Source organism: Sciurus vulgaris (genome assembly GCF_902686455.1).
Source record: "Sciurus vulgaris genome assembly, chromosome: 15".
In the NCBI taxonomy this organism is placed as follows: domain Eukaryota; kingdom Metazoa; phylum Chordata; class Mammalia; order Rodentia; family Sciuridae; genus Sciurus; species Sciurus vulgaris.
Window position 1 is genome coordinate 465,717 of NC_136476.1, and position 288,358 is coordinate 754,074.

Sequence of the window (288,358 nt, forward strand, 5' to 3'; positions counted from 1 at the left end):
TCTGTTCATCAGCAAACTGTTTCCTACACTCTATATAAAACACAACCATTTTGCTGTTGCAGCCTGCTGGATAATGCCTTTTTATAGTAATTTAGTCAATTTAAACAAACTGGAGGTGTCATTACAGTGGGAAGAGGTGTTAAGTGATGTCAGTGTCTTGAATACCACCACTCTAACTGTGGTTTTCCTTCATCTTGAAACTTGGTGATTCTGAGGAAAGAACTACGTCTGATTTTATTAGTGAGAAAAAGAAATCTATACAACATAATGTACTTTCACAGATGCTACATCTAAAATAAGACTCAGGAAGTTTTGTCTATTGCATTTTATTAAAGGTAGAGTTATGGATTGGTCACTTGATGATAATGTGTCAATTTCAAGAAGTACCAGTCATCAAATTCATTTTTAAGGCATGGGGATAGGAAAGTAGGAAGAAAAACCAAATGGTCAGCAATACCACCTGTCTGTAATGCATTGTTTTAGAAGCTTTGTACAAATAGACATTGCAATGACTTGGAGAAATAATGTCTTCCACTTTATTTATTTATTTTTTATTTATACAGACTGCATTTTGATTCATTGTACACAAATGGGGTACAACTTTTCATTTCCATGATTGTGCACGATGCAGATTCATACCTTTCGTGTAATTATACATGTACATAGGGTAATGATGTCTGTTCATTCCACCATCTTTCATACCTCTCCCCTCTCCCCCCTCTCATTTCCCTTACATAATCTAAAGTTCCTCCATTCCTCTCTTATCTCCTACACCCCACCTCCATTATGTGTCATCATCCACTTATCAGGGAAGACATTCAGCGTTTGGTTTTTTGGGCTTGGCTTATTTAACTTAGCATGACATTCCATCCACTTATCTGCAAATGTTATAATATTATTCTTTATGGCTGAATATTATTCCATTGTATATATATATATATACCACAGTTTCTTTATCCGTTCATCTGTTGAAGGGCATCTAGGTTGGTTCCACAATCTAGCTATTATGAGTTGAGCTGCTACAAATATTGATATGTGTTATTGTAGTATGCTAATTTTAAGTCCTTCGGGTAAAACTGAGGAGTGGGATAGCTGGGCCAAAAGGTGGGTCCATTCCAAGTTTTCTGAGGAATCTCCATACTGCTTTCCAGAGTGACTGCACAAATTTGCAACTCCACCAGCAATGTACAAGTGTGCTTTTTTCCCCACATCCATGCCAACATCTATTATTTCTTATGTTCTTGATAATAGCCAATCTAATTGGAGTAAGATGAAATCTTAGAGTTGTTTTAATTTGCATTTCTCTAATTACTAGAGATGTTGAAGACTTTTTCATATATTTACTAATTACCTGTATATCTTCTTATATAAAGTGTCCAGTTCCTTGACCCATTTATTGATTGGGTTCTTTGCATTTTTGGTGTAAAGTTTTGTAAGTTCTTTATAAATTTTGGAGATTAGTGCTCTATCCAACGTGCATGTGGAAAATATTTTCTCCCACTCTATGCTCTCCTTTCACATTATTGATTGTATCTTTTGCTGAGAAAAAGTCTTTTAGTTTGAATCCATCCCATTTATTGATTCTTGATTTTATTTCTTGTGCTTTGGGGGTCTTGTTAAGGAAGTCTTATCCTAAACCAACATGATGAAGATTTGGGCCTTTTTCTTCTGTTTGGTGCGGGGTCTCTGGCCTAATTCCTAGGTCCTTGATCCATTTCGAGTTGAGTTTCGTGCAGCGTGAGAGATAGAGGTTTAATTTCATTTTACTACATATGGATTTCCAGTTTTCCCAGCACCAGTTGTTGAACAGGCTATCTTTTCTCCATTGTATGTTTTTGTCTCCTTTGTCTGGTATGAGGTAACTATTTTTGTGGGTTTGTCTCTGTGTCATTATTCTGTACCATTGGTCTGCCTGTCTATTTTTGTGCCAGTACCATGCCTTTTTTTACTTTTGCTCTGTAGTACAGCTTAAGGTCTGGTATTTTGATACCTCCTGCTTCACTCTTTCTACTCAAGATTGCTTTGGATATTCGAGGTCTCTTTTCCTCCAGATGGATTTCATGATTGCTTTCTCTATTTCTAAGAGGTATGTCATTGGGATTTTAACATAATTCATCTCATCAATAGACTTAAAGTTAAGAATCCTATAATTATTTCAATAGATGCTGAGAAAGTGTTTGAAAAAATACAGCACCCTTTCATGCTCAAAACATTAGAAAAAATAGGGATAGCAGGGACTTACCTCAACATTGTAATGGCTATCTATGCTAAGTCCATGGCAACATCATTCTTAATGGAGAAAAACTGAAAGCATTTCCTCCAAAACTGCCAAAGGCACTTTACAGATTCAACGCAATTCCAATTAAAATGTCAGTGACATTCTTCATAGAAATAGAGAAAGCAATCTTCCACTTTCTTGTTTAAAAAGTCCACTCCCCCATTTGTCCTATTAAAGCAAACAATTCTGGTCCCCCTTTTGAAACTTACCTTCCACAGGAGAGTCAAATCATCATGGCATAGCAAGAATCCATGTGCATTTGCATATAGCAGGAGATAATAAAGGAGAGCACAGAGGACAATAGAAGCATGTGTCAGGTATATCATGTTCTCTAGGGTTCCTGAACAAATGTTGTCTGATCCCAATTCCCATAGTTCATCTGTGAATTAACCGGAATGAGATAGGAGGAGGGTGGAGGACACAGTTTATCTTTTTGTTATATTATTGCTAGAGCTACACGCTTCTGAATATGATAGCTCATTAAAATAATAAATGTTCATTATTTAAAAGTTGAAATAATACAGTACAAGGAGAAACTGCCCCTTCATAATACACACATGAATTCCTGAAATTGAGATCAGGTGTCACTTGTTCAGGACTTTACTTGAACCCCAGAGGGTTAGAGTCACTGAGAGAGTCTTCGTGGATGTACAACCCAGACAAACCTACACATATTCATAGCAAAAAAAAAAAAAAAAAAAAAAACAACAGACTTTCAAGAGACAGTGAATTTTCCTGAGTTCAGCCAGGAAATGTGATAGTTTTGTGCCAAGCTTCTGGGTTTCCTGGTGGTTTGTTTTCACAATAAGAAATGACCGAAATACTCTTTTCCTCTCTCTTCTCTTTTTTTCATTTTTCTTTTGTTTTCTTTCTTTCTTCACGTCTTGTTATGTTCCCCAGAATAATCTTGAATTCCTTGGGGCTCAAGCGATCCTAATGTTGCAGCTTCCTGACATCCAAGACTACAGGCCCATACCACCAACCCTGATTCAGAATACACTTTTCACTGCCCTGCCCAGTTGTTTCCTTGAATCCTAAAAACCCACTTCTGTAGCAGCCTTATCTCTCAATACCTCAAAACAAACACTTCATAGGGTCTCTGATCACAGTCTGTGTTCTCAGGGTGTTGACCGCTACTCTCAGCTCGGATCTCATCCTTTCATCTTTTCTCATTTTCTGGGTGCTCTGGTTAATGTCTGCTGTTCCTCCTCAAAATCCTTCCTGAACACCTCACTTTTTCTAACAGCATCTGCTCCTTGAGGTCATCATCTACCACAGTGGTGATGACTGGCAGATAGTAGGTGCTACATAAAGTCTAGTTGTATCAAATCTGAGTCCCAACCAAAAGAAGAGATTTAGCTTGGGACTCTCACAAATCTTTCTCTCACACCTTCTATATTTACATAAAATCCAAGGAATTTCACTCCTGATTTAACACCTATCAATTTAAATCAAAAAGTTAGAAATTTTGTTAACTAGTGGGGAAGACCGGAGGAGAGTGCAGCATGACACCTGATCCAGTCCAGATGGACTTGGGTACAGACTGCTGGAGGCTATGTGGACTAAGACCCTGGTTATGCACTTCATTCCCTTCTTAAGGATGATAGACACTATTCACTAAATACTGCCACCCCTCCTTTATATTTTCTTGAGAGGGAACATGAGACTTTTGAAAACCACAGTTGATGGAACTCTGTGCTCTCTACTAGGACAATGTTGGATATTTATTTACATATTTTTTTCTTTTTAATAGTTCATAGACCATGTAGCTTTGTCTATATGAGACTTCAGACCCTCACTTCTGATCTTTTTACCTGTCTTTCATCTTCCAAGACCATGGCTGATTTAACGACCGACTTCAAACCCAGGAATTTATCCCATATCCCTTGTAGACCCGGAGATTAATGGCATTGGCAATCCCATGGGGTCCTGTCCTACCTCAAATGCAACATCGTCACAGGGTCTTCACCAGAAGTTGTGGAAGATGCTACATAAATTGACTCGGAGATATTTGTTCCATAACTCAAATGGATTGCAAAAATCTTGGGTGACATGAACATTATCTCTCAGGCCCTTTCCTATATGTGTCGGCTCATTTTTCAAAATAATTATTTTTTCTTTATCTAGCAATTCTTTTTGTTCTTTTAGATCATTTCTCAAATTTTGATCCAATCAATGATTGGGTCAGACATAGTCACTGGACACCTGACATAAGATCTGCATATGTGTAGCTGGAAGAGCAGCAGGCCCTCCACACTTTCTCCTAGTGTACCATTGGCACATTCAGTTCTATCTTTAGACCCTAATTATGTTTTAGCTACGCACACACACAAAAAAGTGTAACAAAAAACAGAAAAATGGTCCACCTTTGCAAAATAATTAAATTTTATTAATCAAGGAAATCAATAATACAAATATACCTATGACAGAAAAGCAGCAATAACATTTTATCAATATAAAATGACAGAGAATTCATAGCATGACTGCATCATCAATGATTCAGGTGTCGGATCCTACATAGTAGGGGTTTGTCAGTTTGAAAAGGAAATCCTTCCAGTGTGCCTGCTGCCACCAATCCAATCGTTTATTACCACTGCCTATGACTTCACACCAAGGGGTAGGTGGCTTCTGAGGCAATTCCACAGTGGTTGTTCTTGTCTCTGGCAATCTTCATATAACCATTCATACCCCATTTTTCACCCCAGCTGAAAGGAGAACAAGTTTTCCATCTTAGAAAATAAAGCACATTGAATTTATTAACAATGACACCAGATTTAAAACACTGCTAGAGGCCACAGACATCACAGAAAGAATCAGGAGAGGCAGATGTGTTTTTTCACCCTATATAAACTTTTGAGTCTTAATTTGCACATAACCTCTATCCTTGACTCGAAAATAATTGCAATAATAATGACACAAGATTGTAAAATCAGAGGTAGAAAACAAGTAAAATGTTTTTCAGGTCAGATGTATTACAGAAATATAAAAAAATTTTGGAATTTAGAAATGTAGTGGTACATACCATATTAATAATACCCCCAGGAAGCTTGTGATCATATCTTAATGTTATAATCACACATTAGTAGTTCTATGTTCAATCAGAATTAAAAAAAAGATTTCTGGGACCTGTACCCAAATACCAGTGCAAACAAGAATTCCCTTTTGAATTTCACATATAAATATATTTGCATATTTATATTTCACTGGCAACTTATACCTGTTCTTGATCAGCCAGTATTTATTGTTGTCCGATTCTGCTCCTTCAAAGCCATAGCCAACCACCAGAACAGCATGAGACAGAGAAGTGTTGCTGCAGTGTGGATTATAATAAATGCCTGGAGAGTAAAATCAATGCTGGGGTGAAAGGCTCCAGCAATTTGACAGAGACCCACCCTGTCACCCATCTCAATTCCTTGAAATGGCATAAATTCCAGATAAGATTTAAAAATAGGATCTATTGTTTTCAAGTCTAGGAATCTTATCTAAAAATACAAATTGGTTTCTATCCTTTGGTAAAAGGTATGCCTAGAGATATGAAAGGCCATTCTTTGAAATAATTCTACTGCTAGGATGCCAATCTTAGGAAATAGCATAGAATGCTATTGAGAAGCTGTTTTCATATTTAATAACAAAAAACATTTGGAAAATTTTATATATCCAATATTCTTGGGGATATGCTTCAAGTAATGTCAAGGGGGAACATCAGGTACAAACCTTGTCATGTATAGAATGAACATGAAAGTGTAAAATTCATGCACCAAAATTTTTACATTAACTTTTGCATAACAAAGGGTCAATCATACTGGTGTGTCATGGTGCTTTTATAATTTTTTCTGCATCAATTTCTACCAAAAAAACCATACCTCCTTTGTAAAACTTGAAGGAATCATGCTCAGCATCAATAGCAACTGAAATGGGGCCGACAGTTGCCACAGCCTTCATAAGAGCCTGCTCATCTTCTGGGATGTCAACGAAGCCTACATCATTTGCAACAGAATTCTGAGGATTGTACCTACAGGACCGATTCTTTTAAAGATAACAGGGAAGAGAGTTGATTATTGCCATCCACCTCCTGGCGAACATGAGTTAGAACCACAACCCTCAACAGTTTGCAGCTCAGAATTTCTAAGTCAACGCTTATAAATTATCTCAGGGAGTACAATTCTATCAGTTGATGTGAAACTGAAAATTAGCTCATATATTTTTAATGGTACCCCTAGGTCTACCTGTTCATAGAAATTTTTCACAGTGGAGAAATCTATTAGAACTCTGTCCACATGCTCCATGTTACATGCACGTAAGATCACCTGTATGTTAACCATCTCATCACAGAACTGTGCAAAGGCTAACTATTTATTATGGTAACACTGAGAGTTTGCAGAGATGAATTCTACCATATCAAATGTGAATTCTGAAAAAAAGTCATCTTATCCTTGAAAGTGTTCCACTTTTCAAAACCTAAGCTGGAATGACAACAACACAAGGTGCTCCATTTACCTGTGCTTCATATGGATAGGATGCCTCTGAGTCCAGGCCTCCATTGTCCTTAATATACTGGAAAGCAAAATCCATTCGGCCACCATAGCATCCACAATTGCCTTGAGGCAGAGAACAATCGATAAGGTTCTGCTTGCTCAATGGGACAAGTTTTTTAGTTTTCCGGAACATCTGTCCTTCAAGGGCACCAGTTGCACTAAAAGCCCAACAAGACTTACAAGCACCCTGAAAGGAGAAAACAAAAAACAAATGGCCAGACTTTGACAACAGCTTATCTATCTGAATATTCCTTTTTCTAAGAAAAAAAAAATTAACTGCATGTCCCCCCAACTTCTACCAAAGTAAAGATGTTGATTATTCTTGGTTTTCCACTAGGAAGTAGGTCTGAATTAGACAGTGTTATACCTGATTTTTCACAGCAGTCACATAGCCTTTCTTTCTCCAATCCACAGATTTGGGGACATCACCATACAGAGGTTTCTGGAACACCTTCCCTTTTTTGTGTTTCTGGTTTTGAAAACCATTCGCCATGTTACTGAATTCTGCTCTGGTCTTCAAGGAAAAGTAAATAAAATGTTAGAAAGGAAGAAATGCTTTTGTAAAGAACTGAATAGAGGAAGCATGGAGTTAAGCAATCCACAATACACTCACCATGTCACCAAAGGCATTCATTGCCATGACGAAGCTGTGTTTCCCTTGGCTATATTCCCCATTGTGTAGTTCAATCATTTTCATATTCTTCTCCCACTCTGCTCTCCTTTGTCCTTCTTCATTCTAAAGTGCATATCATTATTGGTCTTTCTTATACTTATAATCCAACCCATCCTTACCAAGTGGATTTGCTGTCAGAGATGAAGAGAAACCATGACCATGCATGACTACATTTCTGGAAGCCATTTTCCAAATCAAGACAAAACTGGGCGGTGGGGGGGTTTGCTCTCTTTGGCTCACAATGAGTGCCATTAGGCAACTGCCTTATGAGAGGTATTCTCTAGAAGCTACTCTGACTATACTCTTTCAATAGCAGGCACCATTCTCTCCTGGGTCCCTCTGGACATTCTTGGTGCTACCAACCATGCCATATGTTTTCCTGTGCTTTGCCTTCCACTTGTGCCACTGTGCTTCTAAACTGTGATCAAGTGTTGGAACAGTTGAGACCATTCCAAAGCAAAGGATGGCCAGGAAGAGAGAAGGATTCATGTTTCAAAAACCTAAAAAGGGAAAAGAAATGAGGGTCTGATTAGATCCATGCTTCTAAAAAGTCATCATACTTTCACCTGAAAAACAAAGGCTGCAGGGGTATAATAAAAATATTGAAGTTATTCTCACAAAAATTTACCGAAAGACTGTGGGAGAAGTTAAGGGTGTTGTGCTAGTTAACTTTTGTCACTGTGAAAAATACTTGAGTAAACTACTCTAAAGGGAAAAAATTTATTTTAGTTTATGTTGCAACCGTAAGTCCATATTGACTGACCCCATTGCTCTGGGCTTGAGTTGAGTCATAAAATCATAGCAGAAGGGTACAGTGAAGGAAAACTTTTCAGCTCATGGTAGCCATGGAGAGAGGAGGGGGTGGAAAGAGACAAGTTAAACACTTCCAGAGCATGCACCTAGTGACCCACTTCCTCCAACCAGATCCCATCATTCCTACAGTTTTCACAACCTCCCCATAGTTCATTCTGCCATTGATGGGTTGATCCTTTGATGGATTTAGCACCCTCATGATTGAATTACCTCTTAAAAACTCCATCTCTGAACACTACTGCTCTGGGGATCAAGCCCTTAACACAGGAGTCTTTGGGAGACACTTCATATCCAAACCATAACAGATGTAATTGGATTAAAACAGCCAAGCGAAGAGATTTGGTCAAACTACCAAAATTAAAAGCAGCCTTCCCAGAGCATTAGGAATTGAAACAGTGTATGACGTGGTAATTTAGCATATAAGGGTGTGAAGATTGCTATTTGGTCAGAAGTTTAAGTCAACAACTAGAAAACTAGGAAACCATTGGTCCAGGTTTTGTACCAATGGTGATGAGATCAGCTGGGAAAAACTTTACTAATGAGGCAGATGATCCCAAGTACAGGCAAAGGTCCCCAAGATTTGGCAGGCTACCTGAAACTTTATTCTTGACTAATAAAGAGTGGGAATGATTCACATCATAGAACCTCCCCTTCCTGAATGAAATCTTTCTGGAATGCCCTTCCTAAGGAAATTAAGAAGGAAAGCACCCAATACTCCAGCAGTTCCATTTGAGATTGTGACTTCCATACCCATACTGAGCACCCCAACTAGGGACTGGAGAAGTGGTCAAGTCACCAGAAGCCAGAACTACCAATGAATACCTGGGCAGGGGCAGGCAGCTCCTAGGGCTCTGGGATAAGGTCTTGGGTCAGGTCTCCTAAGCTCACTTCCTACACTTCCTAACCAAAGGCTGTCATCTGCTCCAGCCCTTGCATATGCTCACTGAGGCCAAAGTATGTTACATCACTGCAGGCTGTGCCAGGGTAGAACTACATTGTCCCACTTCACCAGACCTGATTGCCTTGTACTACTTGGGACCCTCTGAGTGGCCTCAGTGCCTCCTTGCATTTCCCAACCACCTTGTCCAGCTTCCTCACCTCAAGCCTGACTGGGCAGATGCTCTTTTTCCTGGGGGTTGTACCTGCTCTGAGACCTTGTCCCTTCAGAGTTCCCCTCCTCCTAGTCCTTATTCCTGCCATGCCTCAGTGAGGCTGGTGGTGCTCACCTGGTGTGGTCACGCCTTCTGCAGGTCTTCCCTGAAGACTTCCTGGCTCTTCAAAGGTCACTAAGCTTCAAGCATCTGGTTTTACAACACCTAGACTCGAACTTTAAAGCCCTGGATCTTGCTGACTGGCCACCCCCACCTCCACTATCTCCCACACTGCTGTTGGCTGCCCCAGCTGCTGGGTGGAGCTTGTGGGAGCTCTGTCTCCTAAGGAAGTGATGAAGAGATAGTAGATTTCTTATCAGAAGAGTAGTTCTTTATGAGGGCAAGTTTGAACCCCCTTTTGCCTCTGGCGACTGCCTTTCCATCATGTGATGCTCTCTGCCATGTTATGAGTCAGAAAGAAGGCCATTCCCACATGAGGCACCTTGATACTGAACTTTTCGACCTCCAGAACTGTGAAACAATGAAATTTTGTTCATTATAAATCACTTGGTCTCTAATATTAATATGCTGTTACAGCAGTACAAAACAGACCATGACACCTTGTCTAGGTACTTCATATGAGTGGAATCATACACAATATTTACCCTTTTGTCTGGATATTTCATTTGGCAAAGTCTTTTAGTTTCACTGATGATGTAGCATGTGTCATAATTTCCTTCCTTTTTAAGTTTAGATAATATTTCAATATATGTAGATATTGTAGTATTGATTTTTATTTCTCTGATTATTATGTAGAACATTTTTGAAAGTTTATTTGCCACTAGTATATGTTCTTTGAAAGAATATCTATTTAAGTCTTTACCCATTGTTTTTAATTGATATTTTTTGTTGTTGTTGTTGTTTTAGTAGTTCTTTATATTTTGTTGTACTAATTCCTCAACAGATAAATGACTTGTAGATACTTTCTCCCATTCTGTGGTCTGTTTTCATTATGTTTATAGAGCTACTTAATGAGGAAACATTTTTAATTTTAATGAAATTCTATTATTTTTTAATTCTTGGTTTTTCTTGTTATATTTGAAAATTCTTACCAAATCCCATGTTGCAAAGGTTTTCCCTGTTGTCTTCTGTTTTATATTTTCAGCTTTTATATTTAGGTATTTTATCTACTTGAGCTAATTTTTGTATATAATGTAAGGTAGGGGTTCAACTTCATTCTTTTGCATTTGGATTTCCAGTTAAACTACGACAATTTGTTGAAAGTGTTCTTTCCTTCTTGAATAATTTTGGCATTCCGCATGAAATTTTTTAAAGCAATTAATGAAAAATTTCATTTTAAGACTTTTAAGTAATAAATAGAATAAATATATCAAGGAATTTGACACAATGAGTCAATGGTACCAACTACTTTGGGGTAGATAGTGGGAACTGAACTCAGGGACCCTTAACCACTGAGCCACATCCCCAGTTCTTTTTATTTTGAGACAGGGTCTTGATAAGTTACTTAGGGTCATTCTAAGTTACTGAGGCTGACATTGAACTTTTGATCTTCCTGTCACAGCTTCCCAAGATGCTGGGATTACAGGTGTGTGCCACCATCCCCAGCCAAGCTACTTATTTTAATGATTAGGTTTTACAGTTGCACTTAGGCCACAGCAACATCAGATGCATAGGGTGGAAATCCTTACAACTGCACAAGCAACTGCCCTTAGAGTCTGGCAGAGGCTATGGGTCAGATTCTGCTGAGGAACAACAGTTTCCTTTTTATATCTTGGGAAGTGATATAAATGCCTGGAAAAAACATGCAGTTTTTTAATCCAAACATGACTGAATCTAAAATTAACTAAAAAAAAAAAATCTAACTACAAGATAAATAGGAAAGAAGACTATTGAAGCAAAAAAATAAAAGATATAATTGTGTCAAGTCAATGAAGTGTTTATTTTTAAAAAATCTCTAAAGTAATTCATAACAGAACGATATTATTGCTGATCATTTGCTTCTTCTTTCTACTTCTCTAAACTAATGTCATCAGAAAATAACTTTAACAACTTTTAAAGTTTTAGACCAAATGTTACACTTTTAATAAAATGCAGTTGAAAAAACTTCCTGAATCTTATTTTAAATGTAGCATCTGTGAAAGTACATTATGTTGTATAGATTTCTTTTTCTCACTAATAAAATCAGATGCAGTTCTTTCCTCAGAATCACCAAGTTTCAAGATGAAGGAAAACCACAGTTAGAGTGGTGGTATTCAAGACACTGACATCACTTAACACCTCTTCCCACTGTAATGACTCCTCCAGTTTGTTTAAATTGACTAAATTACTATAAAAAGGCATTATCCAGCAGGCTGCAACAGCAAAATGGTTGTGTTTTATATAGAGTGTAGGAAACAGTTTGCTGATGAACAGATGTTCCCATAAAACCACTTGTGAAATCAATCTCTAGGTCTTTTTACCTTGTTTCTCCTGAAGAGTTAAACCATCAGCCACTTCATTGAGTAGGTAAGTAAATCAATCACCAAAGTTAATAAAGCTCTCACTTTAGACTCATTTGTGCTTTCCATGGTACTCTTTGTGCTTCTCAGAATTCATCTTCATATACCTTCCCTAATGGCTTCTCCAAGGCTCAGCCTTTTTGCAGGAAATCTGAGATTAACCAGAGAAATCTTGCTTTCATGGCAAATGGGCAAAGAATGTGACAGATGTGTTTCAGTGAAATAATGGTCAAGCATCCTGGTACAGGAGGTAACAGGGAGTTGAACTTGGAAGGCTCATCCCCACATTCCTCATCCTCATCCCCAGGTCTATTGTCTGTAGACTCTCTGGAGGCCAGAGGTTCTCTTCCACAGATATGACTGTGCCTCAGCCACCACCTGATTCCTCCTCCTACAGTAGAAAAGCACCACCCCAGCAGAGGGGACCCCATGCACAGTAAATGCACTTGAATCAATTGTTGCTTCCTCATGTTAGAATCATGTGCTCCATCCTGAACAGTCAAGTGTTACTTTGCATGGCATCCTCTCAGTGGCCTGAGGAAGGACAAGCTCCCTTACTCAGAGGGTAGATTAGTTCTCCAGAGCTGAGTTCCCCAGTGGACCCTCTGGATTTGAGGATAAGGTTTGGCATCACAGCTAGAGATTGGTTGGAGGACAATTTCACCAAGAGACAGGGGCAGCAACCACTGAGAAGAGGAGGTTGGTGGGGGACAAGATCCAGGAAAACAAACTTCAACCATGAGAGTGGAGTCAGTGATTTAGCAGCACATTCAAAGTATATTTTGAGATTTCCCTGGCTTTGTTTTTGAGGGCATCACAGAAAAATTGATAGTCTTGATTATCTGGTCCTATTTCCCTTCTGTGCTCTTTTGTTTTTCAAGGTTGTTTTTGTGTGTCTTTAGAATTGTTGAATAAATGAATCTCATGGTTTTACCACCTGAGATTGTCCTTGTAGCAGTTCCACTGATTTAGGCTTCAAAGTCTGATAGTGAATTGATCGTAGGGAATACAGAGGGCTTTTGACTACTAGAAATGATCCAGGAGTACAGGCTCAGGAAGCACAGGCAAAAGCACCCTTCTGGATGCTGATGGGCAGGAAGATGAGGAGCCCCAGGCCTGCACAGGCAGCACACCTCTGCATGCTCACAAATATTCTCTGCTCGACCAAACTGGAGTTGGCTTCTGAAACTTCTGCTAACCCTGCATGCACACTTTTTTTTATAAAATCTGATTTTAGCAAAGAACTCTACTAAATCAGTTTAACAAGAATGTCAATCCTTGATTTCTGATCATCCTACTTATCTTAGTTTCCTTTTTCTCTTTCTTCCTCCAGATGGTGCCAGATGTTCATCAAGAATCCTGTTAGGTCTGTTCAGCTGGATCCCCCTTATCCTCCTTGTTTCTTGTTAGTTTTTCATCCACTGATCCTCATTCTACTCCTTGGCCATAAATTTTCATTTGGTAATGTCATATTTGAATTTGAACCCAATATCTCTCCTTCACCACAAGACCTGTTGCTGTGATTTCTATACCTATCTTAACAACCCTGAATAAAGTCTTCATAACTGTGCTTTAACAAGTGTCATTTAATAATTTTTCTTTTACAATGGCTTACCTGTCTTCCTGCTTCCACATAATACAAAGTGAGTCAGCACCTATATCAGTGTATGGACGATGGCCTCAGGAATCCCATTCCACTTTTCCTGGTGCCCTCAGGCTTCAGAGTTGAGTGTGCTAAGCAAGTGATAAGGAACAGTCTGGCCCCAAAACTTAGATTCCTTTTCTAAATCCTGCTTGCCTGACTTGCACTGACGTTATTTCTTTAGTTCAGAGAAGACCCCTTTACTTACCACCTCTGATTCTGCATCCCCACTTCTGTGACCACCCTCACTTTGAAGTGGGGTGTAGAGGAGTATCGCGGAAAGCAGCTATACCCTGCACTTAGTTACTCCATGATGAGTTTTCAGGTTATTTCCAATGCCAAATTACTCCATTTTATTGAGTTTGCCATAAAGCTACGCTATTTTGAGTACATGTACAAAGGTAGAATATCTGTATACCTTGTTTATACAGGCAAACAATTGCCATCTGCCTGGCACAACCTAAGATACAAATTGATAAAAAAAAAAAAAAAAAAAACTCATGTATGTATGCCAACATATCAAACTAAATTGGAGTTTCTGGACATGTGGGTATCGAAAATCATATCAGGAACACCAGACATAGGCATTTATCAACCTCACCTGACACAAGGCCCTCACCTAAGACCCTTAAATAAGGAGCTACACCATGACAGCCCTGCACCATGACCTTGTCACCTGTTCATTTGATGATCCTTGCTCAGGAAAATCACAGCAATGAAACTGATTTTCTGTTCCATCAGACTTCATTACAGCAATTTCTCCTGCCTATGACAATGACACACACCCACTCCAAGCTGATACTTCCAGTTGACACTCTGAAACTGAAACGGCCATCTATTCAAACCATCTGCCCTGACAACTCTGCAGAACTAGTTTGTTAAAATTTTTACCAGACCACCTAAAGTGACTCTTTGACTTTGTGTTCTATCATTCTCTCTCCTGTTCCCTTAGGACAGTATTCTGCAACACTACAGCTACTTTAACCCTTTCATAGTCTTTCTGTGCCATAGATAGAGACAGAGATAGATGATGTGTGTGTGTGTGTGTGTGTGTGTGTGTGTGTTATGTGAAGTATGATGATTATTTGAGTGTTATAAATATTAGAAATTAATATTGGAATGAAAGAACAGCATCTGCCCAGTTTATGACTATCAGGTTACCCACTAGGATTCAGTGAACTGCCACCACTAAAACTGGTATAGCTTGTAAATTTGTTGTTATTCACTAAATTCTGACACTGTGTAAAGACACAAACATGTTTGGTCTATGTTAATGACATATCTTGCTCACAATAAACACCCATCTCCTAGAGCAGTGGTTCTCAAGCTGTGTCCCAACCAATAGCATCTGTATCTTTGGGATCTGTATCTTTGTTTAGAAAAGCAAATTTTAGAACCTTATTCCAGGTCTAATGAAGCAGAGCCTCAAGGTATAGTGTTTAGCAATCTGAGTTTTCACAAGCTCTTCAGGTGATTCTGATACACACTGAAGTTTGAGAACCACTGTCATAGGATTGTTGTGAAGATTAAGTGAAGGAGCTTATATAAAATACTCAGAACAGTGACTGGCACCTAAGTGCTAGGTAGCTGTTTGTATCATCACCACCAGTATTATCATGGCAGGAATTTTTCTAATAATGCATTAATGTCTGTAATAATTGTAATATTCATGAGAACCAGGCACTTGGGATGGAGATGCCCTTCCTCTGGAACAACCCCCATGGCACATATACATGCACCTAAATCTCTTAATAGCAAAAAGATAGTCTTTTTCTTTGTTAATTGCCATAATGACACAAGAATTGATTTTTACTTCTGAATGTTTCATACGTATGCACATATATTGTTATTTCTACTGAAATGTGCTTCACATAAAATTCACCATCTTAAAATGGATATTTCAGTGATCTTTGGTTTATTCACTCTTTCAACCATCAACCCATCTAAGTCCAGAACATTTCCATTATACCAGAAAAGAGACTCTATATTTATTAGTCCCAGTTAGTTCCAATTCCCCTTACATTCATCTCCATTACCAACTTTCTATCTCTATGAATTTGTCTATTGTGGACATTTCAAATAAATGGAATCATAAAATATGTGATCCTTTGTATCTGACTTTTTTCATTTACCATAACAATTTTAATGTTCATTCATATAGTAGTATGTTTCAATACTTCATTCTTTCTATGGCTAAAAATATTCCATTATATGAATACATATTTTGTTTCTTTTCTTCAGTTGATGAACAGCTGATTTCTTCTTTTTAGGCTGTTATGAGTAATTTTGCTGTGAATGTTTGTGCACACATTTTTGCATTAAAGTTTATTTTCATTTCTCTTGGGTAAATATATAGGAGGATGATAAGATGCATAACTTTTTGAAGAATTGACATACTATTTCTACAATGTCTAAACCATTATATTTTCCAACAGTATTGATAGAAAGGAAGAAAATCGGGGATTTTCCTGAACTTTCATTTCTATTTGATCTTTTTGAATTTTCCTTCTGTGTTGTAGAAGTAGTGAAAATTATTTGCATGCTGTCTCCTGTTTATTATTTTGATTTAGGTGAAGAAAATTTCATGAATAAGAATATTTTTCTAAAAATACTAAGCTTTGATAACTAAGGAAGTGAAAGGCCTCTACAATGGAATTTACAAAACACTGAAGAAAAAAATGAAGAAGACACTAGAAGACAGAAAGACCTTCCATGTTCTTGGACTGGGTAAATAAGTATTGTTAAACTGGCTATATCACTGTAAGTGATTTACAGTGTAAATGCAGTCCCCATCAAAACACAGATTTCCTTCCCAGAACTAGAAAAAAAATCCTAAAATTCATATAGAAACATGAAAGACCTTGAATAGCCAAAGCAATCCTGATCAAAAAGAACAATTCTGGAGAAATCATAATACTTGATTTCAAAATACATTACTTTATACTGTACATTGAACCTGTAGAATGTTTTCAGTGTTACAGTCATTTAACAATATTGATTCTCTGAATCCAAGAACCTGGGAGGTCTTTCCATCTTCCAGTGTCTTCTTTCATTTCTTTCTTTGTAACAAAACAGTATGGTATTGGCATAAAAATAATCACATAAAGTAATGAGACCAAATAGAGTGCCAGAAATAAACCTATGCATCTATAGTCATCTGATTCTTTTTTTTTTTTTTAGAAAACTCTTGTTTATTTTAATATTTAAATTATAACAATACAATAACTAGAAAAAGGACAGCATTCTCAGTGGCTTTAAACCACATCAATTTTTGCTTTTCAAAACTGCAATGCAGTTAAATCTATGCTTCTGCAACAATAGTACAATATAGCATCCTTTCCTGAATTAAGGAAGTGAGGTTTGGATAGACTGTTGCTAATTACATACCAATTCTGCATGTTTGATATAAACTACATCAGGAAAGCTAAAACTGACTTGTACGTCTATATTCAGCTGAAGCTTCTCATCAGCAGCAATGAAATGACAGGTGCACCACTTTGCAAACTACTTCAAAAAAAAAAAACATGACAAAATAGTTAAGAACAATGAAATATCTGTTTTGTGTGCCAGATGTAAAAGATGAATAAACCCTGTGATTACTTGCACTATTTGAATTATATGAAGGTAAAATTAAGTCATCTATCTCTTGACAGAGGAGCCAAGAACATATGTTGAATAAAAAATAGCCTCTTCAACAAGTAGTACTAGGAAAACTGAATATCTATGCTAAGAAGATGAAGGCTAGATCCCTATCTCTCACCCTCTACAAAAGGAACTCAAAATAGATAAAAACCATAATGCAAAATCTACAGAGGAAAATGTAGGGGAAACTCTTTAAAGTATCAATATAAACAACAATTTCCTGACTAGGACTTTGGTAGCTCAGGAAATAATAGCAAAAATTGACAAATTATCAAATTAAAAATCTTCTGCACAGCAAAGGAAATGATCAATAGATTAAAGAGACAGTTTACAGAATGGAAGAAAATTTCTACGAACTATTTATCTGACAGATTATTAATATTCAGAATATATAAATAACAAAAATTTTAATACAAATGAATAATCCAATCAATAAGTGGACAAATGAGCTAATCAGACACCACTCAAATGAAGAAGTACAAATGACCAGTAGTTATATGAAAAATGCTCAATGTCTTTAAACATCAGGGAAATGCAAATCAAAACTATATTGAGATTCTATCTCACCCCAGTCAGAATGGTTATTATCAAGAAAACAAAAAATAACAAATGCAGGTAATGACAGGTGGGGAGAGGAACACTTATAAACTGTCGGTGGGAATGTATATTAATATAGCCATTATGGAAAACAGCATGGAAGTTCCTCAAAAATTGAAAAATAGATCTACTATATGATATAATTATAAAACTCCTGGGTGTATACCCAAGGAAATCAAAGCATATAACAGAGATACCTGCATACTCTTTTTTATGGAGGCACTACTCACAATAGCCAAGTTATGGAATCATTCTAGATGTTCATCAAAGGATGAATGAATAAATTGTGGTATATATACACAATGGAATATTATTATTCAATCATTAAGAAAAATAAAACTGTCATTTGCAAGAAAATGAATAGAATCAAACATAACCATGTTAAATGAAATAAGCTAGACTGAGAAAGACAATTATCATGTGTTTTCTCTCATAAGGGGTGAGAAGGGATGATACGAAAGTAGAAGGGGGGCTATTAGGAATGGCAAAGTGGACCCAGGGAGAGGAGATAAGATAGGGTAATAGGGATGGTAGATGTAATCAGTACATTATGAATGCACAGATACCCACTGCTTTATATAATGCGGGCTAATAATTATAATAAAATACTTTTAAAATAATTCATTTTACTTAGAATGTGTCTAAATGCTAAAGTAAAGATAAATAAATTCCTAATATTTGCTCCCTCGAAGATGCATGATTTCTCTTATTTGATCTTTCTTTTTAGGTCTAGTTAAGAACAAAAACACTTTACATGTTTTCTAAAAATCAAATTTTATATTAAATCTTAAAATTAAAATAAAAGACAAAAAATGTTGAAAGTTAGAATTTTGAACATAACGCTTTTTTTCCCCACAGAAGCAAAAATCTGATCCTTGATATATCTTTTGGGAAATAAATCTCTATTATTTTAGATCGGGGTGGCAAATGTTGGCTACCTCTCATACATTAACTGGTCATTTTCAGTCTGCACAGGTTAACTACTTTATGGAATGTGAATTTCTTTACATAAGATGCAGACTTTCTGATTACCAAAATCCTCACCTGTCTCTTCAGATCTCCTTGAGCATGCATTTGGCTTCCCTTCAAAGTCCTCCAAATAATTTCCCTTCTCAACTTCTTAGTGGACACTGATGCCTCATGTCTCCTTCAAACTAGTGAACACTTTTGAATCAAGGAACCAACAAGGAAATTATGCTCCCTCCATAGATTCCCCCTCATGACTTTGTCCTGTTCTCAGACTGTGAGCAGAAGGAGACAAAATTCCATGAAAGGAGGCTCAGCTCATTCCATAATCCACTAGAGGCAATTTAAAGACTTTTTTTTGTTTTGTTTTGTTTTGTTTTCATCTTAACCATACAGTTTGTCGAAGTCTGAAGAATGGATGATATTTTTTGCTGGTTAGAGTAGAGATATGGGCCTTTCATTTGCCCTTGAAATTTATGCAATTTTTGGTCCCACATCTGGGAAATGTTCATTGTTTTTTGGAATGATCATATTCTTGAACCCAGCAAAACTACTACAAAAATAGTAACATAAACCTGAATATTATATGCTTCACATATTCAAAAGTTTTTAAATAATCTTAAATATTAATCAGTAGGAAAAGATTTAAATAGGTTACTTATGTACAAACATTTTTATTACCATTCTTACTACAAAAAGTAAGTTCCAGAACAAGGAGCATAGTATAATCCTATTAAAAGTCATGTAAAGATTGAGGCTGCAGATCAATGGTAGAGTGCTTGACTGGCATCTGTGAAGCCCTGTGTTTACTCCATTGTACTGAAAAAAAAAAGGGAGGAGCAAAATAAAATAGCTATATCCATATATTTTGACAAAAAGACAGAGGTTTATACATAGAGAAAGAATAGGAGAACTTGTAGCCAAATGTTAACAGCTTTATTTGACAATGGAAAAGAGTGGCAGTTTTGTTAGAGGAAACTTTTGCTTTTTGTTCTTTTTGTTATTCAGTATTTTTACTTAAATTTTTATAATAGGGAATAAATTTCAACCCCCACATACAGAAAATGCACACACTAAAAACTTTTTTTTCATTCTAGTCCTCACTCTGTTCACATGTACCATCTATTGTTGGTTTCTTATTTGTCCTAGAATTTATGCATGCATCTAAGAACGAATTTATAGAAAGATTCTTACTGTTTACTTTTCCATGAAGGCACCACATTATATCCTGTGTCACACCTTACTTTCTGCCCTTTCAGCAATATATTCCACACTTTTTTTGTTGTTTGAAAAAAGCATTTTACAATGATATATACTCCTTATGAATTTCAGTCAATGAGAAATGTTGGGTCTCAGGTGGGGTTATTCAATTGTCACAGAGCTGGTGGGGCTACTTTTGGCAGGTAGGAAGCTAAGAAATAGTTAAAACTTGAGGCAAAAATAGCTACTTAAGCAACAAACTTTATCTCAATAGATAATGAATTTGCCCTTTGCTTACTGATTTTGTTCCACTTACAAACCATTATTCAACATCTCTATGCAGTTACTGTATCCTTGTCCTGAAACATGCCAGCATTCTTTCCTCAGATGTGCCCCTGAGCACTTGCTCCACACTTGGAGAACTGTGAACATGGGAGTTTAGAATATGAGCAGAGCCAGAGCTGGGAGTGAGCAGCCCTTCTGTGACTTTCCAGCCATGGAACTTAGGCAGGTTGTCAGACCTCCTGGGTCTTAGTTTCATCATTTCAGAACTGGGAATAAAATTATCCTTTCCTTATAGATTGTTGAGAGAGATTAAATGAAATAGATAAAACATGAGCTCATAGTAAAGCTAATTTAATATTGCTTTATTGTGAGGTAAGAAATGAAATCCTTCCAGAAGTCCTAATTAATTAAGAAAATATTTATTCAAGAATTTGATGCACATGCAACACTCACTTCTTTCCTTAATTCCTCTGAGCCAAGTTATCAAATTAATCATGAAGTCATTGTGGTGAGTAAGCATACATGTAGAAAACAAAGACTTAACATGATTAAATTATGTTCCCAAATTGATCAAATTAGCTGTATGTATGCCAGGACTATACTCATACAACTTTGAATAAATTCAGATAACTTTTCTCGCCTCTTTAGGATTTAGGAAGTTATTTGAAGGATGCTCAAATTTTCTTCAGAACTATTCAAGATTGCAATAAGAGGACAACCCATTCCCAACAGAGTGAATAAATTTTAAAACCAAACGTTGAATGTTTTTGCTGATAGGTAGAAGTTAACCTACAATAAGGAGGCAAAGGGAAGAAAAGAAGTTCAGTGGATTCAACGAAAGGGGATGGAGGGAAGGAATGGGGGATAAGAAAAGGAAAGACAGTGGAATTAATCTGATATAATTTTGCTATGTGCATATATGAAAACACCACTGTGAATTTCACCATCCTGTACAACCACAAGAATGGGATCCTAATTAGAATATGATAGATTCCATGCTTGAATAATTATATCAAAATGGATTCTGCTGTCATATATAACTAAAACAAAGCAAAAACTATAACAACAACAACAAAAAAAAGAAAACCTATGGTAAAACTAAGCATTGACCAGGCTGCTGAGAGCAACTGGAACTGACACACTACTGGTTAAAGTGTCAAATATAAGTTTTCCAGTTTTTTATAAACTAAATCAGATCTCTATCCAATGCCTCACATTTCTAATCTTAGACATTTACCCAATGGTGGAGGTTCACTGAAGCTTTATTCACAACAATTTCAATGGAAATATTTGGGCAGGTGTCCATTTGCAGGAGAATGGATGAGCACCCTGCAGTATATTCATACTCAGTAATTTTAAAAGAACCAACTGTTTCTATTGACAATAACATGAATGAATCTCAAAAACTTTGTGAAACAAAAGCAGTCAAATTAAATTACATGAAGTTCAAGAATGGACAAATCCTATAACACATTAATTAGCTTGATTTAGTCATTCCATAATATAGGCATAATTCAAACATCCCATGTACAAACTGGGCTTGGTGGTGCACAGCTGAAATCCCTGCAGCTTAGGAGGCTGAGACAAAAGGATTACAAATTTGAGGGCAAGCTCAGCAACTTCGGAAGGCCCTAAGCAACTTAGTGGGAATCTGCCTCAAACAGCTCCCCCACAAAAAATATAGGCAATAGATAAATGAAATTTTATCTATGAATTTAAAATAAGTGAAAAAAAGAAAAACATCCATCCATTAACAAACAGAGAAACACCTATCTGATAAAGGAATTTTATCCAGACTATGTAATCACTACATCAAAGAGATATCTGCACCACAATTTCAAAATAGCATTATTATAATAGACAAAATATTGGCTGATTCTAAATGTCTGTCAGTGGATAAATAGATAAAGAAAATGTAGTACATCTACACACTGGAATAGTAACTTTTTACGTTTATGTGTGGTACTGGGAATTGAATCCAGGGGCACTCTCCAATGAGCAGTATTCCCACCATTTTATTTTGAATTTTAAGACAAGGTTTTACTAAGTTGACCAGGTTGCCCTAGTACTTGCCATTCTCCTGACTTGTCCTCCTGAGTAGGTGGGATTGCAGACATGCATCACTGCACTTAGCTGAATACTGTCTTAACAAGGAAGGAAATCTGGTCATCTGAAGCAGCATAGATGAACATAGAGGACTTTACATTAAGTGAAATAAATAGGACACAGAAAGACAAACACTACATTATCTCAATTATGTGTGGAATCTAAGAAATTTGAATTCATAGAAGTAGAAAGTAGAATAGTAACCAGGCACTGGTGGAGGGTGGAATTTCAGAGATGTTGGTCAAAGGGTACAAAATCTCAAATAGCAAGAATGAGGAAGAAGGAGAAGGAGAATTTGTTTACAGACCCATCCTTTAATGGAAGGAATGTGGAGGTCATTTTGTGAAAAGGCTCTTGGAATTAGAGATATGGAACTTTTATCTATAGGAGAAGCAATCTGCCCAGGAACAATAAAGTACATTTCTGGTGAAGTTGCTGTAGGTAGTTTTGGTTTCGGAGCAGCAAAACCTGCTCAGACTTGTAGTGGTAGTGGGTACCACTTAGGATCCTGAAGAAATTATTTCCTTGAAGAAAAATTATGCTTACTAGAGTACAAACCATTCCCTGGACACTGGGATCTGTACTAATAACTAATTGAGAAAACATCTTTCTGGAAACCACCTACTCACTGCGTACAATGTTGTGGTCAGTACCTCCTGTAGGTCAGCGCAGAATCTACCTGGGTTGCACATACCTTCCCAAGAAGGTGAGAGAGGCTGACTAGGTATGTGTGCACTAACATGAAAAGGGGTGGTCACTGATGCTGCAGAGCAGGGAATCACATGGGGCCGATGTCTGATTAACCACTGACTGTAATATCCCTCATTGATGCAAAGCTCTGCAAAGTGCAGGACAAAGAACATGTCTCTCATGATTTAACCCAGAGAGGATTAGAAGATTAATCTGTGAAAGAGTTAGGATGACTGCTCTCCTCCATCTAACAGGATAGAAGCTGAGGGTGGTTGAAGTGATTCCAAAAAGTCAAAACTTCATTTGGAGTAACAGAGAAATCATTAAGACCAAAAATGAAGCATTCTACAATGTTTCTCAACTTTCTTTCAATATACTTAGTTGTCTAAGGAAAGGATAAGTTCAGCTGTGTGATTTTTGTCTTTTTTTCATTTATTGTAGAATTTTCTATGGCACCTTTAGTGCCTTGATCATAGATCACACTCATCCTTTTATATCAGAACACATAGATCTGCTACTTTTATTAAAATATTTATATACTTATTTTTCTAACATAAAAATTGGACTTATTTATGATGCACAACATGATGCTTCTAGATATATACATATATATATAGAGAGAGAGAGAGAGATAGATACCTTTGTGTAATGCCTAAATCAAGCTATTTAATACATGTATTACCTCATATGCTTATAATTTTGTTGTGACAACACTTAAAAATCTACTATCTTAACAAGTCAAATATATAATATATTATTTTTATTAACTATAGTCACCATGATGTACAGTAGACCTCTTGAACTTTTTTCTCCCCTCTGTAATGACTACATAGATTTCCACAGGTGGATATACCTATTGGTAAACAACGCTTGGCTGTCTCCCTATTCTTTTTTTTTTTTTTTTTTTTTTTTTTTTTTTTTTGGTTTTTGGGTTTTGTTTTTGTTTTTCAAAAGGGTGCTGATACTGACAACCTAGCACAGGAACCCTGCCTGGATCCTGGCTGGCTGAATTAAGCTACTCATGCTCATAAGAAATAGACAAAGATGGGAAAAGTAATAGTGAACTTGATGCAGTTTGATCCAACTGGGGAGAAACAGTTAGATTGCTAGATTGCTTCTTCCCACCCAAAAGAAGCATTCATAAACAAAATCAGATAAATATATATAACCTGTGTTACACAGACCTGAGTAGGCAATTTTCACCCCCATCTTCTCTGACACCTATCCAGATCAGGGGTCTCAGCCTCTCCAGCTTCTTTTTCTCAATAGAAATGTATTCCCAATTCAGAGAAAGGGTAGCTTCCAAATACAGTCTGTTTAGGGGAGTTGTTTTTTGTTGTGTTTTGTTATTATAAATTTGGACAATGTTATAATACATTCTTTCACATTGGTACAGATTACTTAGGATTCTTGGGAGACTTGCTACATTAATTTGTATTTCTATTAAGGCTTATGTAGATATTTCCAAATTGCCCCCCAAAAGGCTGAACTCATTTACACCCTCAAGGACTCTGTGAGAGTCCTCCCCTCTTCTTTCCATCATGATCACCCTGGATGAACATGTTTAGTATTTACAGATTCACATTCTAATAGGGAGTTGTATACACTGGAAGTCAATTCATGAGAACAGTTTTTGCTTTTGTCTTTAAGGCGAAAAATAGTTTAACACCCTGGGCTGTATATTCAATTTATAAAAATAAAACCATGTGGCACTAATTTTTCTAATGGGTAGTCATGTACACAGCAAAATATTGTAAATTAAAGCAAATTTTCTTGCCCTTCTCTTTTTTCTCTTTTATTCTGTATGCAAGTTCAATGACAGCAATTCTTGAATAATGTCAAGAAAATATTTAACTGGGTGTCTGTCCTTCTGCACATCCCAAGACATAATATTTTTAAACAACAATTTAACAGTTATTTCTTTTTTATTTCAAGATTTCAAGGTTTTTTTGTTTATTGTTTTATTTGGCAGTTCTTGGGTCTGAACCTAGGACGTTGTCTATGCTAGGCAGTTGTTTCACCACTGAGTTACATTCCCAGCCTGATTCTTATTAAAATCCCACTGCTGTAGCAGAAATTAGATTTTTTTAACAACTCCACAAATACTTGCAGAAATTAAAGTCATGCAAGGACAATATCATTGTCATGTGCATATTACACAAGACAGGTCCTCTTTCCCAAACTTAAGGTTTACTGCAGTATACTGAAGGGAATTGGCAGTGGGTGGGAGGTGAGTTGGGTCAACAGGTAGGTTGCCATGGCAGCAACATAGGTAACATGGTCACCAAAGCCAGTCTTTTACAGGTTTTTAGCATTGTAAGAATCTATTAGCTCAGTGCGAGACCCTGTGAGGCCATGTAACCCTGAATCAAAACTATGCACTGGGACAAGAAGAGGATGAGGAAAGAGGGTGAAAAATGGAAAGATTGTAAGTGATATACAACCAGAGTAAAGCAAAATAAAATGGAATCCCGGAGGACTTGAGGCCAGATTTGTTCAATATATTCCATGTTTTGAGCACTAAATCCTGAGCTCTAAAATATCTCTAGGGTTGAGATTCTCCTGATGTCCCCAGATCTTATGGGTCCATGGATAGATTTCAAGAAGCCTATATTAATCAAATTTTCTGAAGAAAGAGAACAAGTAAGATATAGATAAATAGATGGTAGATAGTAGAGAACCAGTAAGATATAGATAAATAGATGGTAGATTGTAGATGGAATCAAAAGACTTGTTAAAAGGAATTGGCTTATGTGATGACAGAAGTGGAGACATCAAGATCTGCAGTTGGCCAGCTGATGACCAGGAGAGCTGATGTACACACTGTAATCTGAGTCTAAAGTCATAAGAATCAAAACAGCAATAGTGTTAACTTCTAGTCTGATAACTGTCGGGTTCAGGCCCTAAGAAGAAATGATGTTTCAGTTTGAGTCCAAAGAGAAAAAAAAAAAAAAAAAAAAAAACAATATCCCAGCTCATTCCCCAAGAAAATGAGGAGTTCACCCTTATTCATGGAAGATTAGCTTGTCTGGTCTATTCAGGCCTTCAATTATAATCTGCTTTACTCACCCTACAGATCCAAATGTTAATCTCATTCCTAAACATACTCATATATACTCCAGGGTAAAATTCACCGAAATATCTTGATTTCCTATAGTCCAGTCAAATTAGCATATAAAATGCACCATGACAAGCCACCCCCTTGTCCCCCTGGCACCAATATGCTTCGCCTTAAAACCATTCTTAATATCTAAATAAGAGTCATAATTCTGCCTAACCTGATACAACTATTTATTTTGCCTGGAAAAGAAAGTAAATTCCCTGAGTAATATTTACTTTTCTTGATATCTTCTAGCTTAAAAACTTTTATATTAAATAATATTACTCGAATGCCTTGATATAGTTATCTTATGTTTCATGATAAGGGAATAAAGCAGGAGGAAACTGAAAATATTACACATAGACATATGCGCGCGTGCGCGCGCGCACACACACACAAACACACACACACACGTCATCATTCAGTGTCTGTGAGGGATTAGTTCCAGGATTCAGTTTCCCATGAATACAAAGTCAGTCACTGCTCAATTCCTTACATAAAATTGTAGAGTATTTGTCTGCAACCAAAGCACCTTTCTCCACATAATTTAAAGCACCTCTAAATTATTTATAATATCTAATATGGGCATGCCTTATTTCATTGCACTTTGCTTTATTATGCTTTGCAGATATTATAGATTTTACAAATGGGATGCTTGTGGCAAACCATTATGCAGCAAGCATATTGGCACCATTTTTCCAAAAGTGTGTGCTCACTCATATCTTTGTGTCACATTTTGGTAATTCTTAAAGTACATAAAATTTTTATTATTCTTAGTATCATTACCATTATTACATCAGTGCTAATGATCTGTAATTAGTGACATTTGATGTTAATATTTTAATTATTTTGGTCCCATGAACAGCATCCATTCAGTCCCCAGCACAGCCTTACAACAAACATAGCATAGCATTACAAAACTGTATATCTGGCTGTTCAACCAATCTGTCATTCTCCTACCTGTCTCCCCATCCTGAGGCCTCCCTATTCCCTGAGACACAACAATATTGAAGTTATGCTAATGAATAACCCCACAGTGTCCTCTAAATACTGAAATGAAAGAGAGAGTTGCAACAGATCTCACTTAAAATGAAGAGCTAGAGATGATTAGCTTACTGAGGAAAGTATGTTATAAGTTGAAACAGGTTGAAAGCTAGGACTTTTTTTTTAAAATGTGGACAAAATATCTTTATTTTATTGTTTTTGTTTGTTTGTTTGTTTTTGTTTTTTAATGTGGGGCTGAGGATCAAACCCAGGGTCTCACACATGCTAGATGAGTGCTGTACCACTGAGCCACAACCCCAGTCCTGAAAGCTAGTGTTTTTGTGCCAAAGAGTTCATGAAGTTGTGAATGAACAGAAAAAAATTTTAAGGAAATTGAAAGGTGAGTGGTGAGTGCAATGGTTGACAGGCAAAAATACAATAAAAAAATCAACAAATAATGAAGGCCACTGTTTTGGGCACCAGATAGTTCTGGGTTTGAATCTTCCTCTTAACAGACCTGCAACCTTGGGAAAGATATTTAAACTGGTAGAGCCCTCACTTCCTCACTAGTACCAGGGAAATTAGAAATATGTAACTCAGTGGCTATTGGAAGTATTAAATAGGATGTTTCATAGTGTGTAGCATGCAGCCTCCAACTTAGAGATGCCATTATTCTCTTTAGGCCTGGTTTGGATGAAGAGTGCCTTAGTATCATCGAAACACCCTTGATGGCGCAACACCTTAAGATAGATCACTGTAGATTTTAGATAGAATTTTTGAGAAACACAGGAAAGTTCAAGGACACGTGACAAGTGCTTGAGAGCCAGAAAAAGCTGTGTGTTTGAGGTTTCGGGAGCCAGGAGTGATGGCCAGATTAGAGACAACAGGTCATCAGTGCTGACCCAAAGCCATTTCAACATGTCACCTCTAGTGTGCTCTAAAGACCTCAGGTGCTCTTGGAGTTTCTCAACCAAGCCAATTTTAATTGTCATTGCTTTCCTCAAGTATTCCTTGAAAATTGAGCCCCTACCTATATGTGATATGCCAAAAGAAGTTACAGTGGGCAGAATCTCTAGCTAAATGTAGTGATCAGTCAGTGATCCAATGGGAATCTTGGTTCTTCTTCCCTTTTATCTTCTGCATATTTTCAGATAAACACTTAGCAAATAAAAAAGATTTTTTTAACTTATAAAAAGAAAAAATGACTGTCTTAACTTTTAGCGGACACACTGTCCATTGTTCTATTTGTTCTGACTGAACTTGGAATAGACCTGAGTGAACACTTGCCTTAAAATTTCCATTTGTAGTGCCTGACCTGCTCATAATCTAATGAGAAAGACATTGGTTTATCACAAACAAGTGGAGTGTATGAATGTTTAATTATCAAGTGCAGAAATTAATCACCAGCTAGCAGGTTCAGGAGCAATACTGTCACATATTCTCTATAACTTTTATCTGGGGGTGGGACAGTAGACACAAACAGAGCTGGCTTGATTTCCTTCCTTTGGAGATTCCAGTGAATAACTTAGTGGTGTCAGTTTTCAAGGATTCTCAGAGATATCATAGCAATGTTTTTCTAGCAATTTATTCCATTCTTCATTTTTGAGGGGTTAAATAACAAAACATTTATTATGAAAAACTTAGAAAATAAAGCTAAGGGCTGCCCAGGGGAGGAGTGGCGAGGAGAGCTGTGTGGACTAAGAACACCGGGGCCTGCCCTGAGGAGGAGGAGGAGGAACGTGGCCGCTTGGATTTGGAGTGACTGCACCAGAGCTACAGGCGATTGCCAGAGGAGAAGCTCCGCGGCGAGCTGTTTGGACTCAGAACGACTACTTCTGAACACCGGGGCCTGCCCTGAGGACGAGGAGGAGGAAGAGGAGCGCGGCCGCTTGGATTCAGAGTGACTACACCAGAGCTACAGGCGGTTGCCAGAGAAGGGGCTGCGTGGCGAGCTGTTTGGACTCAGACCACTTCTGAACACCGGGGCCTGCCTGGAGGAGTAGGAGGAGGAGGAGGAGGTGCACGGCGGGGCATTTGGACTCGCAGTGACTGCATTAGCGCTCCAGGCAGCTGCTCAGAGGAGAAGGCGAGTGGTGAGTTGTTTGGACTTAAAGTGACAGCTCCTGAACACAGGGGGGCTGCCTGGAGGAGAAGCGTGGTGGGTCGCTTGGTCTTGAGTGGCCGCACCAGAGCTCCAGGCGGTTGCCCAGAGGACCCGTGCAGCGGGTCACGTGGATTCAGAGCCACTCAGAGCGACTGCTCCTGAACACCCGGGGGGGTTATCTGGAGAAGGAGGAGGATTGGGGAGGGTCACTTCGACTCGGAGTGATTGATTGCCCAGGGCTACCGGTGGTTGGTGGGAGGAGAAGGCACGCAGTGAGTTTCTTGGACTCCTAGTGACCGCACCAGAATACTGGGCGGCTGTCTGGAGGAAGAGGCGTGTGGCGGGTCTCTGGGACTCAGAGCGATTGTTCGGGGCCACAGGTGGCTGCTCAGAGGAGGGGCCGTATAGCCAGGCAATTAGGTGCAGAACAGGGTCCCAGGATCTAGGAGGCTTCTTGGTGGAAGAGCCGCACAGAGACTGGCTTAGGGCGGAGCGAAGGTTCCAGGCCTGCGGGCAGATTCTCTGAGGAGGGGCTGCCTAAGGAGATTCATCTGCGAAGGGTGAGGCTCCCAGGCCCAGGAGGTAGGGCCGGGCCCCTGGGAACTTTGCAGAGGAAGGCAGCCCAGCCCAGGCGGTAGCTGTAAATTGAGGGGAACCTCTAGGAGGGAACTGACCAGCAAGACCTCCCCACCGGGTGAGTCTTCCCTGCCGGGTGAGGTTTCCCCACAAGGACGGTAAAACCAGAGACTCAGGCCCAAACAGGCCTTGCCTCAGCCCACAGCCTAGGTCCCCTTTGGATGACCATTGGTCAACAAGTGGAGGCACCTCTGCCCACTAGCAGGGATTATACCCCACCTGAAGGCCACCACTCCTAGAAAGGCAGCTTCCTTGTGGAGCACCGCATTATCAACTTCCTCCAAGACTTCAGCCTACTGAAGGCTAAGGGGGGATATATATAGAAATCTTCAGGGACATTGTAAGTCAATAGAGGAAATCTGCAATATCTCAGCGGTCCACTGATACCTGAACAATATGAGAAAACAAGGAAAGAAAATGCTGCAAACAAATCTAGATGTTACATCAATAAAACCCAATGACAGCATGGCAGAAGAAATGACAGAAAAGGAGTTCAGAATGTACATAATTAAAATGATCAGAGAAGCAAACGATCAGATGAAAGAGCAAATGCACGTACTGAATGATGAGATGAAAGAGCAAATGCAAGCATTGAATGATCGCATCAATCGACAATTAAAAGAGCAAATACAGGAAACAAAAGATCATTTCAATAAAGAGTTAGAGATATTGAAAAAAAAAAACAGAAATCCTTGACATGAAGGAAACAATAAACCAAATTAAGAACTCCATAGAAAGCATATCCAATAGGATAGAACACCTGGAAGACAGAACCTCAGATTGAAGACAAAATATTTAACCTTGAAAACAAAGTTGAACAAACAGAGAAGATGGTAAGAAATCATGAACAGAATCTACAAGAACTATGGGATATCATGAAAAGGCCAAATTTAAGAATTATTGGGATTGAGGAAGGTCTAGAGAAACAAGCCAAAGGAATGAACAATTTATTCAATGAAATAATATCAGAAAATTTCCCACATCTGAAGAATGAAATGGAAAATCAAGTTCAAGAGGCTTATAGGACTCCAAATACACAAAATTACAACAGACCCACACCAAGGCACATTATAATGAAAATACCTAACATACAAAATTAAGACAGAATTTTAAAAGCTGTGAGAGAAAAGAACCAAATTACATTCAGGAGGAAACCAATATGCATATCAGCAGATTTTTCAATCCAGACCCTAAAAGCTAGAAGGGCCTGGAACAACATTTTCCAAGCCCTGAAAGAAAATGGATGCCAACCAAGAATCTTATACCCAGCAAAACTTACCTTCAAATTTGACGATGAAATAAAATCCTTCCATGATAAACAAAAGCTAAAAGAATTTACAAAAAGAAAGCCAGCATTACAGAACATTCTCAACAAAATATTCCATGAGGAAGAGATGAAAAACAAAGAAGCAAATCAGCAAAGGGAGGAATTATCCTAAAGGAATTGTCAAATAAAGGAAGAAACAAGTTGTGTCAAACAAATAAATAAACAAAATTTTAAAAATGAACCAAATGACCGGGAAACCAAATCATTTCTCTATAATAACCCTGAATGTTAATGGCCTGAATTCATCAATCAAAAGACATAGACTGGCAGACTGGAATAAAAAGAAAGATCCAACAATATGTTGCCTGCAAGAGACTCACCTCATAGAAAAAGATACCCATAGACTAAAGGTGAAAGGATGGGGAAAAATATACCATGCACATGGACTCAGCAAAAAAGCTGGAGTATCCATCCTCATTTCCGATAATGTGGACTTCAAGCCAAAGTTAGTCAGAAGGGATAAAGAAGGTCATTTCATACTGCTTAAGGGAAGCATAAATCAGCAAGATATAACAATCATAAACATCTATGCCCCAAACAGTGGCTCATCTATGTATGTCAAACAAATCCTTCTCAATTTCAGAAACCAAATAGACCACAACACAATAATACTAGGTGATTTTAACACGCTGCTCTCACCACTGGACAGATCTTCCAGACAAAAATTGAACAAAGAAACCATAGATCTCAATAACACAATCAATAATTTAGACTTAACGGACATTTATAGAATATACCATCCAACCAAGAGTGAATACACTTTCTTCTCAGCAGCACATGGATCCTTCTCTAAAATAGACCATATATTATGCCACAAAGCTAATGTTAGCAAATACAAGAAGATAGAGACACTAGCATGTATTCTATCAGATCATAATGGATTGAAGTTAGAAATAAATGAAAGAGTAAAACACAGAAACTATTCCAACATCTGGAGATTAAACAATATGCTATTATATGATGAATGGATAACAGAAGATATTAGGAAGGAAATTAAAAAATTCTTAGAGGTAAATGAGAACAAAGAAACATCATATCAAAATCTCTGGGACACTATGAAAGCAGTACTTAGAGGGAAATTTATTTCATGGAGCGCATTTAATAAAAGAAGTAAAACTCAACAAATAAACAACCTAACACTACAGCTCAAAGCCCTAGAAAAAGAAGAACAGAACAGCACCAAAAGTAGTAGAAGACAGGAAATAGTTAAACTCAGAGCTGAAATCAACGCAATTGAAACAAAAGAAACAATACAAAAAATTGACAAAATAAATAGTTGGTTCTTCGAAAAAATAAACAAAATTGATAAACCTTTAGCCACACTAACAAAGAGAAGACGAGAGAAAACCCAAATCACTAAAATTCGGAATGAACAAGGAAATATCACAACAGACAGGATGGAAATACAAAACATAATTAGAAGCTATTTTGAAAATCTATACTCCAACAAAATAGAAAATTTCGAAGACATCAACAGGTTTCTAGAGACATATGAATTGCCTAAACTGAATGAGGAGGACATAAACAATTTAAATAGACCAATTTCAAGTACTGAAATAGAAGAAGTCATCAAAAGCCTACCAACAAAGAAAAGTCCGGGACCAGATGGGTTCTCAGCCGAGTTCTACAAAACCTTTAAGGAAGAGCTCATTCCAATACTTCTCAAAGTATTCCATAAAATAGAAGAGGAGGGAACCCTCCCAAACTCATTCTATGAAGCCAATATCACATTGATACCTAAACCAGACAGAGACTCATCAAGGAAAGAAAATTTCAGACCAATATCCTTAATGAACATCGACGCAAAAATTCTCAACAAAATTTTAGCAAATCGCATACAAAAACATATTAAAAAGATAGTGCACCATGATCAAGTGGGTTTCATCCCAGGGATGCAAGGTTGGTTCAACATCAGGAAATCAATAAATGTAATTCACCATATTAATAGACTTAAAGTCAAGAATCACATGATTATTTCAAAAGATGCAGAAAAAGCATTTGATAAAATACAGCACCCCTTCATGCTCAAAACACTAGAAAAAATTAGGGATAGTGGGAACATTCCTTAACATTGTAAAGGCCATTTATGCTAAGCCCATGGCTAATATCATTCTAAATGGTGAAAAACTGAAAGCATTCCCCCTAAAAACTGGAACAAGGCAGGGATGCCCTCTTTCACCACTTCTATTCAACATCGTTCTTGAGACTCTGGCCAGAGCAATTAGACAAACCAAAGAAATTAAAAGGATACGAATTGGAAAAGAAGAACTCAAACTATCCCTGTTTGCTGATGACATGATTATATATTTAGAGGAACCTGGAAATTCCACCAGAAATCTCTTAGAACTCATAAGTGAATTCAGTAAAGTAGCAGGTTACAAGATCAATTCCCATAAATCCAACGCATTTTTATACATAAGTGATGAATCTTCAGAAAGAGAAATTAGGAAAACTACCCCATTCACAATAGCCTCGAAAAAAAATAAAATACTTGGGAATCAATCTCACAAAAGAGGTAAAGACCTCTACAATGAGAACTATACAACACTAAAGAAAGAAATTAAAGAACACCTTAGAAGATGGAAAGATCTTCCATGTTCTTGGATAGGAAGAATTAATATTGTCAAAATGGCCATACTACCTAAAGTGCTATACAAATTCAATGCAATTCCAATTAAAATCCCAATTGTGTACCTTACAGAAATAGAGCAAGCAATTATGAAATTCATCTGGAAGAATAAGAAACCCAGAATAGCTAAAGCAGTTCTTAGCAGGAAGAGTGAAACAGGGGGTATTGCAATACCAGATCTTCAACTCTACTACAAAGCAATAGTAACAAAAATGGCATGGTATTGGTACCAAAATAGAAAGGCAGATCAATGGTATAGAATAGAGGACACGGACACAAACCCAAATAAATACAATTTTCTCATACTAGACAAAGGGGCCAAAAATATACAATGGAGAAAAGATAGCCTCTTCAACAAATGGTGCTGGGAAAACTGGAAATCCATATGCAACAGAATGAAACTAAACCCATATCTCTCACCATGCATGAAACTAAACTCAAAATGGATTAAGGACCTCGGAAACAGACCAGAGACCCTGCATCTTATAGAAGAAAAAGTAGGTCCAAATCTTGACCTTGTTGGCTTAGGATCAAACTTCCTTAACAGGACTCCCATAGCACAAGAAATAAAAGCAAGAATCAATAACTGGGATAGATTCAAACTAAATAGCTTTCTCTCAGCAAAGGAAACTATCAGCAATGCGAAGAGAGAGCCTACAGAGTGGGAGAATATCTTTGCCAATCATACTTCAGATAGAGCACTAATCTCCAGAATCTATAAAGAACTCAAAAAACTCTACTCCAAGAATTCAAATAATCCAGTTGACAAATGGGCTAAGGAAATGAATAGACACTTTACAGAAGAAGATCTACAAGCAATCAACAAACATATGGAAAAATGTTCAACATCTCTAGTAATAAGAGAAATGCAAATCAAAACCACCCTAAGATTCCATCTCACCCCAATTAGAATGGCGATTATCAAGAATACAAGCAACAACAGGTGTTGGCGAGGATGTGGGGAGAAAGGTACACTCATACATTGCTGGTGGGGCTGCAAATTAGTGCAGCCACTCTGGAAAGCAGTGTGGAGATTCCTTAGAAAACTTGGAATGGACCCTCCATTTGACCCAGCTATCCCACTCCTTGGCCTATACCCAAAGGACTTAAAATCAGCATACTACAGAGATACAGCCACATCAATGTTCATAGCTGCTCAATTTACAATAGCCAGACTATAGAACCAACCTAGATGCCCTTCAATTGATGAGTGGATAAAGAAACTGTGGTATATATACACAATGGAATATTACTCAGCCATAAAGAATGACAAAATCATGGCATTTGCAGGCAAATGGATGAAATTGGAGAATATCATGCTAAGTGAGATAAGCCAATCTCAAAAAGCCAAAGGACGAATGATATCGCTAATAAGTGGAGGATGACACATAATGGGGGGGAGGGAAGGGTTAGTGTTAGGGTTAGAGTTAGGGTTAGGGAGGGGGGGCAAGTATGGAGGAAGGAAGTACTGTATAGAGGGTAAAGAGGGGTGGGAGGGGTGGGGGGAAGGGAAATAATAACAGAATGAATCAAACAACATTACTCTATGTAAATTTATGATTACACAAATGGTATGCCTTTACGCCATGTACAAACAGAGAAACAATATGTATCCCATTTGTTTACAATAAAAAAATAGAAAAAAAAAGAAAGGTAAAATACAATTAAAAGTAACAAAAACTCACCCACACTTTCATAGTTCTTCTATTACACTCACGAAATTCGTAGTCAAATTGGAACATACTGCTCACTTACATACCAAGCATGGCATACACTCTCCCTTCTATAACAGGCATTCATCATACAAATCCTTCATCATTTTCAAACCACACTTAAGAAGACTTGTACTCTTCTTAAAACAAACCTGGCTTGTATCACACCCTTGAAAAAATGTTATCTTTTTCTCTTCAGGAAACTTTCCTTTCCCCACACTGTAGGGGGAGTTAGTCATGATAAACTAAAACCCAGTTCCCTGTATTCCTCATGACATTTTACTATGGCATTAAATTCCTAAGTATGCAGACACTGGCACACGCAGGGTCTAAGAGTCAGTATAAAGAGGAGCTGCTCTTTATTGGATATCAGCTTTCAGGGACAGAGAAAAGTAAAGTTCATTTTTATTTTTATTTTTTTGGATTGGACTATTGCAAAAATAATGATAAAGATACCAATCAAGCCTATAGTGTACCTCTGCACTGCTCATGAAGGACTAAGCAAAGATGTCAGGAGAAAAAAAATCCAATAAATCCACAACTTGGAAGATTCTATACAGTCCTGGTTTTGCATATGTGCCCCATGGCAGGGTGTTGTCTCTGTGAAGGGCCTGCAGTGGGTCTTCACCGTTTGTGACTTGTGCTGACACAAGTTCTCTAGTACCATGTATTCAAATCAAAGACAGGAGGGAAATCTGAAATCCTGGGCGCCCTGGGTGGGATGCAGCAGAACGTGGGCGAAGCTGCCTCTCAGTGAAAGAATCTGTCCAGCAACTCAGGCCATGAAAGCACACGGAAGGAAATCCATGACAAACTGAGTATAGAGTGTGGCCAGTTCGATATGCATTTAAAGTACATCACTGACAAGAAAACAAAATGTTAGAAACTCCTACAGTTTGTACATGGAAACAAAACAAAGCTTTGCAGTAGTGCCCCAGATTTGACAGCAATCCAAAAATTAATGTAGCATGAGCAGTCGTGGGTTTTGAAACTGAAAACTTTTGAAACTAGTAATAGCAATAATTGTTAAAAGATAACTGACTTACCTTTCCAGGGTTACTAAAAGAGTAATAGTACAAAACCTGCTATATGTAGCAAAAATGTGGTAAGAAACACAAGATGTTATCAGTTCATTAATAAAGTAATATTTTTCTAGAGGGAGGACAAGATGGAGCAACACAAATGCAAATTTTTGTTAGCACAAAATCCTTTCTCGTATGTTATCAGGTGTCCAAAGTAAAATGGTACATATGTTATGTCCAGTTTAAAATAAAGAAAAAAATGTGCATGGAGACATTTACCTAGCACTATTTATAGTAGAAAAACACACGTGTGATTCAAAGAATGGAACAGTTAAGAAAATTGGGATGTGACACATTATTGTAGCATGCTGTAGTCATTAAAGCTGACATTTCTGAAAGTTTCTAATAGCATTGAAAAATAGCTCTGTTGTAATGGTAAGTTAAAAAAAACCCAGAGCATCAGATACTATATTTCATGTGATTTCAGCAACACATGAATACGTACAGAAAAAAAACACCTGAAGGGGGAAAAAAAAAACCTTTATTGCATGAAATTACCCAAAAGCCTGGGGGCACTGTCCCTACCTGAGGCAGGGACTGGTTTGTCAGTGCATGGACTCCAAATCAGTGCCTGGTTTTCTCCTTCTGCAGGCATGTAGGTCACAGAATATCATGATTTGGAAGAAGCAGTGCTCACCCAGCTCTGGGATAACTGGCCTTCCTTCTTGGAAGACAGAATGAATGTCATTAATGCTGGCTGTGATGAGAACTGATGGCTTTGCAGAGCTCCTGTGGGGCTCACTCTGGTGCAGAAGCTTCAGAATCAATCAGAATTGATCTCCTGCCCAGAAGGTCAAGTTTTTATAGTCAGAGAATCCCTCTCCACACATACAAACAAGATACACATCTACACGTGTTTTACACACAACACATGTAAGTTTATACTTATAAATCTATGCATGTAACACAAAGATGCACAATACACACATAAATACACATGCACATACTTTCACACATTCATGCACCTAAATACATACATACACGTGGGCACTTATATACTAACTCAGTTACACATATGTATTAATGTGCACATAACACACATATACACACATATACATATAAATGAAGGCTTACATACATACACGTGTACAGCACTGATATACAACTCATGATAAACACATACTCATACATATATGGCACAAACACAGACATATACACCAGATTATAAAATAGGTACTTAGTAGAGCAGTAAAAATTCCCCTCAGATGGCCCAACACATGCTCTGAATTGGGAATAATTTAACAGTGCAACTTGATCTTAATTGTTCATCTCTTTTTCTTCTAGTCTCTAAGGAGTATTGCTGAAACAAATAATTTCTAAGAGTCCTTTTACTTGTAAAATTATGTGATTTCAATGGGACAAGATGAACAGTCATGCATCAAACACTGATTCAAATTCATCCTTGTTCCTGACAAGGAGCCTGATGGGCTGGAGTCACAGCCTTGGGCACCTGGTAGGGCTATCAGTCTAGTCTTCAAAGGTGACATGCTGTGGATAGACCAGGGTCCAGGAGACTATACTGCAAGCATTTGTGTAACTCCTCTTCTGTCCTTCTTCATCTGCCACACACTACCAACTCCTTTCTGAAGAAGAATTGGTCTGGGGAGCATGTGGTCACCAGCCAGCAATCATTGAGCTAGGTGGTTCCAAGGAACTATGAGCAGCTCCCTGTCAATGGTAGCACAACATAAAAATAAATGTTTTGTGTCCACCTGCAGCTAAAAATTTATAAAAAAAAATAATAAAGAGATTAACTAGAACCCAAAAGTGTCCCAGTAACAATAAAGCCTGGGGAGTAATACACAAATTACCCATTGTATTTATAGCAGCCCAGTAAAGCAGAATATCCCCCAAAGAAGAAATAGGAAAAGTGGTGAACCCCAGCTCCCTCTTTGTTTTTAAAATAGTAAAATATATACAAGTAAAATTTACCACATTAATCATGTGTAACTGCGAATATCAGTGGCCATGGTTCCCCTTCTGCACCAGACAATCTCCAGGGGCTCCTTTCTGCCAACAAAGGAGAAAGTAAGCTAAGTACTCCTTAATACCACCTTGTGGCAGCTTCTCCTGAGCCCAGTCTCTGGCCAGAGTGTTGACATGGGACAGAGGAGCCCATCTCTGTCCTGGGTCCACACATGGAAACTGCTGAGTCCTGGAACTCAGGACTTTGGAGGCTCCAGTACCTCATCAGTACCTGATTTCTGATGACATTGATGGAGTCAGACTCCAGTCTCAGTTGCCACCCAAAACCCAGCTACCATCTCTGAAACCAGACCCTGAGGCAATTGTGGAATTGAGGCCTGATGCTCTCAGTGAGCTGCAGCCCTGTTGGAAGCATGGAGCTGGCACCAAATTACGGGCTCCACACTTGTCTGGGAATGATGATTGGAGAATGCTGCTTCTCATAAAGGGTATGGCCTGGTAAGTTTCCAAGAATTCAGTCCTATAAAGAGTAATGGTGCCAATCCAGGTATGAATTCAAAGTGAAGAAAAAAAAAAATCACTGCAAACCAACAGAAGCCAAGAAAACTGACTTCTTCTCACTTCTGCTTTGTTTTTATTTTTTAATTAACAAATACATATTTATTCAAACAGCAATTCACCACTTTTCCTATTTCCTCTTTGGGGGATATTCTGCTTTACTGGGCTGCTATAAATATAATGGGTAATTTGTGTATTACTCCCCAGGCTTTATTGTTACTGGGACACTTTTGGGTTCTAGTTAATCTCTTTATTATTTTTTTTTTATAAATTTTTAGCTGCAGGTGGACACAAAACATTTATTTTTATGTCGTGCTGAGGATCAAACTCAGGGCCCCAAATGTGCTAGGTGAGCATTCTAACACTGAGCTGCAACCCCAGCTCCCTCTTTGTTTTTAAAATAGTAAAATATATACAAGTAAAATTTACCACATTAATCATGTGTAACTGCGAATATCAGTGGCCATAAATACATTCATATTGTTCTGCAACCGAAATCACCAGCCAACCCCAGTCCTTTTACATCTTACAAAACTGAAACTGTCTTCTTGCTCTTGATGAAGGCCTTTCACTTCTAAATTCCAATCTCCCTCCTGCCCTCAAGGTTTTACACCTGGCTCGCTCTGGTGACTCTTTATGCAGGAGACCCAGGGCAGACCCTCACATTGGTGTGGATTTTCTGGGATCACACCATCAGGGGTAAGACCAGTTTAGATTAAGAACTGTGTGAATTTTGCAATTGTAATCATGAACTCATTTCCAAAAAACCACCACCAGAATTCCCACCGAGAGTTCTGGTTGCTTTCAGACATATGGAGATCCAGATTTTGGAACCAATTTGAACTCACAGAAATACCCACCAGCCCGTACAACATGGGGTCCCCAGGATGCTTCTGTCCACACTTGAGACTTCAGGTACCACGGGGCAGTGTAGCTGAGAGATGACAAGGAACATGCTGCCCTGGTGAATTTCACAGCAATGCTAAAGAAAAGGCCCCAAGAGTGGCTTTTCTTTCTGGTTCATAACAACTTGTACATCATGGTTGTTACTATATCCACAGGTGGTGAATTGTAGTCTGGCTTCTTCCTTGTGCAAAGGCTTTCCCAACTGATCACTGTTCCTGGAACTCAAGTCCCCACCCTTCCTCTTGCAATTCCTACATGACAGGTTCCAGGATTGTGCACTGAGCTCAATTAGCCTTAAGTTCTTGATTATAAGGATTCTGGAGTGTAACTTCAATGTTTCAGGAGCCTGGAGGTCCCAGAACCACATTAGCATGTGCCTGTCCTGTGACCTACACACAACAAATTTAAAGAGTAAATAGTCTAATAATCCCTTGCATTTGTCTGCCCTGCTCCTCCCCCTCTTTCTGTTAACTGAACACCTTTTTGTGGATATCTGCTCCTCCCCATTATTGATCCAGAGTAGGGGAACAGGAGCCTATCATAGGCACTGTGCCTCCAACCACTGTGATTCTCACAGGGATGGTCACAAGACGCAGGCTGATACAGTCAGAGACCTTCCCTGGAATGTTGCACACAGATGCTGTGAAAGGTCAGCCCTCGTTTTCTGTCTGCTCTTAAGCCCTGGTGATGTGAGGTTCATTGAGGTAGAAAAGCTGAAGCCAACTTTCAGGATGGAGATGCACAAGAATACAAGGTTCCACTCTTGAAGACAATCACAATTTTTATGCTGCTATCATATTTTCTATGTGTAGTTTTATTTATTCATTAATATATCACTTCTCATTGCAAAAGTGAACTATGTTCCTATAAGCACAGAGACAATCATTATTACCATTTTAGTACTTTTCCTGCTTTCCTTCTTATTTCTCTGCCCATTGTTCCTTCAATCAATCTTGACATTTTTATTCAATTATGTTTTTGTTGCCTCTAGCATTTGTCATGTATGGGTACCAGGCTGGTAAGTCCCAAATTTCCTAGCCTCTGGCCAGGACACATGTAGTTTTTATTTAAGGAACAGCAGGAACACAGGTATCTGCTGCTGAGGGCCTTCTCTTGCTCCTGGTGCCAATCCCTGTGTCTTGGTATACAAGTCACAAACCTTCTGTTCCTGTTGCCAGGATTAAAATGTGTCATTTGACTTATTCACCCAAAGAAAATGGAAGGGTCCGCTGTATATAAAAGTGGGAATAGCTCTCGCTTCTCCCACCCAGCCCCTTGCCCAGAACCCACAGTTGAGCTATGGCCACCCAGTACTGAAACTGTGAGGGCACAGCGGAGCTGCGTGCATAGGCTCCTCCCGCCGCTCCACAACCCAGTCCTGTCTTTCTGACAAGAGCTAGCCTTTGGGATTCTTGAGGATATTCAGCTATGCAGTTTTGAATATCCTTTCACCATATTCAACATGAGATAATATTAATGATCATCCTCAGCAGGACAGAGAGGGGCTGGCTAAGTTGCTAAGTGCCTGAAGAATTTGCTGAGGATGCTTTTGAACTCAAGATTCTCCTGCCTCAGACTATCCAGTCCCTGAGGTTACAGATATCAGCTCAGAAGTAGATACAGGCTTTCTGTCCTGAGGATGCGTAACTGTAGCTGGCACTGTAGCAGGAGACTTCATGTGATAATGGACCTGAGAAGAAGGCAAGGGAAGAAATAGGTGGCTGCTGTTGCAGTGTTTGCCATTGAACCAGAGGTTTGCCAGCCTCAGATTCCTGCAGGCTGCCTGGGCCCGAGCCAGTGTGTGACCACACAGAATATGAGGAAAGGGAGCTGTGCCTGTTCCCTGTTGCTCCCTTGTGGTCAGCACACCCATATTCAGCTCATCAAATATTAGGAGATGTGGTTATGTATTCAAAGTCATCAAAAAAGAATGACATGAATTACAACACCCAACTTTTCAGATCTGAGAATGTTTGACATGCCAGGTGTCATGAGGAATCAGATTTGTGCTCAGAAGTACCCCAGAAAAGTAAAATCAAAGTACTTGTGCAGAAGGGTGTGCTAGCAAATCAGGTCTACAGAGCAATCACACCTGGGTGTGCAGTCCACATGCTTTTATCCCTAATGCAGCTCTGATCCTTCACCTGATGAAACAAATTTAAGGGTACATTTATGCATTTGGCTAATTGGGATATTTAAAGAAATATACCTTGAGTTGTCCCTCAAAAAAAAAAAAAAGTGGGAATAAATGTGAAAATTATCTGGGCTGCTTTTACTTCCCTATGCCACAGCCAGCATTAGTAACAAATAAACACCTCAGCAAAATGGATTGTTTTCCAACCTCTGGGGCTTGAGGTTTAATGGCTTTCTGGGTTTCAGATTGGTTCGTGAGTTGTTGGTAGGGAAAAACCAACAAAGAAAGAGAACGGCTTTTAAATGAATGGAAAACAAATATAATGCAATAAGCAACAGTTTATTTATAAAAAAAGAAAATAAAAGCAAAAAGAAAAACAAACTTTTTCTTTTATGACATATTATAGATTAAGTAAAAATACCAGTATTAATATATATGTATATACATAGTGCATATATATATATACAGATGATATAACATTAACATTACATGCTTCTCAGGACAGAAGAATTAGGACATGTTCCCTCATCAATTTAAAATTCTATCACAATGTCAAGTCACTGAAAGAAAACGAGCTTCCTGTATTTTCTCTTTTTGACTTCAAGTACAAGAAGTTATCAAACCAGAATCTAAATGTGGAAACCATCTGCTATCCACCAACCACAACAGACTGCCACAAATGATGAGTCAGGGATCTTCTGAATTCTTACACAGGTCTCCACAACCCAACAACTGTGTCAACCTTCTACCTGAGATGAAAGGGGATGAAGAAGCGTGACAGTTTGTAGGTTTCATGTGCACATTCACATGGACATTGCAACAAAAGCAAAGTGGACAACGTTTTCTTAGAGCAACAACACTGGCTGTGAAATCACCCTGGAGGAGGATTTCATAGTCCTCTTTCCTTGCTAAATGAAACACAAACACCCCCCCAACACCAAGAAAATAAAAACAAAAACAAAAACTCAGGGCGAAGCACCTCTGGCGATGATCAGCATACAGCAAGGGACAAAGAGGTAGCGTTTCCTTGGTGACAGCGCCTGGCTGACTTCGATGATTTCAGACACACCCTCTTCTGCAAAAGGCACTCACATATTGTCTGTTTATAAATCATACAGAGGGATCCAAGCATGGGAGTCTCTCCTACCAATACAAAAGAGATAAGCTGAGGAGCTGGTGTAACAAAGAAAAGAGTGTAAGAAATATGCATGGTGGATAAATGTACACTTTCCTGTCCTTTTCTCTTTTTTAAGAACATCAATAAAGTAGTTTAAAAAAATCTCATTGAAAAGGTCAGAATTCCAACAAAATTATTGGTAAGAAGCAAGGAACTGGAGGATGAGAGATGGAGTCCAAAACACTGATAGGATGGACACTTGTTTTTCAAGTGGCCAAACTGAAGAATGTGTGGGCTGCCCTCCTGACTAGAAAGACCATCCCCAGACAAGGGATAGGTGAGAGGGAGGGAGGTGGACACAGGGAAACAGGCAAAACAGGAGGGAGGGAGGGCAGCATCTTCAGAGCATCTTCAAAAGGTGGGTGCGGGATGGAATGCCCCAAGACCTCCACTAGAAAAGATGACCCGCATCCCCTGCTTCTGAAGTTGGAAGAAACCCTGCCCACATCCAGGCTGCCTTCACCGGGACACCACAGAGCTAATGGAATTGTAAGACGTTCCGCTATTGCAGCTTGACGCATAGGCTTCCTGGCCATTGCCATCCAGGTTGATTTTGAACACAGAGGACGCCTTCAGTAAAAAGTCCGCAGCATCCCTGCGACCCAGCTCCCTCAGTTTGGACATGAGGATGCCCACCGTGCTCTCAGGGTAGGAGGTCCATTCCCGTAGCAAGGCATGCACTGGGCTGGGGAGGAAATCCCTAGGGGCCCCAGTATTGGTGTTGTACTTAGCCACGAGGTCCGGGAGGCCCAAGTTCATGGCCAGAAGGCACCAGTCCTTCCCCATGGGGTCAGGTGGATCCAGTAGGCGACTCAGTTTCCTTCGGGTCAGGAGGTTCAAATCTGATGCGTGGATGTCCATGCCAAGACTAGCCTGCGAGTACACGTCATGACACCCAAAGCAGGTGATGCTACTGAAGCTCTCCTTATATCCACCCATGGTGTTCGTCAGGGAACTCTCCTTCAAGGTCTGTGCGCGGAAGAAGTCTCGCGGCTGGTAGATCATAACGGGCTCATGGTGCTCCCTCAGCTGCTGCGGGCTCAGGTAGTGCTTCACTGTCAGCAGTCCTGGCAACGTGGTGGCCATGACGTTCTCGATGGTGCTGCACACCGAGTCCAGCAGCAGGCAGCACTTGATTTTCTCCGTCTCCAGCCCACGCACCTGTACCTCTATGCCTTGGCCGTGGTTGACCAGCAACACCAGTAGCTCTGCCCCACGGTTGGCAATCTTGCAGCCGCTGACCCACAGGCGAATGTCCGCGTCACCCTCTGTGCTCTGCTGGTGAATCCACCGGCACAGGTTCACCTGGACTTTGTGAAAGATGCCACATGGGAAGGGGGTGAGATGCTCCACAGGGACAATGCGCACGCCACCGTACACCATCACCTCATCCTCCTCATCTGTCCAGGAGCGCTGCAGGTTGTCTGTCTTGATCAATGCAGGGACATCCACCATGGTCCCGCTGCTCAGGTCACGGGCACAGATGTCCATGGCATCCAGGATCTGCAGTAGTTCCTCCACATCGCTATCGGGTACCAAGCGCTGGATGTCCTCCATGGTGTAGCGGCCCCGGTAATGGTGCAGGGCCCGGGGAGTTTCCACCGAGAGCAGTCTTCCCAGGACATTGGTGCAGAGCCAGCGGGGATCCAGGAGCAGCACGTCCTGCACAGTTTCACTCTGCATTATATTAATCTGTCAGAGGGGGCAACACAAAATCACCAGCAGGAATGGAACCCAAGGAAGAGCCATCTGTCACTAAGACCACAGAGAGGCGTAATCCTAGAGAGACAACCCTGAGCACACCTTGGAAGAAACCACCCAGGGCAGTTCCTTGGATTCATCTCTAAAATAACGATACCTCCCAAACAAACTTGACAACATAAGTAAGAGGGATTCTGAGAAGCAACTACCTTTGAATATCCAAAAGAAGAGGAGAGATGGCAATCAAACTCTGCAATTGGTCATTTTCAACTGGATACTGAATCCCAAAATAAATACATAAGTGAATTTAAAAAATCCATAAGAGCAGTTTTTGGGAAAAGTAAAAAGCCTCCAAATAAAGACGGCATAGCCATACTACTATCAATGTTGTGTTTCTGAAATGTAATCATTTATTAGATTAGACTATGTGAAAGAATGTTTTTCTCTTTGGAGTTATGGGTTAAATTATTTTAGGAGTGCAATGTGTCAATGCCTGTAAAAGGAATAGGTAAATGAACAGAAGAGAAACCCAGAAAATAGAGAAAAATATAAATTGAGGCCTAGAGTATATAAGGGTTCATGGCAGTGTGCTTACAACTTCTCTCAACTTTTTTGAACATTTTCAAAACAGATTCAGAATGTGGTATTAATACACCTTTATGTAAATTTTAAAGATACTTCATAGAAAGGGTCTGGAAAGACATGTCACCATGATAACAGCTTTCCCCAAAAGAGTAGAGGAAGGAGACCAGAGAGAGTGAACAAAGGGGATTTCAGCTCTATAAGTCATGTTCACTTCTTCAAGAAACCAAGTCAGGCTGGGTGTGGAGGTATATGCCTGTAATGTCAGGCACTGAGGGGCTGAGGCAGGGTGATCACAAGTTTGAAGTCAGCCTGCACAATTTACCAAGACCTTCACCAACTTAGTGAGACCCTGTCTCAAAATAAATGAAAAGGGCCTGGGATGTAGCTCAGCAGTAAATCAACCCTGGGTTGGTACCGAATACCAAACAAACAAAAAGCAAAAGATGGAAAAGAAAAAAATACAACAAAAAACAAAATCACTGTTCTCTTAAGAGAACAGCTACCTTTCCTCATTCCTTCTCCATGCTAGGATAGGGAGTGCTATGAATAACATTGATCAGGGTGGGCTTCTTCTTCACAGGGATTTCAGACTCTACCTTTGGCAACAGGTGGACACCTCTTCCCTATTTTGGCTTAGACTTTTGAGATGCCTTCTCTGTTTGGTTCTGTTCAAAATGGAGCCTTAAACTGACCATTCATGGCAGGGTCATGACATGCGCATGACATGGCTGCCAAGAATAGAATCGAGTTTCTGACTTTAATATTCTCAGAATTGCTTCTGGCTATTAATATTCAGAATGGCTACTCCTGGCCCAGACTAGCTCATGCTGTCTCCCGATTTTCACAGGATGGATTCCCTTCCTGGAAATGGGCATAGTATGCAATTAGAACAGGAGTTCCACATTGCACCACAGAGCTGAATGTCACACAACTAAGAGTTGAGACTTCCACTTTTCTGTCATTTCTAGCAAGCATCACTTGCTGGGATTCTTGTGTATCTCAAATTATGAACCTATATCTCTGTCTCAGCATCTCCAGACATCTTCTCGGTAAGGACACCTCACTATCTTTTCTCAATTGTTTGTCAACTCCATGATGTCTCCCCACACCATAGGAGCTGCCATCCTGAAGACTGCCAGGAAGACGAAGAAAGTACCAGGTGCCCAAGGAGCGGACAGTAGAACCAATCACCTAGGGCAGGGGCCCTGTGCCCATGATCTAATGGGGATCTGGAAGACAAAAGAAATCAAAGCGAAGAGCAGCTGCTGAGGTGAAGCAGATGCAGAGAACTGCACTTGTGAGAATCACTTGAGGCTGTAACAACAACACTCCTGAAGATATTGTGACTAACTGGGCCATTTCCACTCTGCTACCCCATGCTCATCCATATGTCAGGAGCTGGATCATGGGACAGAGATGAGGTCCCTCAATCCCTTGAGGTCCCCTTACCTCGCCTGTGCTGTGGAGCTGCTGTGCGATGTGCCTGAGGTCCTCCTCACTGGCCAAGGGGTTCAGCTGGTCCTGCACATCATACACGAACTGCTGCAGCGACATCAGCTGATTGGGCCCATTGAGCTTCCTCCAGGAAGGCAGCGTGGAGATGATTTTCTCACACAGGTGAGTCATGGGAGGGCAGCCCTACAGGGTACAGATAAACCCAAGTTAGCAGAGGGTGTTATTACGACAGGATGCCATGTATTCCAGAATGCTTCACATACCCTGTGAATGAGTTAGCATTTTGCTGGTGGAGTACAGGGGCAATTAGTGTTTTAGTGCACCTACAAGAAAATCTATCCAGTATACAGTTGTGTAGAGGTATTGCAGCCCTGTCAGTCACTTGAAGTAGATGGCCAATCTTCACAAATATTTTGGAATTGTGGACTCAATCCATCCACTTGAGTTCATCAATGTTTTACTCACTTTTTCCCTCCCTCCTTCTTTACTTCACTCACTTTCTCACTCACTCCCTCATTCACTGGTTAGTGACTGTTTCAGTATAGCAGTGGTCACATGGTGAACACATAGAGAGAGGGAAGGGGAGATCAATGGGTATTCTTATCAATATGAGTACATTCATGGGAACTGTTGTCAAAATGCTATTTCACGTTATATTCATTCTTGCTAATTGACTTGAAATTGAATTTTAACCCTGAAGTTGGTTAAACAAAGCAGCCCATGTCATAGACTCATATAATCAACACACCATCCTAAGTAGACACCACACAAGCCACACTGCATTGCTAATTAGGCATCTGTCTCCAAAGCACATTTTTTGTAGTACCTAAATTCTATTTCCTAATAAAAAAAAAAAAAATTCTCAGGAATAAAGTCAATTATTGGGGAATGTGGATTCCTAGCTGCCTTTCCTCAGGAGTTGAGGGTGATCAGTCTGCCCTGCAGCTGATGTGCCACATTTCTGGTCAAATTTTCAAGCTCCCTGGGGAACAGAGGCCCTGATCCTGACCTGGGGAAGTGATGATCCCTTCACAGGCTACTACCTGTTTCCAGCTCACTGCCCACTGGCTTCCAGTACTTCATTCCCAGAGGCCTGCCACCTGCCGACTGTGGGCAGACCTTGACAGGAAATTGAGCATAACTGAGGTGTGTCTTCGTGAGAGGAGAGGTTTCCTGAGGATTCTGAAACCCTGACCGGAATGACAGCCTGTTGCTGGCTGCTCAGGGTTTTGGAAGGGGAGATCAATCAGGAGGTGGCCCCACTGCTACAAGGAGAGTCTAGACTCAAGCTTAGCAGCGGGGACATTCCTGTGTTCAGATTATCATTTTTCCCTTTTAGCATTTTTTCCGCTTAGCAGGTTTTTCCATTTCTTACCAGTTTTGGAGAGCGTTTTGCACATTCTGAATAAATAATATTTTATCTGTCAAGTGCACTGAATATTTTTCCCTGTGTCAGCATTTCATTTTTTAACTTTATGATTTTTTGCCATATATATTTTTAAATCTTTGTTTCATCCAATAAGAATACTTATTGGAAAATTTCTAGGGTTGTTTTTGTCTTGCTTTAAAAGCCTTCCTCAGTCCCAAGTTTTTTAAAAAACACATTCTCCAAAATTTCCATTCAAGATATTTACTGCTTTGCATTTGCACACTTAAAAGTTTTAATACATTAATTTTCAGTATCTTTAGTGAGTAGGATAGTTCAGTCTTTCATTCTATGCAAATAACCAGTTGCATAGGATTATTATTAGGTAAATTTTACCCCAATAAATGAAAATGATGTATTTTGGGGGTTAAGTTTCTATAGCTATTATGATTTATGTAGGCATTCTCTGGGCTGTTGATTATTGTTTAGTTATACAGCCTCTATACTATTTTTTATTTATTCTTTCATTTTAAGACAAGAAGCTCTTCCCACTTCATCCCATATTGATACTAACTGGAATTGTATGAAATTTATGTAACTTTGCAAAAAGTAAATCATTTACTCATATTTTACCTACAAGAAGAACAGAATCTTATTCTACTTGTTCTCATCTAATATCATGTCCTTCAAAAAATTGTTAGTAACTATCTTTCTACTTCTCTGACTTTTCTAATCCTGTCTCCAGTTAATTTTGTTAGTGAGTGTTTTTCTCAATTTCAAGAGTTTTCTAAAGATTCCAAAATAAGGCACTTAAGGTTGTTTTTATAGCTCGTAAAAAGAAATTTTATATTTCGACGAAACATGAAAACTACAAGACTTTCATACACTCTGAAATGGCCCACCTTTGCCTATTACAACCCTCCATCTTCTACCATTTCCTGTTTCTCTCTCTTTCTGCTTCACCACAGAGAAATTGGATGGTAGAACCACCTCCCCATCCTCACCCCCACCCCCAGGACAGTTCTGGGACAGTGAAGCCATCCCCTGAAAACCAAAGCAACCATGAAACAACAGCACCCTGCTTTCTGCCTGTAACGGCAAAGGTTGGATCCAGGCCCCTCCACAGTATACTCACCAAAACGATCTGACTCCGAATTTCTTGCAGGTGATTCCGAAGAACTTTTATGTCCTTAGAGCCAGAAGCCCCAGCATCCAGCACAAATAGCTTATTTGAAATGTGAAGATCGTTCCCAAACCTATGGTGACACCAGGAGTCTGAATTAATCTCTCTTGGTCTTTTCATGGAGTGGCTGGGTTCACACTGGCCTCAGAGTCTCATAGAAGGCAAGAAAAGTCCTGGTGATCTTGCAAAGTCCCTTCTGTCCCTGCCTGGTTACACTGGGTTCAGAGGTTTGGGAAAAATGACAAGCACTTCTGGAAATACAAAAAGCAGCATGGGGTTTCCACACATCAGCAGGAGCACAGTGTGGAAATTCGGCACCTCCTCCTGAGGCAGGAAAGGAGTGGTATGTGCTCACCTTTCAAGTGAGAGGAAGAAATGCTCCTGAAAAGTGAATAGACTAATAAGAAAGGTATCATTGTGTATTCTTAAAGGAATGCTATAAGATTTGAGGTACTAGCTTGTTATGTAGAGTAAGTTCAAACTTTTTTTGATGTAATCTGTTCTAGTTCAGATGTGGTTTGTCTACCAAGGGTTCATGCCAAGGGTTCAGGCTTGGTCCCCAGTGTGTTGATGTATGCAGTGATGGAAACTTTAAACCTTGGGGCCCAGTTGGAGATGATTAAGCTTATTAGGGTGCTCTTCTCCAGAAGGACTAACAGAGTTTTCATGGGATTCCAGTTAATTCTCATGAGAAGATTGTTAGAAAAGAGGGAGCCTGACTCTGGCTACCTGTTGCAGCAGACAATTGTTCCCTTTCCTAGGTAATCCCTCTAGGTTGCCATTAGTTATGGTGTGAAACATCAAGGAGGGCTTCACCAGAGTTGGGGACATGGTGTTTGGATTTTCTACCCCGAAAACTATGAGTTAAACAAAACTTTTTTCTTTGTTAGTTGTCTTGCCTTAGATATTTCATCACAACAATGGAAAAAAACTAATACAGACTCTTAAATAAAAATTTAAAGATTATCTCTGACCCTGTTCATAATCATATCTTATACATAAAAGGTATAAAAAAGAATACTTGCCAGGAAAAGCACTCTGATGTATTCTATTGTGTTCCATCCCTTCTAATTCTGTCTCATTATATAGAGAGAGTAGGACATGACCCCCTGCATAATTTCATAACCCACTAATGATTTATAACTTATATGTCTAGAAATACTGATTAGTGCTATGGTGATAATTGTGGCAGGGATACCTTGAAAGCTACAAGAACCAACAGAAGTGACCTCTGGGCAATGGTGCTGAAAGCTATGGAAGGAAGTGACATGGCTATGTTCTTTTATCATGTACTCTAATTTGTTATATGTGTATTCATTGCTTTGTTAGAAATTAAAAATACAACAGAACAATCAAACAAGCAGGAAAGGCCTTTGATTCCTCTGCCTGGGTCCCATTTCTTATTGTGCTTCCATACTCCTGATTCAGTTCCTGAGGTAGGAGGAACCAACTCCAACTCCATAGCTGGAGACTCCATGCCACCCCTCACCTGTTCTTGATCTCTTTCAGCAAGGAGGTGTCTTTGTCATATCCAAACTCTCCTCCAGCTGGACGAGGGACATTCATGATGTCAGCATGAGTGGCCACCAGGACAACTCGGAGTGGATTCTTCAACTTGCCACCAAAGGCTAGGGTCAGAAAATAAGTCTTGTCAGGAGGCTTATTCACCTGACTCTCCTGCCCAGGTGAGGGGCCTCATGCCAAGCCACCTTTCCAGGTGATGTGCAATCTGCCCACAGACTTGAGGGTCCCATGCCCTCTGTACATGAAGGCCCCAGGCCCCAGGCCCAGCCAACAATAGACAAGCCTATCCCCATGCCTCTGGGAGGGGTCTCATCCTACTGATGAGAACCCACCCCAGACAAAAGTCAGATTTTCAGGGCTTCCTTCAAATAGCCTTTGTTGGGTGAGGGAGAAGATTTTACCTCCATCAAATGGGACGCCCTTCACAAAACCAAGAAAAGCTCTGAATGCAGCCCCACCACACAGATGGTGTAGGAGCAACTCCCTGTCAGATGGTGCCTCTCACAAACAGGAGTGTTTAAAAAGAAAACAATACAAAGGAAAAACAAAGGCTGAAGGACCAGCACCCTGAGGGGGATTCAGCCCCATTTATTTTATCATTCTATGCTTTCCTGGAAAAACACAGTGACCACTCTTTTCCAGGAAAAGCTAATTTTTCTGTTGTTTGCAACAAGCAAAAGAAGTTGGTCCCTTTTCTTCAGGGCTCCGTGGACCTGCAGGATGAATAAAAGCTCATCTTTACTTACAGAGCCAACTCTGATGAATCAGGGACCTTTTAGGAACAGAACAGGAGTTATGGAAGGAGGATTCCACTTTGCACCCAGCCAAAATGACTGTGGTTCTTAAGCATAAAAGAAGTTAGAAATGGCATTTCAAGTAGTGGCTCAGAATTGGGCCTTTGAACAGAAATGAGTGATCATGGAACAAAATAAAAATCTCCCTGCAAAACCCAACCACCAGGTGGACCCCAGGAAGATTCAGAGAGTGAATGTCTCCTAGTGGAAGAGAAGAAAGGGAGCCACAGCAGTGGGTCACAAGTTGCAGGGCCTGCACCTTTCCCTTCCCTGGGTGCAAGGTGAGAGCAAGGGCTGGAGCAGAGTGGGAAGAATGCTCACTCACCCCTGTGGCTTAGCTCACCTATGGGTTCTTCAACTGGAACCAGAGACTTCAGGAAACTGAGCCAGAAAATCACTTGGTTCAGCTGGATCTCATAGGGTTCTTCTAGACTAAAAACGATGACATGGATGGATGTGGGATCATTGGCAGCAAAATAGTCATAGCAGCAGAAGTATACGGGATTTCCAGAGAACTCCCACACGCTGAAATCCCCAACTCCTACAGAAGAATAGAAATAAATAGTACCAACCTGAAACATCACCAACTTCAATCATAATGTTTCTGGGCATTTGAGGAATTCCAGAAGGACTGGTGATATCTGTGGTATTCATATGAACATGTTCGCACCTACCTAGATGCAGATCCACACATGCAATCCTTACATGCCTAAATCATGTATACCCATCTGCTCTTCAAATTCTATCTGATTCTCTTTGTCTTTCTTCCTAAATACCTTCAATATCTGTATCTGCATCATATCCACTCATGATACCATGGAGAGGCATAGGTGTTGTATGTGTGCACCTAGATTCATGCATGGCAATGAGTGTGTGCATATATATGCACAAACACACACACTTTGTTTTTTTTCCCTTCAAAGACTGGTGTATAAAAATAGGAAAGGCACCAAAATGTTCCTACTGTCAACTTACACAGAAGCATGGACAATATATCCATGACACAGATTAAGATACATGTTCACAGACATCTTCCATCTTTACCAATACAGCTGACTCTTGAAAAAAGAGACATAAGCAAACTTCCCCTTTGTCCCAAAGTTCCAGAGAAGATTAAATGAGAGATGATGTAATATGAGATTCTATGTCAATGAGAGAACATGTCAGAAAAGATTCTGTTTCCTGCAATAAGTATAAGTTATATTGGCACAAGATAGAATGCAAAAGTCACTATGAACTATGCAACATTAATTTTGGCTTCACAGTGATCAAATGACCCTCCACAGTTGAGGGACCTATTCATGCTGATCAGAAGTGAGCAGGATTCTACACACAGGTGTACAATTTAGAATGAGTGACCAGTTTTGGATGTGGAAGACGTGGGGACCTGTGAAGAAGTGAGCTCTTTCAGGAGAGGGTCAGGCAGAGGTCAAAGGCTGGAGAGGTTGCTTCTCCACAGTGGGGCTCTGGGTGCATATGGTTTCCCCGGAAGCTTCTAGTGAGATTCTGACCTGCAGTTCCTAAGTGACCATCCAAATACTTGGTCCTGTTATACCCCTCCCCTGCACTGACAGATGACTCTGAGACGATGCCATCCACCCCAAAACCTCTGGAGCTGTCTAGGAAGGCCCTAATGCTACCAGACTGGAAGGTGCATTCCCCTAATGTTCAGCCTTGGTGCTTACTCTGAGTCAAATTGTTCTGTGATACATCCTCCCCTCGGAGCAGAGGTTACCCTCTTCAAATCTGGCAGCTCAGGCCTAGTGTGGAATGTTCTGGAACAAAGAAACATGTTCTTTTGGGGGGACCTGACTTGGAATGGGGCTGTAGAGAAGCAGGGGAGGGGAGGGGCAGTGGGGCACAAGGACAAGCTTCTCCTCTCTCTGTACTGCCAAGGCCAACTCTGTTCTGGGTAACTCAGAGGACACGCAACTTTTAATAAAGAGCAAATGCACATGGACTTTAATAATTGGGGCCAATGGTTCTCAAAGTGTGGTCCCTAGACTAGCAGCAACAGCATCTCTAGGGAACACTTGGATGCCATATCCCCTTGGGACAATACCACCCAAGGACTCAAGCCCTAGGAGATGCCCAGCTGTCTGGGTTGTCTCAAGTCTCCCCAGGTGATTCAAGCACTGATTATTCTATTTTGCAGTGGGTATAGGAGAACAGGGCCTACACGAAGATCTAAATTGCTATTTTCAGAAAACCTCCCCATAGCAGACACTATGTCAGATTCTTTAACATACATCAGCTCACAACATCCTCACAGCATTTTTATGAGGTTGTATTGTTAAATGGTTCCTGCAGTGGAGGCTTGCTTCCCCATCTGGTGGTATTACGTGATAGAAACTTTCAAGGGGTGGGTTATAGTGGAAAGTGAACAGGTCATTAGGAACACTGCCCTCAGAAGCGAGTAATACTGGTCTCATTGAGTTAGCTCCAGTATGAGTAGGTTGTTATAAAAGAGTAAGTCTGGACCCTCCCTGGTTTCCACTCACCATGTTGACTGCTCTGTTTTGCAGGCACTCCTATCATGATGTCATCTGCCATGTTTGTGACACAGCCAAGGGGGTCCTCACCAGAGGTCAAACTGATAGGGGCCACTTAATAATGAACTGTTAGCCTCCAGAACTACAAACTAAATTATCTCATTTCTTTATAAAGTTCTCACTCTCAAGTAATTTGATATAGGAACAGAAAATGAAGTTATATAGGAAACTGGTTCTGAGGAATGTGGTCATTTCTATAACCTTACCTATAAATGTGGAATTTGGAACTGTATAATGGGCAGAGGATGGAAGATTTGGGAAAAGCAGGCTAGGAAAATCCTAGAACTATGTAAGCAGAGCATTATAGGTGCTTCTGGTTTAAAGGGCTCAGAAGATGAGGAGACTAGGATGGAACATTAGAAAGAAAGGTCATCCTTATTAAGAAGTAGCAAAACTTAGCTAACATATGTCCAAGCTAGAGTTTTAAGGATGGTGGAAATTTAAAGGACCTAAGATGTATAGAAGAGGACACTGCCAAACAGCAAGCATTCAGGATGTAACATGGATATTATTGGCCACTTTCAGTGATTTTGAGAACTGAGAGCAAAAGCAAGCAGGACAGAGATATTTGGAAAAGTCAAGGCTGCCCATGAAAAAAGCAAAGAAATAAAAAATTTTGGGGAGAGAAGACTACAACCCAGGACTGCATGCTACAGATTAGCATAGATGCCAAACATTAAGACAATGAGGAAAAGGTTTTGAGCTTATCTCAGAAATCTTTAAGGTTAATCCTCCCATCACAGGCCCTAAATGATTTCAAGGGATGGGTCTCGGGCACTCACCATAGACTGCCCAGTGCTGCCTTAGGACTCTGATCTCTGCTTTATGTCCAAGTACTTTTTGGCTGCTCCAGCGATTATTCAAGAGGATCTAAGTATGGCTCATACTCTGCTGGAAGCAGACACTGATGGCATTCACAGAAACTTCATAGAAGGCTTGGGAAGCCAGAAAGAGGCTTCCCCAAGGTGGAGCCATTGGACAAGTTCTCTATTAGAATGGCTCGTGGAGTTATGGGATTGAAGCTGCAGCTTGGACCATAGGAAGGTAGAGCTGCAAGCCTCATACTACATACTACATCAGTTTCGAAGAGCTGCAGGCTCCAGTGTGTAGCCCCAGAGAGTAGCCACACAGGCTAGATCATCATGCCCTGAGCCCTTGGAGGCCCATCCCCTTCTGCAGTTTGTACAGAATGCTAGCCTTGGAAATTAAAAATTTAATGTCTGACTTACTAGTTTCAGTCTTGTTTGGGCTGATTACTCCCTCCTACTTTCTTGTGTTTTCCTTTTTGGAATAGGAATGTTTACCTTATCCCTGTTCCACCAATATGTCTTGGAAGTACATAACTTGTTTTTTGATTTTCACAAGTTCATAGCTGGAAGGGGGTTGGTTGCCTTAAGTCTGAGATGAGACTTTGAACTTGGACTTGTGGTGGAATGAGTTAAGACTGCAGGAGTAGTAGGGATGAAATGACTGCCTTTTGCACTGGGAGAAGGTCATGGATATCTGCTCTAATGGAATGTTATATAATGGATGTGAACAGGTTTTAGATGTGTTTTGCCCCCCAAAGGCTACGTGCTGGAGGGCTGGTCTACAAAGTGGCAGGATTAGAAGTGCTGGGACTTTTAAAAGAGGTGGGACCTTTGAGAGGTGAGGCCTAGTGGAGGATGGTTAAGTCAGTGGGGTGCTATCCTTGGAAGAGAGTAATACTAGTTTTTGGAACATTAGTTTCCATGAGACTGAGTTGTTATAAAAGGTCAAGATTGGCTTCTCCCCAGAATCTGGCCCACCATGCAATTGCTCCTTTTGTATATATTCCCATCATGAAGTCATTGCCATGAAGTGACCCAGTGAAGGGGCCCTCAACAGAGGTTGAACCAATGGGGCCACCAGAAATGTGAACTAAATATATCTCTTTATTTTATAAAGTACCCACAATTGGGTATTTTGTGTGTGTTTTTGTTTGTTTGTTTGTTATTGGGGGTTGCAGGTGTAGTGGTACACACTTGTAATCCATTGGGTATTTTTATAGCAACAGAAAATGGACTATTATAGCCCCATTTTGCAGTTGCAGACATGGTCTCAGGAAAATTCAGTAGGCTGTCCTAGGTCACATAGTCAGTTAGAAGATATTTCAGATTCGAATCTGGGTGTTTAACTCTGAAACCTTAAGCTCTCAACCTTGGCTCTAAATTGCCTCTAACAAAGCAGGGGACTCCTGTCCTAATGACTTGGGATGAACCAGGAGCCCTGCAAGTGATTTGCTCATTGAAGGAAATCTTTACTGGGTAGACTTAAAGCTTTAGCTCCTTGGAAATGCCTGAAAGAACATATTTAAAATTTTGCCTATGGAAAATTTTAGCATTAGCTAAAACTCTAAATGAATAAACTCACAGCATTAGTTTTCCACTGTAGATGAATTCAAAAGTAATCTTTCTCTTACTTGGGTGTGTTTTATGAGATTTCCCATGTAAGGGGGTGTTCAGTTCTAGTTTTAAAAAGGTATTAGTTTACTTATTAGTCATTTATTAAGCATCTACTATGCTCAGGTTCTTTGCTAAGTGCTAATGATACCCTCGTGCTTAATTTTACGCTTTAGGGATGTTAGCCAGGCATGTTTCAGTCTGGGTCCCTTCCAGCTGAGCTTCTGTTATATTTTATTATGGTTGTGATACACACTGCCTTGTACAAATCCTATTTGGGGAATAACTTAAAGTCCCGTCAAGGAGAAAACTGGTATTCTTTTCTGGGGCCTGGTGAGGTGTACCATTCAAATAGGCATTCTGGACATCGATGGCCTTGGTGGACTGGTCATCAGTCGAGCAGTGCGGGTGATGGGATGGGGCCACGAACACCTCTAGCATCCCTTTTGTGAGGCCCGGCTCGAACATCATGCTGCGGCTCCTCACGCTCACGTTCTCACAGCCAGGGTACAGGTTGTTGATGCTCACGGAGACTGCAGGTCAGAAAGGAAGGAAGTGAGACCTCATATAGGGCAACATGTGCATTTGTTCTGCCCTCCCAGCCTCGCTTTATGTTTCCTGTTTCTGAAACATTGTTCTTGCCCCATCTCCCACCTAGGCCTCAGGCTGTTCTGGGAATGTGCTCTGTGGTAATGCTGCCCAGGGAGGTTGTGTAGACATTCTCTGTCCACCCACCTCCCAGACTCCTCTTCTGCCTTGATCTATGACCTGAGAGGTTGACCTTGTAGACATCTTCCAGGCTTGCTTCTTGCCATTTGGTTTCTGGAGAGGAACAGTCAATGGGAGGCACAGGAAAGGCAGGAAGAAAGGCCTGGGCATCTCCTCCCCTCTCAATTCCTGATGCTTTTCTGATACTAGTTGTGTCTCCCTCTATGACTCTGACCAGAGCCCCAACATCCCCAGTCTCTCTTAGGTTCCTGCCTCTTGTATGTTCAGCCCTACAGTGGTAAAAGTTCCCTTTCTTGCCAGTCTCTAGGTGCTCCACCACCTCTTCCATGTTTCCTGGAGTTCTGTCCATGACTGCCCTCTCCTTAAATTTTTGCAGGTATATTCTCCCCTAGGACCTGAGGGACACAGATGAGCACCACTCTTGTACATGGAATTATTTTAAGTTGAATGCAAAATGATTTTAGACAATGGTACGCCATAGCATTAAATAACACTAACCACACAGCAAGAAAGTTTTAAAAAACCTTTTCAAAACATACAGCAAGTTTTAATGTCCTTTGGTTGCTCTGGCAGCAAGTCCCAATCTGTGGCATTAAAGACTTTGGCATCTTTTTAGTAAATGCTGATCTTATTTTTCAGAGGGAGTAGGCAACAGTGCACTGTTTAACCACACTGTTGTTAACGGCATTTATTTTTACCTGTGTGGTGGTTTCCCACTTATGGCAAGGAAATTAACTGTTTCATGTTCAAATTTTAATGTATTTTAATAGGTAAAAAGTGAGTTTAAAAATAATTTACATAAAAATAATGGTAGCAAAGCAGGCATGAGGTTGGGGGGGAGGGCACAAAAATCTGTGTCCCCTTATGTATAGGTTTAGAGCCTGTGCTACCCTACTATCACCACTGCTTGCTGGCCTGCCCATCACTCTGTTAGGTAGGTTAGAGGGAAAGGGCAGACATCAGGCTTATGAACCAAGAAAATTTCAGGAGTCATAACACTGAAACAGTGGGGAACCTTATCTAAACAGGCAAACATTTGGGAATGAGATGTGGAATGCCTAACCTTCCCCAAGCTGTACAGAATTGTATTCCCTTGAGGGAATTATTACTTCAAATCCTGGGGACCTAACTAAAACAGATATACATCAGGGAAGTCAGATCTGGTACAGCTAATTATAACCCCTTGAGGAGTACCATGGTTTCCAAAAAATACTGCATCATTATCTCTTGCAACCATCCCTCTCTTATTATCAAAACTATGTCACAACCACCTTGTCAACCAAAACACCAAGACCCTCACAAAGAAAGCTTGCTGAGGGCTAACTAAAGAGTAAAAAACCAATTAAGGGTGGACAGGGAAATTGAGGCAAAAACAAAGGACTTAGTTTCCTTAAAAACTCCAGCCCTGGGACCACCTTGTTGTCTTCTCTTCGAGGCAGTCCATGCAGTCCCTATGTTGTATGTTACCCTCACTTCTCACTCTCTCTACTAAACTTTTGCTTACTACCCTGTGTTTTGCTGGAATTCTTTCATGGGCGTCACAAGAACTGATATCCAAGGACTGCAGTGGCTGCCCCAGCTCAGTGCAGCAGGTCCCAGCCCCATAACAACTTCAACACGTGGTAAAGGCAGAAGTCATGTGCTTCAGGGTTGAGGATCAGGTCCAAGCCCAAGGTGGGTGCTCCTTTAGTATCTGGTGAACACATGCATGGGGGGGAAGTTTCAATGAACAGAATTGCACCACTTGGTACCCTTGGTTCCACAATTGGTGATGACAGGCACTAAAAGTTACCAAAGAAATAACCATTTCGCCTAAGTAGTATGACTTTTTAAATTGGTGATGCAAATACAAAAGCAATTCCATATTTAGAGACCAAAGAATTAAGACTCAGGACATGGGTAATGGGAATAGCCAAAGGAAAGAGCAAGAAGGAGAAAAGGAGACAATGTGAGGCTTAGGTACAAAAAAAGGAGGAAGGGCAGTAAAAGGGGTAGAGTTTGGTATACATTTTATTTTGATTATGACAGTATAATGCTTGGCAAAAAGGAATGCGAGATGAAAATGAGATGACCCAACCCCAAAGGTTAACATGGTCCACATCACAGTGTGTCTTCACACCATCGTTAGGTCAAATGGATGGGCTTTGGAGATTCCCAGGATTAGGTCTGTCATTCACCCTGTGCCCTGACACCTATGTCCAGGATGACCATCTGTTAGGACCAGACCGTATATTAGTGGTCTCTGGGCTCATGCTTGCTGAGGGCTGGCAATATTTGGTAAGTGGTCATTATTCCTGTACCTTAATGATAATTTTCTTGGAGAATATAAAAGGTCAGGGTAGGGTGGGGACATAATATGATTAAAATAATAGCTTATAGGGGAACATTGAAATCAGAGAATTCAAACTTTTAAAAAAATTTTGGTAACTGCTGCCCCACAATGCTAACAAGAGATAGACCCCAATGGAGAACCCATTTTGGCACCAGGGTCATAAGAGACTTCCTTAGCATGCTGCTCTCTAGTGAGGACAGGAACAATCTCTCAGGTGTTCCTCCCACGAGGCTGGATATTTTCCTCCATGCTGCAGGGTCATGACTCAACAGCCACAACCCTCAGTGGGCAATTAAGCTGAGTGAAACATGCAGTAACCAGAAGCAAGCATAAGCTTTATTGGAGGTACCGATCCTGTGTGTCAGGCAAGTGTATGAACTCAGAATCCTGATGACACTTCCCACATTAGGGGCTGAGAATCTGTGAAATGGAAATAATATAATCTCCCTTTATCCCTTTATCCCTGCCTTTATCCCTTCTCTAGTCCTGCTGTGATCAAACAGTGGAATTCTGAGAGTGCAAGGGCTCAGCAATACTGGGAGCTGCTGTGAGCAGGGCCAGTCACAATCCACCCAGGAGAAGGCACACCATCTCCTATCTCCTTCCTTTGAGCTCAGCTTTTGCCTCTAGTGTTCTCATAAGAATGGCAACAGCAAAGAGTCAAAATTCTAAAAGCAAACAAACTTCTTGCTGTCCAAGTGAAGGACATATTCCCATGTGGGTATCTCTCCAACAGAAAAGAATAAGGACTGACAATTCCAGGAAAAGTCATGAAGATGCAGCATTCTGGCCTGGGAGAGGGGAGAGCATGACCAGGCAAGTACAGCAGTGCTCCTGGGAGGTGACAGTGATTCTTGTTTGTAGAATCAGATGACCTCCCTGGAGGCACATGCTCAGGGGTGGCCTTTCCTGTGGTGTCTATAAAGCAATCTCTGCTTCTGTTCCTAGCAAGCACAGTCCACTGCTGAAGCCCAGTTCCCCACCACTTGCACTTATTGGGCCTTAAACTTGTGCCTGGCTCAGCTATTCAGAGAATGTCCTATTCCGTTGATAAACAGCTGTGAGGATTGGAGGTGACCATGATCTGTGCATCCCAGAGTAGTCAAAATCTTCTCTTGGTTCAGCCCAAACCCCAGATGTGCCTTCTGTGACTGCTCCCTCAACTTGAGCCTGCAGGTGCCCCCACAAGGGCATGCTAGCCCTACCAGGACAGGAACAGGAGATAATGTGGGGTCCATGGGCAAAATTCCTGCCTCTCTACCAGCTGCAAGCAGGTGCTAGATTTATGGCACAGGAATATCATTACTTCTGGGACTGTTTAAATAAATACTCTGCCTACCCCTCTGGAGCAGACAGGCCACTTGAGCATTTAAGCTGTCATGTATAACTAATTAGAACAAATTTTAAAAATACTATTGGTGTGGGGGAGAAACAGCAGCAGCTATAGATGATACACCTCTTCTGCTGTTGTCTGGACCCTCCCTCCCAGAGGCTACCTAACTTGGCAGACCTAGCTGGGTCTAGTTCAGCTCACACACTGACCAGATGTGACCTTAGCTCAGAGGTCCCACACTCCACAGCATTCCTGTCCTTTCTCCACTGATTTGAAATATCATTGTGGTCATAGGGTAGAATTTCCTACATAAAGTCAGATGTCTACATCTGCACTTTCTCTCATGTTCTACTGGACTCCTGGAGTTGTGGTGTGGGTGGGGACCATTGTGAGCCTGTGTCCTCAATGAGCAGCTGACTTCCTCCTCCTCCCCATAATCACTGTCAGTCAGGAAGGTAGAACTAGTAAGGCCAATTCTTCCAATTTTTCACATGAAGTCAAATACTCAGGTTTTTAGGTGAGATCTCGATTTAAATGCTGTGTGCTAATTCAATTTTATCTCTTCCCCTTCTTAACTCTGAAGAGAACAGGCCAGGACCACTAGTGGCTATTGTTCACCACAACTAGGCAGCCAACACCTTTTATCTCTAGGCCTTGGGTTACTTTTCTCTGAAATGCATTTCTGATCTGACCTCTTAGAGTCACGGAAATTCAATGAGATGATCCACATGCAGCACCTAGAGCCCAGGTTAGCATAACCCTTGATTTTTGTCTCCCCAAGGAGCAGCCACCTCACAAGCTGGACAGACTCTTGGGCTTCTCTTTGCCTTCTCTGGTTTCTTTCTGGCATATGTTACTTTATTAAGACTTGAAAATCACCAGGTGGACTTCCTCAGAGTTGTGCTTCCTGAGTGAATGATGTTAGCTCCCAGGAGGGGGGAAGTACAGAGAAGGTTTTCTTCCTTCAGCATCCTCTGAGATGACAGGATGCACAAGGAAGACTCTAACAAGTGGAGTCACATGGGACTGACTTAAGAGCAGCATTTACTCTCCTAACTGTCTTCTTGTAGAAGCAGGGCTGCCTATTTTATGTAAGGTAGGAAATGGAAGGGTTCAGAAGGAATAGGCACCTCTGCTCAGTGTAGCCAAAATAATAGGAAAAGCCATGTCCTCACTAGACCTGCCATGGCTCTCTTGAGAGCAACTGGTGGTGCATCTGCTCCAGTCATAGATGGTCTTCCAGGGGATCTTTTTTCCTAGCACCCATGACCCAAGTCTCTCTAAGCACTGGCCAGAGGATATGGTTGCTTGCAGCAAGGTTTGTTGACTACAACCACTTGAATGGGATTTTGTCAATAGCCCACTTCAGAGACTAGATATGAAAAACTGACCAGAGGGAAGAGAAATGGAGACATTGCTTCTGAGGACTTGAACAGCACGTGTGTATTCCCTCCCAGGGAACTCATGCTACTAGATCTAAGCTCCTGGGATATAATCTTTACCTCAAATTAGAACTCAAGAAATTCAAGACCACTGATCTGGTGCTTGTGCACTAGTGCACTCATTTCCTGCCTGCCTCCCCACAGAAGTTCAGACCCAGTGATTTTAACCCTCAGTAGGAGAGGGCCAACTCCCTCTAGCACCAGGAACTGCTGGAAGAGCAGACTATATACCCAACTCTGGACTAGAGCCACAAAGGCTGGCCCTAATCATCAAACCTGGAAACAAATTTATTGTAAGAAAGTGTAATGAATTTCAAAGAAAGTCAAAAAGACAGAGAAAAATTAAGTGCATGGAAACGCACTTGTACAGAGTGTCACTGATAGGCACTGGTTCAGGCACCAGAAGCTCCATGAATTGGCAGCTGTGACTTGGCAGCCTACTGCTCTAATCAAGGCTTCTGTGACACTGACAAAAACACCCCATGAGACTGTTAAGTAGAATACATGAGGCATCTTACATATTATATTTTTCCCAGTTCCTGGCACAGCTGATACTCAATAAATATTAGCAGTGTGTATTAACAATATTATCACTATAATAATTATAAATCCATTTCAGTTATTTCTTCCTCAAGTTCCAATTGTATTGCTGTGATCAGCAACAGGAAGTTAAAAGGGGCAAGTAAATCTCAGCAGACTGTCCCTAGGTACTGATACTCTTCAAACATCCTTCCTCTTTCAGTGACAGACACAGAAACATAAATTTCAAAATAATTGTTTTGACTTACACAACAGCTATAACACATCTATAATATGTACAGAATATGAATCTGAGGCACACAACTTCAAAATTGACATTGTTCAGGACTTCATGGAAGGTCTCTATTCTTACCCTCATAAAAATTCATTCCATCCCTCTACAGTGAGACTCTAGAGACATAATACCCAAGATTGCACAGATTTTTCTTGCTCACTGTGGGTATCTTTCCCCTGCAGTTCTGGGCGTGAATCCTGACTGCCCAGTGAAATGACAAATGTACCTGAAGAAGGACAGGAAAGACTGCTTATCAAGGAGGGTTGATATGACCAGATGGACCAACTGTAAAACTATTCAAGAGAATTGGAAACCATGAACCAACTTTGAGCTAAGCAGAAACATGCTTCCCCAGGAATCCAATTTTGTTGTTCTGGGTTCTCACATAATTGGGTGTGCGCATAGTGCTCCAGGAAGAAAGCAGAAACAAGTTCCTTCCTGGGGTTGCCGCTGGATCTATGCTGTGCCTGGACCTGCACTAGTCCAAGGGCAGAGAGCAATAGTAGAACAAACTCAGTTCTGCAGTGTACACAGTTATGGCTTTGACTTTGTGACTCATTTCAGTGAGGCCCTTCTTCTGCTCTGGCTCAGGCTACTTGCCATCACTAGATGAGAGGGGGTAGACACTCGGCCAACAGTCAGCCAGAACCACATTTGAAAGCCAGCAAGGACACGGCTCTGGTCATCCACAGGTCAAATGACCAAAACCAGAGGAACCTCTCATCTCAGACCTTGACCACAGAGCCAGAGGGAGTGCAGAACCATAGCTACTGGAGACCTAGCAGCCATCTGGAGGCTCCTACCTGTCGGCTTAGCAGCCAGGGGTGATGGAGGGAACCTGGTGGAATTGGTGGAGGAGAGTCTGGGCCGGCGCCTTCTGAAAAAACTCCTCAGTAGACCACACTTGAGAGATTCCACCAGAGTGGTTTTCCCGGAACCTGAGTGGCCAAACAGCTTGAGTTTGATTCTTGGCTGGAGGTTCTGTGTGGGTCGGAGCTGCTGGATGAAGAGTCCTCTGTGGGTATCCTGGATATAGAGGGAAAAGAGCCTGTTAGTCATGGCCAGGGCGGGGGGTTAACCCTGAGCAGACGCCAAGTGATGATTTCCACCTAGTCACCAGTCTGCACTTGACATTTGTAGTATAGCTTTTATTCTGTCTCTACCAAATTTCTTAATGACTCAGGCAAAATACCATGCAAGTTACCACTTAAAGTGTCCCATTCACAGGATTTCAGTACATCTCCCACCATCACTGCTACCTGGTACCAGAGTACTCTCCTCATTCCAAAGGAAACTACCCATTAGCAGTTTCTTGCCAGTCCCATCTGTTCAACTTCTGGTAACCACTGCTTGGCTTTCTCTCTCTGGATTTGCCTATTTCCAAGGCATTCTGATGCATAACAAATAGGTGGAACATTTGTGTAGCCATCACTTTAACATGAAAGTGGACAAACCCTCTTTGACCAGCTGGGCGCCTGCTCCTCTCTTCTGTGGAGGAACTGGTTCCTTGACTGCAGTCAAGGAACAAGAGAGCAGACCTCTTCTTGTCTATGCAGAGTCTGACTCAAGGCACTGACACAGCACAAATGACAAGAGCGTGTCCTGTTTTTGTGGAGGGTCTACTTCCTTGATGGCAGCACAAAAGGATGGAGCCTGTTCCTCTGTGTGGAGTCTCATTCCTTAATGGGACTATCAGGGAACAAGGAGGCAGAGACCGTTACTCTCTGCAGAGGGTTGGTTGTTAAATGGCACAATTGTGGCATGAAAGGGTGGACCCTGCTCCTATCTATGTGAAGGATCTGGTTCCTTGACAACACAAGGGAGTTAAGAGAAAGGGCATCAAAAGAGCCAAGGAGAAAACTTTTTCCTTCTTTCTTCCTTTTTCCCTGGTCCTCCAAAGAGAAACAAGAGTGTTCCCCAACACAGAATCACCCAGATTCACTCACTCAACGATTCCTCATCCACAAACATGAGGTCTCATGTGCTAAGCCCAGTGCTGAGAACTGGAATATTTAGCCTAAGCCCAGATCTACAGCCTTGGGGAGATACAGACATGTGAACAATCTGACGTCAAATACACTGCAAGTGCTCTTGATGTGATGGTGCTGCCAAGGTGCTCAGGGCATCCACCTAGCTCAAGTTCTGTACAGTGGGGCCTCCCTCATGACACCTGGCGTTTCATTCTGCTACAATATGCCATCCTTACTTCCACCACCTCCTCCTGCTCTGCTCCCTAGCGAGGACCTGTTTAGAGTTTTTGCATGCTGCCTGAGGTCTCTTCCTTCAGAGGATTTAGTTTGGCTTCTATGCATTTCACAAACCAAGTCTTGCCTGTCATTTTTCCTGCAAGCCTCCTCCCTAGGCAGCTCAGGCCATGCATTGCTCTCAATCATGATCCCATCATACTGTAGAATTATATGAAGCTCCAACTTTAGACTGGGAGCCAACTCAAGGGTGGAGACAATATCCCTAGCCCTGGTGCATGCAGTACACTCATTAACAGGTGTTGCATATCTGCCTTCACTCAGAGGGGACCCAATCAAGGGCATCTCAGTGAGAGCTCATGCCTGATTGGACCATATTTTCAGTTCTAAATCCTGAGAGATGTTCATTTTTTGTTAATCTATTCAAGTTGAGCCACTGTTACTTTTGTCTTTAACTGTGTGGTTACAAACACATATAACCTTGTAGAAGATTTATATGTTTCTTAACCAGTTTTCGATTTCTTTTCTGGAATCAGTTGTTTTCAGTAGGGGATAACGCTGCTCCCTAGTGGGCATTGTGAAAAGCTGCAGTGGTATTTTTATTCTCAAAATGTTGGGGAGATGCTACTTACTGATGCTTCAAGTTAGGTGTCCCCACATGTGCACAAAATATCTCACACAGTGAATACTCCTGTGTCCCCATAACTTTTGAGCATCTGTTGAACATTAATTTAGGAGAAAAGCCTGTTTATTTTCATCTGAGCTTAGGACATAACTGCATATTACATGTAGCATATGGACTTTATGAAAGGGATGTTTTAATATGCCCCAAGTATTACAAGATTGTGGTTACATAAATTAATGTTCAGACTTTGGTTTTAATTCTTTGTGACTACTTGTCTCCCTACTTCTGAAAATCCTTTTAATATGTTGCTGTGGCATCTGAGCTGCCATAGCAAGCCATCCAGTTAGTGCCTATGAGAACTGGTTTCAGTAATTCCAGAGACTGGAACAGGATCTGCCCATCTCACTAGTCTCAGACCCCACATCTCAGCATTTGCAAACAGAGGCATGAACATCATATTTTACTATAAGCACTTCCCTTTGAAGTCTGTTATTTTTCTAGCTAGTGCTCACAGATGATTATCTGTGTAGACATGTTCTTATGTATGGATTTTATTTCAGGATAGTAAAGATGCATTACAAAAGGTATGTTGTGAAATGCTGGGGCATCTAGGGTTGGAAATCAAGGCTCTGGAAAGTTATTGTGGAACATTCTGGTTTCTTCTAACCTAACATCTCAATGAAGAAGGAAAGCACTGAGTATCCCACCAGCATTTCCCCTGGTTTATCAACCTGAGTCAACTACAGTGAAAGAGGTGCTATTGGGGAGGCCATCCAGGAGGCTGGAAGAAATAAGGACTGAGGTTCTCCCCAGTGCCATCTATAGATGCTAATAAGCTCATGTGGCCTAGGTGCCACTGACCGTGCAGAAATCCTATCTTCTTTCATTTTAGTTTAGCCTTCAGAATCAGCCCTTCATCTTCCTTTCCGACCGGCAGCCCACAACTCTCTCAGCTGGAATCACCTGGGCTGCAGCTACTCTACACAGACAGCAACCACTTTCCATTGTGAGCAGAGCAGCAAGCAGATGATAATGCTCTACCTAGTCCAAGACACACAGCTCAATCTCGCTGAAATTCTTTGTACCAACCAATGTCTGCTTCACCTGAGATGGAAGGGAAGGCAGAAACCCTGCTTTCAGCTTAAACCCCATGGGGCACTTGTGTTGGTGAACAATCTGTGCCATGATTCAGCTCCTTTCTGCCTCTTTTGTGCTACAGGGATCTTGACACATGGCACCTTGGCAAACAATCCCATCCTTTCTGAAGAAATGAGGCAGTGCATCCATTCTTCAGGATATATAATGCCTTTCCACTCTTAGATGACTTGAATCACAGTAACCTACACATACTGCTGCCCCTGTGTGGCTTCAAGAAGTGGCTCCAATCCTACAGGTTGACTTGTAGGTTGAGGGCCAGTTATATCTATGCCTTGCATATACTGAGAATGCAGCTTACTATTTTGGATTCCATGAGGGGCAGTGGTGGGTCCACAACTACTGGCAATTTGTGTGCCCATGTCCTGGGTAAAAAGTGGAGGAGGGAAAAGGTAGTTGAAAAGAATTGAGACAGATGCACTTACTGTCTGCAGCAGTAACTTCCATGTGCATGACATCATTTAGTTCATGTGCTTTCACTCACACCTCTTATTTAAACCTCCAAGAAATGTTATTGGATAATATCATCATTTTCCTTTTCAGATAAGAAGATAAAGCTCAAGGAGGCCAAAGCATTTGCCCCAGTTATAGGGCAAAGCCAGAATTCACTGCTAGGTCTTTTATCCTTCTTAGCAATTGGAAGGAAGGCAATGAATTCCTCAGTAGCAGGGGGAGAAAGGAACAAACAAGGATGTACAAATTGAAGGCAGAATCTCAAAGCTGTGTGCTCGAGACAGAAGCACTGAAGACCTTCCAAGCAGGAACATTCACAGTTCATCCCCTGGGGAGACACTGCCTCATTTGTGTATTGTCTCAAGCACCACATACCTCTGGGGACCTCTTGATTTTAAGCAGATTTATAAGTAATTACTATAAAAGAGGAAGATAAAATGAAAAAGGTCCTCCCTGCCTGGATTTTCATAGACAGAAAAAACATATCATTTTAGCACCTCATTTGAGTTTTGTTTTTTAGGCCAATTTTTCCACTTGCTGGCCTCAGTGTGAGCAATCTCCTGCATCCCAAGAAGCTGCAGGGGCTTCTATTCTTTCTCAGAGATGCTCTCTCTTTGAAAGATAAACCCTAATCTGGAGAGGGCTGTGCCATCTCAGAATCAGTCACAAGCTCACATGCTGTTTCCCAAATAATAACTGTCCTCACAGAAATCTTATTTTACCCCAGAAATAAACCTAGCTTTTATGATGTCCTCAATTCTGGGTGATCATACAATCAAACACACATTCTCACTTTTCAAGTGGGGACCAATGGATAGCAGTCAGAAAAAGGCTTTCAAAAGACTGAGTACATAAAAGGGGCCACTGTGCCACTCTCCCTCCTTTCCTGTGCCCAGGACCCTCTTACATCTACCTGGTGCACCCCTTCCTTTCCACCAGGAGCTGTTGGCACAGGGTGAGATGGACCCATTTGCCCTTCACCTTGGCTCTGAGAAGACAAAGTTTGCCACAATCTCAAAAGGTGAGGAAAACGAAAATGTCATTGGGTCTTTTCACTTCTGAAGAAATCCAAGACCTCTGAGAACCTTGGAGAATATAACACAACTCAATTTGATTTAGCCTTCCATGATAGGTTTCTGAAATCTCTTCCTCATAGGCTGCAGGTGCACTTTCGTACCTTGCCACTAGGTGGTGCAAAAGGAACAGTAAGGCCCTGAGTCCTCTCCCTGGGAAGGTGGTATTCGTCAACCCCAGAGTCTCCAACTCAAGAGGGAAAACTCCAGGGTGGTTCTACAAGGTGTTAAGTATATTAATTTGTTTGAAAGGATACACAAAAGTCACCCATGGTTAAAATTTATCAAGGAGCCACCCTGAGACCTGGGTTGATTTGGGCATCCAGGTAGGAGCTTGCACTACAAACACCCTTGGGAGAGTGGACAGCTGGGAATTTTGTGCTATCTAAATTTTGGTTCATGCCTTGAAATATCCTGCTGTGTGTGTGTGTCCCCTGAAGTCTGTGTGATTGGAACACACATGAGGCCTGGGGTGTCCAAGGGTGTGAGGAGCCCTCCTCACTGCACACCAAGAGACTGGGTTGACTAGGGAAGAAAACACAGTTTCTAACTATGAGTGCAGAATTCTGAACTAGAATTTTCCAGGTAGTCATGAAGGTGTACTTTTAGGCTTCACCTTTCTCTTAGATTTAATCATTCACTTTGAGAATCTACACAGGAATGTGAACTTCCACTTGTATTTATGCCCAAGGTTTTATAATAATAGAGCCCTGGCATTCCTCAGCCAAGTGTCTACACATCTTACCTAGTCTCCAAGATCACCTCCTACCAGGGCTATTTGCTCTTCCTCCTGACACTGACAGTGCAGTCACAGCTGGAGTGGATTTCTAAACCTAATGCAGATCTGACACCTCCGTGTTTCACAATGCTGGGCCAAACCAATCTCCTCATCAAGGTTTGTAGACTGTGCTGCCTCTCCAGTCATATCAGGCAGCACTCACTGCCTGCACCACCGAACTCAAGCTTTGGCCCTGGCCCAGTCAACCTTCTTTCCTGTTTGTTCCTTTGAAGAAACTTTACTTCCTCAGGCCCCAGGCCCTTTGTATCCCCTACTCCCTCTTCTTTCTCCAACCCTTCCTCTGATGGGCTTCTCCCAGGCTTGCTGATCAGCCAGGTAACATAGCTAGAAACCGCGCCCCCCCCACCCCCCAACTGCATCTCAATTCATTTGTCTATTTAATCCCCTGCAAAGCACATACACTAGGGGGCAGCAATTCTCTCCGTAAAGGACCAGATGGTTCCGCTTGCAGCTCTGACCTGTATGCAAACAAGCCACAGAAATGAGTAAATTCAGAGTTGTTTCAAGGTCCTGATAAAACTTTACTTACAAAACTAGGTGGTGGACGGCCTTTGGATTCTAGGCCACTGTTTGCCATTACTGTAATTTTCCTATTTGTTCACTGACTACATCTTTTCCCTTCTGTTCTCTGTGTTCACTGTATTCTGTGTTTTCTGGAGGAATCTCCAGTGCTCAGTCCTGGGGAGATCTGGCTGGCATACCACAGACACTGGGCTATCTTTTAAATGCATGTGTACATGGATATTATTAGGTAACTGCATTGCTCTTTTCATCCTGGTGAATCTCTGGGTTCATAGTGTCCTTTTTTCCAGCACCTTTTTCTTCTGGCAATTTAGCTTTCCCTTTCTCATCAGAAGAGGTGACTAAATCCCTGCAGGGTGACAGGGAAAACCATCCACAATCTGGGAAACCCATATAAGAGCACCAAGAGGTGATGTGGCTCCCACACGTGGCAGAACACAATTAGAACGGATGGAAGGGAGCAGTAGCTCTTAGTCGTGTAAATGCAATTTACTCATGGTGAATTTTTAATTCTGGGCAATTCCCAACATTGTCCTATTTTCCAAACTATTCCTGGGCACTTTTCCACTGTCTAGGCTTAGGCTTAGCAGAAGTAAACTACATTAATATCAGCTTATGGAAAATCTGATTAGAACCACAATCAAAATAAAATAAGCAAAGTTACCAAAACCCTTAAACTATTATTTTAACATCAGATAGGAAAGGGACTTTCAGGGACAAATTTAGTAAAAATGGAGACCAGTGCAAACTAAATGCAGCCCTCTCCCTGCCTGTTGTGTCAAGAATCCCTTCTTTTTCTAGAAGAATTGGGTTGGGGTAAGCAACAGTAGTTTTGAGTACATTTAGAGGGCTGAAAGGGGAGGAACTGCACAGGATAGAGTAGAAAGGGGAACATCCTTTGTGTTATAAGGTGGCAACTACCAGAGTATAACTGTGGGGGTTTCTAGAAACACCCAAGGATGAGTGTCCTGGTAAGCTAGCTCAATGGGAAACCTGATTTGCAGGATTTGCTGATTTCTAGGGAGTAAATGCTCCCACCAGGGATGATTTCAAGACCCTACTGTTATGTCACCAAGTTGGGAAAAGATGCAGACAGACCATTCTCAGGGACAGAACCACACATTCCAGTACCCATTGCTCCAATTCACTCAATGTTAAAATGGACCAGAGTAAACTACACAGCTCAGCCTGGCCCCGTATTCTTCCTTCTCCATTGCCCTGGCCATCCCTCAGATCCCATACCACCCAGAGTTGGGTGGGGGATTTACTTGGGTCTCTTGAATATATTGGCTACAAAGTCTATGAACCCATGGGTCAGCCCTTGCATTGTCTAATGATGGAAATCACCTCTCCTGCTCTCCTGACTTCCTCTGTTGGCAGGTTAAAAAAAAAAAAGGACCTGTTTATCATTTTCAGAAGTCAAACACAGCAAATGTTCAAAAATACATTCCTAGCAATGTCAACTGAAGAGAGGTGAAAATATAGGAGGCACTGCTTTTGATAATTGGCCCACATGGAAACCAAATGGAATAGTGACACCCTGGCTTTCCCTGATAATGATTTCTCCCACAAGTGTGTTCTGGATCAATCCGTAGTGACTTACAGAAGGTAGCACCAGCAGAAGCGGTGTCAGAAAATGTGTGGAGGTGGGTTTTTTGTTTTGTTTTGTTTTGTTTTTGTTTGTTCATGTTCACAATGAAGGTGGGGAAAGAATGCTATTAGATGCTTTGGAGGATAAGACCCAGAAATATCCTAAAGACAAGACATTCCCACCACCCAAAACATCAATGGCACCCTGGTAAGAGACACTGGAAAATACCAAGGAAAAATGTCATTGACAAAAAAAAATGGTATTCAGCGATCCTAAGTGTGAAATATTCTCTTCCCTTCTGGAACCCCATTGTATCCTGGTTGTGAACAGTCTCTTCCTCCAGGTCACCTAAATTATAACTGCAAATTATATATTGCCTTGGCTTTCTCAGCAGGTATTGCCTGCTCCCACTGCAACCTACCACTCTCCTTGCCCTATAGTCTCCAAAGATGCTGCTTTGACAGCTCAATCATTTCCAACAGTCAAATTCCAGAATCCAGGTGCACCTAAGTGCCAATTAGCTATTTATGTTGGGACTTGCTTCTAAAAATATTCAAACAACAAAGAAAACCGAAATAAGATAGAATGCGATTAGAAATGCTCAGCAGAGCACTCCTCCTCTCTGGCTTATCAGGAACTTGAAGTCAAGTGATTTGAAGGAAGGTGAAGGCAAACAAGTACAAAAGAACAAGGCTTCTAGAAGTGAACAGAAGCCTGGCCCACCCCTCTGGGAGGTGATCTGTGATCTGCTTCAAAGTAGGGCTGTTGGGTACAGGCTCAGCAAGGTGTCTGGAAAGACTAATTGTGCTTACTGGCAAGGAATCTACACCATAGCGGCCCTGTGCCTGCTGAAAGGGCACTAAAAGCAGAGATTGCTACCTCAAGTCCCAGTTGCAGCTCTGCACTCATCAGCATGTTGTTCACCCTCTTTGATGCCAGATTTCCCTCAGGAATATCCTCCGCTGTGAACCTTGGGGATATTGTAAAAGTACAGTGCTGGCCAAACATACTGAAAGTTAAAAGTTATCACAGATAACTGTGCTGGGTCCCTACCACAATTTTCACAACTTAATATCCAGTCCAAGAGTGCTTTGTAGGGGACCAACCACAATTGCAAACACATGGCACTTATGTGTGCAGGTGCCATTCTCAGGACATCATTTATAGCTAACTCACCCAACCTTCACATTACCATACCAGCAGGAGGCATCACACCACTGGACAAAAGGAGACAAGAGGCAAAGAGCTGGTAAGCAACCGACTGGGTCACCCAGCAAGAGCCTGGAAAGGAGGGGACTGGAACCCAGGTTGCTGTACACCTGAGTCTCCACTCTTAGCTATGAGCCTGTATTGTGCCCTTCACAGAGAAAAGGCATGGGGGACTTTTCGTTGGGTTCTGAGTGCAAGAAAGATGTCCTTCAATCAGAAGCACTAAAATCAATGTTCTTTGCTTTGATTTTTCCTTTGGAGAAAAATCACAGGATAATGGTAAAATACTAAATTGTGTAATATTCTCCCTCCCAAAGGTCTTTTCAAAATCCAGATGCCAAAAACACAATGGCAACAATCAATTGAAGAAACTGGGACCATACAGGAACCCATCTCACACTAAACACAAAATTATAAGCTAGAAAACAGTCACCCTTTCCTGAAATACACAACGGAGCACGTCACAAGTTTCTTTTATTTATGTTTTAATTACGAAAGTAATCCAAGTATGGTGCAGAAAACAGGTTTAAGGGAGAAAGACCTTTTACTCTACCAATCCAATCCAAACCTGGCATTATTTCAATGCCCTCCTTTTATGTCTTTTTTTATTTTTTTCCTAAGCATTTTACTCATTTTTTCAGATTTGTCATTGCCATGAACATTTGGGTTTGCAAGCAGCCTGACAATCTATTTTTAAATAAAAGAACAGACCATTCCTAGGAGGAGATGGGCAGCAAAACATAACAGAGTGCTATAAAATGCCTGTCTCTCTCCCAAAGGAAGGTGTCTCCTGTGCTGTATTATTGGAAGTCATAGTTTTTCAGCTGAATTTTGCTTAAAAGATGAGCTGACTGCCCGTTCCCATGGGTACCTGCTCCATAATGAGAGTTTCTGAGATGGTAATCAGCACTCCGGGCCAAGAATGAATGAGGCCACTGCATTTTCCAGACTGTGGGAGCTGAGCAAGGGCCAGCAAACATCTGGGAAGGAACAACACGGATCCTCAGGAACCCCAGCTAGACCAGGGGCTGCAGCGGGGCTGAAATCTTTCTTTGTGGAATTTTGGGCATCTGAGAATACCCGACCATGTGTATTTACATATGTGATGAAAGTGGTAAGCCTGTTGAAAAAACCCTTTCCTGTCTTAGCAAAGTGTGCCTTTTTACCAATGGACCCTAGAGAGACCCAGTAGTGAGCAGTCAACAATCTGTGTTTATCCACTCTGTAGAAAAACCAGCCTACCTTTCTTTTCCCCCTTTTGTGTGTGTGTGTGTGTGTGTGTGTGTGTGTGTGTGTGTGTGTGTGTGTGTGTGTATGTGTATGTGTGTGTGTATACCACGGATTTAACCCAGAGGCACTTTAGTGTGTGTGTGTACACAAGGGATTTTACCCAGAGGCACTTTACCACTGAGTCACATCCCCAGTCATTTTTACTTTGAGACAGGGCCTCCCAAAGTTGCTGAGACTGGCCTTGAACTTGCGATACTCTTGCCTCAGCCTCCTGAGTCACTGGGTTTATAGGAGTGTGGGTGGTACCTGGCATCCATCTTCATTGGTGAATAGGGGGTAACCAATTCAAAATAGTCCTTACATCTGGACAGTCTGTCTCTAAACATAAGATTCTATACCCGGACATAGGGTTACCAACTATATAATCCAGTAAAAGCCAGAGGCTGCAAACCACGACCTGGGCTGTGTTCTATTAGGCTGCTGACACTGCATCAATAACATAAATTTCAAAATTAGGGAACTTTTTGTTAAAAGTTCATTATTCATCATGACAGGCGAGCTCCTGCTCACCCCTGCCTTATTTTGCTCATAAATAAAAGGTTTTCCCTGTTTTTCTAGTCCAAATTGTCACTCACAAAAGGACAGTCCACAATTCAGGAGCAAGAAAACTGCACGAGCTGGCAATGACTTTACTTGTTTCCTGTATGAACAGGTGAGTTAGGCTGGGGAATTTTTTCTAGACTTCTCTCTTTTTTGAATACTGAGAAAAGAGGGGAGATGGAGTCACTCCAGTGGCCTGGGGTTTGTTGACCTGGCATCCACCTGGTACCTTTGTGACTCCTCACAGCATCGAAAGCAAAAGGGTCTGAAAATAATGACCCATGACATTCTCTCCACCAGGTCAACAGGTTAAATATACATACGCACTTGAGACAGCTGGTTCTTTTCATATCTAAGTTCTGTGCAAGGAAAGAAACTACTACAATCTACAATCTCCCCCCAATACCATGGGACAACTATGAAAATTCAAATTTGTAGCGGATGTCAAAAGTATGACAGCAAACTTTGCAGCAGGTACTCTTCAAGCTATATGTCAGCAACATTGTGGGGTATCCAGAGCAAGTCTTGCACAATACCATTTCAAGAAATCAACTGAATCATCTGTAGAAAGTTCATTTTTTGAAAATTGTTTGTGATCATTAGAGGAAACTTAGAGCTATACAGAAATGTTTTTAAAAAATGTTAACTCACAACAGCAAAAACAAAAGATATCACTGTTATTTTCTTTCTATGCATTTTAACATAATAGGAATTATAATGTGCAAAGAATTGATCTTTTACTTTGAAGCCCAGGAGCTCTCCATGCATAAACCAAGACCTATTCAATTTAAATAACACCAAAGTGAACATTTTGTGCATACAACAGTTTGTTTTCTCAACAGGGTTCCTAGCTTAAATGGTCTGACTATTTTGAAGTCTCTTGATGCAATTGCTAGAAGGTGGGCTGCAAAGGGTATATCTGCATTTATTTTTGTCATGTTTCTGTAAACCTCAGAGCAATGATGTTTGAAAAACAGGCGCATAAGTGATTCCTGGGAACTCGAAACACAAAGGAAAAAAGCTGTCATCTTTCTCATTTCCCCTCTACTTTTGACACGGGTGGAGGGTGATTAGTACAGGGAATAGACCAGACACAGCAGGGAGGAGAGACCAGACACAGCAATTAAAACAGTTAAATTATTTTTGAAGTCCAACTTTGGGAAAAGAAATTGAATGAGGAGTTTATGCATTTACATCAAATTGATGTGCAAACTACACAGGTGCTCTTGCTAAAAACCTATGTCCAAAGCTTCCTTCTGTTCATCCTAATAATTAACAAGGGAAAAGTCTGGGAATTTTTAAAATAAGAACAGGTAGAGAGTTGTGGATATAGCTCAATGGTTGGGCTCTTGCCTATCATGTGCAAGGCCTTGGGTTTGATCCCCATCACCACAATAAATAGATGATAGAAGATAGATAGATAGATAGATAGATAGATAGATAGATAGATAGATAGATAGATAGATAGAGTGGAATTTCTTATAGATAAACAGAATTTCTCACCTTTCTGAGTCTGGCAAGTAGACCTGCCACGTGCTCATGCTGTTCTGACTTAGCAAGATCCTCCGCTGTCTTTCCATCCTGTTGGAGAAAAATTATATGTTTGTTTTCTCTGCAAAACAAAGCTGTATGTATCTTCCACACACCCAATCTATGGGTCTGAGGTAGAAAAGTAACAGGCATCTACACCAAATCAGGTAAACAAAAAGTATGTCCTAGAGTGTTTCCTTATATGGGGAATCCTTATTTGGTTGCCCAGGAAAAGATAAGACAGAAACAAAGTACGCAGTGGTGTCTTGGGATACTACAAAGAGATGTCTCAACCACCATGGGCTTTAATCAATACACATTAGCTGGCTGATTACTCCATCCTGAGCCCCTCTCCAATCAGGAAGATGACCAAGAATGTTATTAGATGCTAAATTCTAGTTAGTGCAAGCTAATGTCTTATAGTCCTCACACAGACAAGCCGAGCACTTGTACGATGCCAACTCCCAGTAATCACTGCACATTCCAAAAAAAAGGCTTGTCAAACAATTTTGATTTAAAGATTTTTGGTGAACATACAACAAGGACCTAAGGGCCCACAGCACTATGGTGCTTACTTTTTAATTAGAGACTTCACAGGGCCGAAGTTTCATACTGAATGAATTTACTTGTTTCTATACCATGAATATGCATAAGGGCTAACATTTATTGAGAACCTTTTGGTAAGCCATGCCAGACCCAGTTCTCATTGCTTTGCATGCATGAATCCCTGGCATCACTCCTGGGAGGTGGGAGCTGTCACTGTGCCCACAACACCAAGAGGGAAATGGTTGCTTAGGGGGATGTTCTGTTGCAGTTTTGGAGATCCTTTAAATTCAAAAGTTCAAAAGATGGAAGCAATCTTCAAATAAAGTTCACCTTGTTTTTTCTCTATCAGTATTTATCAATATCACTTAAAGTGTCATCCCTGTATAACCATAGGAACGCCCAAAATCTGTCTACCTGGAAACCTCCCAATTCCTCAACTCAACTTACTCTCTGAGACATACATGGGGTCCCATTAGCCCAGCATTTCTCAATCTCAGCACTGTAACATTTTAGTCTAGAAAATTTTCTGTTATCAAGGTTGTCCAGCACCCTGTAGGATGTTTAGTAGCATCTCTGGCTCTACGCACAACGTACTAGTAGCATCTCCCAACTCTGATTTTGGTTACAACCAAAAAAGTCTCCAGACAGTTTTATGTGTTCCTGGGGGGCAAAGTTGCAAGGCTAAGGACCCCTGCTTCAGGCTGAGGGTGGAACTCAGATGGATGCTCCAGAGGAAGGATGCTTCCCAAGCAGGATTGCCCAGCTCTCTCTGCTTCCTTAAAATTCTGAAATGTGTCAAGTTCTTTTCTTAAATTTCTAAACTAAGTGGGTAAATGCCTCCAGTTTGCTCTGGGGTGAATTAGGTGGCTTAGGGGATACCACATTCCCAAAGAGGGGTTCATGCCAAACCATCTGGTTCCTTTACTAATAAGTGAAGGCCTTCACAGAGGTTGGACTCTGCGAAAGAAAAAGAGCAGGTCTGGAGGAAGAGAACTGGGTGACTGGGACCTTCAAAAGATGGTCTAAGACTGGTGCTCTGGGGACAAGCAAGACAGAATTAGCAGGTTTTATTTCTCTTGGCAATGTATTTGGCATAGAAGTCCCATCTGAATAACCATACCCCTCCCTGTTCAAAATAGTAACAGGCTGTGCCCTGCTATAAGACGAAGATTCCCACCCTTCCCCTGGCCAAAAAAGCAGGGCACACTCCAGTCCTACTCACTCCTCCACCTGCCCAGGGATTCTCTGTGCTGTGCTCCCCCAATTCTTCACAGTGCTCCATGCTCTCCACATTCCTCTGCCCACTTTCTGCCACTCAGCCTTCACACTCCAGGTAATGGCTCCTTCAGGGAGTGGTTTTAACCCCCTCTGCTCCCTTGGAAACCCACTCTTTCCTGTCACCACACTTGACCCACTCAGAGACTATAGATGAGCTATTAGAATTCTTTGTTCAAGACTCCCATTTTCTAGAAGTTTCTGAGAGGACATACCTCTCATTGCTATTATAATCCTGTTAGTAGTGCCTCGGAGAGTATATGCTGAGTTTTTGTAGAATGAGTATGAGACACTGAGTGACATTTCATTAGCAGAACACCCAGGAACCAGTGGGAGGAGCACTGGAAGCTGAGGATGAGCTTTTGGGTGGGATTAATAATGGAGCATCACACCCTGGTCCCTGCACAGCAGGGTAGTGTAGATTTTATCATGTGGGTTAGGAGGTACCCTTAGAAGAGGACCAATCCCATGCAGAGTATTTATAGTAATTGAGCCTGTAGAAAAAGCACACCTCAACAACAACAGATTCACTACTTTGTGAAAGAGAATGACATTGTAATAACATGAATGCAGTCAGGGAGGCAATATCCTACAGAGGTCAGCAAACATTTCCTATAAAAGACCACCTCATACATGTTTTAGGGTCTGTAGGCCATATGGTCTCTGTTGCAACTCCTTATCCCTAATACTGTAGCATGTATAATCAGAGACAATACTTAAATAAATGGGAATGGCAGTGTTTCAATGAAACATGTTAACAAAAACAGGCAGTGGGCTGGATTTGGCCCTGTAGATCATGGTTTGCCAACCCTTTGATGAATTTCAAGAAATGAAGCTCTACTTCCATCCTCAGGGGTCTGAAATGGGCTACCATATTAAAATAACACTTGATCTTGGAGAATTACTTTATGTCAGCAATGCTTTAATCTGTGAGTTTCAGGATTCTCCCATGTAAGAGACAGTCAACCCACTGCTGAGTCATCAACAACTCAAATGATAATATTTCACAGCAGTAAGAAGACATCATCTTATTATCTTAACTATTGTTCCTCTTTGGTATTTCATGAAATGTGAATCAAAGGATTTTCTTCTGCTAAGAGGTACTAGGTCTGAACTGGGGAGTGAAAAATGAGAAGAACTAAGTCATATTTAAAACTATTTTGGAGACCTGGCAGCAGAGGTGAGCTCTTTAAGTGGTGGAGAGCAGCTCCCTGCCTCATGGCAATCTGGCCTCATGGAGAAAATACTACAACCCTGTCCTTTAGGAGGGCCCTTTTTTCCTCTTGCTCCTCCTAAAGGAACAGGGGCATCCAGTGCCCTGGGGTAGAGAATGAGCATTTAGAAAAGGGAAACACATACATCTAATCAAAATTACAGCAGCACTGTTGTGTAACAGGGAAAACAAAAGACCAGTGAGAACCAGTGGGAATTTCTGGCAGAGTGGGGCCTGTTGAAATGAGAATAGGATGAAACATTAACCAGATATTAAACTGAGTTTGTGTGGGCAAATGTTTATGTAACTGCAGCGGAGGAGTTAAAGCTTAATAGCAGCTTGTCTACCGTAGAATGCAGTTGCCAAGCAATACCTTTCCCCTCACACCCTTGAGGCAAGAGAAGTTTCCAACAGCTCTCTCCTGCTAAAAGCCAGAGTACTCACCGAGGTCAACGCTTCCACATTGGCTCCCATCAGGCAGAGGTACCTGACCACATCCAGGATCCCGTTGTTGGCTGCAAGGTGCAGAGGAGTTCGCCCATACTGGGAAGAGAAAAAAATAACAAAAAGAAACCTCAAGGTTGTTGCTCATGAGACTCTTTGGTTCATATTTTGTGACTGTTGAGGAAAATGCCTAGGGAGTATATTCTAGGAGACCACATGAGGTAGGGGAATCTGGGGCCTACCAGAAGGCAAGAGGAGGCAGGCCAGCCAGGCAGAACATCTTCAAGTACTTTACTGTTTAAAGAGTAATTTCAGAGGAATCCAAAATGGCAGACTAGAAGGAGGCTGCGTTGCTTGTCGCTCCATAACTCCGGTTTCAAGCAGAGGATATCTGTTTCTTTGTGAGGCAGTTTTTGCTACTTATCGATTCCCTGGTGTTTACCCCATTTGTCTACTGTGATGACCTGCAGTTTGCCAGCATATCGACGACTTTTTTGAGTGCAGATTGCTCACTGTCAGGCACCGATCATCCGCCATTTGCCTGCCTCTCGCCTGTCCATCTCCTGCCTTACACCTATCCATCACCCAGCACATGAGGTTCTCCTCCCAATCATCCGACAACAGTCAGCAAACTGATCGCTGACTGCCAGTGGAGCACCAGCTGCCTGCTGTTGCCTGGGAGTTCACTGTTCCAGTACCTGCAGGTTTGATTACACGTGGCTGCCGCCATTTTGAGACAACAGCCAGACCCTATAGGACCCCTGGCCGCACTGACTGAGTCCCGCCAACAGGATCCCTCAGCCAGACTGATCACTCCCTACCTCTGGGGCCCTCACATCGACTGACTGCTCCCTGACACCAGGGCCACCAGACCAACTGACTGCGCCCTATCACCGGGACCCCAGACCGACGGATTGCACCCGGCCTCCAGGATCCCACAACCACACCAAACACACCGGACCTCCAGGACCTTGACCAACCGCATCCCGCCTCCAGGACCTCCAGCTGACCAGGTCCACACCCTGAGCTGCAGTTCCCCATTTGCCAACACATTTCGAAGACACAGCGGCCATCTTGGATAATCCAGGAAGTCATAGCTCTGATCTTTAGGTGGGGCAAATCCCATCCTGAGATGCTTTCTGGAGGCTTGAAGCTCATTGTCAGGTACCTCTCATGCATCAGGCTACTGAACACTGGGAGGTTTCATTACTATATGACTGTTATACTGAAGATTTTCTTTTTTCTCCTTATAGAAAAAATTTAAGTTTTATTTCTTTACTTTTCTTGCTCTCTTTTCCTTTTGTTTACCTGTTCCCTTGGAGTCTCTTTCTCCCTTTTCTGCATGCTAACATCCAATTTCTTTTGATTACACTCTCACCCTTTCTATTACCTAGAACTTCTGTATAATCTTTTCTTATCCCATTAACAGCCACATTCTACATCCCTCTGCATCCTCTTTGTCCTCCATTAAAAACTGCAGACCTTATTGCAAATCTCCTTGTTTTATTGAAGATAATATTTTAACTCATTCTGTTTATTATGACAATTTTGTTATTGTCCCCATAGGGGCTATCTGGTCTAGGATTGCATACTGTCTGAATTGGGCACTGCTAATATTGATCTCCCCTTAAAGAAAGGGTTTTGGAAACCTATAAGGCCACTATAAGCCTATAGGGGGAAATCTGCAATACGCCAGATCTGCACTGCTAGAGGGGAAGACACATGAACAACATGAAAAAAAAAGGGAAGAAAATAATCCAAACAAATCTACATTCTGTATTAATAGAATCCAATGACAGTGTTAGAAGAAATTCCACAAAAGGACTTCAGATTATACATGATGAAGATGATACGTGAAGCAAAGGATGAGATAAGAAAGCAAATGCAGGCAATGAATGATAATACAATAAGCTGAAAGAGCACCTGCAGGAAGCAAAAGATCATTTCAACAAAGAGATAGAGATTCTCAAAAAAAAAAAAAAAAAAAAAAAAACAGAAATCCTTGAAATGAAGGAGACAATAAACCAAATAAAAAACTCAATGGAAAGCATCACCAACAGACTAGACCACTTGGAAGACAGAACCTCAGACAATGAAGACAAAATATTTAATCTTGAAAATAAAGTCGCCCAAACAGAGAAGATGGTAAGAAATCAGGAACAGAATCTCCAAGAACTATGGGACATCATTTAAAGACCAAATTTAAGAATTATTGGGATTGAGGAAGGCACAGAGATACAAATCAAAGGAATGAACAACCTATTCAATGAAATAATATCAGAAAATTTCCCAAGCCTGAAGAATGAGATGGAAAATCAAATACAAGAGGCTTACAGAACACCAATTGCAGAAAATCACAACAGATCCTCACCAAGGCACATTATAATGAAAATGCCTAACATTCAAAATAAAGATGGGATTTTGAAGGCCATGAGAGAAAAGCATCAGATACATATAGGGGTAGACCAATATGGATAGCAGCTGACTTCTCAACCCAGACTCTAAAAGCTAGAAGGGCCTGGAACAACATATTTCAAGCTCTGAAAGAACATGGTTGCCAACCAAGAATCATATACCCAGCAAAACTAACCTTCAGATTCGAAGATGAAATAAAATCCTTCCATGATAAACAAAAGTTCAAAGAATTTACAAATAGAAAGCCTGCACTACAGAATGTTCTCAACAAAATATTCCATGAGGAGGAAATGAAAAACAACAATGGAGGTCAGCAAAGGGAGGAACTACCTTAGATAAAAACCACTCAGAGGAGAAACAGAGCCAAGTTAAAAACCAAAAATAAGCCAAATGACTGGGTATACACATCATATCTCAATAATAACCCTAAACGTTAATGACCTAAACTCATCAATCAAAAGACATAGACTGGCAGAATGGATTAAAAAGAAAGACTCAACAATATGCTGCCTGCAAGAGACTCATCTCATTGAAAAAGACATCCACAGACTAAAGGTGAAAGGATGGAAAAAAACCTACCATGCACATGGACTCAGTAAAAAAGTGGGGGTTTCCATCCTTATATCAGATAAAGTGTACTTCAAGCCAAAGTTAGTCAGAAGGGATAAAGAGGGACATTTCATACTGCTTACGTGCACCATAAATCAGGAAAACATAACGATAGTAAATATTTATGCCCTAAACAAGCGTCCATCCCTGTACATCAAACAAATCCTTCTAAATTTCAGGTATCACATAGACCACAACACAATAATTCTGGGTGACTTTAATGCAACACTGTCACCACTAGATAGATCTTCCAAACAAAATCCAACCAAAGAAACCATAGAACTCAATAACACAATCAATAACCTAGACTTAACAGACATATATAGAATATTCCATCCATCAATGAGCGGATTCACTTTCTTCTCAGTAGCAAATGGAAACTTCTCAAAAATAGACCATATGTTATGCCACAAAGCAGCCCTTAGGAAATGCAGAAAAATAGAGATACTGCCTTGTGTTCTATCAGATCATAATGGACTGAAAGTACAAATCAATGACAAAGTAAAAATCAGAAATTACTCCAACAACTGGAGACTAAATAATATGCTGTTGAATGAAACATGGATAACAAAAAACATCAGGAAGGAGATAAAAAAATTCTTAGAGGTCAATGAGAATGACGATACAACATATCAAAATCTCTGGGACACTATGAGAGCGGTATTAAGAGGAAAATTCACTGCATGGAGCGCATTCCAGAAAAGAATGAAAAGTCAACAATTAAATGACCTAGCATTACAGCTCAAAGCCCTAGATAAAGAAGAACAGAATAACAGCAAAAGTAGTAGAAGACAGGAAATAATTAAAATCAGAGCTGAAATCAATGAAATTGAAACAAAAGAAACAATTCAAAAAATTGACAAAACAAAAAGTTGGTTCTTTGAGAAAGTAAACAAAATAGACAAACCCTTAGCCACACTAACAAAGAGAAGAAGAGAGAAGACTCAAATTACTAAAATTCATGATGATAAAGGAAATATCATGACAGACACCACTGAGATACAAAACATAATTAGAAGCTACTTTGAAAATCTGTACTCCAACAAAATAGAATCTACTGAAGACATTGACAAATTTCTAGAGACATATGCTCCTCCCAAACTGAACCAGGAGGATTTATACAATTTAAACAGATCAATATCAAGCAATGAAAGAGAAGAAGCCATTAAAAATCTACCATCCAAGAAAAGCCCAGGACCAGATGGATTCTCAGCCATGTTCTACAAGACCTCAAAGAAGATCTCATTCCAATACTTCTCAAAGTATTCCAGGAAATAGAAAAGGAGGGTACCCTACCAAACTCATTCTATGAAGCTAATATCACCCTCACACCCAAACCAGGAAAAGACACATCAAGGAAAGAAAATTTTAGACCAATATCCTTGATGAATATAGATGCAAAGATCCTTAACAAAATATTGGCAAACTGTATCCAAAAGCATATTAAGAAAATCGTGCACCACAATCAAGTGGGGTTCATCCCTGGAATGCAAGGATGGTTTAACATCCATAAATCAATAAACGTAATCCATGATGTCAATAGACTTAAGGATAAGAATCATATGGTTATTTCAATTGACACAGAAAAAGCATTTGACAAAATACAACACCCCTTCATGCTCAAAACACTAGAAAAAATAGGGATAGTAGGAACATACCTGAACATTGTAAAGGCTATTTATGCTAAGCCCATGGCCAACATCATTCTTAATGGAGAAAAACTGAAACCATTCCCTTTAAAAACAGGAACAAGACAGGGATGTCCTCTTTCACCACATCTATTCAACATTGTCCTCAAAACTCTAGCCAGAGCAATTAGGCAGACTAAAGAAATTAAAGGGATACGAATAGGAAAAGAGGAACTTAAGCTGTCACTATTTGCGGATGACATGATTCTATATTTAGAGGATCCAAAAACCTCCTCCAGAAAACTTCTAGACCTCATCAATGAATTCAGAAAAATAGCAGGCTATAAAATCAACATGCGTAAATCTAAAGCATTTTTATACACAAGCAACGAAACATCTGAAAGGGAAATGATGAAAACAACTCCATTTACAATTGCCTCAAAAAATAAAATAAAATAAAATACTTGGGAATCAATCTAACCAAAGAGGCAAAAGACCTCTACAATGAAAACTACAAAACGTTGAAGAAAGAAATTGAGGAAGACCTTAGAAGATGGAAAGATCTCCCATGTTCTTGGATAGGCAAAATTAATATTGTCAAAATGGCCATACTACCAAAAGTGCTATACAGATTCAATGCAATTCCAATTAAAATCCCAATGGTGTACCTTACAGAAATAGAGCAAGCAATCATGAAATTCATCTGGAAGAATAAGAAACCCAGAATAGCTAAAACAATCCTTAGCAGGAAGAATGAAGCAGGGGGTATTGCAATACCAGAACTTCAACTCTACTACAAAGCAATAGTAACAAAAATGGCATATTATTGGCACCAAAACCGACAGGTAGATCAATGGTACAGAATAGAGGACACAGATACAAACACAAATAAATACAGTTTTCTCATACTAAACAAAGGTGCCAAAAATATGCAATGGAGAAAAGATAGCCTCTTCAACAAATGGTGCTGGGAAAACTGGAAATCCATATGCAACAGAATGAAACTAAACCCATATCTCTCACCCTGCACAAAACTCAACTCACAATGGATCAAGGACCTTGAAATCAGACCAGAGACCTTGCATCTTGTAGAAGAAAAAGTAGGTCCAAATCTTCACCTTGTTGGCTTAGGATCAGACTTCCTTAACAGGACTCCCATAGCATAAGAAATAAAAGCAAGAATCAACAACTGGGATAGATTCAAACTAAATAGGTTTCTCTCAGCAAAGGAAACTATCAGCAATGCGAACAGAGAGCCTATAGAGTGGGAGAATATCTTTGCCACTCATACTTCAGATAGAGCACTAATTTCCAGAATATATAAAGAACTCAAAAAACTCTACACCAAGAATACAAATAACCCAATCAACAAACGGGCTAAGGAAATGAACAGACACTTCACAGAAGAAGATCTACAAGCAATCAACAAACATATGAAAAAATGTTCAACATCTTTAGTAATAAGAGAATTGCAAATCAAAACTACACTAAGATTCCATCTCACCCCAATTAGAATGGCGATTATCAAGAATACAAGCAACAATAGGTGTTAGAGAGGATGTGGGGAAAAAGGTACACTCATACATTGCTGGTGGGGCTGCAAATTAGTGCAGCCACTCTGGAAAGCAGTGTGGAGATTCCTTAGAAAGCTTGGAATGGAACCATCATTTGACCCAGCTATCCCACTCCTCGGCCTATACCCAAAGGACTTAAAATCAGCATACTACAGAGATACAACTACATCAATGTTCACAGCTGCTCAATTCACAATAGCCAGACTGTGGAACCAAACTAGATGTCCTTTAATTGATGAATGGATAAAGAAACTGTGGTATATATATACAATGGAATATTACTCAGCTATAAAGACTAATAAAATTATGGCATTTGCAGGCAAATGGATGAAATTGGAGAATATCATGCTAAATGAGATAAGCCAATCTCAAAAATCCAAAAGGCGAAATGATCTCACTGATAAGCGGATGATGACACATAATGAGGGGTGGGAGGGGGGCAAGAATGGAGGAAGAAGGGACCGTACAGAGGGAAAAGAGGGGCTGGAGGGGTGGGGGGGGGGGAGGAAAAAATAACAGAATGAATCAAACATCATTACCTTATGTAAATGTATGATTACGCAAATGGTATGCTGTTACTCCATGTACAATCAGAAACAACATGTATCCCATTTGTTTACAATAAAAAAAAAAAAAAGAGTAATTTCAAAATACAACTTCAAAGGATAAAAGAGCAGGAAACTAAATAAAGTTTCCTGTTGTGCTGGCAGTGGCAGGGTGCGAGAGCCCCAAAGTCCCAGCAATATCTGCATCATAGTTCTAATTTAAACACAGCAAGGAAAGAGGAGATGGAAGGACAGCGATTGAAGACAATCTACTGAGGTGAAATATGGAGGGCATGCCCACTGTCGATATGCTTGTGGCTCTCAAACTGCATGCCAAAGGACCTCAGGGCAGAGCAGTGAATTCACAGGGGTGCTGAGGAATATTTTAGGTTTCTGCTGGAGCTACCAGGTTCAGATACCAAGTGAACTACTAGCTTGAGGTACTTAAGAGTCTTGACATTAGTCAAGCTTTCCTTTCAATGCTATCATACCTTTGCAAGAGATTGATGGTTGCTAGGATAATAAACATGTATCCTGAGAAAATCATTATGGAGCAGGGAACGAGGCGGGTGGTACCAACAGGCACAAACATCCTTTGACTAATTGTGGCTATGTAAGAATAACATAAAAGTATTTTCTTTCAATTTATGTTTTATTTTTCTCAATGTCTGCCAAGTTGTTTGGGCTAAACTACTTAATTAATAGAACTGTGAGGCATTTCTTTTGCCCTTGGGGAAGGGGGAATAAAAATTACTGAGATGCTAAGGATGCTGTGATCTGATGAAGTTTGGGCATCTCTTTTTATGCTGTTTATTTACATCTCAATTTTTGTTAGCAAGTCAAAACGTGTTCATTTAAAATATCCAAACAATATGAAAGGATATATGGTAGAAAATTCTCAGCCCTATTCTATCTTTCCTCCCCAAGTTCCCCTGCTCAGAACTCTCCCTACTGAACAGTTTGGTACATTTCCTTCCAAATTCTTACATATGAATCTTTAATAGGAGGTAAACAATTTAAAAGCCAAGATGTGATCATACTCTACGTTTGGTTGTCACTTGCTGTATTCAATTAACAATAGATTGTAGATGCTTTTTTGAATCTGTAACTAAAATCTAATATAGGCTTTTGAATATCTAAATAATACTCAGTGCAGGATTATGTCATGATTCATTTAGCCAGCCTGCAGAAGACGGACACTTCAGGGAGTTCTAACTCCTTGCCTGCTATAAATGATGCTGAATATGTGCACACATTCTTCTTTTGTTTACTATCATCTCTAAAGTGATTTAGAAAGCAGATATTAAGTTTTTAACTATCCTGGAGTTAGTATGAGAAAGAAAACAGAAGGTTTTGAAGATTGGGATGAAATATAAGGAAGATGTGACACAATGAAGAGAAATATAATAATGAGAAAATGACAGTGACAGTTCTGAAGCCCCCAATTTTAGATGGAATAGAACTTGAACTTCTTAGCACTATATTCCGGGCCTTTTGCTATCTGGACCCAATGTCTCTTTCTAGCATAAGAATGTTCCTTTCCCCCATTGCCTCCTCTCTAAATAGCCACATTGTGTCCCCTATTGTCATGTCACCTACAGTCACCAACACATACACATGATTTCCTCTGTCTGAAATCAGCTTTCCTGACCTATTCACCTGTCAAAGCCCTAGCCATTTTAAGTCATCACCTTTGTAAAACTTTCTCTGATTTCTTTAGTGTTCACAGTGTTGCTTCTGGGTTTCCATAGCACCTTAAGAACCCTGTCCCAGCAATGAAGACAAAGTGAGGGACTGCTACTTTTGAATGCATAAAAGCAGCTGGGGGACAGAATCATCCATGCTGATATCCACAGTCTCTTGAGTGCTAGCACTGCACTAACCAAGAAGTGTATTAATTAACCAACACTTGATGGTCATGGTATTCTCACACTGGCAGCTCTGTGAATATGTGCATCTGTTTGTCTGTGCAACCTGTTTTCTCTGCGTCAAAGTGTATCTGTCTGTCTGTCTGTGTATGCAACCTGCTTTCTATGTCATTGCTTATAAGAAAACCCAACCCAGAAAGACACAAATAGTAAGGACAACACACCCCTGACAATGCATTCTGTGGGGTCCCTTCCTTCTCTCATGTGTGATCTCCAACATGGTTGTGTTAAACAGTTAGTGTCCTGACCTTCATATGAGAATAATGAAAACTGAAGTAATGTCTTTCACTGTAGTAAGCATCAAAGATAGTAACAAGGTCCTGTCACATGCTGGTGACAGGTAGGATTTATCTGTGGGGGAATGTAATCTAGCAAGAAGGAGGTAAGACAACATCGCCCTGAAGAAAGAATGACAGTCTGATTGAGGAATGTGGATGCTACCATTCCATATCCACACTGACAGTGCCCCACTTGAATGAACCTATGTAAAAGTGGATTAGATGTGCTTTAGTGAAGAAATAATGCATTCCCTTTATTTTCCTGCACACCTTCCAAGTTTCTCTAGAGCCTCCATTATCTTTCTTAAAAAACAAAGGGGGGGGGGGAGAAAGAATAAATAGAAAAATAAGAGTACTAAGGTTCAGATATACTTTTGTCTCTCAAAGTTTCATGTGATGGAGTTCTGCCCTCCCCTGTTAAGTATTGAGAAGCAGTGGGAACTTTCAGGGATCGGGTTTAGTGAGAGGTGGTTAGGTCACTGAGGACCCACCCCAGAAGGGATTAATGCCTGTGACTGGGTAGAGGGTTATGTCTCAAAGGGCTGGACTGGTTACAGTAATGGGTTGTTATAAAGCAGTCAGCTCCTCTCTTGCCTCCCCTCTGCCATGTGACCTCTCTCTCTCTCTCACTCCTGCCCCGTCCCATGATGACATCCACCATATTATGATCTGGCCAGAAGACCCTCACCAGAGGCAAGCCAGACAGGTCCTCTGATCTTGGACATCAGGGTCCAAAACTGTGAAATAAATAAATCTCTTTTCTACATAAAGTACTCAGTCTCAGATATTTTATACAGTAACAGAAAGAGATCTAAGATAAAGGGTGACATCAACCCTACTGAAGGTGTGAGACCCACAAAGCCATGGTATGCTAAGGATCTGAGCATTGAAGTCCACCTACAGTCTGTCTGCAGTGTATCATAATGTAAAGCTGTGGATAACCAGTACATTTCTGCTCCGAATAGATTCTGCATAAGGGTCTAAATTTTGCCACTGATTCCAAGAGGCTAAAAATAGAGAATTAATTAATGATTTTCACTCTAGCTGAGCTCAATTCAATGGCAAAATCATTTATCAAATGCCTTTGTGTACCACTGCTTTGCCATATATGGACTGCAAATTCATGTAAACATTTATTGTTCACTACCATAGCCACTTACAATATTAAAAATGTAGAGACATCTCCAAATGCTCCAGGATTTTTGTTTCTTTAATGCTGGGGATCAAACTCAGGGCATTGTGCATGCTAGTCATGCTCTACCATTGAGCTACACTCCTAGATGTTGTGCACACAGTAGGCTGTGTATGTGTATGTGTATAATGGCCAAATCTAAAGGTAGTCTAATAAATACATCATTTTCCTTGAAGCTGCTTTTGAGTCACTTAAACAATCCTAAAAGGAAAGCCAGGGTCTTGACACTACTTGATATTACATTCAGCTTTCCTGGTAAGTCACTTACATAACTGACTTAGCAATGACTAGAATGGAATAAACCAAGAAATCAACCAGCAGCAAATAGCTGAAACCTAGGATACTGCCTTTCCACGTTCCCAGAATGTGAAGATTACCAACTTCGATTTCTATTACAATTACTCATATAACATGCAGGAGGAACGATTTTCCTGTAGAAATATAATTTTCCAGTTGTTTCATATATTAATCCTTTTATCTTGACAAATCATAACAAAACTCTGTTGGCATTATATATGCCATTTATAAACAAACATTTCCTCCAATTAAAAAATCAATTCCACATGAACTTTGTTTTTAACATAATCGTAAGAGAACAGGGCTTGCCTTTTATACAGTTCTAGTGCTAAAATGACATGAATATCCAAATGTTCTATCTTACTTGGTAATTAAAGTCGAGATGGGATTCAGAAAAAAGGGAGGGCAGCAACCCACCTCTAGAAATCAACATATGAGATTTTTTTATGAATATAATGCACACAATTTATTATTTTCATCTCTTTATTATTGATGAGATGATAAAATCACCTCAGTCTTCCCAAATTTATTTAGCACAAAGAAAGGTGGTAGGAAATTTTGACCATAAAACTCGAAGTGGAGAAAGATCAGAAGAGAAGGTCCTAGGAACCTTCATCAAATCATATTATCAGCCATTTCCTGAAGACTTAATACCCCTGAAAAGATGCTCTTTTTTGTACCATATTCTCTGATTCCTCTAGAGGAGCCTGTGACACACATGCACACACATTCAAACACACACACACACATACTCCAGATGACTACTAGTCAAGGCAGGAAGTATTCATTAAAGTAACAACTTTCTGCTATTCTAGATTATCCAAACGTCACAGGTAAAACAGCTTAAAATGGAACTGTCTTAGAAAAAAATAACAAGAGACATTTACTTTGAATACTGAAGAGTACAAACAGAAACTTGGCCTACACCCTAAAGCAAGAGGATGGTTGGACACAATTGGAATGTAGGGCTCTGCTCCTTACACTTACCTTATTTGAGAGGTCCAAATTACAATTTGCTTCACAGAGGGCCACCACGATAGGCACATTGCCATCTTTGCAGGCCACATGGAGCGGGGTGTTGCCATGTCTGTCTTGAAAATCCACAAAACACCCCTGGCTGATGAGAGTCTTGATGACCTCCATCTGGCAGCGTCGTACAGCAAGATGAAGGGCAATGTGTCCATCCTGGAACAGACCGTGAAAGCTTTCACTTAGGAGGCTGGCCCTGGGGTCCACCTTCTCTGCCAGCACTGGGTGGGGCTCAACTTGCAATAGGATCACTACTACAAAGCCTAACAGAGGAATTAAAAAGTCATAAGTTCAGCTGTGGAAGGGTGGGAGAGGCTTTTCTGCATCATCATCACAGCCTAAGCACCACCAGCCTGATTAATTTAGGTTTGTGCAGTTCAGTTAGATAAAAAGAACCTATACTTCTTTGTCTCTGCATTTACCAGACATAAGCAATTGGTGGTACTCCAAAGGCCTGTCTAATCAAAGTATTTGCAAAACACTTTCAAAAACATTTACCCAGCAATACTTACTAACTTCCTAAGTAGAGAGCTTATTATTTTATTTTACACCGTGGGAAACTGAGAAAGCAATGAGAAGTCATTTGCTCAAGAGTTTTCATATGTATGAGAAGCAGATACAAAGTGTTTACCCTCCACATTCCATGAAACCCAGCCTGGGAATTCATTCTACCTGCTAGAGAATCCCTGGTGAATGGATGTGCTGAGTTTCAGGAGTTGGTTAGGGAGTTAGGAAACATTCCTATTACTCTTCTGTACTACAGTTTCTCCACCATGATGTTAATGTTGTCTTGGGCTGGATAATTCCATCATGGGAGCTCCTTTGAGTTATAAAATGCTTAGCAGCACCATTGTTCCAAGTCCACTATATACCAATAGCAAGCCCCAACCCTAGTTGACACCCAGAATATGTCTTCAGATGTTGTCAAAAATCCCCTAGGGGCAAAGCTGCCTCAGCTGAGAACCACTGCTCTGTATCAAGACAATATTTCGTGAGTGGAAGTTATTAAATGAACCACTGCATCCAAAATCCAACTATACCAGTCGCATTTTAAGTACAAGTTCATAATGAAAACAAATTATGTTGAATTTGCCTACTTAAAGGGAACACCTGGTCTAGAATTGAAATTGCCAGACAAAAAAGAGTGGTTCATTGTCCTTTTACAAAACAGCTAGTGGTGGAAGTAAATAAACCACCTATTTCTTTGTTTATCTAAAAATTAATAGTGTGTTGCCAGCTTTAGTATTCAATGAGGATTGTCTGGGATTCAGTGATCAACACTGTACTTTCTCCAAAGCTAAAAAGTTTAAAGAGACAAAATTGGTTTGACCAATTTATAAATTGTCACAAGCCACAAATGACTATTAGTTATTAAAAACAATCTAGAAAGGTGCACATAATCTTTGGAACAGAGAAAAGTAATTATAATTTCTTGCATTCAAGAGTTTGTTTTTTCAAAATGGGAAGTTATAATCCAGGTATGTGTGATATGTCAAAATATACTCTACTGTCATGTATAACTAAAAATAACTAATTTTTAAAAAAAGAGTTTGTTTTCCTAGGGAAACAAATTGAGTCATTTGTCTAGCCCCCCAGATCACTTCTCAGTGAGTACAGCACATGCCCCCATGAATCACCTTGTCGGAGGCATTAAGGTCAGCTCCATGTTCAGCTAGACATTCCACAATGTCATGGTAGCCCCTGGCAGAGGCTGTCAGGAGGGGTGTCTCTCCTTCTCTGTTCTTGATGTTCACGTTACAGCCAGCTTCACAAAGGGCTCTGGCAACAGGGTAATACCCATGCCAGGCAGCACAGTGCAGAGGTGTTTCTTCTTCCTGGCCAAGGAGACAAGGCACAAGGAAGAGGAATGCAATAAAGTCAAAGCAAACATGAAGCATGGTGAAAGCTCCATCTGAATTCAGAAGCAAAGTCAAGTTAAAGAGGTAGAGGGAAAGATCTCACAACTATAGGGACAAAATATTCATCTGAAATAGCAATACGCTGTGAGTCAGTATCATCAAGAAGCAGATCCAATGTTTCTCCTTAGTTAACTTTCTCTCAACATCTGTGTGTTGGATAGATTTGACTTTCTCAGCATAATACTGAAAACTCACTTTCAGCAGCCCACTGGAACCATTGCTTCAGTTTTTCTGAACTACAGGGCTTTTATATGTGTGGATTTATAGAATCTTTCTTATAAAATTGCCATTATTCTCGTTATCTGAAACTATCAATAGGAAAGAGCACTTCTCTGAGCATGAATTTTCTTAATAATCTCCTTGCCTGAATATTTCTGTCATGTATATAACACAAAGTCAAGTCAAAACAGCAAGATCACTTTGGCAAGATAGCAATCAAAAGAACCATGCTTAAACTAGTCACGAAAAGGACTGTGAGGTCTGTATCTTCATGATCAACATCATTAGATATATATCGGTCTATGAGAGTCTGTTATAGTATAGTGGTTACAAATGGGAATCCTGAAACCAGACTGTGTGAATTTGAGCCCTGGTTCTCACTTAGGAGGGCTTGGGCAAGTTATGTGACTTTTCTCTCCTTCAGTTTCACCTATACAGAAAGGATGATAATGGTAGAAGCACCCCCCACCTCCACAGGGTTGTCCAGAGGATTAAATGAAAGAAGAGGTCAGAACCTAACCTGGCATCGACACCTACTACCTGTTAGAGAGTGCTTCTAACTACTGTCTGTGCTCTATAATGGACAACAAGAAAACTAACTTGGATAAAACTAGAGTGGACTCCACTGTCTCATCTGGCTACCTATATATCAATGCAAAAGCAGAATGCAGTGAGCACATCTGCAACCATAACCCACCTTGTCCTGAAAATTGGGATTAGAGCCAAAGCTGCACAGTAACTGAACCACATCAGCATGGCCGTAGCGGGATGCCACATGAAGGGCTGTCTCTCCAGACTGCAAAAGAAAGGGGGCCCATGAGTCGAAGCCACCTCTGTGTGCAGGCTGTAGGAACTGAATGTAAGGTCCCTCCAAAGCATGTCAGGTCCCTGACCCTCCCCTTGAGTGGTACCCCCTCTCTCAGGTCAAGAGCCCCTTGGGAAACCAGGTCAGGGGCCTAGGGATGGGCTGCCACTAGGCAGTTAGCGTCAAACCCACACATCAAGTTCATCTGTTAGAATAAATCCCCCCTGTTAACCAACTCAGTGAGAACATACTCTTTATCCATGAATTGCTTAACCTTTTTTTATGCATGGATGCTTCTGGCTGTTTGAGTTTCTTAAATAACACGAAATTCCTTTTTCAGTATTAGATTCCTCATACAGAAATTATTTAAAAATACAGTTGTTTATTAATAAGTTTCTTACCTCATTGCCTATCTGTGCTTAGCAACTTATTTTTTACAGTCTTGGAGACTTTAAAGAATTATCACTCTTTGCTCATATGACAACTTTCTGTGAATTACTAACGAGTGCACTTCTTTGAGATATCATACTTTTATCTGCCCACCAAAAATGTCAGAATAAACTAACTTAAAAAAGACAAAACAAGATATTTTATTAACAACTAAACAAAACTGCCATCATAATTTGTGTTATGATTTGAATCTTAAATGTCCCCCCAAAGGGTATATGTTAAAAGTTTGGTCTCTAAAACGTGGCGATATGATGGAACTTTTAGAAGGTGGGGCTTAGTAGAAGGTCACTGGGATCCTGGCCTTGAAGGGGGATACTGGAACCCCATACCCTTTCTCTCCCCCCCCCCCCCCCCCCCGTTCCTAAGGACCATAAAATAAAAATGTTTCTCCCTCATGTACACTCCACCACTATGTTTTGCCTTGACACATATTCAAAAGTTATGGAGCTAAGTGACCCTGGACTGAAATCTCTGAAACCACAAGCCAAAATAAATCTTTCTTTCCTTTAAGTTGACTGTATCAAGTATTTTGTCACAGTGACAGAAAGCTGACTAATAGTGTTTTTGATGTGAATGTCATCTCTTGTATAGGTGCAGTACACAATCCAAACAACAGTGTGTGGTAGCCTTAACTAAATAACAAATTAGTCTACAATTTATTGTCCAGTAGAATAAGTAATGAAGGAGAAGGTAGGAATCCTAGGTTCAGGCAGATTCCAATTAGTTCACAGGATTGTTATATGGATTGAACAAAACATGCATTGAAATACCTTGATAAATCAAAAGCCTTAGTAACACCTTTGCCCCCAGAAGTCTTACTTTCTATATATTATATCCTTAATCTTCTAGTGCCAGTAATTGTTAGCCACTTCAAAGAGAAAGAGAAAGGTAGAGATTTTCTTAAGAGTATAAGACAAGTCAGAAAATCAGGACTTGGGTCTCTGTCTGGTTGTCTCCCTACTAGAACTCTGAGTGTCCATGTCATGAGGAAGATAATCTACTGCTTGCACATTCTGACAACAATCTCCCAGATTTCAGCCTAAGGCAGATTTTAATATTAGACAAAGGCACAAACCAAAAAGAAGAACTTCCACCTCAAGTCATCTGCAGGAGAATCGGGGTCCAAAATCCTTATACTCTGGGTTCTAATGGATGTGGCATGACTGCCCTCAAATGCATTCTTTGATTACTTCCTTCTGTTTTTCCTAAGAAGAGTGGCCTTTACCTTATCTTTAACATCCAAAGGGCATTTGTTCTCATTGAGAAATTTCAAAGTGTCCACATGACCATGCCGAGAGGCCCAGTAGATGGCATTTGATCCACCCTGCATGAAAAACAATGTAGATTCACATTTCTAAAGAGCCAATAAAGTTGAAAACATGCATCCCCCAGAATCACTGTATTTCCCTTCATATGTGATAACAAATCCCAAAGGAGCCACTTCCAAGAGGAATAAGGCCCCCATTCAATTTTAAAGTTTTGGCAACTGTATCATGGTTACTTAAGACAGTAACATTAGGCGTAGCAGGGTGAAGGGCAAAAGGGAATTCTCTGCACTATCTTTACAGCATTTTTCCTAAATTTAAAATTATTTCAAAGTAAAAAATCTTGTTTTTCCATTTTTTAATACTCTTATTTCAACCTTTGGTAAGAATTCCTTATGTAATAAGCTCTCTGTATCTGAGTGAGATTTTATATCCAGGACTCTGGGCAGATACCAAAATCCATAGATACTCAAGCTGCTTATATAAAATTATATAGTAATTTGCATAGAACCTGTGTACATCCTCCCATATACTTTTAATCATCTCTAGATTACATATAATAATAAACAGAACATAAATGCCATAGGAAAAGTTTTATACTATATTGTTTAGAGAATAAAAACAAGAAAAATTTTCTAGAACTTTTCTTAACAGATATTTTTGATCCATAGTTGGTTAAATCTGTGAATGCAGCACCCATGGATAATGACTGTATTATAAAGGGCCAAATGTAGTCCATTTACAGTTCTGCTGAAAGTGTATGGACGTTGATGACAGATCTATGGTAATGATGATTAGCTGTTACTCAACTGTGTCTGCACAATCTATACCTCAAAGTGTAACATTCTTCATTTGGTTGCCTTAATAAACATGCAGGCAGTGTATTTCTAATTAGATTAACCAGAAAATAATTTTTTTTCCAAAGGGGAGATCTAACACTATTAAATAAATTTCATCAGTAAGGAGTGAAATCTGAGAAAGGTACAAAGAAATGCTGATGCTAGCACAGAACAGGAGGAAAATAAATACTGGCCTTTTCCCAACATATATGTGATACTACATAGGGAACTTAAAGCAATTCAGCTTCCTTTATTGAAAACTGAGAAATGAATTAGGCATACTTTTTTTTATCTATTACCCTTACAATTATGAGACAATTATAAATACTTGAAAAATGAATCCATTTTCAATAAAAGAAAATTATGACCTTATCTTGGACATCAATTCTTGAGCCTCGTTTTATAAGTAACTGTAGTATTTGAATATTCCCACAGCCAGCAGCAATGAGCAATGGAGGTGTCCCATGCTAGAATAGATGAGAAAATATATACATATGATTTTCAGTTTTGGTAGGAAAGGAAAAGCCCTATATTCTATCACTGTTGTCCTCACACAGCTTCTGAGGCCTCAATGTATTAACATAGAGCTATTGTTGCTGAACAGGAAGGGAAGAGGGTCAGGAGGACAAGATGCCCTTCCTCTTTTGGATTTACAATCAAAGGTGACATTGCCATGTGCAGGATGAGAAGATACAAGATTTCATGGGTGGAGATGTAGCAGGGGAATGAAAGAAGATCCTCAATGCAAAAAGACTTCACTTGGAACTCATAAAGTGAGTTTTCCCACAGTATATTCCAATTGTAAGAGAGAATGGAGAAGCACTTAGGATCTTTCCAAACTTAACTGGGGTCCACCCCTCCACCATCCAAGCAGAAAAGAATCAGACCTTGTTTGGTTGGTTAACATCGTAGTTGGACAATGACCCCAGCAGGTGCTGTAGGCCTGGAACATTGTCATCATTGATGGCATGGATGATGGCTTTCATTACAAAGGAGTCTTCCTCATCCTGGGAAAGATATGGAGGATGGAGAGTCAGCTTAGAGGTTCATCCAGAGGAAAGTGAGCCTTTTCATTCCCCAATCAATTTACATGGTCATGAAGGAATCTGGGAAGTAACTTTTTGCCCTTTGTATGCTACAAGCTAATATCATCTACTTTTGACTACAGCCTAATGCCACCTGCATTGTAACCCAGGGAGCAAACAGCTTTCAAAGATTCAGATTTCAAACAATGATTAAGATAAATAACCTGTTGTGTTTATCTTGAGGAATCTGTCAAAACAGAGTCCCAGAAAGTATCACACAGAACTAAGGGTATAATACAAACTCTCTTCCTGAATAAGAAAAAAGAAAAACCATAGAACCAACAAAATAGTATCTTTGCATAAAATAATATCAATTTGCAATTACAGACATCATTTTTTGATCACTCAAATGTCTTCCTTCTCTAGTTCTAAATTAATAAGGCAAAATTCTCTGATAGCTGGTCATAATTTTATATAAAATCTTAGCTCTAAGAGGGAGAAACATTAAAAAAAGAAAGAAACCAGAGAAGAGTTAATGGACATACTCCTAATTACAAAGGAAAAATAACTCAAGAATGTTGAACAACAAGTTTGTTCTATCTTTCTTTGTCAATTTTCTTACCAGAAATGTTTTTTCCAAAACATAGTGCATTAAAACCAAGGAATAAGGCAGAAAAATCCAAATAAAATATTTGGACTATCAATATAGAGGTAAGGCTACTGAGATTTAAAATTTGGAGAAGTCTATCCACAGAAGCCAAGTCTCCGCTTGTGACAGCAGAATAAAGAAAGCACTTCTCTGAACTCACTCTCTTCTCTATAGATCTGAATACAAACAAATTCCAAGAGGGTTTTAGTAATATATGTATAGAAAACATATCTAAGGCTGCCACTGATTTTGCTTTTCTATCGTATTCCAAGTTGATGACCAAGAGTCACCTGAATGGGGGTGAAAATCAAGAGAAGTGGGCAAATTAAAAGAATAAAAGAGTCTTATGCCCCATGATTAGCAGAATATAGAGATGACAGGGAATCTGGATTCCAGGAAGGCAATCTCCCTAACTTTGTCCCTCTCTTATCCTAAACTTTCCACTGTGATTCACATATTTTCTCTTCACCGGTTATTCAGGGTGATTATAATTTGCAATCTTTAATCAATCTCTTTACCTTACTTAGATTCCTAGTTGTCTGTTCACAGTTAAGATTTATAATTGGGAATGTCTTCCAAATATTCCCAAGGAAACTTTCCTCTTCTTCTCCCTTCTTTCTCTTCCTAATTTACCTTTCTCCTACTTCCTTTTATTTTTTTTAGCATCTCCTATCTCTTTTTACTCCTTATAAAGCTAGACCTTGAGCCCCAGTGAACCTACCACCTTCAAGGAAAAAGAAAAGGGCCAGTGTCTGCTGATGTATGATCTATGCCCTTGGTGTCCGGATTCCACCCTGGAAATGCTGCCTATTTAGTTACAGGGCAGGGGAATTCCCACCGAACTACCATGTCTGCCTTTCTGGAGTCCCCTTTACCTCCAGAGTTAACAAAGCCCTATTGTTTGATTGTTAGGGTAAGTCTTGCTGAATTCAGATGTGTCTAGTCATATCTGAAGAGCTCATCTGTGGTTAGGTTTCAGTTTTGATTGGGAGAAAGAAGTGAGGTGCTATTCTCAAAGGCCTCAGTGCAGTGCCAATAAATCAAATGAGTCTGGTTTTCTGGTCTAACCTGGCACACCAGCAAGCAGCACTGTATCCCAGGTCTGTTGAGGGAAGGTGAGTGGGTACTGTCTGCCATTTCTGTACCACTATGATCCCAGGTTCTCCAGGTCAGTGGCAACTGAGGGTCTCCATTTTGGTTCATGAAAAATAGAATAAGCTTTTCCCTCTTCTACTTATTAATTAGAGTGTGTGTCTCTTTTATTAAAGTATGTGCATGTGTGTATGTCATGTGCATGTGTGGTGCAGGGAGTGTGTTAGAGGGAACAGAGGTGGACGTGGGGATGATGCCAACCAAATCAAGTGAAAAAAGGAAGAAAGAAGCCACAGGCGGCCACAATCATCCACCTCCAGAAGAATAAGAACAGGCCTGGCATTTCCACGATTTCATGTCTTCTAAGCTGCCAAATAAACAGAACAATTTAAACATTCTAAATACACAGAACTAAGAAACAAGTTCACCAGGGCAAACAGGTTTGCTTACCAGAGTATCATCGCTTCTGGCAACACTCATGTTACTCCTGGACAAGAACGACCTGGATAATCTTTGGCACAATGATATTAAGCGAACGGATTGCTTTAAAAAAAAAAAAAAAAGAAAGAAAGAAAGAAAAATATCAGGAGGAGAGGAGGAAAAAGAGCTTATGTAACAATGCTCAAATTAGTGCAAATGACAAAGTCTTTGAGATGGTGTTTACTGCTGACAGCACACATTCCCCAGGTGGGTGATCCCACAGTGGGTTGGACTGTATCTGCCTAAAAAATAATCTAAAGATTTTATAAATCCAGACAACAGAATAGAGAGATTCTTCTTTTGCATTTCATTATTAAGCTTCAAAATTGGATGCTCCACATCCCTTTTCTCTCCACACTTAGTACTCTATTCTTTAAGGAGTATGATTGAACCCTAAAAAACCCCTGGATGCCCCCACTCAGAGAAGTATGGTATGCAATGGCTTGTTCTGAGTCTGTCAGCCCATATGAGTAATAATGGTAGATAATGTGATTATCAAAATACATATACTTGTTGCAAATGAACAGATGGAGGACCCCCTAGTCTATAAGACAAAGATCCCTATATTTATTATCTAAGGCAGAAGCAATGAGTAAAAATGAGAGGTAGGGGTAGCAGGAGAGAGAAAGAATGAAACTTAAGGTGGTTCTCTTCACATTGTAAGTCTCACTCTTTATTCAGAATCTACTGCCATGGTCCTTATCCCCACTGAAGTACCCAAAATTCAGTGGGTGTGACCATGAAATACACTGACAGCCCAGTGCTGGCAAGACAGAGCAGATACTTGCTTCCTCTGGTACTGACATCGCCCTGGGCACAGAAAGGTATCCCATTACCTTCTGAAACTTGAACTTTAATTGTTTCAAGGATTTCTGAACGAATGTCTCATACACAGTAAGGAAGAAAAAGGCCGACTTTCCAGAATCATTTGCACATGTGCTGGTATAAATGTAAAGCCATTGTGTTTACCATAAAGAATACATTTATTTAAAATGTGGCTTGGTGTATTTATTGTATTTAGAAAAAACTTCACTAATTTTAGGTACTGATATAAAATATCTTAGGAATGGTTTTCATAGCAGAAAATGTAACCTGAAAGAATAGTTAAATAGGACTAAAATATGAATTTTGCTTTCCTTTGAAAAATAGTGTAATGAGGTAGAATATTACAGAGTAAATTTTTAAAAATGGAAGTATGTTCCAATTGCTGGTATCAGAAGAAATGAACCCCGACAAGACAGAGCTATGCTGAAGAAACAATTTATTAATCCCTCCATATCAATCAATCTTACTTTCCATTTTTTTCGGGCTGCAAACTTCTTAAACTTCTCCATGTTTACTGCAGATGCTTTTCTGCTAAGTGCTTGTTGTGTATCTTTAGGCTGAAAAGAAAGTTCCAAAAGATTTAAAGCTCTCTAATTACAGAAATGGGTTATATGACAACTTTTTAAAACCTCTCCTTATTCCAAATAGGCTTACACACCTTCCTAAAATAGCATTACAAGCTGGGAAAACATGCAAGATCTAGGAACCTCATCTCAGCACTCTATGGCTGAAAGTTTTAAATATGATCCATAAAAACTGGATCGTGGTAAAAAATCAAGTTTGGAGCCAAGTTAAAATACAACTTTCCATACTGACAGTTTGGGAATGGCAAGAGTCAAGCAGTGGCTAATATTTTGAAGTATTTGAACCTGGGTATCATCAAGTAATTGTGAGCTAGGAGTGATTTCCAAAATGCAAGTTTGGCTTGTCCTATAAAATTTGAATTCTTTCTACTGCGCCTTGTTCAATAGGTGCATGTGGTACTAGACTCAACCTCTGAGAGAAGCAATCCAGAAAACAGTTGGTAGCACAAAAAGGCAAAAGAGTTTTCTACTTTCCCCAATATAACTTCTACAAATGCTCACTTGTTGGTTCTATAATTTTATTATATAACTATCATATCACCCCATTATGATTCAGATCTTAAATGCCTCCTAAAGTTTCATATGCTAAAGGCCTGATCGCCAGTCTGTGGAACTACTGGGAGGCAGTAAAATGTTTAGGAGGTATGACCTAGCTGGAGGAAGTTAGATCATTGGGGGTGTGACCTTAGAGAGGATTTTGAAGCCCAATCCATTTCTCTCCCTCTCTCTGCTTTCCAGCCCCCATGAGATAAACAGCTTTGCTCCGTCATGATATACTGCCTTACCACAGGTCTAAAAACAAAGGAACCAACTGCCCATGGACTGAAACCATGAGTCAAAATAAACCTTTCCTCCATAAAAGTTGATTTTCTCAGGGATTTCATCACAGTATTGGAAAGCTGACAAACAAATCCCCCAACCTTAGACCCTTCTATCTTAGTCTGAGGTAACTTCAGTTCCTTTAACCTAAACACCAAGTGGGTAGGTAATGCAAAAGGCATCATATGCCAAGGGGTGGTCACATGCACTGGCAAAAGGCAGCAGTGTCATTTCCCATGACCATGTAGAAAAAGGGCTCATTGTCAGTATATCTTCAGACTTTTCAAGAGTGTCTGGAAATACAGATCTTATGTGATGTTTACATGCCAGAAATTAATTCAAATTTTTAAAAATGTACTGTTTAGACCATCACCCAAAAACAAATGTGACTATTGAGTGTACCTGACTTTTTCAATCCTACTCTGTAATAGCTCATTTCTCTAATCAGTCAGTTGGTCTTAAAATATGGCACCAATAGTACACCTAACACTCCAGGTATGATCTGTGATTGGTAATACTCCAGGTCAACTGAATTCTAGAATGCTCAAACCACCTGCTTTAAAAATTATTAAAACAGCAACATAACATGCAACTTGCCTTGATCCAGGGATGCAGCAAACTATCTTGAATTGTCATTCTCTTCCTTTGAGGGAGGGTGAGAGAGGAAGAAAAAAACATTCTGTGACCACAACAGTAAATAAACGCTAAGGTTATTTCCAGGCTTCCTCCGCCTACCAAGCAAACACTCTGGAAAATGCGGTTCAAGGCCTGCTTCATAGAAAATGCCGAAAACAGTAGTTGCCTTTTCGTGATTATTTCATTGTACCTTTTAGGCCAAATAAACAGGTACAAAGGGCCCTGATTGCACTTTCTAAAGCATTTCACATGGCATACTTCCCTTTGGCAGATGGAAAAACCAGGGTCTGATAGAGGTGGCTGCATGCATAGGACAGATGCTGGCCTTTGGCTAGCAGTAGAGCCTGGAGCCAAGCACCTTTAAGGAATTACAGACACTCACTTTGGATCCTTGACCAGAAGTCTTCTGATGAAATCTTTGGCTAGGGCACTGGTATTACTGAAGTATTCATCCTCAAATTCATAGTTGACAGCGGATACATTTGCTAATGTTTCTTGCTTAGTGTCTCCAAGAAATGGGGAGGCCCCACTTAGGCTGTTAAAGATGAAGTGAGGTACAGATCAATGATTGTTTCTTGTGTTATCATTTTTGCTTCTATTACAGCTGATAAAGGGAGAATCGGATACGAGTAGAATCTGGTGCTTGGGAATCGCTTTAGAATTACACCTCATGGCAGGCATGGTGGCACACATCTAGAATCCCAGTGGTTCCAGAGGCTGAGAGAGAAGAATTTCAGGTTCAAGGTCAACCTCAGTAATTTAGTGAGGCACTAAGCAACTTACCAGGACCAAGATAAAAAATAAAAAGGCTGGAGATATGGCTCAGTGGTAAAGTGCCTCTAGTTTCAATTCCCAGTATTAAAAAAAAAAATTACATTTCTTGGGGCTTTCAACTGTCATGAACAAAACATCAGTGTAATGCAAAGGATTCATTTTAAAAGTTAATTTAAAACAGCATCTAGTAGTTTTAAAAATAACCTTTCTGTATTGTCAGCAGTGATGGACAGCCATGCTTTCTTACAGTGATTATGCTGCCATTTCTGATGATTCATTCCAAATCAGGAGAAAATGTTTAATTAGTATAAACTAAACATGTTTTGGGGGTGTAAGATGAATGTGTTTACATAAAGAGCGTGTACAAGCTGAAGAGATCAACATGTCGCATTTAATGGTTAATTAAACATATGGTTTCAAAAAAAAGGCAAGAATTCAAGTTGTGACTTCTGGTACTTACAGAATATACGTTATTACCCCAATACTCCTAGAAACAAAAGCAAAACAAAAAACATGTCAGAAGAACAGTAAAATAAATCAGAAAGATAACAACAGCAAGGACATGCTCCTTACCACATATCCGCCTCAAGACCAAGAGGTTCATAGTTGACTATCTCAGGAGCTAAGAGGAAATAAACATTCATTTAACTTGGGAAACAGTAAACCAAGAGATTCTATCTTCATGTGACAATTAAAGATATGAACCAGGGAAATAATCTTAGAAAATTCTGCCAGCATCATGTTCATAAGACAAAAATGACCAAAGAAACAAAAAACGAAACTTACCAACAAACTCTGGTGTCCCAAATATGTTCTTGAATTCATTTCCAAAGTCAATTTTATGGGCCAAGCCAAAGTCAATAATCTTGATCCGCGGTTTAGGGACATTTCTATCCAAAAGCATTATGTTCTCAGGCTTTACAAAAAAGAGGGAAATAAAAAGCTATTACATATTATGATGCTGAAGATAAGAAGGCAAAACAGTTCTTATTCTATCCTAAAAAAATAATCCACAAAATGGGCAGAAAAGGGTAGTTGAAAGAGAATTCCTAGGAAACCAGATATTTTGGTTTGGGTTCTTCCAGAAGCAAGCCTCAGACAAGGACTTCAGTGTAAGTGGTGTTGTGGGGAAGGGGAGGCAGGAAACAGAAGGAAGCAGTACAAGGTATCTTATCAAGGTGGGGATGACTAGAGCATAATCCTTCTGGACAACAAGGGAGAAAAAGTATAACTCCGGATTGTTTCATCTGAAGCAAGGAGGTGTTGGGGTCTTTACCCACCATCTCCCATCCTCTATTGCTGCCCTATGGGATTTACTCTGTGACATTCCAGCTCTCAGAGCCAAAAACAACACATAAAGTAGAGAATCACAGGTGTTTGTGGCAAGTCACCTTTAGGGTATGTATTAGTGAGTACTAGAGGGGATACAGATGGGGCCCTGATAACTCTGCTACCATAAGTATGGAGAAAAATCCTCCCTCCTCTTAAATTTCATCCTAGCTCCAAGGATCTGAATTATACTTTGCCATGTCTCTTCTCACTCCTTGAGCCAGAACTTGAATCTAACAGTGTCATTTTCCATGGCCTCTGTGTGTCTTCCTTTTTCAAAGGGAGCAAGCCTAAGTAAGACATTATTTTTAATGTCCCCTAATACCTTGTCACCAGGCATGTAAAGACCCTATTTGGCTAATCTCAGAATTGGGTTTACATGGTAACCAGTGACAGGTTCAGGCCACAGCTTTGCATCAAGAGGAAAGTAGAGCTCAAGACAACTTCTTTATGCCCACAGCCATAGGAGGATTATAACTGTGCCAAACACTGGCCACTCCAGGCTGAAAATGACCTGGTAACCAAGAGCAGCCCCCTTGCTTAAAGGCCTGGCTAGTAAGACCCCTCAAGTCTTCCGTAAGGATTCTTGAATGTATTTATTTACCTTAAGTCCCTATCCCACTAAAAAGTTAAGACTTCCCACAGTATATTAATAACTTCATTTGTTAAACCCATACAGGAAAATAAATGTATCTAATTCAGATGCCTCCATTTTTCTTGGCAAACAACATCCCCCTCCCCCGCTAAAGCTTCCATCTAGCCTAAATGCTCAGGAAACATACCTTAAGATCAAAGTGGGCAATCTGGAGGGAGTGCAGGTAGCAAACACCATTAAGAATTTGTTTGAGAAATTCAGTTGCTTCCTCTTCAGTCAAAGATTCCTTTTCAGCTAAGAAGTCAAAGAGTTCACCACCTGCAACACTGAGAACGGAGAAGCAGAGGTTGTAGATGGCAGTTCTGTTTCACAGTGACACATTCTCTCACAGACTATTAGCATGCTCAAATTTTAGACAAGAAAGCATGTGTGTTGAAACCACATTAAGCTGTGAAACCACGAATTGTCTGTATGTTGTGAGAATTTGGCATTCATATAGTGCTTAAAAGCACTTGGGTACCAATTTCCTAATGGGCCAAGTTTACAAATGAAGAGACAAAGCAGAGATGAAAGATTGTGTGCTGGAGGGGATCAATGTATCTTTAAAACATCTTAATTAAACATACTTAGAGGTTTTAACTCACTAACGGAAAAAAGCCACATGCCACCTTTGTACAGGATTTATAGAATAAATCATGCTATCTCAATTAGTACCTAGCAGGTTCATAATCCATACGTTTATCAGTTTTTTCCAACCTAACCAGCATATGTGGTCTCATGAGGATATTTTTTAGTATTTGTTTATATGTAAACAATATGTTTATAAATGTGATTTTTCAATGAATTTAAGAAGACTTCAGTTAATAAGAATAAGCTTAAGGGCTGGGGAGATAGCTCAGTTGGTAGAGTGCTTGCCTGTCAAGCACAAAGCCCTGGGTTCGATCCCCAGCACCACAAAAAAAAAAAAAAAAAAAAAAAAAAAAGAATGAACTTAGACAAAACTGAAGTGTGTGTGGCTGGCTGAAGATTGATTTAGTCTTTCTCACTGGCCAGACTATACATCTGTGCAGGAGAGTTGTCAGTCCCACCAGCGGGAGACCACTATTTTACCCTTCCCTGCACAGTGCCAGGCATACAGCAAAAACTCAAAATTTTTCCATCAATGAGATGAAAAAATAAACTTCCTTTAAAAATTCACAGTGGTGATTAATGGCAAATAACAGGCACCACTTTTAATAAGAGTTTTTATAAGTTAATCTTTATCAAGTTTATCCATACATTCACAACACAATAATTAAGTGTAATTATGCACATAACTGCTGTTTTCTTTTATCTTTCTTTCAGCAAGACAGCTCCACAGACATTATACCTACTGCATCTACATTCATTCAGAGTAAGAAAAAGGGTGTTTATGAGATGAAACAATAATTACAAAAGAGTGGTTTCTTAAAGAAAGTGTCATCTGCCGCGCGTGCACCCTCCAAGTCAACGTCTGCTGAGCATTCGCACGCGGCCCAGGGTCCACTGGCATCAGACCTACAGAGGGATGCCTTAGAATTGCAGGTTCTGGGCTTCCCTTCCAACCTTCCAGGAAGGTTCACAAGAGTGGGAACCAAGAAGAACTGGGGAGGTAAGCTCAGTGGCAAAATGCTTGCCTAGCACGGGCGAGGCACAGGGTTCAATACCAAGTAACACCCCCTACCCCAACCTAAAGAATGGAGACCAGGAAACAGCATTTTTACCAAGTCCCCCAAAACTGAGAACCATTTTTCCATGGTTAATTCCATACTCCTTCTGCAAAGCCTTCCTGTGATTTACCCACAGAGTGAAGTGATTCTCCAAACCATGGGACTCTGTCCACAATGGCCTGGCAAAAGCAGGGAGCCTTCCTGGAGACATACCACAGGCCTCCTTCTGGATGGACACCACAGGGCCTGAGCCCAGCCAGGTAGCCCAGGAGCTCATGTGAGCAGCAGAGGCCTGCAGAGGGTATGGACTGTGCTCACAGGGTGGTCCATCTCTCCCCCTTGCACCTCCAGTCCTACACTTTCTCCTCTGCTACACCCTTGGCCACATCCCCCACACTGTCTCCCAACTCAACAATGCAAAATCCTTTCTTCATCTTTTATTACTCTTAAAACAAACAACAGGAGGAAAGGGAATCCTCCAACTCAGGGAGCAAAGGCAGTGGATAAAAAGAAAAGATGGGAAAATATGAACTAACCTACCCTATGAAAGAAGTCCTGTTGACTATTTGCTTCTCCAGCCCTCTTCAGTGTTCTCTGGTGCCCCTCAGATTGAGGGCAATATACTGTGGGTGGCCCAGAATCAGCACATTCCTGTTCAAATCTTAATTCTGCTGAGGCTGGCCCTATAACCTGGGAGCCTCATTTTCCTACCAGAGAAGAATCATAAGACCTACTTGAGTGTTATAAGGATTGAAGATAAAACACAGCAAAGTCTGGTACAAGGTTGAGGTCCAAATACTGGGAACTATAAAGAAAGGAGACTATCATCCATGTAGGACACTGGTACATCCCTCAACAGGCTCATAAAAAGGTCTTCTTTCCTCTCCTCCTCTTCTAGTTGGCCCACTGGTCTGGTCTGACCACTGAGCTTCCCTAGGGAAGAAGAAGGAAGAAGGGAAGTAGGGAGGGAAGAAGGAGAGAAGGGGAGATTTCCTTCCCCAGGGAAGTTCAATGCAGGTGCCAGATGTCCTTTCCAGGAGCTCCACTGTCCAGTCCTTCCCACCGGCCAGGCTGCCCCACTGACCCCTGGCCCCAGGTCTCAGGTTCTGCCCAGTTTCTTTGGTTGTCTTCTGTCCCTCACTGCAGTGCTCTCATTATCCTGCTGGCTCCTGCCTCTGTGAGGCAGGGTAACAAGAGTAAAGAGACCCCAATTCAGATCCTACTGGGTTACACAATCTTGCCAAGACTCGGGTTCCTCTTCTCTAAAATAAAGGGAAACAGTCGTACCTCATACTGGGGTTCCAGGACACACAGACACATTTGGTGCCCAAAAAATGCTGCCATCTTTCTTTCCATGTGGCTTCGAACTAAAAATCCTCCCACAGCAACGGTAGTGTGCTGGAATGGGTCTGTGGGGCTGGGGCCAGGCAGAGTTCATTTCCAAGGTGTTCTATTCACACATGATCACTTCAAGCTACCCATGTGATGCCAGTGACTCCAGAGTTGGGAAGGATTTGCACAAACAGACAGCTCCATGTCCTGGAAGAGCTGGCTTTGGCCCAGCTTTGCCACCATAGTGTTCTATGCCTTGTAAGGATGGTGTCAACAGGATCTCATTTACATGCCCTGCTCCACCATGATCTTGCCATGCTCCAACTCTAGAATCTGGGCAGGCCCATGACCACTTTGGACAATAGGACACTGCAGAAGTAACCCTGTGCCAACTCTGAGATGGTCCTTCACAGGCCAAGCAACCTCCACATCCCAGCTTATGAAGCCCTCATGTAAGACATAAAATGTGTGACTATCCCAAGAGCAACACATAAAGAAACCCTGAAAGAAGAGATGCCCAGAGAAAAAGGTCAAGGATCACTTCACAAGGAAATCATCTTACAAATGGATTTTCCATCCCAGCAGAGGCCACGGAGGTCAGACATGTCCATCTGAGGTCTTCCTCACCCACAAAACTGTGAGCAAAGTAGAACATCATTCTAGGTCAGCCGTGGCCACCATGAGCACCACCCAGGTTCCCCTTCACTGAACAACCTGCTGTCTCCCACTGCTAAGATTGGTTCGGGAGACTGCCCTCAGCCCTTACCCATCCAGGACTTGCCTCAGCTGCAGAAAGCCACGGGGCTCAAAGTCACACCCTTTCTCAGGAAGCTCATGCTCAGTGACTGATGAACAAGAAACACAAAGAAAGGACCAACAACATCTTCTATAAAGGGCCAGATACTAAATATTATAGGCTTTATGGGCCATACAGTCTTTGTCACAACTATTTAACACTTCCAGTGTACTGTGAAAATAGCTGTAGACAATAAATGACTGATTGATGTGGCTGTGTTCCAATAAAACTTTATAAACAAAACAGGTGGCTACTGTCATGTATATCTAAAAAGAACAAGTGAAGAAATAAAATTTAAAATTGAAAAAAAAAATAGGTGGCAACCTGAATTTGGCTGACAGGCAGTAATTTGCCAACACTTGATATAAAAGCCAAATCATCTCAGCCCAACCTGGAACAGTTTTCAAGGATCACTCTGGCTCCAGAAATCCTTGCTGACTAGCTGGGGTTGTCACTGAGTCTATATGTTGAATGTTCTTTCTTGCTCATTCCTGCTCCCTTCTCCTTTCCAAGTCTGGTTACTAAATTTGGGTTTCAATAAACACTTCTTCCATCCTAACCTTTGTTGCCTAGCAAACCCAACATGTACTCCACCAAGTTTGGGGCTGGATGACTAGAACTGGGGTCTGTTACCAGGCTCAGTCAACAAGGATCAGGTTTTCCTTTCTCTGAGCCTGATCACCTCTACTTTTATAGTCTTCATGTGTGCAAAACTCAATTCTATCACTTTCTTACCACAAGAGTAACACTGGAGCCTCTAGAGTCAGGGACCAGGACTATAATGAGGCAGTGCCTCATCAAGACTTGGAGAAAAGGGTATTAGTTGATCCTCTTATTTTCTTAATCTACCTTCTCCCAAGGTCCTGTTTCAAATCTCACGCCCATATCACAGCTTGTCCAGGGAGCCAAATTACTTAACTAGAAATCAAGATTAGGAGAGTCCCCATCCCACTGGGCCAGGACCTATCTCTGGTGCTCTGAAGAAAATGTACATACTCATCCTCCTTCATCCCTACATATATACTCATTCTCTTTCATATATTTACATGTTCATCTTCCTTCATCCCTACTTACATACTCATCCTACTTTATCCCCACTTACATACTCATTCCACTTCATTCCTACTTATATACTCATCCGCCTTCATTCCTATTTATAGACTCATCTTCCTTCACAACAATGCAGGAAGATGGATGTTTTGAGCATGAACCTCTGATTATAAAATCTTTAGTCAATAATCTAAAATATTGAAAGTTAAATAATTTCAGCAAAGGTTTGAGAACATGGTAAGCAATGTTTAATAATTTACTTCCTGTTTAGTCCCTCAAATCTCAGGTAAAAAGTGACTTGATTTTTTTATTTCCCACATAGACCCTTTCACATATGTGCTTAGTTGAACTCAAATGTGCATAATGGTTTGCTGAACAATAAAATAATGTTAACAAGGAAATTGGTCAAAACCTTGGTACTTTTTGTTTCAAATTCTACATTTTGCCTAAGAGAAGGGAGATTGATGGAAGGAGAAATGAGCAATCTGTGCAGCAAATTTAGAAAGTAAATTTAACCTCCTTTATTAGATCTTTGAGTCAGAGTTTTAAATTCTAACATTTACATAGACATTGTGTGAAATGCATGCTAATAAGCATTCACTGTTTTTACCAAGACTACTAGAAAATGCAAAGGCTCTTTCTCCTCCTCATGTCATTTACTACCAACAAAGTTCCCCTCAAGATTAGTCATAACAGAACTGAATTAGGACAACTTATAGCTTTAAAAACAAAGTGGACCTTTTGGATAGTGTACACAGGATGTGGAACCGAGGAAATTGCATTTTAAAAATTCCTCCAATAACTGTGATTGCAGGATTCCAATTTCAAGATTGAAACACTAAGGAGAGACCCTGACTTCTGTTAGAAACTCTAACTTTAGAGTATCTAGTAGTAATTGGGGGATTTTTAAATGCAATTTCATAGAACATACTTCCTGAATCTGCATTTAATAAGTCTCCCTGGTGATTCTGATGCAGATGGAACACACCCTGACATGCTGGTCTTTCAGGTCTCTTTCATTTCTTATATTTTAAAACTCTACAATCTTGTGCACATTTACGGCAGTACTACTGCTATGTTCACGCCTTAATTAGATTTCCTCATACAGAACAGGTAATGTGCATTTCCCAGATCCTTTGTATCCAGGACTAGCTCTAGCTAGTAGAATCTGGATCAAAATGATGTATCGCCCCTAAAACATCCCACATGGTCCTCCACTCATATTTCCACCTTTCTCTTTGGTCACCTAAACACAGATGACCCAGCTGAAGAATCCAAAGAAGACTAGAAGCAGCAGAGACACCTGAGTCACTGCATAGAGAAGAACCATCCAATCTGTTATATTCATATGGGAATTTGAGCGAGGAGAAAACAAATGCTTTTATGTTAATCCACTGAAATTTTACAATTGTGTTCTGTTTGCTCTAAATATTACTCAGAAATATATACTAAGACAGTTCATTTTAAAAATTAAAAGTAAGCAATTTCAAACACAAAGCACATTCACTGTCACAGGTAATGATATTGCTGTGTAACAAACCTCCCCTGAATATTAGTCTCTTTAAATCTATCAAGTGGTTCTTCTTTTAATCTCATGTCTCCAATTGTGGTCTCTCCCTCTGGGTTAGTCAGGCTTCTGGCTAGCATGGAAACCTACTCACATAGCAGTTCAGCATTTTAGGACAAGTGCTACAGAAAGTAGGGCAGAAGTTCCTCAGAAGTCACCCAGCATTGGAACTGAGTCACAAGCCTATTCAAATTCCAGGGAAGAGAATTTAGACTTAACCTCTGGATGGGGAGAACTGAAATTTTTAATCTTATTCCATTCCAAATTATACCTTGAAAGGATTAAGTATAGGTAGTATACCTGTGTGCTAAGGCTGAACTCACAGATACCACAGATCAGGTAGCTAAAAACAATAGAAAGTTATTGTATCACAATTCTGGAGACTGTAAGTCCAAAACCAAGGTTTCAGTTGAGCCAACTCCCTTTGAAAGCCATCAGGGAATCCTTTCTTGTCTCTTCCTAGCATCTGGGGGTTGCCAGAATGTCCTTGACTTATAAGTGATCATGCCAATCCTCTGCCTGGGCACAACATCCTCCCCATATCTCCTCATGTGGGCTGCCTCTGTGCATGTCTGTGTCTGTATCCAAATATCTCACCCTTTTTAAGGACACGAGTCATATCAGATTAGGTCTATCTTACTGATCTCATTTTAACCTATTTCCATAGAAGATCACATTCTGAGATCCTAGGGTTTAGGACCTCAATATGTTTATTTGGGGGTTGGTTCCAATTCAACCCATAACAGTAGTAACTGCTCTCGAGCTTCAAACAAAATACTAGAGATAGTCAAAGCAACTCAGAAAAACAAAAGGACAGTAAGCAATAAAAAGGAGGATAATTAGAATCCAATGAAGTCTTCTCTTGGTCTTGCCTTTGGATTTTCCTATGAAGGAAAGTTTCATTGACGCACAGTTAGAAAACATTTTCAATTCAGGTGAAGAAAATGAAGTAAGAAATGTATATCAGGTTCTGCCCTTGGAGCTTAAATACTTTCCCCAAACAGCTTGAAATGATTCTTCCTATAAACATAATTATCCCCAGTGTCCATATGTGAAGGAGTGAGGTAGTACTCAACTACCTCTTTTAAATAAACCAAACATTAAAACTCAGGGCTCCTCTACTAGTCCTCTGTGTTGAATGTTCTTTCTTGTCAATCTAGGGGGAGTCTTGAAGGGTTTTCACATTCTCAACCATCATATACTAATTTAAATTCCTTGGGTCATTATAAATTTTGCTAAATGCAAAACAGAAGCTGGGCATATGAAAGGAAAGATGGAATACAATGTGTTCCTTTTTTGATTTGTGAAAGCTATGAATTTAAGATTGGAATAGATTGAGGGGGTTTGTGAATGTCATGCGCTGCTTATATCCTGGGTCATCCCCAAATCAAATGAATATCATCAAAGAAGTTCCTAACCTTAAAGCGTTTTCTGAATGGGCCCTACCTCCTCTGAACCCAAAATGCAAGCAGTATCTGAAAACACATTTCCTGTCTGGATTCATTTCAAATTCAAGTAAAAACTTCAAAGAAGTTCCGGGGATTCTCTTGGAAAGAAGCATGTCTGGCACTCCATACTTACGGGGGGTAGGATGTACTGAGGGTGCACCTTTACAACAGTCATTCCATTGAAAAGAATGGAATCTTAGTTTAGTCTTATAGTAATGGATTCCTTTTTAAAACATTAAAACACCCATCTATAAAACGAAAGGCTCTGGATCATCTGCCCTCCTACCAATCCTGGCCTTCCTCTTTTCTATCTGCCCAAAGCATGCACTACATGCTATATAGCCCTCTGGAACTTTTCATACGTAGTCTTTAAACTATACATTGTTTTATGTACATTTTAAACATAAGTGAAGCCAGGCACCATGAATGCACACCTGTAATCCCAGTGGCCCAGGAGGATTACAAGTTAAACCCAGCCTCAACAACTAAGTGAGGCCCTAAGCAACTTGGTGAGACCCTGACCTGAAAATAAAATGTAAAAAGGAAGGCTGGGGATGTGGCTCAGTGGCTAGATAAGTACCCCTGGGATCAATCCCTGGTACCAAAAAAAAAAAAAAAAAAAGTGGGGGTGGGGGTAGCAGACTACATGTGTTGCTCTGCAATTTGCTATTTTAGCCCAACGATGCCCACTGTTAGAGAGCCCTCCTTTTCAATGCTACCTAATGTGCAAGTGAATCAAATTTTATTTAGCCATTCCCTGACTGATGATCTTTATGTTGTTTCCAATACTTGCTCTCATAAACTACAAGGCAACGATTCTTTCTGCATCTCCTGTTCTTAAGGATGTGATAGTTTTTCTAGGTCCACTGTGGAATTATGAGGTCACAAGTTAGACAGTCATAGATTATGCTGTATCAACTCATCATGAGTAGCTTACGAATACTGCATTTGCTTCACAGCATCATTTGTTTGGTGTAATTACTTTTGGCCAATATAGGAATGAAAAAAAAAAATGAATGTTTTATCAGATATCTCCCTGGTTATAGAGACTGAGAGTCCTTCATGTTTATCAGCATTTGTATTTGAGTGAACTTAAACTGTCTATACCCATCTATTTCTTTCTATTGGATTTTTGCTATTTTTAATTTTAATTGATTGTGTTCCTTACACATTCTTTAATCTCTTGTATATCCCATGTTTTTTTTCCAATTTGTCATTTTCCTTTCAACATTGCTTAAAGTGTCCTTTTGTTAAACTTAAGTTTTAAATTTGTGTATACTCAAACTTCTCAGTCTTTTTGTAGAAATCAAGATTGTAATAAACCAAATATGAAAACAATAAAATGCCAGGTGGATTTAGTAACTGTGGGGTAAGGTATTTAATCTGTGTTAATGAATAGTAACAATGGCTTCTCATGAGTGCAGTAGTTGGAATATCTCGTTCCTTCCCACCCCCATACTATTTTTCCTCCCCAAGTCCCTGCATGTCCCTTGTTATGGTTTAGATATGAGGTGCCCCCCCCCCAAAAGCTCAGTCTGAAACAATGCAAGAAAGTTAAGAGATTAAATCACTGGGTTATGAGCCTTAACCTAATCAGTGCATTAATCCCCAATAGGGAGTAACTAGGTAGAAACTGTAGGCAGCTAGGGTATGGCTGGAGGAGGTGTTCCTTGCCTGTGGGGTATACATTTTGTCCTTGTTGAGGGGTGCTCTCTCTCTCTGTTCCTCTACCACATACTTCTGCCAGGATGTTCTGCCTCACCACGAGTCTTCTATGGATTGAGACTTCTGAAATCACAAGCCCCAAATAAACTTCTTCCTCTAAAATTGTTGTTCTCAGGTCGTTTGGCCACAGCAGTGAAAAAGCTGACAAAAACATCCCTATACGGGGAGATACCTGAGGGCAGCATCCCATATAGTGGGAAGCCAAAGCTCCTGACAGCTGGTTCCAAGCCTCCCTTCCCAATTCCACATTTAATAACATCACATTAGTAGCTGGAAATTGGCCATGGGGGAGCATTTATGCTATGGAAATAGGCAAACACTGCAAATCAGGACCTCTCTCCTCTGGAGAGTGAGTTTTTAGCTATTTATCAACACAACACTGACCTACAGTGGCACAGACCATCTGCCAATAGAGCCTTCAGCTGAGAGCTGCTACTTCTGCCAATGATCAAATCCAGTTAGAAAATTCTTGTACCGACCTGAAATCTGCCTCTGATGAGATAGGTCCTGATTCTCCTTCTAGAACTGAAGTTAACAAACTTTTTCTGACACACTTTTTCTGTGTGAGACAACTATTTGACTCCGTTACATATTCCTCTTAGTTCTTCTTCAATCAATTAAAGTGGAAAAACATTTTTTGTTTCTCAAGGAATACACAAAAAACAGGTGGTAGGCTTTGGCCCACCAGCTGTCCCATGTCATCTGATTAAGAACAACATGTTCCAAGAGAATGAGCTCTCTCTGACCTACCCAACCTTGCAAATCTGAAGTTTCACAAACCCCTAGGACTTTTCTTCCCAAGACTAGGATCCTGCCAGGATTGCTCTTAAAATCAAATTCAAATACAGGTGGAGTGACTTAGGAATGTACATAGAATCTACTTCATTGGGCACCTGAAGCTGTGATGGACTTTGATGCTGCAGGCCTAGTTAATGCAGGAAAAGGTAGAGAAGCCTGCACTGGGGCCAGTCAGGTGCTCTGGGCCAATTCAGATGTATAACAGGACCTAGTAAAAATTAGAGCATGCAGACCTATCTACTTGATGCCTGTGTAATCCAGGACAAGGTGCTTAACCTTTCTGAACCCCTAGTAGAATAATTCTTTGAAACCACCCATTGAGAGCTATGGTCTCTTTCTCCTCCACCTTGAATCTGAGCCTCTTCTGTGTCTACTTGACTAATAGAACATGAAAGAACTGATGCTGATTCAGTTTCCAAGTCCAAGTTTAAAGAGACTAGCAGCTTCCATGACTTGTCATGGAATACTAAACTTCTAACCCACAGCTAGCCCCACCATGCCCTGCCAGTCATGTGAGAGGCCATCTTAGAAGAGGATCCTTCAGTCTGGGAGAGCTGCCCCTGTTGGTGTTGGAAGCAGGCAAGGTGAGCTGTCCCTGCTGCACCCTATCAAAACTAGATTTGAGGTCAAATGGCTGTTGCCATTTTAAGTCACAAAACCTTCGAATAGTTTCTTATGCATCAAGAGAAGCTCAGAATACTACTACTCCATGGGCTTTGTGAGGATTAAATGACCCAGTGTATACAAAGTGTTTCCTTCAATGCCTGACAAATAAAAACTACTCAATATGGGCAATTATTATTGTTCAGAAAAAAATTTAGCTGCTTGAGCTCCCCTCCACAGGGAAAAACTTTTACCTCCTATCCAAGGGATTTTACACTTTATGCTCAGTTTTCTAAGAAGTTTGAAATTTTTCTTTCATGACTTCTTCATTAAATGAGAGAAAATGAAAAGCACTTGTAAGCACTGGGTTTGGCATAGTTTGTCATTCAGGAAATATTAGCTCACTCCCCTTCAAAAATTATTCCTCTGTAGACTGGAGTTACAGCTCAGTAGTAAGCATCTATCTGGCATATGGGACGCACTGGGATTGATCCTCAGCACCACATAAAAATAAATAATTTTAAAAATTCACAATAAGGCAGGGGGACAGGGAACAATAGAGTTACTTTATATTAGGTAGAGGGGAGTGAAAGGCAGGGAAGGGTATGGGGATAGGAATGATAGTAGAGTGAAACACACATTTTACCTCATGTACAACTATGACTGCATGACTGATGTTATACTATAATATGTATAATCAGAAAAATGAGATATACTCCATTCATGTATGATCTATCAAAATGCATAAATGCATCCTACTGTCATGTACAACAAATTAAAAATTTTTTAAAAAGATGGAAAAAAACAAAAACAAAAATGCTTCCTCTTTGACACCTAATTTATACTTTCATTCCCAAACCTCCCTGCCACCCAACATGCTACCATGGCACCTCTTCAAGCACTAACAAAATTCTACCTCAGTTTATTTGCATTCAAGTTGACCTGGGACTCCAATGATTTGAGGGAGACAATATTATTAGTGGCACAGAAAATTTTGTTTATAGAGCTATGTGCCATATGCATGGCAGACCGAACCTATTAGTTCAGCCAATTGTGACAAGAAAAGGAAGGTCCTAGTTTTGTTTTCATAAAAAAAAAAGAAAGAAAGAAAGAAGATTATTTGATCCAAGGTCATTACTAAAAGGCTTCCTGTTTTATGGAAGAGGACTTACTGAAATATTAATTGCACTGCCTAAAGTAGATTCATAATGTCTGGTGAATAATTTGAGGTTCTATCAAAATCACTGAGGTGACTGGCAACATGTTGTGGATTTGAAATGTAAGATTCCAGGCTGCTATGGTGTGATAACTCTAAGCACCATTTGGACTCAGGATTCAAGAAAAGAGGTACTCAGAGACTCAGGATCACCTCAGAGCCACTGGGTGAATCTTTCCCAAAGGGTGAGGCTCCTCGGTGGGGCACTAGATCTGGACGGCAGGGAACTTCACGGAGCCAAGCTTCCCAGCGAAGCTTCCCCACCGTAGAATCACAGACCCAGGCCCAGACCTGCCAGGTCCGAGCCCCCAGTCTAGTGCCCCATCGGCTGACCATTGGTCAACATGTGGAGGCGCCTCTGCCCACTAGCAGGGAATATAGCCCACCTGGAGGTCACCACTCCTAGAAGGGCAGCTTCCTTTGTGGAGCACTGCATTATAAAGTTCTTCCAAGACTTCAGACTATTGAAGGCTAGGAGGTGAGTTATTGGAAACCTACAGAGACACTATAAGTCAATAGGGGAAATCTGCAATATCTCAGATTTTCCACTACTAGAGGGGAAGATACCTGAGCAATATGAGAAAACAAGGGAAGAAAATATCCCAAACAAACCTAGATGCTACATCAGTAAAATTCAATGACAGCATGGCAGAAGAAATGTCAGAAAGGGAGTTCAGAATGTACATAATTAAAATTATCAGAGAAGCAAAACATGAGATGAGAGAGCAAATGCAGGCAGTGAATGATTGCATCAATCAACAGTTAAAAGAGCAAATGCAGGAAGCAAAAGATCATTTCAATAAAGAGTTAGAGATATTGAAAAAAAAACAAACAGAAATCCTTGAAATGAAGGAAACAATAAACCAAATTAGAAACTACATAGAAAGCATAACCAACAGGATAGAACACCTGGAAGACAGAACCTCAGACATTAAAGACAAAATATTTAATCTTGAAAACGAAGTTGACCTAACAGAGAAGATGGTAAGAAATAATAAACAGAATCAACAAGAATTATGGGATATCATGAATAGACCAAATTTAAGAAGTATTGGGATTGAAGAGGGCACAGGAGAAACAAACCAAAGGAATGAACAATCTCTTCAATGAAATAATATCAAAAAATTTCCCAAATCTGAAGAATGAAATGGAAATCAAGTACAAGAGGCTTATAGGATGCCAAATGTACAAAATTACAACAGACCCACACCAAGGCACATTGTAATGAAAATACCTAACATACAAAATAAAGATAGAATTTGAAAGGCTGAAAGAGAAAAAAAATCAAATTATATTCAGGGGGAAACCAATAAGGATATCGGCAGATTTTTCAACCCAGACCCTAAAAGCTAGAAGGGCCTGGAACAACATTTTTCAAGCTCTGAAAGAAAATGGATGCCAACCAAGAATCTTATACCCAGCAAAATTTACCTGCAGATCTGATGACGAAGTAAATTCCTTCCATGATAAACAAAAGCTAAAAGAATTTACAAATAGAAAGCCAGCATTACAGAACATTCTCAGCAAAATATTCCATGAGGAAGAGATGAAAACCAACGATGTAAGTCAGCAAAGGGATGAACTACCCTAAAGGAAAAGCCAAATAAAGGAGAAACCAAGTCATGTTAAAAAAACAAAACTAAGCCAAATAACTGGGAATACAAACCATATCTCAATAATAACCCTGAATGTTAATAACCTGAACTCATCAATCAAAAGACACAGACTGACAGATTGGATTAAAAAGAAAGACCCAACAATATATTGCCTGCAAGAGATTCATCTCATAGAAAAAGATACCCACAGACTAAAGGTGAAAGGATGGGAAAAACATAACATGCACATGGACTCAGCAAAAAAGCCAGAGTATCCATCCTCATATCAGATAATGTGGACTTCAAGCCAAAGTTAGTCAGAAGGGATAAAAAAGGATATTTCATTCTGCTTAAGGGAACCATAAATCAGCAAGACATAACAATCATAAATATCTATGCCCCAAACAGTGGCTCATCCACGTATGTCAAATAAATCCTTCTCAATACCACGAACCAAACAGACCACAACACAATGTGGTGACTTTAACACACCTCTCTCACCACTGGACAGATCTTCCAAACAAATATTGAACAAAGACCATACATCACAATAACACAATAGATAATTTAGACTAACAGACATATATAGACTATTCTATCCAACAAAGAGAGAATACACTTTCTTCCCAGCAGCACATGGATCCTTCTCTAAAACAGACCATATATTTATGGCAGAAAACTACTGTTAGCAAATACAAGAAGATAGAGATACTACCTTGTATTCTATCAGATCATAATTGGTTGAAATTAGAAATAAATGACAGAATAAAAAACAGAAAATACTCCAACACCTGGTGATTAAATAATATGCTATTGAAAGATGAATGGATAACAGGAGACATCAGGGGGGAAATAAAAAAATTCTTAGAGGTAAACAAGAACAGAGATACATCATATCAAAGTCTCTGGGACATATGAAAGCAGTACTCAGAGAAAAATTTATTTCATGGAGCGCGTTCAATAAAAGAAGAAAAAAAATCAACAAATGAACGACCTAACACTACATCTCAAAGCCCTAGAAAAAGAAGAGATCAACACCAAAAGTAGTAGACAGCAGGAAATAGTTAAAATCAGAGCTGAAATTATGAAATTGAAACAAGAGAAACAATCAAAAAATTGATAAAATAAAAAGTGAGTTTTTTGAAAAAAATAAACAAAATTGATAAACCCTTAGCCACACTAACAAAGAGGAGAAAGAAAACTCAAATTACTAAAATTCAGGATAAAAAAGGAAATATCACGACAGACACTATTGAAATACAAAACATAATTCGAAGCTATTTTGAAAATCTATACTCCAACAAAATAGAACATTTTGAAGACATCAACAGGTTTCAGGAGACATATGATTCACCCAACTGAATCAGGAGGACATACACAATTTATATAGCTCAATTTCAAGTAATGAAATAGAAGAAGTCATCAAAGCCTACTAACAGGGGCTGGGGAGATAGCTCAGTTGGTAAAGTGTCTGCCTTGCAAACACAGGGCCCTAGGTTCAATCCGCAGCCCCACAAGAAGGAAAAAAAAAAAAAAAGCCTACTAACAAAGAAAAGTCTGGGATCGGATGGATTCTCAGCCGAGTTCTACAAAACCTTTAAAGAAGAGCTCATTCCAATACTCTTCAAAGTATTTCATGAAATAGAAGAGGAGGGAACCCTCCCAAACTCATTCTATGAAACCACTATCACCCTGATACCTAAACCAGACAGAGACACATCGAGGAAAGAAAATTTCTAACCAATATCCCTAATGAACATTAATGAAAAAATTCTTAACAAAATTTTAACAAATCGCATCCAAAAATATATTAAAAAGATGGTGCATCACGATCACATGCGTTTTATCCCAGGTTGGTTCAGCATCTGAAAATCAATAAATGTAATTCATCACATCAACAGACTGAAAGTCAAGAATCACATGATTATTTTGATAGATGCATAAAAAGCATTTGATAAAATACAACACCACTTCATGCTCAAAACACTAGAAAAAGTAGAAATAGTAGGAACATTCCTCAAAATAGTAAAGGCTGTCTATGCTAAGCCCATGGCCAATATCATTCTAAATGGCGAAAAACTGAAAGCATTCCCCCTAAAAACTGGAACAAGACAGGGATGCCCTCTTTCACCACTTCTATTCAACATTGTCCTTGAAACCCAAGCCAGAGCAATTAGACAGACCAAAGAAATTAAAGACAGACTCAAACTATCTCTATTTGCTGATGACATGATTCTATATTTAGAGGAACCAGGAAATTCCACCAGAAAACTTTTAGAACTCATAAGTGAATTCAGTAAAGTAGCAGGTTACAAGATCAATGCTCATAAATCTAATGCATTTTTATACATAAGTGATGAATCCTCAGAAAGAGAAGTTAGGAAAACTACCCCATTCACAATAGCCTTGAAAAGAATAAAATACTTGGGAATCAATCTCACAAAAGAGGTAAAAGACCTCTACAATGAGAACTACAGAACACTAAAGAAAGAAATTAAAGAAAACCTTAGAAGATGGAAAGATCTCCCATGATCTTGAATAGGCAGAATTAATATTGTCAAAATGGCCATACTACCCAAAGTGCCATACAGAGTCAATGCAATTCAAATTAAAATCCCAATGACATACCTCGCAGAAACAGAGCAAGCAATCATGAAATTCATTTGGGAAAAATAAGAGACCCAGAATAGCTAAAGCAATCTTTAGCAGAAAGAGTGAAGCAGGGGATATCTCAATACCAGAACTTCAACTATACTACAGAGCAATAGTAACAAAAATGGCATGGTATTGACCGTTTATTGACCAAAATAGACAGGTAGATCAATGGTACAGAATAGAGGACACAGACACAAACCCTAATAAATACAGGTTTCTCATACTAGACAAAGGTGCCAAAAACATGCAATGCAGAAAAGACAGCCTGTTCAACAAATGGGAAAACTGGAAATCCATATGCAGTAGGATGAAACTAAACCCCTATCTCTCACCCTTCACAGAACTCAAGTCAAAATGGATCAAGGACCTTGGAATCAGACCAGAGACCCTGTACCTTATAGAAGAAAAAGTAGGTCCAAATCTTCATCATGTCAGCTTAGGACCAGACTTCCTTAACAGGACTCCCATAGCACAAGAAATAAAACACAAGAACCAATAACTGGGATAGATTCAAACTAAAAATCTTTCTCTCAGAAAAGGAAACTAGCAATGTCAAGAGAAAGCCTACAGAGTGGGAGAATATCTTTGCCACTCATACTTCATATAGACCACTATCTTCAGAATCTATAAAGAACTCTAAAAACTTCACACCAAGAATACAAATAACCCAATCAACAAATGGGCTAAAGAAATGAACACACACTTCACAGAAGAAGATCTACAAGCAATCAACAGATATATGAAAAAATGTTCAATATCTCTAGTAATAAGAGAAATGCAAATCAAAACTACCCTAAGATTCCATCTCACCCCAATTAGAATGGCGATTATCAAGAATACAAGCAACAACAGGTGTTGGCGAGGGTGTGGGGGAAAAGGTACACTCATACATTGCTGGTGGGGTTGCAAATCAGTGCAGTCACTCTGGAAAGCTGTGTGAAGATTCCTTAGAAAACTTGGAATGGAACCACCATTTGACCCAGCTATTCCACTCCTTGGCCTATACCAAATGGACTTAAAATCAGCATACTACAGTGATGCAGCGACATCAATGTTCATGGCTACTCAATTCACAAGAGCCAGATTGTGAAACCAACCTAGATGCCTTTCAATAGATGAATGGATAAAAAAACTGTGATACACACACACACACACACACACACACACACACACACACACACAGGAATATTTTTCAGCCAGAAAGAGAAATAAAATTATGGCATTTGCAGGCAAATGGATAAAGTTAGAATATAATGGTAAGTGACCATTTGACCCAGCTATCCCACTTCTTGGCCTATACCCAAAGGACTTAAAATCAGCAGACTACAGAGATACAGTCACATCAATGTTCATAGCTGCTCAATTCACTATAGCCAGATTGTGAAACCAACCTAGATGCCCTTCAATTGATGAATGGATAAAGAAACTGTGGCATATATATACAATGGAATATTACTCAGCCATGAAGAATGATAAAATTATGGCATTTGCAGGCAAATGGATGAAATTGGAGGATATCATTCTAAGTGAGATAAGCCAATCTCAAAAAACTAAAGGACGAATGATCTCGTTGATGAGTGGATGAGGACATATAAGGGGGCGGGGTAGGAGGGGTTAGCATTAGGGTTTGGGTTAGGTTTAGGGTTAGGGATAAGGAGGGTGGTAAGAATGGAGGAAGGAAGGACTGTATAGAGGGAAAAGAGGGGTGGGAAAGGTGGGGGGGAAGGGAAAAATAACAGAATGAATCAAACAACATTGCCCTGTGTAAATTTATGATTTTTTAATTAAAAAAAGAACAAATGAAAAACCAAAAAAACAAAATAAACAAAAAAAGAATATAATGGTAAGTGAAATAAGCCAATTCCCAAAAACCAAAGGACAAATGATCTCGCTGATAAGCGCATAATGATATATAATGGGGAGTGGGAGGGAGGCAAGAATGGAGGAAGGACGGACTATATAGAGGAAAAATAAAGGGGGGGAGGAAAAATAACAGAATGAATTAAACATCATTACCCTATGTAAATGTATGATTACACAAATGGTATACCTCTACTTCATGTAAACCAGAGAAACAAGTTGTACCCCATTTGTTTATAATAAAAAAAAAAAGGAAAAAGAAGAAAGAAATTAGAAATAATTTGATAATCTGTGACCCCTAAAAAATTCTTGACCTCAAAAAGGGTCTTCATAGTCCTGAAGGACATATCTATAAAGCTGGATTCAAGAATAGTCTATGTGGAAAAACGAAGATTTTTAAAGCAATTACTTTCATTCACAAATGAAAACGCAGAATCATGACTTTCTTTCAGCATCCAAGATGAAGACAGAATGCCAGATTGGTAAAAAGAAAATGTATCATGATTTATCAATACCAGCAGGCACCATATGACATGGAACCAACCTCATTACTGAACGTTTAAGAGGTGAGAGTAGTTTCCAACATAGCACAACCAACTATTGTGCTTTCAAGTCTTGATAGGATCATTCAGACCTCTACTTAAATGATGACAAACTCAAGTTCAAGGCCAAATGATCAAGTGGCAGTTTGCTGAGGCAGATTCTCAGACAGAAGGCTACAGTTCTCAGCTAAGCATGGTACCAAAAGAGGAGGGGAAAAAAAAAACCTTATTTTTTTTTAAATTGAGGAAGCATGTGTAACATAATGAGACACTTATAAAACAAGCCAACAACCAAAAACAGTTTTTATTTCTCTCTTCCTCTTTCAGGGAACAGAATCACCTTTCCCTCTACCCACTGAATAGTTCAAAGTAATCGTCGATCTTAAGAACATGCTCTGGGTTTCATATGCTCTGGGTTTGGAGAAGTGGTTTGTAAGACACAAATCTGTGGAGGAGAAAACATTGATGGTTGTTTTGTGAGTTATATCATGAGTTATCAGGGCCTGCTGTTCAGAAAATGGGGTGACACATCACACTCTTCAGGATGTTTTGCATACATTGTTGTCATACCTACAATGGATTCACATAAACCACTGGCCCTCCCTCCCCTACCTTCTGGCACTTGCTCATTTTCTGATTCTCTACTTGCATTTCCATTTCCATAGGAGATTGGGCACATGAAAGAGGAACGGATGGGGGAGATAACAAAAATATTCCGAACAGATGAAGTCAGAATCTGTTTAAACCTCCCAGAAATGAAAATTATGGAGCCAGTCAGTTCAGGAAGAGAAATAATTTTTTAAAAAGCACATGGCAACAAGAATGAGTCTTTGTAGAACAGTGGCTCAATTCATTTCTCAAGTAATCTCATGAGACTAAAGGATGCCCTTGAGAGATGTTAACAATGTTTGAGCAAGAGCCCTGATGTAGCTGAGGATTTTAGGGAGGCTGTGGATGTGGGGAACCTCAAGTTTCTGGTTAGAATGATGAAAAGTCTTGGATCTGGAGTCCCTCCCGTCTCAATTAATGGAAGAAAGAACTGAGAGAAGATCCAAAGCATCCATTTCAGTTGATTTAGGAGCAAATTCAAAAACCAGATGTTAGTATGCCAGAAAGGAACCCTGAAGTCAGAGTGAATCGTCAGCTACCTGCATGGGGGATGCAATGTAGATTTAAGACCTGAGGCATATTGGGCCACCCATCTGTCAACATCTAAAGGACTGAAGATAGTCTTGGGCTGTACATTTTAAGAGAGACGCAAAGTCTGGAGAATATTCAGAAGGTATCACTTCCCAGTTGCAGGTGTAGCTCAGTGGTAGATAATGTGTTTAACACGCTTGAGCCCCTGGGTTCAATGTGCAGTTTGAAAAGAAAAGAGAAAATGTTACAATAAGGGTGATACATACACAAGGACAATAAAGCTGTCCTCCACTCTGGGAAGTTTAGGAAGGGCAACAGATACAGATACTTCAGTTGGTCCCAGGAATGGAGGAAACATTGGCTAGGTCAATTCAGACAGGAAGTTCACTAGAAAACATATTGACCTCTAGATACAGCATCCTAGAGTTCAGTGGTTAAGTCTGCCAACTGGGTTACCATGAATGGTGTACAGATAGGCAAGTCTACAAGTTTGCAGTCCTCGAATTGCCTGCATGGGGTCTGGGGTGCCCAGGTGGACCTTGAAAGTAGTCCTCTCCAATCCCAAAGCACTTCATTTATTCCAGTTGTCCAAACGAATGGCCATGTTCAAAGCATACTGTACCAACATAAGAAAAGGAGAGGGAAATATCACTCTTAAGCACTGTGGTGGGGGAAAGAGGGTGGGTAGATAAAGGGCTGAGAGACAAGCTACAGATCCACTTACCAATTTGTTCCATGCAGATTTCTGAACTACAGAAAGTACTCACTTAAAGGAAAATAAAGAATTCAACAGGCAGAAAGACCACAGCATATGCCAAACCTCTTTTTACTTTAATGGCTTCAACCCAAGTTTTGGAGACCCACAGAAATAATTAGGCCAATCGAAAGTGGGGCAAACGGAAAAGCTGGGGCAGCCAGACAACTCTTCAGCCTGGGCAATTATAACTGGCGCTATAACAAAAGACCAGCGGGAAGTAAACCAAGCTGGGACGGCCATAGATGGAGGTTTATTCCAAAATCAATCTATCTCAGTCTAGTTGAAAACAAGAGAAGACTATTATCCAGGGGAAACTCGGTGATGCAGCTTTTCAACTGGGTTTAGTTCTACCTGATGATGCAGTAAAAAGAGCTAAAATGAAACTGCTGATTGCTATTAATGATCTGGAAATCCCAGGATGAATAACCACTAGCCATCAGGTGGGGACATGGCCAATCCAAAGGCAGGTTCTTTAGCCTGTTCTTTAGCCACCTCTGAACTGTGAAGAGCTCAGTTTTCAATGAACATAGAGCAGAAGTGTCCTTCCCTTCAGTGCGAGGATGTCTTGGGAAGGAGGTAAAAGACCTGGAAAAGGAGGAAGAGATGGAAAAGCTGTTGAAAATCATGCATAGATGGGAGGCTGTCGTATCACTTCCTCTCCAGCCTCCCCCTTTGAGGGGTAAGGGACCTGGCTCTAACAGAAGACGGGACACAGAGCTGCTGACAACCTAAAGGAAAAGGAAAAGGAAGGAGTAACCTGAACCCTCATCTCCTGGAAGAGGGGGTTCAGCACACAGCCATCCCCACCAGAGGTCTCTGGAAAAAGGGAAATTTTGGTCTCCATTTCAACAGCATAATTCTGAGGCTATGCTAGGGTATGGGCTGGTGCCATGAAGAATGCTGGAATGGGCACAGAGGACTCTTAATTGTCTGAAAACTCATTTTCTTTCTTTCCTTCTGCATATAAACACTTGTTGAGTACCTGCTATGCGATGGGTATTATATTACACATCAATGCCAATTGGTAGCTTTAATTTGGGCCACCCACTTGTGATTTGCCACCTGATTGGCATCTAGCATGATAATGCCAGACTTACAATAGGCTTTCAACTCTTGTCCCTTGAAATCCCGACTGTCCTTCCAGTCCACATTTCCCATTCCATGCACCCAGCTTGAATAGAGGGTTTCCAACACTTTTCAGCTCTGCTTTAATGACAGAGGACTACCGGAAGCACGGCAGATCACAAATGATGGGGAGACTTTTGGAAGCAATACATTTGGCTTCAATTCCTGTCTTCATTTCCCCCATCCTTATCTAGGAAGGCCCTTCATACTGTTCATCAAGGTTATCACAGTCCTCCCCCAGGTAGTCCCCTGGACGAAACTAAACTTCAGCCACTTACACTGAGCACTGACTGTCCTCTCCTGGATGCTTGGCATATAATATAGTATTATAAATGCCAACACAATTCTAAATGGTGATAAAAACACACATTCAAGATCAATTAAAACTAACTGGAGTAGGCAGAAAAACAGCAAGGGTGTGACAAGTGAGCTGGTCTTTCACAAATGAGTAGGAATTTGCAGGGGGACAAGGAATGACCTGGTAATAACAAGAGGTTCCTTATGGATAGAGCATAAGTGACAGACAGGAAGTGGGTGGAGGGGAAGTGGGTAATATAAGAGACCTTGGCAAAGGTCAAGGACCCTACACCATTCTATGGATCGTGGACTTCATTCAGCAGGCAGAAGGAAGCCGTCAGAGATGCTTTAAAGTTTTTCTAAGATGTAATTCACACACCATAGAATTCTCTTAAGTATATAACTCAATGGGTTTTAGTATGTCAGTTATTCATCAATCACTACAATTTAATTTTAGAACATTTTCATCACCTCCAAAAGAATCCCTTTGTCCTCTAGCAGTCACTCACTTACCTTCTGTCTCTACAGATTTGCCTATTCTGAACAGTTCATATAAATCAAATAATATTAATATGAGATCTTTTAAAACAGCTTTCTTTTACTTGGCATACTTTCAAGGTTCATCCATGTCATAACAAATGTAAGTACCTTGTTATATTTAATGATCAAATCACAGTTTTGTTCATTGGTTGATGAACATTTTATTTGTTTCCACTTTTTGACTATCAAGAATAATGCTGCTATGAAAATTTTCTTGTGAGGGGATATATTTTCATTTACCTTGGCACAGTTTGAGGAGTGGAAATGCTGTCATTTGGTAACTCTTACACATATTGAAGAAAGACCAACCATTTTCCAAAGTAGCTTACCATTTTACATTCTCACCAACAATGTATAAGAGTTCCAGTTTCTCCACATCCTTTCAACACTTCATATCATCCATCTTTTTCATTATAGCCATCCTAGTGGGTATGAAGTTTTAACTTGGGGCTCGGAGCATGTATTCCTACTGACGAACAGTACTGACCATCTTTTCATGCCCTCATTCACTTAATATTTTTCAGTAAGAGAAATAGTTAATTTGTAATAAATCTGGAAGTGAACTTAACAGTGAAGAATAAGAGATTGCCTTAAAATTCAGGGAGAAGTTCATGAGATTCTGGACTAGGGCTGTAGTCTAAGAGTGGTAATAAAGACAGAGTTCCAGAAGTTCTTTGAGTGGCAGAACCCAAAGGATTACTTAGCCACAGTATCAGGATTCAAGTGTCAAAAGGACTAGAGAACCAAGAGAAATCCCTTTGAACCCAGAGCAAGATTATTTTCTACCTATTTTCCAGATCCATGTTCTCTTTTCTACATCTAGTTCTGGGTCCAGGGAGGTTGCTCATTGAGACTGGGTCAGAATTTTACCTTATAAGGTTTTTAGTTTGGTTTGGCCAAAATATAATGCCAACAAAAAGGAGAGTGAGGTCAACCTCGCTTCCTCCCCACCAGGTAGCGTCCCACTCAGGGGACGGATGAGTTCCATTTTCTAGGGCTCAGCTCATGTTAGACAGTTCTCTCCAGGAAGTTATCCTTTTCAAGGTCTTCAAACCACTCCCCTTCTGTACTCTTCACATCCAATGGAGGTTATAGCTCTATGTCTTTACTAGTTCCAGAAGGATACTTTCCCATCACTTGTCCTTTCCCTGAACCTTACATACTCCTTTGTAAAAAGTCTAATTCCTCTGTGTGTGCCATCTACTTCCTGGAAGAATCCATATTGACTCAAACCCTGATGTTGAAGAAAAAAGAACTCTACTCCTCTGGAACCAGTCAAGAGTGTGTTTACTAAAGCTAAAGTTAATAGATCATCATTTCACAAGGAAAGATGTCCTCAATGGTGGTCAACATCCTGGTTTTTAAGTCAAGCTGTTCTTCTTGCTCTATCTGAACTTGGCATGTATTTGCTAGATCAACCACAGTATTAAGTACTATGGTTGCTGAAATAGGATACCGTCTTGTCTTCCAAGAAAACATACTGAGGGAGGCAAATAGGTATATGCAGCTGCAACACCAGTGTTTCCACAAACTCATTCATCTGCTTGGCTTCATTATTCTCACAGGAAAAAGGGACATTTTCTGCCACTACCCAATTTGATAGAAATGCTAAAAAATGAGGGTCAAAGACATGGCTGCCTGAGAAGAAGTACTGCCAGAGAAGAGAAAGAAATGGGAAAGTCAGAGGTCCTCCAAGTCCAGACTGGCTTTCAACTTCTAAGTCACTCTTTGAAATGCACTGAGTGGGGTTAGTGGGACTCAAGGACGGATGGCATGTATGATGAATCAACGACAGAGGAGGTAAAGAGCAAAGGTGACTCACCAGCCACGGATGGTGGGGTTTGTTTATAAGTTGCACAGAAATTTAGGCTTAGAAAACTCAACCAAAAAGGTGCCCCCCCGCCAAGAGGCTACTGTCTAAAATTCCATCTTCCCCACCCCTCCCAATAACATCTGGAAAGTGTGCACAGCTTTCTTTATCATGCCACTGTCCCAGAGTTAAACACAAGGATTAAGTGAGATAAGTTAAGGGGGGAACCCACAGTGGCTGGCCTAAACAAAGGAAGCCTGGAAAAGCCCCCCTCACTCATCATTTAACTATATCTTCTGTCTTAATGCAGTTTGTGAAGATCCCACCTAACAGAAACCATCTGAATGTTCTACCCTACATTTCTGAAGCAATCAAATTCTACTTAATTTTCCCCTTCAAATACTGCAGAAAAAGATCACTAGAATTTCTGTCATCTAGGGAAGAAAACATCTAGGCCTCACTTATATCTCATTTCGTCAATAAAGTGACATTCATTTTATCTCACAGTTGCCATTCTTGGGAATTGCCTGAGTTCAGAGCCTGGAAATGAAGCTGACATGTCCCTATAGAACAAGCACTTCTTTACTATTGTTACACTGTAGTCCTAATGGTCCTCATTTGCATCACAGTAATGCTGACAATATTAAAAACAAGTTTGGGGGTGGGAGAGGTTAAACAGAGGTGAGGTAATACTTCATTACTTGGAAGTATAAATGAAAAGGGAAAAGGCAATACAAGGTTATTTCTAGAAGTATTTTTGTTTGCTTAAAAAAAATACCCTTTATAAGGATATGAGGCAGAAGGGGAGGGTCTGGGGGGCTATGGATGGTTCTGGAAAAATTGTTGTTGTTCTGCTTTGGATAGTAATCCAATAAGGTGACCCTTCCAGTGACTCATGGCCTGCGGACTCTCTCTTCTGGAGTACCAGCTGTAGGTGAACGATCCCCAACTTCCTGTCTCCAACCACACAGCAGGTCCTGGAGAGGGCACATATGACCATCATGGAGGAAAGCCAGGCGGAGCACTTGAGCTGAGCCTGGATCTCCCAAGTGGCAGCCCTCAGGCTTGGGAAGGAGGTGGGCTCTCTGGATATGAAGAGGAAGCTGCAGAGGTAGCCAACAGCAAGGATGTAGAAGACACTGGGGCAGCAAGGTGAGGGGACAAGCAAGAGGTAAAACCAGAATTCCTGAGGGATCAGTTAAGCCAGAATTCCAGAGTCCCTTCTATCCTGATCTCTTGATGTGCTGGCTCCAAAAGTGGTTGGTCAAGACAGGAAGAGGAATAAGACTTATGACATGGCTATAAGTTGCTAAGAGGAAATGTAAACACTTCACAGAGTGGCCTGGAGATACACTCTGTGGCCCCTTGGACAGCCATGTGGCCCCAATTTCCTAAATGAAAGGTTTTTCTTGGAGGTTGCAGAAGACATGTTTGGGTAACCCTAAGATGGTGGCTGGCGTTGAGCCAAGAGGTGGCACATAGTTAGTGTTAACACGGCGTGATCTACTTTTGCCTGATTAGTTAATGTCTCCTCTGCACTAATGGCCAACAGATATTCCTCATTCTTTCTTGATTGGTACCAAGGGGCGTGCCTCAGTTGTGCTGATCCTAAGATGACTGGCTGCCTTAGATATATAGGGTATTCTCTCCGCCTGGGCAGGGGTCGCAGGTTGTAGGATGTAGGCCGCATGGCATGCCGCACCTCCAAGAAGCGGCCCATCTTTAAGAAGCAGTAGACCTTTGATAACGTCTGAAGGAGTAGCACCTCTAAAATTGGGCGGAGTCTTTCTTCCTCTAAGCAAAGTCTCTTTTCCTCTAAGCTGGGCAGAGTCTTTCTTCCTCTAAGCAAAGTCTCTTTTCCTTAAGTAAGCAAAGCTTTTCTTCCTCTATAAGCTAGGGAACAAGTGAACAAGCAAGAAAGCAGCACACTAAAGAGAAAGATAATAGAAGTAGCTCAGTTTCCAGACCACCTCCGATAAATTACCTCGAGATTGTTGCTGCAGGTGGCAACAGGAGGTAAGCAGAGATTCCAAGTACTCACTACCTCATGCCACATACTAAAATTATAAACATGTCCTAAAATCTATAGACCTACAAGCTAACAGATGCCACATGTGGTTTGTTGTTCAGATTTCCATCATCCCAATTTTCTCCAGACTGTCCAGAAACTAAATAATCCACTTGAATAAGTAAAATATCAATTTAATAACATGAAGGAAACACTTTTCAACTGAACTGGCAAGAAGCAGATGAACAGGGGAAGACAAACACACAGGGCTTTACTTCTCAAGAGAATGCCTGGGTGGAAAATAACCTATTTTCTGTTATTTAATTCTGTTGTGAAAGGTTGAGGCTGTTGCCAAAGGCACTTTACTTCTCTGCTCTTGCCTAATAAGAGATATCCAAGGAGCAGGCTGCCAAAAGTGTAAGCCAGAATAGCTCTTGAAATTACCTTTGTGAATAAAAACAAAAGTTCAAAAAGTCAAAAGAGCTGGCTAGAGCTGAGTTGAGAGAACAAATGTGCCAGCAAAGAAAGCACTGAAGAAGCCCCAGGATGCTTTTATGCTTCGTGGGCACTACTAGAGAAGCAAGGAATTGTGTGACTGGAAGTCCTGGGCCTGAGATACACCTCATCATTGACTTGACTTAGGTCCCTGCCACACTCTGCTTCCTACCATGTGTGCCACTTCTAAGGCATTTAGGAACCATCATTTTAATCACTACATTTGTTTCCTAAAAGGCTCCTGCATTTGTCAATTAGATGACCAGGCCACCCTGTATTCCTCTACATACATGCACCATGCTGATATAAATGAAGAGAATTCATATTCACATTCTGATTATTCTGCATCTCAGTGTGGCTAAGAAAGACAATGAGTCAACTGAACGATGATCCTACATGAAGTGCATTGCACAAATGCTTGAGTACAACTCAACAAAAAAATTATTTGTGATGAAGAAATTGAATCCTAGAAATAATATTAACTTAGCTGAAGCCAGAAAGAGAGCTAAAAAAGAATTAATGTTCAACAGGGATAGCATTTGTCAAGATGAAAAAGTTTTAGAAATTTGTTGCACAACAGTGTACATATAGTTAACATCACGGCACTGCACACTTAAACATGATTAGGTGAAATTTATGTTGAGCATCCTCTACCACAATAAAAAATTAATAAAATTTACCTTTTAAATGAAATGAAATGATGCAATGCCCTGCACTTGACTACAACCATAAAAGAATGCACTAATTAAGTGGAAATTGCTGAAAAGGAAGGTAGGCAGGCAGGGAGAGAGGAGGGAAAGCCCTAAATGGGGCTACTTTGTTGTAAAGATATGCCTTAATATTGAAGAAGAACCAATAAGGGAAAAATTTAGGATTAGAGAACCAAACCATCTAGATTTTTTTGGAACAAGTGTCATGTCAATTATTACTAGGGAATTGTTATGGTTTGGATGTGAGGTGTCCCCCAAAAGTCCACATGTGAGTCAATGCAAGAAGGTTCAGAGGAGAAATGGGTTGTAAGAGTCTTAATTCAATCAGAGAATTAATTCCTGATGGAATTAACTGAAGTGGTAGGGTGTGGTTGGAGGAGATTGGAATTGGGGCTTGTCTTCGAGTATACATTTGGTATCTGGAGAGTGGAGACTCTCTCTCTCTCTGCTTCCTAATGATGCAAGCTGCTTCCCTCTGCCATGCTCTTCTGCCATGTCTCACTTTGAGCCCCAAGGAATGCAGCCAGCCTTCTCTGGACCAAGACCTCTGAAACCAGGAGCCCTCAAATAAACCTTTACTCCTCTATAATTGTGCTGGTCAGATCATTTAGTCAAAGAGCACTTTTGCCATTTTTGCTTTCTAAATCTTTACCTGGTAACCATTCAGACAGGTGATTCAAAGCTAATAAGTTGACCATCCTGAAGGAGGCCATGACAGGGTGATGTCCCTTTCTTCCTTATGCTAGATCCTGAACCTCCTACCCCTCTCCAATCCTTCTCTGCCAAGCCTTCTTGTCTGAGCAAGATTTATTTGCAGTTACCTACTGATGGTGTTACCACCTACTGATGATGTTTTGTTTTTAATAGCTGTTATGGTTTGGATATGAGGTGTCTCCCAAAAGCTCCTGAGTTCGTGCAGGAATATTCAGAAGAGAAAGATTTGAATTTTGAGAGCTGTAACCCAATCAGTTCATCCTAGTTCTAATGGACTGACTGGGTGGTAAAAGTGAGCAGCTAGAACTTGACTGGAGTTGGGTAACTGGGGATGTGTCCTAGAAAAGTACATCTTCCCTATGGGCCCTTCCCCTGTTCCCCAAATCTCTGCTTCCCAGCTTCAGTGAGTTAAGCGGTTTTCCTCCACCACATCCTTCCACCATGATGTTCTGCCTCACCTTGAGTCCAGAACAATGAAATTGGCCTACCATAGACTGAGATCTGTGAAACCATGAACCAAAATGAACTTTTCATCCTCTAAGTTGTTCTTGTCGGTTATTTTGGTCACAACGACCAAAAGCTGACTAACACATTAACTTACAAAAGATTAGATTAACAAGTTAAGTAGGTTCCCAGTCTAGCAACTGTTAGGAACAGTTCAACAAGGACTTCTATATGAGTTTCCTGGGGCTGCTGTAACAAAGTACCACAAATAAGATGGCTTAAAACAATTTATTATCTCATACCTCTGAAGACCAGAAGTTCAAATTAAGGTGTTGAGGGATCTGAGAGGGAATCTATTTCCTATTGGCTCAGGCCTTCTCTGGCTGGTGGATGCCTCACTTCAGTCTCCTGTCTGCATTCCCCTGTATCTGTCTTCACAGGGTCTTTTTTATAAGGACACCAGAGTAGACTAGGGTCCTGCTCTACTTCAGTATGATCTCATTTTAACTAATTCCATTTGAAACAACTATGTTTCCAACTAAGGTCACATTCTGAGGTAGGAGAAGGCAGAAATTCAACGTAGTTCAGAAGAACACAATCAACATTTAACGCCTCTCAAAAAGTGAAACCCTGACCAGCAATAGCAGCAGCAGCATCTAGGAATCTGTTAAAAATACAAATTCATGGGTCCTCCCTGAAACTCTGAAAACATAGCTAAAAAAAATTTAATAAGCCCTCCAGGAAGGCTAATTTACTAATATTTGAGAACTACTGTTTTAAAGCATTCTGGATACTCTTTTCATTTTATAATGCTAAGTGTGCATCATGCCCTTCCAACTGAATCACTCGCACTTTGGGGCCATCTCTGACTGCGTTTACCTCCTGTTGCTTCTCCCATGATGATAATCAACTAATTATACTATCAATTATATAAAACAAGCTCAATCTGAAAGTCACAGGCCTCACATCAGATAACACTTTATTTTGTTCTCTTTTAAATACCATAAGCTGACTGCCAACATTCAAAACCTAAAGTACAGGCTTTTCTTGGGAAAAAAATGGAGGAATTGGTAACACTAGATCTAAATAAAATTCCACTATCAACTGATTGGTGGCTGTTCCTTTGAGACTGAGCATGAGGATTCCATTTGGGCATCTCTACCATTCCCTGATGTCTCCCTGACACTGAGGTGCTATGGAGACCAATCATGGTCATTTACATTTGCCACCCTGGTCCCTAAGGGCTATTGGGCTTGAACTGTAGCTGAATAAGGGGAAGAGCTAAAAGAAAAGTATATCACTATCCATAGAACAAAATGCACAGCTGTTTCTGAGCAGCAAGGTTAGGAAAAGAATACTAGAAACTTGGAGAACACTGCCACACACTTTAAAAAGAAATAGCATTGACTTAAAGTTCTTTAAGTGTGTCTTCACTCTTTGCCAAGTGACAAGGCAAGTTATGAAATGACTCAAGTTCTGGATATCAAAGTTTTGTAGTGGCTTGTCTGCACATTGACACGTGGGCAGGCAGCAACACAAGAAGGTGAGATTTTTATATCAGCACGACTTCATTAGAGAACAATAGGATGTGGAGGAGATGAAATTGTGATGTTGAGACATCGTGTATGCCTCCTTCGTGTTTATGCTGTGCTGAGCTGCAACAGCAAATCCACTGTGAAAATCTGACTTTCCAGTGAAGCAAGTAGAGAGAAAACTTATTGCTTTGAAGCCAGTTTCAGGCTTGCAAAAACGTTAAAGGGCCTAGAATCTTGGCCTAGGATTTGACAACTATGCCTTTAACATGAACAAGAAATGGTATATGCATAAAGGACCACAAAGATATATTTTCAGGTCCCAGAAGCAGTTCAAGAAACAGTGGAGTGGTTGTCTGAGATCTTTGTCTCAGTGACAAAGATATGCTTGGGATTCAAGGAGAGAACTTATCACATACATGAGGAGGCAGGCATAAGGGTCTCAATGAGGGAACACCCTTCATTAATAAGCCTCAGAGAAGCTGGACTTGCCATGGAGTTCATCCCTAATAAATTGAAAATATAGACCTACTCAAAGATTAGTTCAGGCATAGTGGTACACACCTATAATGCTATAGGTGATTCAGGAGGCTGAGGCAGGAGGATCACAAGTTCAAAGTCAGCCTCAGCAACTTAGCAGGACTTCTTCTCAAAATAAAAAGTAAATAAAAAGAGCTAAGAATGTAGCTCAGTGACAACGCATCCCTGGGTTCAATTCCCAGTACCATTGGGGACAAAATGATATTGATCTGGAGGGTACAGATATTTGACCACTTAAGTCACAGGGTTACTTTCTGACAAATTCTTAATTTTTATTCACTCCTTAACCAACAGTATACTTAAGAATCTTAAGAAATAAAAGAGCAGATGGTATCTATCACTGAAGACTAAAAGCTTCTTTTAAAGCTATTAAAATATAGAACAATGATAATTTTCTCAAAGGCAAAGATAATCACTTCTTTTGGACAGACTTAATAGTTTGAATAGTCTATTAAAAACTTTTAAAAACACCTCTTCGTGGCATGTGAATATATACAGAATGGACAGGATTCTGAGATAATAATAAGGGTGCATTCATTACTTCTTTGATATTTAGTACCACTGGGTTAGAATTCTCCAAAGAAACAAACAATTTAAGATATAAATATGTATACACATATTATGCATATATTGTTACATTATATAGTGTATAAACAACATTAATGTTTTACATTATGCATATATTATATATACACATACAAATGTGTCTAAATTTATGTACATAACTATATAAGTATGTTTATGCACAAATTAATGTATATGAATCATATAAATGCATACCATATTTATATGTGAATTATATTATTATAAACAACATATATTTACATAAGATAATATGTTATTTTTATATATTTGCTCAGTCTAGTAATTTAAATGTTGATATCATCCAGAAATACCCTCTAGGAAACACTCGGCTACCTCAGCAGCCCATGGCCCAGACAAGATGACATATAGGAGTAACACCTCAGCCCTTCACATGCCTGTGAGGTAAAGAGGAAAAACAATCAGCTCACAGGAAATGCTGGGATTTACAAAGAACAAGTAATCAGGAATATGTTGAATCCCATGAGGAAAACCTCTTCTGCCCACTCCCAAATTACTGTTGTTCCTGGTGAGCTCCCCCAGCCTTTATTCAAGGTGATCATAGGGAGCCAGTAAAGCTGTGAGCACCATACACCTGTTAGAATTCCTATAATTAAATATAAATATTTATTGAAATATATAAATACATATATATACATACTTTTCTTTTTGACACGTCAAGGGCTATCAGAGCAACCAGAACTCTCATTCATTGCTGGAGGGATAGTAAAATGATACAGCCACTTTTGAAAACAGTTTGGTGGCTTCTTACAATATTAATAAATATTTTTCATGTGATCCAACAATCCTACTCCTAAATATTTACTCAAGAGAAATAAAATCATATGTTCACAACACAGGTCTATATGAGAATGGTTCTAGTAGCTTTACTCATAATCACCAAATACTAGAAAACAACCCAAACATCTGTTAATGGGTGGATGGGCAAAGAAGCATCTATAACATGGAATACCACTCAATAATAAAAAGAAACTAGATGCACACATATCTCAAAGCATTCTGCTGAATCGGCCCAGTGTGATGATGCATATGTCTGTAATTCCAGTGGCTCCAGAGGCTGAGGCAGGAGAATTGCAAGTTCAAGGACAGCCTCAGCATCTTAGCAAGACCCTGCTCAAAATAATTGTATTTTAAAAAGGGTCTGGGGATATAGCTCAGTGGCAGAGTACTCCACTCTGAGTCAATCCCCAGTACCATACCAAAAAAATTATGCGGAGTCAAAGGAGCCAGTCTCAAAGGTCATATACTATACGGTCCTACTACTTGACATTTTCAAAAAAAAAAACCAAAACACTAGTGATAAAAGACCACCTTAGTGGTTGCTGGAGTTAAGAAGTACAAGATTCAGAAGTCACTAAAATAGCACAAAGGACAATTGGTGGAACAATGAGAGTAAGAAAATGTGCTTTATCCTCATTTGAGGTGGTGATTACACAATCTACATTTGTTAATTTGCATAGAATTATACAGTCTCCCTCCAACATCACATATTATATGATAAATTTTTTTAATTATATCAAATGGCTAAAAAAAAAAAAAAAAAAGAATCATGTTATCCAATTTATGCAGAGGGTAAATGTACCTAGAGGAAAATATCCACCAGCTGGGTTCAGTCGACAGAAGTGTAATTCAGGATATACGCACCCAGGTGGGCACAAGAAGGGCAGTGACAGACACACAGGCAGCTTTTGCATATTTTAATGTGAAAAGAAAACACCTGATATTCTTGAGCCACTGGTTACAGCCTAGGAATTCTTTGAAAAGGCAAAACAATGGTGATTTGTGATGCTTCTTTTTCCAGGCATTACTCATGATCTCTTTCAACAAAACCTTAAGAGAGGGAAATACAGTTTCAAGACACAAAAGGATTTGCCCTGGTTAGCTCAGTTCTGTCTGGGCCCCAGTCCTCATGTTCAATAAGCCCATTGCCTCCCAGAAACCATATAAAGCCACAATGAAGATTACACCAGGATGTGTCCCTTTTCCTCTGTGTACTCTAAGCAGGCCTCTGGTCCCCTGTCCCCTTCAAGCTTGGACCTGTCTTTAAAGCTGAGGTTCTGGAAGGGGGCCTTGGTCCCAGGGGACATGTGACAATGTCTGCCACATTTTTTAATTTTTGCTTGTTCACAATGGGCAAGGAGAGAAGGAGATGTTACTAGAACCAGTACATGGAAACCACAGATGCTGCTAAACGCTCTACAACGCACAGGAATAATCCAGCCCAAAATGTCAGCAGTGTCAAGGTTGAGAACTCCTGGTCTAAAGGAAGGAAGGAAAGAAACAGGCAAAAAACACATCTATGAGTCAGCAATGTGGTTAGATACTTGAAAATTCTTATCTTGTTCACCTCCCAAAACACTTTTGAGGTAGATGTTATTAACCCTTCTATAGGTAAGAAATCCATGGCTGAGACCCATAACACACTGTGCCCAAAATCCAGTGATGAGACAAAAAGCTGTAGGGACCACCAGTACCTGCAGTGTGGCACCAGGAGGTGGGTAAACCATTCTGTAAACCTTTCACTTGCTTCTCTGATTTTAAAAATCAGTGAGAATTAGGCTGGCACATGCCTGTAACCCAGTGACCCAGGAGGTCAGCCTCAGCCACTTAGCAAGACCCTCAGCAATTTAGCTAGACCTGTCTCAAAATAGAAAGGAAGCTCAGTGGTAAAGTACCCCTGCATTCAATCCCTAGTACCCACCCCTCCAAAAACAAAAACACCTCAGTGAGAATTAGTCAGGCTGGGTGGCATGCCTATAGTCCCAGGTACTCAGGAGGCTAAAGCAGGAGGATCACTTGAGATCAAGAGAGAGAGAGAGACAAAGGCAGGCAGGCAGGGAGGGAGGGAGAGAGGGAGAGAAGGAAGGAAGGAAGGAAGGAAGGAAGGAAGGGAGGGACGGAGGGAGGGAGGGAGGGAGGGCAGGCAGGCAGAGGGAGGGAGGGAGGGCAGGCAGGGGAAGGAAAGGGAGGGAGGAAAAAAAATCACAGAGATGCACAAAGAAAGGGAGCTACAAACATGAGCTCAAATGTCTCCTAGGACACGGATGGAAACTGCCATGGCTAAGAACCACTCAGGGTGGGTTTGTCTCAAAATCTTCCTTTGCTCCATTCATTCCTCTTCCCTTAGGAAACTCATATTGTGCCTCAATCTCCAAAGCCTGCAGAGAGAACCAGCTGTGTGTCCTTGGTTGGCTTCTTCTCTCCTGCCAATAGGTGATGCTGGACTCAGTGACAAGGAATGGGGCTCCCATGAAGCAACTCAGGCAGGAAGAAGAGGACAGAGAAGAACAGAGGTGGAGACTAGAAGTGCCGCAGAACAATGTGCTACCATCGATTGCCTGTAATAACATTGATGGGCAGGGTTTGCCTGAGAAAATCAGCAACACGCTTTAAAAACAAATCCTATAATCAAATCTGAGTGATTCTGGTTCCGTTTCACCCTTTCTTATAATTAGAGTTGATAGATCCGACAGTTAAAAACGGGGTGTGTGAGTATATGTGCAAGATGGGGTGGAGGGAAGAGAACAGAGGAAGGGGAGAAAAATGGGGAAGATGAGAACAGAGGAAAAAGGACATTTGCTTGAGACAGAATGGAAAATGACAAATGAAGATGAACAGTCAGATAAGTGGTAAAGCCTAAGAACTGGGGACCCTCTTGCAATCAGGTGGAACTTCATTTATGGAAGCTGCTCCTTAGAAATTCTTCTAGACATATGTAGCTGTCTCAGGCCACAGCTCACTTGTTCTCCAGCACAGTGCAGCAGAATCCATTGCCCATGCAGTTTCAGGGCTCCCCACTGTCTTGTCCAGCTAGAAAGGAAGCTAGGGCTCCCTCAGTCACACCCTCTCTCCCACTCCACAGGGGCAGAACTCACAGTTCCAGGATCAGAATGACGTCTGTCTTGTTCTCGTAGACCTCATGCAGGGTGATGACATTGGGGTGCTGGATCTCCTTCAGGATGCTGACCTCCCGCTCGATGTCCTCGCGGCTCACACCACGCCGGCTGGATTTGGTCCTCCTTTTCTTAATGAACTTGGCAGCATACTGCAAACCGGTGCTTTTCTCACGGCATTTTTTCACCACTGCAAACTGTCCACTGAAAAGAGAAGATCTCATGTTCTTAATGGTTCACTAAAAAATGGGACTTCAGCACAGATGTTGGGGGGGAACAACAGAAATGTGACTAGGAATGTTCAAATGAGGAGAATTAAAATAATTTCATATTTAAATTTTACTACACTTGTGTTTTATGAATAATGGTATAAGGAAAAATTATTTTCTTACAATATATTCTATTGAATAGGCAATAACATTGATATCTCAATACTTGTCTCCTTCCATCCCATATCAGACCCTGGTACACAGGAAATTGTTCTCTGATCTGACCTCACTTCCAAGAATCTTTTCCTGTATGTCTTGTCACAGAGCAATTGAGATAAGGGAACTGGTAGAAAACAGAAGGTCCTGCCTTTGGAGATGTATTTCTAGCACCAATATTAATCACTTGAAACACCCAGGGGGAAAAAAAAAAAGAAAAAGGATTATTTTATTCACAAAAAAACATTGTTGGTTATTCCTCCAGAATTATCTCGCTCTCTTCCCTTTCCAACGATATCTGTTTCTAGGGATCTATATGGTTCTGCTACAGCTGACACTACACACACACACACACACACACACACACACACACACACACACACACGGGCATGCATGCAACTACTGATGTGGATCATGTGACCCAAACTAAGCCAATCAGTGTACTATATTCTTCTGATCCAAAACCTTTCAGAGGATAGGAGACAAAGATTTTCTGAAACTTTTCCCATGTGCATGTGAACACTGAACAATAGGTAAAACCCTAAAAGCTTCTGCCAGCCATCTGGGGATTATGAGGGGAGCCACTCTTGGTATGGAAAGGAGAAAAAAGAAAAAAAAAAACACTGCAGAGGCAGTGCCAGTAAAAGGAAAAAAAAAAATCAAATCAGTGGTTATTATGGAGTAGCTGGATCAAACCTAACCTAAAGCTATATGCTTTTGGTTTTTTCAGTAACATAAAGCCAATAAATTCCCTTTATTTCTAAAGGCAGTGTGATTTGGATTTTTTTAAAATTTCTTGCAGAGAAAAGAATCCTAAATGCCACAGAAAATAAAACCAGAACCTCCTTCTCCTATATAAAATATAATAATAGAACTTGACAAAACATAGTAAGGCGTGAGTAGTAAGCAGGTAAGATTATGGGAAGTAAGTAGAGTCCTCCTGAAAGTAAGTGAAATACAATCGAAAGGTGAGGAAAAAGGAAGAAAAAAAAAAGAATATGTTTTCACTGCCAAATATTCTGTATTAAACATTTGTCCTTTAAATGGGAAAGTGATAATGTCAACTCAAGGTTAACCCTAATGGCAGGGTTGGGCAGGTGTTGGAAGGCCATGTGTACCAGCCCAGGAGTGTGCACACACACTCAGGGGAACTGAGTGCCAGAGTGTGCAGTGAAACATTTGACGCTCACATCCTCATTCAACAATCAGACCATTACTCACACTTCCAGGTCCCAGTGATGGCAGCACCAGATGGAGAAGTTATAATGGCTGGCAGGTAGGCTCCATCCACAGCTGTCCCTCCAGTCCTAGCTAACCCTGATTGTAGAGGGTCAACATGTTTCTGAAAGCATTCTAGACTTATCACACTTCTTTAGACATCTCCTCATTTCTCTCTGACTCCCCTGCCAATCCCAACTCCATCTTCCAAACTCTCCTATAGCCTGGAGTCCTCACCTTACACCCTTGTGTGACACTGGCAATCTTCTACCTGTTTCTTATCATCTTCACTCTCCCAAGATTGTGAGATCCCTGAGGGCTAAGGCTCCAGGCTCATCTTTCTACCTCCTTAGGCCCCGGATGCAGAGTTGCCCTACAGAGTCCACACACAATGCTGGTGTGCTGCTTTTGAATTCTGAACCTATAATTCTGAGAACTTGAGGTGATAAACTGAGAGTGCTACAATATAATTCAATGGGACTGTGTAGTGGCTAGGAGTGCAGATTGCCACCTAACTCTATTAATCATAAGATTACTTATGACTTAGCCAAGTGGGTATGAGAGTGCCTAACTTGGAGGATTGTTGGAGGAAACTTGGGACCTCAGGGCCACAAGCAGAGCCACAGTACAGGTATTATAACAAAGTACCTGAGATAATCAATTAATAAAGAGAAAAGATTTACTATGGATCACTGTTAGAGGGTTAGAGGGTTCCATGATATACAGGTCCTATTGTTTTGGGCCTGCCATGAAGCAGTGCATAATACTGGCAGCATATAGCAGAGTAGAACTGCTCCCTCATGGCCAAGAAGCAAAGACAGCAAGGAGGGGTTCTGGAGTTCCACTACCTCCTGCAAGGGCATGCCCTTAATGACTTCAACACCTCCCACCCAGTCCCACCTCTTAAAGGTCCCAGCATTTCCCAATAATGCCACTCTGGTGGCGAAGCCTTTAACACACAGGCCTTTAGAAGACATTTAAGATCCAGATTATAGCAAGGGGGAAGTTGATTAAATGAGTCAACATGCATAAAGTATTTAGAAAACTGCCTGATCATAGGAAGTATTTGATAATTGTCAGCCATTATTAATCTGCAACAACTGGAATTATTTCCATTAGTGCACTGTTGCTTCAACTCAAAGTAATGTAATATTACCACCAAAATATCACTTGTCATGAATTCGGGGGGGGGGGGGGGGGGGGAATAGGACCAAAAGAGAAGAGGGAAAAAATCTCACACAGGGCTGAACTACAGTAACTATGTCTAAAATTACTGCTAAATCTGGCTGCTGGCTTCAACCCTCACGCACATCACCCCCTTCTCCTGTTTTCTCTTTGATCCCACCCAGTGTGAACTGCAGCTCACAACCTCTCACTGCAGACCACCCTCGCCTTGGGACCTTAGAGCCACTAGCAGAGCCACAGTACAGGCAGCCACGCCCACAGGGAGCCAGGATCGGGTGGGGGCTTTTGTGTGTACTTAGTAAGGCCTGCTGGGCATTAACCACATCAGAATCTCCTCAGACAGCCAGTGAATACTGAGGACAGCCCCCTGGGAGAAGAAATTCTTCTCTAATCATAGTAATTTGCTTTGTGAGGGTTATTCAGGTTGAGCTGTGGATTAATTGCTCCTCTGATCCTTTCTTATCTGGGCAACTGGCCCTCAACCTATGGGTTCCCTGGCACTCCCTGGCGTTCACTTTCTATCCCGGATTCATAACACACTGGGGGGCAGCTCCTTTACACCAAACCCTGCCACCCCAACAACAACTGAAAAAAAAACTTATTCGTTTATTTATTTATTTATTTATTTTTTTTGCAAGAGCTTTGAAATTGTGGATTCCCAAAGAAAGAGTATGATCCCACCTAGAGGCTGAGCTCAGATTAGGTAAAAGTGAACACACACAAAGAAGCAAGACCCCTACCTTGGCCCACTCAGGGATGCTTCATCCCTTTCAACCTCCTTCTACCAACACTAGGCTAGTGAGTAATTAACATCAATACAGAGGACCACATTGTTCATTAATGTTAATAGAGTTAGACCGGCTCAATGGATGAGAAATGCAGCTTCCTCAGTGGTAAACAAATTCTCTGTATGCTACATTTAATTTTGATAAATAGACTGATCCTCAACACTTGTGAATTTTCCCACTTACTAAAATTCATCTGTAATTGCCAAGTAAAGACTCATGGCACTTTTTATTCATGGACATGCAAATATTAGAAAAAAATTGAGCCGAGTGCAGTAACACACACCTGTAATCCCAGCAGCTGGGGTATCTAAGGCAGGAGATCACAAGTTCAAAGCAAGCCTCAGCAACTTAAGAGTCAGGGGACTCTAAATAAAATAGAAAAGGGAACTTGAATGTGGCTCAGTGGTTAGGTGCCCCTGGGTTCAATCCCCAGTACCAAAAAAAAGAAAAGAAAAGAAAAGAATTGAGCTGCTAATATACCTGTTCCTAGATAAAAAAAAAATGAGGTTTGCTCCGCCCCCCTAATTCGGTTCTCAGGTTGTAAACAAGTATCCATTATAGCACTACCATTTTTTGAACTTGTGTGTGCTATGTGTGTGATTTCACTGTTTAAAATGACCCCCAAGTCTGGTGTAGAAGTGTTGTGGACTAATACTTCTGAGTACAAGGCTGTGACGCTTTCCTTATGGAGAAAACCCATACTGTAGATAAGCTTCATTCAAGTGTGAGTTATAGCACTGATTACCATGAAGTCAATGTTAGCAAATCAACAATATATATTAAATAAGGCATCTTTAAACAGAATAGCACATTTTTAAAAAGATGTTACACAATAGGTTGACAAAAATGTTCTGAGCAGGGTTACTGGAACCTAACTCTCCACCCCAACCCCTCCCAGGAGCAACTATGCAGTATTGGCTGTGAATTTAAAGAACTTAATTCCCACAAACAATAAGATTCAATTGTTTGTCATTTTTTCATGTACTAACAGCATTCTCTATCAATTAATAACTGATAAAATAGTTTGTCGCATGATGTACAGAAAGTCAAACTAATTTTGACATAAAAACTTTCAATTACATGTAATAAACATTGAATAACTATTGGTGGTCAGATACATACAAATAGGACATATCCCTGCTTAAGAGAATTTTATATAACAAAACCTTGACTCAAGAAATAATCACAAAATTAATAAAAAGAACAACCTATCATTTAATTTCTTTGTTTGACCTACTTATATATTTTCTGTTTGACTAGTACCCTGTAGTCACTCAAGAAAGTGCAACCAGGATTTTACGCAAAACTTTTCACACACATTAGTAATTGTAACTCTAGGAGATATACATCATGTGTGCTTTTAAATTGCCTGAAATCATTCAACAAGTAAACTGCATAATTGAGAAATTAATCTGAACCCAAGTATACTTGCCTCCAAAGCCCAGTTCAGTGCTGTTGCTGTGTTGGCCTTGTGTGTGTGCTGTTTGATACACAAGTCACCTCACAGGGAAGTGACAAACATCTTTCCAGAAAAGTGCTTTCTGAGAAGAATCCAACAGAGGGGATTTATGGTTGAATGAGTTTGGATGTTCTTCTCAGTGAAAACTCCAGTGTTTTAATTAATTATAACTATAGCTTTAAGATGCTTTCAGGTGCCCTGCAATTAAAAACAAACTATCTTTTTTCTGTGCTGAGAAAGGCAGAACATCTCTAATATGAAAATCAAAAAAATCCAAAACCCAAAATTTTTTGAGTGCTGACATAATGCCACAAGTGGAAAATTCCACATTGTGAAACTTTGTTTCATGCATAAAATTACCAAAATGTTGTGTAAAAATCCTTTAGGTTGTGAGTATAAGATGAATATGAAACAAATGATTCTGTGTTTATATTTGAGTCTGATCCCTAAGCTATATCATTATACCTATGCAAATATCCAAAAATAAACTAAAACAATCTGGTCTCAAGAATTTCAGATAAGGGACACACTTATACTCAGAAAGACAAGAAGAATCTCCAAGTCAGGGCACAAGAATGATACATTTATCTGTGAAGGATTTGTGCTTTTATAGTTCTCATGGAGCTCACAGCACATTAAAAATAAACCTGTGGAATTTTGTTTAACCCAAGTAGGTCTTACTTTCTAATTTATGTATTTATCTATATTCATGTCCATGAGATCAACATACAGAAAGACGTGGAAGGGGCTGGGTGTGTAGCTCAATGGTAGAGCCCATGTTTAGCATACATGAGGCCCTGGGTTCCACCACGGCACCATAAAGGAAAGCAAAACAATCAAATCAAAACAAAACAAAACAAAAGACATTGCATTAAGAATGCAAAAGGCACAATCTGACTAAACATAACAATTTCTGCCCCATGACTGGTGACCAACCTGAGGTCTTACATTATCATTGCTGGTTCTATCTTTTCACTACATAAGAACAACCTCCCACCTAAGCAGGTGTGAGCAAGTTCAAAAAAATATGACTAAGACAGCGTATCATTTTTTATCTTTGATGTTAAAGATGTTTCTACCCACATTGTATGACAGTTAGCAACTATTTATGGTAGCTATTATTATGATGAATTACCTACATTAAGGCTGGTAGTAGATCTAGATTAAATCTGACACTATATGAGCTCCATCTCCTCTCATGCCTTTACAATATAGTTTCTAATGAACACAAAATATTTTTTTACTTTGGAATTCATATAGCAAATCCCTGGCACAATTTTAGTGCTTATTTTCCGGTGATCTATTTTTCTTGAAGTGTTGCTTTGAAAAAGTGGCAGGGCTTGAATTCTGCCAGAAGAGTAGAATTACAGGTCTCAGAGAAGAGTGGAGGTGACAAATGACTTCTCAAGGATGAGTGCGCATCGAATCATAATTCACATTTACAGCAGGGGAAAAGACCCTGAAGGCTTACAGCCTAGTGGGAGAGACAAGTGCATAACATTCATGTGGCAAGAGTGATAAAAGGATGTGGTGCTGTGGGAAGAAGCCTTCAAATGTAGGGTCACCCTGCCAGGCTGGTTCAGGCTGTGCCCTGAAGATGACCATGTGCTAGGAGTTGAAGGTGTGTGCTGATTTGGATGTGGTTTGCCACCCAGAGTTCATGCATTCCCAGCATGCTGATGTGAGAGGTGGCAGAACCTTTGTGAGTGGGGACCTCATGAGAGGTAATTTGGTCCTGATGAGGCATTAATCTGGGAAGGTATTACAATAGTTCTTGTGGGACCTGAATTAGTTCTTACAAGAGGGGAGGCCAGTCACAGGCTCCTCTGGCTTCCTGCCTTACCACGTGATTGCTCCCTCTTGCACATCCACTATGAGGGACATGCTGTTTAAATTTTAGCCTCCAAAACTATGAACTGAAAAAACTATAAGTTACCTAACCTTGGATACTTCATTATAATAACAGAAAAACAGGCTAATACAGTACATGTAGAGGAAGAGTTTCCAAGAGGAGAAACACAATGAGCAGAGGCAGAGGTGTGAAAGCCCTGTTTCAGAATTTCTAGAAAGAAGACCAGTGGTGGGGGCTGTGTCAGGTCAGTCACACAAAGAAAGCTCTGCACAGAATGGAACAATGCCAAGTCCTGGCTCTGCCAATAACTGGGGAAAACAGGGGCTTCTCTTATCCTCAGTTTCCTCACCTGTACAACAGCAATGGCAACATGAAATGAGGCCATATGTGTAAGGGCATACTGGTTTCTCTAAACACATTAAGCACAGGCAAAGAATAACATTTGGCACATTTCATGTAGTTCTCAAAAAAGTCAAGAGACTAGCATTTCATCAGCTGAATACCACACCAAATTTCTCCTTGGCTTTTTTTTACCCAAAAAAGTTTGAAATCTAAGTGTCAAGCTTCTACAATTTTTTCCCCATTAGTATTCAACAAAAGAATTTTCATTTTCATTGAAGACATGCTTGATTTTTCTCCTTTGGTCCCCAAAGGACCTGTGCCTGGCTTGCTTAGATGCTGAAGCTGTCACCCGTAGGTAGGTGAAGGAAAGCGGACTAAATTTTCCAAAGATGGCCTCAGTCAAAACTTCTATCCCAAAAGCTCTCTGCAATGTCACCTTCCAGTTGCCATCTAAAGATGGAGTTTAATGCCCTCCCCTTGAATCTGAGCAGGCATCAGTGACTTGCTTGACCAACAGAATGTGGTAGAAGTGATTCTAAGACTTCCATCTTGGTTTCTTGGGAATTCCCTCCTGTTACCCAATCACTAGGCCGGGAGAAGCTCAAGCTATGTGAAGAGGTCCAGTGTAAATACTTTAGAGCAGCTCAGAGGCTTTAAAAGGCCAGCCATGTGTGTAAGTCATCATGAACATTTGGCCCATCACATCTTCAGATGACCATAGTCATCTTAGTGCAGCCAGAAGTATGAGAATTAAGGGACCATCATAAATGGCTATTTTCAGTTACCAAGTACCACTTAACTAGTTTGTTTTGTAGGAATGAACAGAAACTAAAGGATTTTGGATGATGGACTCAACAGCTCACCCACAAGGCTATGAAGAGGAAATATATGACCCATAAATTAAGGTGAGTAGGCCATGGATTAGTATTCCAGAAGAACCTAGGAAAGGAGCAAGTATCTAGACTACCTTGAATGTAGGCCCCATATAGGACACACAAAAACAGTACCACTCATTACATGAGTACATATGGACTCATCTTTCCTTTGCTTCTCTTCTTGGCAATACTTTCCATCTTTCAAGAAAGGTGCTAGATTACTTAAGAAGAATCTCTGTCTTGTTGAGTTTTATATAGCTATAACAAATAACTGAGGCTGGATACTTTATAGTAAAGAGGTTTACTTAACCCATATCTTTGCAAGCTGAAAATCCAAGGTCAAATGATCCCATCTGGTTGGCTTCTAGTGAGGGCCTTATGACTGAATCATAGCATGGCAAAGAAAAGGAAAAGGAAATAGCTAAATGCAGAAAGGAAGCAATCACATGGTGAATGGGCTGGGTTCACTCTCTTATAACAACACACTCTCCAAGAAACTAATCCACTCCTTGGAGATCTGTGTTAACCCTGCCATGGGGTAGTGCTCCATGATTTGATCATCTCCCATATGACCTACATCTTAACTATTACACCATTACATTGGGGACCAAGCTTCCAGCACACAAACCCTTCAGGGACAAACCACATCCACATCCATATCCAAACCATAGCAGATCTCACAACATAGCAAACACAAAAAACAAACCCCAAGGTCTTTCACTGAGATTTTGCCCAGATTTATAGTGGAGTTGAGTTGGTTGCTGGTCTTCAATTTTACCTTTCCCAGGCTCTGTGGTAAAGCAGATCTCTACCTTAGGAAACACACAAAACCAAACACTACACACGATTCAGAGAACACAGCTACCCTGTCTTCACTCTGATGACCATGAATGCCCAGGGCACACCAGCAGTGACAGCACCTTCAGGAGGAAGCAAGTGAAGCAGAAGCACACTCTCCCCTCATCCAGCAGAAACCCCTCCTTCCAACCTAACTATCAGCTCCATGATTGTCAACTGATGACAAAGGCAAGTCCTGTAAGAAACCTGGAATGTCAGCCCCAGGTGGTACACAATTTCCTTGGAACATTTTCTCGGTGTAGCCCACACTTGGAATTGCTCTCTTTCTGCCCTTTGAGAAGTTATAAGTGAGAAGCAAGCAAACTACATTTTAGAAAAAATGTTAAAGCTGGTGATAATTTTTAAAAATTCTTACTGTTAAAAAAATGCAATCTTCAAAAATTATTATGAATTTCTACAAGAGTTCAGTAAAATGGACTATGATTTGGGGAACGAGGGTCACCTCACCCACAAGCAAGCCATTCAGGTTGCCACAACACTGAAAGGAGAAAAAGTGTCCCAAGGAGTAGGTAAACAGCCTTCTGTCACCTGGGGAACCTGACAACACCAAGGTCAAGAGAGAGAAGCAGAAGAAGAATGGCAGGCATGTGAATAACAGGTGGGCCGAGCACAGCAGGAGGGAGGTGGATTTCTTGGGGACAGCATCCTCCCAGGGACAAGATCACAGAGAATACTGGGGAGGAGAAGATGAAAAACCTAGGGCCCAGGGCCAGTGGGCTAGCATTCAGGGTGGCGTCAAAGAAACAAATAGCCAGAGTAACAGCTGGTTCAAGCACCCTCTTATAATTAAGGAATCATCAAGCCAGAATAGTTAAGGACTCTGAAACAAGGGAAGCTGAGGAAGACAGCGGGTGGGTGCCTCTGTTCACTCCATTTGTACCCATGATGCCTCTTTGGAGGCAGCAGGTTCAGATATATCTAGAAGAACAGTTCCTAAAGTGAGAGGTCTGAAAAAACATTCTGTGAACAAGCAAGTTTAGGGAAAACTGGATAAACAGAGTCACACGGGCTTCCGTATACAGGATTCAGCAGATTTGGCTCTTGCCACAAGGGGGTAAAGCATTCAACATTTCCCCATTGTCTGCAGTTATTGTTAACCCTGTGTGTGTGTGTGTGTGTGTGAGAGAGAGAGAGAGAGAGAGAGAGAGAGAGAGAGAGAGAGAGAGAGAGAGAGAGAGAGCTATCTCAAATACTTTGAATTTCAGGGTTCTTGGGAAGATATACTTTGTCCTCTCTACCACTGAGTTATATCTCTAGCCCTTCTTGTATTTTGAGACAGTCTCACTAAATGTTCAGGTTGGCCTCAAACTTGCAATTCTTCCAACTCAGCCTTCAGAGTCCCTGGGATTACAAATTTGCACCACCCGTGCCTGGTTTGGGACTGGATTCTGTAGTCACTGTTTTCTTTCAATTTGCAACACAGTTGCATTTGAGGCTACTCCCTAAGGCAATATGTCAGTGGCAGAGCTGGAGGTGAGAGGAATGTGGTTTGGGGATCTGATGCATTAGAAAATGGAGACCATTTGAATCTAATCTGAAAAAGGAGGCCACCCACCTCCTTGGGGTTGGTGCCTTGTCTCCTACCTGCTGGTCAAAGGGCTGCTATGGGGACACAAGCAAATCCATGATGGGCTCATCCCCACATGCAAGCTCTTTACTCCTTGAGACTAGCAGGGAATTTGGAGTTTTATTTTTTTTCAGAGATTCAATCAGGTTGGGTATTTTTGATGACAACTGAAAGCAGGCAGGATAGATGGGTCACAGGCAGAGCACACTGAATACTGGCCAGCTGACTTACAAACACTTGAGCCCTTGCTGCCACCTTGGGACCAAGAAAGCAATCCCTGAGGAAGTGTGGTGGTAAAAGGCAGGGGCTGGGGCATGAGGCCTCCATAGAGTAGAGTCTTCTGCGTTCTCCCTGCCTTACAGGAGTTGACACAAGTACTCCCACCTTGTTCAAGACCCAGGGCTCCTCTGCCTCTGCCTTTCACTGCCATAGTAGATTACGGTTGTGCCAGGATCATTCAGATGAGTGATCAGGACTTCCAGCCCCCAAATCACATCCCCGTCACAGAGGGCCTTTGAGTTATTCCAGTTCAGACTCAGGGAGGTCAGACCCAGTTTGATCATTCTGACTTCACCATACATTCCTCTTGAGTCCTCCCATGATCAGATCAAGTGATTTTGTCATGATTCCCCTTTCACCTTTTAGGACAAAGGTAACTGGGTCATAAGGTACAATCTATTCTTAACTCAGCAAGCTGCTTCCAGGGAAAAAGTTGAAAAGGGAGCAGGAGGAACTTCATGGGGAAAAAGAAGACACACAGGAGCTGAGTTTAAGTTCCTTATTCCATGGCCAAAAACAGAGGGAAAAAATAAGTCAGATTTTTCCAGGGTGTTCAGAACAACCATCTAGAGGGAAAGGAAAGCAAAGAGATCAGCAGCTCGATGGTCATCAGTCCAATAGAGGAGAATATACTGAGTAGCCCAGTTGATATCATGAATTATCCCAGAATTATCATGGGATAATTCTCTCCAATATGTACTTTCCCTAGTTCTGAAGCATGAAAGAAAGAATGCGAAGATGTCAACTTACTTTCATTGCTTCCCTTTTCATCTTAGGGAGAAATATCATTTGCCTGTGAGTTTTTATAGGAAGGTTTGGGACCCTCTATCACACTTTGTCATTGGAAAAATTAGCTCCAACTTAACCTGAGAGTCAGGTCTGTATTGGTGAAGAGTTTGGACTTGAATGACTTGGAAGAATTTCAAATACACCTGGTGTTATGCGGCTTTTAGTGCAGCCACGGTGCAGATGGACTTTAGCAATATTGTGCATGGATTCTGTGCTGCTCTGGAAACTGAAAGTGACCAAGTGTAGCAAACTCTAGTCAGGGTTTTCCTTCTCTGATGCTTCAAAAGTCACTGCCCAAGTGTCCACAAAACAACAAATGGCTGCCTGGTCATCTGCCTAACTGGGAAGAATCCTTTTTACAGTGATCTTGGCCAAGTCCTTTTCTGGAATGTTTACAGATCTGCCACCTTGTCTCTGAATCAGGTGGGACTCACCTCAAAGAGTAAGTCTGGAGGGAGGAGGAGGGGTATAACATGTAAGTCTGAGAGGGTCACTTCAGGCCAGGCCAGGTAAGGCTGACAGGAATCTTCACTGCTGGAGTTACCTGAAGTGAGACCCATGCAGATAAAACTGAAAGATGATAAGTTAAAGAGAAACCAGAGCTCCTGGGAAGCCTGAGTATTCCCTCAATGGAAGCAGAACTCTCCGGAAGCCTGCCAAGAGGGTTGACCTCACCCCTGGGATCCGATCCCAGCACACGAGGCTTATCAGGAGAACCAGAAGACAGCTATAAATTCCACAACCAGGAAAACAAATGATGATGATGCTACTTCTCTGAGGAAGTGACAGTTTTGAAGAGCATGTGTTACTAAATAAGTTTTAGGTCAAACACCAAAGAAAATGAAAATTTAAGGAAAAATAATTTGTGGGTATAAAGACTACAGGCCATGCTTCCCTAAGCAGGGATTATAAACCCAATAACCTTTTATGGGGTGTTGCTTCTTAGGGAAGTATGAAATCTGACTTTAGAGAGACATGGAGTCATCATCAATCAGAGGCTTCAAAAGCTTTGTTTGGCAGGCAAGGGGGTCATGGTGGGAAGTGCATCAGTGGGCAAAAAGGAAGTCTGATCTCTCACAGGGAGCATGCCCAGGGTGAGTAAGAAATTCTTTCTCTTGTTGGACCTCATTTGCAATGTGGAGGCTCAGTAGCTCTGCACCCCTCCCAACATAGATGATCTTGAATTCAGCACAGCTGAGGGTAAGCACAGTCTCCCCACTGGGCTCAAGATACTGTGAATATTTGTGATCATGTGGGAACAACATGGTTGGTCTGTTTAAAGAAGTCACCATAGCTTCTAGGAAGCATAATGAAGCCCAATGGAAAAAGTAGCTATAGCCCTGGACCAAGGGAAAATCTAATAGATGCAGAACACATTTAAATGAACATATAAATGAGATGCCTGTTAGTCAACTTTCTCTCATTATGAAAAAATACTTGAGATGAACAACTTAAAAAGAGGAAAGATTTATTTTGGCTCATGGTTTCTAAGATTTCAGTTTATAGTCAGTTGTTCCTATTGTTTTGGGCCTGTAGTAAGGCAGAATATCACAACAGAGAGGGTGTGGTGGAGCAAAGCAGCTCAAATCATGGTAGTAATAAGCAAAGAGAGAGAAGGAAGGGCTGGATTTCAATATCACCTTCAAGATAATGCTCCAATAACCTAACCTAACTTCCTTCCACTAGGCTCCCACCTCCCAAGAGTGCCACCCTTAGGGACCAAGTCTTCCACACATGGCCTTTAGGAGATATTCAAGATTTAAATGATAGCAATACCCTAAGGCAGGCACATCAGAAGTCACGTGAAAATTACCAAAGCCACTTGTCTAGACCTTCCACATCAGGGTGCTGAGTTCTGGGGGCTCCATACCAACTCAACAAGTAACTGGATTCCAATGTCACAAAAAGTCTTAATGGTGAAAGTGAATGTGGATGATGAGGTGCTGGCTAAAAAGATGTAGGAGCTTAATAAATTCCATTTGGAACTTACTTTCCACTTAACAGGAAGTGAATGCACAATAGAATCCATTTTTGCAGCTACTTCTTAATTTGTTACTCATACATGAGAGATATATCACTGGTTGCTACGTTTAGAATCACAAAGAAGTTAACATGAATAATGCAAAAACAACTGGTTTGTTGAATTAGAATTTTAATTCCTTTCATAATGATCTCTCAATGTGCTAGCTTTAAAAAAAAAATACTTAAACCTCACCACCAAAGTGTTGAAGAGTACCCAAATCTGAGAGGAAATGCAGAATCAGTGGATGAGTACTGGACCAGAAGACAAGAGTACTAAAAACTGACCTATTCTACCATTTCATAGGTGTGAACACTGATCTTTCATGACCTATTCTGAGACTCACCATACTTATTTGGGAAATAAAGCAGAGCAAGGATTTGGGATGTCGTTCAGTAGTAAAGTGTTTGCTTATCATGCATAAGTCCCTGGGTTTGATCCCTAGCAAAGGGGGAGGGGGAGGGAGAGGGAGGGAGAGAGATATTAGTAAGTAATAATGCTCAGCTTATTGGAATATTTTAAGACTGAAAAGAGGTAAGAAGATATGATGATGATATATTGCATGCTACCACAAAAGTATAATGTTAATATTTGGAAATGTTTAAGTGATATTACAGCTGGGAATAAAACCATTGAGTACATGTCCAAAGATCCCTAATAGATTTAGGTCAGTTTCTAATTGGGGATAGAGAGGAAGGAAAGGAACTTTTTCTACAAAACTTAGGAAGTTTCAAGTCTTCCAAAACTAAAATTTGACATAAATATCTAGACATATAAATTTATTTTAGTCTTCTGCACTTCGTGATGACTTATGAACTTTAAAGGCAGAAAGTCTGGTTTTACATTCTACCTCTGCCTCTCACTAGCCATATGATCTTGGGCAAGTTCCTCAGCCTCTCTGTGGTTCAAATTCCTCATCAGCAAACTGAACGATTTACCTTAAAGGGCTGCTATAAAGACTGAATTGAAATGTAGTCTGTAAAAATAAAATTAAAAAAAAAAAGACTTATTGAGTGAAATACATAAAATTACAGTACTTGATGCATAATGAGTCATATGCTTAAAATTATAATCACTATTATTGTATATAGTTGCTTAAAGTCTATACGGTGGCATCTTTTAGGTACACGACAAGGTGCAAACTGTCCTATTAGAGAAAACAAAAGATGGAAAATCCTATGCGAGTTCTTCCCTACCCTTTCCTGGAGAAACCACCTTGAGCAAGGGATCTTCACGAAGACTGTAGGCTTTAGAACACTTCTACTCAGGGGATGACTGTTACCCTTTCATCTAAAATTACTTAGACTTTTGAATTACTAAAATATTCAGATAAAGGAAGACAAACATGAGAACAAAACTGGCATATTTCCATGTCTTGGGCTTTTGATTAATATTATGCTGATCTCTTTCTAGTCTCAAGGCCTTAGAATACATGTTTAAAATATGTGGGCAAAATCACCCTGGGACAATTATAGGTTTCTGTTCCATCTTTTGGCCAGTCACTGAAAAAACACTCTTTTATTTATAAAAAATAAAAAAATAAAAATAAAAAAAATATTTTTTTTTAAATTTATTCTTTTTAGTTACACCTGACAGTAGAATATATTTTGGCAAATTATACATACATAGAGTAGAACTTATTCTATTTAGGATCCCATTCTTGTCATTGTACATGATGCAGAGTTACCCTGGTAGAGTATTCAAACGCAAGGTTAGGAAAGTTATGTCTGATTAATTCTACTGTCCTTCCTATTCCCCTACCTCCTGCCTTCCCTTTATTCCCCTTTGTCTAATCCAATAGATTTCTATTTTTCCCCACCCTCCTTTGTTTTGGGTTAGCATCTACATATCAGACAGAACATTCAGCCTTTGGTTTTAGGGGATTGGCTTATTTTACTTGGCATGATATTCTCTAGCTCCATCCATTTACTGTTCAATGCCATTATTTCATTCTTCTTTATGGCTCAATAATATTCCATGTTGTATATATACTACATTTTCTTTATCCATTCATTCATTGAAGGACACCTACATTGTTTCCATAGCTTGGCTCTTGTAAGTTCAGCTGCTATAAACACTAATGTGGCTGCATCTCTGCAGTATGCTGTTTTTAAGTCCTTTGGGTACAGACTGGAGTGTGGGATAACTGCATCAAATGGTGGTTCCATTCCAAGTTGAGAAAAGACTCTTTAACTAAAGAATTTGAGGTTGTTTCTAACTTGTTTTCTTATGTTCAAAGAAGCTTCATTGCAAGACCACTATATTCTTGTACATTTATCATGTATAAGAAAAATATGATTAGCAATCTGAAAAATGTTCAATGTTAGAAAACAAGGCATTTATTAAAAATAAAACTGAAATAAGCTAAGAGAGTAGAGAAGGACTAAGTCTAGATGGAGGCAAAGAACACAGAGAGAAGCTTCCTGCCTGGGAGTGAGTATTCACCCCAATGGTCCAACAACAATGAGCTAGGTAACCTGTGTAGCCATGAGAACACATCTTGTTCTTCCAAATCTATGCTTTCGGCAAGGGAGAAGAGGATTTCCAACCCTACTAAGGATGTAAAAATGTAAAACAAAAAAACGAGGTTATATAGCTTTTCTTCCTTGTCTCAGCAAATGCTGGCTGAAGGGGCAGATGAATTGATTTATTCCGCCTCAGTCCTTGGAATTCTGAGTTTCTCATGTTAATTTTTAATTTATTGGTTCAACTGCTAAAGAGAATGATAATTAGATGTTTTTTTCATTACTGGGTCCTTAGACTGATAAAAAGGTAAATATACTTGAAGAAGATGATGTTTAGGACATTTGAGTCAACTTTAAAAATGCTGATTGTCATATTACTATCTGACAGGTTCAGAAGAGTTCATATTAGTGGTTGGGTAAGGTAAACAACTGAACTTTGCATTCATTCCAAAACTCTAACCTCCCTCAAAACACACGTACTTCAGCTGTTTCATGGTAAAATTTTACTCTGCTAACTATACTGAGGGTGATTCAATATTATACATTCATTTATCCAAGTACTACTCAATTATTTGTTCAGAAGACTTGTCCAATAATATTTGTTATGGTTTGGATGTGAGGTGTCCCCCAAGAGCTCATGTGTGAGACAATGCAAGAACATTCAGAAGTGAAATGACTGGGTTATGAGAGTTTTAATCCAATCCCTGATGGGATTAAGTGAGTGATAACTGAAGGAGGGTAGGGTATGGCTAGAGGAGGTGGGTCACTGGGGATGCACCTTAGGGCATATATTTTGTACGTGGTTAGTGAAGTCTCTCTCTGCTTCCTGGTCATCATGTGAACTGCTTCCCTCTGTCATAGTCTTCCACCATGTTCTGCCTCACTTCAATGGAGCCTGCTGACTATGGACTGAAATCTCTGAAACCGGGGCACCCAAACAAACTTCTCCTCCTTTACAATTGTTCTTGTCAGGTCTTTTAGTCACAGCAGTGAAAAAGCTGACTAAAGTAATATTTTACCACAGAAAGTATATTATAGCTATACTGTTCATAATTAGATCATACACATATATAAACATTTCTAAATTAAAACAATGACTTAGTTTACAACAGCTATCCATCAGAAATATAAAATAAGCCACAAATGCAAACAAGATGTGCAATTTAAAATTTTCTAGCAGCCACATTAATATAAGTAAAGGTAAAATTGATTTCAATAATATATTTTATTCATCCCAAATATCAAAAAAGTATCACTCACTGACGTACTCAGTAATTTCAAATAAGTAATTATAAGGTATTTTACTCTTTTTTGAGTGCTTGAACCCCAGTGTATACTTTATGTTCACAGCACATCCCACAGGGACCATCCAAACTTCAAGTGCTCAATGACTATAGGTAACTAGTGGCCGTCCTAACACACAGCACAGCTTTAGGCTAATTTTATAGTTACAATAGAAAACTAGGCCACAGCTTCAGTATTTATAGAAGGGAAGTGGAAGAGATACTTGTGAAGACCCTGGGAGGTAAACCACAGTTAATTTAACATATTAATCACTGGAAGATGAAAGATGTAATTGTTTGCCTTTTTGAAGAACAACCAAGAACAAACTTCTCTTAGAAACCCTCACTTTGAATTTCAGATAATTTTCTTTAAAATGTGAATATATTTTCAACTCTTCATCAATATACACCAAGATGGTTTTCTTTTTTAATATAATCTGCTGTTTTGAGTACAGAAGTAACCAGATAACCTACACACTACAAGAAGCATTTGTATACTTGAAGGCATTTACAAAGTCACAAGCGTTCTCAAGACAACTACTATTAGAATCAACCCTGAATCATGTAGAGGAGCTTATGGGTCCAAAAGGGCAAAAATCAAGATTTCTATGCAACACAGCGTATGAGACTATAAAACTAACCAGCCTCAGTACTAAATACAAATAGGGATCATGATTCAGTTAATTTTAAAAGTTTGATCCTATTTAGTAAGTGGATTTTCCATATGATTTTAATTATTTCAGTTATCTTCACCCCTACCTTCACCCTCACAGACTGAAGAAAGGAGAGTGGTGATACATGATGAAAAAATGGAAGTTTTCTGATTAGGAAGAAGAGTTGTCATGGTGGAAGGGGTGAGCAAGACAGGGAAGGATGTGCTGTGCAAGTGGCTTCCTGGAAATGGAGAGTGTGGGGGAGTTTCTGGCGACTGCTGAGGAGTAGAGGAGAGGTTCTCTGGAAACAAAGAGGTCAAAGAACTAGAAGGCAGGGTTAAGTCATCATTCACAAGGGGGTTAAGTTATGGAAAGATGGCCATGGAGGAGTGAAGGGAAGGCTGCTCATATAAGTCTGTCCTCTCCACGCTCCACTTTTCTTTAACATTCATTACTTCTTGGTTTTCAAGAGATCACAGAACTGATATCCATTCTCTCCCCTTGTTTGTCAAAATCATAAAAATTAATAAGCCAATGGCAAGGGACTCACTAAACATGCGGTGGACATTTACATTCAGATTACTTAATGCTCCTGCCTAGTGGCAAGTTTAAATATGCTGAGGAACAACTGGGGTGACTCCACCTGAATTCCCTGTGACTGCTTCTTGCATTCATTCATTCATTCCTTCAGTGCACAATGTCAGGCATGAAATGATAGAGGGAAGGGCTCACTAAAGTATCACAAAATAGAGGAATCTGTAACAATGAAATTGTACTCTTCCCTCTCCTAGCTGATAATTACAAACTCTAAGGCAATTTTCATCCCTTCCTTTCCTTCCTTTCTCTGCTTCCTTCCTTTTTCTTATCAAAAAACAGAAAGATAAAAGACATACTATTTTAAAAGTGGTCATGTATACCTACTGTTGACCTGGAAAAGACAAGTTCCAAGATTCCAGGGTCAACTACTTCTGGGCGGATGGTGACAGGATATAGGGCTTTGCTTGCTATCTTCCAAATCTGAAATTCCAATATCTCAAAGTCCTTTCATGACATGGAGAACCCAGTAGAAGTGGAGGCAGTTGGCAAGGTGTGAACACGTTAAGAAGAAATACATCACAACCATGGAGAAACGTGGCAGAACCCACTGAAGTCAATTTCGAATGTGTCAGCCACTTCTGACCACATTTTTAAGGACTTGTCCACCATTTTGAAAAACAGTGATGACTGTCACCAAATGTCCACCATTACTGTGCCCCAACAAATGAGGTGCTAAAGTGCCTGAAACTCTAATGATTGCTGTTTCTCTACTGATTTTTTTCAGGACACAACTAACCTTTTAACTCATGTCACCTCTGATTCCACTTTGCTTTAAACATTTGATACAATCAGAAAAGTTGCCAAGATTCTAGCAACTCTTGCAGTATTATTTTAGGACACCCATTTCAGATCTCACTAGCCACTGCAGCTTATTAAGAAAGGAACTGGAGGAGAAAGCTGCACCTGTTACAGGGCCACATTCCAGCAGAGAACAAAATAAATCTTTGTTGAAAACATAAAAGTTGGTCACTTTTAGTAGTATAGCTTTGAAGGCCTGCTTTTTTTGGGGGGTGGGGGGAAATGGAACTTTCTGAGGCCCTATTTAAATTAAATTTGTTAAAATTTCTTACTACCTTAAGCCCAGAAGTCTCAAATTAAAGAAAATCAAAAGGAATAAATGTTTAAAACTACATATGACCCCAGGATATGGTACATGACCTATTCCAGGTGAAGGGCACACAATGAATTGCTGGTTTGTTCCCTGGCAGACATCTTAGCCCCTTTAAGGTTCTCCAAGTTTCCAAGTCAGTTCAGTCAGGCAGGTTTCAGGCCTGACTCTGTATTGTAGGCTGGTCATGTGAGCATACTGCTTTTGATCCAGAATAGCTTATCTTCCACAGGGACAACAGGGAATTAGAGTATTCAGGCAAAAGCATCAAATTCTAATTTACAACCCAATCTAGCCACAACAATACACCAACACATGGATTTTCAGGCTGAAATCGGCTTCAGTTCCTCCAAAATCACAGCCACTGAAGACAGCTGTCTCTATTACTGGTCATGAAAACTGTCGTCTTACATCCATTTTGATTTCTGGAAATAATTGCAAATAAAATTAATTAAGTTTTTTAAGAAGTCAGAGCCTGGTTCCATCATCATAGCAAACCTGAGTCTATATATATATATATACCTACAGATGAGCTTTATTTGCCTATTGATTTAAGATGCTAATCAGGATTCCTGTGAAAGTAAACATCAGCCAGGTACCACCCACTGCTATTTCCAGCTCTTCCGCTCAAAAAGCAAAATAAAAACTAGAGCACAATATTGATGCATTTTGCAGAATACAGTATGTGTCCGAAGAATGAGTTTATCCATGCACCTCCAGAAACTATGGATTTTGGGAGGCTTGACTGAACAACAGAAGGAAACAGCCTGCATCAGAGTTTTAAACAATGAATGATTAAGGAGACTGAAAGCGAGTAGAGAGAACAACTCAAATAAATCACCTGACTGTTATCTAATTGGGTCAGGCGATCAGCCTACTGCTTGTAACTGAGGTAGAGTGGGTTCAGTGGTCCCACAGATGTTTGTGCAATCTACACCTAACAGGAGTCAACATCAAGTTATATACAGGGCACACATGGAAAAAATGATCACATATTCACATTAAATGTCTTCACATGTTATCAGGACCATACTCTGAGCACTGCTTTTCCTTCAGAAAACCCCTTCAGAAGCTTACATAGAGCACAGCACATAGAGTCAAAACAATTTGGGTGTCAGAGCAAATGCAAAGGAGTACGATTAAATCTTTGCAGTTACTCTTATGCTAGCCATGTATCTAGCCTTGTATACAGTAAGTGCTTAGCAACACCTGATGAACTATTGAGCAAGACATTCCTCTAGAGGTAAAGACATGATGGATAGAATGAATTCATTACTGTGCAGTCTGCTGTGGAGACTGTATTTTCCATATGATCTAAAAATAAAATTATACTTATAAAAACAAAATATTTGAGATTGCTTTTGCATTGGAAATCCCACCCTCACTACAGTGGTAGTTTCTGTACCCTATCTCTGCAAAGTTCCTTTTACCATGTAAGGTAATTTACTCACAGGTTCCAGGGGGGCACCAGGAGAACATCATTGAAGGCCATTACCCAGCCCACCACATCCCCAAAATGAGTTTACCAGAACCACAGACCTTTTTTTTTATTTATTTTTTAAATTAGGCACTTAAGGGGAATTGTCTGGCCAGGCATGGTGGCGCTCACCAGTGATCCCAACAACTCAGGAGGCTGAGGCAAAAGGATCCCAAGTTGGAGGCCAGTCTCAGCAACTTAGCAAATCCCTAGCAACTCAGCAAGACCCTGTCTCAAAATTTAATAAATAAATAAAAAGAGCTGAGGAATGGAGAAATGTAACTCAGTGGTACAGCACCCCTGGGTTCAATTTGCATTATCCAAAAGAATAAAAATAAAAAGGATTTGTCTAGAAGAAGGGATACATTGGGCAGTTCTATCTATGGCCAAGAAGTTTTCGGGTCCATGGTTAAAGATTTTCCCTGTCTGTCTCCTCAACCACTTTTTCTGCTGTAATCACTGCCTTTGAATAGATAAGGCATTATAAGTGGCAGATTCTTGACATGTTTTTCATAAGGTCCAGTTTCAATAAAAAAAAAAAAAAAAAGTTTTGTATATACACAGGACACCACTGGGCCTCCACATAATTATATTTTGCATTATACATTACTGCTGTGCTTCAGAAAACTAAGAGCCATAAATAGCCACTTTCTAGAAATATGTTAGATAATACTACTTAATACATTTTTATTAGAATGGTGGGTGTGTGGGCAGATAGATGGATGGGACAGAACACATCTAGGAGCCTTTAGGTAAAAGACCATCAGTTCATTCTTGCAACATTGCTTAGCTGATTTCCCTAAACTGAAAAAGACTAGAGAAAAATCACTGTCCACAGAAATGAATATGTCCACAGAAATGATCACAGAGCAGAAAGGTTCAATCCTTCTTCTGACCCGTGCCCCTCCTGAGCTTCCTCACCTCCCAAAATCAATCAGGGTTATGCATTTGTGGGCTCTGTATCCACAGGTTCAACCAATCATAGACAGAAAATATCTGAGGGGAAAACGTGCATCTGTACTCAACATAAACAGATTTTTTTCTTGTCACTATTCCCTAAACAATATGTATAACAACTATTTACATAGCATTTACATTGGATTAGCATTTATATTTCTAGGTAATCTAAAAATGATTTACAGTATATGGGAGGATATCCACAGATAACATGTAAATACATCCACAGGTGTAGAACTACTACTCACCATGGACACTGAGGAATGACTTTTTTTTTTCTTAATTTGTTCTAATTAGTTATACATGACAGCAGAATGCTTTTCAACTCATTGTATACAAATGGAGCACAACTTCTCTTTTCTCTGGCTGTACACAATGCAGAGTCACACCATTTGTGCAATCATACATGCATATAGGGTAATAATGTCTGTCTCATTCCACCATCCTACCCACCCCTACACCCCCTCCCTTGCCCTCACTCCCCTCTGCCCAATCCAAAGTTCCTCCATTCTCCCCTACCTGCCCCCACCACATTATGGATCTGCATCTGCATATCACAGAAAACATTGGGCCTTTGGTTTTTTGGTTTTTTTGCGATTGGCTTATTTTGCTTAACATGATATTCTGAGGAATGACTTAAATGCCAGTTTCTTGGAATTCACCAACAGCTGTGTCTCCATTATTCTCCCTGGAGCACAGATGCTCTAAGTTAAGTCATGAATTCAAGCTGGCAGGTAGATAGCTACACACTTCCAAAAGTAGATCAACTAGGATTCGAAAGTACCAAAAGCAGCCTCATTAGAATAAGGATGCATTCTCTAGTTCACCACCTCCCACCCAGCACAGAGCAGATTTCTCTACAAGGGTTCCAAGTCTAAAAAGTCCTTGACCTTCATGGCTCTGCTATCATACCCAGCTGGAATGACTGCAAGAACCTCACAGTGGAAATGTTCTCTACCTCCTCCTCTACCCAAGTAAATCACATTCAGGTTAAAAGCAAAATCTGTGATTACAAGGCCTTCAGTGCTTCAATCAAATATAATTTGTCAGGAAAGCCAAGAAAATGAAGTCTGGGATTATTTATTCTAATTAGTTATACATGACAGCAGAATGCTTTTCAACTCATTGTACACAAATGGAGCACAACTTCTTTTTCTAAAAGTCTTCACTTCATGATGCACTGAAAAAGTACATGTGAGTGTGTGTGTGTGAGAAAGAGAGTTAGTTGATGGGACAGCAGTGTCACCTCTCCAACTGATCATATACACCTTGGTGACCCAGAATCATTTGACTACAATGTCATACAGGCCTTTTGTTACAATATCCCAGAGCACCTACTAAGAGCTTCTTAAGGATATGATCCTGAATGCTATGCTAGCATGTAGCTGGTATACAGGGCATGAATAGGTTAAAACATCCAAAGACATTGAAGAGGAAGCTCAGATACAATGAAGATGATGCCTCAAGAGAACAAAGCTGAGATTCCAGATGGCCTCAAATCCCAAGATAAGATGACAATCCCCAAACTAAAGCTGTCAGACATTGAAAGATAAACATGCCTCAAAAGATGAATAAAAGGAAGATAAAGATAAAGGGTTGCAGAAATCTGTGACCAGTTCGCACAGAGCTGCTGGAGGGCAAGGACAGAAACGCTTGGCCCAGCAAACTATTTGACAAACAGCTTTTTTATTGCGGTGGTGTAGTGGTAGTTTCAGTTCTAGTTTTGATTTTTAAGATAATAACCAATGTCTGCAAAAGTACAAGAAAAGATGCACTCTCATTCAGAGAGTGGGAGTGAAATGGCACAACCCTTCTGGAAACAAATTTAATTCTATTTAACAAGAACCTTTAAAATGTTTATAACTCTTGGCTCAGTGATTCTACTTCTAGGAATCTACCCTAAGGAAATAATCAGAAAAGCTATCAAATATTGTTTACAAGGATATTTGTACTTATCATGGAAAAAAAAATGGCACAAACTGGAAGAAAATGACTGAGTTAATCATGACAAATCTACACCGTAGAATCTGATGCCAACTTTGAAACTGGAATTTTAAAAATCACACAAAATTATCATAACATAATGTTAGGTTAAAAAAAGCAAGATATGCAACTATATACATCAGCATGATGTTCTTTTATATTACATTTTATATTAAAAAGGACATAAGCAAGCAAGACTGAAAACTAATGCAGCAAAATCCTAACATTTAATGGGATCTTTGGGGGAACAGGATTATGGGAGATCTCCTATTTTCTCCTTCAAAGTTTTCTGGGTTTTTTCCCCCCCCAAAACTTTCTGCATGGGCATGAGTTACATTTAAAATTAGAAGAAGACTGCCATCAAAAATATCAGAGCACTGTAGGAAATGAGATTAAAGGCAATGGGAATTTTCTATGGCCTGTAGGGAACATCTCAGCTAGTCCCTGTCATCCAGTCTGAGCACTTGTTAACAAAAGTATTCTTCCCTCAATTACAACCCCCAGGCCAAAGGTGGGAGGGGGGGGGAGGAGAAGGGAAGGGGGAGGAGGAGAAGGAGAGGGGGAGGGGGAGGAGGGGGAGGAGGGGGAAGGGGAGGAGGGGGAAGGGGAGGAGGAGAAAGAGAACAAGAACAAGACAGAAACTCTTTAAGAGCAGAATTTTTCAATCCAGACTGCAAAGTGGAATCATCTGTGGAGCCTTTTAAAAAATCCTCATGCCCTGGGCTGTAGGTCACTAGTGTAGATTCACTAGGTCAGAATCTCGGTGGTGGGGGTGCAGGGAAGATGGTTTTCACATTTTCCCAGGAGAAATCTAAGATCCATCACAGCCTGAGAACTAGGATTTGAATACTGGTGGCTCTCAAATGTTAGCATACATTCAAATCACTTGCAAGTCTGATAAAAACACTGGACCCTACACCCAAAGCTTCCAAATCCCAAAATCTGGAATAGGAACTAAGAATCTGCATTTCTAGCAAGTTTCTGTGATGCTGATGATGCTGGTTCACGAGAACCAGCTGATGTAGAGTCTGGTGTTTTGAAGCCCACTGAGTCTGGTTCTCTTCTTAGGCTTGCCTTATTACCCTTGAGTTCCATACTAGGCTCACATATAAATTTCAGTAGCAGCCCAGATTATTATTTCTTCCCCTAACCAATGACTGGTAAGGTTTTGATCCAAAAAAGTCAAAGGGAATATTGAGATAAAGAAAGTGTCCATTTACTGAGCCAAGTGCTGGGCTGGATCCTTCATGTACATGTTTTGGAAGGCATAATGTTCTCGTGGCAGACCTGTGGAGGAGGGCACAATTATCTACCGAAGGAAAGTGAAAAGTGAGATACAGGGAAACAGGGTAATTTGTCAGAAACTGGCACCTTCTGAGGAGCAGGGGCAAGCTGCAACCACACTTTGTCAAACACCAAATCATGGCTCTTCTCCCTCCAAGAACAGACAGACACTGGACAAGATAAAGCCCTTCCCTAGAAGCAAATACCAGGCTGCCTGAAAAGATATGATTTAGATGATGTGGGGAAAATGTAAGTACATACATATGAATCCATTGTACCTTGGTTTTGTGAGTTTCATTCTTATTAGCACAGATTAAACAGCAATGATTTCACTACAGGAAAACATTTGCTCTGCCTGACTTTTAACACAAATTCTATCATATTTTCACTGACTCTGACTTATGTGGCTATGTAAAGAATGGGTCCATCAAAATCCAAAATGTTGGGAATATGCTGAGTGCTAACATCAAAGAGGTTACAAAACAAAGACATCTGACTACTGCTAACCTGAGCTAGTTAGAAAAAGGAAAACATCAACCACCAAAAACATCTGTAAAACACATGAGATTCGACTACTTTGGTTTCAGGACTTCAATGTATTCACAACCTCCCTCCTGGGGCATGGCTGGGTCTGCCTCAGGCTGTATGTGGTATAAATTCTATCTGTACCTCTACTCTGCCCTAGATTTCACTTGCCAGGGGAGCTACTTAATGCCTGAAAATGTGAGAACAGTTCTGTTCAAATATGTGATGATTAGGTTGAAGAAAATTATTCTTCCACCTCTCTTGGCACATTCTCTTCTAGAGGGAAAACTTTGTGTTTGCAATTAGGCAAAAGAGAAAGAGCATGGGTGGAGTATTAATACTTCAGTCACTCATGAAATTTTCTCACCTGCACAGAAACGTATCCTAGGTATTTTTAAGGCACTAAGTGAAACATGCTAGACAGAATAAAGAATCACCCATTTGTGCTTAAAATACCACTAAAAATCTATTTAATTCTTAAGTTCAAATATTGATCTCCTTGAATCATGGAGTGGCTGGTATACAATGCCTTTCTCAAGCAAAAATAAAAATCTGGTTTGCCTCTTGAATTAATATGTGAATATTAACATTACTGGGTAATGATCAGTAGTAATGTCTGAAGACCCTAGAGAGGCAGGGACAATTGTTTGTCCCAATATGATCTTTCCATTGTCCTGAGTCCTAGAATTGCCAATTTTGGTTGAAGAGTTAGCCACCTAATAAAAAGACTTTCTTTTGATGGATGTAATGAAAGCATGACGTTCAAGCACTTTATAAATAAATTGTATGTCTAACCAAAAACAAAAAGACTACATCTCTTTGTCTTTCTTGTGGTCATTTAACAGGATGGCCAACAGGATGTGAGCAGAAGTACTGTGTGCAATACCCAAAAATGTCTTTCATGGGAAAGAACACACCCTTCCTCCTTTCTTCTTCCTAAAGAAAGAATGAAGATGTGATGGCTTGGAGCAAAGCAGCCTTGTTGGACCTTGAAGCCTTAAGTCTCATGCTTAAGATAACAGAGGGGCACAATAAAAGGAGACAAGGTCCTTGATACCATGAAACTGCCACACCAGCTGTGGACCCCTACCTGTTTCAGCAATAAACTTCTATTTTCTTCAAGTCATTATTATTTTGGAATTTTCTGTCACAAACTGCCAAAACTCATCCTAACAAACACTCTAAAGATAACTTGAAAACCCCAAATGATCAGCAGTCAGTTTGGATTAGAATCAGAGAGGTCAAGAGCATAAATACAATCCTACAAGACCACTTCCATTTCCCATAGTTTGTTAAATTCCTGGACATATGAAGTCAGAGCTCATGTGAGGAGGAAGCTGGGTGGTGGCCGTGTGACCTTGTACAAGCTATGAGATACTCTCCCCACCCTGGCTTGCTCAATGTTTTGTAAAAACAAGCCTCCTTTTTCCAGAATCAAAATCCTGGAGGTGGGAGGGAAGCTGCATGTTTCAGATCTCAGCCAGGATGGCAATTTCTGACTTGGAATCTTATAACCCAGGGTGTTCTGTGTACAACAGCATCATCCTCACCTGAGTGCACTATAGAAGCACAGGACCCCAGTCCCCATCCAGACTCACAGAATCAGAATCTACATGTTTACAAGATCCCAGGCCACTCATTGCACTGGGAAGTGTGGAAAATGCTGGTTTTGATGGGAGGTGGCATATGACTTCAAGGAAAATATATTTAGCTATTGTCATGGAACTGGATCTAAACACTTGCTTCAGTTTTGTTTGATTTTTTGGTTTTTGCTTGTTTGTTTTGAGACACACTACCACTGAGCTACATCACCAGGCTCATCTTGTTTCAGTTTTAAAAATAAAAACCACTTATCATGAGGATTAAAAGTAACACTGCATTATGAGCAGAGTAGGGGGGCAAAAAGTCAATCAATGCCAGCTTGACTATTATTATTATTAGCTGCTGTATTCACTGGAATAGATTTGCCAAAATTCAAGACAACCATGGAAGGAAAAGGAACTTCAATTCCAAAGCAGCTCTTTTTACTTGTGATTTACTTACTCCCAACCCCTGACTCCACAACATTCTCCCCAAAAGAAGAAAGTCGAAATCTTGGCCTTGACTGATACTCCAAAGGCTAAAGAAATAACAAGTCCTGGAAGGAAGATCCTGGACGGAGGTCATCTACCAACCAGACAACACAAGAGCCAACTGCTCAGTCATAATCTGGAGAGAAGCTTTTAACCAACTATGTCACCATGCAAGGAGGTACATTTACATCACATTTAAGGAAGAGAAGTCACAAGGTAACTAACTTCTCTGGGTTAGGTGGGTACCCACCTAAACCAAGACAGCCCCCAAATTCTCACACTGGCACACACACATTGCCAACAGACAGCTGTGTAAATAGTGTGTAAGTGCTTTTTAATTGACTAACTGCTGGCAGGCAGATGGACAGCCACAGGATACAACCATCAATTTGTGCCACTGGAACTTTCACAGGGAGGCATACTGGATGGGGGAACCAAGTTCTCTGTTCCCTTTCCAGTCTCCTCCTTCTGCTTAACTTCTGGTATGTGTGTGTATGCTCAGAAGTGTGAAGGACAACTTGGACCCAGACTTTGGGTTTCTTCAGAGTCAGAGCAACATAGCCACATTTCCCTCTTTTTTTTTTTTTTGGTGGTACTGGGAATTGAACCCTGGGGTGTTCTACCTCTGAGCCTCATCCTCAGTCCTTTTTGTTTTTGTTTTTCTAATTTTCAGACCGGGTCTCACTATGCTGCTGGCCTCAAATTTACAATCCTCCTGCCTCAGAGTCACTGGGATTAACATTCCCTTCCTTTTTAAACTCCAGAAGAAAACATTCCATGGATTACAATTTCACAGACAAACACCAAAACAGTACAGATGCCTGCTCCAGGATCCCGGCAACTAACTCTGCAGAGTAGAAAGCAGTAAGCAGAATTGTAAGTTCCCCACCTTGTCCCAGGTAGTGGCTTTTATTCCCAGGGTACAATTAAGTCACTGTTTGCTTTGTGTGTGTGTGTGTGTGCCATGTGTACCTAATGCACAATGACTTCTTTCTCAAGGCCTGAAGAAAACAGGCATTGGCATGAGGCGTCTACATCTTCCTTAATGAACTAAACAACCCAACCTGAAATTCAAGTGCTAAACTTTCAATGGCAAACAAAAGGCTCTCGTTCCAGTCCGGTTCACTGAAACCAAGTGACTTTTATATCAACCTCAAGTCCTGGGAGTGTTTACTTACTTATTCTTCTCTTATCAGCATGTTTAGGGGTCAGTTCCACATATAAGCAAGGGAAACAAATTGAGCATATGATACTGGATGGAAAAAAAAAAAAAATCACTGAGACTCTTACCTTAATACCCAATGTTTCCTGAATCATTTCTATCCTTTCTCCTGTCCCTGAAATCTGAAGAATCAGACATTTGGTGCATTTCAATCTTTGGAATCCATCTCCTACGTTGCTGCCATAAAATGACTAACCACCAAGAATGCCCAGGTGAAGCAGGCTTTTCACTCCCCAAGAAGTCCTTTGCTTGTGGGTATTATATAAATTATAGCTCCATAGCAAAAAACCTGTATTATTTATGCAGGGTGCAACTGTCTATTTATTTGCATCACAAAACAATAAAAATGAAAAAGTACATGGCCCAACTGGAGGGTAAAATTCTCAAAGGTAAAAATATTTGATGTTATAAAAAGATGTAGATGGCAGATTTACATCAAAGCATTTGGGGATGTAATGAGTTTCCCAAACACAATTTTCCGCACTTTGCTAATAACTTGTGGCATCTCTCTCCATGTTAATAATTAGACAACATTGGCATCTGAAGAAAACTTTGAAATAGAAAGGTCTAAACAGAATAAGAATGAAGTGTGCCTTGTGTCAATATCAGAGGGAAAATGAGGTCAAGAGTCCAAACAGGCTGTGATGATATTTGATCGGCAGGGCTTTTACCTCCCCTTCTAAGACAGCAACTAACAGAAATTCTTCTCTTATCACAACGTGACAAAGAAAATATTAGCAAGTGACTTGGTTATGCAAAGAATAACACTAAAAGTGCAATGCACACTTTGAGATAAGTATAAAAAACAGATGCAGGAAAAACAAACTGCTTTTGTCTCTAAGCTTTTCTGGCTCCCAGTAGGAGACAGAGATGCAAATATTATATTGCCAGAAATAAACTCACACATCTAGAAGCAGAATTTTACAGTGATTTCTTTAATACAAAGAGAATATAACTTAATTTACTGTGTTTGTGAAAGTTTTTTTTCTGGAGTCTTAAAAACAAAGCAAGGGGAAAATAGTTCTTAGCCTTCCATTACAGCTGTAGGGCAAGTGTGGGTTGAGCCAGAAAGCCATTGAAGTATCGAGATTGAGAATGACAGGATCTGGCTCTGCGCGCGCGCGCACACACACACACACACACACACACACACACACACACACACACTCCCTGCCCAACAAGATGCTCCAGCTGCAAGGATTTAGGTAATCACAGGCTTTGAGACTTAATTTCTATCCGTTTCCCAGCATCTATTTTCCCTTCAAGCAACTGACAAAAATGGGACACTGAAGCACTTCTATTTTATTAATTGTAAATAACATATCTTTGTGTGTATGTATATGTGCACCTAAGCCAAGATCACCTGGGTCCAGCTGGTGTCAAGACTTTTAAGAATACAGATTCCAGAGCCCTCGCTAAGGTTCCAATTCCACCTATGGGCAGGGACCAGCAATCTTTTTTTTTTTTTGGGGGGGGGGGCAGGGGGGGCCGGGTACCGAGAATTGAAACCAGGGGCACTTTACCACTGAATTACATCCTCAGCCCTTTTCATTTTATTTTGAGAGAGGGACTCACTAAGTTTCCACAGCTGGTCTCAAACTTGTGATCCTCCTGCCTCAGCCTCCTAAATTGCTAGGATTACACGTGTTCACTACAGCATGAGCAATCTGCAGTTTAACAATCTCCCCAGGTGCCTCTGATAAATACTGAAGTTCAAAATTCACACACCTGGAATAGAGGTTCTCAACCACAGAGGCACTGAGGGAGCTATTAAAAATCTAGATCTAGCCTTCACCATTCCACAAGCCAATTAAATCCTAATTTTTGAGGCTGGATCCAGGGAGCAGTGATTTTCAAAATTCACAGGAAATTCTGCAAGCTGCCAAGGTCAAGAACCACTGGAGTTAATGCAAGCAGGTGCTGCTTGTGCAAAACCAGAGATGAACTCATTATGAATTCTCTCCACCAAGAGAAACCACCCTTGGAAATAAGTTTTAATCACTTTTGCAGTGGCCCTTCAGTAGTCCATTCTATATTCCTCTAAGACTACTTTCTCAGTATAAAATCTGCTCATATATATCAGTCTCCCGTGCACACCAGGGCTAGAACTGAGCTGTCTACTGTGGAGAGATTCCCCTTCATGAAATGGGAGTAAATGATTAATCTTAAAGTGGACCTGTTTTGCAACAACCCTAAAACTATGTGGCTCAAACAACCTGTATCCATTTTTCAAGGACTTTTAGAAAACTGACTTTCAATGCAATCACACAATCCATTTGAGGCAGCCTTCCCCTTCTATAGCCTGATGGCTGCCACTTAGTGGGGTTCGGACACCTGGGCAAAAAGAACGGAAGAATATAGTTAAGCCACAAGATATTACAGTATCCTATTTTCCCACCCTCTTTAGCCAACAATTCTTGAATTTGGGGAAACCAGAGCAAACACAAGATGGTGCCTTGGATGAAAAAAAACAAATTCTCCCCCAGAGACAACATTCATTAGAAAATAAATTGCTTCAACAAATTCTTCTAAAATGCAGTACTCTCAAAAAAAAAAAACTAAACCTAAATTCATTAGGCAGGAGGTTTTGTTTTAATCCACCAATCACAACTGGAGGTTTGTGGGGATGTTGTTGATGCCACAGTGCTGGGTCACGGTGTTGTGAAAAGAACTGAATCCATCCTTAATGTTTGAAAACCTCAATTCCTGGCATTGCCTGAAAATTTGGAAGAAATTCCAGTGCTGGCCCACATCCGCACAGACAACAAGAGCCCAGGACTCCAGATGGCCCTGCCTCTTCAGCTGGACACAGGTCCCACTGCACCCTACTACCATATGCCTGGTCAGCTTCATTCATCACTGCTATCTCTTCTTTAATCAATAACTCGCCCTAAATGGGCAGAACTGGAGATATGGCTGGTAATCATACTTTGGTCTTCTCATTGGCCATGAAACCTTGGACAGTCACTGTCTTCTCTTTGGAGCCTTCAATTCCTTAGCATTAGAATTTGGATTGAAGGGTGACAATTTCTTGGCGTGGCTAAGTATGATAAAAAGGAACTACACTTGGACACAATAGAGCATCGTGCACAGGTTAATGACTGCCATTTGATTAAGACTGCAAAACTACCTCTCAGAACTTGAGTCACACTTGGCAGGGAACGCCTGATGCAAGAAGCAAGTAGGGCTGGGTGGTGCACAGACTAATCAAAGGCAATCTGAGGAGTCCAGGTATAGCCCCCAGCACCTAAAAGAGCTCAGGTTTGACAATGGCTCCTGCTATGTCAAACACACCAGTGGAAACCAAGTTGCCAGTTCTTTAATTCAAAAGAAGAAGCTACAGAATACATTACCACAACTAATTCCCTCCTTACTCCCAGTCCCACCCAGTTTCTCCCACTTGGGCCAGAAAAGAACAGAGCTTCATCTCCTCTTTCCCTATTTATCAATTTAGCAGGTTATCTGCATTTTGGCAATATTTTCCTTTCCCAAGGCCCACCAAAGGAGTCTGGAGCAGACAGCAGATGGCTTGCTACACAGGTAATTTGAGTACATATTCAAGACAATAATCAGCTACAAATTGACTTAGCACCTACCACCATGGGAGGAGAGGCCAAGCATTTCTAAAGTCCACCACATCCCCATGACTTTGCAGTCACTTCCTTGCCAATAGAAAGAATCTATTTTAATGTCATAATAATTTGTTTTGGAAGGTACTTTATGTAGCATGAGCAGTCCATCTACATCTTCAGATGAACTACCCACATGACTTCTGGGGTACTTCTTTTTGAATGGCAACGCTATGATTGCTGGGTTTTTGCTATTTTCCTATCCAACAAGGCACCCAGATTGTTTTGGAATCAGCGCATATTCTTTCCACATTGACCACAGAGATCTGTCCCACAAGGAACATTGTCAACATCCTGCTGAATTCCCTGTGTGACATGATGATATATCTATGTTTCATCAGTCCAGTGATGTGTTCATATGAGGAAATAAGGCTGGCCTGAAGTGACTAGGTCCCTAAGGTTAACTGCCTTGAAGACAAGGAAACCAGGAAATCATCAGTAATGCAAATATCATAAGGATGAGCCTTTTGTCTTGAGAAAAATACGGTTTTCCATAGATTCTTAAAGTCTCCCACAACTAAGTCTCTCCTCTGTGACCCAGTTGGTATTGTATAATAGGAAAGTAGAGCCAATTCCTTACTGCAGCTGAGATATTTGTCACATTCCCATCAAAACACTAGATTGAGCTCTCTTATTTTTGAATCTTCACCAAAAAGTAGCCAATTTTTAGACTTCCAGATCTATACCTACCTTTTTTGAAATATTTCATTGTCCACTTCCATCCATGTATATTTTCTTTTAAAAAATACACATGCACTGTTATCATGTCCCAACCCCCTTGTACAATCCCACCATTTTCTGGTTGGCACCTACAGGGTCCCATTTGCACCCTTAAAATGATAGGCTCCTATTTCACTGCATAATCATCCCACCCTGTTTTTTAGTACAAAAACTGCTTTCTAACTTTTCATTGCATAATTGTTGCATGTTTTAATTCCGATCATCACATCATTTAAATGGTAAACAGAGTAGCAACGGATTTACCAGTAGCATATGGAAGTGCATTTATCTTCTAACGCACTGTGAGCCATGAGCCTAGAATTCTCCACACACAGACATTGTCAGTATGTTTCAAAAGCGGACTTGCATGGCTTGTTGGGACTGCTGCAGTACTAACAAGAAACACATCGTATAGGAGTGGCCCTGAGGATGGTGTGCCAGATGAGAAAACGAAAGACAGTGGCATGGAATCTTCAGGACACAAAAGATTAAATTTTCTAAGCCCATATTTCCGAACACTAGTAAATTTTCTCCAAGAGCAATATTTCAACTAACTCACAAATCAATAGCAACTAATGTGTTAACTTTTTTTCCACACCTGAACAAATGTTTGCCAAACCATCATGAAGAAATGATATGCATCAGGGCTGGGGATATAGTTTGGTTGGTAGAGTGTTTGCCTCGCAAGCACAAGGCCCTGGGTTCAAATCACCAGCATTGCAAAAAAAAAAAAAAAAGAAAGAAAGAAAAAGAAAGAAATGATGTGCATCAATTTGGACTATTTAATTTTAATGTATATTCACGAATATTCCATGCATCCTAATCTTAGTAATACATGATTTTTAAGTAATACTGGCACAATTTAAAGAAAAAAAAGCTTCACACAATGGTCACACCCCACTAGTTTGCAAAATACTTTTGCATAAAATCTGCAATGATTATGTGGTGAAATACAGTAGTCATACTCTGTACTCTGGCCATTGTCAAGACTCATTTCCATGATTTTTTTTCTCCAAGAGCTACTGATGATCTATGTTACTAGGAATGGTCTCTTTCTTGGTTGCACTGGTGGCCTTGCTACTCAAACGTGTGGACCATCAGAGCACATTAGAATGCAGAGCCTTGGGAACCCCTACACTCCTACTGAATCAGACCTGCATTTTCACAGGATGCCCAGGATTTGGTTGCACATGAGCACCTGAGAAATGCAACTGTAAGGTACCCAGTTATGCCCAGGGTTTCCTGCATCCTTCCCTTCATGATGATGATGTCTAAAGCCACACCTTTCTACAGTCCCCTCCTCTTTTCACTCACCCATCCACCAAGTCCTTCACTTTCCTACTCAGAATTTTATATACCATTGACAGAGTCCACAGTCTTCTGTTATTCCCTGGGCTGAACGAGAAGTAGGAGTAGTTAAAGCATAAAACAAATCTTTTCGAGTCCTCCAACACATTCAGAGCGCAAATGGCAGCCCCTTTACTTCTGGCAAGGAATCTCTAAACTGGCCATCAGGAAGCCAGTTGGGATGTAGTTTCAAGAGCTCTCAGCAAAGTCCTGAGATAGACAGGACAATTCAAATTCCAGCTCTGCCATTAAATGCTGTGGAACCTCAAGGAAGATGCTTAACTTCTGAGACTCAGTTTCATCACTGGCAAAATAAAGAAAAAATGTCTCTCCATTGCAAGATGGAATGAGCTAGTACATGGAAAAAGTTTAGCACCGTGTCTTATTTAATGATAAAAATAAGTGTTCCCATGCAACTAGGAATACTGACTAGTAATAATGAAAATGTTAACAGTGTAGGAAAACAGAAAGATGAAAGAAAGGATGAGAAAAAAAAAACTAACTATAAATGTTAAATAGGAAGTCTGGAAAGAGTTATTAGTGCGCATATTGTTCTTTACTTTTCAAACTGGAGCATGGAAACCTTAAATTTGAAAGCATTCAAAGACCTTAAATTCACATTTACCTTTCTACCCCCAATTATAACTCCCCAAATTATTTCCATGCAAATGGTGCTTAATAAATTTGTGTGGATTAATTAAAGAAATTCTCACAAATGCATACCTTTATAAACCAAGGAACTGGCATATACCAGGAAAGAATGCCCAAAGGTATATTTTATAAAAAAATCAAAAGAATGCTAAGAGTTAATTTACAGAAAACTTAAGACAACAGAAAACAAACACAACCACTTCACAAGGAAAGACCAACACCTGCCCTGACATGCACAGGTAACAAACATCTACGCAGATTGCTGAGCTCCTTCCATTTTCCAACCTTCACTCCAAACTACATCATCCACCATGAAGGAAGTATAAAAATTTAGGAAGTCAGCACTTGGTTTAGGTTTCACAGCAAAGCAGAGCAAGTCATCGTGTCTAGGCAGAATCCTCTTTAAATCATTTTGTAAGCTTAATAGGCAGAAAATTTTCTTCATTTTGCAAGAGCAGCTGACTGATGCTTCAATCTGTCTTCCAAATTTGGGCAGCTGACGTGTTATTATTTTGAGTTAGACTTGTCAAGATTTATTTTTTTCTTTCTGAACACTGGGCCTGAGATTAGGCAAAACACTGGTAATCTCAGCTTCCTTCAGGTATGTAGAGACACCAAATTAGCAAATGATTCAGCTCATAACCCTTTTTCTGTAAAAATAATGTCCTATTTAAATAATGCCTGTGGCAGCACTATTCATCAAACATTTCAGGGTCTCTTTTTAACATATAGTAGGAGGGTCCTGCCATGCTCCTAAATTAAGTGTGACCATGTGACTTATTTCAACCAATGAGATGTGAGCTCAAGTACTAGTGTTGGTCCCAGATAAGAGCCTCAAGAGCCAGTCCTCCATTTACCACACCCTCCTCCCTCACTAGTTTGGAGATATCATATACAAATATTCTGGATGCTAGAGACTCCTCATTAGCTTTGGTCCCAAAGTTAGGACACACGAATGAAGTAGAGCCTCCAAATAACTCACATTGGCCATTGGAGCTGTTTGTTTTAGTGTCATGATTTTGCCCATCCTAACTTTAACAAAGTAGGGAGGAGCACATACTTTATCTTTAACTGCAATGCTGAAGAAAAGGATAGCCAGCTTTAAGCAAGATGGCTACGGGCTTAGAGCAGTTCAAATGGCAGTAACACACTGATTACCACTTCTATCTGTCCTACCTTCTCCTGACTCTATGTTCTTGCTTGCCTTGAGTTAAGGAAGTGGCTTAATTTCCTTTCTTCATCAAAAACCCACAAAAGGGGCTGAGTTAAGGTAGAGATTCAGGGGCCATATCAAGTTTCTTACCTCCCACAGGAACTTTGCATTGACTTCTTTGATCATCATCCCCAGGTTTGAGATCATGGGCCCAAAGGATATCTGCACCGCCTAGAGACTACCTCATGCACTCTCCTGACCCTGAGGGAAGAGTGAGCAAACTACCTAGAATACATGGTCAGGGAAAGACACCCCTGAACCTACAGCAACATGTCCCCAGAGTCCAGTCCCAACCCTGAATGCCTATAGTCTATAACCTTGGCCAAAAGAGAGTCAGAAAACCTTGACTGGGCTCTCTTGGACCCATAGAAGTAGTCTCCCACAGATTGCCCAAGTCTTTGTTTCTGAGGAACCAGGATAACTATAGCTGCCTGGCTGCCTGCAACCTCTTCCCTTTGCAGCAGAGGTGAAGCAAGGACAACGATGAAATGACTTGTTGGGTCTAACCAGGAAGGGGTCTCTTATGGTTTCTATATGAGTTTGCTCCCCAAGGGCTCATGTTGGAGGCTTGATCCTCAGTGTGGTGACCCCAAGGTGGTGGAATCTTTCAAGGGATGGTGCCTAGTAGGACATCCTCAGGTCATAGGGAGTGTGCTTTCGGAGGCGATTAAGGTAGTTCTTACAGGACCTTGAGTTAGTTCTTATGATAGAGTTGTTAAAAGAGTGAGCCTGACCCCTGAATCACTCTGGCTTCCTGACTGGAGATATGATACCTCTCAGTCTCTCTCTGTTTCTATCTTTATTCTTCTCCCCCTCTCTCTGGGCTCCTGCTATGATACCATCCACCATTACACCTTCACTAGAGAACAACCAAATGGAACTGCCCAATATTGGACTTTCAGACTCCCCAAGCAAAGGCCTCTCTCCAAACAAGAGCCTTTTGGCCCAGGAGAAGAAATTCATTTTTAGCTGCTTCCTGGAAGGAAGGAAGGAAGGAAGGAAGGAAGGAAGGAAGGAAGGAAGGAAGGAAGGAAGGAAGGAAGGAAGGAAGGAAGGAAAAGCAATTCTACCACCTCTTTGAAACAGAAGGAAGAAAGGTAGGAAGGAAAGTAAAAAAGGAAAAAAGAAGGGAGGGAGGGAAAAGTTGTGGAGGAAATTCCTCCTGAGGGACCAGCTAAGGGAGCACACAAGCTCTATTGGACTCCTCACTGCCATACTATGCTCCAAGATCCTGAGCAAAAGACTTCACCTCTCAGAGATCAAGGCTCTCTTCTGCAGTTGAGGCTCCTTGATTATGTTTCAGCTGTAGCACACCAGGTCTTCTGTCCCCTGTCAATTACCTGCACCCCACTTAAATTCACACCATGAGATTAGATTGTCTTGTCTGCTGCTATGTCCCTGGTGGTCAGAAGACTGACCAGTGGGCAGCAGGTTCTCCATAAATATATGGTGAATAAATCAGTGACCCAAAGAGAGCAATCTGAAGCCCCTTGACCTGATAGAGATGGTCTGGAAGGCAGATGCAGAGAGGGTCTGCACACACAGGTGGGAACTTCACCCATTCCTATGACCTTTGACTAGAGAACCTGATCTACATACTTCTCTATGACTCAGTTTCTTTATCTGTAAAGTCAATATAACATTTGTATTGATCTCACAGAGCTGTGGTGAAGAAAAAAAGAGATGATACATGAAAATACTTAAAACAATACCCAGCCCACACAGGTGCTCAGCCACATAAGTTATTGTTGATGGAAAGTCCATCCCAAATTGCTTTCTTCTATTTTTGGGTCCTGCAATATCAGTGAGTCCCAGGGATAGAGATTATATTAGAAATCAGAATACAAATAAACAGCTCTTCCTCTGCTCATGAGCAGTAATTATGATGGTCGCATTCACTCCTGCTTCTTGTTGCATAATACCTAATTTTCTCATTTGTCTTCTTAAGAATAAAACAATATCTAGTGGCAACACAAACTAGTGACTACCTCCATTCCTTTAAATAATAATTTTCGAGTGCACTGTCGAATCATATTGACATGGAGCTCGCCTACCTTTTAGCCAGCCAGTAATTTTTTAATAGAGTGCACTTCATGATTGCCTATTTGTTCTTAACAGTAAGTATGAAGGTGATTCTAGCGCTTAATGAGTTTTTAAATATTGGAGGTTTTAATCTTTTTTATTTAATTTGGGGAAGTGGTTTTGTTACTAATGTTACTTGAGGGATAATGTCAGACAGCCCCAGGGTGTTTTTCCCATCTTCCGTATCTGTGGAAAAGAAGGAAGAAAGGTTACAAGGAAGTGCAGATGCATTGCTTTAAAAGGTTAAGACCAGGCTTAGACCTGTTTCTGAACAATGTCTGCTTAAGAACACACTAAATTGCAGAAATTCCCCAACAAGACAGCCAGATCAGGAACTGGGTCCTCTGGGACCTTGAGGTTTTCAAAAATAAGGAACTCCCTCTGCTGAGAAAAAGGGAAGTTATGTAAACCCCAAAGTCCCTAAATCATCATAGTGAGGCTGCCTTAAGCACAGCAGAGTAACAAGGCCTCATGCACATGGCAGGGCTCTTCCCACAGCCTTGTTAAGGGCTCTGAGGTCATGGTTACTCCTCAGTCCCAGCAAGTTACTCTGCTCCCGGAACCCTCTTCAGGGGTCAAGGGGCCTCTACAACTGATATCATCTTTAAGATGATACGCTAAGAACTGCCACCAGCAGGGCTCCTCTTTAAAGGCTTCTAGAGCCAGGAAAAGCCCTGCAATTCTTAGGGGTCTGGGGAGGTGGCCTAAAGGCCAGGGCAGGAGAAAGAATTGGCTCCCACTGTCTTCTACTGGGTAGTCAGGCAGGCAGAGACCACCAGATGGCTCTTTGCTCTTTTAGGGGATCCAGGATGTCATGGAGATCACTGTCTCCCAGGAGGCCCCCTGACCACAGAAGCAAATACTGCATCCTTGTGGAGGGATCTACATGCACAAGTATACAATACACACTTAAGTCAAACGCAGCAAAATGTAGGCCTTGATGCCTTGGACGGGACCCAGGGCCTTGCATATGCTAGGCAAAAGTGCTACCTACCACAGGGTTACACCCCCAACCCCTGAATTTTCTAGAGAAGTGAAGGTGACATTTTGTTAGTATCATCTTTTATTATTTTACTGCTCCTTTCAGTATTTCACAATTCTTTAATGATTGTTATTGAACTAAAATAACAATAATAATAATAATAATAATTCATTGAGGTACTGCAGAATATGGGAATAATTTTAAAAACATGAACCATTAAAAGCATCAGTATACAAGCATTCAAGAAATGATCTCCTTTTACTTCCTCAAATTTGAGAGATTACTGATGGCAAAATAAAGTGTAATATTTTTTTGAGGTGCTAGTGATCAACCCCAGGGCCTTGTACAAGCTAGGCCAGCACTCTACCACCGCACTCTACCACTAAGCCCCTAAATGCAAAATTTTAATGAATTAGTAGCTCTCTATGAACTAAGCTAATTAGGTGAAAACAAAAATGTAGCTTATTTTACACCTTGGAACAGAATTTCTAATCTCAGCATCTAGAAATCTGCCAAGACTGGGCTTTTATGTTTGGGTATTTGAGGGCATTATTCTGAGAAAAGGGGAATTTAGCTTACAACGATACTCAAAGGGTATCCCCCCAAATGTTAAGTTTAATTTACAGCCAAGTTTTCCAACCTGGTTCCCTATTTTCATCCCACCAAACATGCAAAACTCAGTGAAGGGCATATTGAGGGTATTCACCTGAATTGCCTTTTGGCCCATGGAACACATGTCCCATCCTTTCTCTTCCTCTTTCTCTCCCTCTTGCCACCCTTGACTGTGGAATATTAAAAATAAATATCGTGCACCCCACATGCCAGACACAGTGCTGAGAGCTGACAATTCAAAGAAAAACATGTCATTAAGAGATTCATAGTCAGATAGAAGAAAATATCATATAAATGGATAATTGCTGATAACATTATTTGGTTAATTATATTTTCATAAAATTACTAATTATATTAAATGATTATTAAGATATATATGCACAGGATGCTAGAGAGGAGGTTCAGAAAGTGTACAGATATCAAGTATTACCAATCACCCACTTCCACCTTCTATGACAGAGAAAAGTCAAACTAGAAAATACTCTAAGAGTTTGATGAATGGAATTTTGCTTGGTTTCTAGCCTATTCAGCCAGCTGGAACTTAAATATCAACAACAATGTCGGGGAGCAGAACACATCTTCTCAAAGGCAGTTTAAATTGACATACAGAAAGTTGAATAGTGGTTGTCAGGGCTAGGAGGAGGGGGAAATTAGAAATTAGTGTTTAACAAGTAGAGTTCAATTTGGGAAGACAAAAAAGTTCTGGAGATGAGTGGTGGTGGTGGCTGCACAATAATGTGACTGAACTTGCTGCCACTGAACTGTGCCCTTAAAAATGGTTAAAATGAAACATTAAAATTGTACATATACAAAATAAATTTTTTTCTCCCAGTGGTCTTGATTTTTCTGTCTATATTAGGGAAAAAAGAGAAGTCACCAGTGGCAATGTCTGCCAAAGTGCGACAGAAAATGAGTCTACCAGATTACTAATTTCATGAACCCTAACGTACAATAGTGCCCCTTCCACTATTCAGGCTGACACGCTGTCTCTTTCAGGCTGACACACTCTATAAACATCCCTTCCTTGCTCCTTTCCGGGATGTTCAGAAGGAAATCCCAGGTACAGAGAGCCATGATAGCTGCATGTACTAAACTTGTTGAACAAACTTCCATATTCCTTGACTGAACACTTCCTGAAAGCAACATCCCCTCCCTGCTTGCCACCCTGGTCAGGCTCTCAGCATCCTACTGGGACTTAAGAGAGTGCAGGACCCCTAGCCAGGTCAGATATGTCCCTGCCCAGGCTGAAAGACACAGTATCACATTCCCAGAATAGCAGCCTGAAAGGTGAGCTGGCCCTTGGAGGCCTCCTGGTTGTCTTAGAAATTGATCTTGGTTATCACAGTGACTCCTCGCCCATGAAGCCCTCCTGGCTTATTGGCAGCTGAGATTATTCTGGAGTGCACTTACTCATCTAGATTGCGACTGCCGATGGCTGGCCCACAGAGGCATCTGAGACTTGCATCTGCTGTAGGCTAGACTTTCCTGTACATCAGCAAAGCTTACTGCTCAGAGATGACAGTGCACAGTGATGTTTATCTTCAGGACTGTCCTGCTGGGCTCTGTGGTGACACTCTGGTTTGGTTACAGCTTCTCTGTGTCACTGTATCAAGATTCATGCTTCCCTGAAAGAGGTCATGACTTGCTGAGATGTAGGTAGACATCATGCTGGGGCAGTCCCCAAGTCCTATAATGACCTGGGATAGCTCCTGAAGGCCCCTTCTCTCCCCCTTTTCCCCTGCAGCTCTGGAGGATTTTGCCCACTGTCCTGTCCCTCATCCACTGCCACTGCTATCCTGGAATAAGGACAATCTTTCCAGTTCCCTTCATCCTTGTTGTCCCAGACAACATGTCCTCAGTTTTTCCATCTTTAAGGATTTCCTCATTAACCTTAGAGGGAAAACAAAAGATTGGCTTAAAATCTAAATTAATAAACAAGATGATGTTTCTTAGCTCATTTTTTGGTACTATAATAATATCTAAGATTAGGTAATTCAGTGTCCAGACACGATGGCACACACCTCTCTCAGCAGCTTGGGAAGCGGAGGCAGGAGGATTGCAATTTCAAAGCCAGCCTCAGCAAGTCAGTAAGGCTCTAAGGAACTTAGTGAGACCCTGTCTCAAAATAAAAAATAGAAAAGAGTTGGGGATGAAGCTTAGTGGTTAAGCATCCTGGGTACAATTCCTGATTTAAAAAAAAAAAAAAAAAAAAAAAAAGATTGAAGAGGTTTACTTTGACTCACACTTCTGGAATCTAGGAACATACTACCATCTGCACAGCTTATGCTGAGAGCTATGTGCTGCTTCATACATGGATAAAATGTGGATGCGGAAGTGATCCATGAGGAAAAGAGAAAAAAGTGGGGCAAATGCCTGAGACTGCTAACCTAATCTCATGAGAAAACATTTATTCTACAGGCATGCCTGTAGTCCCAGCAACTCGGGAGGCTGAGGCAGAAGGATCACAAATTCAATGCCAACCTCAGCAACTTAGCAAGACCCTCAAAATAAAAAATAAAAAAGAGCTAGGGATGTAGTTCAGCTGTAAAGCACCCCTGAGTTCAATCTCCAGTACCTCCCCAAAAAATTGAGAAAGAGAAACCATTAATCTATTCATGAGGGCCTGGTCCCCATGGTGTAGCACCTCTTAGAGGCCCTATCACTTCTCAACACTGCCACATTGAGAACCAAATTTCAACATAAGTCTTGGTGAATCATATCCTAACTACAGCATGTTTTAGGAAGTAGAGCCAGTGGTTTTACGCTGCTGCCTCCTGATGGGACTGGAGCAACACAGAAGAGGTGCTATCTGGGCTGCTGCCAAGGCAGATGAGGGACCCAGCAGCGGGTTTCAAGCCTCAGAAGGAACAGCCTTCCCTATCCGTGCTTAAATCAACCCCCTATCCCAGTAGGGCATAAGGGTATATATCCAAGACAAACAAAAAGTGCATATGCACAAAAAGACTTGTACAAAAATGTTCTTAGCAGCTGTATTCACACAGTCAAAACTATCACCCATCAATGATAATGGTTAAACAACTGCAGTCTATGTATACTATGGAATGCTCCTCAGCAAAAAAGAACCACTGATCCATATAATAATCTAGGTGTCAAGATCATGGGTTGAATTATGACCTCCCAAAATTCATATGCTGAAGTTCATATTATGAGATATAACCAGTACCTCAAAATGTAGTCTTACTGGGAAATGAGGTCACCAAATATGATTAGTTAAGATGAGGTCATACTTCAGTAAGGCATATCCCAAATGACAGGTGTCCTTAGGAAGACCTTAGGTTCTTAGGAGGAAATCTGGACAGATTCAGAACAAACACAGTATGTCATGTGGAGAATGGAGCTATGCTGCCCAAGCCAAAGAACTAGAAAGCAGCAAAGGGGCCTGAAACAGACTCCTCCCTAGTGCCATCAGAGGAAGCACAACCCTGCCAATACCTTGATCTTGAACTTCCAGCTTCTAGAACTGTGAGACAGTAGATTTCTGTTATTCAAGGCACTCAGTCTATGGTATTTTGTTATAATAGCCCGAGTGAAAAAAAAAAAAAAAAGGCTTAGACAAAATAGTGCATAGAATGTACAATTTCATGTACAGTAAGGTCTAGGACAGGTTAAACTAACCTACAGGGAGAAATTCAGAATGTGATTTTGTTTGAAAAAGTAGGGGTAGAAATGATTGTGAAGACCATGATGGTAATGATCTATAGTTTGACAGAGATTTGGGTTACCCAGGAAATGCATTTGTTTTGACAAACTACACCCATCAAAAGGTGTGGTTAGGATTTGTATATTTCACTATATATAAACCAAACCACACACATAAAGAGCCATAAACAAATACTGAATTCCACAAAATAATGAAGTGTTAAAGGGGTGAGATGTAAAGATATCTGCAATTTACTTCAAAATACATTTAAAAAGATGATGGTCTGACAGAGGAAAAGATGCAAAATGTGAATTGTGGCTCTTATTTGTCTATATTTAAAATAAAATGTGAAAGAGTATTATCTCACTGGCTCTGATTTCCTCTAGTGCTCTGCTACCAGCTACACAGTCATAAGGCAGTGCTACTGAGGACTAAAACTGCAAGAGTCGGGCTGAGAAACCTTAGCTAAAGTATAAACCTTCAGCACATGTTTATTGGAGTAAAATCAATATCACGTGCCCCAAGAAGAGAGTGAAACAAATGGAACTGTGGTGGGAGTTTAGGAAGAACAGTGACAACTTGACCACTGATGGCAACTCCCACCACAGGTTCTGTATTCTAATTAGGCAAAAATAAAGTAACCAATGAGAACGAATGGGGCAGGGTCTTCACTCATGTCCATTAGGAGGGAGGACCAAGGCACAGTGACTGGCCCAGACATGTGGGCTTTGCTGGGTTCACTCTGCTCTATTTTATGGAGTATTACTTTCACAGTCACTTTCAATATATCTATACTTGACCTGTTACTTCTGCATGATTTGCTCAATTCTTTGTTCAGAATACCAAGAACCTGGACCCCAAGTGGACACCTCACCAGTATCAGAACACTGGCTCAGAAATGGTCACCCAAAAAAAAAAAAAAAAAAAAAAAGACACAAATAAGAACGATGCCAAGCTTTTTTCTTTGAGTGAGAGAGGTAATGCTGAATACCTCTGAAGTTTAATTGTTAGAGAATCAAAGAAGCAAATTTCAGTGTTTCAGTATTGGTGTAAAGAAAACAGAATGTTAATCAATACAGCTTTTCAACTACCAAATGTCATTTACTGATCATGTTACCAAGCTTATATTTTGTAAAACAGACACAAAAATAAAAGAAATGGAGTGCAGAAAATGGTGAGAGGGAGGTGCACAGAGAGAAGATGTGGGAAGAGAGAGAAGTGTGGTATGTCTGATCATCAAAAGTCAGCTGTCTCTAGATTAACCTTGCCTTGTATTTTCTGTACCTCTGATGCTTACACTTTGGGGCCTGGCGGGCCCTGAGGGACAAGCACTACGGAGGTGGCTTACTCATACAGGCAGTAAATAACACACCTCCAGCACACCATTCATATGCAAATTAACCCATCCAGGGGTCTAGCCCACCCAGATCACCTCCTCTATCCAGTTCTCACACTCCAAATCCTGCCCTGATCAACCCAGAGTCAGTTAGCAGGCAACCAGGGCCAGCTCCTATGCCACAGAGTCCCCTGAAATTACTCAGACTAGACAAAGTCAAACTGGCTCACTCTACCTTGCCTGGTCCTTTCAGCAGAAGCCACAATAAGGATTCTTGCCCATGTTTTCCCCTCTTCCCTCTGCCTCCTGACCCGACTCTGGTATTTCCCCACATGGTCCTGTGTGCCATGGTGTGCCCTCTCCTGCAGGGAACTGTGAGCACAAGCTCTTTCTAGACTGGCAGTGATTTCCTGACCCATACCTGAATAATACTAAAACCTATATTTTAAAACAGTTTCCCTCAGTCATATCCAGCCTCAATAAAAAAGCTCAGTTTGTTTAACTGAAATGCAGCTTCCTGTCAAACAAACAGGAAGTGTGTGTTATGGGAATTACTGAGGCCATGTAAGTTCTGCAAAAGGGGGGGTGGGGCGAGGTAAGGAGATGGGGAGAGGAGGAGGAGGAAGAGGGCCTGGCTTGGTGGTGCTGCCTGTAATCCCAGAGAAGATTGAGGCCAAAAGATCACAAGTTTTGGGCAAGCCTCAGCAACTTAGAGAGACCCTGCCTCAAGATAAAAATTAAAAGGGCTGGGGATCTAGCTCAGTGGTAAAATGTCCTGGAACCTCTTCCTTGGTACTAAAAAAAAAAAAAAAAAAAAGAAGAAGAAGAAGCAGAAGAAGAAAATGATTAAAACAATGAAGATGACAAATAAGAAGGTGGTGATAAAGAACACAACTCTTCTTTCATACTTTTTGGGGATGCAGCAAAACTGTCCATCTTATAGAAGCATCTTAGGAAATCTGTGCAACAGCCACATGACCCCTTTTATTTAACATTCAAGATGTCTTGCCCAAGGTCACCAATAAGGGCAAAGCTAAGCATTCTGACTGATGCCTGCCTACTGCATTTTTTTTTTTTTTTTTTTTCCAGTAGGCTTTCACTACTAAAACTGAAAGAAACTACTGAATTACTGAGTTCCTGCTGTGGTCAGCCAACCCTCCTCTATTGTGTATATTTTAAGCAAAGCAGCCATTAAGATGTCTTCATCTCAAATAGCTGCCCGAGTTGAGTTTATTAGTAACAGTTTAGAAGTTGGCTCAGGAACCATTTCTAAAGCTCATTATGCACTTCCCAACACCTCACCAGGAAGCTTGGTCTGCAAGGAAAAAAGAGACCAGGTTGCTGGAGGCCTGGAATTGTCTGAATAAAAGGTGTTAAGCACTTTAGCATCTGGTCTGACAGCCTCTGTCTTCAGGTGCAGTGAGAGTTGACAGTATTCTCCAGATGGGAAGGTAGGTGTGAAGAGCAATCCATGAAATGCCCAAAGCACCCCAGAGTCTATAGGGACACAACCCACAGTGCTGAAGATGGGCCTTGTTCTCAGGTCAGGAGTGATGTTCCCTTCCAAGAAGGACAGGGCTACCAAAGTGTGAGAAGGCATTAACCAGCCAGAAAGCAGAGCTGAATAGCCACTTCCCCTTAGGGGAGTGGTGGAATGAAATTAAAATCTTCATTTTTTTCAATTTCATCCTCTATCAAAATACCTTTCTCTAGCAAAATACCCAACTCTGGATACTAATAGCAAAATCAGCTTTATGTCAATCTTAAAATGCTCATCTAAAAAATACCACTACCAGCCAGGGGCAGTGGCACACACCTATAATTCCTGCTACATAAAAAACTGAGGCAAGAGTGTGAGGTCAGCCTGGACAAGTTAGCGAGACTATCTCAACTTAGAGAGATTATCTCAAAATAAAACAATAAAAAGGACTGGGAATGTAACTCAATGGTAGAGTGTCTCCGAGTACAATCTCCAGTACCAAAAATAATAAGAAGTAAAAATAAATAAAAATTTTTAAAAATTAAAATTCCCACTATCCAGTCCCCGCCATGTTCCCAGTTTGAAATCTTGTATACATAATGCATCTCATCAGTGAGAGCCTGGGAAACACTAAGTGTGGGGACCACCCAAATCTTGCTATTAAAAATAAATGTCAGAAAGGTGAGGATTGTTTTGGAAGAAATGTTACACAATTTTACTGGTGTTAGTGTGCGTATATATGTGCATACATGTATTTACATATATGCACATAAGTGTGTGCATGAATGTAAAACAGACTTCTTCTTTGAAATTAAAAACAACTTCCTGAAAACTACTTTTACTTCCCCATACTAAGAGTAAAGGCTGGAAGGCTGTCCCCCTGGCCTGGGAGAAATCAAGGAAGCTGAGAGTGGAGGCTGCCTCTGCCTAAGCCTGCTTGCTGTCTCACAGGCTGACTAAATCTGCATATGTGTATTTCCTGACTTTTGTCCCACTTGAGTGCTACTTCCTTTTTAAAAGCTTTTCTGGCTTTCAAAGATGGAAATTTGAAATGAAAAAAGTTTCTTCTAAATTCCTTCAAAAGCTGGCTTTACATAAAACCTACTTTACTACAAACTGGACTCCAAATATTTGTAGAGTTATTATACTAATAAATAAATAAAAAGCAATAGAGATTAGCATCTTACCCAAGTGGTTATAGTTCCACCCCAGAACAAGAACACACATGCATACAAGCCAGTACATTCTCAAGTTCCATATGTTCTTGAGAACAGCTTTTATCCCTCTTTCATGCATGCAATATCTGAAAAATGAGAATCTAGTGAGCTCACCAGTTCATCTTTATTGTCAAAAAATATTCATGAACTCAAAATGCTAACAGAGGTTTGATTCAGTTAAGGGGTTACAGGTGCTCTTACCCCTGCTTTTCTAAATTTGTACAATAAATTATGTTGCCTGTAAAATTTTTTAAAGATAAGCTAATAAATGTATAACCATGTGTGTTCCTCTTCTGAAACTTGATTCGAAATCATTTCATGGATAGAATCCCTGCCTTCTGGGGATTATATATTTACAATTTCTACCTTTATTATCTCAATGTGTTTATTTTTAAATACCAGATGACTGCTAATTAAAGGCCATGTGAAATCTTCTGAGTCCTCAATCCTTAAACCCATAGAATAATATTACAATAAATGAAATCTGAATGCACAAGATTACAATGCATTTAATCTGAATATTTTAAAAGTGAGACTTTTACATTTTGCCCAAGTTTATATCACTTTATCCAACTCACAAACTCTACTGCAAACAATGCAATGCTAATTAAAGCAACCACAGGAAAACCCGAGATGAGGACAAATGATGAATCTGCAGGAAGCTCATGAAAAGAGTCACTTTGGCTAGTTGTGCTGTTTTTATAAACTCTGTCAGAATCCATTTAACTGAATGAATGTTCAGAAAACAATTATTAACCACACATTTTAAAGAAACTGAGATTAGCTGGGCAAGGTGGCTCAAGCCTCTAATCCCAGTGGCTCAGGAGGCTAAGGAAAAAGTTCAAGGCCAGCCTCCGCAACTAAGCAAGGCCTTAAGCAACTTGGGGAGACCCTGACACAAAAAAATAAATAAAAAGGCTGGGGATGTGGCTCTGCGGGGGAGGGGGTTAAGCACTTCTGGGTTCAATCCCCAGTACCAAAAAAAAAAAAAAAAAGAAAGAAAAGAAACTGGGTTCAAAAATGATTAACAGTTATACTGAACTGGGAAGTAATAGAAATTGTCTATAGGAAAAGTGCTGAACATCAAAAAGACTCAAACATATGCCTATTAAGAAGGTCAGTATAATTTTATGTGTAAATCTCACTCTTCTCTCCCTTTCCCCATTCCCATAATAAGGACACCTTCCTGGATCATTTGTTTTAGACATCATTAGAAGAACCCTCACAGCCAAGAGTAAGGACTATATATTGTTTTGCACATAAATGTGAAGACTTAAACAGTACTTCTAATATGTTCTTTGACATTAACAGTCTAACTTGTCCTATACAATATGTGCCATATTTTAAGTAATTAAAACAATTCTCATAATATGTCTATATGCTTCATTGTAGAATAAAAATATTTTTCTAATATGTTGCCCACACAGACCTAATAAGATGTTTAATTACAAAAAAATAAGCCAAGTTACTGGAAGATCTATTTGTAATCGTGACACCATTTAATCTATTTCCATCGGGTCTGTGATGGTGAGGGTAAGAAATTGTGGACCAGCATCATATCATTTGGAGCCCAGCAGAGTGACTCTGCAGAGACTCTGAAAGAGGCTGAACTGCAAATGCAAGGACATTCATCTTGGAATCAAGACGAACGTGGGTTTCACTTCTCCACTGGTCATTTGTATTTAGGCAATTTAGCCACTCAGCCAGTTTCTTTATTCTTAAAATGGGAATGTTCTTTCCTACCTCATAGAGTTTGATGAGTCTTTAATTAGCCACTGAATGTACCAACTGAATGTACCAAGTACCAGAGGTACTTGATGAATACTGATTTATCTTTCAAAATAGAGACCAAGTTAGAATCCCGACAGCAGAGGACAGTTCTGGTAAGGTGATGACATCCACAATGCTGTTGACAAAGTTAATAATGACAATTGGAGAACAGAGTCAAGGACTAGCAAGTCAGCACACTTGGCTCCTAGCCTGATGTTATTTATCCCTTACTCCCTGTGTGACTATGGGCAAATCTGTTATCTCAGCAAGGTTCAGGTTTCTCATCTGTGAAATGGGCAAAAAGGCATCAATTTCTTAGGGTTGCTGTAATGACTCATGAACTAATCCATGGAAAGCACTGATTGCTAAGATCTACCACTGTGTACCTTGTCCTAAGTACTCAGGAAATGTTACCTATTATTATTAGCAAGCTTTTTTTCACTTTAGAAAACACAGTATTAATCTTTCACTGTTAATTGAGGATTAAATTGAGCTAAACCATTATAATCCTACAGGTATAGATTAGTATGAAACTTTAAAAAAATTCCTCATTCTTTCTTAATCAAATCTGAGGGTTTATAACATCTGCTTCTGTCATTAAATTCAGGAGCTAAAACAATTTGCTGATTCCCATGCCTTCCAAAATTAATTCGAATTTTGTGGGGTTATCTAGCTATCAACACTATTTTCAAATGAGCGAACACATAAGCAGGAGCAGAAAACAATGAAATCTAATAGTAACAAATAGGAAAATCATAAATGTGTATGAGCTATATAGGTGTGTGACAGATATATAACAGAAAAGCAAGTCTGTAACATTAGTAATGGCAATGAATATTTGAGTGACAATTTTATTGGTATTTAACAAAGATGTTCACACAAATACATCTTTGAGAAGTTTTTTTTTTTTTCCCCCTAAACCGGGTATTGAACTCAGGGGCACTTAAACACTAAGCCACATCCCCAACCCTTTTTTTAAAATATGTTTTTTATAGACAGGATCTTGCTAAATTGTTTAGGGCCTCATTAAGTTGCTGAGGCTGGCTTTAAACTAGCAATCCTCCTGCATCAGCGTCCCAAGGCACTGGGATTACAGGAAGGAGCCACCACACCTATCTCTCAATTCTGTCTTTGATTTGAAAATAAACTCCACATTTCTTCTGCATTTTTTTTTTTTCATGGATTAAGCACAGAGAACCATTTCTGAAAATCCCATGTTGCCTCTAGTGGGATACAGTCTGATCTCCACAGGTCTGTGATGTCTTTCTATATAATTCTATCAGTGTTGAACAAAGAACCACTTACATTAAATAGACAGTCCTAGCTATTCCAAAGAAAAAAGTGAAGTATGAGAATGCACCTGGAAATTCTTTCATTACTGTGTGAGGTGAGCTATCAACACCATTCTAGATTGTTTAGAATAACTTAAAAGAGATTTCTGTGATATGCATGTCACAGTCCAAATTTGATTAATTCAACAATTAATATATGTGTCATGTATACGTCAACTCTAAGCATGAAAAGATGATTAAAATACAAGTTGCTCTAGGAGGTTCATTAACAGTGTGGGAAAAAGATTAATGAGGAACTACATTATAGTATAGTTTACTATGGACACAACGATGCCCCTATTATCAACAGTCTTAGTAAACTGATTTAACAGTAGTCAGGAAAAGACTGCAAATCTATACATCCTAAACTATATATCCATACATTTTAAATCTATTTTTTAAATATCTATATATTTTAAACTTCAGTAACTTTTAATATGCTATAGTTCTCATTTTCAGAAGACAATTTAATACAAAGAATTTTCATAAAAGATCTATATACAAACATAAAGATGATCCAATGAGACTGATTAGCTTATCTCCTAGTAGCTAAACTAATTTCCTAATATGCACAAAGATTTGTCACAGCTATGGACTCGAATCACTTAATTTTAAAAATAGATTTAAAATTAATTTAAAAAACAAAGTTAACAAACAGTTTATAAAGCTGTAATAATTCACTGTAGTTTTATAGTATAAAACTTTATAATCACAAGTGGCATTTAATGTTAACCAGATGGAGTTTGTTTCTTTTTTATTTCTTAAAATTTTCTTTTCAGTATGTGAAAAATTCCTGTAGAATCAGACAGTAAGAAAATCACTGGGCAGAAAGTTGCTCACATAAATATTGAGTCTCACTGATTTCAGTATTTTAAAAGTACTCTGTTCAAATTCTTGTCCTAAAACCCCAAGCGAAGACAGTTGAAGAATATTATTAAGCATTTCCCTGGACTTCAGATAAGATGGCTTTGAAAGTGAGAAAATAATGGGCTCTTAAGGCAAACAGAGGAATATAGCCTTTATATCTATAATTTGAACACAGGTCTGTAAAATAATCCAAGACACTCAAACATCCATATATGATTGAGACATTACTAAATATTTACAATGATTTTCTTCAAATGGTGAAATTACAGGTGATTTCAATTTTCTTTCCTGCTTCCCCCCTGCTCCCCACTCCTGGCAATGGCCACCATCACTTTTATAAGTGGGGGGAAATTTTTTTCTTTAAAAAAATGCACTTCAAAAGCACAGATCCCTAAATTATTATGTTTTTGGGGGGAGGGGTTACCAGAGATTGAACTCAGGGGCACTTGTCCACTGAGTCCCAGCCCTATTTTGTATTTTTATTAGAGACAGGGTCTCACTGAGTTGCTTAGTACCTCACTTTTGCTAAAACTGACTTTGAACTTGAGATCCTTCTGCCTCAGCCTCCTGAGCCACTGGGATGACAGGTGTGTGACACTGCACCCAGTCCTAAATTATTCTTGAGCACTACTATTTGGTTCAATTATTAGACTAAACTTCTCTACAAAACTTACATGTCAAATTTCCTCTGAAAAAATTCCACAACTATAGTCTTGGTGAATTTATTTAAACAATGACACAGAGATTGTAGCTTTAGCTTTAATTAGAATCCTTTTGACCTTAAAGTAAAAATGCGAAGATGCTGAAGTCTTCCAGTCATCTATAGAGTTGCAAAGCAATTTGAACCAGTGTAATGGACTATAATTCCCATGGGATTGTAACCTGAAAGCTGGCAGTCAGGACTTTTATGAATGTGAGCACACTGGAGCTCACCCAACTCCCAGCTTGCCTGAGGCTCTGCTTTCTGATGTTTATAGCTTTAGGGCCTTGATTTTATGAGGATGTGCCTTCATTGACCTCAGAACCAATCTGGCCCTCACTCTGATTTTCTTCTTACTTTACAGCTGCACATTTCAAACCATCTGCTGCTTCCAGAAATCCTTCTCCTCCAGAAAAGCAGAGCATGAGAAATGCAACCTTTAATGGTATTCTCCACAGCTCCCCCTGAAAATACACCAACATGTACACACAGGCACACTCTACCATATACATCACATGCCTCACACTGACATACACAAGCTGTCTACTACACACACACACACACACCACCCATTCATACCACACACATACCAACAGACATTAGGTATACTACACACATTCTATACACATATACACACACTACATCACATACACACATACCCCACACACACATGAATGACACATACACACACATCCAGAAACATCTGCTCCATACACCCAGCCTGTCAAAGCAGAGTAAGCTACATATGTGCCAAATAACAATGAATATCAACACACTATCTGAGGACTTCTAAAACACATCAAGACTCAGTTCTTTAACATTAAGGTTTTCAAAGAAAAATTTAATCTAAGACAACTATTGTTGCTCAGATGATAATGCTAATGCTACTACTCCAATAGAACAATATCAAATGATAGGGCTAATTAAAATTCTTTCCTATCCTTGACTTTTGAATAATTTATTCTTATTGTGCCTATTCAAGACAATAAAAAAAATTAAATAAGAATAAAACATCCTCAAAGAAGATATCACTTGCCCGAAAACAAAATAAATGAAATAGCCCATAAAACAAACTGAGCACTGCATAATAACAGTTTCATTTAAGGCTAACATCGGGTAGGGGTTATGAGGAGGGATCAGATATTGATTTGAGTGCTTTATTTATTATTTCATCATTTATTGATTCAGTTAAAACTACTGTCTCCAAAACATTTTTACAATTCCCACATGAGTTGTGGATTTGTTTTTCTTGTTTTTTTTTTTTTTTTAATTAATTCAACTGTCAGAATCTTAGGCTCTTGGTTTTAAAAAAACAGCACAGACAAAAGCTTTTAACTATTCAGCATTTCCCTTAAGCAAAATCTGTATCATAAACCACTTTTCAGTCATAAGCTTATCCAGTGTCTTTAAAACATTCTGACTTGTAGACATGTGCTGTTTCTTAACATCTTACACACTCTACTCATTCTGAGAACACATTTGTGTCCCCTCCCTGCTACAGAGTTTCAAAAAGAAACCAGAAAACACACTAAGCCTTAGAGGAACCCCCATGCTAAACTCATCACTAGTCCTTAACCCACAGGCTGTAGTTTTAAGGAAGGGCTGCTTTGGTGAAACTGCTGTCATTTCTGACCTTGGAGAATACCCTGGTGTTGACCTGAGCAACAATCTAACCTAGGAAACAACTGAACATAAATAAATCTGCATGCATGCAAACCCCACCTCATTTGGAAGCAGGGAGAGACGGGGAAGCAAGAATAAATGACTCTATTCATTTTCTTTCTTATTACCACATTAAAACAACAATTGTGGAAATTTTAGAAAACCGAACAGCAAAAGGAAAATAAAAATCACCAGGATGGAGGCTGTGGGGTGAGCTTAATGGTAAAGCACCTGCCTAGCATGTGCAAGGCCCTGGGTTCTATCCCCAGCACTGTCTGAAATAAAAATTAAAATAAATAAAATCATCTAGTTGTAACACTTCACCACAAGAACAGAAGGTTAATACCTGTCGAATCCCCACTGTGCATACAACATACTAAATTTCTTTAAATGTGTGTTTCAGGGGAAAGGACATTTACAATAACTGCCACCTACTGATTGAAAACAATGTATATTTCATCTAATAATTTTGTAAAGAATTGGTGAAAAAAGTTTATGAACATAGACATACTCTAAGATATTTTGAATTCTGTTCCTGTAATGTAAAGGGAAACCAAACTCTGAAGCACTGATGTTTAAATTAACTAGTCTAAACTAGAATCTTTACTGGAGGAAAAAAATATCATATTTATAAATGATATTAAATTTTAAAAATTAGGTATTTGACATCATAGGAGACCTTCACACATGAGAAACCTTGTAGGTTACTCAAGAGTCTCTGTAATTTCCTTGACAGATGCTGAGCATACAGAGAGCAAGTTTCAAACATACCTTTTTTAAAATCACACCCAAAACTTAATAGGACTTGTAATTTTTCTGTAATTCAATATCAAGAAAACAGATCCATTTCCTATAAAATATTAAAATTAAATACTAAAATAAATCTTAAAAGCACTAGTACAATACAGCACATGCAAAAACATCTCTGAGTTGTTCTGCTCAATGATGCTGAGAGAATAATAATCTAGGGTCACATACCACAGAAAAGGGGGACTAATGGAAATGTAATTCTCAAGCCAATGGTGACCACGATCATTACAATAGGCTGAACACAGCAGGACTTGCCCAGGGCTAGACACACAGAGCACAGGAAAAAAATGACTGGTCTCCATGTTATCTGGTTATTCATTTACATCATGTGAATTCATGAGGCCAAGGACTGATGGAAAGGATTTATTCTTTAATCTACTGAAAAAAACATGCTTCCTCGAAAGTGCTCTTCCTATTCATACATTTTCATAATTGAATCAAAAATAACAAATGAATCAAAGAGAAACACCGCACACTTTAAAAATAAGTATACCTAACACAAGGGTATATATGTATTTATTTATTTATTGGTGCCAGGGATTGAACCCAGAGGCACTTAACCACTGAGACACATCCCCAGCCCTTTTTATTTTTTATTTTGAGACAGGGGCTCACTAAGTTGCTGAGGCTGGTTTTGAACCTGTGATTCTCCTGTCTCAGCTTCCCAAGACTATGGGATTACAGGCATGTGCCATCAAGCCTGGCCAGGAAAGCATTTAAACCTATCATTTTACTTGTCCCTATTGTTATCTACCAACAAAATGTGCTTTAAGTTATACTTCATGTATATCTAACATATCAAAATACACTCTATTGTCATATGTATCTAAAAAGAACAACAAGCTACTTTTGCTAACACCCTACTGATAACTTAAGATAAACTTAGTGGAATATAAGGATCTAGGGAACATCTGTAGGGATCAGCATTTTAGGAGTATGGGAAGACCCAATGAAATGTCCAACATGATGCCCTAGTTCTTGGCAGCAAGGACTGGGAGAGATAAAAACCAGCGGGTTAAAAATTTCCAAGCCAAACCAGTTAGAATAGCACTGCAGCCTTTAAAAAAATAAATTGCCAAAATAATCCATCTACGTTGTTGCCACATGTGCACCACATATCAGAGTGTATATTTACTGAAAAGTATGTCCTAATGTTTACTAAATAATTTCCCCACCAATAAATCAGAGCAAATGTGTGAATTAAAAAAAAAAAAAAAAGAAATTGGGGGGCTGGGGATGTAGCTCAGTTGATAGAGTGCCTGCCTTGCATGCACAAGGCCCTGGGTTCAATCCCCAGCACCACGAAAAAAAAAAAAAAGAAAGAAAGAAAGAAATGGGGATAGTAACCACCACAGGATTATGGTGGGGGCTAATACTAACAAATTAAAGTACTTTTAAAGTGGCAAACCAAGCCAGGAACAGGGCACATACCTGTCATTCCAGCAACTCCAGAGGCTGAGGCAGGAAGATCACAAGTTCAAGGCTAATCTCAGTGAGACTCTCTCAAAATAAAAAAAATAAAAAAATTTTAAAAAATAAAAAGGAATGGAGATGTAAAGTACCCCTGGGTTCAATCCCCAGAATAAAAAAATAAATAAATAAAGGAGAGAGGGAGTTGAAAAAAATGGCAAAGCACTATGCAAATCTATATTTAAATAGACTTTAAGAAAAGAAACCCGAGAACTGCTCTAAGAAAATGAGTTTCCACAATGGATCAATTAAAGATTAATTGTTCCAGGCAGAGCACAGTGGTGCACACCTGTAATTGCAGGGACACAGGAGGCTGAGATAAAAGGAAGGCAAGTTTGAGGACAGCCTGGTCAACTCAGCAAAAACTTGTCTCAAAATAAAAAAATTAAAAGGGCTATATATTTAGCTCAGTGGTAGAGCACCTCTGGGTTCAATCCTCAGTACCAAAAATAAAAAGATTAATTGTTCCTATGAAGAAAGGATTCCTGACTATGAAAATGTTCCTCACTGGGTCCATCAGTTAGCAGAAGGTCTCCTAATGCCTCCCCCAGCTACAGCTAGCACACCAGAGGCACACATGTATTCTGGTCTAGGTCAGCCTGTGGTTCTTGCCCCTTCTCTACCCAGCTGATGCTGCCTATGAATGCACAGAGCCAACTGCTGACTCTGGATGCTCCCCTGGAGCAAGTCCAAATAGATTTCAGCAGAAACAAAACAAAACTGTAGAAATGCTCAGGTTTCTCTGAGATCTACCCTGTAGTAAGGACAGGAATGTGATCAAGGGATCAAAGACTCACAACCTGCTTGGACTTGGGCTACCCAAGTCCACACTCTTTCCTCCTTTCCACGTGTTTGCTTGGCTTTTAAAATCACATCCGTTCACTATCTAGACACACGGTATAGACATACTTTGGCATCTTTAATTTCACAATACTGTTAGTGTCTGTGCACTGCTAGATGCATTTCTGTCCCAGCAGCTTTTCAAAGACTCCATTATCTTAGGACCAATTCCATTCCTTCATTTTACATGTAGATATGAAGACACACATACATACATATATACACACATACACATACATAACAAATATACAAATTGTTCAATGTGCATTAATATATATTTTAGATATATTTATTTGTTTCATATCTTCATTTATATCTATTATTTATGTATTTATCATGTTATATATTCATACAAATATATTTAGAGAAAGTACATGTTTTTTAACCCAGGCTTTAATTATGGTCTCATAATAAAGATTTAATTAAAATCTTTCTGCTTGTTTCTGCCTTTAACTGTCCCCTTCTATTCCATTCATAGAAGTAATATATTCCACACCCTTCAGACTATACCTAACCAACAGTGAAAGTAAAAGGCCCCATAGTTGAAATATACTAACATTCGAATTTTATTTTAAAATGCATAAAGGCTGATGTGAACTGACTGGATGGATAAGATAGATGGAAGGATAGACATGCAGTAAAGGAAATATAGCTAAATGTTAGCAAGTGTACAATCCCAGTGGAGGGCAACTTCTTGGTATATATTTGCAAATGTTCATAATAAAATGTTGGGGAAAAAAGGAGAGGGTAGAAGAGGAGAAATGAGTTTTCTCTTCTCTCGAAGCATCAAAGGGCTCTCTTATGGACACGTGGCTTTGTGTATTCAACAGTTCACTCATTCTTTTACTGTCTAGTACTTGCAGATTTTTATGGAGGACTGTTCAAAAAATATGATCAAGATAAGAATTGTTATTTTATAACATGTGAAAGATTATTTAATACATTTTAGATTTCAGAGTTAAAAAACAAAACAACATCACAGGAAAATAGTACAGCATGCTTGTCCTAATGATGAACCAGGATGTTGACAAACTTTTTCTGTGAAGAACTACACAGCAGGGGCTAGAGTTGTGACTCAGTGGTAGAGCACATGCCTAGCACGTGTGAGGCACTGGGTTTGATCCTCAACACAACATAAAAATAAAGGCATTGTGTTCATATACAACTAAAAAAAAAATATGAAAAAAAAAAGACCTACCCAGTAAATATTCTCAGGTATGAGGGTGACACATCTTTGTCACAACCACTGCACTCCGCCATTGTAGTGCAAAAGAAATCACAGACTAAGCAAATGGGTATAGCCATGTATCCATGTTCCAATAAACTTCACGTCACACAATATTTTTGTTGTTCTTTGGATTTTTTTCCCCAATCATTTTAAAATGTCAAAATCATTCTTAGTACATGGGCTGTGAGAAAAAAGGATTGCCCAGATGTGGCCTTGAAGTCACAGTTAACCACCTGCTGATTTAAAAAAATAAATAAATAAAATAACGGAACTTTGGCAATTACCCCACCAGTTAAACCAGGTGGTGCTTACCAATACAAGAAGATCCAAAAGTGTCATCAATTCCAATTTGGCCAGAGAGAGAAGGACCTACCCTCAGCACTAAAGACAGTGTAGGAACATGTTATTAATAATGATACTACCTCATAAAAGACAAAACCAAGAGGCAGGTCTATAAATTCTCAGTATATAAACACATTATCAAAAAATACCAGCCCAGGTGACACACAAGAGGAAAAAGAGCTACTTAAGTAAGGAAATAGTTATGGTTTGGATTTTAAATGTTCCCCAAAGGCCATGTGTGGGCACCAACGTGGCACTATTGGGAGGTGGTAGACCTTTAGGAGGTGGGGTCTAGTGGAGGGAAGTTAGGTCATTGGGAGTATGCCTTGATGGGGATATTTCTGCTTTCTGGTTGCTATGAGATGAGTGAGCAGTTTCCTCCACCATGGGTCTCCACCATAGTGCTCTGCCTTGCCACAGGGTCTAAGGCAATTGGACCAAATGACCATGGATCGAAACCATGTGAGCCAAAATAAGTCTTTTTGTCACAGCACTGAAAAACTGACTAACATAGGAGCCCCTGGAGATTCTTGGAACTGATACCTATCTTAGTTCCCCTTTCTTCATGTTCACCAATACTCTCTAACATTCCAAGAATCTTTCTTATGCTCACAGCAACCAATAAGAGTTTAAATTTCAATTAGCCTTTTAGACAAGGAATGACACATTTAAGTAGCTGTATGAAATCCTTAGGCATATTTCTTCTTGTGACAGTTGGGAAGGGGGCTGTTTTCTCTTAGCATAAAACTGAAGTGGTTATAGAACAAAAAGTAGGTCCAAATCTTCACCTTGTTGGTCTAGGATCAGACTTCCTTAACAGGACTCCCATAGCACAAGAAATAAAAGCTAGAATCAACCACTGGGATAGATTCAAACTAAAAAGCTTTCTCTCAGCAAAGGAAACTGTCAGCAATGCGAAGAAAGAGCCTACAGAATGGGAGAATATCTTTGCCAATCATACTTCAGATAGAGCACTAATCTCCAGAATCTATAAAGAACTCAAAAAACTCTACTCCAAGAATTCAAATAATCCAGGCGACAAATGGGCTAAGGAAATGAATAGACACTTTACAGAAGAAGATCTACAAGCAATCAACAAACATATGGAAAAATGTTCAACATCTCTAGTAGTAAGAGAAATGCAAATCAAAACCACCCTAAGATTCCATCTCACCCCAATTAGAATGGTGATTATCAAGAATACAAGCAACAACAGGTGTTGGCGAGGATGTGGGGAGAAAGGTACACTCATACATTGCTGGTGGGGCTGCAAATTAGTGCAGCCACTCTGGAAAGCAGTGTGGAGATTCCTTAGAAAACTTGGAATGGACCCTCCATTTGACCCAGCTATCCCACTCCTTGGCCTATACCCAAAGGACTTAAAATCAGCGTACTACAGAGATACAGCCACATCAATGTTCACAGCTGCTCAATTCACAATAGCCAGACTGTGGAACCAACCTAGATGCCCTTCAATTGATGAGTGGATAAAGAAACTGTGGTATATATATACAATGGAATATTACTCAGCCATAAAGAATGATAAAATTATGGCATTTGCAGGCAAATGGATGAAATTGGAGAATATCATGCTAAGTGAGATAAGCCAATCTCAAAAAGCCAAAGGACGAATGATATTGCTAATAAGTGGAGGATGACACATAATGGGGGGGAGGGAAGGGTTAGTGTTAGGGTTAGAGTTAGGGTTAGGGAGGGGGGCAAGTATGGAAGAAGGAAGTACTGTATAGAGGGTAAAGAAGGGTGGGAGGGGTGGGGGCAAGGGAAAAAATAACAGAATGAATCGAACAACATTACCCTATGTAAATTTATGATGACACAAATGGTATGCCTTTACGCCATGTACAGAGAAACAACATGTATCCCATTTGTTTACAATAAAAAAAAAAAAAAAAACTGAAGTGGCTGCTCCTCTACTTTTTCCCACCCTTCTGTGGGTCAGTACCCAACAGAAGTTTGCACCAGGCTGAAACACACTGTCTTTACTGATCCACAAAAGCCCTCCTACTCTAAAGCCTTCAGATAGTCTCACATCATAACCACTTTTTTGGCATTTATTCTGTTTTCCCCTATTCAGTGAAGAAAATACAGAAAAGCCCAAAGGAAAAAGTCAGGTCTCTGACTTTTATCTCTTCTTTGAAGACTACTGTCTCTTCTCTGAATGACAGTACAAAGGCTGGAGGCAGTAATAGTAAATCCCAGTTAAATATTTGCAGTGGGTACAGAAGCACAGGTAGAAGGTCAGCCTCCCACTCAGAGGAGACCCAGTGCTCATATGCCAGCTATGATCCATGTGAGGACGGACATGAGAAGCACTGTGAACCCGCTACATGCAACAATGAAAAGATCAGATAATTTTTTTCCCTAAATAACATTTTGACAAAGATATCTCTCCTCATCTAACTCTCCCCGTTTTTTGCTTGATAGAAAGGGTTAGACAGATACTTTAACATAATGCTTCCACTGACTGTCCAAAGAGTAAGCATTTCTTAAGTTCATCAGTCTCTATTTTTAAAAGGTCTGATGTTAACATTTGGCTCACAGCTGCTACATCCCCTTGGGGAAGGAAATTACTTTTAAAACCTTCTTTGAAGGAGAGACTTGCATGAATATGGAGAGGTCATTGGTCTGGCCCCAGTGACTATCTTTGTTCCAGGGAAGATGACCTTCACAAGAGTCCCTTGGGGATTTCCTTGAATGTTGGTTACCACCTGCCACAAGAAGGCTTCCCTCTGTGCATCCTTGTCCTGTGGTACCATTGCAGGAAACCCTCTGACACAAAGGGAAAATGGTTCATGCAGTCTGTCCCAAACTGTCACAATTCCCTCTATGGGTGGAGCTTTAAAATTAAATGATGCTTATCTTTTTTAAAAGCTAACATCAATTTTCTCAGGCAGAGGGAATTCATTCTGGAATGCATGAAGAAGTACTTTTCATCCACTATTAAAACTAAAAGGGAATATATACATATGCGTATTAACTTTCTCTTTCAATTTCAAAATGGGTCATGAAAAGCAAATCATTTGACCCTTCAAGAGACTGAGGTTTTTCCATGCTTAATAAAAATTCCCCATACAAAACAAACTTGAAATCAACTTATGAATTTAAAACAAAGCCACCCTATAGAGGTATAACTTCAGGGATTGGTAACACAACCTATGCTAGTGTGACAGTGTCTTTCAGGTCAATATTACAAGTTACACAAGCTCTAAACTGCTTCCCCTGGACTTCAGACAACTACATGAAAATGACAAATTCAAACATCGGTTCATTCCTCCAACTCCAGAAAATGCTATGTTGCTAGTGATAGGGAACAGAGAGTCCTGAGCAGTGGGAACACAAGGTTAAGGGAATAACCTTGTGGGCCCATTGTGCTGACCTCCACATGCTTTCACTTTGAAAAAAGTGGTTTACCTGCAGCCTGCCTTAAGTCCACAGGATATGTCACATTCCTCAGCAAACCATCTGCAGGAAAAATGCAGGCCCTGATATGCTAAAAAGAACACAAGTCACCCTAAAGGAGGGACTTCTGTGACACTTACACAGAGCAGATGCCGGAATTCAGAGCGAGAAGAATAATTCCTCCTAACCATAAAATCTGTTAAGAACAGGTTCCAATTAGAACTGATTAGCAGTGTTCCAAGTGACCTAAAGTTCTCATGACAGTGGGGACTTGAAAGTCTGATGTCATATTGCTGTCAGTCAAAAGTCTGAGGATACCTGGGCAGGACTCTAGGAACTTCCCTGGGATCCCAATAAAACTGGAGAGCAGGAGGAAAGCACCATCCCCTCTCCTCTCTAAGAGTGTCCCCTCTTTCTCCCTCGAGTGTCCCCTTTTCCCATTTCTCATCCCTTCTAATAAACTCATGCCTATTACTCTGAGCAACATGTCTGAAATCATTCTAGCCTAATCACAAGAACTGGGGTCTTCACACCTGCCTCAGTTTCACAGAAGGTCTATCCCCTGCAACCCTATGGTATAAGTCATGGTGACAGAATAATGACAGAGCACAAGAGAACCACATAGGTCTTGTTGGAGAAAAGAGAACAAGGTGAGACCACTATGTCACTCCCAAATACCAGAGGAGAATGTATAATAATAACAACAACAATAACAATAGCAGCAGCAGCAACAGCAGCACTGCAATAAGCATTTAGATACATTCTCTGCTGTAGTCTGTGAAAACACCCAGAAACCACTCTGGACATGGGAACTCACATAAGAGATTTTATTAAGCAGACAGGCAGAGTGTCTGCCTGCAGGGTGAGAGAGAGAGGGAGAAAGATGAGAGAGAGAGAAAAGAGAGAGAGAGAGAAGAAAAAGAGGAGGAGGAGGGGAAAAGTGAGAGCAAGTGAGGTGAGGAGAGAGAGAGAAAATGGCTGTGGAGCTATTCTTAAGTAGTCAAAATTTCTCGGGTTAATAACAATAGACCAATGACTGATGAGAATGTTTGCAGGCTGATGAGTAGACCAATGGCTGGGTAGGATGTTCGCAGACTTATGATCTGGGTTGTAAAATGGTGTGGGGGAGGTTTGGTGGCAGCAAAATAGCAGATTTGATGCCAATAGTCTGCACAGCTCTCCATGGCATTTCTCGTATTTTGCAGTAAGGAAGCAGGAGTTCTGAGAAGTTGAGGAGGTTATCAGATCTTCTTCCACACCATGCATTTTCATGAAACCCCAAATTTAAAGGGCCAGAGGAAACCAAGAGAAGATTTGGAGCAGGAGAAGGATTCCCACTACAACAGAGTGGATCTGATTTGCCCTAGGGGCAAATGACATGGACTCATCCCCTGGATCTTCTCCTGACCCCCTGGATGGGTGGGGGAAGGGGTTCCTTGCTCCAGGGAAGCCCAATTCTGTTGTCCTTGCAGGTAAAGGGTTGTCAACTACAGTCCATGTGCTGTTGAAGCTCTGCCTCTTCCAGTGTAAGCTAGACATTTCCTTGCAATCAAGAAACGAACATAAACTAATAACCAACACACTATGCCGGGAATTGCCTCAGGCATTCACACTTTAATATTGAGCACCTATTATGTGTCAGGCACTATTGTAGATGCTCCTGATAAAATAAAGATACTTTCTCAATGAGTCACAGAAGGTAACAGTCTTATCTGGTATATTGGTTATATAAGGTTATGTTGAAGTACCTTAGAAACCGTTAAGAGCTAGAGGAAAAGCAGAGCAGAAAATGGGGTACAATATCAGACAAGGAGTGATTTTTATAGAGTGACTGAGTTCAACTTCACTGAGAAAGTGACATCTGAGCAAACACTGATGGAGGAAAGGTTTAACTATGTGGCTCTCTGGGGGAAGAGCATTCAGGAAGAAGGATCAGACAAGGAATTATAAAAAAAAAAACCTCACATGAACACAGCATCAATGTACTTATGCACACAGAGGCCTCTCAAGCCTCATTAATGTAGGCAAGTGTTCAAAGTACACGAATCTTACACTGTACATTAGTGTTAGTGTCGTCAGCACATGGCTGAATGTGTGGAACTCAAACCACCTATGTATACTGCAGGAGGCACACATGCAATTGGAATGCTTCTGAAATGTAATTTTCCATTTCAAAGTCAGTAGAATGCAGCAGCAAAGGATTAATGATTTCTGCACTCCAAGCAGCAAAGGATCACTTGCAGACAAGGCTGTAGCTATAAGATCACTTCCTATCCTAGGATTTTCTCCTGGCTTCATGTGCGTGCTTCAAAGGAGAAGTATTTTAAATGCTACTTGCTAAAAAAGAAGGATGTGAAATAACCACCTGGGGGGAGTCCCAATAATCCAGACAATATCAGCTCAAAAAGAAACTCAGTGTTTGGAAATTGTCCAAAGAAAACATTAGGTTTGTGTTTTGATACACGTATTAATGGAAGACAGGACTGTGTACACATCTATTTAAGTGTCTTTTTAAGGCTTTGGGGATCTTTTGCCAGATCACCTTCTTGGAAGACCTGCATTCAGAAAGCAGCTAATTCCAGGAATAGAGCTTACCTCAATGAGTACAAGTTCTATTTTGTACTCTGCTGGGGATAGCCCTCAGCTAACCAAGGCACTGCCTGTTCAGAACATGGTCTACCCTGAGCAGCTGGTGAGCAATGGTAGAAGCCGGAATATTCTACAGCATGAGATGTGATTTGGACTTGCAAACCCAATGGGTTGCAAGGACTATTATTACATCCTGGGGTTCTGAGAGGAGTGAGTTCAACATCAGGGACCTAAGAGGTTCACTGAGCCTCTATCTTGGTGCATTTGCCAATGTTATAACAAAATATCTGACACTGGATACAGGAAAGAAGTTTATTCAACTCAAGAGTTTTGGAGGATGAATGTCCCAGTATGGTGGTTTCATCTGTTCCAACTCTGATGACAGGCTTCTGACTCAACCACAACATGGTAGATGGTAGTGGGAACACATGCATGAGACCAGGGAAGCACCAGGCTTTTTTTTTTTTTTTTTTTTTTTTTTGGTACCAAGGATTAAACCCAGGAGTATTTAACTACTGAGCAACAACCCCAGTCCTTTTTAATATTTTATTTTGAGACAGGATCTTGCTAAGTTGCTTAGGGCCTTGCCAAGTTGCTGAGGTGGCTTTGAACTTGCAATCCTCCTGCCTCAGCCTCCTATGCCACTGGACTACAAGTGTGCACCACCACACCAGCCAGGTTTGCCCTTTCCCATGAGACCTGACTCACTTCTGAGTGACAGCACTAATCCATTCATAAAGGTAGAGGCCCTGTCACCTTATTACCTTCCACTAGGCCTCACTTTTTTAAAGTCCTATCACTTCAACCTGCACACTGGAGACCAAGCTACCAGCACATAAGACTTTGGGAGAGCAAACCCTATTCAACCAAAGCACCCCTCATAATGATAAAAACAAACTGGAAAACAACTGATCTGCCCAAGACAAATAACACTCAAGCATACAAGTCAAGGTCAAGAGCTGAGTGGTAGCCATGCTACCACTGGGATTCTTCATAGTCACTGGGAGACCCAACACCTAGCTCTCCTCACTGCAGTGTGCACTAAGACTTCACTCTTACAGAATGTTTATGAAATTTTGTTTCCATAATACAGACAATGATAGTTACAGACAACTAACAACATAATGGGTGCTACACTGTCAAGTGTTCAGTGTGTTGAAACCCCATGTGTTCAACAGGTTCTTTCTATCCCCTTCCTCCTTGGCTTACACTGCTAACAAGTCTCCCTCTTCTCATGGAAAGAAATCTGTCACACTGTTCTCTGTCTTTGAAGTAGAAAATGACATATGGAAATAGTTTAGTGTGAGTTCTGAGTTTTCAGAGAAATCTCCTTACAATATTTCTAATTGGCCTCAACATCAAAGAAGGCCTGTCATTCATAGGAAAGAGCAACAGAGAATAATTAAGGACAGCAGAATGGTGAGACGTCAACTAGACTCAGGCACAGTGACAATACCACTATCATCAATACCATAAAGGACTATTTGATGCATAATCATACAAATTATTTTGGGGAATGCTGCCCCAAAAGCTTTGTCCTCAAAAGAAATACAAACATATTTAGTTAGTATCACAATGATTCTCTAGAAAGATTCCCATTCACTAGTAGATGGAAACAGAATGCTAGTACCTGCTATGTAGGGGGACACATTCCAAGATGCCCTGTTGAAGCCTGAAACCTCAAATATTACCATGCTATGCTTTTTCTATGTATAAACTAGATATAGTCCAGGATTAAAAACAATAATCAACAATGAAATAGAACTATTTTAACAGTATTCTGTAATAAAAGTTATATGAATATGATCTCTCAGTTCCCCTTTTCTTTCTCAGTCTTAAAAATATTTACTAAAATTTGCTGTAACTGAAACTGCAGAAAGCAAAACTGGAGAAGCAGAGACTAAAAACCCTAATGTCCTTCAGCAGGTAAACAGATGAACTGTGAGTATTCATACAAAGGTATACAACTCAGCAATAAAATGGGATAAACTATCAATATAAGAAACAACAAGGATGAATCTCAAATGCTTTATGCCACACAGACTGAAAATGCATATATGCTATGATTCTATCGCTATATCTTTCTCAAAATGGGGAGACTACCAGAACAGAAAACTGACCACTGGTTGCCAGATACAAGGGAAGGGTCTGGGATGTGGACCACTAACTACAAGGCACACATGGGAACATGGAACTGTTCAATGTCTTGATTACAGTGGTGGTTACATGACTGTGTGTTTGTTAAAACTCAGGTCTGTACAGTGAACAGTATGAATGTCAATGTATATAAGTTGTATCTTTTTAAAAGGCCAAGAATATCTAGGAGTAATTTTAAAAAGAGCAAAATTCAACACAGAATTTAAATATTTACCATTTCTAGGTAAAATCCATTTTAATATTTTAAAAACAAACTTACTCTATCCAAACACCTTGCTTTTAACTGACAATAGAAACTAGTCATATGCCTCCTATGGAGAGGGCAACACAGACAGGTAATTCAGTGCCTTGAACACTCTGACATCCATTATGTGCCAGACACAGTAAGAAAAGCTGAAGCAGGCAGGAGAGTAGTCACATCCATCCCTGGAGAGCTCACAGAGAGAAGAAAACACAAGAAGGTAAACCAGAGGCCTCTACCCTAGACCTGGCTCCCAACCAAGATCTACCTCAGGCTATTTTTAGAATCTGACATTTTATCATTCATTTATTCAACTCATTTTTTAGGATAACCACTGCATTGGCCACAGTAAAAAACAGATGCAGAAAGTTCTGGAACTCACCCACTCACACACAGAAAGCCACATTCTTCTACTTCACTTGCTTCCTTAGAGCCACCCACAAGCTCCTGTGAGATTAAAAACAACAAAAAAGGGACCTGGGGAGACCTCAGGGTGCACCATTCACAGTGTTTGGATGTGAATGGGTCCTGCCTAGTGTCCCCTGGAATTCTGTGAGGAGGTGGTTCTAGCAGGGAGCCCACCCCATTTCCCTCTTCAGGCTTTGAGAAACTCAGAAGTTCAAGGTCTCAGGTCTGTGCCTCCCACCCTTTTCTGCCTCACCTGATGGAACACACAGAACTCATGCCTATGCTGCTTTCACACAAAGATAAAGACCCTGGGAGATTAATGCCCCAGGCTCTGACTGGCTGCCCTGAGGGCCAAGGGATGGCAGCCCAGCACATCTGAAGCATCTGGAAAGAGAAATCCTGCAGCCTACTTACTAACGAATCCAGAGATTTGAGCTAACAGACCAATGTCAGGTCACTCTAGCCTAGTCAGGGCCTTTGTGAATAAGAAAGAGGTACCCCTCCCCCCACAGAGGCCCCAGATCATCTGCTAACCTTCAGCCCCACCCCCAGCCTCCTTAAGAACCTTTATGGGGCACAAACTGCTCATCCTTGCAGCACATCTTGTCCAAGAGAGAACATTCTGTAATAGGTGCTTGCACCCTACTTTATCCACCTCCCTGGGTGAAGAGATCTTGAAACCACCTTTCAACAGGTGTAGACAATGTGCTGACTAAATGTCTGTGATTCTATGTGAAGACAGCAAGTGTGTGGAGCCAGTGTTTTTCTACATTTCATCAGTCTAGCTCAGTTTAATAAACACACACACACACACACACACACACACACACACACACACACACACACACACTCCTGAAAATGGCCACTTGGCTATTTTCCTACAGCTACCAACAGTGCCTGAAATCTCCCTGATTGAATCCAGCTAGCTCTCATATCATGTTTTGATAACCAAACGACAATCAAGGGGTTCAAGAAAAAAGGGGTTGAAGACATACCTCACTCTTTACACCAAAGTAAAATCCAGGTAGATCCCAGATTTAAACACAAGTGAAACACTAGGAGAAACCATCGAGAGAATATTTTTAAATCAACTCAGAATGGGAAAGGCCTCTAACTATAATATAAAAATGTGTGAAAAATTAAAAGGATTTGATAAATCGGACTTTTTTTTAAAGTATCTGTTTGGGATGATGACAAAGTTCTGGAGACAGACAGTGGTGATGGCTGCACATCACACTTCACCCATTCTGTTTCAAAGTGGGTCAAAACCATGAACCTTGGGCCATGTGCACATCACTATCATACAAAAAGATAAGTACTTGTGGGGGAAAAGCATCAGAAACAACATCAAAAAACAAACTGCAACCTTGAGAAAAGATGTGTAAATCAAATCATGGACAAATAGCTATTTTTAATAAATTAAGAGTTTCTACATTAATAGAAGGTTACAAACCTACGGAAAAAATGGGTAAATAGTATGAATAAGAAGTTCATGGCAAACACAAACAGTTCTTTTAAACCTTTTAAAAGATGCTTCCACTCATGCATATTTAAAAAATAATGAAACTATGCTTGTCACATGACAAAAAATGAACAGCTGTGGGAGGGGCAGAACAACCAGCTCTCACCTGTAGTTAAATTGTAAAGTGACTTATCTTCTGTGAAGAGCAACTTGGCAATACCAACAGAAATAACAATTGCAAGCACTCTCTGATCCAGTCATTTTGCTTCCAGGAATTTATTATAGACAGATTCAACATTTCACAAAAATTCTACAAATTGCACAATTGCTTATAATTTTAAAAAAATTAGAAATAAACCCAAGAAATTCAGAGCTAAGGAAAGGTTGGAATAAATGATGGTAAATGCATAAAACAGAAAAAAAGTATTTCTTTTTGTACAGTAATGGAAAAATTTGCAAGCCATGTTTGTGAGCTGGGGAAAAAAGTGAAGAAAAATGTATATATCACACATACATGTCACACACATACATGTCAGTAAAAACACGAAAATATTTATAAGCTCATCAATTTACTCATGTATAGGATAAATCCAGAATGATCACCAAGAAGGATCACTAGAAGAAGCTAGTCATTGGAGGGCAAAAAGATATTCTTTGACTTTTAAACTATGTGAACACATTACCTATTTGATTCAGAAGATGAAAAGGGACCTGTCTAAGAACAGGTACATAAATCTCTTGTTCTTCATAATTGGTCCTCTACTTTAGTATCAAGGACTACTATAAAACATCAAACTGCTAGACAAGAAGGCCTTCCCTTTCCAAGAAGATGGGCAATAAAAAATGCGATATCACAGAAACCTCACAGAAAAGAATACTGAAGGAAACTCCATCCTTCTCCTCTTTGTATTATTACACCACCTGCTAATGTTCCACCAGAATGCAGGGCCCTGCCATCCAAATCTGACAGTGAAGACAGTCCCTGATGCCTGTTCTTTCCCAAAATTCTTTACTGCCTACCAAGGACTTTGTCTCCATGGGGTATGAACTGGTCTCCCATGACCTGGCTCCTGGTCCCAGCTTTGAAACCTCATTCATTCACCCCACCAATTCTCGTTTAGTCTCTAACTACACACTCTTTAGGGCTGGAGCTGAGGGTGAATAAGATCTATAAGCACCTGGATTTCCAGACCTTGACAGTGGAGCTGGTCATGCTGGTTCCCAAGAGTTGACTGCTCGCTTTTCAGGTATTTGATGAGCCAGTTGCTGAGCATGGACACTATTAGATAATGCAGAATCAGATATGTCCCAACCCCTGAGATTGACACCAAAACCTAAAAAAATATTGACTGCTATTGCAATAGCAGTGGCAGAAGCCAAAATGGGATTCAACTTAATGAACATGATTTGTACAAGGGGAGAAATGTTCCAACACTGTGTCACTTATGAGATGTAATGATAATAAATTTATTAGGAAAAGAATAAATTGGGATGCAACTGTGTCAAAACACTGTCAACCATGGGCTGGCCACAGTAGGAATCAATGAAAACACTCTGTGAGATTCCACTGGCTAAGTCAAGTTATAATTGAGAGTGAGCCTTGTTCATTATTATATGTAAAGTGTGTCTTAAACACTCTATTTCAGTAAAAAAAATAAGTGCAAGTATGTGTGTATATTTATATATCTTTGTGTATAAAACACACATTGGTTGAGTACATACAGATTCGTGCACACGCGTGCACACACACGTATACACACACACACACACACATAACAATGTGCCCTCACACAGATCAAATATCCCTTATCTGAAATGCTTGGAACCAGAAGTATTTCCACATTTGGGATTTTGGAGTTCTTTGGGTTTTGGACTATTTGCATGAAATTTACTTTTTAAACATATGGAGTTTTAGATTTCAGACTTTGGAATTTGAAACCTATAAATTCACCACTGAATTGCTCTGCTGCTCAAGCCTAATTTCCTTGACTTCTGGCTTCCCAGCCTATAAAAGAAGAATAAGTAAACCACATAGTTGCTACAGTCAGAAAGAAACTGCATGAGCCACAGAGTTGTCACTAATATCCTAACTTTTCCTCCCACAACATGGCTGCTTTTTTAAGTACCTGCTCCCAAACAACTTTCCCCATGTCTTTTGGATTTAAAGCAACTGTCTTCTTGTCTCCAATCCATTTATTAATACAAGAGGAAGTACAACCCAAAGGACAGGAGGGTTGAAACTGCTCTGTCCCCTGCTGTCCCTGTCTCTGTCTGAGTGGAGCTGCTCTGCTCCCCACAGATCCTTTCACAGGCCCAGAGCCAGCAGCAGTGCACTGCAAGGCTAATTCACACCTTGCAATGCTGGCAAGGCTCCCAAACCTCAGCACCAGAAACCTATTTTCCATCAACCAGTTCACACAATTCTATTGAAACCCTCCTTTTCTTCTCCCTGGGTGCAACTCTGAGCACTTCCTAGAAAACTCATTTTAAACCATAATTAAATCCTATCCTTTTAAAACCCATCACACACCTTTCGACATGTACCAGAATCAATTAAAACTTACTGGCGAAGAAGTCAATTCTATATTAAGACTTCCTTCTTTCTTTTTAAAGTCCCAATTTTCAAGTATCATTAAAAGAAAGCAAGATTGGACAAGACTGACTGGCCATCTAACCTCACAATGAGACTGCAAAGGTTGAACATTGGGACCCTCAGGTTTTCACTCCGAAACTGCAGATATTCCAGGGCAAACAGCTGTGTGGCTGTTTGCTCCCAAAATCTCCCAAGATCAGCCACAGATGCTTGCAGCTTTCTATCAATTGCTAAGCAATTTAGCAAGATCCTGTCTCAAAATAAAAAAATAAAATAAAAAGGACTGGGGACATAAGTCAGCGGTAAAGGCATCCCTGGTTTCAATCTCCAGTACCAAAAAAATATATACAGGGGTATGCACATAGGTTACATGCAAAGTTTATACCATATAATAAGGGTCTTGCACATCCACAGATGTTGGTATCTGCAGAGTCCAAGAACCAATCCCCCAAGGACACCACAACAGCTGTATATTCCACGTTTTCTATACCCATTCATTTTCTCAGGGTACAGGTTGATTTCATCATCTTAGCTATTGTGCATAGTGCTTTAATGAATATGGAAGCTCAGCTGATTCAACATATTGGTTTAATTCCTTTGGATATCTACCCAAAAGTGCAACTGATATAAGTGGTTCACATTTTAAACTCACAGGAACTATAAGGTACAGTCCTTCATTTCAGAATTTTGTGATTATGACTAGTTAACGGAATTGATTATCAAACAACAGATACGTACTTCTGAAGTACCTTCTATTTGCACAATGCTGGAAACAAATGAGTTATTCACCGTTAGGGCTCAAAATCTAGATATGATACACTCACTCACACACACACACACACACACACACAAAACAGTCACTGCTTTCAGACAAGATATTCAGGAATTGAGATAGAAATTTAGGGATAAAGGGGGAGTCTCAAAGAAAGCACCCATGAATCACTGAGATGCAGAAAACACCCATAAAACACCCATAAATAATTCTACCCCATGTACCCCATTTTCTACCCCACACTCCTGTCCCTGGCCCATGTCCTCACTTGCAAAAAGTAACGTGAGAGGATAATTCAATCACTTTACTCCATCCTGGCTCCACCTTTAGTCCAGCCCCTAATACTTCCCCTCTATAAATATTGGAGTTCCAACTCAAGAAAGGAATTCTCGGGTTGGGGTTGGGGTTGGGGTTCAGTGGGAGAGTGCTCACCTAGCACGTGTGAGGCACTGGACTCGATCCTCAGCACCACATAAAAATACAATAAAGGTATTTTGTTCATCTACAACTAGAAGTATATTTTGAAAAAAAAAGAAAGGGATTCTCACTCTCAAGATAGACTATATTGTCCCTTGAATGTATATCTACTTCCTAAATAAACTTGTCTATGCCCTTGACTGGCATGCGCTGAAATACTTTTCTGTCACGTATGCCAAGAATCCCACTGGTCCTGTATCTAATTCCCTCTTCTCTCCAGGAACGCCTCAGACCCTTCTTCAAAGACATTTCTTCTCCTGTGATAGAATGACTTCATGAGGAACATGAAATACAAGTCTATTACCCAGAGGTTTAGAGAGGACAGTCCAGCATATTGATACTGATCACCTGCACCAACAGAGGGAAGCAGTACCACAGTAAACCCAGTACTGTTCCTCTGCTGTCATTAGTGTACACCCTTTCCTGTTTATTCTCCATTGGGTCCATGGTTCCACCCTTCCCTGCCCCCTACTTTGCTCTTCCCTCCTCCCCGCACACTGTACTACCCTGACACCCTACAGGGGCTTCCTGTAACATTTTGCTAATGAGAGGCACAGGTGGGAAGGTGGGAACTGGATGAGAAAAAGGTAGTAGTATTTTTTCCTAAAAATGGCTTGTCTTGGTGGGCCATCCTCTGTGACTTCAGCTCAGTCCTGGGTGGTATTGTGATTGCAAAACCAGGCCTGGTTGTGAAATGAAATTACAAAAATGTTATGGTAAGAGTCCAATGCCTGGGGAAGGGGTCAGTTCCCCTTTTCTCTCTTAGTCTTTCTCCAGGAAGCCTAATTAACCATGGGTCCCTACCTTTTACATTGTCAATAACTGTCCCAAGAGTCTGAAATGTAATAGACAGCTGCAAAAAGAGCTGTTTCTTCTTATCTGTTCTGTAAGCATGCTTTATGTTAGAGACCCTGCACAAGGCCTTCAGTTGCATAGATTAGGAATTTTTTTAAAAAAGAGGAAAAAGCCCCAATGATAGGATGGGTCTAAGATGACATCAAATAACCTATAAATATTGTAAGAAACTGTGGATCAGGGCTCAGAATTTTGGGGTACTAATCTCTGGGCCTGCCGGCATAAAAATAAAGCTTGGTTTCTCCTACTTTTTTGAGTTTCCACAACAGTACTGGCTCCCCTCTATTGCCAGATAGAGTCGGTATATACCTGACCATTCCATAACCTCATTCTGGACCATCAAGAGGGAATCCAGTATCCCACCAGCACCCCTTTCTCTTCAAAATTTCATCCAAATCAGCCAGTCTTTTTGTCTTTTATCCTCCCCCTCTAGCTTCCCCAATTCATTTCCATAAAAGTATTCCACCTGAGCCTTGTTCACACCCCTGAAATGCCCCATCGCTGGGGAATCAGTGGACAAGGCAAAAAGCATTCTTCACATCTCCTGCCAGGAGTCCCCGGAGTAGATCACATACCTTCAAAAGCCCCTATAGAAGGAAGGGATAGATGAGAAAAAAATGAGTTCCCTAGCCACACGGCATGCTTTACTATCTAGCCTGAGGGCAGGCAGAAACTGGAGGGCCTCCAAGAATAAAAAGCAAGGAGTTACATAGTTTTGACTAAATGCTAGAAATTAGCCTGAAGCACACAAACACATATATAAACACACACCTATTATGCAGGTTAAAAATGAGGTCATGAGTTGGGCCCAGTGGTACACCCCTGTCATACCCACTACTGGGGAGGTTGAGGTAGAGGCAAGAGGATCACAAGCTCAAAGCAGCCTCAGCAACTTAGTGAGACACTGTCTCACATTTACAAAAGAAAGAAAGAAAGAAAAGCATGGAAAACAGAGCAGGAGTTACCAACAGGAGAGCACAGGGTGAACTAACATAAGAAGGTCACTCATAAGAAGGGAATTCACCCAAGAAGGTAAATAAGGCAGCATCTAGCAGGGAGGGGCAGGACAAGGAGAGGCAGAAACTGTGGTGTCTGCCAGGGCTGGCCTGGAGTTCAGGGCTGACCCTCAGCTGGGAGGCCCAGACTCCACAGATAGAGTGGCATTTGCAGAAAGCCCACGATAGGACCTGGCCCTCAAGGCAGGCAGTGTTAGATGCTACTGAGCTGGTAGTAGACAAGGGAGTCTGGCCATCCCCGATCTCTAAATGGAAACAAGTGAAGACACAGAAAAAGAAACTGTTCCAACTGTCCCAACTTCCACACCAAAGACAAGGGCAAAGGCTGGAGTAAGTTCAGCCAGAATATAAACCTCACATTGGCATCCAGCACCCAGAGGCCACAGTTTATCTCTCCCTGTCACATGCAAAGACAAACTGACTGGGCTACTTGGTGAATGTGAACCTCTGACTGTCCTCGCTACCCTTTGTGTTCTCCTTGAAGATTGAGCTGAGTGTGGGATTAAGTGCTTGGAGCTAGGGAAAGCGGGCTGGGGCACTCGCTGACCACTACAGGAGAAGAGGGCAGGCTGGTGGTCCTGGCCCAAAGTGAAGCGGACATCAGGAGCCAACAGCAGAGGTCAGCAGGTCTGGTCCCTAAGGATGGGGAGGAAAAAGTAGTTACTGGTCTGGCAGTTCCTGTTGAGGGCCACTGTCCAAGCATAAGAAGACTCTGAAGCTGTTACCTAAATCGTTTCCTTTCCTGGTCAGCACAGATTCCCAGGGCTGGAAGAGATCCTCAGAGTTTATCAACTCAATTTCCTCCCCAAATCAATCACCTTTCCTCAAAATCCCAGAGAGGTGGGCACTTAGCGACAATACCTCTAGTGTCTAACACTCACGCCCTCACCCACACCTGCTGTGCTGCTGGACAGTTTCAAGTTCCTCCTACTGAGCCAAACTCTGCCTCCCCACTGCTTGCACCACTGGCCCCCAACTTGGCATCTTCCTGTCACCCACACAGCCCATCCCATCCAACAGACTGCACATATATTTGTGAGATGCATGATGAGATGAGAAGAACATGGGCTTCAGAGCCAGACAGGCTCAGGGCTAAATCTTAGCTTAGCCCATTCCTCATTTTGACAAATTAAATTATTTCACCTCTTTAAGACTTGCTTTACTCATGAATAAAACACAGCAGAGCTAGCAAATTATAGTCTACAGATTAAACCCAAGCCACTGCCTGTTTTTATTGGAACATAGCCACACCCATTTGGCCATGGATTGTTTATGCTGCTTTCAAACTCCAAGAGCAGAGTTAAGTTGTTGCAAGAGATCATGTGTGCCCACAGAGCTAAAATATTAATAGTCTTTGTAGAAAAAACACTAAATCCTGAAACAGAGGATCCCCATGAAGAGGTAATCTGAGAAATTAAATGCAGTTAATAGTTGCAAAAAGGTGCACACATGGAGCCAGGCATAGTATTGCAAGCCTATAATCCCAGAAACTTGGGACAGGCTGAAGCAGGAGGATAGCAAATTAGAGGTCAGCCTGGGCAATTTAGTGAGACCCCGAATCAAGATAAAAATAAGGCAAGCTGGGTATGCAACTCAGTGGTAAAGTACTCCTACGTTCAATCCCTAGTGCAAAAACAAAAAAATTGCAAATGGTACCTGACTTCATAATTAAGCAAAATGTATTATTCACATGATAATGAATAAAGACTTTTGTTTTCTTCTCCCACAGAACAGAACATCATGTCCCACTGGTAGAGGGAACTCAGAGAAAACAGAAAGAAAAACACCTTCCTGTACAGGACTCCACACGAGAGGGTTATCCAGACCACATAGTCACTAGTGCTGAGGATGAGAATGCCCGTTTAGAGGAAGCAAGGAGATAAACATGTACTGAACATATCAAATGAGCCAGAACTGCGCTAGATACTTTACACTTCTTTAAACTTCTCTCCCAAGACCCTGACAGAAGAACAGGTCACAAAATAAACTGCACACTCACCATCCATTTTCAGACATGGCTTAGGAATTTGGAAGTTCAACTGTTACCACCACAGGTTTAAACATACTCTCCAAACTGGTGCAGAGTCAAAAGGCTGTAATCCCAGTAACATGGAGGCTGAGGCAGGAGAAATGCAAGTTCAAGGCCATTCTCAGTAACTTAGCAAGTCCATCTCAAAATACAAAATTAAAAGGGTTGGGGATATAGTTCAGGGATGAAGTGCCCATTACCAAAAAAAATAAGATAAAATAAAATGAACTATCCAAAATTCATCATCTTTCTCAGCCCTGGTCTTCTCATCTGTAAGATGTGACTTACAATACTTACTTCCAGCTACTAGAAGGGGTCCTTCTAGTAAGGGTCTAGAAAGGGTCCTTGGTAAATATTAGTTTCCTCATCCTCTTCCTTCATGTATAATTTCCAGTTTCTTCCAAGGAATATATGTATACATACACACATATCCATGCCTAAATCCACATGATTACATGTTTATGTCTACCACAAGAATCTGAATAAATGAATGAATCTTCCCAGTCAGAATGCTTTCTCCTTACCTGAACTCAATGGTTTGTTTATCCTACCTCTCTCTGTCTTTTTTTTTTTTTTTTTTTTTTTTTTGGTTTTTCTGTTTTTGTTTTTACCAGGTTGGGTATCAAACCCAGGACCTAGACAAACACTCTACAGAGTTACACCCCCAGCCCTGTTTATCTCATTTTTTGTATAGGCTTTCTAATATTGTTCATCATGTAAAAATCTGTCTGCCTTACTTGAATAGAAGGTTATTAAGATAAAGGGCCTACCCTGAACAAGGTGGTCAGGTGGTCAGTCAAACCCAGATGAATGCTAAACAATGGGCACATACTATGGTTTGAATGACAGTTTTGCTTAACAACCTATTTATATCACCCATTTGTTAACTTAGCATTTTCATTCCTTTATTTTTTACCTGAAATCATAAACCAAATTTCCAGGCATTTTCCTTTTCAAGTTTATGAGTGTTTAATGTTCTCTTTAAAAACTAAAGGTATTCATCAAAGGGGCCCGAAGAATAAGGAAGAATCCTTTTAAAAGGGCCTCTCCTTCAGCAGCCATGTTCTTTGAACAAACTAGAACCCACTCCAGGCAAACAAGGACAGGCACTCAGACATGTAAGTGGGCATTTACCCACAGCAGCTGGCAGAGCCTCACCATTAAGCAAATCCTAACAATTCAGCCTTTCAGCCACCAACCTAATAGGCTTTTCTTGGCACGAACAATTCTGGCTTGGCAAAACACCCATTCTCACATCTTAAATTAGTACATGTCAGAAATGAATGGAGCCTCCGGATCTGCCGTATGTCTTACATTCTGTAGCAAGCTTATCTTGGTCAGGAAACCAGATGCCCACACTCATTTCAGACTCCTCTCTCCATAAAGATCTATAACAAAAAATCAATTATTCATTTTCCATATCAAATTCCTAGTGTCATATTTGGGCACTTAAGGCAGTTTTTCATTTAAAACATAAGCCATAAAAATGAAATCTACTGTTCAAGCCAGGCCGCAATAGCATACAACTAAAATCCCAGGGGCTTAGGAGGCTGGGGCAGGAGGATCACAAGTTCAAAGCCAGTCTCAGCAACTCAGTGAGACCCTGCCTCAAAATAAAAAGCAAAAAGGGCCAGGGATGTGGCTAAGTGGTTAAGTCCCCTGGGTTCAATCCCTGTTACCCCCCCCCCCAAAAAAAAAAGAAAGAAAATAATGAAATGTACCATTCAGAACTTAAGTACAATGCAGTAAAACATAAATAACATGCTGGCATTCTGTCTCAGGTTCCCAAACATGCTGGGATGACCATCCCTCAAAGCATTTCCAAGCAGTCCTCTTACAGAGCAGTCCGCTTCCAGCTGTAGTACAGCTTTAAGTTGTCTTTGCCTCTTTGAAATCGCCTCTTCTCATATTAACAGATACTCCTAATGAAATATCTCCCTCCCTTTTCCCATGCTGTCTGGATGGACTTTGGGAAAGGCCATTATTTTAGCTTCGCTTCCAGTAGCACACTTTTAAATGCAAAGATAAATTCCCAGTTAATGTGTTTCTTCGGAACTCTAAGAACCAACTAGTACTTTATCATGAGAACTCACTGAGGGAACCTAGTATGAACCGAGTCCTGGGTCCGAGTGAGCCAGCCATCACAGGACAAATAGAAAAATGGATCAGATAAACCAAACCAGGCAGAATGAGCCCACCAGACAGGCTCCCAAAGAGGGAGAAAGAAATAGAGGAGAAAAAGAGAAGATAGTGAGGAAGGATAGAGCTGAAAGAGAGTCCCACTCCACTCAAGGAGCCCAGGCTAGAACATAGGTACGTGAATGAGGAAGGAACAGAGCCAGGGTAGGACCCAGGTACACAAACCAAGAAGCAGTTTGTATAGTCTCATTCTCTCTCTCCCTCTCTTTCCCTCTTGCTCTTTGTGTCTTGTTAAACAGCCACCTCCTCTTAAGCAATTATTGTGTGCCTAGTACTGTGCCAAGCACTGTACAAACTCTTACACATCCACACATCTTCAGGAGGCAGGGAGATGATATGGAGGTAGGGATAATGGTAATCCCCATTTTACAGATGAGAAAGCTTAGTCCCATAAAGTGACTTTTCCAAGATAAAAGTGTATTGTGGAGTCAAGGATCTGGGTCCTGCTGTGATCTGAAGGGGACCCTCCAAAACTCATGTTGAAACTTGATCCCCAAAGCAACATTGAGGGGGTGGGGGTCGAAGAATCAATGTCATGATCGTGGAAGTGAATTAGTTACGCCAAGAGTGGGTCGTCGTAACAGTGGGACTGACTCCAGCTTTCTCTTGCTGGCTTGCTCTCACCCTTTCACCCTTTGCCATGGGAAAACAAGGCACAGAGCTCTCTCCACAATCTAGCATCATGCCCTTTGTTTTCTCAGCCTCCAGAACCATTAGCCAAATGAATTTTTGTTTATAAATTACTGAGTCTGTAGCATTCTATTATAGCAGCAGAAAATGGGCTAACACAGGTCCAAAGTCCTGAACCACTATTCTAAGTCTGCATATGCACCTTTATAAATGTACAAGATCTACTATACACTCAGCATAATCCCAACCAATACAGGAGACTCAAAAAGTCATGTTCTCTTCCCTCTGAAAACTAATGATCCATAGGCAGAGTCAAAAATCACATGCATAAGTCAATTGTGAAAAAATACATTGTTATGAGTCTCAGTATGAGGTGTCCCCAAAAAGCTCCTGTTAATGCAGGAATATTCAGAGGTAAAATGATTAGATCATGAGAGTTGAAAACTAATCAGTTCATCCTAATTTGAAAGGACTGAGTGGTAACTGCAGGTAGATGGAGTGGCATAGGAGGTGGGTCACAAGGAGGGTACCCTGTAAGGGTACATCTTCCCTGTGGTCCTTTCCCCTTCCCCCTCCTCACCCCCCAACTCAAATTCCTTCCTGACCAGCCCATAAGCTGAACAGCCTTCCTCTGCTGAGCCCTTCCCCCATGTATGCTGCTTCACCTTGAGCCCAGAGCAATGTAGTCAACCATCTATGGACTGAGAACTCTGAAACCATGAGCCCCAAATAAACTTTTCCTCCTCTAAATTGTTCTTTGCAGATATGTTGTTCCCAGCAATGCAAAAGTTGACTAAAACAGTGATTTAATCCAAATGGTTAAGGGATACAGGAAATAAGAACCAGAGCCTTTATGGTAGAGTAGCCCTGAACATGCTCTGGAGAAGGATGTAGATGAAAAGTGATCAGGCCATTCATTTTGATATTTGCTTCTTTTTTCCAGGTTATAACTTCTCTCTAATGTAGTTTTTTTTTTTTTTTTTTTTTTTTTAAAGCATTTGAGCCAGGTGCAGTGACTCACACCTGTAATCCTAGCAACACAGGAGGCTAAGGCAATAGGCTCCCAAATTTAAGCCAGCCTGAGCAACTTAGTATGACTCTGTCTCAAAAATAAGAAGGGCTGGGGATGTTGTGGAGTGGTAAAGCACCCCTGGAGATTCAATACCCAGAATCACATACAAACACACACACAAATTATCTACACTAAAGAGAACGTTGCTTTGATGAAGCCATCAAAGAATGACCTACATTAATTAGGAATATTCTTAAATAGGACATGCTTATTCAGTGCTCAAATCACAATGAATAAAACCAAGGGATTTCATGCTTCTATATAGCCACCAGCTTTCAATTTCCCAATCCACTGCTATATTGGCCAAGTATTCTTATCTCTTTGAGCCAAGGGAGGGGTGGGGAGGAAAGCTGGAAATGATAAAATTTCATCCTGGAAAATATTTCACTTGTGCTAATTCACTTCCTCTCCCAAACAATTGAATCAGAGAACTGAGGTACTCATGAGATGGAACACATGATGGAGCTTGGAGCAAACTCATCAGTTCTAAATGGGAGAACTGTAAATTATCTTCCATGTACAGTGACATCAGTGAGGAAAAAAAAAAAAAAAAAAACAGAAGTTACTCAAGTCAGCCAAGCCCTTGGAGGCCCGTACCCTGCATGTACAGATGACAGAGGAGCCGAACCAACAGGAAAAGGGGCCCCTCCAAGTGCTGCAGTGGGGACGCAGCATGGCAAGCTGAAGCCAAGGGGATGCCTAAGAACAATAGTAGAAGTTTCTGGCATTACACACAGCAGCTTATAGACACACTGGGTAGCAAGGACAACATTTTAAAGAAAGACAACTTCTATATCCCATTCCAAGTGTACAGTAAAATCCCCTAGTCAGTTTTCCATTATACTGATTTATAGACCAATAAAATATTATGGTTTGAGTATCCCTTGTCCAAACCTCCTGGGACCAGAAGTGTTACAGATTTAGGAATTTTTCTGATTTTGGAATATTTTAGACTTATGGATTGAGCATCCCTAATCCAAAAATCTGATATGCTCCAAAAATTGTTTGGATTTAGAACATTTCTGATTTTAGAGTTTCTGATTAGAGATGCTCAACCTGTTTTTTAAGGCAGCAAATAATTTTTTACTATTGTTTAGTTTACCAAAGTCCTAAGGACAACATCTCTGTGTATCATGTGCCATTCATCATCTCCAACTTTAGCAGTTACCTGTAAGTCTGTCATCTGCAGGATACTCACACCTACAGTGCCAATAGCTTTGTTTTTATACAGTGAACATCTTATAACTCACAGTCCCTTAAATATTACACTCAAAGGGGTGCACCTTTCATCACTTTCCCACAGACACACATTTCTGCTGCTTACCCATAAACCACAGATGACAAAAAACACAAAGGAAGTGAAGTGATTTAGAAGAACTTCTCATAGGAAGGTAGAAACATCAGAACTGAATCAACATTAAATACTGACTTCTCCTTCCTACTCTTCCCAAATTTGCCCTCTGTCATTTTTTCTCCTGCATCACCTATTTACCCTCATATAAGACCTTGTCTTGAAAATTCTGACATCACAATGGCACACACCTAAAATCCCAGCAACTTGGGAGGCTGAGGTAGGAGGATCACAAGTTCAAGGCCACGATCAGTAACTTAGGAAGACCCTGTCTCAAAAAGGAGGGGGGATATAGCTCAGTGGTACAGTGCACCTGGGTTCAATCCCTAGTACAATTAAAAAAAAATTTTTTTTCAGACTTTTTATATTACCAAGAAAAAGGCTACATGGTTTCAAAAGCAGGAATAAATGAACTATTGACAGAACTGTTCAAAAATGAAAATCTGTTCATTATTGTATGTGAAAACTTACAGAGGTTGAATATCTCTTTCCAATGGGATAGGGTCCAGGAGTATTTTGCATTTCAAATTTTTTCAGGTTTTGGAATCTTTGCACACACATAATGAGCTATCTTGGAGACACCACCCAAGTTCAAACATGAAATTCATTTGCTTCTTATATATCTTATCCACATACTCTGAAGGTAATTTTATGTAATTTTCTTAGTAATTATGTGCATGAAACAAAGTTTTAACCTGTGGAATTTTTCACTTGTGGCAATATGTCAGTGCTCAAAAAGTTTCAAATTTTGGATTTTACACTTAGGGATCCTCAATCTGCATTATCAACTCTTCTTTAAATATTCAAAAATAAGCAATATTCATCATTTATATCTAAATAAGAATAATTAGTCAGTTTTAATAAAAAAAGTGTCCCAAAAGATAATCCATACCTGCAGCCAAATTCCCCAGTTAAAAAACATCAGGTTTATGAATAGAAGCATCATCAATATAAAATTCTACACAACAAGAGATGAGCAACTTACAAGTATTCATTTGCTCAAACATTATGTTCTTCATCCAAAATTGAATGTGCTTGTTAAGGAAAAAAAAATATCAAGAACATTTTCCCATCCTCCCATTCCTGACATCTCTGCATTTACATTAGGTTTAAAGCAAAATTTCTCAAGCTCACAATGGAAGCATCAACAGGTAACGATCAAGCCTCGTGATCATTTCTCTGAGGTAAGCCACATAATGACTACAAGCGTGATCCATAAGCCATACCAGGTGTGTCACCATGGACCACAGGGGTCAGATATCTCCAGAGATCAGTTACTATCACATGACTGTTTTGTTTTGGTTTGAGATTGAAACAAAACACAAACTAGATTTTAGACTTTTTCTTTGTAAAAACTCATCTGTCAGATTAAATCAACAGCTAGGATACAAATGTACTTTTTGTTTTACCTACGAAAGATATGAGGCTGGAGACGTGGCTCAGTAATAGAGCATTTGCCCAGCATGAGGAAAGTTCTAAGTTTGAACTCTAGCACCTCAAAACATAAAAAGAAAGAAAGATGTACTGGCCAAAGAAAGGTATTTTAAACCCATTTTGGTTAGAAAATGTAGAAAATGTGAATGCAAACTTTTAACACTCAGTCATCTCATAACTGCACATTTAAAAGAATTCATTTAGAATATTAACAAAATAATACACCGGATTTATTATAAATATAATCCTATATACTCTCCTTCAAGGCCAAGAATAATACCTTTCACATAAAGTCCCAAACAATCACACACCAATTGCAAGCTAGACTGACTAGCGCTGATCAGTGAAATGAGAAACTGGTTATTCAGTGGGTAGGCCCCAGGGGCAGAGACCAGATTCTTACATATTACACTATTCAAGTTAAATAATAATGAAAGTATTTTAAGAATCTCTAGAAAGCTAAACTATTAACCTCAGGATTTGACTATAACTATACCACATGCTAATACCATTTAATGCAGGGCACAAGCTATTTGGAAAAGAAAAGGAGGTTCCAGTGTGCCATCATGGCTTGTGACTTGAGCAACAAGGGTAGCCCCACTGTATTTGGCCAGCTTCCAGTGAAAATGGACCATGAAGTGGTTACTAGCTACTATTTACCACCCTTGCCAATGCACATACTGAAGTGAATCAGCATTCAATAGATGCCCCAAAGACAGCTCTTAAATATCAACTCCATTTGGATTTCAAATCCTAATAGTGCAGATAATAGAACAAACCTGGCTATGAGTCTGGGTCTCTCTTGTGCCTACTAACCAACTGCCCTGAGAAAGCCACCTGACCTGTCTAAATACCAAGTGGACAAACAGGAAGGGATGATGGGCTGACCACCCAGATTCCTCCAGATTGATGTCCCTGAAGCCTCTGGGTTACCCTGTACCAAAGGAAGCCACTTCCCTCCTGTCACTAGGTGTATTCATATCTCACCATCAGAATATTTTTCTTTCTTTCTTTTTCTTTTTCTTTTTTTTCTTTTTTTTTTTTTTGGTGTACTACAGATTGCACCCAGGAGTGCTCTGCCACTGAGCTTCATCACCAACCCTTTTTGAAATTTTAAGACAGGGTCTCACTAAGTTACCCAAGCTGGCCTCAAACTTGGAATCCTCCCAAGTCTTATTATAGGCATGCACTGCCATGCCTGGCAAGAAATAAATTTCTACTTCAATTCTGTTTTACTTCACTTGTATGAAATGCTTAGTTATGTTGGTTGTACGTAGCAGTAGGCTTGAATTAAGGATGAAAGTTCCTAACAGGTTTCCCTGATGGGTCAGGCAATAAAACACTAACCTTGTCACCTTGCCCTCACCACCACCACCATCTCGACACTATCCAACAACCAGAGAATATGCCTCCCCACCCACCCACCTTCCTCACCCACCCCACCTGGAGGGAACTAGTCTATGCCTTCAAATAGTTACAATTTTGCTAGTAGACAAGAGGACAAACTAAAGGAGAAAAGAGACAACATCACCTCTTCTGATATAACATTTGTACATAACTATCAAGTAATTTGAGCACTCATTTCTCTGTAAGTGTATAGTGTTTTCATGGCTCTGTTGGGGCATACCAATGTTAGGGAATCTTTAAGGTTCCTAAATATCTGCATAGGACACAAGCCTAGAATGAGACCCAGGAAGTCAGCTTCAGTGTTCCTTGGCTTCCCATCCCCATCAGTAAGCACCTCAAACCTCTGCTCTTGGCCCCATTGGACTTAAATGATGCTTGCCAAGGCAGCACGCAAACACGGCAGCAAATAAGCATTCAACCAAACTGCCACTTACTAACTCTATCATGCCCGCCCTTCTCTCCTGGAGGATGATTATTAGACCTTCCTACAATGCACAGGTTTTTAAAATCACTAGCCATCACCTCTAAAATATATACAGTCAAGCATCACTTTAACAACATACACACCAAGAACCATGTGGTTAGGCAATGTCATTGTTGTGCTAACATCATACTTAAACAAACCTGTTTTACAGCAAACTTTTTAAATAAGTACACTGTAAAATAATGGTTTAAAGTACCATATAGCTGGGCAGGGTGACACACAGCTGTAATCCCAGTGACTTGGGAAGCTAAGGCAGGAGGATCACAAGTTCAAGGTCAGTCTGGGCAACTTAGTGAGAACTTGTCTTCAAATTTAACCTTTAAAAAAAAAATAATATTTTTCTGTGTTTCTCGCCACCCCGCCCCGCCTTAGTACCAGGGATTGAACCCAGGGGTGCTTTAACCACTGAGCAACACCCCCAGCCCTTTTTAAATTTTTTTAAACTTTGAGATGGGGGTCTCACTAAGTTGCTTAGGGCCACCTTGCTGTCTTAAAATTGTTTAAAAAATAATAACTTTTTAGAAAAGAGTCGGATAGGAGAATAAGAGGGAAGAAAGGAAAGGGAAAGATAAATGGAATGATTTCAAAAAGTCAAAGTGAATATAACTTTAACTTTATATATATGTAGAAGAAAGGAAGTTTAATAAAGGAGGGAGAATTGGGGGAGGAAGGAAGAAAGGAAAAGGGGGGAAGAATGGGGATTGAAATTAAATTCTTTGCAAGTATGATGGCAAAATGAACCCAAATACTATGTATAATTATGACGCTCTAATAGAAAAGTATTTGAAAAAAAGAGAGTTGGGAATGTATCTCAGTGGTAAAGTGCTCCTGGGTTCAATCCCAGTACCACAACAAAAGAAAAAGAAAGTGTAGTATATAGTAAGTGAATAAACCAGTAATAGGAATTTATTATCAAATATTACATACTATACATACTTTGACATGCTCTGCTTTTAGAAGACTGGCAGAACAGTAGGTTTGTTTATACCAGCAGTACCAGGAGCAGTAATATTTCTACAACATTACAATGGCTGTGACATCACTAGGCAATAGGAACTTTTCAGCTCCATTATAAATGATCATTATGCAGTACATGGGTATATTTAAACATTCTCTTAAAACTTTGCTGCCTTTCCTACCAGAGGAAACATCTGAGAGCATTCTGAATCAGAAATGCAAAGAGAAAAAACCACCCTCAGCACAGTCCTACAGGATGATCAGTAGTCAGTCCACTAACAGTGGTCTATGCTTCCCACTTCCAATGAGAAAACCCAGCACAATGTTTCTTCTAGCCACACAGGGTTGCTGTTATTCTTGGGACTAACTCTGGCCATCAGCAGTAAACCAAGTGAAATATAAACACAGACTATCAGGGCTTGGGGCAATTTCTTACTTCAATTAAAATGCCTATGGATTTTGTGCCAAAAGGGAAATGTTATAAATTTGAATTATTAGCTTCCAACAATCATCCAAATCAATGTAAAATATTTAATGCTGTACTCCATTTGTTTTGTTTAAAATGGATCTCGTGCTTGGAAATTTTGGCTGCTGTGCTCATTACCGTTCAGTCAGAGAATATAAATGCAAAAGCAGTTTTTATTTTCATGAGTTGCAGCTTTTATATCCTAAGTGCTCATCTTCACCATCATCATTTATTGAAAGCCCAATATATATTTCCTCTAAGGTGCTTTTCATAAATTGATCCATTGAGTCAATCAGTGTGCATTTGCTGAGTACCTACTAAGTGCCATGTATCTAATTAGGCATGAGAAATTTTTTAAATGCTGAGCAAGTTCAAGGCCACTGTTATGGTTTGGATGTGAGGTATCCCCCAAAAGCTCATGTGTGAGGCAATGTAAGAAGGTTCAGAGAATTGATTGGGCTTTGAGAGACTTAACCTAATCAGTGAATTAATCCCTGATGGGATTAACTGGGTGGTAACTGGAGGTAGGTAGGGTATGGCTGGAGGATGTGGGAATTGGGGCATGGCTTTGGGATATATTTGTATGTGGTGAGTGGAATCTCCTCTCTGCTTCCTGATCACCCTGATGTAAGCTGCTTCCCTCTACCACATTCTCAAGGTGATGTTCAACATCACCTTGAGCCACAAGGAATGGAGCCAGCCTTCTATGGATTAAGACCTAAAACTGTGAGCGCTGAAATAAACCTTTCCTCCTTTACAGTTGGGCTGGTCAGGTCATTTAGTGACAGCAGCAAAATAACTGATTAAAACAGCCACAACATCATGGGAAAAGCAAATAAACAAACAACCAAATACTACGCAGGGTAATAAATGTTATGATGTGAAAAACAGGTTATTAAATGTAATATATTAGGTAGGGACTATGTGATAGATGTTTGGAACCACTGTCTCTTAATTTTCACAATACCCTACAGACATACCTCCCTCCTTTCCAAATAAGTGTACTGAGATTATCCCACACTGCACATTGCCTCTCTAATAGCATCAGCATCTGCACCATCATTTGCTTTTGCTTCCCCCCGCCCTTTAATACTACAGTACTAGGGATTGTAGCACTATTATAAGTTTTTTATTTATTTATTTTTTCTTTCAAGACAGGGTCTTGCCAAATTGACCAGGTTGGCCTCACAGGGGTCCTCCTTCCTCAGATTCCCAAGTTGCTGGGATTGCACAAGGAGGGCACCACTACACTTGGCTCATCATTTCCATCATAAATCCTTTTTCTGATCTCAACATCACACTGGCAGATCTGCATTAGCTCATTCAGGCATCCACTACACATTTGCCCAGAATTCTTCAGCACTTTGCCTACCTGGGGACAAAGGACTTCAACAAACCTGAACCACAGAGACTACCTGAAGGAACTTGCAAGCTAGCTACAAGGAGCAATACAAGACTATTAACACAAACCAGGGAAGAAACATGCCACTGGGCAGTCCATGGTCACGGACCAAGCAAGTGTCTTGGACAACTCATTTGACTCCTGAAAGGGAAAAATCATTGTGGAAAAAGACATGTTAAAGGGGGTGAGTCTTGGGTCTTCAGACCACAGTGGGATAAAAAAGAAGAGCAGTCCCTCAGGAAAGCAGTGTACAGGAAGACGTCCAGGAACCTCACTGGTGAGATGAAGGACCAAAGTTGTCCACAGCCTAAAATTGGGGCACATCAGCCTTGAGTTGCCCATGTTGGCAACTATAAGAGGTGCCACAGCATCCTGGGGCACTAAAACAATGCAGTGCAACAGTAAATGGAGAAAATTACGTGTATAAGAACTCTTCTCAGGGACTCCTGCGAATGATAGAAACGCTTTTTGTTCAGCCTCCAGGGATACAGGATGAGTCCCTAAAGGGCCTCCTGGAGTCAAAATCAAAGGTTACTTAGTCTTCAAAAGAGAGAGGTCCCATCCACTGCAAAAACTTGCTTCTGCTTGGAGCATGTGTCAGCTAAAAGCCAGAGCTACAGAATCACAGTGAAGAAACCAAGAGTTGTCAGCTAAGGGTTTCCTTCAGGAACTTTTCCCACAGGGAATTCCCCTCCAGAAACTGGTAAGCAGATACTTAAAGGAGACAGAGTAGCAGGTCAAGTTATTAGCCTGCCTAGAACACCCACATGTCCTCCCTAGTCCTGAGGATAATATACAGCCAGGCGTGGTGGCACATGTCTGTAATCTCAACAACTCTGAAGGCTAAGGCAGGAGAATTTCAAGTTTGAGGCCAGCTTTGGCAATTTAGTGAGACCCTGTCTCCAAAAACAAGGAGGGGGGATTGGGGGAACGTAGCGCAGCAGTAGAGCACCCCTGGGTTCAATCCCCAGTACCAAAATAAATAAACAAATACTTTTACATATGTTAGATTACTTTATTTTCACAACAGTCATGAAATAAACACTAGGTCTCCCACTTCATAGCTGGAGATTCTGAGTGTCAGAATGGATAGGTGACCTGTTCAAGATTATAAAGGTAACCACCTGCAGAGTTAGGTTTTGGACCAGAATTATCTGTCCACATGAGTCATCACTTCTGCAACAATTATAATACTTTACAAAGACCTTAAGATTTTACAGAAAGCTTTTAAAGAAGTCTTGAGCAGTGCATTACAGACACACACACATTCATACATTCATGCACTCAGTTTTTCTAAATGTAAAATCATAATCATAATATGGTGTTCTATTTTAAAACCTATGTCCCCTCCTCTCACTATGGACTTTGTCTCAGTAATATATTTACAAAGTGACAATAATTTAGATTATTGCTAAAGATATTTAGGTAGAGTTTAGGTATTGGTTCACTTATAACTGACTGCTTAGGAGCTCACAGCTCAATACTTAGAACAACCTTGCATTTGTACCAAGTACCTGCTCATTTTCATCTTTCTGCCACTAAACTGTTTCCTCCACACCCAATCTTCTCTCAATCACACGTCCATCATACAAGTAGCACCTTTCGTACATGTCCATTTTACATTAAGACTCGTTTTGGGAAAGTGGCTATGTACGAGGCAGATATAAACAGGACTTCACACATGCTAGGCAAGGGCTCTACCACTGAGTTACATCCCTAGCCCTTTAATTTTATTTTGGAAGGGTCTCCATAAGTTGTCCAGGTTGGCCTTGAACTTGTGATCCTCCTAACTCTGCCTCCCAAATAGCTGGGATTATAGGTATGCATATATTTTACTTTAAAAAAAAAAATGTTCCCAACTCCCAGTTTTCCAGAGCACTTCTTTCAAATTCCTAGGTCACATAAATTATTTAATAATTCATCAATTAGTCTTGCACAGTGGGGAAAAAGGTACACAGAAATGTAGACAGTCAAAATCAAAGCAAAATGCTAGTGACAAATGAGCAAATCACCTCCCTTGTAGTTGCACTCACGAAATAAAGATCACACACCCTTCACCAGCCACAGGATGCTTCAAGATTTTTTTGTTTTGTTTTGTTTTTCTTTCTCTTAACACATATTTCTACCAAAAGATCATTATGAAAACAAGGTCAATATACTTAATCCATTAAACAATCATTTCACCTAATTTTAATCATCTCTCTTTAAAACTGAATTTATATAACCAGACTACCCAACACAAATGGAATTGAAATATATTATTTTTTCATCTATTTTATTTTCTAGTCCCAAAGGACCACTCATCTTGTTGAAAACACAGGAATAATTGTTTAATTCCAGTTTAACCAAGTATTTCAACTGCACACTCTTAAACCTTAATCTTAAACATATCAATAAAATGTGATTTTCCAAGAGCTTTCCTTCTTGACTCACTACATCTCAAAAATAGCAACCTCCTCCTAAGTATAGGCTCCCATCAATGTTTTGAGTCAATACTAAACATACACAGAAATATTTCCTTATAGTAACTTTTTAAAAATTACTTTTCATTCTTCATTATCATCTGAAGTTTCAAAATTTTTCATTAATCCCAGTTTTCCTAATTCTCATTAGGTAATCTAGTGTGGGGGTGTTTTTAAAATTCCTTTTCATGAAGATAAAGGAAGCTATGTATGGGGATATCAGGTGTGATGGAAAAATAACAATTTCAATACACATATACTTTTTTTAATTTAAAGATCCTTTTGCTACTTCACTTACAACACAAATACACTACAGATTCCATAAATTGAATTTTGAGGTAAGAAAACTGCTAATAAAAAACAGAACCCAATACTCTCTGTAGAATATCCAAAGGAAACAGCCAGCAGTCCTGAGATGCTCCCCAAGAAACAATTCTTTGTTTGCCTTGAAACTGAAACATTTTACTGAGAATCACAGCTCCTTCAGTAATGGAAGTATGCACTGAATCCAGATAGCCATATTAGACTCATTGATTTGTTAAAAATTCAGCATTGTAAATGAAACCAAAACAACCACCACGAACAACTGGATAATTAAATTACTGGTTGGAAGAAGTTTCAAAATCTAAGCCCAACATCAACATCTGTCAAGTTTCCATTTAACACCTACCAATACTTGCTGATGTTACACTGAAAATTCAGAAAGAAGGAAAGTATTAAAATTTAAAATCCTATTAATTTGTACTGTTTAAATCACACTTAAGAGCTAACTCCAGTTACCATTAGAATCTTAGTGTTTGCCTCATTGTCTCAGAAAGGCAAAGGCTGATAAGACAGTGCAGACAATTAAATCTCTTCTTGTGCAGGGGTTCTGATCAATACCCTATGTATAATAACCAAGCACCGAAAGACTGCTCTCCTCCATCCCTTAAATCAGAGAGTTTATTTCTGGTCCCTGGTTTTCACTAGCTTAGTAACTCTTTTCTCTATAATTTGCTCTTCTCCTGAAAGAGCAAAGAAGATGTCTGGTTGAAACTGCATTTGTTTAACACCCACCACCCCCAATATTATGCATTCCCACAACCCAGTAGCCATGCACATCCGCACACCTCGTACCTGCCAAGTTCCTCGCCGGTGTCGTAGTAATCATCCACGTTTTCCTGCCTGAACACGGTCATGATAAACTGTCACTCCTCACCAAAGCCCAGTGCACCTCAGCTCTACTCCCCAAACCATCACCACAGCTACTGTGTGGATGTTGGCCACTCATGCATCAGTCTCCGGTTCTTAAAAAAAAAAAAAAAAAAAAAATAGAAAGACAGAAAGTCATTGATAATAAAATAACAACCTTAAAAGGAAGTAGATCTCCCCAAGACTAAGACATGCACACTATAGACCAGGTATCTGAAGCTGCCTCTCCCCGAGGCATGGAGAGACGCACCCTTTGTTAAAGGAGGGCTAGGGACACCCCCAACTGCAAAGCACCCTCGTGCGTGGGGCCCGGACACCACAGTATCCCGTATCCCAAGGTCCTCGTCCCGTCTATGCGCCCTGATCAGAACAAGCTCCGGAAGTGACTGGACTCCCCGCCTCCCCTTTCTCTGCACACACGCCCACCCAGCTCCCCACCTCCAGGGGCGCAGCGGAAGAATGAAGCCCTCGCCCGGGAGGAACGCGCCTCACTGGAGGCATCCCTCTCTAGCCTGCGCGGCGGTGACACCCCCGCGCCACCTCTCGGTTCCCTTACCTCCCCAGTCGCTGCCACCTTCTCCCTTTCCCCAGAGACACATTCCTGACGACTCTCTCCGTTACCCGGTCGACCCGGCGTGCGGCCGCCCGGGGGAGCAAGGGAGGGAAGGGAGCGGCCAAGGAGGCGCGGCCGCCTGCTCCGGGCCCCCGATCCCCGACACAAAGCGCCCGACCAGGGCCACCTGTTCCGACGTGGTCCTCAAGGCTGGGGGCGCCAGAAGGCTGGAATCCTCCTCCCCGCAACCAAGTTTGCCCCCGCCTTGGCCTTCCCTGTTGCCCGGGGCGCTACTGAGGCAAGCCCAGCCGCGCTGCCGCCACGAAAGCAAAAGCTGGCGGCGGGGCCTGGGAAGGATCGGAAAACCGCTCGTGGCTACTCACCCGGGCGTCCCGGAGCTTCCCGGGTCTCTCCGGACGCTGTTGGAAGCCGATCATAGGCGCCAACGCCCAGGACTAGTGGGGCGGTGGCGGGAGCGCAGCGGACCCGCAAGTGCTGGAACCCTGGAACCGCTAGGGTCGCCGTGCCCCCTTCGCTGTGGGAACAATGTCCCCGGCGACGCTCCGCCGCGCTCTCCCGCCCCGGCCACAGAGCAGCCTCTCGGTTCCTCGCCGCCTTTGAGGTGGAGGGCAGCTAGTAGGTGGCCAATCGAGACCCAGCTGGCGGACTGGCGGACTGGCGGCGCGGCCCAACCACCACGGAGCAGCCCAGCGGGGCTAGCGCTGCGGGTTCTGCGCTGCGCTTGCTGCTCCTCCCGGCTCGGCGCTCCCGGCTCGCTGGCGCGCTCTACCGAGCACACGCCCACTTACCCCACACCCACGCCGCCGAGGGAGGGAGGGAGAGAGGCCAGCGGTGCCGAACGTGGGCGCCCCACCTGTGACACCTCGCGGAGCTGCAGTCTTCAGCTCGGTTTAGAGAAACGCGATTCCTTCATCCCACAGATGTGTACTGGTCGACCTGTGTATGCCAGGCACTGTGCTCGGCACGGGAAAATCATGGGAAATAAATGGATTTTTAAAATCCCTGCCTTGGTGAAACCTATATTCTGATGGAAAAGGTAGATAATAAATAGCTAATAAATAAGGTCATTCTGGAAGAGATCAGTTCTGTTTACAACAAAACAGGTTACTGGTATAGAGAATGACCTCATTAGATGGGATTCCTCTTTAGCGAAGGTTGTATTGTTGTTTGGGGGTGGGGGTGTGGTGTTTGCTTTTTTGTTGACAAGGTCTCACTAAATTGCCTAGGCTAGTCTTGAACTTGTGATCTTTCTGTCTCTGGCCTCTCTTGTAGCTAGCAGGATAGGTATTTTGAACTGAGATCTGAAACTCATAATGTAGGCAATCCCAGAAGCAATGATTGAGATATCAGAGGCTCAATTAAGCAACAGAAAGGAATGACTTTTTTGTGCTATCCAGTGCACAATTGACTGTTGAGTTGAAATTCAGCCAGACCCAAATGGACTATGCTCTGAGTGTAAAATATACACCGGATTCCATGACAATATGAAAATAAGAATGAAAAATGTCTCGTACATTTATTTATATTAGTTACATGTTCGAATAGTTCTTTGAATATATTTGGCTAACAAAATCATATTAAAATTAATTACACTTATTTCTTGTTATTTGTTAAATGTGGCTACTACAAAATATAACAGCATCTATGTGACTTGCATTTTATTTCTGAGGACTGTGCTGGTCTACACAGAGACCCCATTTCCACCAGAGATATCTTGCCCATTTTTTCTCTGATTCTCATCCCATGCCCCCACCAAGCCTTTGAGTGGGTAACACAAAAAAATGGGAAGGACAAACAGAGACATTTTCTAAACGGAACTCTTACCTTACTGCCTAGAATGACAAACTGATAAGTGAATCCCCTGAGATTTCAGATCCACACCATTTTGCAAATCCCAAGATTTTCTAATATGGCATGATTCAAACACTCTTTGGTTCAACAGAAATTTTCAGCAGTGAAGGTGAATGGCCTCTTGAAATGACAAAACAAAAGAAGGCCCCTCAGGCATTGTCAAATCCTACTCTTAAAGAATATTTCATTTAATGGCCTACAGGAAGAGCATATGGTCTTGCTAATGGAATAAGGAAAGCTCCAAGTTAGGAGGCATATTAACATAATTGGTAGGTCTGAGAATTAATACAAAAGATCTTGAGAGGTGAGAAATACAGCCAAAAATGACCAAAAAATGAGATTGATATGGAAAAATGTAAATGAATACGTCTGTTGGGAATAGATCAATTTAACAGATATTTGGGAGAAACTTGGAAAGTACTTATGGATGATTGCTTTATGGGTAATACTTTTCCTGCAAGATAAATATATTTTCCAAGACAGTTAAAAGAATCAAACCTATTTGAGGGCAGACAGTTTATCTACCCTACTAGACATGGCTGTTCACAGGAGATCTTCTAGGACAGTGAAAATGTGTGGAATTTTGAGTCACAAAATTGGATCTCATATTGGTGGAACCATTTAACAGCTGAATGACCTTGGATGAATCACTTACCCCTGATGTGCTTACATTTATACTAATGTAGGCAAGCATTTTAGAAAGGAAAGCGGTAGTTTAAAATTGTGTCCACAAATTCCTTGACATTTCTCAATCAAGAAATAGTCTATGACTGGGGATATAGCTCAGTTGGTAAGTACCTGCCTTGCATCCACAACGCCCTGGGTTCAATGGAAGGAAGGAAGGAAGGAAGGAAGGAAGGAAGGAAGGAAGGAAGGAAGGAAGGAAGGGAGGGAGGGAGGGAGGGAGGGAGGGAGGGAGGAAGGAAGGAAGGAAGAAGTCTTTCATGAGGGCACATGCCAGTAATCCTAGAAACTTTGAAGGCTGACGTAGGAGGATCACAAATTTGAGGCCAGACTCAGTAACTTAGAGAGTCTCTGAACAACTTAGGAGACACTATCTCAAAATTTAAAAGAAAAGTGGAGTGGGGGGTGGGTTGGAAATGTAGTTAAGAAGTAAAGTACCCCTAGGTTCAATCTGATAAGCAAAAAAATAAAAGGGGAGAGAAAAGAATATATGCCCCACCTCAGTTGTTTACTCTAGGAAAATCTGATGGTGGTGACATAATATAACTTCTTACTTTAATTAGTTCTTAAAATCTTAGAACTTTCTCTCTCTCTCTCTCATATGTAAAGAGACATGTGGAAAAAATTCTCAACAAAATTTTAGCAAATCGCATACAAAAACATATTAAAAAGATAGTGCACCATGATCAAGTGGGCTTCATCCCAGGGATGCAAGGTTGGTTCAACATCAGGAAATCAATAAACGTAATTCACCATATTAATAGACTTAAAGTCAAGAATCACATGATTATTTCAATAGATGCAGAAAAAGCATTTGATAAAATACAGCACCCCTTCATGCTCAAAACACTAGAACAAATAGGGATAGTGGGAACATTCCTTAACATTGTAAGGCCATTTATGCTAAGCCCATGGCTAATATCATTCTAAATGGTGAAAAACTGAAAGCATTCCCCCTAAAAAGTGGAACAAGGCAGGGATGCCCTCTTTCACCACTTCTATTCAACATCGTTCTTGAGACTCTGGCCAGAGCAATTAGACAAACCAAAGAAATTAAAGGGATACGAATTGGAAAAGAAGAACTCAAACTATCCCTGTTCGCTGATGACATGATTATATATTTAGAGGAACCTGGAAATTCCACCAGAAAACTCTTAGAACTCATAAGTGAATTCAGTGAAGTAGCAGGTTACAAGATCAATGCTCATAAATCCAACGCATTTTTATACATAAGTGATGAATCTTCAGAAAGAGAAATTAGGAAAACTACCCCATTCACAATAGCCTCGAAAAAAATAAAATACTTGGGAATCAATCTCACAAAAGAGGTGAAAGACCTCTACAATGAGAACTATACAACACTAAAGAAAGAAATTAAAGAACACCTTAGAAGATGGAAAGATCTTCCATGTTCTTGGATAGGCAGAATTAATATTGTCAAAATGGCCATACTACCTAAAGTGCTATACAAATTCAATGCAATTCCAATTAAAATCCCAATGACGTACCTTACAGAAATAGAGCAAGCAATTATGAAATTCATCTGGAAGAATAAGAAACCCAGAATAGCTAAAGCAATCCTTAGCAGGAAGAGTGAAACAGGGGGTATTGCAATACCAGATCTTCAACTCTACCACAAAACAATAGTAACAAAAACGGCATGGTATTGGTACCAAAATAGAAAGGTAGATCAATGGTACAGAATAGAGGACACGGACACAAACCCAAATAAATACAATTTTCTCATACTAGACAAAGGGGCCAAAAATATGCAATGGAGAAAAGATAGCCTCTTCAACAAATGGTGCTGGGAGAATTGGAAATCCATATGCAACAGAATGAAACTAAACCCATATCTCTCACCATGCACAAAACTAAACTCAAAATGGATTAAGGACCTCAGAGTCAGACCAGAGACCCTGCAGATTACAGAAGAAAAAGTAGGTCCAAATCTTCACCTTGTTGGTCTAGGATCAGACTTCCTTAACAGGACTCCCATAGCACAAGAAATAAAAGCTAGAATCAACCAGTGGGATAGATTCAAACTAAAAAGCTTTCTCTCAGCAAAGGAAACTATCAGCAATGCGAAGAAAGAGCCTACAGAGTGGGAGAATATCTTTGCCAATCATACTTCAGATAGAGCACTAATCTCCAGAATCTATAAAGAACTCAAAAAACTCTACTCCAAGAATTCAAATAATCCAGTCGACAAATGGGCTAAGGAAATGAATAGACACTTCACAGAAGAAGATGTACAAGCAATCAACAAACATATGGAAAAATGTTCAACATCTCTAGTAATAAGAGAAATGCAAATCAAAACCACCCTAAGATTCCATCTCACCCCAATTAGAATGGCGATTATCAAGAATACAAGCAACAACAGGTGTTGGCGAGGATGTGGGGAGAAAGGTACACTCATACATTGCTGGTGGAGCTGCAAATTAGTGCAGCCACTCTGGAAAGCAGTGTGGAGATTCCTTAGAAAACTTGGAATGGACCCTCCATTTGACCCAGCTATCCCACTCCTTGGCCTATACCCAAAGGACTTAAAACCAGCATACTACAGAGATACAGCCACATCAATGTTCACAGCTGCTCAATTCACAATAGCCAGACTGTGGAACCAACCTAGATGCCCTTCAATTGATGAGTGGATAAAGAAACTGTGGTATATATATACAATGGAATATTACTCAGCCATAAAGAATGATAAAATTATGGCATTTGCAGGCAAATGGATGAAATTGGAGAATATCATGCTAAGTGAGATAAGCCAATCTCAAAAAGCCAAAGGACGAATGATATTGCTAATAAGTGGAGGATGACACATAATGGGGGGGAGGAAAGGGTTAGTGTTAGGGTTAGAGTTAGGGTTAGGGAGGGGGGCAAGTATGGAGGAAGGAAGTACTGTATAGAGGGTAAAGAGGGGTGGGAGGGGTGGGGGGAAGGGAAAAAATAACAGAATGAATCAAACAACATTACTCTATGTAAATTTATGATTACACAAATGGTATGCCTTTATGCCATGTACAAGCAGAGAAACAACATGTATCCCATTTGTTTACAATAAAAAAAAAAAAAAAGAGACATGTGGAGAGATCACAGAAGGAGAGATGCCAGGAAGTCAACTGTCCAGCCCCACTTTCAACCCCACTTAGCTCACATGATTCCCCTCAACTTTTGTGAACAAACTAAATTGTTTTAAGTCTTTATTTTGGAGTACTTTGTTACATAGCAATAGGTCAATTTGCTAAAAGTTCAAAAAGTTAAAGAGAACTTAACTCTAAACTTATACCAGGTTTTAGAAAGACTAAATTGTCCTCTTCCTTAACCTTTACCCAACTATGAAAATTCATTTTTTCTACTTTATACCTAATCTTTTTAATCTCAGTTTTGTCACCTATAAAATGGGGACAATAATAGACTCTTGCATAGTCTTTAAAGTTATTGGAAGACTCTAAAGAGATAATGCATAAGACAGGGATTAGTACATTACACATCAGAATGTTCATTATTCTATTTTCTATCATATTATTCCAAGGAAAAAGGGCTCCAAGGAACATATCTCTAGTAGAAAATAATAATATAATAATCTTCAAATGAGGATTATGAGATTCAAGCTAAGCAATAGTTTCATAAAAATAATTATGATATGGACTAAGGATCGTGATAATCACAGTAGTAGTATTTAAAACAAACCCAAAGCCAAGCACAGTGGTGCTTGCCTGTAACCCCAGCAACTCAGAAAGCTGAGGCAAGAGGATCACAAATTCAACGCCAACCTGGGCAACTTTGTGACACCCTTTCTCAAAATAAAAAATGAGGATGTAGCTCAGTAGTAGAGTGACCTTCAGTTCAATCCCCTGTAGTACTAGGAAACACACACGCACACGTAAACAACCAAACAAAAATCTTAGTTTTTAGGACATTATTTTACAACTGTTTTAGTCAGAGTAAAATAACCGTTAGTATAAAACCTAATAAATAGCAGAGGTTTATCACATTAAAGATTTAATTCTTACTTTCAGCTAAGAGGTATGTAGGGAGTAAGAAGAGTCAGCTCCATATAGTCACTCAGAGACCCAAGTTTCAGCCATCTAATGAATTCACCGTACCCCAAAGTGAGTTTGTCAGTTGACTCTTCTCACGTGTTGGCTGGTGAGAGAGGAGAGAATACAGGGATCCTTGCACTGGAGATCTATTTAGAAGGTCAGGTTTAAAGCTAAGGTATAATCACTTGGTTAAGCAAGATATTCTTAGATCAAAATAGACCACATTAATTCAATTTTCTTACAGGTTACTTTTTAAGAACATGGCTTCAGTTTTATGAAGGGTTAATATTTTTACATGTCTCCATGTAAAATGTTTGTGCTCTTAACAGTTTCATTGTTAAATGTGCAGCTGAGTGCCTCTAATGTAGTCAGTCACATGACTGATTCTGTCCTCACAGCATTGTGCCCTAAGAGAACTCATCTCCACTGATCAAACAACTTTTATCAAAAAACAAAAATTATAGATCTTATGCTGTTTCTTGTTTTGCCTTAGGTTCCAAAAAGCATGTGGCAAGTTCAGAAAGCACAGTCCTCAAAGAAATGCCCAATTTACTGTATTCTCTGATTTAACCCATAAGCATTTCTTGAGAGCCTAGTATATGTTAGATGCTATGAATGCATCCATAAAAGAAACACCTTCAGTTACTCAGGCTGTGCAGAGATTTATGAACAAATACACATGCAGTTATGCTAGATATCATCCATTTCCCCCATTCACCTCTATTCTCTATCCTTCTCCACCCTCACAGGTCTGGAGGCTGATCTATAAGAATTGCTTTAACCATTCCTTGTCCTCTGGTTGCTGGTCAGTTGACCCATGGGAAATCTAAAGCAACCTTTTCTACATGATTTTCTGTTTCTACTCTCTCTTCTTTTCTCTTCAAGAGACAAGACACATTGGTGCCTTGTAAATTAGTGCTAATTTAGATAATTCTTGGAGATGATGGGTAGAGACAAGTAATGAGATGCTTTAAGGAGATAGAAATCACAAGACTTGCTACCTTTATACCAGAAGAAAAGGACAGAGTCAGAATGGCTCAAAATTTTGGTTGAGTGATTAGGTAGATTTTGTTGTCATATAGGCTGAAATACAGGTGAACTATCAGTTTGAGGAGAGAAGAGATGGTCAGTCTTAGGGATATGAAGATCCAGGTATCCCTGGGACATCTAAAGGATGGATGCATACGTGGAGATGTGTTTCTATACAATAGAGATTGGATGAGCCCATTGTGTACAGCAGGGGAGTTGTGGGCATGGGAGTGGATGAGGCCACCTAGGGACAGATTACAGGATGAAAAAAGAGGCCAAGAGGTAGAACTCTGGGAACAACAATATATTAACCCAATTCAGAGGAGCAAGAATGCCTGACCAGTAGCTACAGCTTGCCAGTAAATCTGATGAGCATCTACAGGTATTTTGTTTATTTGTTTCTTGGGCAGAAAGCAGGTGTGAACAGAATAGGCATCATCAATAGGTGGCAAATTAAGAGTTCATGCATACCAAGTGTCCCTATGCCTCTTGTATACAGTATATTGTGCATGATGAAAATCTGCCATCTTCTTGATCTAATAGGTTAGTAACTTTTTATCTTTGCTTAACACAGCTTGTGAGTTTCCTTTATTCCACTTATTTTCTTATTTCTCACAGCAGAATAGAATATTCACAAACAAAATGGCAAACGCACATTATGCACCTCCTGCTGAGCTGTGAGCTATTTACAACACCTCTCAGATCCTTTCTCCCACGATTGTTCTAGTCTACCAGTACTTTAGTAGTACATGGTTTTAAAAATGAGGGCCTTTTGCCAGATGACATGGCACACACCTATAATCCTAGCAACTGGAAAGGCTGAGGTAGGAGGATCACAAGTTTAAGGTCAGCTTCAGCAAAATAGTGAGACCTTTAGTGAGATCTTAAAATAAAAGTGACCGGTGATGTAACTCAGTGGTAAAATGCTTCTGGGTTCAAAAAGAAAACAAAACTCAACCTTCTTTGCGATCCAGTGTTAAGGCCCCTTAGCATGCAGTTTTGCCTCTCTTGCTTCTCTACCTTCACTTTACCTCTGATTCAGTTTCTTTCTTATTTCCTTTTAATGTCATCTAGGATATTGAATAGATGACATCATTTGTAAAAACAAGCAGATTGTAAATAAACACTTACCAACCACTGACCAACGCAGATATATAAACATCTGAGATTATAGCTTTATTTTTTTCCTGTTTTATGCTTGGTTTTTAGGTTCTTTCAGGTTCTGGCACTACCTGAAACAAGAGATTGGCAACCTTTAATAGCACTTATAAAATTCAAGGTCCAGAATGTCAGGTTCCTAACTGAATGTGCATAGAGCTGCCTCTAGGAAGCTTGTATTTCACTTGTTTTACTAGTGTACAGTTGACATAGGACTCTGAGGGTTGCACATTCATGGACTCTATCAAATGTGGAACAAAATATTAGGAGAAAAATTGCATCTATATTGAATATGTGCATACATTTTTCTTGAAATTATTCCCTAAATAATTCAGTGTAACAACGTTTTTCATAGCATTTACACTTTATTAGTTATTATCAGCACCCCAGAGATGACCAAGTATAAGAGGGATATATGTAAGCTATATGCAAATACTGTACCATTTTATATAAGGGACTTAAGTATGTGAGTTTGGGAGTCCTGGGAGGAAGGCGTTGTCTTCGAACCAATCCTCCAAATATACTAAAGATCCACTGTAGGCAAATTTAACTTTTGTATAACATGTACATTTTCTCCTCATAGGACTTACTGCTACTAGAATTTTTGTGCTATCAGAGTCTACATACCCTATGAAAATATTTGAATATAACTGGGAAAGAGAAGAATGACGCATTCATTGGAATTTCTATTTTGTCAAACTGAAAGTTAAGACTGGGGGAAAATAATCCAGAAAGAAGCACTCAACATTATCCATCCATTAGAACTGGTTGTACCAATCACAATTACAGATAAAATATGAACTTATTTCCACAATGATTTAGTGAATCTGCTTGTATTTACTTTCTATTGATTCTATTTTCTTTCTCTGCTCGTAAACTAATGAACCTCTTTAAAACCATCAGACTTTACACAACTGATTTCTATAGAGATTCCTTTCACCAAAAAAAAAAGTAAAAATATTTTCAGTCAGTATCAAAATTCATTTTTTGAGGTGATGAATAACTATTAAATATTACAGAAGATTCAATATCAATGAAAGCCTCTAGGTTTCTTGGCATAGTTTCATGAAATATAAGTCCCATTACTCAAGTCAGTGAGGTGATTTACAACCTTATTCATAGCACTTTAGTTGGATTTATAGAAGCACTGCTTTAAAAAAAAAAAAAAAAGACAAACTTGCCATAAATTTTCCCAGAAGGTGCTGTCAGTTTAAAGATTTGCAAATAGAGCAATAATCTTTGACCCATTTAATGCAGTATTGTCATAACCAGAACTCTATTTACAAACCTACCTGTAAGATTGGTATTTTTTGCTTAGATAGACATACTAAGTCCAAATGTATTCTTTTAAAAAATATGAAAAAAAATTGGTGCAATTTGTTTTTTTTGCCATTTTCTTTTATTTTTAAGAAAATTTAAGGCCATGAAAATTTGTGAGGAAATACCCACCATGACAATTATGCTAGGTTCATAATATCTCAGGAATTCAGAATTTCTTCTAATAATTTAATGCTTGCTCATTCATTTAATTATTTATTGAGTGATAAAGATGTTGCTGAATAAGACAGACCCAGGGATTTATGACTTAGAAATAGTCACATTTTGTATTTCTTTAGAATCTTTTTTAAAAACGGTCCTGCTTGAGTTTTCTTAAATTTCCAGCCTAAGTTTCCTAGAAGAAATTCCCAGATGGAACTCTTCAACCCAATAAAATTAGTTTCTAAAAGCACAATGGCCAAGAAAGCATTTCCCTCTTCTGCCATCTGTCACTCCATTCCTCTCTCTCCCATCTACCTTACTCTCTTAAGGTTTGAAAAACATACCTCCCCAAATCCTAACTATTTTTTTTCTTTTCATAAATCATCCTATGATTTGGATGTAGTTTGTCCCCCAAGGGCTCCTGTATTGGAGGCATGTTCTTCAGTGTGACCCTATTGAGGTGATGAAACATTTAAGAGGTAAAACTTAGTGCAAGTTAACAAGGTTGTTGTGGACTCTACCCCCAAAATGGGATTAAAGTAGTTCTCACTGGACTCTGATTAGTTTGGGTGAGAGTATAGTTATGAAAGAGCAAAAGCAAGACCATCCCTCTCCCCTCTCTCTGGCCTCTCTCATGTCTCTCTCACCATGTGGTCCCTCTCACATGTGCTCTCCACCACAATGTCATCTGCCATTAGGCCCTCACTAAAGTCCATACAAATGGGGCTAGTCAAACTTGGACTTTAAACCTCCAGATAAACCCCTTTTCTTTATAAAGTATCAAACCTCAGGTATAGCAACTAAAAAACTGATTCATATAGATGATAAATTTTTCAAATATTAATATTGATATTTTTCAGTTAGTTACTAAACACATTTTTTAATCTATTAAAAATTGCTTTTGCAAGATGTCTTTGAAAAATGTCTTTCCTTTCAGTAATTTGACCAGGAATTGGGTGATAATCATATCACGAATTTCTTAAATATATGTAGATGTCTATGTTTTGTCTTTCAGAATACCTCAAAAAGTTAACAAGCATGGTACTAAGTACAGTACCATGCACACAACGAATATTTATTCTGTATTAGTTTCTGTTCACTGTGATTAATTAACAACAATAATGATCTGATATACTGATAGTCTTTGTTTTTAACCAAAATGCATTCCAGAAAAAGTGTGCATGTGTGTATATATATATATATATATATATATATATATATGTGTGACTTTATAGTATTATAAGTGCTTCTTAAAATAGTATGCTAAGCAAAGTAAGTACTAAATGGTCTTAATTAATAATTGTGCTCTCCTTAAGAGTTTGGAAGGATTTGTCGGATTGGTAGTGGGGGGCATGGATCAAATTTCCAATATCCAAATAAGTTTAATCTACTTCCCTTTTCTCTCTTAAAAAAGTTCCTTAAAGCAGACAGAGGTTTTCAAGTTCATCAGTGAGTACTCCAAGGTACTGACCACATATTCACTAATTTTGCTGTTGTTTTGTTTTTATTTATTAGTATTATTTTACTTTTTCATATTTTATTGGTGCATTAAAATTATACATAAGGGTGGGATTTGTTGTTACATATTCATGCGTGCACACATATTTTGGCTGTTGACGTTGATGGTGCCTGCACACAGAAATATATTTTTTGAGGATCTCAAATTTGACCAATAATATCTTCCTTCACTGTTGTATCCTCAATTTATTTACAAATGCTGTTTATTACTAAATACAAAAAAAAAAAAAAAAAAAAACTCAGAGAAGAATAAACAATAACTTTTTCCAGGTCATTGGAAAGCCCCAAATGTGTAATAGTTCTATGAAGTTTTCATAGAGTTGCTCAGTGCAGCATATAATAAAATTCAATCAACCTAGCTAGCTATTCCAAGAGACTCTGACAAAATCCACACAATGGAGGACACAGGGAGTTTTGAGTCTGGCAGTACAGTGAACAAGACACTCCAAAACCTTGAAAATGTGAGGTACTAGAAACACTAACAACAACACAAACAAGTATCATTGAAATGTACATCTGCACCTGGGAGAAAGTAAAGACGACGCCCCCAGCTCTGACAGCACTGGAGATAGGGTTGGATTTTTTTTTTCAATACCCAAGTGAGATAAGAAATGAGACTTTTGTCACTTTGGGATAAAACAGATACTCTCCAAGAGACAAAAACTTCAGTAAAAGGCAGACTGGATAAAAATCCATCCACTTATATAAATTGAAGACAAAAGTCTGATCTGCCAGAAAATGCATGAAAAATTATCTCTTGACCTTCTTCCTGACAAGAGAATTGAGCTTAAAATTTATACTTTTTTGACTGGGTTGTGGCTCAGTGATAGAGCATTTGTCCATCATGCTTGAGGCCCTGGGTTCTATCTCTAGCACTGAAAAAAAAAAAAAAATTAGACTTTGTGCTTTTTCCAGAATCATTTAGATCAAGAAAGGTGTCCTGCACTGATCAACTGCTCTAAAGGGACCTGCCTTCATCCTGTTCTAGAGCGGGTAATCAAGTCCCACTGAAGATGAGTTCACAATCAAAAGTCACAAAACCCTTGAGGAATCAGTGTAACATAATTATTAGCAAATTTAATTAATAACAGGGATAGTTTCTCTCCCAAGAACTTCAGATAATAAGATAATTGGACAGAATAACAATAAGAATATTTAAAATGATTGAGGAATTAAAAGAAAGAATCAACTTAAAAATGATAAGAAGATAAACATTGAAGTAAGATTGCTAAACAAATGTCAGGCAGTATGATAAGAACTCAATGCAGAAAAAGATTCCCAGTGCAATCTCTGAATTGTATGTTTCACATAATTGGATTTTTCTCCACACACTGCATTCCATCATGATCTATTATTTCAAAGTAAGAATGGAATGAAAATATTCTACTCCTAATTTGTAGACCTAAAAATGTTGACCAGATATCCTGAGGAATTGATTTGTGATTTCTGTTATTTTTGGGACCATCTATGAAATTAGAAAAATTTTACAAATTTAAAACCAAATGATATTTTCCTTTCATTATTTTAAAAAATTTCACGTATACCGGTCCACATCTGAGTAAGTTAGACTTTGAGCTCCTATGTTATTCCTCTCAAGATTGGTTGTGACATTGTTCCAATCTGTTCATCTGTCTTTCTGAGGGCTTTGGGATGTACATATGGAAGCTTCTGTAAGGCAAAACTTCATAAAACAAACTGGAGACTAGAGTTGAGGAGCTTGGATTCTACCACTCACTGTGCCATGGGACCCTGTGCAAATGTCATCATAATGATCAATACCTATCTACTCCCCCTCCATCTTTTACAAATAGAACTTTGTATCAGTTAGGCAATGTTAGTAGGTAAAGTAGCAAACAAAATATGTGTAGGCCACATTCCATTGGTGTGTAATATTCACCCGAATGAATTACAACTTTACTTTTTAGAGCAGTTTCATGTTTACAGCAACACTGAGCAGAATGGGCACGGAATTCCCAGGTATTACCTCCCAGCACATTTATAATCTCCCCCATTATCAACATCTCCCACCAGAGTGGTTACGTGTGTCACAGTGGATGAACCTTGACTGACACAGCATCACCCAAATCATCATCATAAAGTACTCATTCCTGCTATGTGCTTTCTATGCTTTTGAGCAGATTTATAATTTGAATCCAACATATAGTATCATAAATCCTCTGTGCTCTGCTTTGTCATCCTCACCTCTTCCCTAATCTTTGTCAATAGCTGAACTTTTTACTGTCTACATAGTTTTGCCTCTACCAAAATGTCATATAGTTGGAATATATAGCATTTTCAGATTGACTTTTTTCACTTAGCAATATGCATTTAAAATTCTTCCATATTTTTTCAAGACTTGATAACTCACTTTGTACCACTGAATAATATCTCATTGCCTGAATGGGCTATAGTTGATTTATCTACTCACCTACAAAAGTCATCTTGGTTGCTTCCAGATTTTGGCAATTTTGAATAAAACTGCTATAAAAATCTGTGCATAGGTTTTCATATGGACATATGTTTTCAACTTAGGCAAATACCAAAGAGCATAGTTGCTATATCATATGGTAAAAGTAGATTTAACTTAGTAAGAAACTATGAAACTGTCTTCCAAAGTAGTCAGAATTTTTTGCATTTCCACCAGTAATGGATGAGAGTTTCTGTTGCTCCATATCCTGCCATCATTTGATATTTTCAGTGTTCTGGATTCTGATCATTCTAATAGATGTGCAGTGGTATCTTGTTTTATTTAGCATTTTTCTGATAATGTATGTATTAGCTTTTCATCACTGTGACAAAATACCTGAGAAAAACAACTTAAAGGGGGAAAGATTTGCCAGGCACAGGGGTGTATGCTTATAATTCCAGTTACTCAGGAGACTGAGACAGGAAATCAAAAGTTCAAGGACAGTCTGGACATCTCAGTGAGATGCTGTCTCATAATTGCCCCTGGGAGTCAGGCATGCAGAAAAAAAAAAAAAAAAAAAAAAGTGCCTCTCATTCAACCCCCAATACTAGCAGATGGGGGTGGGAGGAAAGATTTATTTTGGTTCATGAATTCAGAGGTTTCAATGCATGATTGGCTAGTTCCATTACTATTGGCCTATGGTGGGATCAAAGCTGCTTATATCATGGCAACTGAAAATGGAAGAGAGAGCAAGAGAAAGGAAGGAAGAGAGAAGGACAGGGGAGAGACAGAGAGAAAGGAAGGGACTGAGGATAAGAACTACCCTTCCAGGGCATCCCACCCCCTGCCCCAAGATGTATTTTTTCTAACTAAGTCCCTACTCTTATAGTCTCTACCTCTTCCCAATAATGCCATCAGTTAAGAATGCATTGACAGGTTAATCCACTGATAGAGTAATCACTTCCCCAAAACCCCACCTCTGAACATTGATGCATTGGGGACCAGAGTTTCGACATAGGAGTTGTTGGAGGAACATTCCAGATCAAACCATAGCAACAAAATATGTGGAGCATCTTTTCAGATGCTTATTTGCCATTGGTATATCTTCTTTAGTGAGATATCTGTTAAGATCTTTTATTCATTTTTTAATTTGGTCATTTTATTTATTGTAGATTACTATCTCCTACACTGTATGGCATGGAGTTCATTTCCTTGATATACCACCAAATATTCTGTGAGAAAAGTGTTCAACAGTCCAGGTAAGCTTGGGGAATTCTGAAATAAACAGAGATAAACATTTTTTTTTTTTTTTAAAGTACAACTTCTCAGACCTTTAAATAGATAAAGTGCAGGATCATGGCTCAAGAGAGACATTTGGTATGCTGGGTTTCCTAACTTCTTGGACTTCATTTTTGCCTAGAAACATGAGAATTAAGAGTACTAGATATTTGCAGACTATGCCTTTTATTTTTCAGCTCCATTGTTCTGTATATAACCATGTGGACTATTTCTAAGGTAACTTAGGTAGATACAAATACAGGTTATGTCAATATTGAAATTATGACTATATATCATAGTATCCCCACATCTAGAAACTTTCTTTTAAGAATATTAACCATTTGTAGGTCCAGCTCATGTTTTCTTTCCTTCATGACATTTCTATTAATATTTATGATCTACATTGATCTCTCTTCTTCAAGATGTTTTGACCCTTTAATGTAAATCTTTCTATGAAAGTTACCCCTAAATAAGTATTCCTTTGAATAACTTTTATTATTCCATGTTTGAATGTCTCATCTATCAAAAAAATTGTTCATTAAAAAAAAGTGTGCCTACAGTTATAACTGAGTCTCCCACTGCTTAGTAGGATATACTACACATGGCAGGTTTTAAAGCAAAACTGTCAAACACTGTCAGCCCCCTGTATCCATAGATTTTGTATCTGTGGACCAACTGCAGGTTGTGTACTATATAGTTAGGCCTATGAAAATTGCAACTGTATTGAACCTGTTGATTTCTTTCCTTGTCCTTATTCCCTAAACAGTACAATGTAACAATCATTTACATGGCATTTACATTATATTAGGTACTGTGAGTAATCTAGAGTTGATTTAAAGTACACATAGGAGGGCACACATAGGTTCTAGGCAAATATAATACCATTTTATATAAGGGATGTGAGCATCCAGGGATTTAAGTATTCATGGGGAAGGGGGTCGTTCCTGGAATCAAGGGATGACTGACAACTGTATGGTTTCTTTCATAGCCCTTCCTTCCTCCCTCCCTCCCTTCTTTCCTTCTTTAGTTTTTGATTAAAGATATGTTAATTGAAAACATAACAGTTCTATTTTCAGATGGATCACAGCAGTGCTGAATTAAATCAGTTAGCTTCTATAACTCACTGCAAGCTAATTAAGAATGCCAATGCATAGGTGATCATTGAGTTACAAACATAATGGCACCTTTAAATTATGCCTCATGGCATTCTTTCCTGATGACCAATAGGTTGTACACCTGAGGAGAAGCAGAGAAAAATTTATTTAATGATGATTAAGTGAACTGTATGTTGGCAGTGGAATAAACCATTTTAATATATGATGGCAAAAGACAGACTTAGTAGCATTGTGAATGTTTAACCTATCACGTCCTACCTTTGGAGTGTATTGTGATGTCAAATAGGATTAGCCAGGTGGAGTTCTCAGTATGTGATTACATGTGGAGGCAACCAAATATTGTTAAAATCTGTCATTGGGAAGCCTTTTAATCTTCTAGCCAGCCAGGACTGTGGGTAACCTAGAAACAGGAGCAACAATACACCTGAATTGAAATGATTCACGTGATCGAGGAAAACTCAATACAAGCTTCTTACCAGGGACAAGCACTTTTAAAAGAAATTGCAAAATGTACTAAACATCATTGAACTGCATGTGTTAAGTGAGAATATTTCAATAAATCCTTGTTAAAAGAAAGATTTGCAGAATTCTCTTCAGAATGATATTGAGAGTGCTCTTGAAATCCTTGAAGGCAAGTACTTCTCTGGTGTGATAGAACATAACAACTTACATTTAATTTACTGTATAAGCATCTTTTAAAAATCTCTCAGGCGGCTGGAGATACAGCTCAGAAGTAGAGTGCTTTGCATCCCTGAAGCCCTGGGTTTGCTCCCCAGCACTGAAAAAACAAACTAAAACAAACAACAATAACAAAAACCAAACAAACTTTCAGAAATGGCTGCATGAGTTGTTAGAGAAACTGAAGAATTAGCATTCTCCACATTTACTATAATAGTTTTGTTTAAAATAACGGTTCACGATATTGTTATGAAGGACAATGTGAAGTACAATAACACGCAAGGTACATTTTTTAAAAACCATTTTATCCAGGTGTGAGAGACATATAAAAAGCTGTTCATATTTAATGCACACATTATGATGAGTTTGAGGATAAGCATCAAACCATCATCACTGTCAAGGCCACAAACATAAGGAGATACATGTTTTTAAAAAGCTTTTCATCATCAAATTTTTAAAACAGGATGTGTTTATCCTGGAGCAAGGCCATTAATTAAGTATTTGAAAATAGACAAGATGCTGCTTTGCAAGGATGTTTCTCAATGACTATAAAGATACAAATAACCAAAATAAAGCATTTATTAATTAGCATTGAAGAGTTATGTTTAGCCTATTAAGATCATACAATGTGACCTCAAAGATCACTTGTGAACAGCTAGCAATGGAAGTTTCCAAACAGTCCCTAGGCTTTATGTATATGATTTTCCATTGTCCTGCCTTCCCTGCAAGGCATTCAAACCTGTACTCACTGCAAGGTTACTGGGATCTGGTACACCCTGAATTTTAATAGACAATCTTGTAGGAGTTTCCTTTAAGCTTTGGTCTTACGACAGGAAGACATGATTATGTGGATGAATATCAAATTTCTTTTCTGACATCACCTTTTCCATTTCATGGTTGGTTTTGTTTTGTTTTGTTTTTCAGTAACAAGGATTGAAGTGTTCTACCTCTGAGCTACATTCCCAACCCTTTTTATTTTATTTTGAGACAAGATCTTACCCAGGCTGGACTCGATCTTGAGATCCTCTGACCTCAGGTTCCCAAGTTTCTGGGAACACAGGCATGCTCCACAGTGCCCAGCTCCTTCAATGTCAAGTTTTATTAACAGTAATGATTCCTGAGGTCTTATCTTTCCCTACTTTAAGTTTTCTCAAGCAAAATGCCTATTTCAACCCAGCTGACAAGACATAAGAGGAAACTTACTTGGAGCTATCCAATGGCTTGTCATGAGTGACAAAGGGCTATGACTTGTTTTGTTAAGAATTGAATTCCATGTCATTGTCATGACCTGGCCACCTTCACAATTTGGAGAAGCCCCCCGCCCCCAGAATTGTGGTAATTTAACATTTCGAACTAAGAAAGTGATAGAAAGGAAAGGGCTACTAGAGACATCTTTCTAGAAAAGAAACAATCACTTCATCAAGGAAATCCACAGGACCTCAATCACCAGAAAAAACCGTACTTCTGACATTCACCTGCAGAATGTTGCTCATAGTTCCAAGGAAGCGGGACATACTCTGATATCAACTGTGTAACCAGAATTTATCATATCCATTTATAGATAATTTTATTTATATTTTTTGGTACTGGGGATTGAACCCACAGCACTTTACCACTACACTACATTCCCAGTTCTTATTTTTTATTTTGAGACAGGGTCTCGTTAAGTTGCCAAGGTTGGCTTTGAATTTGCAATCCTCCTGCCTCAGACTCCAGAGTAATTGGGATTACAGGTGTGTACCACTGTGAACTCTTTACAGATAATACTTTTATGTAATAAGCATTGTGAAATAGCAAAATGGTGTCACACACATAAATATTCCTGTAAAATATTCTGCATATGCAAAGGATTATGAATGACTTGTCTTCCCACCCCTGCTGTCTTTCTCCTGCTTTTTCTATCTCCTTCAGGCTGGTAGAACTAGAATATTTCCTGCAAGGCTTCCTCTCACACCGCCCTTCCCACTCAAGTACCAGGCTTGCCCCACTGCCACACCCAATATCCTGTTGGGCTCTCTCACTTTACCAGCAACCCTACTTTGGGCCTCCCAAGCTTCACCTTCTATTTTATAGTTTATTCTCAGGAGTAGATTCATAAATCTTTTTTTTGTTTTTTTTTGTTTTGGTACTGGGAATTGAACCCAGGGGTACTTTACCACTAAGGTACACTAATCCTTTTTTGTTTTTATTTTTAATTTTATTTATTTATTGTTAAGGGATTGAACTAGGGGTGTTCAATCACTGAGCCACATCCCAGTCCTTTTTAATATTTTATTTAGAGATAGAGTCTCGCTCAGTTGCTTAGGGTCTTGCTAAATTGTTAAGACTGGCTTTGAACTCACAATCCTCCTACCTCAACCTCCTGAGCTGCTGGGATTACAGGTATGCGCCACCACACCCAGCTATTTTTTTATTCTGAGTCAGAGTCTTGCTAAATTGTTGAGGCGACAACAATTTGTTGATTTGGAATCCTCCTGCCACAGACTATTGAGCTGCTGGAATTATAGGCGTTCACCACTGCTCCCAGCTGCAGCTCACTTTTGACTGGCATCTACCCTGAATGATAAATCAGGCCATTTACTTATTCAGGATTTCCCTCTGAAATATCTGTATTTATTTGTCCTGCCTGCATAAAATGTAATTTAAAATTTTTAAGAAGAAAGAGTAAAACTAGAAAATAACACCTTGCCACTATTTATATGGGAGTTGTACCTGTTATGACTACTTGACTGTCTCTGTAGTTAGAGGCCTCATTTTATTTATTTATTTTTTTTGTGATTATTTATTTATTTTATTGTTACACATAACAATATGATTCACTATGACAAGTTATAAATACATGGAATATAACTTCTCCAAATAAAGTCCCTAATACTTAACTTTGCCCTTGCCTTCCTGCTTCCCCCTGTTCCCTTTCCTCTACTCTATTGATTTTCTATTTATTTAAAATTTTTGGTAAAATTAGTGTCTTGTGGATATACACAATGGTGAGATTTACTGTAATATATTTGTATGCATACATTGGAAAATTGGTCAGATTCATTCCACTCTTTTTCTCTTATCCTGCCTCTCTTCCTCCCCCTCAATCCCCTTCTACTCCCTTGATCTTTCTTTTATTTTGATGTTTCCCTCCATTTCTCCCCCTCCCCCTAATTTTAGACTAGATTAAAATATCAGAGAAAACATTTGATCTCTGACTTTCTGAGTCTGGCTTATTTCACTTAGCATTATAGTCTGCAGTTCCATTCATTCTCCAGCAAAAGACATAATTTCATCCTGTATCATGGCTAAGGAATATTCCATTGTGTATATACACCACATTTTTTTTTTTGTCCATTCTTCTGTTGAAGGACACCTTAGATTGGTTCCATAGTCTGACTATTGTGCATTGTGCTGCTATAAACATTGAGGTGGCTGTGTCCCTGTAGTATGCTGATTTTAGATCTTTTAGACATATATTGAGGAGTAGAATAGCTGGGTCATATGGTGATTACAGGAATCTCCAAAACTCCAAAAATCTCCAATTTCCAGAGTGGGTGCACTAGTTTGCAGTCCCACCAACAATGTAGGAATATATTTTCCCCCACATCCTTGCCAACACTTATTTGCATTCCTGATAATTGCCATTCTGACTGAAGTAAAATGACATCTCAGTGTGGTTTTGATTTGCATTTTCCTAATTGCTAGAGATGTTGAACATTTTTTCATATATCTGTGGGCCATTCGTATTTCTTCTTTTGAGAAGCATCAGTTTAGTTATTTTGCCCATTTATTAATTGGGTTATTATTATTATTTTGTTGGTGTTATGTTTTTTGAGTTCTTTATATATTCTGGATATTAAGGCCCTATCTGAGAATGTGGTAAAGATCTTTTCCCATTATGTATAGGTGCTTCATTTTAATTCTCAGGTCCATTTCTGTGCAAACACAGACAAATTATTGAAATTAGCTTTACCTGGGTTTCCTTCTTAGAAACATGGGGAGAATGATTACTAGCAACTTCCTAGAGTAATTGCAAGTTTTAAATGTGTGTGTACCCCAGTGTCGGGTACACAATAGGGTGCAATGGAATGAATGAATATAGTGTTTATTTTTACTATTTGATTTGTAATATTATTCCCATCAACTTAAAATTATGAGTAGTTGGATGATTACTATTTTGGAGATATAATTCAAATAAACATAATATTTACAATTAAAGGCTATCACTTAATCTTGAAGAATAGCTAAATTATTGCCTGTATCTCTGTTTTCATCATGATCATAGGAGGAAAAAAAACTTGGCATAGACTGTAATATGAAGCTCTAGAGAAAGGATAACAATTGAATAGATGACAATTTATGAGCTCAAAATTCATTCCTCAGCAAAAATAGAACAGTACAGATTTCTCACATACTCTACGTTCTGAGAGGGAAAAAATAACTTGGAGAGAAAAGGATAAAATAGTGTAGGAGTGTTTCAAAGTGGCCTAGGAAAGAAAAGTCTGCTTGTTGCTCCTTTGAAGTTAGATTGAAATGAATCTATTCCCTTCCCAAGAAATGAAGGCATGATTTGCAGAGTATATTTAATTTTTGCTAAAAATATGTAACTAAGAGAAAGCCAAGGAAATATTTTCATTTAAAAGAAGCCAACTTTGGTGTTGTTTTCTATGTGGGTGGAAAGTGCTGTGTTGTTATTCTTGCCAATCAATAACCAAAATTCAGAGTCTCAATACACATTCCTATTAAGTGATTGCAACTTCATCTGGTTTTTAGGGAGTTTTGCTTTTTGGTTTTTGTTTGTTTGTTTGTTTGTTTGTTAGGGATGGAACTCAGGGCTTTATTCATGCTAAGCACACACCCTACCACTGAACTATATTCCCAGCCCAAGATGAATGTTCAAACAGCCAGGATCTCTAAGGATAAATATTTCTTTCTTCAGCTAAAGTGTGCATTCCCCTGATGGACATCCAACACTTTTTACTATTTTAATTTAAGCTCCGTTCCTTTCATTGTTCAGGTTTGAACATCGATGACACCCTTAGATGCATTCTTCTTGGTATAATTAGAGCTAAAGTGATAGTCATGCAACATGCTAGAGTCATCAGAATGCAAGTTCAGAATCAGATAAACCAGGTTCAAATCTTGGTGTTGCCACCTGGGACTCTAAGCCTCAGTTTCCTCATTTGTAAATTGGGAACACATCTCCTGGGGCCTTTCGGAAAAATAACAAGGTCATGTACGAAGCATAATTGCATTAGGGAGGCTGATAGGGAAATAGTGATTGAGGTTCTAAAACTTTCAATCAATCTTAATTTGAGTCCTGTCTCCATCATACTTATGTGATATAGGAAATATTGGGGTCAGCGCCTTCACCTATAAAGTAAGTTTTAAAGCCTGGTGTGGTGATGCATACCTGTAATCCCAGAGACTCAGGAGGCTGAGTCAGGAGGATCACAAGTTTGAGGCCAGACTGGGCAACTTCTCAAAATAAAAAAGTAAGAAGGTGCACGGCTAGGTCTTAGTGGTGAAGCACCCCTGTGTTCAATTACTGGTACCACAAGTACAAATATATAAAGTAAAATAAAATGAGGGTAATGATAGTTCTAGCCCATTTCATAATGGGCTATCATAGCTGAGATTATTAAAAGAAATAGCACTTGACCAGGTATGGCAGCACACACCTGTAACCCCAAAGACTCAGGAGACTATGGCAGGAGAATTACAAATTTGAAGCTAGCCTCAGCAATTTAGTGAAGCCCTAAGAAGCTTCGAGACCCTGTCTCAAAGTACAAAATACAAAGGGCTAGGGATGAAGTTAAGTGGTAAAGTGACTCTGTGTTCTAGTATCAAACAAAACAAAAACAAAAACAAAAAACAACAACAACAACAACAAAAAAAACAAGAAAGAAATAATAACAGCTTAGCTAACATGTGCTTGACAACTTTTGATCAATATTTTTTCTTCTTGGTCCTCTCTTTCTATGAGCCCATAATTCCTTAGTTTTTTTTAATCATGGGGATTTTTTTTTTTTTTTTTTTTTTTTTTTTTTTGCAGTGCTGGGGATTGAACCCAGGGCCTTATGCTTGCAAGGCAAGCAAGCACTCTACCGACTGAGCTATCTCCCCAGCCCCGGGATTCTTTTCTTTTTTTTTTTTTTTATTGTAAACAAATGGGATACATGTTGTTTCTCTGTTTGTACATGATGTAAAGGCATACCATTTGTGTAATCATAAATTTACATAGGGTAATGTTGTTTGATTCATTCTGCTATTTTTTCCCTTCCCCCCACCCCTCCCCTCTTTTCCCTCTATACAGTCCTTCCTTCCTCCATTCTTGCCCCCCTCCCTAACCCTAACTCTAACCCTAACACTAACCCCTCCCACCCCCCATTATGTGTCATCATCCACTTATTAGCGATATCATTTGTCCTTTGGTTTTTTGAGATTGGCTTATCTCACTTAGCATGATATTCTCCAATTTCATCCATTTGCCTGCAAATGCCATAATTTTATAATTCTTTATGGCTGAGTAATATTCCATTGTGTATATATACCACAGTTTCTTTATCCATTCATCAATTGAAGGACATCTAGCCAGATTGTGGAACCAACCCGGGATTATTTTCAATTCTAAATTTCTTTGAGGGCTGGGGAGATAGCTCAGTTGGTAGAGTGCTTGCCTTGCAAGCAAAAGACCCTGGGTTTGATCCCCAGTACTGCAATAAAAATAGACAAATTTCTTTGATCTCTCATTCTTCTGAATACTGGCAGTAGTTTTTTGTACTTAGTTATTGAATCAAGTACTGTTCTAAGTATTGCCATGAAGATATTTTGTAGATGAGGCTAGCATCTACAATCAGTTGACTTTAAACAAAGGAGATGACCATGGATAACAGGACAGGGCCTCATTTAGTTAGTTACAGTCCAGAAAAGCAAAAATTAGACGCTCATGGAAAATTCTGCTTCAAGACCATGGCACCAGCTTTTGCCTGAATATTCAGACTGCTGGTCTGCCCTATATATTATGCACTTTTCAGTGGCCTCAGCAATCGCATGAACAAATTCCCTAAATTAAACCATACATTCCCCTATAAGCTATTGGTTCTATTTCTCTTGAACCCTGATTATTATATCCCACTTTCCTATTTTTGAAAATTTTGTTATAAAAATTTTGGTTTCACATAACATTTTCTTTCAGGACAGCAAGTTGATGGCGGGCAGTGTACATCATCATATAGATCTTGGTGTCTATATCAGTTAGTTCCTAGGTTTCTCTCTGTTTCATGGTGGAGTCTAGTTTAAACCTTTTCATACCCATGGATGTAAGTTTTGCCCAGCCTTTTGCAGGTAGTCTATAGGTTGTTTTTTTTTTTTTGTTTGTTTGTTTTTTTTTTTTTTAATTAAGGCCAGGCACAGTGATGCATGCCTGTAATCCCCGGAACTCAGGAGGTTGAGGCAGGAGGATCACCAAGTTCAAGATCATCCTCAGCAATTTAGTGAGGTCCTCAGCAATTTGTCAAGATCCTGTCTCAAAGTAGAAATAAAAAGGGCTGGGATGTAGTTTAGTGATAAAGCAGCCCTGGTTCAATCCCCAGTACACAACCTCCCAAATTAAATTAGTTGCCAATGTTTCAAAAGGGAAATTTCTCATTAAAAATTTGAGAGGTTTGGCCCGCTCAAAAAATCAGTAGATTTGGAAACACAGAGACCATACTTTTTCATGGCAACTATTATGTGGTGCTTCATGGTGGCTGTTTGTCCACATAGACTCATTATCTAACACACCTGACTGTAGATAGACATTTGTAATTGCCAATCTTCTATGTTTCATATGTATTTGTTTTGTGGTGCTGGGTATGGGACCCAGGGCCTTCTGCATGCTAGGCAAATGCTCTTTCTTGTGTTTGTTCAGAAAAAGGGATGCATGAATGGGGGATTCATTTAAATTGTCATTATTTGTACTAGAGTGTCCAGTTTTCTTTTTAAAATTATGATAGCTCAACTATTTGAGGGTCTACTAGATATTCTCTCTCTCTCTTTTAAAAATAAAATGATTGAATTATTCATAATGTAAATATCTCTTTCTATGGTTTGGACAAGTGTTCCCCAGGGGCCCATGTATTAAAGACTAGGTAGGATGTCAGCCTGAGGCATTACTGGGAAGTGGTGGAGTCTTTAGGATGTGGGGCCTAATTGGAAGACGTTAGTTCATTTGGGATGTGCCCTTGAAGGAGATATGAGGAACTAGTCCCTTAACCTTTCTCTGTTTTTCCTTCCTGGCTGCTGTGAGGTGAGTAGCTTTCTCCAGAACTCACTTCCATGATATTTTATTTCACCACAGGCCCCAAAGCAACAAGGCCAACTGATCATGGACTGGAACCTCTGATAACTTGAGCCAAAATAATCTTTTCCTTCTTATAAGTTGACTCCCTCAGTTATTCTGTCATAGTGCTAGAAAGCTGATTAACATACTATTAAACGATGTTTATTTCTATACTGTCTGAATTCCAGAGGAGAGAAATAAATACTATGGGAAAAGATCTTGAATGTAAAATTCTAGCAATGACAGGTTGTGACAGTGAGTTGACCCACATCCTCTGAATGAAACTAAAGTCTGAAAGAATGGTTCATGGAAAACAGATTTTTATGGCATCAAGTAGACTTAAAATTACTATGAAAAAGGGGCTGCTTTGAGTTCAATTTCTCCCCAAACGGTTATTTCTCATTTTCAATTTATTTACTAATTCTTCTGTCTTATTTGCTTCGCTTCACTGTGTCTAACACAATTATTTCAGAGCCTCTTCTAATTCATTTCAAATTAGAACCAGACTGAATTTACCTCTAAAAATGGAACTGCTATGTTCTGGTTTCTGTGAAGTGATTTAATACTGAGTGAAGTAAAATATTCTGAAACTTGAGATTCTTTATGAAAACATTCAGCTGCTACAATTTCAGGCCCATGTGCATGTATCCTGAGCAATCTGAAGATAAGTGTCAGTCACATCCCTGGGGGTGTCTGCATCATAATAGAGAAAACAACAGAAAGAAAATCGCTCACCAAAATTCACCCACAATTATCAGGAGATGAAGAGAAGAATCATGAAGTCAGTCATAGAGGAGTGAGGTTATATTAGTTGGAAAATCCTTTTTTAAAAGTATTATTTTATTTTTAATTGACATACACTTATTTATGTGGTACAGTGTGATATTTCAATACATGTAAACATTGTGCAATGCTCTAAGGAAGGTAATAGCTATCCAACACTTTAAACATTTATCAGTTCTTGATGGTGAAAACATTAAAATCCTCTCTCCCACCTAGCTATTTTAAAATAGACAATACAGAATTTGACTATTGTCATCCTTCTGTGCAACAGAACACCAAAAATTAATTATCCTATCTAACTATGACTTGAACCCATTGATGGAACTTTCTCCACTCACCTTCCCCTGGTTGGGTGACTTTTAATCAAGTGGCCTAATTGCTGGGAGCCTGTTCCCCACATATTTGGGTCTCTAATATAGAACTGGAAGTGAAAGAAGTGAGTCAACAAAGAGGGGCTGACAAAGGATTCCAAAAGGCCTTTACTGACCATCTTGTGGGATGTATAGAACTGCCTGATGGTGGTACCAATATTATTTATTAGATGGTAAAATTGATGGGATTGTTTTAAAAGGAGCTATAAACTGTCCCTGGCTATGCCCCACTAGGAGAAGAAAGACTCCCTTTACCCTCTATGGTTTGATAACTGAGACTACGCAATAAACAGATTAGCAAGAAAAAAGGCATACTTATTTATTACATGCATGAGGGCATTACAGGAAAGAAGAATGGACATCCAAAAAAATGAGTGAGATTTAAGAGCTTCTCTACCCTCTTCATAAGAAATCGGGAGAAGATATTGCCACGTTAAGGGACAATAAATGATTTTTAGGAGAGAGGCGTAGGCCCTAAGAAGAGAAGATAGTGTGTAGCAAAGTTTGGGTGTGGTGCTAATTTCCTGTCTCCTCTCTTGTGAAAAGACTTAAGCTTCTCTGACTGATGAAACTTCTGGGGAGGGGATCTGTCTTTAGGTAGGTAATGGGAACTCACAGAAAGCCTGTGCTCATTATTTTTCAATTGCCTTCATCTGAAAATAATCAACATAACAAAGTGTCACTTGAGGAAGTGGCTTGTCCCATCCCCTCAGTTTTACGACTTTACATGTACCCACTAGCACTGCCATCTCTTGGCAGGCAGCCTTTCTCTTTCTGTTGGAGCCCACAGTAGGACAGAAATGCCTGAAAATTAGCCCGTTAGCACTTTCAACCAATGACTGATGGGAAGCACCTCAGATCCCTCACCCCGGGAGCATGCAGATTTCCTAGAAGCTTCCAAGTTCCTCCTAGCAGCTTTCAACCAAAGACTTATGGAAAATGGTATATAAATAGCCCAGCTTCCTCACCGTGGGTGAGTAGAGATAACTCCTAAGTATATATTCTGCATTATTTCCTAATGTGTCCCAGCAGGATTATGTTCCACTTGCTCATAATGATGAGTGTCCTCCTGCCATTCCTGATCTCATTTCTTTACTCTTCTTCTAGTATTTTGGGGGATCCCCTCCCAAATTGGGATCTTGCACTTGAATCCTCTCAGGGAAGGCTTCTGGGGAAACCCAAACCAAAATAGCATCTATTTTCCAAAAGTTTCTCCTTTATCTGAAGAAAAACCATCTGTTTGTGTTCATTCATTAATTCATTGGCTCATTCTTACTTGCAAAAAATATTGATTGAGTGCTTCTTTAATGTACAATCACTGAGCCAGCTGCTCTGCCCCCAGAGCAGACTGTCCCATGGAAATACAACGGGAGCCACATGTGTAATATGTGTCCCACTTTTTTTCTTTTTCTTTTTTTTTTGAGACAAGGTCTCTCTATGTTGCCCAGGCTCACCTCAACTTGGAATTATCCAGCTTCAACCTCTCAAGGGCATGGTGAACCTCCCACCATGCCCAGCTTCACATGTGTAATTTGAATTTTTCTAATAGCCACATTGATAGGAAAGAAAGAAAAACAGGCAAAGAAAAGAAAGAAACCCATTATGTCCAAAATACTCTCATTTCAATGAGTACTAGGTCTTTGAAATCCAGTGTTCACTTTGCATTTGTATCTCTACTCAGTTTGAATTAGCCATGGTTCAAGTGCTCAGTAGCCACATGTAGCTAAAGGCTCTGTACAGTTCAGCCCAACTCTTGAAGTTACAATCTAGTGAGGAAGAAGGAGGAGCACATAACTTAAGACATGATCAAATAATAAGGAATGTGTCATCTAACTGACAGTTCCCCAAATTGGTGTGTGTCTGAGTTACCCGGAGAACTGATAAAGAACATGAAGCTCAGAGTTCATGGAAAGTGGAGAGGGCCTGGGTCTTCTGTACTTTCACAAAGTTCCCAGCTGAAATGGATACACATGAGTTTGACCACCACTGCCCTATCTCACCCCCAACCTATCTCCTCACTCCTGTTTCTTTAGATAAGGCTATTGTTCTCCAACTTGTTTGCACCTTGGAGATACTTAAAAATTAAAAATATATATTGATGTGTAGATCTCACCCAGAAATTTCACCTTGAAAAAGCCTAAGGAATTTTTAAAAATACTGATGCATGGGCTGGGTGGGGTGGCATATGCCTGTGATCCCAGCAGCTCAGGAATCTGAGAGCAGAGAATCAAAAGTTCAAAGTAGCCTAGGCGCTAAGCAACTCAGTGAGACTCTGTCTCTAAAACATAAAATAGGGCTGGGGATGTGACTCAGTGGTATAGTTCCCCTGAATTCAATCCCCGATACCCACCCCCAGATAGATAGACAGATAGACAGACAGATAGATAGATAGATAGATAGGTAGATAGATAGATAGATAGATAGATAGATAGATAGATAGATAGATAGATAGATAGATAGATAGATGGATGCCTGGGTCTCATTGCAGAAGTTTCAAAGTTCTGATTAAGTCATAAGAAGAGAGACCTGACTAACAAGATATTTAGATTCTCCCTGGGTGATTATAAGGTACAACCAAATTTGAGAACCACTGACCTAAATTATGATGGGTACCAAAAGACCACATACCTCCAGCATCTACATGTGGGGTCTTTTTATTGTGGTGGGGTACCAAGGATTGAGCTTAGGAGCACTCGACCACTGAGCCACATCTCCAGCCCTATTTCGTGTTTTATTTAGAGACAGGGTCTCACTGAGTTGCTTAGCACCTTGCTTTTGCTGAGGCTGACTTTAAATTCAAGATCATCCTGCCTCCGCCTCCCTCCCGAGTCGCTGGGGGGATTACAAGTGTGTGCCACCCTGCCTGGCTATATGTGGGGTCTTCATAGTGAAGAATTTTAAAAGACAGAGACTAATGCCCATGTTGGAAGGCATAAGCCTGAACATTCTTCATGCTCTTTTTGATTTTATTTTCTAATTTTTCTCAATAAGAGTACATGGCATTTGAAATGCAAGATAATAAAACAAGATCCAATTAAAGAAACAATAAAAGAGTAACGTCTAGATGTTTGGGAGTTTTTGTTTAGATTTTACACCTAGTTTTCAACCCATTTTGGTAATGCTTTCCTATTTAACATGATCTTGGATCCAAGATGGTGGACTAGAGGGTGACTGCGTCTCCAGTCGCTCCAGAACCCAGGATTCAAGACGGGGAGGCATTGAGAGACTCGGACTAAAATAGAGCCACGGGGGTGAGTCTCCACCACCCGGTGAAGCTCTGCCTGGGCGGCAGGCCCGAATTCAGGCTGCTTATTAGAGTAGGGCAGGGCAGCTAGAGTCTTCCCCAGGCAGCCCTGCGCACTCCGGCGGTGGGCTCCTCCCACAGGGCCAGATTCTCCAGCATCTTGGAGCAGGCCCCCCAGTGAGAGTCTTTCTGCACAGAACCAAACTTCCTGCCTGCAGTTTGCTTCAGGGACCAGGACAGGGCACCCAGGAACTTCCCCAGCAGCCGTCTCCCTCCGGCGGGAAGCACCTTTCCAGGCTAGCTTCTTGGAGCAGGCCCCCCAGTGAGAGCCTTTCCACACAGAGCCAGCTCCAAGTCCTGGAACCAGTAGCGGGCTAGGGTCAGCTTTCCTTGGAAGCACTGAATTATCAAGTTACTCCAAGACTTCAGGCTACTGAAGGCAGGAAGGTGATACACTGGAAATCTACAGGGACAATATAAGAAAATAGAAGGATTCTACAATATCACAAAGTCCCACTGACATCTGACCAATATGAGAAAACAAGGGAAGAAAATGTCCCAAACAAACCTAGATACTATATCAATGAAACCCAATGACAGCACAGCAGAAGAAATGTCAGAAAGGGAGTTCAGAATGTACATAATTAAAAAAATCAGGGAAGCAAACGAGGAGATGAAAGAGCAAATGCAGGCATTGAAGGAGGAGATGAAAGAGCAAATGCAAGCATTAAATGATCGAACCAATCAACAGTTAAAGGAGCAAATATGGGAAGCAAGAGATCATTTCAATAAAGAGTTAGAGATATTGAAAAAAAAACAAACAGAAATCCTTGAAATGAAGGAAACAATAAACCAAGATAAAAACTCCATAGAAAGCATAACCAATAGGATGGAACACCTGGAAGACAGAACCTCAGATACTGAAGAAAAAATATTTAATCTTGAAAACAAAGTTGACCAAACAGAAAAGATGGTAAGAAATCATAAACAGAATCTACAAGAATTATGGGATATCATGAAGAGGCCAAATTTAAGAATAATTGGGATTGAGGAAGGCTTAGAGAAACAAACCAAAGGAATGAACAATCTATTCACTGAAATAATATCAGAAAATTTCCCAAATCTGAAGAATGAAATGGAAAACCAAGTACAAGAGGCTTATAGGACTCCAAATATACAAAATTACAACAGACCCACACCAAGGCACATTATTATGAAAATACCTAACATACAAAATAAAGACAGAATTTTAAAGGCCACGAGAGAAAAGAATCAAATTACATTCAGGGGGAAACCAATAAGAATTTCAGCAGATTTTTCAATCCAGACCCTAAAAGCTAGAAGGGCCTGGAACAACATTTACCAAGCCCTGAAAGAAAACAGATGCCAACCAAGAATCTTATACCCAGCAAAACTTCCTTTCAGATTTGACGATGAAATAAGATCCTTCCATGATAAACAAAAGCTAAAGGAATTTACAAAAAGAAAGCCAGCATTGCAGAACATTCTCAGCAAAATATTCCATGAGGAAGAGATGAAAAACAATGATGCAAATCAGCAACAGGAGGAACTAGCCTATAGGAATAGCCAAATAAAGGGGAAACCAAATCATGTCAAAAAACAAAAATGAGTCAAATGACTGGGAATACAAATCATATCACAATAATAACCCTGAATGTTAATGGCCTGAACTCATCAATCAAAAGACATAGACTGGCAGAATGGATTAAAAAGAAAAATCCAACAATTTGCTGCCTGCAAGAGACTCACCTCATAGAAAGAGATACCCATAGACTAAAGGTGAAAGGATGGGAAAAAACATACCATGCACACGGACACAGCAAAAAAGCTGGAGTATCCATCCTCATTTCAGATAATGTGGACTTCAAGCCAAAACTAGTCAGAAGGGATAAAGAAGGACATTACATACTGCTTAAGGGAAGCATAAATCAGCAAGACATAACAATTATAAATATCTATGCCCCAAACATCGGCTCATCCATGTACGTCAAACAAATCCTTCTCAAGTCCAGAAATCAAATAGACCACAACACAATAATACTAGGCGATTTTAACACACCTCTCTCACTGCTGGATAGATCGTCCAAACAAAAATTGAATAAAGAAACCATAGATCTCAATAACACAATCAACAATTTAGACTTAACCGACTTATATAGAATATACCATCCAACAAAGAACGAATACACTTTCTTCTCAGCAGCTCATGGATCCTTCTCTAAAATAGACCATGTTTTATGCCACAAAGCTACTGTTAGCAAATACAAGAAGATAGAGATACTACCTTGTACTCTATCAGATCATAATGGATTGAAATTAGAAATAAATGACAGAAGGAAAAACAGAAACTTCTCCAATACCTGGAGATTAAATAATACACTATTATATGATGAATGGATAACAGGAGACATCAGGAGGGAAATTAAAAAATTCTTAGAAGTAAACGAGAACAAAGACACATCATATCAAAATCTCTGGGACACTATGAAAGCAGTACTTAGAGGAAGCTTAATTTCATGGAGCGCATGCAACAAAAGAAGTAGAAATCAACAAATAAATGACTTAACACTGCAGCTCAAAGCCCTAGAAAAAGAAGAGCAGACCAACACCAAAAATAGTAGAAGAGAGGAAATAGTTAAAATCAGAGCCAAAATCAACGAAATTGAAACAAAAGAAACAATTGGAAAAATTAACAAAATAAATAGTTGGTTCTTTGAAAAAATAAACAAAATTGATAAACCCTTAGCCACACTAACAAAGAGAAATAGGGAGAAAACTCAAATTACTAAAATTCGGAATGAACAAGGAAATATCACAACAGACACGAGTGAAATAGAAAACATAATTAGAAGCTATTTTGAAAATCTATACTCCAACAAAACAGAAAACCTCGAAGACATCAACAAGTTTCTAGAGACATATGAATTACCTAAACTGAACGAGGAGGACATACACAACTTAAATAAATCAATTTCAAGCAATGAAATAGAAGAGGTCATCAAAAGCCTACCAACAAAGAAAAGTCCGGGGCCAGATGGGTTCTCAGCCGAGTTCTACAAAACCTTTAAAGAAGAGCTCATTCCATTGAGCAGTAGTCACAGACCGCGCCTGGTCAGGACAGGCGAACAAAGGCCTTAACCGCCCCGGAAGGTGAGCGAAGCCCCCGAAGACAACGACGGGTGGAACGGTGAGCGGCCTCGGCGGTTGGTGTGCGTTCTCCCCGAGAGAAGCGGTCGTCACGTGCGTGGCCGCCACCCTGGGGAGATGTCCTGGCCTGCGTAGAAGGCCTGTGTATATAATATGAAAAAGCTGCTCTCAACTTGCCCCATCCTGTTACAACGTGTGCTGCGTCTGGACATCTCCATGTGAAGAGGTTGCCGAGGTCTGATGGTTAGAAAGTAACGTCTTGCAAATGGCCTTTTGTTTTTAAAAATCGGAAATGTCTCCTGCAAGTGGCTTTGGAATGGATTCCTTAGCCCATCTCTGGAGCTGCGCGTGTCCACGCTTGTTAAGGGGGTTAGAGGACGTGGAGAAGACTGACCGTGAGGTGGAGGAGGTCCTGTGCAGACTGGTTTTATGTAAAAGACATTTTCCTCTTGTAACCATTGTTTTGTGTGTGCATTTTATTCCTCATTACTGTGTAGATAGTTGAAAATGATGAGTACTTTTTTGGAAATACCTAGGCTTTCTAGATGTTCTAAAGTGCCTGATATATGGTAAAAGTAGAAGTGGTAACGTACAACACGTTTTGTACATTTCTTTTTGTTAAAATTCTTATGAAATTTTTTTTGGGGGGGGCAGTAGCCAAACCCCCTTTTGAGTCATACAGAGTTGTGTGCTGGTCCTTGGGTGTGCCTACGGTGAGCTAAGACTTGTACCTTATGTCTATGGGTTTTGTTTTACTTTGCTGTGTATATAGTGTATATAAAGGACAAATGAATCCTAATCTGCATCTAGTCTGTCTAGATGTTAAAGAGGTTGCCAGTGTATGACAAAAGTAGAATTAGTAAACAAATTTTGTATGTTTTGTGTTAAAATTCCTAGGAAGGATTGTCTTCTGAAAATTTTGAGCATTATAGCCCACTGGGTCAGTGACAGGCCAGAATGCTCATATTTTGAAAACATTTTAAAACTAGAACTATTGTTACATGTGTGCAGTTTATTCAAGACTGTCCTGTACATAGTGGACAAACTGAGTCCTTACTTGAAACATCTAGTCTGGCTAGATGTTTAGAAGTGCCCGAGGTATGTTAAATGTAGAGATAGTAAAATATCACTTTGTAAATATCTTTTTGCTAAAATTCATATGAAATAGTCTTTTGGGGAAGGGAACTGTTAAACCATCTCTGTGAGCAGTATAGTACTGTCTGCACCTGTTCCGTGATGTGGAGGAGGTGGGAGGGAAGCAATTGCAAAAGGTAATATGTTAGTGTGTTCATACTTGGGACATTTTCAGACATCAATTTTCTTTGTTTTGTGCATTTCGTTTTGCTGTGTATATAGTGTATATAATGGGCAAATGAGTCCCAGTTTTGCAACATCTAGTCTAGATGTTAAAGAGGTTGCCAGTGTATGACCAAGTAGGTAGTAAAATTAGCACATTTTGTACAAAAAAAAAAAAAAGAGCTCATTCCAATACTTCTCAAAGTATTCCATAAAATAGAAGAGGAGGGAACCCTCCCAAACTCATTCTATGAAGCCAATATCACCCTGATACCTAAACCAGACAAAGACACATCAAGGAAAGAAAATTTCAGACCAATATCCTTAATGAACATTGACGCAAAAATTCTCAACAACATTTTAGCAAATCACATACAAAAATATATTAAAAAGATAGTACACCACGATCAAGTGGGTTTTATCCCAGGGATGCAAGGTTGGTTCAACATTCGGAAATCAATAAATGTTATTCACCATATCAACAGACTAAAAGTTAAGAATCACATGATTATTTCAATAGATGCAGAAAAAGCATTTGATAAAATACAGCATCCCTTCATGCTCAAAACACTAGAGAAAATTGGGGCAGTGGGAACAATCCTTAACATTGTAAAGGCCATCTACGTTAAGCCCATGGCCAATATCATTCTAAATGGTGAAAAACTGAAAGCATTCCCCCTAAAAAGTGGAACAAGGCAAGGATGCCCTCTTTCACCACTTCTATTCAACATCGTTCTTGAGACTCTAGCCAGAGCAATTAGACAAATCAAAGAAATTAAAGGGATACAAATTGGAAAAGAGGAACTCAAACTGTCCCTGTTCGCTGATGACATGATTATATATTTAGAGGAACCTGGAAATTCCACCAGAAAACTCTTAGAACTTATAAGTGAATTCAGTAAAGTAGCAGGTTACAATATCAATGCTCATAAATCCAATGCATTTTTATACATAAGTGATGAATCTTCAGAAAGAGAAATTAGGAATACTACTCCATTCACAATAGCCTCGAAAAAAATAAAATACTTGGGAATCAATCTCACAAAAGAGGTAAAAGACCTCTACAATGAGAACTACAGAACACTAAAGAAAGAAATTCAAGAAAACCTTAGAAGATGGAAAAATCTCCCACGTTCTTGGATAGGAAGAATTAATATTGTCAAAATGGCCATACTACCAAAAGTGCTATACAGATTCAATGCAATTCCAATTAAAATCCCAATGATGTACCTTACAGAAATAGAGCAAGCAATTATGAAATTCATCTGGAAGAATAAGAAACCCAGAATAGCTAAAGCAATCCTCAGTAGAAAGAGCGAAGCAGGGGGTATCGCAATACCAGAACTTCAACTATACTACAAAGCAATAGTAACAAAAACGGCATGGTATTGGCACCAAAATAGACAGGTAGATCAATGGTACAGAATAGAGGACACGGACACAAACCCAAATAAATACAATTTTCTCATACTAGACAAAGGTGCCAAAAATATGCAATGGAGAAAAGATAGCCTCTTCAACAAATGGTGCTGGGAAAACTGGAAATCCATATGCAACAGAATGAAACTAAATCCCTATCTCTCACCCTGCACAAAACTCAACTCAAAATGGATCAAGGACCTCGGAATCAGACCAGAGACCCTGCATCTTATAGAAGAAAAAGTAGGTCCAAACCTTCAACTTGTTGGCTTAGGATCAGACTTCCTTAACAGGACTCCCATAGCACAAGAAATAAAAGCTAGAATCAACCACTGGGATAGATTCAAACTAAAAAGCTTTCTCTCAGCAAAGGTAAGTATCAGTAATGTGAATAGAGAGCCTATAGAGTGGGAGAATATCTTTGCCACTCATACTTCAGATAGAGCACTAATTTCCAGAATATATAAAGAACTCAAAAAACTCTACACCAAGAATAGAAATAATCTAATCAACAAATGGGCTAAGGAAATGAACAGACACTTCACAGAAGAAGATGTACAAGCAATCAACAGATATATGAAAAAGTTATTCAACATCTCTAGTAATAAAAGAAATGCAAATCAAAACTACCCTAAGATTCCATCTCACACCAATTAGAATGGCGATTATCAAGAACACAAGCAACCATAGATGTTGGTGAGGATGTGGGGAAAAAGGTACACTCATACATTGCTGGTAGGGTTGCAAATTAGTGCAGCCACTCTTGAAAGCAGTATGGAGATTCCTCAGAAAGCTTGGAAGGGAACCACCATTTGACCCAGCTATCCCATTCCTTGGCCTATACCCAAAGGACTTAAAATCAGCATACTACAGAGATACAGCCACATCAATGTTCATAGCTGCTCAATTCACTATAGCCAGATTGTGGAATCAACCTAGATGCCCTTCAGTTGATGAATGGATAAAGAAACTGTGGCATATATATACAATGGAATATTACTCCGCCATGAAGAATGATAAAGTTATGGCATTTGCAGGCAAATGGATGAAATTGGAGAATATCATGTTAAGTGAGATAAGCCAATCTCAAAAAACTGAAGGACGAATGATCTCGCTGATAAGCGGATGAGGACATATAAGGGGGTGTAGGAGGCGTTAGCTTTAGGGTTAGGGTTAGGTTTAGGGTTAGGGATAAGGAGGGTGGTAAGAATGGATGAAGGAAGGACTGTATAGAGGGAAAAGAGGGGCGGGAGGGGTGGGGGGAAGGGAAAAATAACAGAATGAATCAAACAATATTGCCCTTTGTAAATTTATGATTTTTAATTAAAATAAATAAATAAGAAAAAAAAGAAAAAAAAAAAAAGAATCTAACTCTTAAAAAAAAAAAAAAAAAGGCTCAGGGCCTCTTAGCGTCACTGGTTACCGAGTGCACGGAGGACCAGGCTCGAGCTTGCTAATAAATGACTCTTTGTTGCTTGCAAAACAAACAAACAAACAAACAAACAAAAAATGACCTTGAATTGAATGTTGCCATCTTTCCTTCTAGATGGAGGTAGGAAAAACACGAATCTATTGTTGCCATCAAGCATGCCTTTTAGGACTGGGCCAGCTGTGTCAATGGGCACTATTCTCCTATCTGAACTCCCTGTCAGGTAGGCCTTAGATTTGAGATTCTGAAACTGCTTAGCACCTGGGTGGTTGCTTGCAATACTATGTTGTGCTGAGCTTGGGCTATTGGTATTGAGGAAAAGTAAAATTTAAAAAACCTGTGAAATGTCAGAACTTTGGGTATAAACTGGACATTTAAATTAAATATTGAATGACTTTGAGGCTATAAACATTGATCTCTTGAACAAGTTATATTTTTATCTGAGTGGTCAAATTAAGAAGTGCTAAATTTGGCATGTTTACGTAGATAATCCCTGATGCTTGACATACATTGATCTGAGCATACTCATGTGGACCCAACTATATAGTATCCAAACAGAGTCAGGTCTTCCTTTTTTCTTTTCTTTTCTTTTCTTTTCTTTTCTTTTCTTTTCTTTTCTTTTCTTTTCTTTTCTCTTCTCTTCTCTTCTCTTCTCTTCTCTTCTCTTCTCTTCTCTTCTCTTCTCTCTTTCTTTCTTTCTTTCTTTCTTTCTTTCTTTCTTTCTTTCTTTCTTTCTTTCTTTCTTTCTTTCTTTCTTTCTTTGTATTAGCTACATCCCTAGTTCTTTTTTAATCTTTTTATGTTGAAATGGGTCTTGCTAAGTCGTTAGGGGCTTCCTACATTGCTGAGGCTGGCCTAGAACTCGTGATCCTCCTGCCTCAGTGCTCGACCCCTCTTGTTATGATATTAGATTTTAACACTGCACCATGGAGCAGTCCCAGGTGTTATACTTTTAGCTGCTACATGATGTGTATAGTGTTTCAGTGTATTTGTGAAAGTCAAATAACGCATTTTTAGAGTTCACTTTGATAAATTGAAATAAAATTAAAATGTTGGTAACTGTTAAGGAGCTATCTAAAGAGTAATTTCATTTGGTCTTATAGAAATGACAAGTTCAAGCCAGAGGAAGGGCTTGTTCTTTTTGGGTCTTGTTTTTTGGATCCTTGTTTAAATTATTTTTTTATTTTTGTTTTTTTGCTGTACTGAGCCAGGGCCTCACACATGCTAGGTAAATGCTTTACCACTGAGCTGTCCCCTTAGTTTTTTGTATTTCTTTTGCTGTGTGAACTGACCTAAAAGGAGAAGTCTGTTTCAGTCACCTTTGTCACTGCTGTGACCAAAAGACCTAACAAGAACAATTTTAAGGAGGGAAAGCTTATTTTGGGGTTCACATGTCACAGTCCAAAGACAGCAGGCTCCATTCTCAGGGCTTGAGGTGAGACAGAGCATCATAGCAGAAGAGTGTGTTAGAGGAAAGCAGTTTTGGATATGGCCGCCACAAAGCAGACAGAGAGACTCCACTCACCAGAAACAAAATATATACCCCAAGGCATGCCCCCAATCATCCACCTCCTTCAGACATGCCCTATCTTCCTTCAGTTACCATTCACTTAATCCTATTAGGGGGTTAATTCATTGATTGGGTTAAGGCTCTCTTAACCCAAGCATTTCTCTTCTAAATTTTCTTGCATTGCCTCATACATGAGCTTTTGGGGGAACACATCACACCCAAACCATAACACACTGGTTTTATTCCAGATTTTTTTCTTTGGAGTATAAAATGAGAAGGAAAATGCATGTAGCCAAGATCTTTATTTGAGCCTATTCCAAGATTCAGATTTGTCTACACCTGTCTGATGATTTGGAGGCAGGTCCATAAGAGGAGATTTACGTGAGCTGATTTGCATCAAGCCTTTTTTTTTGTTGAAGGAGAGGAAGGGATGATTATTGAGAGCCTGAGAGAGAGAGAGGAAGGAGGCTGTTTTGGTGCAGGGTCTCTTCCTTGCTGGTTCTGACTCTAAGATATTGGAGCAGTTTTAGCTCCTTTCCATTCCAGGTGACAAAATGTGACTCAGAGATGGTGATGCTTCCTCACTCAGGCTTGGCACCCTTGGAAGCAGCTGAAAGAGTTTTTAATAAACTTTGTCCTTCTTCTGGTGGATGGTGGTGGTGAGGTCAAGGTTTGAATGCTGGAGAAGAGGCTGGCAGAGAGGAATCTTTTGTGGGTGCATCTCCTTGGAGATTGTGACTGAGGGTCACGTGTGGGATTCCTCAGAAGACATAGCAGGAACTCCCAGACATAAGTTAGGGCCTTTTTTTAGTGAAAGGCCCGGTCAAGAATGTGGGCCTTCTGCATTAATCCGCCTCCTTCCGTACTTGTCTCCTGTGTCACAGGCAAACCTGAAACTGGAATTACTTTAAGTCAGAAAAATTGATGTACATTAGTGGCCGAAATTCTTTTTTTTTGATACCGCCGTTTACCGGTGACGAGTTCTGCTCCCTCTAATGTTGAAGATTGAACACTAGAGAAGCATGCCAAGGCAATCTTATTAAGCAGGTTTTATTTAAAGGTAATAATACAGACTTCTCCCGGGAGGGAGAAGGGGGGCCATGGCTGATGTTCTAAAGTCCCAAGAAGTGAGTGCACCCTACGTCTTTTATAGGTTAAGGTCTCTTTTGTTCTCCAGTTCTCTCCCCCCTTATCTCTCCTTCCTGCCTAGGTAACTAGGCCTGGTTTTGCAGGTGAGATGTAAAAAGTGAGAAGCGGATGGGGCAGGGGGAGGGCCAAAGTGATTCAGGCAGGCAAGGGCCCAGGGGGCATTAATTAGCAGCTCCTTGCTTGCAGTCCTTGATAAGAGCAGTTAAATTTGGTAATCAATGAGACCCTTAACATTCCATTCTCCCAGGGACAGTCTCTAACTTCTAGAGGCAGATGGCTTTCATGGCCGCCATTTCCTCGATTTGATCTGTTCCCCTATTTCTACACTAACTGCCTGTCCCCAATTCTGGCTTCATTTTTCCCATTTTTTTTATTGGTATGTTATTGTTGTACATGTGGAATTTGTCATTAATGTTTGTATATGCTTCTTTAGAAGGATTCTTTTAATTTCCTTGGTGGGGAGGTAACTGTATAGCTTCATCTCCAGTGGTCTTTGATTCATGGAAAGATTCTTAGAAATTTTGCACTAGAGCATACTAAAAACAAACAACTGAATTTTCACACAGGAAGTGCCCTTGGCCAGCACTCAGCTTCAGGTTATTTTCAGAAATTCATGTGATGCCCAAAGAGGTTGTTTTGGGAATACCTTGTAATTAGTTCCAGATTCTTACACAGGCCTATAATTTCTATGTAAACTCCACTCACTGTTTGATTCATATTATGTTGTTGTTGTTTTCCCTCAAGATTTGTCATCCATTAAAAAAACTAAAATCTTTGTTAGCTATACTTTTGTATAGCCACATGACATTGCTGGAGGGAACAGTGAGTTTGCACAGTGGGGATGGTGTGTTCAGGTGGTTAAACATGAGACACTCAGCCACACAGGCATGGTGTGCATACTGTAACCCAGTGATTGGGGATTATCACTAATTATATTACTAATAATAACAATAAAAATGATGCTATCTTACTGTATTAAACATTAACTATGTGTAAGGCTTTGCATATTAAGTGATTTCCATACATTTCTTCATTCCTAAATATGATGAATTGAATAAGCTATGGGCCCTGCAGACCTGGATCAATGACATGTTGGCCAAGATATAAGAAGGGATTTGGTAGTTTTAGAAAGTTTAAGTATGACCTGACATGGTGGCACATACCTGTAATCTTAGCTATGTGGAAGGCTGAGGCAGAAGGATTGCAAGTGTGAGGCCAGCCTGGACAAGTTATGAGACCCCAACTCCAAATTTAAAAATAGAAGGAGGAGGAGAAGAAAGGGGAAGGGAAGTTGGGTCTGTAGCTCAGTTGTAGAGTGCCACTGGGTTCAATCCTGAGTACTGCAGGAACAAAGTAAAACAACCACTCGGAATCAGGAGACTTCAGTGTGAACTTCAACGTCTGAACATGGGCTTTCTTTCTTAGGAGACAGTTAAATCCAGGTTCATGTTTGATAATTACTTGTTGAGTAACAGCTTCTTGCCAGAATCACTACCTAATCATGGCCACTTATTTTAGGACTATCTGGTTTCCAAGGTCCACTTCAGTCCTGAGAGATTAACATTTCTAGGAAATTATGTTTCTGTAAGACATTTGTAAGACATTTACCTAGTTGTGTGACAAAAATAGAAATATCTCATTCTTTTCCTGATTTCAACTTGCTGATTACAAATATTCATACAACACAGAGTTTATAAAAGTCACTAGTAAGCATGTCTCTCAGCCAGAACCACAGCTCATAGAGCTGTTTCTCTAGAAACCTGCACACATTTATTTTTCTAAGGGTATTTCCAGAAGTGTTACAAATCCTCATCTCCTTGCTCCCTCATGTTATATGAATATCTTTCCATGTCGTCTTTCCACATTTTTTCAGGCCAAGAAATACAGGTCTGTATCATTATTTTCAATAACTTTAGAACCTTCTGTTACATGGGGAAGTCATCATTTATATAACCATTCCCTACTGACAGATGTTGAGGTTGGTTCCTTTTTTGTCTGTGAAAACAAAGCTAAAATGAATACCTTTATATAAATACCTCTGTGAATATATATTCCTAGTTCTCCATTATTTTCCCCTTTGGGTACATTCCTGCAATTGGAAATCCTGGCTTAAAATATATCCAGAAAAGCATATTAATTTACATTCTTACCAAATCATATAAGAGGACCCAATTCTCTAACTCTGGTTATATTGACATTATCATCCTTTCAAATTTTCATCAATCAACAAACAAAAGATATATTTTGTTTTATTTCTATTTCTTTGACTCCAGGAAAGATTGCACAATTTTTTTTTTCAGTACTGGAAATTGAACCCAGAGCTTCAGATATGCTAGGCAAGTATTGTACACTGAGCTACATCCACAGTCCTTTAAAAAAAACAAAAAGATTATTTTTGAGAGAGGGTCTTTCTAAGTTGCTCAGGCTGGCCTCAAAATCTTGATCCTCTTGCCTCAGTCTCCCAAGTAGCTGAGATTTTAGGTTTGTGGCACCACGCCTGCCTGAGATTGCATATGGTTTTATGTCTATTGACCAATCTACTTTTTTCATTTGTAAACTGCTTATGTATATCTTTCCCACATTTTTCCATGTGTGTTAGTCTATTTCACATTACTGTAATAAAATAACTAAGGATGGGTGACTTTATAAAGAAGATTTTTACTTAGCTAACAGTCTAGAGACTCAAAGACTTATATCTGGTAATGACCTTCTTACTGGCAGAGTCCTAGGCAGTGCAGGGTATCACATGCCAAGAATTACAGAGTGCACATGTGTGTTGCCTCTGATCTCTTGCTCACTCTCTTTGCATAATGTGACTCAGTCTTGAAGTCCTTATTTAATCCTAACAACCAGCCAGAGGCCTTGTTTCTGAATGTCATAGTTAGATTAAGTTTCCATCTTCCTGATACTTCACAAGAGGATTAAATTTCAACAAATGAACCGATGGAGTCACACTGAAACTGTATCCAAACCAAAACTGAATGTATATATACATATGTATTTTTTTCCTTATTGCTTTGTAAAGACTCTTTCTATATTAAGGATATTCTAATACCAAATGTACATTATTCTCAAATTACTCTCATTTCAAATTAATGTTTAATTCATCCATTAGCATATCATTTATAAATTGAAAGTTTATGGTATGTTGGAAAGAGAGGTCAAACCTTATTTACTATGGCAAACTAATTTATTTTCAAATTCTACTTTTTTCCTAATCCTTTCACTTTACTCCCATTCTGTATATAGAATTTTTTCCTAAGCTCCAGTTCCCACTTTAGTTCCCCAAAAGTGAGGCTATTAAGGTGCTCAGTGATTAGAGGAGTTGAACATTTTGAAAGAGAAGTGGGTGGTAGTGGCACGTTATTGAAACTTGAAAGAAAGCCAGTGTGATATAATTTCACATTCGGAGCTGATTGCTATGGCAACACAGAACAGATTCTGAAAAATACAGTTCGGTATAATAGAATTAGGGAGAAAATTGATTAGAAAAAAAAAAAGCGCCAGTCTATCTTTTGTTTTAGTTTCAACTTGTTTATCATATGTACCAAAATTTTAGATTAGCACCCAAGAAACATATTTCTACTTTCAAAAGCAAACACATTTTAATTATGTTTACATGGTATAAAGCCACAAGAAGGAAATACTTTTGAATTATTGCTTTTGTTTGCAATAATAGTGACAGTATCTCTTTGGCATCTTTTATTTGAGAAAGAATAGTTTAACTTAAAATTCACTCACAGTTTTGAATTCTTCTATTTTTAAGTTAATATTTTCATCAATTTATTCACTCAACTAACCACTACTCATTGAGCCACTATGCTAGGAATAATGTACACAGTGTTGAGCAAACTCAGACCTGGTTTCTATTCTCATGGAGTTTTTACTTTACAGGAGATGTTTTCTCATATTCTTAAATATTCCTCAAGTCATATGCATCTGTGATAATTTATTTAATTCCCTTTATACTGTTTGACATTTAACCTAATTTTTTAAATTTAATAGATGATTAAGTGATAAGCATATCTATTAATTCAAGTTTCTTGTTACTTCCTTAGAATTCTTTCTTACAGAGGGAATTACTAGCTTTAAATACCTAAACCTCTTTAAAAAAAAAAATACACACACACACACACACACACACACACACACACACACTCTAAAAGATGATAAAAATCACATAGTTTTTCTAGTGATAGGATCATCTCATCAGCAGTATTTCTAGAAATGCATCAAAGTAGAATAGGGCAATAAGTTCCTCTAGTTTGTTAGGGTCTCCTAAACTATGTGTTAAGGATGTTGTTCTTGCTTTTAGAAATCAAACCAAAGTTTAATAAAATGTCAGAATTCAATATTACTTAATGAATAGAGTCTTTATATAGAAGGTCATATTTGGCAAGAAAAAAAGAAAATTTTAAAAGCCAGATCTGTTACATTAATGTTGGATTTGAGGGAAAATTATGACCCAGTTTTGAAGCAAAGTTTACTTCAGGAGATCAGTCCCGAGGTCAAGAGCCAAATTAAGAGTGTTAGAGACCAAAGACCTAAGAAGCCAGTTATGAGTCCATACCTTGTTGGTCTATTGTCCCTTATAACATCATCCCCTGTAACCCATGATGGCTGCCCCAGAGAAAATGGGATCACATTTTTATTTCGTGAAAATATATCTCATTCCTTCTGTCCATATCACTTTCCAGAATAGAGTGTTAACAATGGAGTGCATTTTATTTGCTGAAAACACATTTCAATTACATTTTACAAACCATAAGACCCACCAACATAGTATGCTACAGAACTTGCTTTTGAAAGAGTCAAACTTATAAATGCCACTTCCTATTGCTTAACTCATAACATTTCAGCTCCAAAGAATATTTCTTAATTGCCCTACTTCTCTCTGAGGATGAAATAAGAATAAAATTGTTCAGTGTTAGGGGTTCTAGTCTTGTGTATATACATTTGTGTGTTCTAAGGCAAGTCACTTACTCGTCCTATGTCTGATTTTTCTCACCTGCAAAATAAGGAAGTTGAAGTAGGTGATTCCAGGGGTGTCTAGTCCAGTGATCTCTCTCCCCGGTATACACACATACAAACATAGACATACATGGTTTATTCCTCTTCTGGGGGATGGGTACCAGGGATTGAAACCAGGGACACTTAACCACTGAGCAACATGCCCAGCCTTTTTTATTTTTTATTTTGAGACAGGGTCTTGCTAAGTTGCTAAAGCTGGCTTTGAATCTGTGATCCTCCTGCCTCAGTCTCCTGAGCTGCTCGGGTTACAGGTGTGCACCACCACGCCTGGCTCCTTTTTACTTACTACCATTTTTACTTATTATCATGTGTAGCTTTTTGAAAGATCTTGAGAACTGAATCTGTATATGTGCCATTTATGAATGTCACCCATTCAGAACTTAAGGGCAAACTCCCTATGAAAAAGAGTACCACGTCCTTCTCCTCCTAAATTCTTCCTCGTCCTCTTCCTTCTTTTTCTTGTTTGTATGACCGTCAGTTCCCTAATATGGCTTTGCCATGAATTGACTCAAATTTAGGTGCCTAGAGTGAGCAGGGCAGGGTAAATCATTAAAAATCTTTGGGCTTTCTGGGCCCAGGGGTGCATGCCTGTAATTACAGCTTCTTGGGAGATTGAAACAAGAGGACCACAAGTTCAAGGCCAACCTCAGCAACTTAGTGAGACCTGTTTCAAAATAAAACATAAAAAGGGGTTGGATATAGCACGGTGGTAGTGCCCCTGGGTTCAATCCTCAGTACCACAAAAGTAAAAATAAGACGTTGGAGCTCTCAGTTTTGCTCTTGTCTTCCTTTTCAACTTGAACTCTTAGGATTCCTTTACATACACAGACACGCACACACACACATACACACACACACACACGTACACACACATACCACATAATGTGTCAACTGATCTTTTTGCACTTTCAGACATATAGCTTCCATATTTCTTCCTCCAAACTGAAGCTCGAATCCATCCTCATGTTGCCCATCGGCCCTTGCTCACCTCTTGAAATCCACAGTCTGCAGTCCAATTTACATGGACCTACTTTAGGAAGGCTTCCTGGATCCTTTTTGCACGTCAAGACTGCTTTGTCATTTCAAACACCCTCAAGCCCCTATTCTTTTCTCTCTCTAGCTCCAAGCACAGATCAGTAATAGACAAAAGTATTAAAATATAAAATACTTCAATAAATAATGAACTCACGTCCTTCTCCAAAAACAAGACAAAGATGTCTCTAGAGCAGAAAATAGGACAGAAACATAAAGCAATGAGCAGGCCTAAAACTACAAGCCAGCTGGTATCTCAGGGTATGAAGAACAGTGCAAGTTCTGTGGGATAATTGGGACCAAAATACCCCATAAAAGTGGGAGACCAAATCAGGCACATTGCCTGAAACTGGAGAATTCCACCAAATCCCTGGCCTACAAGAAGAGGCCAAAGGAAGCACAGTGTTTAGAACATTATGTATCTTAGAGTCAGGAGGAAATGGTCATAGTTTTACTCTATAAAGGATTCCATGGCTTGTGGGTGGTTCAGTCAATGCAGCTTCAATATTTTCAATGTCAAATTATTGCAGGAACACTGAAATTCTTATATAAGATCTCACTCACGCTAGAGTCACAGAGATGCCTTGTGGAAGAAACAGCAAAGTTGCTAGAAAGTGTCTTAGTTTGTTTTACATTGTTGTGACAAAATACCTGAGACAGTGCTGGCCATATAGCTTGTCTCGTAGAGTGCCTGCCTCTCATGCTGGAGGCCCAGGTTTGAGTCCTGAGCCCCTCTGGGATTGTGGAAATAACAAAACAAAATACCTGAGACTGAGAAGGTTATAAAAGTTTTGGGGGGACAGGGTTGTAGATCAGTGGTAGAGTGCTTGCCTAGCATGTGTGAGGCACTGAGTTCAATTCTTAGCACCACATATAAATAAGTAAAATAAAGGTCCATTGACAAATAAAAATATATTTTAAAAAATGTTTTGGGCAGCTAGCAATTATGATGACCAAAAGATCCAAACAGTACAGGGTCAGCATCCAGCTGAGGGCTGCTTGACTGCATCACGGAATGGCAAAGAAGAAGAAGGGGCTTCCACTGTTAAGTAAAGAAGGAACACAAATGTGAACAAGGAAGCAAGAGACTGGGGAGAAGCCAGGCTGAAAGACCCAAACCACTCTGCAAAACTGATCCCTTAATAAGAATGATCATGACCAAATCACATTTCATGAAATATTGTTACACTGGGCAACAAGCTTCCAGCACACGAATCTTTGGGCGACAAACCATATTCAAACCACAACATAAGGAAAGGCTAAACTCAAAGAAAAGAAGGCTGGGACTGTGGCTAAATGGCAGAGCTATTGTTTAGCATGAGTGAGGTCCTGGATTTGATTCCCAGTCCCACAGAACAAAATGAAACAAAACAAAATCAAACAAACAATAAAAAATGGAAGCCAGGTACATGCCTGTAATCCCACATACTACAGAGGCTGAGGCAGGAGAGCTGCAAGTTCAAGGTCAGCCTCTGCAATTTAGCCAGACCCTGTCTCAAAATAAATAAAATGGGCTGGGGATGTAACCCAGTGGTAGAGCACCCCTGAGTTCAATCCCAGTCCTGCAAAAACAAACAAAATACAGTTGAAACTCCTACTCATGACAAGTCCACAAAATCCAAGTCCAAAGCACATGAAGAAAGCTAATACAAAAAGAAAGACAAGAAGTAGGCTCATAAATTAGGGGACGCATTTACTCCCAAAGAAATGTAAATAATGGAGCAATCTGAAAATGACTTTAGAATAAGAATGTTTAACATCATCAAAGAGATAATGGAAGGAATAACATTCATTTAAGCCTTACAATAACCCTGAAAGGAGGTGTCTCTTTTTATTGCTGTTAATTAAGAACCTGAGGCTTAGAGATTAAGAAACTAACTCAGTGGCCCCAAATAGTAAGCAGTAGAGCCAGATTTCACACTTAGGGCTGTTTCCAAAGGCAAGCACTTAACCACTGTGTGATTATTCCCATCAGTGCCCATAGGGAAAAACATTCTCCCATGTTTCAGACCTCCCTGAGAGGATAAAACACAATAGAGCACTTTTAGAAAATGACTTGGTATTCATATATTTGGCCCCATTGTATCATGAACTGAAAACCAATAATTAATTTTATAGAATTCTGACTTAAAAAATATTCATTCAGCACTCACAACTTGTCCAGCTCCCTGTTAGGTGCTAATAGAGTTGTTGCTGGTGAGGAAGAAAGCAACAGAATTTGCCAGTCTTGGGAGAAAGACTTGGGCTTATGCACCAGGTTTGTGGTAACATTTAGCACAATGGGCTTTCCTGGGACAGTCATGATTCCAGAGAAAATAGTGGCTATTGGTGGCAACCAAGTAGGGTACTGAGGCATGTGTGTTGTTTGGATGGGACAGAGAATTCCAGGGAGGTGGAATAGCCTGCCAAAAAAAAAAAAAAAAAAAAAAAGAGGCAGGGAAATCTGAGCCATTTTGGCCCAATGGAGGTACCCACTTAATTAGAGAGGAAAGATACCACTGAGAAGGTGCAAAAATGCATTTATATAGATCACATTTGTATCAGGTGATGCTTATTCCTTGGCTAGTGACTATCATTTATTCCTACAAACCCTGCTATAAACTGAAAAGTGAAAATACAACAAAAAGATTCATTAATTTTAATGGGAGAAATTAAAATGAGCATATAGATATTCAATGTGGTACATACCTATAATTTCAATGACTGAAAGGCTGAAGCAGGAGGATTGCAAGTTTGATGTCAACCTCAGCAATTTAGCAAGACTCTGTCTCAAAATAAAAAATAAAAAGGATTGGGGATGTAGCTTGGTGGTAAAATGCCCTGGATCCAACCCCAGCAAAAGAAAGAAAAAGAAAAAGAAAATGATAATCAATTTGGATAGATACAAAAGTATATCAACTGAACAATGATAATTAACAATAATAATTTAATATAGCTTATAAAGAATAATTTGAAGGTTAATAGATACAGTTTGACTGGGCATAGTGGTGCACACCTGTAATCACAGCAATTGGGGAGACTAAGGCAGAAGGATAGCAAGTTTGAGGCCAGCCTGGGCAACTTGATGAGATTCTGTCTCAAAATAAATAAATAAATGAAAAGTAAAGAAGAGCTGGGGATGTAGCTCAGAGGTAAAGCACATCTTGGTTCAATCCCCAGGATCTCAAATAAATAAATAAAAATAAGTAAAAACAAAAATTTTTTTAAAGATCTGGGGACTCAGTGATAGAGCACTTCTGGGTTTAATCCCCAGTACTGCAAAATAAATATAGTTTGGACATAACATACTAAAGGTTTCTGGTGTACTCAAACAAGAAACAGATGATAGCTCAGAGTTATTCTTTGGAATGTACATTGTGTTAGTTGAATTTTCATTACTGTGACAATATACCTCAGCTTTAAAAAGGAAAGTTTTATTTAGCTCACAGTTTTGGAGGTTTCAGACCATTGACTGTTGGCCTGTGGTGAGTAAGCACATTATGGAGGAGATCACATGGCAGAGTGAATTTTCTCACCTTACGGTGTCCAGGAATTAAAAATAGAGACAGAAATGGGCAAGAATCCCAATATCCCTCCAATGGAACACCTCCATTGACTTAACTTCCCACACTAGGCTCTATCTTTTTTAAAGGTTCCACCTCCTTCCAACAGTGCCATGCTAGAGACCAAGCATTTCACATGTGGGCCTTGGGGGAACTTCCAGATTCAAACTATAGCATACGTTCTTCTTTTTGTCCATTTTGTTCACCAACTTTTCAGACATTTGGGGGCCCACAATTACCTTGCACTAAAACTGCACAAAAAAAAGTAATGTTATACATCTGCCAAAAGATGTTTTGTGTCAAATGGAGACACTGTGAGAGTATACTGATAAAGAATCTGGAAACAGAGGCACCGGCAAATTTTTACAAGGAGATGCTACTTCTTCATTCTTGCTCAGCATATGTCTTATAGCCTAGGATGCTGAAATAAGTTATCATACAGTGGGTGATTCAAACAATAAGCATTTATTTCTCACAGTTCTGGAATCTTGGCAGCCCAAAATCAAATGACTACCATATTTGTTTCTGATGAGGGCTTGCTTCCTGGCTTGTGGATGCCTGTCTTCTCCTTTTACTTCACATGGTAGAGAGCAGAGAGAGATAAAGCAAGTTCTCATGACCCTTCTAATAAAGGAACCAATCTCATTCAACTGAACTCCACTCTCATAATGTAACTACTCCCAAGAGTCTCACCTTCTAATACTTCCACCTTGGTAGTTAGCATTTCAACTCATGAATTTTAGTGAGTGGAGGACACAATTATTCAATTTGTAATAGCATAACTAGATAAAGCAAAACATCTTTGGGTCACCAAACATAGAACATGATCCTTAAACCATCCCATACGTGCTTCTCTGAGTAAAGCCATGGGTATTTCTGCTTGAACTGTAAGGTTAAACAATAATTGTTATTTATCAAATCTTGGGGTAAAACAGTTGTGTTAGAAAAGAGGAATCAGTTGTTTGGAAAATGACCCTTTTCAAGAGTCTATGCTGTGAAATTCATTAACTGAACAGTAAGTGTATGAGGTAAGCCTGCACTTATATGGGGAAATTGAAGTGGAGGCTTTGGTGGGTTAACTCAGATCCCCCTTCCTGAGGCATACATTTCACCTCATTGGGAGTATGCATCTCTCAAGCTGATGGTAGACCATTATACTTGAAGGTAAACAGAGGCAGCTGCCTCAGTCCTTAAAGACAGTGTAGTTGTCTTTTCTATAAATTTGGATTACAAGACTATTATGGGTCACATATTCTTAATATTTGTGGTCTTATGAAATGTGTTATGTTTTCTTTGTATGACTTCCTTGGTAAATACCTTTTGGAACCCTGCTGAGTTTGTTAACAGAAATAGCATAACATAATGATCAAGACCAATTCATTTGTTATAACAAGAGTTGTTTGTTTGATCTTTCAGTAAGATATGCAAACTAAGACAAATATTGACTTCACTTGTCAACCTGATGCCTCCAGTGAACACGACTAACCTCCTAAAGAGGGAACACCTTTGAGTGGTTATTATGGATTGTGTTTTCATAAATGAAGAGAGAGATTTAGGAATAATAGTTGATGTTTTCCTCTATTGTTGATTTAAACAGGATTTTCCGCACCAGAGATGCTTCTAAAATTAGTAAAGGAGTTGGGTATGGTGGCATATTCCTGTAATCCCAGCTACTTGGGAGGATTGGGCAGAAGGATTGCAAGTTCAAGGCCAGCCTCAGTGGTAAAGTGCCCCTGGATTCAATCTCCAGTACCAAAAAAAAAAAAAAAAAAAAAAAAGGAAAATCTTCAAATAAAAATGCTGTTTGTTCTTAGAAAGTCAAGGGTTACATTTTGAAGAAATTATTCTAGTTTAATAATAAAAATAATTTGATAAAAAGAAAAAAAAAGAAAGTCAAGGGTTATATGTTTGCTCTCACATGTGAAGGCTAGAGAGAAAAAAAGAAGAAAAGATGGTGGAGTGGAAATCTCATGGAAATAGAGAAGATATCAGCAGAATAAAGGAAAGGCATAAAGGGGAGGGAAGAGGACAGGGAAGGGGGAGATAATGGAAAATGATACTGACCAAATTATATTGTTCTATTGTATACATATATAAATGTATAACAACAAATCCCACTATTATATGTGATTATAATGCACCAATAAAAATATGAAAATAATGTTGTTGGAAGTTTTCTAAATCATTCATTATTTTTTTCATTAAAAAACAGTCAAAGAAAGAAAGAAAAAAAAGAGTAAAAGAAAAAGAAAGACCAAACAAAAACAATTCAAGAAGTCAAGTGCTGACATACTCTGTTCTCAGCTGCTTTTTGAAAAGAATCCCATCAAATCTTCCCTTCTTGGATGAAATATCAAATTGAAATTTTTTTCCCCAAAATGCTCATAAGCACCTTTCATCTCCATCAAAATGAATTCAGATGTATCATGAGGTTGAATTTTATGTTCACCATCTAATTAAATGTAACTCAAGAAAAATGCGGGTGCTTCTTATGTTTACTGATGCTCAACCACTCTATTAAGTAATTAGTTATATTTTCATCATTTTATTGTTGATAATAAGAATGATAATAATTGGTTGTGCAGGAGTAGTACATGAAACTTAGGGATTCATCTCTAATGAGATGTTAAGTAGTTTTCAGGATCTACCTAAATTAAACCCAATTTAGTCTGAAATAACTATGGGCAGAAGGACAATTATATCCAGTTATTCATATCTTCCTATAAATTACAGCTCTCAGACCGGGGATCCCTTGAGATTTGCATATTTTCAACCTCAATATAGAACACAAATTTAGCTCTAATTTACATTCACCAAGACTCTGATTGAAGAATTCTTAATAATTAATGCATGAAAGCCAAGATCACACATGTGTATTAATGGGCAGACAATTATGTTAATGGCTAAATAACTTTCTACTACATGTTTTAATTATACATTTTATAGGCAGGTAGCTTTTAGAAGGCGATTTCTCAAAACAAGGCTGAATTTGTTATCTGCATTTAACAGAACAAGGAGCAAAAGGTGCATGTAGCAAATGACTTGCTCAAGGTCATAGAAGCCAAGTGGGATACAGACTTTATAGCCCTTGAGCTTTGGTTGTTTGCTTGATTCTCTTCTGTTGCTTTTCATCTGTTGCCTAGAAACAGCAGCGTGTCCTTACCCAATAGCACAATATCTGCTTGTTCTGGTGTAGAGATTTTAAGTGAAACCCAGATTCTTGTTAAATAAATTCTTCGAATTCTGTATGTAGCAATAAATAAATAAATAAATAAATAAATCCTCAGAAGCAATCAGAGTTTGAAAAGATTGAATTCTGCCAGGTTTGAGAAAATGAATCCTTCTTCTAAAAACTTATTTAGTGTCACTTTTGGAGTTTCCACTACTGCAGTGTTGTTAATTTATCTGTTTGACCTCAATATATTGCAGCCAAAAGGAATCTGTTGCTCCCAGGAGGAAACAGTTATGGGAAAACAAGAATAATAGTTTTGGAAACAACAAGAATAGTAGCTGGTAATAATTGATTATTTATTAAATACTGACATTGTCTTTAAAACTACTTCTAAATATGGGCATCTTTGTTAGCTTTCTGTATATATAATGAAATCACTGAGGCAGTTAACTTATAAAAAGGCAGGCTAATTTTTGACTCCTGATTTTGGACGTTCTCATCTAAGATCAAGAAGCTTTGGGCTTCTGGTGGGGGTGGCTCACCGCAGCAGAATGCATGGTGGAGCATACAGATCATCTCACGGGCTGGGAAACAGAGAGGAAGGGGAAGAGACTGGGGTTCCACAGTTCCCCTTGAAGGCATGTCCCCAAAGATCTCCAGAATTCCCCATGAGGCTATTCCCACTAACGGTCCATGACACTACCCAATAACACCAGTCAGGGTATTAAGCCTTTAACATGTGGACCTTTGGGGACACTCATCCAATCCATAGCAGCATCGCATTTGAACCTAGAACTCTGGCATGAAACATCAACCCTTAGGCTCATGACGCTCTTTTAGCATAGCGCAGTAGTTGTGGGCATGAACTCTGGAGTCAGATTCAATTTCCAGTCCTGGTTGTACTCCCTATTACCCTAGGAATATTGTGCTAATGCTCTGGTCTTTCTTCAACTAGAGCAGGAATGATTCTGTTCACCTTATATAGATTAGTGAGGTGAGATCAAAGTACAAAATGAATGCAAAACACTTAGCTTTATGTCTGGCACATAGTGTGTGATTTATGACTGTCAGCTCTCACTATTGCTATCCATATTATAAAATCAGCATAGATACAGGCATGAATGGGAGAGAGCATCTATATAGGTGAGAAAGTTTCCATGTGCAAAATATTTCAGCCTTTGAGAATTAGAAGGGCTCTTTAGTTCAATGTTCAACCTCTCATTTTCTGATGAAGAAATGGAGGTAGAGAGGGACTAAGTTATTCATCCTAGGTCCCCAAGTGATTTGGTCACTTTGTATCAATGACAAAATGCCTGGGATAATCAACTTAAAAATGAGGAAGGATTTATTTTGGCTTAGTTTCAGAGGTTTCAGTGCATGGTTGGCCCACTTGTTTTGGACCTGTGGTAAGGCAGAACTTCATTGTGGCAGGAGCACATGGTAAAGAAGGCTGCTCACCTTGTGGCAGCTGGGAAGCAAA

General features: G+C 39.8%; 2 protein-coding genes and 1 long non-coding RNA gene across 6 annotated transcripts; all 3 read right to left on the reverse strand.

Moving 5' to 3' along the window:
* Window positions 1–4,647: 4,647 nt before the first annotated feature.
* CTSL (cathepsin L) lies at window positions 4,648–9,642 on the reverse strand. The gene is made up of 8 exons (XM_079112661.1): window positions 9,526–9,642; window positions 7,850–7,986; window positions 7,427–7,549; window positions 7,181–7,327; window positions 6,776–7,000; window positions 6,142–6,304; window positions 5,496–5,613; window positions 4,648–4,983 (listed from the first exon to the last, which is right to left on the reverse strand). Exons 2-8 carry the CDS (start codon window positions 7,973–7,975, stop codon window positions 4,884–4,886), a joined length of 1,002 nt encoding a protein of 333 aa, XP_078968787.1. The 5' UTR covers window positions 7,976–7,986; window positions 9,526–9,642; the 3' UTR covers window positions 4,648–4,883.
* Window positions 9,643–42,455: 32,813 nt separating this feature from the next.
* Window positions 42,456–234,938, reverse strand: DAPK1 (death associated protein kinase 1). Of its 4 annotated transcripts, none has more exons than XM_079113369.1 (26): window positions 234,538–234,938; window positions 233,527–233,696; window positions 141,277–141,498; window positions 105,999–106,137; window positions 104,674–104,803; window positions 104,461–104,509; window positions 104,348–104,374; window positions 103,496–103,648; window positions 103,075–103,120; window positions 101,542–101,631; window positions 100,220–100,312; window positions 97,891–98,010; window positions 97,372–97,470; window positions 96,125–96,223; window positions 94,342–94,440; window positions 93,144–93,341; window positions 91,465–91,662; window positions 80,012–80,110; window positions 76,507–76,584; window positions 64,346–64,568; window positions 57,237–57,425; window positions 52,264–52,461; window positions 51,092–51,230; window positions 49,555–49,675; window positions 47,048–47,236; window positions 42,456–45,004 (listed from the first exon to the last, which is right to left on the reverse strand). In XM_079113369.1, the coding sequence occupies exons 2-26, from the start codon at window positions 233,586–233,588 to the stop codon at window positions 43,772–43,774; spliced, it is 4,293 nt and encodes a 1,430-aa protein (XP_078969495.1). In that variant the 5' UTR covers window positions 233,589–233,696; window positions 234,538–234,938; the 3' UTR covers window positions 42,456–43,771. The 4 variants fall into 4 exon arrangements, with proteins under 4 accessions (XP_078969495.1, XP_078969497.1, XP_078969496.1 ...); XM_079113371.1 differs by lacking the exon at window positions 234,538–234,938 and adding an exon at window positions 234,158–234,261; XM_079113370.1 differs by lacking the exon at window positions 234,538–234,938 and adding an exon at window positions 233,852–233,996.
* LOC306645386 lies at window positions 170,616–185,912 on the reverse strand. Its single transcript, XR_013759634.1, has 2 exons — window positions 184,998–185,912; window positions 170,616–182,041 (listed from the first exon to the last, which is right to left on the reverse strand). It is a non-coding gene; the product is annotated as an uncharacterized lncRNA (long non-coding RNA).
* Window positions 234,939–288,358: the final 53,420 nt, after the last annotated feature.

Excerpts from the sequence above, each read along its gene's own strand:
- CTSL (XM_079112661.1), bottom strand. The coding sequence starts at position 7,975 with ATGAATCCTTCTCTCTTCCTGGCCATCCTTTGCTTTGGAATGGTCTCA. Across the intron at positions 7,550-7,849 it reads ACAGGAAAACATATGGCATG|AATGAAGAAGGACAAAGGAG; the intron begins GTTGGTAGCACC and ends TATGCACTTTAG. Across the intron at positions 4,984-5,495 it reads TACTGGCTGATCAAGAACAG|CTGGGGTGAAAAATGGGGTA; the intron begins GTATAAGTTGCC and ends TTCTCCTTTCAG.
- DAPK1 (XM_079113369.1), bottom strand. The coding sequence starts at position 233,588 with ATGACCGTGTTCAGGCAGGAAAACGTGGATGATTACTACGACACCGGC. Across the intron at positions 80,111-91,464 it reads ATTTGGACCTCTCAAATAAG|TATGGGCGAACTCCTCTGCA; the intron begins GTAAGTGTAAGG and ends TTCTCTTCCCAG. Across the intron at positions 52,462-57,236 it reads CCAGAATGCCTATTTGAATG|GAGTTGGGGATTTCAGCGTG; the intron begins GTACACCTCACC and ends ATTCTTCTGTAG.